The 288358-nt window shown below is 36.6% G+C and overlaps 3 protein-coding genes across 16 annotated transcripts in view; 2 read left to right on the top strand and 1 right to left on the bottom strand.

Annotated features, from left to right (window-relative positions):
* Positions 1-51726, top strand: part of LOC114054294 (carboxypeptidase A6-like) — a 328051-nt gene extending 276325 nt beyond the window's left edge. The window contains exons 7-11 of the mRNA XM_027877497.1: positions 5787-5897; positions 6281-6371; positions 42343-42545; positions 48544-48628; positions 51539-51726. Of these exons, the coding sequence (XP_027733298.1) occupies positions 5787-5897; positions 6281-6371; positions 42343-42545; positions 48544-48628; positions 51539-51726 (678 nt within the window). The remainder of the gene's footprint in view (positions 1-5786; positions 5898-6280; positions 6372-42342; positions 42546-48543; positions 48629-51538) is intronic.
* A 56484-nt stretch (positions 51727-108210) lies between these two features.
* Positions 108211-260311, top strand: LOC114053879 (brefeldin A-inhibited guanine nucleotide-exchange protein 1). Its single transcript, XM_027876986.1, has 39 exons — positions 108211-108403; positions 144238-144268; positions 144939-145095; positions 146719-146865; positions 155130-155309; positions 162390-162666; positions 165265-165375; positions 167523-167698; positions 168681-168814; positions 179244-179478; positions 186790-186889; positions 186980-187119; positions 187240-187348; positions 189186-189387; positions 192135-192246; positions 192621-192826; positions 192910-192994; positions 201357-201528; positions 204173-204324; positions 206255-206383; positions 207037-207195; positions 207448-207598; positions 213264-213354; positions 215719-215759; positions 215856-216025; positions 224310-224461; positions 224604-224776; positions 228596-228756; positions 229589-229719; positions 237055-237184; positions 238323-238458; positions 238540-238678; positions 243587-243659; positions 247421-247553; positions 249871-250010; positions 251944-252112; positions 256466-256604; positions 258764-258881; positions 259411-260311. Exons 1-39 carry the CDS (start codon positions 108280-108282, stop codon positions 259573-259575), a joined length of 5550 nt encoding a protein of 1849 aa, XP_027732787.1. The 5' UTR covers positions 108211-108279; the 3' UTR covers positions 259576-260311.
* Positions 260312-262427: 2116 nt separating this feature from the next.
* Positions 262428-288358, bottom strand: part of LOC114053777 (centrosome and spindle pole-associated protein 1-like) — a 133484-nt gene continuing 107553 nt past the window's right edge. For 12 of the 14 annotated variants that reach the window (XM_027876904.1, XM_027876903.1, XM_027876905.1 and 9 more), the window contains 9 exons: positions 287433-287499; positions 286982-287099; positions 285172-285308; positions 283681-283821; positions 282114-282160; positions 281190-281253; positions 270570-270679; positions 266594-266732; positions 262428-263409 (listed from right to left, as the gene is read on the bottom strand). In XM_027876904.1, the coding sequence (XP_027732705.1) occupies positions 263180-263409; positions 266594-266732; positions 270570-270679; positions 281190-281253; positions 282114-282160; positions 283681-283821; positions 285172-285308; positions 286982-287099; positions 287433-287499 (1053 nt within the window). In that variant the 3' untranslated portion in view covers positions 262428-263179. Of the gene's footprint in view, positions 263410-264932; positions 265056-266593; positions 266733-270569; positions 270680-281189; positions 281254-282113; positions 282161-283102; positions 283454-283680; positions 283822-285171; positions 285309-286981; positions 287100-287432; positions 287500-288358 lie in introns of those variants that run through there. The other 2 variants (XR_003570422.1, XM_027876912.1) reach the window with 2 other exon arrangements.

The following is a 288358-nucleotide window of genomic DNA, read 5'->3' as shown; positions in this document are numbered from 1 at the left end:
CCAGGTTTATTGGCATATAATTTGACAAATGGCTCCATATAATTGCTTTAATTTCCTCTTCATTTTTGAAGTTGGTAAGTTGGTTTTTCTTCTTACTGTTTTTTTAATCAAATTAACCAATGGTTTGTTTATTTTGTTCTTTTTTCCCATAAAACTGGCTTTTAGTTTTATTTATTAGCTCAATGGCTTTTTTACTTTCAATCTTATTAATCTATCCTCTGGTTTTCAGGATTTTTAATTTGATGTTTAACTGGGAATTTTTAATTTATTCTTTTTCTAGTTTTTTTAGTTGCATGCCCAATTCGTTGATCTATTCTTTTTCTATGTTATTGATGTAAGCATTTAAAGATATAAATTTTCCCCTAAATATTGCTTTGGCTGCATCCCAAAAATTTTGGCATGTTGACTCATTGTTGTTATTCTCTTTAATGAAATTATTGATTGTTTAAACAATTAATTGATTATTGATTGATTATACAATCAATAATTTCATTAAAGAGAATGACAATATGATTTGTTCTTTGACCCACTCCTTCTTTAGGATTAGATTATTTAATTCCCAATTAATTTTTAATTTATCTTTCCATAGTCCTTTGTTGAATTTAATTTTTATTGCATTATGATCTAAAATGGATACACAATTTTTCTGCACTTGTATGCTTCAATACATGGTCAATTTTTGTGTAGGTGCCATATACCTCTGAGAAAAAGGTATATTCCTTAATATTCCTCTTCAATTTTTCTCCATTGGTCTATCATACCTAACTTTTCTAAAATTCTATTCATCTTTTTAACTTCTTTCTTGTTTATTTTTTTGTTAGCTTTATCTAGTTCTGAGAGAAGAAAGTTGAGATCCCCAACTGGTATAGTTTTACTGTCTATTTCCTCCTAAAACTCGTTTTACTTTTCCTTTAAGATTTGATTTAGTATTGATATTACTTCATTGTCTATGGTACCTTTTAGTAAGATATAGATTCCTTGTTTATCTCTTTTAATTAGATCTATTTTTGCTTTTGTTTTGTCTGAAATCATGATTGCTACCCTTGCTTTTTTTTGCTTTAACTGAAGCATAATAGATTTTACTCTAGCCCCTTACCTTTATTCTACATGTCTCTTACAAGTGTGTTTCTCATAAACATATTGTAACATTTTGGTTTTTAATCCACTCTGCTCTCCATTTCCATTTTATGAGTGAGTTCATCCCATTCACATTCACAGTTATGATTACTGTGTATTTCCCTCCATCCTATTTTTCTCCTGTTTATCTCTCTCTCTCTCTCTCTCTCTCTCCTTTTACCCTGGCCCTCTTTAAAAGTGTTTTGCTTCTGATCACTGCTTCCCCCAATCCCCCCTCCTTTCTATCAGCCCAACATCTTCTCTTATCTCCCTCCCCTCCTACTTCTCTGTAGGGTAACATAGATTTCTATACCCAATTGAGTGTGTATGTTATTTCCTCTTTTAGCCAATTGTAATGAGAATGAGGTTCAAGCATTACCTGCCACCACTACCCCATCTTCTCCTCTATAAAAGCTCTTTTGTGCCTCTTTTATGTGAGATAATTTACCCCATTCTACTTCTTCTTTCTCCCTTCTCCCAATGAATTCCTCTTTCTCACCCCTTAATTTTTTATATCATCTGATCATAGCTAACTCACACCTGTGCCCTCTGTCTTTTCATATCTATGTATCTATCTATATCTATATCTATCCTATCAATATATATCTATATCTATATCTATATCTATATCTATATCTATTCCTTCTAACTGTTCCAATAATGATTAAGTTCTTAGGAGTTTCAAGTGTCATCTTCCTATCTAATAATATAAACAGTTTAACCTTGTTGAATCCTTTATGGTTTCTCTTTCCTGTTTACCTTTTTATGCTTCTCTTGAGTCTTGTACTTAAGAATTAAATTTTCCACTCAGCTTTGGTCTTTTCATCAGGAATGATTGAAAGTCCTCTATTTCACTAAATATCCATTTTTCCCTGAAGGATTATATTCAGTTTTACTGGGTAGGTGATTTTTTGTTGTAATCCTAGCTCTCTTGCCCTCCAGAATACCATATTCCAAGTACTCCCATCCTTTAATGTAGAAGCTGCTAAATCCTGTAGTATCCTGACTGTGCACCCCACTCTCACTCCAGTGAGACCTTTCCTATTGTCCCTCTAAGTTGTCTTTGGCTAGAAAATTGTTCTACCCTACTCTTTTGTTGGTTCTGTCAATCCAGAATTTGTTTTGAGTTGTTATTTTAAAGTTGTTTGGAGAGAAATTTGAGAGAGCTCAGGCCTTTACTCCACCATCTTGGTCTATCCCTGAAATAAAATTTTGAAACAAATTGATAAAATAAGGTGAGTGCAGTTCCTTGTGACTGCCATACTGAGGCATGTAATGAATGCATTGTTTTACAGTGACCCTCAAGCCACTAGAACTTAAGATTTCCATGCAAGAAATCACCCATGATTGAAACTTACAAACAGGTATACTTTAATTCCTCATCATCTCTTCTTACACATATACATGTACAGTATGTGTATTGAGTACTAAAAGGTGTCTTCTACTTCAGAAGGGAAATGCTTCTAAGGTTCTTTATTATATCCAAGAATAAAAGCAAACAAAAACCTATAGCACTTTATTTTCATCTAGCCAGAATCCACACATAAATATCATCTTTGAAAGATGAAGCATATTTTTAATTAAAGATATGCAAACAAGGCACTCACACCAGTGCCCTTTGCTATGCATTCCAGTATCACTATCACCCACCCTCATTAGAACTTGCTTCCTTTCTCTAACCTAAATCAGCTGGAAGAAACCTTAGAGATTATCCTTCATGCTATAGTTTTTAAGTTCATTTTTCCTATTTTGTTTTCATAGAAAGAAAGAAAAGCTAGAATACTTCCAAACTGATAAAAATAAGTTTAGTATATAATATAGTTATGTTTATACCATACATTGGACATAGGGTGGATTCATTCCAGTCCTGGTAAGAATGGAAGATCATATAGTGAACTGATGCATACCCCCACTAACTAATCCTCTAGAAACAAAGTTTATTTATGGCAAAGTTAATATTTTTGTCATAATGGGTGAAGGCCCAACAGCAGGCCAAATATAAATATTAAGAGGAAAGGAATAAGCGTTTATATAGGATCCACTATGCTAAGCCCTTTTTACATTTTATCCTCACAACAACCCTAGAAAGTAGATGCTATTATTATCCCCATTTTACAGAATGGATTTGAACTTAGGTCTTCCTGACTCCAAGCCCAATTCTATATACACTGAACCACTACTTGCTGTCCTGCTCTATCCCCATTAGAACATTTTCCCTTTTCAAGGCTCCATAGAGGATTGATGCTCAATCATTAACAAACAAACAAAAAAGCAAATACCAAGGTTTATACAATTGCCCAATGCTATATTATTTGAAGTTATATCCTATTATGAAAATCAGATAGGAGACCAGAGGAACCCAGACTGACCCAAAGGATTAAGTATGTAAAAACCTGTAAAATTTGGGGTTGTCAGCCAATAGCTGCAGAGCCACATAGGGTTCTTCAAGTATATAAATGAAGCTCTTAGTCCAAATTAATGACTGTACCTGTGTGTTGACTCATCTTATTAATGCCAAAATGAATTTAGCATTTCAAATAATGACTCACCAGCCTTACAGAGAAATAGTCGACCCCATACAAGAAAGATTGATTAGATATATTCCCATAAATGATGCAATATGTAATACACATTTACTTATATATTATTCTTATTACTTACCTTTAAAACACCATTATTTAGATCTTTATTGTATTAATTTGCACAAATTAAATCAAGCATAACAAATAAATAAATACAAATGAAGTTGTAATAAAATATATCTGTGGCATCAAATGACATATCACACATATATTAATGCAGTTCTTATGAGTTATATTCTAAGAATCTTCAAAGGATCTGTGACTCATCAGCGTGGGAGTTCCTTCCACCAGTGAAGATCACAATCCCTCTGTACCTTCTCAACCTGTTCATTTCTTACCCATTGTCATTAACAAAGCCTCTAAAGACTATTCAACATATGGTAGGCTTTCTCTTGGATCATTAATAATTCATAGATAGAAGTCCAACACTTGTGCAATTCACTTGTTATCTCTAGCCTTCACTAGATAACCTCCTCACCCATTTTTCTAGTCTTCCTTAATGATGTATTTTCATTCATTTCTTGGGCGCAAGCTATTATGCTGCAGCCTACTTCTATCCACTATGCATCTTTCAACTGCCCAATACATCAGTGGCAATTTCAATTCTTCTGAGATCTTTGTCACAGAATCACAGAATTGCAAGGGATCTCAGAGGTCATCTCATCCAACCTATACCCAAACAGAAATCTCCCTCGACAATATCTCTGACAAAGGATTCATTTGGAAGCACAAAAGGTCTAGAAACTCAAGAGAAATCCTGAAATAAAGTAGGAGAAAGGAGAAGTAATACTTCTAACTATCAAATTATATTATAAAGTATTAGTTATAAAAACTATTTAGTGCTGGCTATATAAATGGCTTCCTCTCCTCCTCTCCCACTTCATCATCCTATCTCTCTCTCTCTCTCCCTCTCTTTTTCCTTCTCCCTCCCTCCCTCAATAACTTTAAAGCCCAGAATTCTCCATTGAGTCAATAAATTAGAGGTATAAACTAAGTGTGAACAAAGCCTAACTATCTTTTTTGAATCCAAACAAATGCATTTTAAATAAGTGTATTAAAAATCTTTCCTCAATTAGGAGTCCTTTAACACTATTGCTTGAAGTGAAATGAGGCCATACAGGAATTCTATTCAGATTGGCAGAAAAAACTCACCCAGCCCTGTCAGTTTAGTATAAAATAGCACTCCAATTCAGAACCCAGGGATTCGAGCATCTGACTGGAGAGGACAGAGGGCCATTCCAGCCAAAGACTGAGAGGGAAACAGAGAAGAGAATTGAAGAGAGAGAAAAAGTATTGGCAAGCAAGGAAAGAGTCAGAACCTTATGAGCTAAACCGAAAAGAATTGTTAGCATAGGGACAACAGGCAAAAGAAAAGAGGGAGGAAGAAAAGAACTGAACTGCAGCTGAGAAGGGAGAGATGGAGAAGGGCTATCAAGGCAACTCATCGTAGAAAACTCAGGCCAAAGTCACCAGCTGTACCCACCCTCAACAACTGAAGAAAGTTCCAAGAAAAGTTCTGATCTTTCCTCAGCTTCCCCTCCCAGGGCTTGTTTTATTAATAGACACTATAATATACTCTGCTGCTTTTTCACCTCAATGTTTCCAATAACCTGAATTTTGCTTCAACCACAAATAGGCCAGTTATTAGATAGTTAGCAATAAATAGAAATGTAAATTAAAGCAAAGAGCCAAACCTCTGCCTAAATGTTAGGCATTTCCTAATTGGGAGCACAGAGCAATTGAGATTGTATTTCTAACTTTTCATTTAATATAAATCCCCTAAAGCAGCAGATGAAGAAAACATGTGGACCTAAAGGTACATTATGTTGCCGTTAGGAATCAAGGAAGCTAATTATTTTAACAGGGTGTGGTTGATTACATTTTCAGAGACAAAGGATTAGATATATTAACAAATATATCTGGTGTAGTCACCTCCACCCTCCTCAGTGCCACCTGTACCCACCAATCTTGTGGTTGTATTTCTTCGGAATGTATTAGACTTCTCCCCATTTAATTTCTTATAATATCTTTTTTTAGTTATCATCCAGACATGTCTTTTGTAAAAGAAATTCATTCTTTGTCTTTTAGGCTCTACAGACGTATCGGAGTGATCCTGCCATGAAGAAAATGTTAAATCACCTCTATTTCTACATCATGCCTGTTTTTAATGTTGATGGATACCATTTTAGCTGGACCAATGTAAGCCATTTTGTCTTTCCACTGGACATTGGATAAATCATAGGACATAGAATATTAGAGTTGGAAGGACCTTTAGAAATTTAGTCCAACTCCCTGAAAGAGAAGGCGAAGAAAGGCAAAGTGACTTGTCCAGAGTCGCACAGGTAGTGTGAGAGAGCCAAGACTAGAACCTCCATCTCTTGATTATTACTCCAATGTTCTCTCCATTAACTGCCCCACTGCCTCCTTTCTTAAATGCTCAAAAAGAAAATCATGCATAATTAATTGAAATTAATTATGAAATTAACTGAGCAGTTGATCTACTGTTGTACAACAATACCGTAGTACTGTTGACTAAACTGTAGATTTTCTTTTTCTTCATCTATTTTCTTAATTGAGGTTAGGATCGATTTTGGAGGAAAACAAGGTCAAGAAACTCAAGGTTCCGTTGCCGTGGAGTGGATGCTAATCGTAATTGGAAGGTGAACTGGTGTGGTAAGTTGGGAAATAATTGGAAATTGGATCACAAGGTGCCCATAGGTTTCGCACTTCAGAGTGACGAGCCCATTAGCAATCCAGCAGGAGCCTCTGCTGCTTTTCTAGTCTACGCAAGACTGACATAGAAAAGCACAGACATGGGGTCCCTGTCATGATTCTCAAAGGAAATAAAGATAGATATATATGTGTGTGTGTTATGTATTTTAGGACCAAGAATTTAAGTCTGTCAGCCAAATTCTGAAAATTGATCATTTAAACACAGACATAAAAGGTGGGAGGAATGATGTTATATGTGTCATAGAAATAACCAGAGCAGGAACTAATTTGTGATTTAAATCTGGTTGAGTAATTTTATCATCCTTACCCCAACCATGTTTACACTGCCATGCTGATGAAAGCTGCCAAACCTTTCTTTCTAGTTATAATCAACCAGTCAGTCAGGGCATATTTATTAACAATTTTATTCTTTGTCTCCATTTCTAATGCAACCCTTACTTCTATTAATAAGGAAATAGCTTTCTGGCTTCCCATTATGCTTTGATGGGCCCGTAGTCTCAATCACATGGAGACCCTTTCTACCAATGTAGATCACAACCAGTCTAACTTTTATAAAAAAAAAAAAAAGACTTAAAAAAATAACTTTTAAACTGAGATAGAAAATGTGTGGGAAAGAACAACCAGATATACATGTCTTAAAGTTAGGAAAATCAAATACATAAAAAAGTAAATAAAACCTTATGAGTAGTATGATATTTGAGGCCAGAAGGGAAGCAAGGAGATTTTTGCTTTTCAGAACTATTTATACTTTCAGAACTATTCCTGACCACATATAAGCCACTTATTCCAAAAGCCAACCCAATTTTAGGTGAGGAGAAAATACAAATTAGTTAATAGTTGAAAGAGACAATCTAGGATTTTTGTAAAGTATTAATAAGGAAACAGCCTTCTCGTTTCTTCCACCAGTGCAGATTACAACCTCTCCATACCTTCCCACTCTTTGGCAGTTTCATGACGTCTTTCTATAAAGTCATTAATGAAACTCTACTGCATGTGCCAAAGACTGTCCTTTGTTGGGGGGGGGGGGAGAAGGGAGTTATTATGTTTGTTTTTTAATATCATATGGATTCAAATGTAGTCCTTGAACTGTCCATATGTTATCCTTTACTCTGATTACATGACTGACCTACCACCTCCTCTGGTCTTAGATGTCTCTGATTTATATGGCACTATGAAGCACTACATAAATATGAGTTATTACTACTAATAATCCATGTCCTCAAGAACTTCAGAGAACTAAAGCAGAAACTGTGGCTATCTTAATGTCTTATTTTTTATGGTACATTCAGGAAGCATGTCTTCGATGTATTATTATTACTAATATAATAACTCCCATTTATATAACAGTTTGCATTTTACAAAGAACTTTTCTCACAATCCTTTGAGACAAGTAGTACAAGTTTTATCATCTCCAGTTTGCAATCATCAGTTCAATTCAACTTCCAGCATTTATTAGGTGCCTACACTGTGCAAGGAACTATAGTGGATGCTGGAAATATAAAGACAAAAATAAAATCCCAGCTCTCCAGAAGCTCACATTTTATGGAGGGAATTGCCCATAATCCCTTATCTGATAATTGTCAGAGCAAGGACTTGAGGCCAAGACCAGTGCTCTTTTCCTGACACCATTCTGCCATTCACAATATTATTCTCCTGTGCTATTGGCTATATTCAGGGTTTTTGTCAGACATTTTTTAACTTCTTGATTCTAATAAAACCTTGAGAATGGTAAAGAATCTTGCAAACATTGGATTTCCAAAATTATACATGGCCTGGTGACCTGAGAAGATTGTTATTCAGTCATTTTTCAGTTGTGAATGATTCTTCATGATCCTATTTGGAGTTTTCTTGGCAGATACCAAAGCAGTTAGTCATTTCCTTCTCCAGCTCATTTTACAGATGAGGAAACTGAGACAAACAGGGACAAGTGACTTGCCCAGGGTCACACAGCTAGTAAGTGTCTGAGGCCAGATTTGAATGCATGAAGATGAGTTTTCCTGACTCTGAGCATAGCAATTCTATCTACTGCACCACCTAGCGATGTCAAGAGGATGGTGTTACCCAACTGAAATAAATGAGAAAGACTAGCTTCAGTTTGAACCTAAATCCTCTTGTGGAAAACAGATTTGATTCCATAACATTCAGACCATAATATTCCACACACTAATTTGAAAATACCACCTTCCTTTGTCAGGTTTGAAGAAGTTTTTAGAAGGCTGTGTCCTCTGTTTTTCCATAAGATACATAAAGGATAGATATGTTCCAAAGTCAACCTCCTTTCACCCTCTGTGCTTTCATCTTCCCTTCTAAAATGGAAAGGGACCTCCATTTCTACCTTAAAGAATTATTATGAGGAGAATGACATTATAAGCACAGAATGGGAAATCACCCAAAGTTTTTCTAGTCAGAGCAAAACCTCCTTAGTTTTCATTAAATATAGGGTGACTCAGAAGCTCAGACTCAGACCCAACAAGTCTAGCCTGGAGAATAAAATGGACTAGACTCAGGCAGATAATCTAGTCCTGGGTTTTGCTCCCAAGTGACTATAACTGGTTTCTCAAGTCCTACTCCCTCAATTGTTTCTCTGTCCCTTTCATAGGGGCAAGTCAGGGCAGGATGTTTCCCTCATCAAGGCAGGGAATAGACTGCCTTGATATTGAAGTAAAAGGCCCTGGCAGTTGGAGAAGGCAACTGCCTGGCTTTGCTAACAAGGCATCATTCCCCCCATTATGTTCAGCTTAGTCCTTTTTTTTAAAGTCCCCGTACTTTTCTGCATTAACCATCATCATCCTTCCTCTCAAGTACAATGAATCTTAGAGTGCAAACCAGGCAATTTCATCTAAAACAGAATATCTTACAGGAGCACAAGCATCATTACCTCAGTTTTACTGATGAGGAAACTGAAGTTTATAGAGTGTAAATGACTTGGCCAAGGTAGCCTGGCTAATAAAGAGCAGAGCCAGAACTCTGCAGAGCAGAGCTTGACTCCAAGTCCAGTGTTCTTTCCATTACCCTGTCTGCCCCAAATCTGTCATATCAAAATTGTCTCTATCTCCAGCAGGTGGGAACCAAGAGCTTAAAGACTGAATTATCAATCCTTTGCATCCCCACCCATTCCCCATTGCATCAGTTAACAGCAAGTACTAGCTAAGTAACTCTAGCAGTCCAGCTAATGATGTGTGTGTAAAGTTAGACTCTTTTGTTTGTAAACTCTCCCTATCATGTTGCATTGAAGTCTCTAGCTTCCATTTGGTTTTCCTTCTCTACTGAGGTTATCTGTCTTGTTGATATATTTTTCCACTTTGGGTTCTTGCTTCAGCTATAGTCTCAGCTGATAATTCCCTCAATACCTTCTTTCAGTTTTTGATTCATTTAGATTTTCCCAGCAGAGTCAATATTCAAGACCTAGAGTGAACTACCTTAAATTTCAGATAATTAGCAAATTGTACACCTGTTCGTAGCAGTTGTTACAATGAAAGGTATAAGAACATGTTATTTGTTTTGCATACTAACTGATCCTGAGTATGCTGGCAAAAATGATTTCCAAACCATGCATATAGACAATGGACAACACTATTGTAGAGCCCAAATCAAACCAAGCAACAAAGAGGAATAATTTTTGCTCTTAATCCAGAAAAGTGAAGTAACATTTTCCAAAAGTAGTGTGAGGGATGGCTAGAATTAATAATCAATGGTTGAAATTGATTAGTTTAGGCTTTCTCTTTTCCTTTTTTCATTACACATCTCTTGCAAAATAGATTTCTCAAAGCCTGGTAAAGCTGGAGAAGAAAGGTAGGAGCAAGTGACTCAATACCTAAATTGAGGATTTCAATCCTTGAATATTTTGACAGCTAACTGCATTTTTATAACTCTTCTGTTAATCACTCTCTCCTCCTTGATATTCTCATCTCTCTAGGTTTTAATAAACTCTAAAGGTTTCCTGTAGTCTCTAGAAGCAAATACAAAATGCTCTGTTTGTCATTCCAAGTTCTTCATAACCTACCCACCTCTTACTTTTCCAGTCTTCTTGTACCTTACTCCTCAAAAGGTACTCTTTGATCTAGTGACAGTGGCCTCTTGACTGTTCCACAAACAAGACACTCCATTTCTAGGCATTTTCTCTGGCTGTCCCCCATGTCTAGACTGCTCTCCCTTCTCTCTGACTACTAACCTCCCTGGCTTCTTTTAATACCCAACTAAATGCCCACCTTCTATAGGAAGCCTTCCCCAACATCTCTTAATTCCATTGCTTTCCCTCTGTTAATTATTTCCTATTTGCATATATTTGTTTGCACGTTGTTTCCTCCATTAGATTGTAAGCTCCTTGAGGTCAGGACTGTCTTTTGTCCTTTTTTTCATTCCCAGCATTTAGCAGGCATCTAATAAACATTTATTAATTGATTGATACTCTAGACTGAGTTATGTACCATAAGAAACAAAAGCCCTTTCAGTGCACTCAGTTATTAAGTGATAAAAATAATAGTTTACATGTATTAGTTCACATTTTTAGAGTTTACACTTTCATCACAGCAACTTTTTGATATAGGTGGCAAAAGTATTATTGTTCCAAATTTACAGACAAAAAAACTGAAGTTCAGAGAAGTTAAGTAAATTGCTCAGTCACATAGCTATTAATAGCAGCACCATGATTAAAACCAAGGACAACCTCTTTGTATTATACTATGTTGCAAAGTATTTCAATGACCCATGATATCATCAATGTGAATACCCCGTTCCAGCAGCAAAGACTACAACTAATCCATATCTTTTTGTTCATGGCCTCCCATAAATCCATCATAAAGATTCTACCCAGTAACTAGAAATCGATGGGCCCTGCATCCATTATTCCTTACTCTATGTGACTGCCATCCCTTTTCCAACTCAACATCCATTCATCCACTAAAGCATTTTTTCATAAAGCACAGGTCCAATCATGTCATGTTCCTACTCAGTAAACTCCAGGGGCTTCCTATTGCCTCCAGGAGCAAATAGAAATGCTTCGTTTGGCATTGAAAGCCCTTCATAACCTAGCCCTCTCCTAACCTCCCAATGTTCTTACCCCTTACTCCTTCCTAAGTACTCTTCAATCCAATGACACTGGCATCCTAGCTGTTCCACAAACAAGACCTTCCATATCTTGACTCTGGGCTTTTTCTCTGGCTATCTTCCATCCTTGAAACACTCTCCCTCCTCTGCTCTGCCTACTGTTGCTTCCTTTAAGTCCCAACCAAAATCACACATTCTACAGGAAGCCCCCCACCCCAGCCTCTCAGTACCCTCCATCTACTGGTCATTTCCCATTTATTCTGTATGTAGCTTGCTTTGTATATATGTGTTTGCATGTTGTCTCTCCCACAAGATTGTAAGCTCCTTAAGGGCAGCGATTGTCTTTTGCCTCTTTTTGTATCCCTAGCTCTTAGCACAGTGCCTAGCACATACTTATTAGGTACTTAATAAATATTGACTAATTGATTGATTTCCTGGGTGATATATTTTACACCAGAGGTGTCCAACTCATAGCCCACAGGTGAGTGAAAATCTATCAAAATATAATTGGGACACATTTAACAAAACAAATAAAAATACAGTGTGACATACATACTGTTAATTTATGGTTTTCTAAGTCAATATGGGTCCACAGGGATCCCTTTCTACTTGAGTTTGACACCACCATTTTATACCACATCCTGTATAAGTCATCATTGACAGTATGCTGAAGCCTGCCTCCAAAACAAATTTCTTCTTTGAGAACTTTGTCTAGTTAATAGCTCTTCCTATCTGCACCTATATTTTTTTTCTGTTTACTTAGAAATTACACTGAGGCCTGAGGTGTTAGAGTTCTAATGTGGTGATTCCAAGGATGAAAAATAGCTTTTATATCTAGAACTATACACAGATCTGTTCCATTTTTTAGTCTATTTGTTGCCTTTTTCCAGTAGCATTTGTAAATGTTTTTGGAATTATCTCAGGTGGGTCTCATATTAAGTTCTCCACAGATTTATTTTCCCTTCCTTTGCTTTCCATTGTTTTACAAAGCCAAATTTGTCACAATTTTCCATAATCCACCTCTATAAAGTTTTCTAAACTGGTGTTTCCCTTGACTCTATAAAAATAGAAAATGAACGTTGTTATGCTGTTATTGTTGTTGTTGTTGTTCAGTCATTTTTCAGTCATGTCTGACTCTTTGTGGCCCCATTTGGGGTTTTCTTGGCAAAGATGCTGGAGTGGTTTGCCATTTCTCTGATCATTTTACAGATGAGGAAACTGAGGCAAACAGGGTTAAGTGGCTTGCTCAGGGTCACACAGCTAGTAATGGTCTGAGGTCAGATTTGAACTCAGGAAGATGAGAAAGGCCTGGCACTCTATCCACTGTACCACCTAGCTGCTCTGTGTAGTAGTGTAAAAATGTCCTAAAAGAATTAATTTACTCACCCTGAAAGCATCAAATGTTCTTTGCTGCCAGCAAATCTCTCCCTTCCGATCCAGAATAAAAGTATGTGTCAAGACCGAATCAAAATTATTTATTCACTTCAGATCTTCCTAAACAAGTTTTAGTTTCACCATGCCCTCTCTAATGGAAGAGCTGGAAGGGTACCATTTGTTCCCACTGACAACCACACATTCATAGGAACAGTCTAGAGGCAAGTGTTGTGGGTAGATTAGTCATTCAACAAGCACTTTTTAAAGCACCTCCCAAGTGCCAAGTACACTGTGCTAGGCACTGGCAGTAGAAAGCAAAACAGCAAAATTGAAACAGTCACTGTACTCAGAGACAGTGTGTATGTATATATGTATGTATGTGCATGTATCCATATAGACACATAGACATATACACACATGCAAAATATGTGCAAAATAAATACAAGGTAATTTCGGGGGGAGAATCTAGCAGCTAGAGAAATTAAGAAAGGCAGAAGAAACACTTGAGATGAAACTAGAGATTCTAAAAGACAGAGGTGAGAGATGAGTGCTTTCCAATGATAAAAGGCACAGAAGTAAGAGGTGGGATGTCATGTGTGAAGAAATGCAAGAAGTCCAGTTTGGCTATGGCTAGACCAGGAGTTCTTAATGTGGAGTCTGGAACTTGCTATTTTAATATTCTGATAACTGTATTTCAATATAGTTGCTTTGCTTTTTAATCCTATGTATTTTATTTTATGTATTTAAAACATTATTCTAGAAAAGATCCAGGTTTCGTCAGACTAACAAAGAAGTCCCTTTAAGTACATGAAGAAGATTTGTAATCATTTCTAACAAGGCTTTAAAGATAGATTGAAGCCAGGTATGATCATTATAATTGGAGTCAGGAAACGGGTACCAAATCCACTTCAGGCATATAACAACGTGATCATGTACAAGTCACGTAACCTCTTCAGAGCCTCAGTTTCCTCTTCTGTAAAATGGTGATAATATCCTACTTTACAGGATTGTAGGGAGAAAAACACTTCACAAACTTTAATGTGTAAATATGAACTATTGTATATAAGAACTGTTAATGTTATTATTCCCTCTGAGAGAGATGATTAGAATCACACCTGCCTTCTCTGTTTTCCCTGCCTCTACTACTGTGAGCATGACTGACACATCAGATTCAGGAAACCTCTTGTATCTTGGTAGACCAGGTATGGATTCATAGCACACATCAGGCAAGAAGGTGTCTCTGCTTACCGCAGGTATAGAAGAAGAATGATTAAAAGAATAAGTTGTCAGAGGAGATTCAAGGCCTTGGATCTTGAGTGTAAGTGGAGAAGTTTGCCTTGGCAAAGAGGAGGGCTTCTTCATCCTTCCTCCTTGTACTTACCATCAAGAACATGTCATCTAGTTTCATCTCAAGTGTTCCTTCTGCCTTTCTTAATTTCTCTAGCTGCTAGGTTCTCCCCCTGAAATTACTTTGTATTTATTTTGCACAAAGTTTGCATGTATATATGTATATATAAGAAAATAACTCAAAATTTGGGAGAAATATCTGCCAAATCAACCTATGCTTTATTGATACGAATATCCTGGGAACTTACCAACAATCTCAAATTTCACAATAACACATACAGAAAATAAAAGCAAGGGTAGATAAAAGAGTATGAAAAGTATGGCACAATCCTATAAGAAGACAGTTAGGAGGGCTAAAGCCCATGTAACAAGGATGGGGATAAAGGCTAAGGATAACAAAACAGTAGGGGGGGAGGGAGAGCGAGGGTTCATAACAATGCTAGAGGAAAGAGGATCAAAGAAAGAATAGGACTACTGATAACCACAAATGAAACGATGGTAATTGATGATATAGAGAAGGAATTGGTCTTCAATTTGTATTTTGCTACTGTGTTGGATTCTGAGGAAAATGCTCTTTAGATTAGAAAGATAAGAACAAATAAGCTTAATAGGGAGTTGATAGCATAAGAGAAATTAGGCAATAGTAAGATAGCCCAGAAGCGGCTGGGTAACTCAGTGGATAGAGTGCCAGGCGTGGAGTCAAGAAGACCTGAGTTCAAATCTGGTCTCAGACATGAACTGTGTGACCTGGGTAAGTCACTTAACCTCTGTTTACCTTAATCCACTGGAGAAGGAAATGGCAAACTACTCCAGTATCTTTGACAAGAAAACCCAATTGGGGTCATGAAGAGTCAAACATGACTGAATGATTGAACAACAATAAAGAAAGCACATACTTTATAGATATTTTGTTTGTACTTATTTATGTGTGCGTATGTGTGTGTATACACACACACACACACACACACACACACACATTTTGTTTCCTCCAATATAATGTAAACTCCTTGAAAGCAAGTTTGACTATTTTATGTATGTCTGTAGAATCCCAGGCCTAGTACAGGGACAGGCCCATAATAGATTTTTAACAATTTTTTGTTAATTTGGTTGATTGGCATTCCATTCTGTTTTTAGAAATGGAGTCAAGTCTATTGCTTTCACTGTGTTTTAGGGTTTGGTTTTGGAATTTGAGAATCTTTTGCAATTTAGCCAGCTATTTCCTCTCATTTTCATGCTTTCAATTTTTACAGCGATTTCTTGTTGTTGTTGTTGTTTCAGGCCGCTCTATTTTTTTCTCCCCAACACCAGAATGTGAACACCTGCTTCTTCATTTTGGATACTGCATTCCTTTCGTAATTAACGATCATTATTCTACTTTTTATGCATTAAAAAAATCCCAATGCATGTAGAGTAGATTTTAATGCTCACCAAAAGCTAATCTGTTTAAAAGTCTCTACCATTCAGTCATTTCAATTGTGTCCAACTCTTTGTGAGCCTATTTCGGATTTTCTTGGCAAAGATACTGGAGTGGTTTGCCATTTCCTTCTCCAGCTCAGTTTACCAAGGAGGAAACTAAGGGAAACAGGGTTAAGTGACTTGCTCAGGGTCACAAAACTACTCTCTGAGGGGCAGCTAGGTAGCTCAGTGAACAGAGCACTGGCCCTGGAGTCAGGAGGACCTAAGTTCCAATCCGGCCTCAGGCACATAATACTCACTAGCTGTGTGACTCTGGGCAAGTCACTTAACCCCAACTGCCTCACAAAAAAAAAAAAGGTTAGACAAAGCTACTGTCTGAGGCCAGATTGGAACTCAGGTCCTCCTGTACTGTGCTACCTCACTTCCCAAAAGTTCTACTACATATTTTTACCACAGAACTGGGACTATTAGTCTCATAATTTACAAGATTTTAAACTTCTACAAATACCTGAGTACACAGAGCAAAGCAATTCATTTTGAAAAGTACCTGCCCAAGAAGGGGCACCTAATTGGCTGAGTTTCTTGGTTTTCTTAGAAAAGGAAATAAAATGCCACCTGCCATGCCTTTCTCTCCCTGTGGCTCATCTCATCGGTGCTTTGCCTCTGTTCTTTCTGTTTCATTCCACTGTGTTCTGGCTGTGTTTGAAAAGGAAGCTTCTAGACTATGTTAAGTTTGGCTATTATAACTCAAGGCACCCATGACACACTCCTAGTTGCTTAAATTAGGCCAGTAATAAAGAACAAATAGATGAAGGTATTACAAAAAGTTATAGCTAAACCTCACATTTAACAAAGGAAGTGTTTATACTGAGACTGTCCTGATTGTCCTAGTTAGCACTGTACTGTCCTGCCTCAAAAGATCATGATATACTTTTAAAATGTTGTATCTTCCCTGTTTGTCCAGTAGAATAGAAACACCTTGCGGGCAAGGATTGATTTCAGTTTGTCTTTATATCCCAACCACCTAACACAGCGTCTTGTATTAAGCAAGGCCTTAACATGGACAAATTTGGATAATATCAGACTTTAAAAGAAAAAAGAAAACACTACAGAGTACTGAACATTATGGTTAAATCATAATGATATAGGGGCAGCTAGGTGGCACAGTGGATAGAGCACCAGCCCTGGAGTCAGGAGGACTTGAGTTCAAATTCAGCTTCAGGCACATAACATTTCCTAGCTGTGTGACTGTGGGCAAGTCACTTAACCCAAATTGCCTCACCCAAAAAAAAATCATAATGATATATATATATATATATATATATATATACATATATAGATATAGATATGCACACATATATATGACCCATGCCTGTCAACTGAAATTCAGTTTCAAATGGGAGAAGAACAATTTGGGTAGGGGAGAAAGTAAAGTGAGAAGAATTTGAGAAAGAGAATAAAAGAAATATGGAGGGTCACTATTAATTTACTTTAGTATAGCAATCAATGATAATGGGCAAAATGTAATATTTTATATTTTAAGACTACAATATAACTTTAAAAAACAATATTATTTCAAGCTAAAAGTGAATTTTTTATAAGGAGCAAATACAACTATTCATGACCTCTACATTTTCAACAGTCTTTTTTCTACAACTATATGTGAAAAGCATAAAACTTTGGGGTGGAAAATCATGCAATTTAACTAGCATGCTCAACAAACCTCTACTAAGTGTGTGTTAAAAGTTAGGTGCTTCTGATAATCCTGATGTACTCTAATGGATCTATGATCTCATCGCCGCAGATGTTAGCTCCAACAGTGCAGCTTTCAGCACATCCATACCTGCCCATCCTTTGTCACTCTGGTCCGTGCTCTCCCATAAATAGGCCACAGAGAGCCAACCCAATGAGGATGTGTGGTGAGTGTGGCAGAACCAGCTGGTGCTCACATTTTTATGCACATTTTTATAGACATCAGAAAGTACACAAGAGAGAAATCCTATGACTATCATGATTATGGCAAAGGCTTTACGGCAAAGAATGAACCTCCCAAGTTTATCAGAAAAGGCACACTAGAGGAACCACACATTGGAGACAAGTTACAGAATATCTTAACCCCAAGTTTGGGTATTTGTGGGGAGAAAATCAACACCTGGAAGAAAGAGGTGTTGAAAGAAACTGGTTAAATGTGTTATTTGTAGGAAACATTTTATCCCATGCCTTTTTTTTGAGGCACTCGAGGTTAAGTGACTTGCCCAGGGTCACATAGCTAGTAAGCATCTGTGACCGGATTCGAACTCAGGTCCTCCTGACTCCAGGCTCAGCACTCTATTCACTGTACTACCTAGCTGCCCCTAGAGGTCATGCTTTGAATATTCATGAGAAAGTGTATTTGAAGGTCTTCCTTCTCTTCTTTTGACCTTGCAAGTAAACTATCCACTCTATCTGACTGGCTTATCTTTCTTTCCACTCGTAATTTCTGATAACAATCTCAACACTGTTTTGTTGTTGTTCAGTGTTTCAGTCATGTCCAACCCTTTGTGACCCATTTTAGGATTTTCTTGGCAAAGATATTGAAAGGGTTTGCCATTTCCTTCTCCAGTTCATTTTACAGATGAGGAAACTGAGGCACACAGGCTTAAGGGATTTGCCCAGGGTCACAGAGCTAGTAAGTGTCTGAGGTTAGATTTGAACTCAGGAAGCTGAGTCTTCCTGATTCCAAGCCTAATGCTCTATCTACTGTGCCGCCTAGATGTCCCTTGACACTGTACATCCTATATAATTACTTGATTGTAACATGTTGCAACCCACTCGAATACTTTTGATTAACCTTCGGGTGATAACTGGTATTGGGAATACAAAGAAGATCGACAAAAATTACAACGTTTCATAACTGGAAGGGACCTTAGAGTTCACTTAGTCTACCCCCCTAAGTTAATAAGTTCTTTCCCCATAGCATAAATGGACCATCAACTTGAGATACTAAAAAACTTGGTTCAGGGCTCATGTTCCAAACCAGTTAACAGCTCTTTCCTTGAACAAGGTCTTTCACCTATGATGTATGCATTCAGTGCCTTGAAGCACTATAAAAATGGGAGTTAGTAGTACTGGCAACCACTTAGGAGAGGAAATTAATGTGCCTCTATCATACTTTCTGAAAAATGAAGATGATGATATTGTCATATAATAATAAAGACATTTACATAGTACTTCAAAGTTGGCAAAATGCTTTACATGCATGGCCTCTGAATGACCTTGAAAGGTACAAGTATTTCATATATTCTTACCCTCATTTTACAGACAAGGACTCAAGCTCAGAGAGATTAAAAGGCTTTGCCATGGTCACTTAGCTATTAAGAGTCACAGGGAGGAGTCCACCATCATTATCATGCCAATATGCCAGGATTCTGATCTATTTCCTAAAATCCTAATAGGAAATTTCCTATTAGCTATTTCTTTCTGTCCATGTGGTCTATAGTATATTCCAAGGACGAAACTATTTCTGTTTCTCCCTCCAAAGATCTCTCAAATCATCTCTACTGTGCTTCTTATCTCTGTTCTTGGATTCCCTAATCATGCTGCATACATGCTATATCCCCCCTGGCAAATGGAAGCTCCCAGAGAAGAGGGACTTTTGATTTTGGGGCTTTGCATCCTCAATGCATAGCACAACTTACCATAGTAAGCATTTACAAATGTAAATTGAATTTAACTGAATTTAAGTCTATAAAAAAAGTCTGATTGGAAGTGCCATAATAAACTGCAGTTCCATAATAAACTGCTTGAAGTAACATGAATGATGATAGTATACAATGTTTTAGTAAACAATGAATAGTTGATAACCGAAAAATAGTCAGTATGTGGTACCGTATAGTCTTTAACTGTAGCATCCCACAGTATAGTCGGTAATAGTATATCCACACCAGTTAAATCGTGCTTCATCAGAGTGCCACATTTGAACTTAATTTAAGGTATGCACAGAATGGCAGCTATTTCAAGTTGTACTTTTGGCCTCTTGCTTGATATTTAATTATAGATGGGTTTTATTGGATTCCATTTTCCATCAACCAAAACATATTTTAACACTAATTTATTTTGGAATGAAATTATTTGTAAGTAAAATCCAGATGCCTTTTAGCTAAATTGAAGGTATTTCATGCCTTTCTCTTAAAATATAGACTTCACATTCTGGTTTATTTTATTGTCTTTCCACATTTTGAAGGTCTGCTCTGTGTATTTTAGTTTGTTTTACTCAAGGAGAGGAGAGTTAGACTTGTGATTTCATCACTATAAAGAACTTACCAGTATAGAAACTCTGCCCACCCGTATGGAATGTCAATTTCTCCATAGGGTCTAAAAGAGATGTCTGAGGCACTAAAAGGTTAACTGATTTGCTCACTGTCACACATCTAGTCTGCATCGGATGCAGAATTTGAAATCTACTCTTCCTGATTGATGATTGTCCCGCTATCCACCACATCAGGCTGCCTCTGTATTTTTATGAGGTAATTAGCATCAAAATAAACAAAATTTTGTAAAATATAATTAAAGAAAAAATTTGTTTGAAATATTAAGTTCATTAGCTATTTACTAGTTATTCATAAAAGTATGCTATGTTGGAGAAGTATTGCTTGCAAGACTTGGTGACTCCCTCCTTTCATCACGGTTTTTTTGGTGGTATTATTGTTGTTGTTGTTGTTCAGTTGAGCCAACTATCCCTGGCTCTAGCCTGACATCATGGTCTCTCTCATTGCCTCTGACTTTCCAGAATTTTATATCTTTTAAATGATTTCAAAATTCACTTCTTTGTGAACCTGTTCAATTCTACAATATTGTTTACCTTCTAGTCCCTTGTCTCTTGTTTACTGATCACGCCAAGTCAAGTCCCAACCTTGGATTACCCCTACAAACCACTGTCTTCATTCTAATGCTTGTGCTGCTGAAGAGAGTTGAAAAAAGTCAGAACTACAAAGTCTGGGTACACCACAAATTTATGTTTCATGATCAAAACTGGATTGCCAGGGCAAGGCAATTATTCCTAATCAATTCACTATCCCACTACCACCAGCAGACATTCCATACTCAGACCTCTCACCTTCAGAAATCTCAAGGGTCTCCCACCCTACCTTCTCAGCTGAGAGCCTTCTTTCATACTTCACTGAAAATAATGGGGCTATTTGCCAAGAGCTCTCTCTTCTTCCTTCCTCTTCATCTCACATCATTCAGATGTCTTCCACCACTATTTCCTACTTCACTCATCTTACGTGAAGAGGTAGTCCTACTCTGAGCCAGGGCAAACCCCTCCATATGCACAAGTGATCTCATTCCATCCCATCTTCTCCAAAACATTGACCCCTCTATCATCCTCACCCTTGCTGATCTTCAGTCTTTTCTTAGCCACTGCCTACTTCCCTAATGCCTACAAACACACTCATGTCTCTCCCATCCTTAAAAAAAAAACTCGCTTTATCCAACCATCCCCACTAGCCTTCATCCTATATCTTTTCTCCCTTTTGTAGCTAAACTCCCTGAGAAGGCCATCTAAAACTGAACTCATTATCTTTTCCCTCAAACTTGTTCGCTTTCTAATTTCCCTGTTACTGTCAAGGTTACCACTATCTTTCCAGACACCAGGCATGCAAATTAGGTGTCATCCTTGGCTCCTCACTCTCCTTCACCCTTCAAATCCAATCGGTTGCCAAGTGCTGTCATTTCTACCTTTGAAACATCTTTCTAATATGCCACCTTCTCTCCTCTAACACTGCCAACATCCTGATGCGTCACCTCACAGCCTATGCTATTCCAATAACCTACTGGTTGGTCTCCCTACCTCAAATCTCTCTCAACTCCAGTACATCTTCCACTCAGTTGTCAAATTGATCTTCCTTAATTACAGTTCTGACCACGTCATGCCCCTTCTCAATTATCTCCAGTGACTCCCTATTATCTCCAGGATCAAATATAAAACCTGTCCAGATTTTAAAGTCCTTCATAACCCGGCCTCTCCCTTTCTAGTATTCTTACACTTGGTTCCCTTCCAGGTATTCTGCTATCCATTGACACTGACCTTGTTCCTCTTCCTCACACAGGATATTTTATATTCTAACTGAACATTCGCACTTTCTGTCTCCCATGCCTAGCACTCTCTACTGCCTCATCTTTACTTCTTGGCTTCCTTCAAGTCTCAGCTAAAGTCCTGCCTACTGCAAGAAACCTTTTCCATTCTTCCTTAATGTCAGTACCTTCCCTCTGTGATTATTTTCAATTTATCCTCTATGTATCTTCTTGGTACATAGTTGTTTACATGTTTTCTTCCCCATTAAACTGTGAGTTCCATGAAAGCAGGAAGTGATTTCAGCAGAGATATGCTTTGGTGGAAGTTTTTATTCCTCTCCCTCACCTTTTCAGGAATAGGGATTTCCCAGGGTCCTCTATCTAATGCAGGCCCACATTATTCCCCTAGATCTTGGTACTAACTTGGTACTAATACTATGTGTTAGTAAGTATTGCTCCTAGGAATTCCCCAGGAAAAAGAGGTAAGGATGGAGGTATATATGGTTCCCTCTTGCCCTTTGACACAAGATGCAGGCTTAAATCATCCCTTTTTTCTTTGGCCAAAAAACATTAGCTTCCTCTCCCAAGCAGATGTTACTGTTTGGTGTGACACCTTATGGCTCCAGAGTAACTCTAGTTCATTGTCTTTTCTACCCCTAAACTTCTACAAATGTGAACTGGGTGACCAGGAGGAGCCTGAACCACATCCACAAAGTTAAAGGATGAGGCTTGATTGAACATGTCTTCCTATAGAAAATATAAACATCTTTATTAATACCTCATTTGAAACTCTGTTCTGATTTTGATAAAGTTTTCTTGATGAAGTATAAATGAGTACCCTTGCCCTGATTGGCCAATATCAAGAATGATTAATTGAGTCCTGGCTAGTCCTTTACCTGAACCAGACTCTTAGGTACTACCAAAAAAAAATTAAAAAATAAAAAAAAAAAAGCAGACAGAGTTGAGAGGACCAGAGCTAATATATTTAAGGACAAGCTGATCAGATTCATAAAAATTCCAGTTCCCTGGAGGAAAGCCTGATCTGCCCTAAAATTCTCCCCATTCCAAGGATCTTTGTGGGCCCAAGAGAAAAGAAACCGTAGGCACTCCAGAGAAGTGGAAGTTTGTTGTACAGAGAATGCAACGGCATTGGAATAACAAAGAGGAAGGTAGATAAGCAAAGAAATTCTGACAACAAGCCTCCTAGAAAGGAAAGAAGTCTCTAGATAATACTGACTTTCTCGAAACATGTCTCTTAGAAACAAAATTGGGATTTCAGAATCAAAAGGAACTAGAACCAAGGAATAGCAACTAATAAAACCATCATATGGAAAAGCAACACCATTATTTTCACTATTACTGTTAGACATATGTCGTTTTTTTAAATTTTTTGTTGATATGTTTTGTTTTTACATTACAAACATTTAGAGATTGCTCTTACTCTGTGCTTTTAACAAAGTAAAATAATTAAGTAAAATTGATAATATAGTTAAGCTCATCTGAAAGTCCATGTAGCATTCCACATTTGTAGCACTTCCCCACACCTCTGTTTTTTTTAAATTAACAGCAATCTATTTCCTCTTCCTCCCACCCCTTTTGAAAAAGAAAAAGAAAGAAAAACAAATTTCTTGTAAAAAAAATGCATAGATATATAGTTTAAACAGGTTCTAAGAAAAAAGAGATTAGGGTGACAGCTCCCTAATGATGCTGAATGCTTTTCTTTGTTAGAGTACTTCAATAGCATACTTTCGGTAATATTGTATAGTATATTCTACCAGAATAGTGGGGCTTACCAGATGGTCAGAAGTCTATTATTGATACCAAATGTTTTCCTTTGTAGGGGAGCCTAATCTTACCTAGAGTTATGGCTTTACACATGTCAGGATTTCTGAAAGACTATTTTGAATTTAATTTAACTTTTTCTTGATAATTCACATTATAAATTATACTATACTGCAATGTAACATGCACACCACTTCTGGAGTTAGTGAGGTCCATAGAGTCTATCTGTCACTCTGATAATGGCCCCAGATTGCTATGCTTTTATAATTTCTGTGTCCATTTTTCTTAGCTTTTCTTTCTCCTCCCTTACTTCTTGATCTGCTACCTTTGGTAGTCCTTTCTTTCTTTGCTCCTAATGTTTCTCCTAATTGCCTGTGAATTAGAAAAATCAAATATTTTGTCTAAAATCAATCATTTACCAAGCATTTATCAAGCACCTACTTTGTGCCAGGCACTGAGTCAGGTGTTAGGATATAATACAAATTCAAAATGTCCTTCCCTCAAGGAGCTCACATTCTAGGAGGGCTCCTGAATGAAGCCTGAGGGGCTCTCCCATGCTCACAAACTAAAATCTTTCTCTAATGCCTCATAGGTGATGCTCCTATCTTCCATCTCTATGCCTTTGCACTGGTTGGTCCCCATTTCTGGAATGCATTCTTTCCTCACCTCTGCCTTTCAGAATCCCTAGTTTCCTTCAAAGCTCAATTCAAAAACTACCTACCTTCTCACCAAAATTATTGTGCATTCATTTTATTTTTTGTATATACTTATATATTATGTATTATTTTCTCCACATAGAACATACATTCCTTGAGGGCAAGAACTATTTCATTCTTGTCTTTATATATCCAGTACTTGGAATAGCGCCTGGCACTTAGTGGGTCTTTAATAGCTGCTTGTTTATTGATTATATGACAAAATCTGTTATAGAAGATTAAGAAACTCTATAGATTACTTAGAGGCAACTAGGTGGTGCAGTGGATAGAGGGGCTGGGCCTGGAGTCAGGAAGACTTATCCTCCTGAGTTCAAATCTAGCCTCAAACACTTAGTAGCTGCATGAACCTGGACAAGTCACTTAACCCTGTTTGCCTTAGTTTCCTCATTTGTAAAATGAGGTGGATCGAGGGGCAGCTAGGTGGCGCACTGGATAGAGCACCAGCCCTGAAGTCAGGAGAACCTGAGTTCAAATTGGGCCTCAGACCAAACACTTGACACTTAACTAGCTGTGTGACCCTGGGCAAGTCACTTAACCCCAATTGCCTAAAAAAAAAAATGAGCAAAAATGGAAAACTACTCCAGTATCTTTGCCAAGAAAACCCAAATGAGGTCACAAAGACTTGTACATAACTGAAAATGATTCAACAACAACAAATAAGTAATTTAAGAGTGTTCTCTAAAGTATATCAAGATTTGCTTTTGTAACCAATGACTTCAGAGCAAAACTCGATATGGTGAGGCTGACCATATTAGAAATGATTATAATGACTATAAAATATGTGTGTATGACTATACTAGAAAAATATGGTTTAGGATCAAGAAATAAAAGTGATCAAGGGCTTACCGACTATTCAGAAGCCCTGCCTTTGTATGTTGTGAATACTTTCTTCAAGAAAATAGCTGAAATATACTGATTATTGTGGTATCACTAAATAAAATTAAGTTCACTATATCTTAAGTAAATGTGAGACAATTGGTCATTCATATGGAAGTCATTTCAGAAGCTGTCTTTATGGAGCAAAGTTTAGAGCAGAACTATAATTTGCATCCAGAAGAAAGACAGTAAGTATGTGCACCAATCAGTTCATTGGAATATTAAACTGCTACCTATCTCTCAGGACCCAGTTCAAATACAGGGTAGAGTGGGAATGATAGAGGGGGCAGTCTGTTGGAGAAGACAGGATGGAATGGGATCACTTATTCAGATAAAGCAGTTTGCTTTGGTAAGGAGTAAGGTCACCAGTATAAGACCAGGGAAAAGGAGGAAATAGTGGCAGAAGACATCTGAGTGATATGAGATTGGGAAGAGGAGAGAAGAGGAAGTTCACCATGAAAGGCCCCAATTTTTTTTCTCTCAAAAATGAGGCTAAGTTCTCAGCTGGGGTCAGGGGAGGGGGAGTTAAGTGAATTTTGAAGAAGGATGAAAAAGTTTGGAAAAGCTGCTGTCAAGAGTGGGAGAGCGAGTTGATAAGGGAGGTATAGAAGGATTGCCTAGCAGCGGTGAGGGCCCAGTGAAGGTTATGTAATATAAATTTGTTGGGAGATCCTGTCGTATTATTTTCTCCACCTTCATTTGCAGCATGTGTGTAGGAGCATATATGGATACATGCATGGATAGTGGGAGTGATCAAAGGGCACAATCAACAATACGATAAAAGGACCAGGGAGTCAAGAGAAGAAGACAGTGTGTAGTTGGACTGGATTACTAAGGTGTCAAGATGGGGAAAAGAAGAGAGAATGGCTAGTGCAGGGGTGATAGCCTAGGAGAGAACCGAGGACTCAAGGGTTTAGAAGTCATGGTATGGACAAAGAAGAGGGTTTATTAAGGGAAGGCACAGCAAGAGTTGAAAAGCCAGGAGATTATGGTCACTTAAGGAGATTTGGGAGTTCTTGAACATGGGGGTGGTGTATTTGTGAGTGATGGCACAAGCAAGGGGATGATCATCTTTCTGTGTAGGGTACGAGAGTAGGTCATGGAAAATTAATAGATTGAGGAACTGAGTGATTAGGGTGTTTGTAGGAGGGTCAGAGTTGGGAAGTACAGAAAAATTCAACTCCCTCAGCCTCTTCCTCTCTATGATTGAAGGGCTAAAAGGTAGAGGAGTGCTAAACTCCTCCCAAAGTTTTCTCTTACAGAGGGCTGGGATTTGAACTTTTCGGCTAACTTTCCACTTTCCATCAGCAGCTCAGCTTGGTTTAGACTCCATGGAAGAGCATGCACTTGTGCCAGGTGCCCCCAAGTGGCCCCCTCTTTTCAGCTTCCTTTTCTGTGTTGTCTTCCCTCATTGGATGGTAAGTTCCTTGAAGGCAAGGACTGTCTTGTTACTCGTCACTCAATACCAACAGATTCTCATTTAAGCCACTGAGACCGGTGAAGGGTAAAGAACCTGGCAAGCGAGGATCCAGACTGAAGAAACTGCAAGGGGTACAAAGGCAGGCAAAACTGAAAGAAGGGGAAGCTAGAGCAGGCTTCAGCTGAAGAAAACTGGAAGTTATTGGACGGGAGCTTCAGAGTCAGCTACTGTCCACCATTGTCACTAGAATTTGAAAGAGGGGAAACCTCTCAGCACTACATTTTGCTCTGTACTGAGGTCTCTGGTTTAATAGGGAAAACCATAGAGTTCTGCTATTGGCTGATTAGTTGACACAGTTTCTGAGAGTGAATAGCTGTCTGGGCTTGTCTACATTACCCAGAGGGAGTGACTCTGATGGGTTTTGCAATATTCTTGGTTAACAGGAGCTGCTGTCTGAATTAAGAATGCAACACTTTTCAATGCCTTTTTAAGGGTTGTTGCTAGAAACTGCTTTCTGTGGTAGAGATGTTCCTAAATGGACCTATAGCATCAAGACCTTCAGTCCTGCTTCATGAGGTACCCTGAGAACATGGGTTTTCCTCATTTGTGTATTTTTCTGCCAGGTTTCTATTGTACAGACTTGTTTCTATCCTCCCTGACAGATACCGAGTACATTGTTCAAGTCAGTAAGTCAAGTCAAAAAGTCCACAAAAATTTATTAAGTGCTTACTTTATGTCAGGCACAGTGTTAAGTGATGATACAAATACAAGTGAAAAGAAAGACAACCTCTCCCCTCAAGGAGCTTACATTCTAACGGAAGAAAACAATACATAAAAGGAGCTGAAAAGCAGTAGAGGACGGAGAGGAAAGAGAGAAGTACTCATGTAAGGATATGGCAGCAAACTGCAAAGAATCAGAAGCAGAGTCAGGAAAGGAATAAAAGATGACTAGCCTGGGCCCTTCCTCAAAACAGGAGTTCTAGGAGGGATTTACCAATGGGAGGAGGGAATTACAGGGGCAGAGACATCTTCCTGAGTTAGAAAGTGGCAGGGACAGAAAAGACCCAGGTTTATTTGTGAATTGTGACATATTTATTATTCCTTCACTTGCTTTAATATTTAAGTACTGAAGACATTATTGGGCAGGTAAGTATATCTCCAGTGCTTAGCACGGTAACTGGCATATAGGAATAAATGTTTGTTAAATGAATTACTAAGTTTTTTTAATTCCCTTGGCATTATAATAATTTTTCCATGAACATCCCTCATTCCAGTACAGGGAATCCCAAGGCTAACTGTAGAATCCTCCAATCTATTAATGTTCTTTCAAAGAGACAGAAACATAATGGTTTCTTCTTCATTCCAGCTATTTTACCTATTGCCAATTCAAAGGGAGAATTGTCTTCCATATCCCAAGAGATAGCCCTGAACTCATAGTCACTTCTTTTCTTCTGATCCTGAATTACATGAGAAAAAAAAGGAATTTTTCCATTCCTATTCTATTTTGCTTTCCATACCCATGACATATCAATGTTTTTAAGAAGAAGAACAAACCACACAGATAAAACAGCCTCTGCCTAGGGAACTAAAAAACTTAGCCTGGGGGAAAATTTGTGGACTCTTGATGTGACTTTGAAGGTGCTTTTTATAATGTCTGGATGTAGAGATCAAAGCAATGGATAGTAGTTTCTACAAATTGTGTTTCTACAAAAATGGAAATGTTGTTCCTCGTCAACCACTGATGCAGGTAGCCATTCTCAACCTGCTCAGAGCCCTTTCTGCCTCAAGCAACCTCAAGCAAACCTCTTTACCTGATCTGACAGTGTTCCTATCACTAGACTAGATCCTCTTCAGCAACATTGAATTCCTGATTTCTCCAAACACCAACAATGTGTTGTTCTAATTGTTTTCCTCCAGCTGCATTCATTTGCATTTTTGAAGCTGAATTGTGTTTTCATTAATTTCATGCATCTCTAGCTTCTGTATATCTTTTTTGGAATTTTCATCCTTGCATCATGTTGCCTGTGACATAAAAACCATTACGAAATTAGGTTGCCTCTTCTGGACCAATAACTTTGTAAAATGTTTTCATTCGTTTTAGTCTTTCGATCTATTTTTCAGTCTAAGGGACTACTTTTATCCCAGTCCTTTTCAATGAATTTTTCAGCTATATAAAGGCTCTCTTAAATGTCTTGTTATTTAGTTACCTACAACCAATGCCATTCTTTTTGTCAACCAGTTTTGCAAATGTCTGGGAGGAAAACTCTCGATATTCTGAGTAATAACAAAATATATTTAAGCAGCCAGCAGATGATTGCACTGTGTTCTAGAAATGAATGAATTTTTGTCCTATTTATATGATTCTAGAAATTAATCTTAAATACACTCTGATTCCCATGAGTTACCACTTTTTCCTCAATAAGATTAGCTATATACTTTTTAAAAATTACTCTACATTTCAACTAAGTAGTTGCTCTTAATTTTACCATATGGTAATTTCACTTTCTTAAGGATCCTGGATTTCACATTATCCTGCATCAATAACATGAATGACAGGATCACAGAAACTCAGAATTGGAAGGGTCCTTCTGGAGTCAATGTGACTTCTTTCTATACTGGACAGGAATCTAATCTACAACATTCCCAACAAGTAGACATTGAGCCTCAGCAGAAAAACTTCCCCTATTATAGAACTGATTACCTTGTGGGACAGCCTAATCCACTTCTGGATAATTCTAATTATTAAGTTTTTCCTTACATCAAGCAATGTTATGGCAAAGTCATAAGTTATGGGCCACTATCAACCCCAATTGGGTGATTGGGCTGGCCCACTTACCCAGTCTGGATGCATGCTATCAGATTGAGTTCCCAAATATCAATGACTATGTGACCCTGGGCAAGCCACTTAACTCCATTTGCCTTAGTTCCTCTTCTATAAAATGGGCTGGAGAAGGAAATGGCAAACCACTTCAGTAACTTTGCCAAGAAAAACCCAAAAATGAGGTCATGGAGTCATTCACAACTGAAACAACTGAACAACAATGACAGAGCCATTACAATTCACTCTCTCAGTCCCAGGGGCTAACCATGGTGTGAGGGAACAATATATCTACTACTCAAGACTGTAGCTACTGTGCCCTGACCACTATGCTTTCCATTTAAACAAATCAGCCAAGATGACACCATTAAATCTTAATCATGAAACATTTACTGCAAATAATGCAATAATACAATCTAATGCTCCACCAATAAACCTGGATCACATTTTCCCACCAATGTATATGACATCAGTGGAGAAAAGTGAGGCCAAACTTATAGAAACCTAATAAAATGATGCATGAGTAAGGAAACCAATGTGCCTGGGACAACTCGTAATTCTAGACTGCAGGCCTTGATGCTCTTCCTAGAGAACAGTCTTTCTGACTAATCAGTAGTAAGATGAAGGCACTTCTCTGCTGGACATTCTATTCAAACTGCTCATTGGCCATGTTCTAAGGCAATATTATACTCTTTAAGAGAGAGCAGTTCTCTAAGCCTGAGATCTTCAAAACCATTGAAGTCTTCCTTCTTGGCTGGGGTCTAAGGGGTTTTCCTCTCTCAAGCCATAGGTAGCAGTAAAGGGCAAAGTAGATAGGCCTTTCTTGTTACATATCAGAGTATTCTTTTTCCTCCAGTCGGCTCCCAACAGCAACACTTTTTCTCTAGTCAGCTTCCAGGAGGCAACACTTTCCTCCAATCATTTCAGCTCCTAGCAACAGACGCAAAATCAGCTTGTCCTAGTCAACTCAGCAGGGGAGCAATTGCATAGTCTAAGCTCCTTTCTCAGCAATCAGTTTTCTTGATTTCCTGTGAGCTAGTGCTTGGCAGGTCTCAGCATTTTGCAAGCAGCGAAGGCCACTCCCCCTTCTGAGCCTTTCCCTCAGCTGGACTTAGCTGAGATCATCTCTGTCAATGTCTCCCTTCCTTATTCCAGCTCAGTTCCTACCTCCTAAGAGGTATGCTAGAACACTATACTTACATGAATCTCTCTTCTTCCAGACCCTCAGAGTTTCTCTAGTCCGAAGGCAGCTCCTTCCTTTTTATATTAATTCTTTATAGCTGACCAAGTCTCAAAAACATATTCTTATCTAACAAAGATAATTACTCTAAGAGAATAGGATAATCAATGCAGCCCCAATCTTACAGCTATATGAAATAGGATCTCTGAAGTGGAGCTAGGACTAGATACATAGGTATGGGGGTCGTCTGCATAGAGATCAAAATTTAAATAATAAAATCTGATAAATCCTAGTAGCTGTTGCCAAAAGACCTTCAGGACATTCCCCTTCCTTCATCACAATTTTTCTCTCTTCCCCAACCCCTGCCCTCATACTAAGAGATATGCTGATAGTCCCACAAACACCTGAAACTCCCAGTTTCTCAGTGTATTCTTTTCCCATGATGTACTTCTCCACCCCACCTCAGCCACACAGAGATGGTCAGTTCAATTCAATAAATATTTATTAAGTCCCTACTATGTGCCTGACCTTGATCTTGCTATTACCCACAAATGCACCACCTCCATGTTCAAGAACTCTGAAGTTCCCTTATCTGATCACAGTCTCTTGACTTTCACTTTTTCTTCTACCTTCCTTATTCTTTGTTCACACAATGACTTCCAATCTTTTGACCCCTTAGTTCTCTCAGCCTATCACCCCTGTACTGATCACCCTCTCCTCCTTTCCCCATCTTGACCCCTTAGTGATCCAATTCAACTCTACGCTGTCTTCTTCTCTTGAGTCCCTTGTTCCCTTATTATACTGCTGATTGTGAGGCTTTGAAGGCAAAGTCTCAGCTTTAGATCCCTCCCACCATCCACATACAGCTGGACAAAGATGGAAAAAATCATGGAACTTGCTGACTGCGTCCACTAAAAATTTACATTACACATCCGCAACTAGATCCTCACTACTACATCTCCTTTATGAACTCACTATCCCACTTTTCACAGTGGCTCTTCCAAACCTTTTTCTCACTCCTCAAATTTCCCATGGCTCCCCACCTCCATTCTCTCTCAGATGAGAACCTTGCTTTATGTTTTCCCTAAAAAATGGAGGCGTTTGTGGGTGAGCTCCCTCTTCTCCCCTTCTCATCTCGTATCACCCAGATGCTTTCTACCACTATTTCCTCTTTCACTCCTGTCTCATATGAAGAGGTGGCCCTACTCCTTGTCAAGGCAAACCCTAGTATCTGCATAAGCAAAGACATTCCATTCCATCTCATCCAGCAGATTTTCCTCTCTATCATCCCCACTCTCAATTTATCTTTGATCTCTCCCTGACTATTGGCTGCTGCCCTACTGCCTACAAACATGACTATGTCTCCACCAACCTCAGAAAACTCTCACTTGATCCTTCTACCCTTGCTAACTATAGTGCTATTTCTCTTCTACCTTTTGTGACTAAACTCCTTGAGAAAGCTACAATAAAGCCCACAATGGGTGCCTCCACTTCCTCACCCTTACTCTCTTCTTAATTCTCTACACTCTGGCTCTTGGCCTCATCATTGAACCAAAACTATTCTCTCCAAAGTTACCAATCATCTCTTAATTGCCAAATCTAATGGCCTTTTCTCAATTCTCATCCTTCTTGTCCTCACTGAAGCCTTTGACACTATTTTCTCTGACACTCTCCTCTCTCTAATTTTTCAAAACATCTCTCTAGTTCTACTTTATGACTGCTCCTTCTCAGAATCTTCATCTGAATCTTCTTCTAGAAAACACCCAGGGCTTGATCTTGGGCCCTCTTTTCTTTTCCTTCTATACCACTTCACTTGATGATCTCATCAACTCCCAGAGATTCAATTATCATTTCCATGTAGATGAGTTTCAAACCTACTTATACAGACTTAATCTATCTGCTGGCCTCCAATCTCACATCTCCAGCTGCCTATCAGACATCTCACATGTTAAGATGTTCTGTAGACTTCTTAAGCTCAACATGTCTAACACTGAACTCTTTGTTCTCCCTAAGCCCTCCCCACTTCCAAACTTCTCTGTTATTGTCCAGGGCACCATCATCCTCCCAGTTCCCAGGCTCACAACCGATGTCATCCTTATTCCTCACTGCCTCTCACCCCTCATAACCAACCTGTTACCAAAAACCTGTTGATTTTACCATTGCAGCATTTTTCAGATACACTCCCCTCTCTCCTCTGATATTGTTACCACCCTGAGGTAGACTCTCATCTGCTCACAACTGGACTATTGTAATAGCCTGCTGGTTGGTCTGCCTGCCATAAGTCTGTCTCCATTCTACTTTGTCCTCCATTCAGCTGCCAGTGATTTTCCTAAATTGTAGGTCCAACCATATCAATGCCTCTGATTTAATACACTCAAGTGGCTCCCTATCACCTCCAGAATCAAGCACAAAATCCTCCATTCATGTTCAAAACCCTTTATAACAGTTTCCAACACACACACACACACACACACACACACACCACACTTCCAGTCTCCTTGCATCCTACACTCCACCACAAACTCCTTGATTCAGTGATAATGTCCTCCTTGCTGTTCCTTGAAAGAAATCACTCCATCTCTCAACTCAAGCATCTTCTCTGGCTGTCCCCCATGCCTGAAATGTTCCTCATCTCAGCCTCCTAGATTCTGTGGCTTTTTTTCGAGTCCCAACTAAAATCCCACCTTTTACAGGGAGCCTTTCCCAATCTCTCTTAAATCTAGTGTCTCCTCTCTATTGATTATTTCCTTTCTATCTGATATATAGCTTGTCTATACATGTTTATTTACATGTTGTCTCCCCTCCCCCAATTAGATTATGAGCTCCTTGAGAGCAGGGACTGTCTTTCAACTTTCTTTGTATCCCCAGTGCTTAGCTCAGCATCTGGCACATAGTAGGAGTTTAATAAATTATTATTGACTGACTTATTGACCTTTGTTCATTGTCCATTGGCTTGCTCAAGAGATGTGTGATGATATACTAATCCTAGGGACTTCCTATCCAACTGTATAATGGTCTGAACAATAAGAATTCTTCAGCTATTCATTTTTTTACATTTAAAGTTTTAGGTCAATCTCTTTGGATTAGTCATGGTTCTCACTGAAGTAGTAGGATATAATAAAATAGATAATAAATTTGCAGTCAGAGGATGTGAGTTCAGATCCTTCCTCCATCACTTGTTACCCATGTGATCTGGGCAAGTTAATTTCCTGAAATCCACTTCTGTATCACCACCTGCCTATTAGAAATTTCAAACTATATGTCCCATACATATCTCAAACTCAACATGCCCAAAAAAGAACTCATTACCTCTTCCCCCAATCCACTCTTCTTCATAATTTACAAATAGACACACCCAATATCCTTCCAGTCACCCAATTTCAAAGCTTTGGCATTATTTTTAACTCCTCACTCTCCCTCACCCTACATACCTGATCAGCTAATAGTTATTGATTCCAACTCCACAATATCTTCTCACACATCTCCTTCTCTCTACTCACATGGCCACCACCCTAGTTCAAGACCTCATTGCTCCTCACCAGGACAATGGCAATAGTCTCCTAATTAGTCTCCCTGACTCAAGTCCATTCTATTGCTCCTGTGCATTCTCCACATAGCTGCCAAAATGATTTTTCTACAGGGCAAGTCTGATCATGTCCCCCTTGTCCAAAAATATATATATATATAATACTGTACTATGAGTTTTAGGCACAAGTCTTCCAGGAATAATTCAACAAAACAATAAATCAAGACTTGATCTGTAGGGCTTGCCATCCAAGGCATAATGTTCACACTGAAAATTTAAAATCAGCTCTTACAAGCTAGTCCTAGCTGTCTCCAGCTCACTTCTGGTTTTAAGTGGGAGAAATATTTATTTCTTGATATTTTCAATTCAACTAAAAATTAAGTTTGTAGTATGCCTCTATAGTTCCCTACTCAAGAACTCCAGTGGTTCCATATTATCTGTATTATCTATAAGGTCAAATATAAACTTTTCTAATTGGCATTTAAAGCCATTCACAACCTGGCCCCAATCTATCTTTTCAGTATTATTTACTCTATGGTCCAGCCAGACTGGCCTTCTCACTGTCCTCACACACACACTGAATGTCCCCCTGGAATGAAATCCCTCTTCACATCCACCTCCTAGAATCCCTTATTTCCTTAAAAATTCATTTCAAGCACCACCTTCTACACAAATTCTTTTCTGCTTTCCTCTCCAGATACTAGACCCCTGCAAGAACAAACTATAAGAATTTCTCCCAGTACTTCTGTGGCATACTCTCCCCTGTACATCTTCAGGCTCTGGTGAAGTGGGCTCAAAACTTAGTTCAATTCCTACAAAGTATTGGCTCCACTAAGGTCACATCCAAAGGCAGCTTCACTGCTGGATAAATCCTCATTTCAGCTTTTGTTACAATAGATCTAGAAGGTCACTCCAAAAATTACTCCCTGCTTCTCCAGTCATAGACGCTATGTTGACTACAATATTTGGCCTAGATTCTTTGACTCCTAGATTCCTGTGGATAGGTCTCCCTATCTTTGAAATTCCTTTCACCTAGAATGGAAAAGAATGAATGCAAAGACAAAGGAGGCACTATATCTCAAGGACCGTATAGCCTCAGAGTGGGGAAAAGGCCATAAGGCCCTTCCCCAAACATGTGGTCTGTCACTAGATACCATGAGAAAAAGAGTCACCAAGTTCCCTCAGATGTAAATGAAGCAAAGAAACAGTCAAAACTGACTCAGACCTTTTTGTGAAGATGCCAGCAGTTCTGGCTATACAACATAGCCAATCAGAACCAGGTACAGAATGTCCATGCATTCTCCATGATCTCTCTAAGGCACTCCCCTTACACATCACAATTTTCCCAGAAGCCATCCCCTCGGTATCCTCAATGGGAAAAGGATGCATCAGCCAAGCAAAATGATGGGATCTGCTACATTCCATTGCATTTGTATTATTATATGCATACATATAATTACATATGTACACATTGTCTCCCTTGATTGAATTTAAGCTTCTTGAGCAAAGGAACTATTTCTTTTTTGTGTTTGTATCCCTGTGTCTAATACAATACCTAGATGAGCACTTCGATGCTTGTAGATTGATACTTTGAAGTAACTTAGCCTCTGTGGGTTTCAGTTTTCTCATCTGTAAAATGAATGGATTGGATTAGATGGTCTCTAAGTTCCCTTCCAGCTTTAAATCTATAGTTCTGGAACTTGATACAATTGGAACAATACTGTCCCCGAAGAGGAGTATCTGGAGGACTTCATCATATTTAGACTATCCCTCTTATATTTGGGTTCTGTAATAGGATATCATTTTTTAATTAATTTATTTATTTTAGTTTTCACCATTCACTTCCATAAGCTTTTGAGTTTTAAATTTTCTCCCCCTCCCTTCCCACCTCCTCCCTCAAGATGGCATGCAATCTGACATAAGCTCTACATATACATTCCTACTAAACATACTTTCACATTAGTCATGTTGTAAAGAAGAATTAGAACCAATAGGAGGAACCACAAGAAAGAATAAACAAAACAAAACAGAAGAAAAAAAAGAGCAAATAGTATGCTTTGATCTGCATTCAGACTCCACAGTTCTTTCTCTGAATGTGGATAGCATTTTCCATCATGAGACTTTTGGAGATGTCTTAGATCCTTGCATTGCTAAGAAGAGCTAAGTCTATCAAAGTTAGTCATCACACAATGTGACTGTTACTGTGTACAACATTCTCCTGGTTCCACTCACTTCACTCAGCATCGGTCCATACAAGTCTTTCCAGGTTTTTCTGAAGGCTGCTTGCTCATCATTTCTTATAGCACAATAGTATTCCATTATATTCATATACCACAATTTTTTCAGCCATTCCCCAATTGATGGGCAGCCCCTCAATTTCCGATTCTTTGCCACCACAAAAAGAGCTGCTATAAATATTTTTGTACATGTGAGTCCTTTTCCCATTTGTATGATCTCTTTGGGATACAGCCTGAGAAGTGTTATTGCTGGATCAAAGGGTATGCACATTTTATAGGCCTTTGGGCATAGTTCCAAATTGCTCTCCAAAATGGTTGGATCAGTTCACAACTCCATCAACAATGCATTAGTGTTCCAATTTTCCCACATCTTCTTCAACATTTGTCATTTTCTTGTTTTGTCACATTGGCCAATCTGATAGGTGTGATGTAGTACCTTAAAGTCGTTTTGATTTGCATTTCTCTAATCAATAATGATTTAGAGCATTTTTTCATGTGACTATTGATAGCTTTAATTTCTTCATCTGAAAATTGTCTGTTCATGTCCTTTGACCGTTTATCAACTGGAGAATGGCTTGTATTCTTATAAATTTGACTTAGTTCTCTATATATTTTATAAATGAGGCCCTTATCAGAGACATTGGTTGTAAAAATTAGGATATCATTTTTGACAGCAGTAAACATCTTTGTGCATCATTACTCCATATTTTATGACCTACTTTATATTAAAAAAAAATCAAATCTATTTCTCAGGTTGTATCTAGCAAGGAACCTTGTATGACCATAACAGGCGTGGTAGACACCTTGTCAGAGAGGATCCTGCTTCATTCTATTCTCCTAATTCACCTGCTTTTTTATAATCAACAAACAACAAATGTTGTAGGATCTTGAATTATCTATGCCTTCCAGTTAATTGTGTGACTGAAGATATAGCCTGATGCAGAAAAGCATCTATGAAAACCTGCTTGATTCTGTCTCACATTTTTTATGAGGATAACCTCAATATGTATGCAGATCATTCTACAAAAGCCTTTACAAAGATGAGAAAATAGGCATTTGATAATCAATGTCTGTGGGGTGGGCAATAATACTACCTATGAATTTTTCCATTTGTTTTGTATCTTCCTCTCTTTGAAATATCTTGAAAATTAATCCCTCAATACTTGCTTCCAGGATAAATTTCTTCTGAGACCCACAAGCTACATTGGAGTAGCTTGAGGAGATCACATTCATACAATATTTCAGGTGCTTTATGATTTAAATGGGCTTTTGTGACCTGCTCTGGAAATGCTAATCATCTTTCCATGGGAAATATTTGCTTCAAATTTCAATCAACTGACAATGAGTACTTTGGGGAGCTGCCTATCTGAAAATAAAATAGAATAAAAACCTTAATGCCACAGTTACTCTGATAGACATCGTTTTTGTTGGTTTTTTTTTTTTTAATTTGTAAGTTTCCTAGAAGAGTATCCAGAGGAAGTTAGGAAGGAAAATAAAAACACTTAAAAGACTAAGGAATTGTTTTTACCAGGACAACACAAATTAGAGAGCTGCAGTCTTCAAAACAGAGCTATGAGCCTTTTGATTTCACAAGACCAAAATTAACAGGCAAATTCTCCTTTCTGATCTGCACTGCAGATCTTGATTACATATTCTGTACTTGTTCTGCATGTGGGGACAGAGAAGAGAATTTGGCCCTCAGCCTCAGCTATTGTGCATTTGTTTCTTTAAACTGAGGGAAACTAACAGCTTGGACTTTCATGTACTATAGCAGAGAGACAAAGTAGATGCATCCAGGTCTTTTTCCTAGACAATGAATGCTTTTTTATCTTATTTTGTTTCCAGATATTGAGTGTTTCATTTTTGCATATTTCAAGCATATGCCACTCTCTAAAATCCCAGAATTCTGATCACCTGCTCTTCTGAAATGCAACAAATATACTTGAGCTGAATATGCCTGAAGCCAGATTTAGACCAGCCTCCAAAGGTTTCTTATTTGGCACCTATAAAGCAGAAGCAGTGTATTTTCTGTAGAACATAAAAGTCTTTTTTTGTATTTCAGAAATACTCATCAGTCAAGAATATAACTTAAACATAAGGATTGTAATGCTACAGTTGGGCAGTGCAGTGAATAGGGTGCTGGTCTTGAGATCAGGTAGATCTGAATTCTAATCCTCTCTCAGATATTACTAGCTATGTAACCATGCACAGTGGCCATACCCCAGTAAAACCATCTTGGCACATTGTCTAAACCAGGTTGAGGGTCAAAACCTCAACTTAGGGGATGAGTTAAGGGATGTCTATCCTCAGCATGTGAAGACTTCCTCCTGCAGATTGAGTGAATGAGAGCAATTTGTTCCAATGGCCATGAAGGCAGCTAAAACCCTTAGAGCTTGGTCAGACATCAAAGATGCCAAGGTCATCCACTGCAACCCAGGCCATTGCCAGTCATCTTGACTTTTGTCCTGCCACTAGACTTCAATGACTCAAAAAAAAAAGAGAGGCTGATGATTTTGCTCAACTCCGCCTCACTTAATTCCAATTCGTGAGCAAGTCAAGACATCATCCTATGATGTCATTGGTCCTCTTTGAAAATAAAGGACAACAGCTATGTAACCCTGGACAAGTCATTTAACCTCTCTCTACCTCAGTTTCCTCATTTGTAAAATGGGGATAATAATAGCATCTGCCTTGTACAGTAGTTATGAGGATCAAATGAAATGAGAAAATGCTTTAGAAATGCTAGCTATCATAATTATAATTATTATTACTTAAATTAACACTGATGCCCTTTCTATGTTCTGCATAGCTAACCCTTCAGAGTTGGACTATTATGGGTGACAAACAGCACTGACAGATTGAAACCAGGACATAATATCCTGTAGCAGTGTCTCAGTGCCTAACGCGCTTATCAGACAACATCATTAAATGAGCCCAAGGCTGACTTTTTTCCCCCATTGGAACACAGTTTATATAACTTGTGGTGAAGAAATAAAATGCCTGCTTACTTAGAGTCTATTTTCAAAGGTTTAAGGGCCTCCTGAAGTTATTGTTCCTCTCTGTGTGCCTTTCTTCCCAGTCTGACTCTCTCAACAGCCAGATCTCGCTCAATATACCAGCTCATACCAAGTGTCTCTCTCCTTGCTGGATCTCTGCTGTATCACTTTGCAGAAATCCCTTCTTAAAGCACTTTCTTCTCCTTGTAACAAATAGCAGCCCTATCTTTTCAGGGCAAAAGCAAAAGGATAAGATGAGAATGGGTCTTTGCGAGTATCTACCCCAGAAACACTTCAGTTTTACATAACAACCAGAAAATAATCACACTGGGCATCCCCTTTTGATGTCTTTTTAAAGACTTGTCAGAGATTTTGTTCCCCATGCTCCCAATCAAATGTGCAGTTTTCCTTCAGGTAAGCAGTTGCTCTTAATTACCTGAATACCCATATGTTTAAACTATTGTATATCCTCTCAACATCTTCATTTCTGTTGAGAGTCTCACCACCATCACCCCAGTGATTCAGCCTTGAAACCTCAAAATTATCTTTGACCCTCTCCTCTCTCAATCCAATCAATTGCTGAGTCCAATGAATTCTATCTCTAAAATATATTTTGAGCTATTTCTTCTTTAATACTCATATTGCCATCACCCCAGTTCAAGTCCAAATTTAAATACTGTGTATCCTTTTAAGAGTTTTCCCATTTGGTAAGGTATTTTCAAGTTACTACTCTAAGTTTGGGCAAAATATCAGAATTATAATATGTAAAGAATACTGGACTGCAAACTTACTCTCATAGATAATAGGTGTTACTTGAAAACAAAGTGGACATTTTAAAAGTGGTTTGTTATAGTCACTTATTTTTAGGACTCATTTATGTCCTTGGAGTTGCTTAGAGAAGCAGAGTCATGTTCTGGTATAAACAAAGGCTCCAAAGTCAATGGGGAACACCTTCCCTGAAGGTCATTGCCATGTTTTTCTGATAACAGATTATTTAGATAACCTATTTCTTGTTCTGTTCATCTGGTTGTTTTCTATTTTTTGTAATGATTTATCTATTTCCTCTAAGTTGCCTATGCCATCATAAGATTTTTTTCCATCATCATAAGATAGCAAACCCTTACATTGCTATTTGTTCCTCACCTGCTGTACCTTCTATGACTCTTATTCTTTCCACTCAACCTGTGGCCCCCACACCACTGTCCCCACCTTAGAAGACACCCAGTCCCAGAAAGGGCTGAGGCTATCAAGATCAGAGAAGCAGGGAGAAGCCACTGGGAATGGATGTGGAGCTCTACACTGATGAGAATTGTGCCCCCAACCCATTACCACCGCTTCTCAAAAACCATGCCATCTTGAAAAATATGCTTATATTACTCCTTTTTTGTGCCCTCCCCCCAAATGTTAGCTTCCACTAGATTGACTTTAACCTCCACTAGACTCTCCATCCAATCCCTGTATGCTTCCTTCTGCAGCATTTACTGTTAAAAGGCTGTGTGCAGGCTGCCATATGCCAGTAGTTGGTCATTTCTATGGTTTAGTGAAAGATGTCCCTCTCCAACCCCTCATGAGATATTCAGGGAGAAGAAGTTATATACCAGATACATTACAAAGACAAAAAAGAAGAGAACAGAATTGGAAGTTGTCTTCCTTGTTCAATTCTACAGAGTGGGGAGCTCTTCTGTCTCCGTGGGCAATCTTCTTGATACAAATATCACTTGATGCCATCACAAGACAAATGGACAAAATCAGGGGTGATTTTGCTATTCCAAAGCACCCAAACCCTTCATCATGGAATCACATGTGCCCCCCAGAAGTTCCTTGGGGAGCTTAGCCCATCTTCCATAGGATGGACCCTAAAGGTCTATCCCCATTCATTCTCCAGTTAAACCCCAACTGTACTCATAATTTATCTTTTGTCATGCAAAATGAGGATCTGGTTTTATGGAAGAAGTAGAAATGCGAGTGTTACTGACTGTAGAAAAATTGAAATACTGCCAAAACAAAGATATTACCTTTAAATCAGAGAATTTCAAAGTCTCTCAAAGCATTTTATTTATATAGCACTAAAGGAAGTGGCTTCATCACAATCAAACTTGAAATTGCTCTAACTAGACCACTCTGAAGAAACAGCTCTATTACAGTATTGATCCCTACATACATACAGTCACATCTGATAATCAACAATTAGTAAATCTGAGCTGCCTCTTCAGTCTGCTTGGCTTTCATCTCCACTTTCAGTCCAGAAAGTAGGACATACTGGGCCCCACCATAACTCTAAATATATTATACTCTTGGCACAATCTGGTCCTCTTGTACCTTTTGAACTCTGATTTCCCTAAGCTTCTCTCCATTACAGTTTATCAGTTCAACAATGTGCTGTCCTCCACTCTTGCATTCCTTGCCCTCTGATTTCCCTGTTAATCTCTAATCTTGAGTTGCCCTTAACCATCCACTTTCTATGTTCCTATTCCCAAAATGTTAATCCTTTGCATCCATAGTGGGTCAGAACTAGGACCAATTAGTAGAAGTTATAGGGATTCACATTTTGACTCAATATAAAGATCTTTCAAATAATGACCAGTACAAAAGTGGAGCAAACTTCTTTGTGAGGTAGTGATTTCTCTATCACTAGAGATTCTCTGAGTTTCCTTCAGCTCTGAATCTATTATCCTATGATGCCTAGGCTCTGAAATTCTGTAACAGGAAGTGACCTATCACCATGAGAATTAGTTTGATTGCTTTGTAGAATTGGTTCATCCCGAATATTCCAGGTTTGTTTTGGAACTTACAAGATACCCCATCAGATGAATTTATTTTCTCCTTTGTCACCCCCAAAAGAATCTATTCTCTAATAAAAGACCAACCAGCTAATAGAATGGCTACTTCCTACTATATCAACAAGGAAAGCAGTAGCTAGTCACCATTAGGACTGCCACTGCATTACGCATGAGGAATTAAATTTTGTCCTCTGTTAATTTTCTTGGAGGTGAAAACTTGGATGAATTGCTTTGTGTTAACTGTTTCTGAAAATAAAAGAGAAAATAGTGCCATAGCAATGATAAGTTTTGTTTCTCTGTGCCCTACCCCCTTTGTTGTGTGTGTTTTTTCCCAAACTTGTAGATGAAGGGGCTTCCTTTCACCCTTGTGACGATACATACTGTGGGCCTTTTCCTGAATCTGAGCCAGAGGTGAAGGCCGTAGCTCACTTTCTCCGAAAACGCAGGAAGCACATCAGAGCCTACCTCTCCTTCCATGCTTATGCACAGATGTTGCTCTACCCCTACTCTTATAAATATGCAAAAATTCCCAATTTCAGCTGTGTTGTAAGTATCTGACTTTGTGTGTATATGTATGTGTATCTGGTTTTGTGTAAGTGCATTCAGCAGGGAGTAAAGTGGGCTTTGTAGCTCTTTTTCTGATTTTAATACAGATTTTAACTATAATCATGTGCTTTGCCAACCTATTTGCATTCTTATCACAAGTTTGAGAAAAAGGTCAGCCTGGATTTGATTAGTTTTATAACCTCTGTCACATATCCAGGACTGTAATTAATTTTATTGAGTAAATAATTGTAACTGTATTATAATGCAATTGTAATTAATTAAAAGTAAATTATAATTAATAAGATTTAATTACTCAGTAAATGCTACCAAATCCCTGGATACATCTATCTATAAACCTAGACATATAAAAATGAAACTCCTATGCATAGAAGTACTTTGAGTTTTTAAAAATGGATCTTTAAGAAATGTATATTTATGACATAGGAGCCTCTACTGTTGCTAACAATGGAGGCAAATTCAGTGTGAAATAGGTCCATTTTGATAGGCACATTTTTAATATTAAGGAGGTAGGCTCCCTTGCAACCTCCCCCATGATCTTCTTTCTGAAAGTCCTAGTTGTGTCTATTTTGTGTCCATTGAAAGGGACTTAGCCACTCAAGTATCAAAAGGAATTCCCTATCAAGCAAGCTTACCTCTAAGCTGTGGATCCCAAAGATACTGTTCTAGTAAGACTCCACTATACTGTCTTAATTAGAAAAGCCCAAATAAAAATAGCCTTTGTACTTTAACTATTAGCATTTGCCTATTAACTATTAGCAAATACCCAAGTGGGCTTTATCTTTATAAAATATTAATCCTAAAGACATTTTGTTTTATCATATTTAACCTTGGCCAAGATCCAGAGCTCCTCATTACAATGGCTCTACAATGGTTAATACAGGGGTTTTTTTGGTTTTCATCATTTGACCCCATGGAAAATAAACTCTCTATACAAGTCCTTCAAATCTCCTTCTACAGAGTCCAGCTTCTTATCTCCAAGAGTCTACACTATTATGTTTATTTTCACCTGGCTGTGGTGAAAAGAACCCTGGCTCTGGAGTTCATAGACCTTGGTTCAAATCACATCTCTTAAAAGAATACTTGTATGACTTTGGGCAAGTCCTTAATCTCTTTTGCTTAATCTCAAATTTCCCTTGAGCTATATATGTAAAATGAGTCGGTTAGACTAGATTAAGAATTCTTAAGGTGGAGTCTGAAGACTACCTCCTCCCTTGGATATTCGTGGATGGAATTCTAGGAGGGGAAATTACAACTTGATTTTCAAAAATCTTTAGTCTCCCTTTCTAATCCTGTATATTTTATTTTCTTCATTAAAAAACATTATTCTGAAAAGGGATCCATTGGATTCACCAGACTGCCTAAGGGATCCAGGGCACAAAAAAAAGCTAAAAATCCCTAGACTAGATGAAACTGAGGTCCCTTTTACTTCTAGCTAGAGTTATAATCCTAAAATCTCATTTTTTCCTGCTTTAATATTGTTCACACATCTCTGCCATCCCTTTGTTTCCTTCATTCATCCTTCAGTGTCTTATTAAACATTTTTCCACTACTCATTCACCATAGAGATAGTAGTCTCTGGTGTTCAATCAAGACAAGGTATGTTCAGGTTAATGATTTTTAATTGTTATGGGACTTAATTTGTTCATAGCTATCTTGAGATATATAGTTATTTCGATCCTTAATTCCAAACTATAAAGGCAGCATGACTGGGATCAAACCTCATATCTTTTTTTTTTTTTCCAAAACTCATATCTTACACAATACCTGTGTGGCCCTGCAGAAATCACTTAACCTCTATGTGTTTTAGGACTTAGCCACCAAAGTCATAGATGGGTCTCCATTTCTTTTGTTGGTGATGGTGGTTTAGGGGGTGTGGGGAAATCCTGAAGACAAATACAATGATCTACAATGTTTGTAACTATTATAACACACTGGCTAACTGCTGAAAAATAGCCCAGGGATTTATATAGCTATATTCATTAATCACACCTTTCTGTCACTTCAAACTCAACTCAAAACTGAATTCATCATCTCTCCCCCAAAAAAATCTTTCTCTCTTCCTATTTCCTTCTCTCTCTCTCAAGGTCACCATCATTCTCCCAATGATTAAAGTTCAAGTCCCTGGAGTCATCCTTGAGCCTTCCCTCTCAATTTAATTTGACACATATTCATTATATGCCAGGCACTGTGTTTGGCAACAAGGATACAAAGACAGAATTAAAGAGCCCTACCTTCAAAGAACTTGAGTTCTCCTAGGAGGATACAGCATGTGCATAGATAGGTAAATTCAAAGTAAGTAAAAAAAAATATAAGGCTAAATAGTTTCAAGAGGGAAACAGCATAGACAAGTGAGGAGGTTGGGAAAAGGCCTCAGGTAGGAAGTAGCAGCCAAGATGTCCTCTGAAATAAGTGAGAGGTTGTATAAGGCAGAGGTAAGAAGGAGAAACAGGCTAGGCATGGAGTATAGCCTATATAAAACCTTAAAGGAAAGAGCTGGAATATCATATATTGAGAACAGAATGTACATGAGGGGTATAATACAAAATGATTGAATAGGTAGATGAAAGCTTGGGGGCAAGGAGGGAGGAAGTTAATGAAAAGCAGTAGAGATGGAAAAAGAAAAAAGAAAAGACTATCAATAAAACATGTTGTAAATATACAGAAGAAAACAAAAAAGATCAGAAAGGGACATAGAAATTTTTTGCTACGTTGTTAAATTTAATATACACTTTTAAAACAAGTTATACCCAACAGAGGCTCCTGGTTTCATATGCAATTATGTTATTTGTTCTCCTTCGTCTATTGAAATTTCTGTAGTTGTTGATGATTGTTAAATTCATTTTAAAAAAGGAGAACAAAGGAAAGGAAGATGGAAGTCATACTGTGGAGAGATTTAAATGCTAAATAGAGAACTTTGCATTTTTTCCTAGAGGAAATAGTAATTCTGTGGAGATTGTTGTATAAGAAAGTGACACTATCAGATCTGTGTTTTAGGAATATCAATTTGGCAGGTTAATAGAGTATGGATTGGAGCTGAGAGAGAGAGAGAAAGCAGGAAAACCTCACCCCCCCACACATCCAATTAGTTAGCCAGATACATCAACCTTAACTCACAATTTCTCTTTTTACCATTCCCTTCTTTCTATTTCCCACCTTCACAACCAAAATTCAGGCCTTCATTAACTATTCTTGGGCTAATGAATATCCTTTTAACTATTCTCCCTGCCTCTAGTCATAGGCTCATAAGGGTTAGAACTTTAAGGGACCTTAGAGATCAGATGGTCCAAACCCATCATTTAACAAATATGGAAACTGAGACCCAGAGAGATAAATGAGCTGAAATATAAGTCTGAAATGGTAAAAAGCAGGGCCAGAATTTGAACCCAGGTTCAATCCATTAAATCCAATGCTCATTCCATTGTCTCCATCCTTTATACTGTAGCCAGAGTAATTGTCTTAATGTGCATAGGTCTGACCACACAATCTTTCTACTCAGAAATCTCTGTTGCCTCCTCATACTTACCTAATATAATACAAATTTCTCATTCCAAACAACCCCACACCAATTTAATGTATTCTAACCTACCTTTCTATCCTGATCAAATGAGAAAATGTTTGTAAAACACTAAGCACAGTGCCTGGCACATAGTAGGCACTTAAAAAATGCTTGTTCCCTTCCCCTTCCTTTATGACATACTACCCCCTCTCTGGCAAACCTGACTGTTCTTTTCATGCTTCTAAAATCCACCCCCAGTGACCTACTTGCCATTCCTTAAACACAATACTTCATCTCCCACCTCCATGTATTTCCACTGGATTTCCTCCATGCTTGGAATGTTCTCTCTCCTCACCTCCAACTCTTAGTTACCTTGCCTTCTATCCAGGCAGCTCAAATCCCATCTTCAGCAGGAACCCTTTCCCAATCTCTCCAGGTGCAAATTGCCCTCCCCTCTGAAATTATCTTCCATGTATTCTGTATATATCTTGTATATAGCTAATTATTTACATTATATTTCCAGCATTAAGTAAGCTCCTTGAGGACAAATACTCTGCCTTTCTTTGTATCCCTAGCACTTAACGCAATGCTGGCACATAGTAACTGCTTAATAAATGCTTGTTGGCTGACTCCCTAGTCATTTCATTCTTTTTTCCTCCTCTTTGCCTGTGTGCACATTGTTTTCCAGTGTTATCTCCCCACTTCTCCACATGTTAAAATCCTTCCCTTCCTTCAAAACACAGCTCATATATCCCATCTTCCACAAAACCTTGCTTGATTCCTCTGGTATGAATGATCTCTCTTATCTTAGATCTCTCATAATGCTCTGTTTGAATGCTTTGCATTTGTCATATTTAGAGGCACGTTATAGTTATTTATGTATTTCTTTTATTTCCCTTCCTACATTGTAAGTTCTTTAATGACAAGTATACTATGTCTTGTTTCATCTTCCAATACCCATAACAATGTATTGCTCCTAGTAGGCAATTATTAAACCTGTCTATTTGAATTGAAGACAGAAACACTTTTGTCCAGTTCAACAAATGATACCATGTTGCCAGTGGCTGTTCAATTTAAGTATTAAATTATTCAGCGGTGATTTGAAACCAGAGGACTATTCACTGGTATCAACATGACTCTTTTCCTCTAACTTGACACATAATACCTCCACTAAACTCTGTGTTGAAACCATTTGTTTTACAATATTTTAAATGATGAATTACACACAATTAGGATCTTTTAGTAACTTTGCTAGTTTTTCCCCAGATTTTAGCATTTCTGTGATTTATTTTTGGTACTACCACTAGCACTGATAGTGAATTTGCAGAGAAACACAGTTTGTACTTCTCATCAAGGCCATTGGCTGGAAAGTAGAAGATTACCCCCGGGGGGGGGCAATTCTGAAATGAGCACACACACACACACACACACACACACACACACACATTTTGATTTCATAACCTGTAGCACAATTATTACCTATCTGCTCAGTAAGAAATAGTCTTCTCGGGGCAGCTAGGTGGCACATTGGATAGAGCACCGGCCCTGAAGTCAGGAGGACCTGAGTTCAAATCCAGCCTCAGACCAAACACTTGACACTTACTAGTTGTGTGACCCTGGGCAAGTCACTTAACCCCAATTGCCTAAAAATAATAAACAAACAAAAAAAAAAGAAACAGTCTTCTCTATGATTCAAATGTTTCATCCTTGCTTAGATATGCTTGAAAGCATAGTTCTGCTACATGTTTCAGAGCCCAGATGGACTGTGGACTCCCTGGGAGGTGGTGAGACATAGTTAGGAAGACTTAGAGTTTCAGAGTTCAAGTCCTACTTCTGACACATGCTGGCTCTGTGACCACAGAGAAATCACTTAACTTCTCTGGTCCTCGGTCAGCTCTTTCTAAGACTATAAATTACAGAAGAGTTGTTTGTGTTTGAAGGAAGCTCTAACACCAAGAGTTCCCCACAGCAATGATTTCATTTTCATAGGTCTAGGCCAAAAACAAAAAACAAAGAAAAGATCTGTCCCTTACTCCTGGAGGGTCCTGTCAATCCATTTGTAATTTATAGAGATAGTTTTCCTAGCCTGATTCTCTTGCTGGTTTACCATGGATCTTTAGAGGAAGTCTTCCTTTTTCTCCCTTAGTAAAGAAAAGTCAGTTCTATATTCATGTACCAGTATGACCCAGATTTACCAGGTCACTCAAAAAATACTTTTCTAACTGTGCTCTAGGAATTTAATTCCTGTGCAGCAAGGACTTTGTGCATGCTTAGCTATGATAATTCAAATAAGAAAGAACTTCATAACATTTTTTGGTGGCAAAGCTTGCTGTTTTTCTAGGATTTCAGGCTTTGATATCATCATAATATATCTTGTAGTGGTAACTGCTGAAGCATGAATCCTAAGTGTGTCAGTACATCTAAAGGTTCCAGCCTTAATGAGGTTAGTAATGTGAAATTCTAATGTTCTTCCACCCACAGGAATCTGCAGCTTATAACGCCGTTATTGCTCTGCATTCCGCATATGGGGTCCGCTACCGACATGGGCCTGCATCAAGCACCATGTGTAAGTATCATGTGGGAATATCCTGGGATTGGTTTTTTAACTGACTGGTCCTTAGAAAAGGAGAATTATATGCCTCTTCAAGTGACTTTTGAAGATGCTGAATTAGTTAAGGAGGGAGAAAAAGGTTTATATCTGATGAGTTTTGTATTATTCTGACAAAAATTCCCCCTATCAATTTAAACAACTTCAAAGCAGAGCATAATCTATGCAGTAATGAATGGAAAGTGAACAAAGATCCTATAACTGCAGAGAGCATTCAGTTGAGCTTGTGGAGCTCTTCTGAACTGCCCTAAAACCTGCTATGAGAAGATCACTGAGTAAATATCCCAGCATTTAGGAAAATATTCCTTCTGTTTTCATGCTTTTCCCTTCATTCTTATGAAATTCTACATCCCTACAGCAGCTGCAGCAATAGAAATTTTGTTTGATGTGGTAAAGAGACTATTTCTTAAATAAGAAAATGTTGAATGAGGTATAATGTGATGGTAATAAAGCTAGATTTGTAGTCTTGCTCTAATGATCTGTGTGACATTAAGCAAGTCACTTAACCCCTTTAAGCCTCAGCTAATTCTTCTTGGACTAGGTGATCCCTAAAATCCTTTCCAGCTCCAAAATACTTATCTTTTATGACTCTAAAATGCATCAAAAATTCAGTTCAGAAATCCTCTTGGAAAAATGCCGTATATGTATAAATACATACATATATACAAGTGTCTGTGCATATGTGTGTGAGAGAGAGAGAGAGAAAGAGTCAGAGAGAGAGAGAGAGAGAGAGAGAGAGAGGTCTATAATGATTTATTTATAAAATCTCTGAGTAATATGATTGAGGGCAGCTAGGTGGTACAGTGAATAGAGTGTTGGACCTAGAGTCAGGAAGGCCTAAGGTAAAACCTAGTCTTGGACACTTCCTAGCTGTGTGACCCTGGGCAAGTCACTTAACCTTGGTTGCTTCAGTCTCCTCATCTGTAAAATGAACTGGAGAAGGAAATGGCAAACCACTCCAGTATCTATGCCAAGAAAATTCCAAATGGGGTCATGAAGAGTTGGACAGGACTGAAAACAACCAAACAACAAAAAATAGAATTGACTTCTCTTGAGTTCAGTCCAATCAGATAAACACTTATTAAGCAAATGAAACATTCAAGAGTATAGGAATGCAAAGATAAAAACAAAACAAAATAAAAAAAAAGCAGAATGGTCTTCAACTTCAAGAAGCTTACTTGTAAGGAGATAAAGCACTTATGCACATGAATCTATGTGTGGTCATCTGGGGGAAAGGGAATGAGTATTAAGAACTCGTGATTAGATGTCCTCATCGTACCCTTTTTGCTCTGAGTCTCACTACTCATTTTCTTCTCCCTGAAGAGCACATGACCCTAAAGGTTTGTCAGTTTACATTAATGTCAAATGTACTTGGCCTCACATTGACAGCCAATTATTTAGAGAGCAGTTTTTCTCACTCCGAGACAAATGTTTTGAATGGTGGTCATCCTAAAGCTATGTTCCCCACTCCCACCCTAGCCTACCATCACTGCAACCCTTTAAAACCCTTTTTTAAAAACCCTTAAAAAGGAAAATGTTATGTAAAAATTACCTTCCCAAGGCAGGTAGTTGGCTCTGTGGACGGAACACTGGCCCTGGAGTCAGGAGGACCTGAATTCAGATCCAACCTCAGATACTTACGAGCTGTGTGACCCTGGGCAAATCACTTAAAAAAAAAACAGAGAGAGAAAGAAAAGAAAAGAAAAAAAGATTATCTTCCCAATCAAAGTATAGCTATGCTATGCATAGCTAGCATGCATATGGCATTTATAGGGCTCATAGTATCACAGATTTAGAGCTGACAGCGACCTCTGAGGTTATCAAGTCCAAATCCCTCGTATTATATGTAAGGAACCCAAGGCCAGAGAGGCAAAGTGCCTTGTATGAGGTCACACAGGCAGTAAAGGGATTCAGCCCTTGGTCCTCTAACCCCATGCCCTTCCCACTGTACCTCATTGCCTCTTGGGTTGAAAACGGAAAAGCTGTTGCTCCAGACATAGATGTCTCACAGCAGCACAGTGATGTATCTTCAGGTGTCTGACTTGTGGCCCCTGTAGCCACAATGAGTCTCTGACCTACAGAGACCCTAAGCATGGCAACCTAGCCTTATCCTTAGCTAAAGTAGATGCTGAAAAGCAGCAATCATTGAATCATCACCCTCACAAAATGCTACCACCTCTATCTCGAAACTGGCCAACACCTAAAAAGTAGGATGATTCTGTGAGTAACTTTGGTGTAGAAAAACATGGGTAGTGCCATTTAGCAGACAGATGGCAATCTATACATCCAAAATGAGTCATACAATATCAGACCTGGACAATGTTCGGGTTTTTGTTTTGGTTTGGTTTTTGTTTCACTGTTGTTTCAGGGAAAGATTGGGGGTCAGGGGTTGGCACTGGGATTATACATTGTAGATTTAAAGTTGGAAAGGATGTTAGAGGCCATCAGCCCAACCTCCTCATTTTACTAAGCCAAGAGAAGTTAAGTGACTTGCCCAGGGTCACACAGCAAGTATGCATCTGAAGTGGGCTTTGAACCCCAGTTTTCTTGACTCTAAACCAGCATTGCATTCACTATGCCATGCAAGGAAGTAACAGTGCTTTTTTAAAAGCATCAATAAAATGTGTGGGGTTTTTTTTTAATATGAGTAGAAATGTTACTTAAAGTAAGAGCACAAAGATTTCAGTCAAAAAATTAGCTGACTGCTCCCTCTTGAGAACAAGGAAGTATTGCTTGACTTTTCTCAAGAAAATTAGATTGTCAGGATTCATTACTAGCTTAGTAAACAGGGACATGTATCATTTTGAAAATCTTTCAGGCTCTTCCATAAGAAAAGCATAAACCATGCTAATCATTTTTTTCTTTCAGATGTGAGCTCTGGCAGTTCAATGGATTGGGCTTATAAAAATGGAATACCCTATGCATTTGCATTTGAACTGCGTGACACTGGGCATTTTGGATTTTTGCTTCCAGAGTCTCTGATCAAGCCAACATGCACAGAAACAATGCTGGCAGTGAAGAATATCACAATGCATCTGCTAAAGAAGTGTCACTGAGAGATGTCACTGAGGGCCAAATCTCAGCAAGAGCAAACACATCACCCTTGTTGGGAAGGATTCTGAGCAAGGGCCTTGCCTTGGTTTTTCAGAACCGTTTGGGATTGGCTGATTGTTTTGTTTTTTGTTTGTTTGCTTGCTTGCTTGTTTTTAAAGAGACACAAACCCTGCTTATGGCGAATTTCTGTAAAAGTAAACTAGTCAATTGACTTTAAAAGGAGTTTCTCATGCATTTCAGCTCCACTGAAATGGAAAGTCAGGTGAGGATTTGGCCCTAACATCAGAGACTCAGGTTATTAGAAGCCAAATTGTCACCCAGTTTCCTTTGAAAGAAAACATCATCTCTGAGGCCAAATTTTACAAGGGAGAAAAAAAAAGAAAGAAAGAAAGCTCATTTCCTCTACTTTACAGCTGCCTCTTCCTCTGCAGCTTGTAACATATTTAGCAAAGATTAATCTTTAATAAATCTTGCTCCCATTTGAAGCCAATGTTACCTGTTGCCTGTGTTTTTAATCATTTACTACTGGGTCTTTTTAAGTATAACTCAGCTTCCCCAGGCTTGGGTGACTGCCAGGTTACAGAAGAATGCAAGCAATCGACCTGGAAAAGACCAGCTACATTTCTTTTTTTTTATTTTTAAGTTAAAATTTTTACTAAACACTTAACACTGAATGTCCATGCAACTAAACTTGCTTAGTATTTGTTTATACTTATATTAATTCACTTCAACGCAAAAAGATACTCTCTCTAAGTCCCCATGAGCATTCCTTTTCTATTCATTCTCATTCTTATTTTTTTTTGTCTCATACAGCCCTGGAGCATACACCATTCTTTTGGCTCTGGTCTTTTCACTTTATGTTACTTCATAAAGCTCTTTCCAGATTTCTTTGTATTTCTCATCATTATTGGTCTTAATTAGAGTATTTCTTTACATTACTATACCACAATTTATTTAGCCATTCCTCTATTGTCAACTGATTGCCCTATTCCTTGCTCCTCTCACCATCACTGTGACTTTCAAAACACCCTTTCCTGGTCAAAACTCCACAACACAGTGTTGTCTCCCCTTATTAGAATGTAGGCTTCTTGAGGGCAGAGTCGGTCTTGCTTTTGCATTTGTATCCGTAGTGCTTAGCATAGTATCTAGAACATAGCAAGTGCTTAATAAATACTGTTTATTCCTTCATTCATTGTCAGATATTTATGTTGCTCCAGTTTCTTGCATGTGACTTCAGTTCCTGTGCATCTGTTTTGTCTGATAATACTAAATACAGAGAAGACATAAATGGTGAGTAAGATGGTGAGGACCACAACTATGACGAGAGAATCGACTTACCTAGCCATAGTCCACAGTAGACACCATCTACATATTGGCACAGTGGATAGAATACAGGGCCTGGAGTCAGTAAACTCTGTTTTCCTAAGTTCAAATCTGGCTTCAGACTACTAGCAGTGTGACCCTAGGCAAGTCACTTAACCCTGTTTGCCTCAGTTTCCTCATCTGTAAAATGAGCTAGAGAAGGAAATGGCAAACCACTCCAGTTTGCCAAGAAAACCCCAAATAAGGTCACAAAGAGTCAGACACAACTGAAAAATGACTAAACAACAACAACAAAATACGTTGCGTAGAATTTCTATTCATTGGATATTGCAGTGGTGTTCCATTACATCAAGTCTGTGCAATGCTTCATTACTGGAACTCTTTCCTTCTGAGCAAAATAGAACTTATATTTCAGTGAAAAAAACTTACCTTTGACTTTTAACTCTGTAGGAATTTTGCAACAACTTTCTAAAGAACTGTATTAGAAAAAAGACCTGTGGTTTCATCAGTGCAGGAAATCCTTCCATGGACACAGATCACAACCTGTCCCTAACTTGTAGCCTTAGCGAGCTACCCAAGATTGAGACGTTTTAGAGATTTGTCCATTGTCACAAAGTTTGTGCCAAAGGGAGGATGTGAAACTAAGTGTTTCTCACTCCAAGTCCAGCACTCTATCCACTACTCTATTTTCCATCAGCAGCTGTGCTTCACCCCAAGGAACACCATGCCCCACCTTGGGATAAGCTGATCCTCTGAAATCATGAGTACCATGCTTGTTCACTCAGTATCAAAAGATACTCAGCATCTTCTCAACTCACCCTGAGTTGCCTGTCTTACCCCTCTGAATAGAGGTCTGGAGGGCAGAACATTAAGCTACTTTATTTATAAAGCTTTCCTTTAAAGGAGTCACACCCTTCCAAGTAATTCTACTTTGCACATTTTCCATCAGAAGCTCTATTTGGCTTGACTCATATATATACATACATACATGTGTACAATATACATACATGATCCAATAGAGCTGCTTTTCCTGTCTTTGTTCTCATTGATGCTATTTCTCCCTCATCTCTATAACCACATCCAAGACTATGATGTTAGGCTATAAATGTGGTGATTCCACTGTTCTTAATGGAGAAAATATTCATAATGATTTCTATAATATTTTTCATTTTTATTCTGTTTGTGATCATTCTTCCATTTTCATCCTTAAATGCCCTTGAGATGACTTTGCTTAGTTGGATATTTTCCCAATATTTGTTAAAAACTGTTTTTTCTTTCTTCTAAGCTCCTCTATGCTTATGAGAAAACACTTCTCACAATCACCTATCATTCTTCTTCAAGAAATCATACAAGCAAGTTTGGCAACTATCACTCTCCTTTTGGCAACTAAGACAGACGTTTCCTAATTAAAGCATTCTGTGTTCTTTTGTTCTTCTTGTGGCAATTAATGACATTGGTTAATCTTCTGGGTGAAAATATTTGTCACAGTATCGATGTGGTTTCTGCTGTCCATTTCCCACTTTTGATTTTTAATTATTTGCTTAAATAGTTCAAGATTAAGTTACTTCAATTGTATGCCATTTTTTTTTATCATTATTGTTTCTTCTTTTTCTTATTCTTCTTAGTTTTTCTTTTAAATGATTTTAGCTGTGATGGTCTGACTGTACACAGGCAAGCAGACAACAAATATTTAAGTACTTACTAGTGCCAGGCGATGGAGATATAAATACAAAGAAAGACAGTCCTTGCCCTCAAGGAGCTTACACTCTAATGGGAGAAAACACACAAAAGGGAAATTAAAAGGGGAAGAGGCTATCTATGAGGAGTCATGGTGCCAAAGTCTTAAAAGTCAGAAGCAAAGACAGGAGAGGAATAAAAGTTGGCTGGCTTGGACTCCTCTATAAAATGGAGACACTAGTCAGTACTCGCCAATAAGAGAAAGGGGGCTGACATGGCAGTGGGATGTTCCAGGGTGAGAAGGTCACAGGAACAAGTAAGTTTTCCTTAGGAGAAGGTGGCACTGACTACTGGATGTTCCAAGGTAAGGAAGCCTCAGATGTTGAGGGAGGAAGTTCTGGAATGAAATGGAGGATGAAGAATGTTTGCAAAGACTAGGAAATCAGAAGCAGAGCCAGGACAGAAACAGGCAGTTGGTTCAGAGATGACTCCCACGTTAATAACAAGTCTTTTTCTATCCATTAAAATATAATCTCATTATTGATGGTGTTGTTTGGTGTTCACCATATCCAGTGCCTACCAGTTCTTTTCTAAAATAAAGTATTCATAATATACAGGTGTGAGACTTCTGTGTAATCTGTAATCTTCTATCTAAACCATGCTTTCCCGTATGTTTCTACTCTAACCTTTTCCCACGTTTACATTGAAGGCACTAAAAATCAAAGTGTATGCTGATTTAGAGTATCTTAAAAATGTCTTTGCACAAATTTCCATACTGCTTCATTCTTTATAAGTGATACTGGTACACAGATTGCAATTGTTTTTTTAGCTGTCCTTTTGCAATTATTTATCATTAGTTTGACAATAAACAGCGATCAAAATCCTTTGAAATAATGTTTCTGGTTGCTTTTAGATTTATGATAAAACTCCACCAACTCTTTTCTTTGCCTCTTCAAAAAGTAACCATGAGCCCTCCTTCCTTGTAACTACTGGGACTTGCTTCTTTTTTCTGATTTCCTTTATAACAAGAGTGTCAAGATTAAAATGATTTAGCTCCCTTAGCAATATGTCCAATTGGTCATTAGTCAATGATCTCACATGTAGATTATCAAATTAAACATTATTGACCATTTAAAAACATGGAATTTTTAGCACCTTCTGCCCCCTTTCCTACTACTGTACCACTATCCCCTCAGGAATCCCAGACCTCAGGTCCATCTTTATTTTCCTTTGTTTCATGTACTGCCACAGCCAAAAAAATTCATCACCAGGTGCCTAGCCTCTTGTAAAGTATATCAAGAAATATGCTCAGTTTGCCTTTGCAGGGTGATAGAACCTGTCAAAGCTTATGCTGCACTGTCAAAACTTTCCCTGGTCACTGTAGAAGATAAAGGGAAGTTTTCCATTTCCTATAGTGGAAAAATGTATGTTACATACTATGCACAGTACATTGTATAGAGTTCTGATTCTGTCTAGTGTTGGCCTCACTTTGGTGTATTATATGTACTATAAAAGAGTCAATATGGTCCAGTGAAGAGATGCATTGAAGAGAGTTCATATGCCATTTCTGACATTGACTATGTGACCATGGGCAAGTAAGTCAACCTCTCTGAGCCTGAGGAAAATCTCTAAGCCAAAAATTATAGATGGATTGTGATCTGAGTTAGTCATAGAGGGAAATTTCCATTAAGATAAAATCACAAATTGGCATATGTATACTACATACACTCTAGAAAAGTAATTTTTGTCTGACAATAAACAGTATACTAGTAGATTCTGGCTGTATAGATTTTCTGTTCCCAACCTAACACTTTATTGAACAAATACATATTGGGGTCAGCTGCTCTGAAATGAGCTAACACATCCAAAAAGTGATGAGTTGCTCCTGCATTGATGTTAGTGAGAATAACTATTGGGGTGTTAATTTTTTTCAACATCATTTTGATGTGCAAATATCCTTTTATGAGAATTAACAGTCTCTATTGCATACAAGTAATCATTTGGTTGGAAATAAAATTGTCTATTCTTGTCTTCATAGTATACCTTCTAAAATGAAACATTATAATTCAAATCACACTAAAAAGTATACATTTTTGCTATAGCTACATTTGTCTTGGGCATACTTTATTTTTTGTATGTTACATCTTGGGATTTATGGTTGAACTATAATAAATCAAGCCTAATTGATTAAATCAGGGTTCTGTGTTATGTTAATTAAAGTATGCCATAGATTAGGCTCAATAATTACACCAGTGATTGCATCTGACAGAATATTTTCATAAGGACAATCAGAACCCTATATGATAAACCTTGCCAGATGCACTGCACAAAACCCATTGCAGTAAGAGCCATGCATACAGCTGAATAATACGTGTAAGAATAAAAGTGAAGAATAAAATCATATTGTCTCCTAGACTTTTTATCTGTGGCTCCATACTCATAGGCACCTAACTAAGCCACCTGCTGCCATCCACCATTGTTGAAGCACTTGCTTCAGCTACAGGAGCTATGCTGGAGCCTCAACCCATGTAGGCCCCCACCATGTCTCCAGCTATCTGTGCCCACAACACTGCAGCCAGGGCTCACTTCAATAGCCACTGTAGTTTCCCTTTTGTTCCTACTCCCCATAACAGGAACGCCTATGAAAGACATGCTCTTGACCACCCCTCCAAATATTCTCTCCTCACTTGGTTTTTATGACATTGCTCCCAAGTTCTCCACCCAAGAATATGATGCTTATTTCTCAATCTCCTTTGCCACATCGCCATCTCTCTCTCCTGCCTAAGTCATAGCTTCACCTCTCAGCCTTAATACATTCTGTGCTTTTGTGGGCCAGCATGGGAATCTTGCTGCCTAACATGAAACCAATACAGTCTCTAATAGGAAAATATTTCTTGTCCTCAACAACTGAGGTAAATTCTCCCCCTGTGAGGCAGAACTAGTAACTGAAAGGGATGCCAAACCACTCTAAAGCTGGATAAGTACCCTATCCCCATTTATCCATTCATCCTAAATGATAAAGAGTCATCTATGTTTAGAAGCAGCCACTGAATTTCAACTTACGTTGATATTTTGACACAAAAATGTTAGACTCCTCTAACCTAGAAAGATTTTTATTCAGAGATCTAAAGATGTGCTGAAGATTCTCTGAAAGAATATCCGATATTTATGGTAGGCTCAGAGTTGAGAACTATGGAAATTATGTTCCAGGCAGTTTCTGATGTATGGATCAAGGGATAGTTCTCTGAAATATTGCATAGTATCTTCATTTGATAGAGAATCAAGCATAAAAGGGCAGTTTTATGTGTTTTATCAGGGTCAAGAAGAATTTCATGAAAGAGTGGATATTTGGAGTGAACATTGCTGTGCTTGTCTCACAAACACACACACTTATATTCAGAGAGAGACAGAGAAACATGTTGAAGAGAGGATGGTAACCTACAGAAGTAGCATTAATCTTAGACCTTCTAAAAAGCTTCCTGATTTTTGATAATAATTGAAGCTTTGAGTAGAATATAAGAAAATTTATGTTAAAAAAAATTAATTTTCTGCTAAGGAGCTGAAATCAGGTTAATGTTCTCTTTATACTAACAAATACAAACTTTCTAAACATTTATCTTACTTCAGTAATTACTTGGAACTTTCCCCTTTTTTATTTATTACCTTTACTAAGATGTCTTCATGTAGAAGACAGATTGAATCATAATCAACATTATCCAAACATTGATCTCATAGACTTCCACATATTTCGCTCAGAACAATTAATCATACCAGATCATTAAAGACACTAAAAATAAAGATGGTGAAAGTATTTAACCATTGGTCAAAGCCTTATTGTGAATAAGGGTGATATGAGATTCATTCACTATTTGTCCATATTCGTTTAAATCCTCAGAATATAAAGCTTTCCCCAGACATCATGTGAGTAGGTGATAATCATTTCTTAATACTTAATATATGCCAGGCAGTGTTCTAATTTCTGGACATATAGACACAAAAAAAGAAAGCTAGCCTCTGCCTTCAATGAGCCTACATCCTAATGGGGAAAAACAACACATAAAAGGAGCTAAAGGAGAAGGAGGAGAGCAAGGCAAATTAAATCCAGAGAATCAAAAGCACAGCTGAAGGAGAATGAAGAATGGCTGGACTGTACCCCTTCCCCAAATGTAGACCCAGGAAAGAACTCACCAGTGAGAGAAAGGGGCCAAAGTGGAAGGAATTTTCCAGGGTGAGAAGGGTTTGGGGTCTCAGAGAACTTATCCAATACTTGTTTCACAGTCTTCATCTCTGTCTCAACACCAGTTTTTATACTGAAGAGTATAATATACATATTTATTTCCCTTACCTTGAATATCCCAGGCTTTCATTTCATCAACCTCCATCACTTACCTGTGTATGTGTTCTTTTCCCTTAGTAGAATGTAAGCTTCTTGAGGGCAGTGACTGCTTTCATTTTTGCTTTTGTATCCCTAGCACCTACCACTCAATACATAATGAGTAATCACTCAATAAATGTTTGTTGAGTTGAAATGAAAGCTCTTTCTCCAAGTTTCTCCCCAGTCTTCCCTGTTTCCCAGTCCATTTGGCCTCACTTTGCTCCCTTCAGAATCAGAACCTTATAGTTCAGCACTTTTTACATTTTCTCTACCCTTGAATAACCTGAGCTCTTATCCTACTGCCTTTCATACCCTGGCAAACCTCAAACTTTGATCACTTTCTCCATTTGCCTTCTCTCCTCATACTCAGGTGCTACATAGGAAGTCAAGCAACCATGAGGGACTACAAATCAGTCAATAGGCAAATAGGCTCAGTTATTTAGAATAGGTTTCATGAATAGAATCCCAAGAGTTTGGATAATGGAATAGAAAAGGCTAGGTGAGTGAAAGGAGGAGGGCACAAGACACAGCACGAAAGGCTCTTTGGAGACTGAAGGAGTTTGATTCAAAAAAAAAATTAGAAAGGCAAGTCAGTCTGTCAGACAAATGGAAAAGACTAAAGGTAAAAAGACAAAGAAGAAAAGACATTCCACATTAATAACAGTTTACATCTATCTAGTGCTTTTAGGTTAACAAATCAAAAAGTTTCTAGCCCAGTAGAAGCCCCTGCATTCTGCTATCTTGGAATCTTAAAATTCATTTTGGCAAGACTCATGATGGAAAATGCCATCCACATCCAGAGAAAGAAGTATGGAGAGGTAGCTAGGTGGCACAGTAGATAGAGTTCTGGCCTTGAGTCAGAAGGACCTGTGTTCAAATTCGGTCTCAGACACGTAACACTTATTAGCTATGTGACCCTGGGCAAGTCACTTAACCCAATTGCCTCATCAAAAAGAAAAAACTATGGAGTTTGAATGCAGATTGAAGCATACTATTTGCTCTTTTTTGTTTGTTTGTTTCTTCTTTCTGATGGTTCCTCTTATTGGTTCTAATTCTTCTTTACAACATGACTAATGTGAAAATATGTTTAATAGGAACGTATATGTAGAGCTTATATCAGATTGCACTCCATCTTGGGGAGGGAGGAAGGAAAGGAGTGGGTGAAAATTTAAGACTTAAAAACTTATGGTAGTGATTGTTAAAAACTAAAAATAAATTGATTAAAATTAAAAAAACAATTTAAAAAAGAGAAAGAACTATGGAGTCTGAATGCAGATCAAAGCATACTATTTTCTCTTTTTATTTTTTTTTTGTTTTTTCTTTCTCATGGTTTTTCCCTTTTATTCTGGTTCTTCTTTCACAACATGACTAATGTGGAAATATGTTTAGTATGATTGTACATGTATACCCTATATCAGATTGTGTGCCATCTTGGGGAGGGGGGAGGAGAAAAAAAATTGGAACTCAAAATCTTATAAAAGTGAATGTTGAAAACTATCTTTACATGTAACTGAAAAAATAAAATACTATTGGGGGGGCAATAAGTAACTGTTGACCTAAAATAAACTCATGATATGTTCATGAAAAAAAATCATTTTGGCTATGATTTAGTCTACAAGGTCTTAATCTTTTTTGTGTGCCATGGACCACTCTGGCAATCTGGTAAAGCCAATATTTCATAATTGAAGATAATGCTAAATGTAGTAGAAGTAAAGATGCAATTTTCCCATTCAAATTCATAGACACTGTCCCCACTCCACCCACCCCCCAAAAGAATCTGTCCATGGCCCCGATCCATGAGCCTAGGTAAATATCTTGGATCTAATCCAATCTTCTACTTCAAGAGCCATAGGATCATAGGGTTGGAATTAGAAGAGAACTTAAAGGTTATCTAATCCAATTTCTTCATTTTACAGATAAAGAAACTGAGTCCTAAAGAAGATATCACAGTTAAGATCATAGGTCTAGAGATGCTCAAGATCCCACAGCTATGATCATGGGTCTAGAGATGGAAGTGATTTCAAAAGCCATCTAATCAATTCAAGTCAACAAGCATTATAGTGTTTGCTATGTGCCAGGTCCCTTCCCCGTACACATGAGGAGACTCAGGCCCATTGAGGTTAAATGACTTGTCCAAAGTCACACATCTAGTAAGTGGCAGAGCTAGGATTTAAACAGGTGCATTGACTCCAGACTCAGCACTTTTTCCATGGTACCATGTTGTATTTGTGCTAAGGTGGAAGGTTTCCAATGTTGGGATCCTCCAAAGCATCACAATCCATTGTTAAATGACTCTGATTATTTAGCAAATTCCTCCTTACATTGGGCAGTGGTCTATGATCAGAGATATCAGACTTGCCACCATGGGTAGTGTAACCACAAAACTCCCCAGTGCAGCGGGAATCAGATTAAAATGTAATTGGTAAACACTTAACAAAATGAATAAATATACAGTAAAACACAAATAATGTTAATTTGTAGTTTTCTAAGTTGGTATGCCCATGGCAAGTTTTAGAGGTCTCCATTTCTATTTGAGTTTGACACCTCTGGTTTATTTCTCTGTAGCTTCCATCCATCATGCTATCCTTAGGGAGGCAATACAAAATAATAATCCCATTTCCACATGACAAGCCTTCAGATATTTGAAAAGAATTATAATATTGCTTCTAAGTGTTATCTTCTTCAGGCTTGACACCCCCATTTCTTTCAACCAATTCTCATATAACTTATTTACATCCATACTGTATTCCACCCATTGCCCAGTTCATCTTCCTCCCATGGGGGAACTATAAAGTGCTTAAAGTGAGAAATCGTGTCATTTTTCAATTTTTGTTTCCCAGTGCCAAGTAAACCACCTTATACTTAATAGGTATTTACTAAATGTTTATTTAATTTGATTTTGAGTTTTCAGACCCTTCACCTTTCCATTCCCCTCTTTAGTTCCAGTAGCAAAGGTACAGATGAATGAGAATTATATTATATATTATATAATAATATATTATTATTCATTCATATGATATATATGTTATATGAATGAGAAAGAATTATAATTAATAAAACAGAATTATGCTACCTAGGCTTGAGGCTTGGGTCAAAACAAACCATCATCGATTGGCTGCTCCCTCCAAAGTATTAGCTTACCTGTTTTGTGCTAAAATTCCTACCAAATTTGAAATACTTGTCTGACCTCCATTTCATTACCTCTGCCTAGACCTTTGGATTTGTTTATGCTGGTGAAGTTTTGAGTTGATCTTAAAAGGCATTCTGACTATCCTTTTGAATTATGGTTTGATCCCCTTGCCAGCCCCTTTCCCTTACTCTCTAACCAGCTTTGCTCTCTCCTTTGAGGCCTATTAATCGCCCTTAGTCACTGACACAAGCCAAGTACTCTCCTCATTAGGAGCAGAGACCCAATGACATTCTCTTCTGGTCACAACCTAACTGGTTAATGTCCATCCTTAAATGTGACACCCAGAAATGAAAATAATACTCCAAATATATTTTGATCAAGTGTAGGCTACAATAGAATTATTGCTTCCCCAATTTTAGATATCATATTTTTATGTAGAGAAGTTGGTCTTTGATGAAGACTCCAGTTCAGAAAGCTCATTATGTAATAATAAGGTGTTAACATGGTGTTAAATTAACTGAAAAGTACAGCCACACCTGGTAATCCCTTTACAAGAATATTCATCTTGCCTTAAATTAAGGGAATTAAGGGAGCAACCTCATTAGATGAGCAAAAATTAGACATGCCTTTGCACAGCTTTAAATAACTAAATCCTGGACAAATTTGGTTGCTTGAGTGCATCCAAGCTGAGAGACAGAAGTAATACAACCCTTTAGAAGGATTCTCTTTTGGCAGGGAAGAAAGGATTTTTTTTATGCAAAACTTCAACCATCCAGATCAGGTGACTTTGAAATGGAGCTACTTAACCATACTAGGAGAGTCGATAAAAGAGTCAGTTATGTATTCAAAAGAAAGTTAAAGGGGTAGCCAGGTGGCGCAATGGATAGAGCTCCAGCCTCAGAGTCAGGAGGACCTGAGTTCAAATTCGGTTTCAGGCACTTGACACTTACTAGCTGTGTGACCCTGGGCAAGTCACTTAACGCCAATTGCCTCACCAAAAAAAAGAAAGAAAGAAAGAAAGCTAGACTTGGCAATCAAGAATTTGGCTATGGAGAAGATCGTATGAGAGGAGACAAAGGATGTTCAGGCCCTGCAGTTTGGGAGTTGAGTTTGCCTTGACACGTGTGTTGCCCACGTGTGTGCCTCACTCCCACTGAACTCTGTGCCTACTATTATTCCCTTAACGCTATGTATATTTGTGGGAAGATGTGTCCCAAGGGTCACATGAGACCAGGTTAGCGTAGGGGAGGCAGATATTTTGAAGCTACTCTTTTTATTACGCCATCTTAGTAAATGCCTTTGCTAGGAGCTAAGTGTGACCATTGGGTGACTGTTAATGGAGAGTACACTGATGGAGGCTTGTGAGCCTCCTAGTGTTAGAAGTGAAGGCAATAGGATTATCCCTAGAGCCTGAGGTAGCAGCTATCCTCTGAGGACCCAGCTGGAGAGTACTCCACTGAGCCTATCACAAAGGAGATGATACATCAGTTTATAGGTATTTGACTGGGAGGAGTTCCCTGATCAACTTGAAGAACTTTGTTCTCTGAATTGTCTATGGCAAAGGTATCAAACATATAGCCTTTCCAGAGCAGGCCCAAAACAGATTAAAATGTAATGGGGGGGGGGGGGGGCAGTTAGGTGGTGCAGTGAGTAGAGCACTGGCCCTGAAGTCAGGAGAACCTGAGTTCAAATCTGGCCTCGGACACATAATACTTAACTAGCTATGTGACCCTGTGCAAGTCACTTAACCCCATTGCCTAAAAAATAATAAAATAAAATGTAATTGGTAAATATTTAATAAAATAAATAAAAACACAGTAGAATATAGATAATGTTAATATGTGTTTTTCTATACCAATATTTGGTTAGCAGGGATCCTCACGTATGACTTCATGGCCTCTATTTCTATTTGAGTTTGACACCACTGATCTATGGGGTATGAGGCAGCTAGGTGGCACAGTGGATAGAGCACTGGACTTGAAATCAGGAAAATCTGAATTCAAAGCTGGTCTCAGAATCTTACGAACTGTGTGACCTTGGGCAAGTCACTTAACCACTGTTTATCTCAGTATCCTCGTCTCCAAAATGGGAGTGATAATAGTACCTCCTTCCCAGAGTTGCTGTAAGAATCAAATGAGATAATATTTGTAAAGTATTTAGCACAATGCCTGGCACACAGTAGGTATTTAATAAATGCTTGCCCCTACCCTCAATTTCCCCTATAAGTTTTCCTATATTCAATCTACATTGTTACCTTGAATGCCTGTACAGAAGCTGAGAACTCACACCCACATCTGTGGAGACCTAGACATGAGATACATTTGAATTGTATGCTCAGTTTTATAGGAGCCAAGTCTGGGTGGGGGCAAAATGAGGGAATGAAAAAATTACTTGGGACTACTTCCTCCATCTCTCCATCTGGACCTGTAGCAGAAAAAAAGCAGTAGCAGAGATATGTTGCAATTGGAAACATTCTCAATTACAAAACACAGAAAAAAGGAGGTGGGATTTCCTGGGCAGTGCCAGCTTTTGGGAAAGAAGACTATCCTGCAATTCAATATTCTACAGAGAAAAGGAGTTCCTAGGCAGTACCATCCTCCTGTAGTTTCTATAGTATCCCCAAGTTGAAGAGTTTGGGAACCCAGCCTTCTGGGCAGAAAAGGGGAACGCCTGAACAACATCCACATCAACTCCATCGGCTTCAACAAGCATTTAATAATGATAATGATGATGATAATGATGATAGCAACAACAATAGCTAACATTTATATAGCACTATATATTTGCTCCATGCTAAACACCTCATAATTATTACCTCATTTGATCCTCACAAGAACCCTGGGAAGTAAGTGCTATTAATATCTCCATTTTACAGATGAGGGAACTGAAGCAAAGAAAGGGTAAGTAACTTGCCCAAGATCGCATAGTGAGTAAATGTTTGAGGCTAGATTTGAACTTAGATCTTTTTTACTCCAGGCCTGGCATTCTATCCACTGTGCCACCTTGCTGCCCTTTATTAAATGTCTACTATGTGTCATGCAGTAATCTGGATGCTTGGGATACAAATACCAAAATGAAACAGACCCTGTCCTCCACAAGCTTCTTTGAATAGAAGTGATCTCTCTATCCTCTGAACCTACCTTGTGACATTTAGGATATGCTTTGGGAAAAGAGTTAAGTCCATCTGGTTACACTCAAGAAAAAAACTAACCGATTAAATTAGAGAAGATAATATGATGATGATGATGAAAAAAAAAGGGAACATACATACAGTTGCATAAACATTGAAAGTCAAGCAGTACAGTAGATAAGAGTACCAGGCCTGGAGTTAGGAAGTTCTGAGTTCAAATCTAGCCTTGGACACTTACTAGCTATGTGACCTAGCAAGTCATTTAAACACTGTTTATCTCTGTTTTCTCATCTATAAAATAGGTATAATAATAGCATCTCCTTCCAAAGGTTCTTGTAAGGATCAAATTATATGATAATTATAAAGCACTTCGAACAGTGCTAGGTACATAGTAAGTGATATATAAATCTTTCACTATTTATTATTTTTATAAACATTAAGTATAAATAAATTAACTAAATTGGCATATTTGTAGCACTTGCAAACAAGTAAACAAGTTCATCTAAGGTGACAGAGAATGAGGAATAACAGGAATTACACTATTACACTCAATAGAATCAATAGGGAATCACCAGCTCAATTAATCAGAAATATTTTTATCCTACACCCCCTCCCACATTGTAAATATATCAATGTTAAAAACCTCTTTGTCTCATCTTCTTTCACCTGGACTACTGTAATAACCTCCTATTCAACGTCCTTGTCTCAAATCTCTTCCCATTCTAATCTATCTTCTACACAGCTGCTAAAGAGATTTTCCTAAAGGTCTGGACTGCCCATGTCACCATACTCACTAAATCCAGCAACTTCCTATTACGTCTAAGATCAAATATAAACCCTCTTTTTGGTATTTAGACAACATCTTCACAACATGGCTCCTTCCTACCTCTCTGGTCTTCTTACACATTACTCTCTTCCATTTGCTCTGTAGCGTCTTTGCTATCCCTTACACAACACTCCACCTTCCATCTCTGTGTTTTTGTGCTTGTTTTCATCCCATTTCTCTGCCTTAACAAGAATGCTCTTCCCATTTCTATTTCCTGTAATCCCTGGTTTCCTTCAAGAATCATTTTATGCCATCTTCTACAACAAGTCTTTCCTGGGCCTAGCTGCTTAGCTGCTACTGGCTTTCAAGTTTAGTTTGCATCTGTTTTTTATGTGTCTTGTACATTCCTGAGTGTATGTATGTATGTATGTATGTATATATTTACATATATATATATGTTGCCTCCCTTATTAGAATGTGTATATTGTAAGCAATCATAAAAGTGAGAGATCACTAACTAGAGATATTCACGGAAGAGGCTGAACATAAGCTCAGCACAGAAAGGAGGTAAGGATTCTGTTCTTATTCTTTGAGTTCTGAGACATCACAAGCTACTCGTTCCCCTGATTCAATGATCTTTCTGGGTGAAAGAAATTATCAGTGGTGTAAAGTCAACAGGGAAGGAGGTCTCCAATGGATTGCTCCAGAGATCAGTGATTGTAACTGTACTGTTTAACATTTTTCTGTCACTTGGATAAATGCATAGATGTCCATCCCACTTATTGAATCTGCAAAAGACTCAAATTTGGAAGTGATAGCTAATACATTGGTGATTGTCAAGTTCCAAAAAGATCTTAACAGACTAGAATATTAATAATAACAATAATAGGGGCAGCTAGGTGGCACAGTGGATAGAGCACCAACCCTGGACTCAGGAAGACCTGAGTTCCAATCCAGCCTCAGACACATAACACTTACTAGTTGTGTGACCCTGGGCAAGTCACTTAACCCCCATTGCCTAAAAAAATAAATAATAATAATAGCTAGCATTTATATAGTACCTACTATGTGCCAGGCACTGTGCTAAGTGCTTTACAAATATCGTCTCAATTTGATCTTCACAACAACCCTGAGAGTTAGGTGCTATTGTTATCCCCACTTTGCAATTGAGGAAACTAAGGCAAACAGACTGTTAAGTATTTTGCTCAAGGTTATACAGCTAGTAAATGTCTGAGGTCAAATTTATACTCAGGTCTCACTGGCTCCAGATCCAGTGCTCTGGAAACTGTGCTATCTAGCTGCCTAACACTGGGCCAAACCAAGTAAGATGAACTTTACTGGGGATAAATGTAAGGTCTTATATTTGGATCCAAAAAATTAATTTCACAAGGACAAAATGGGGAGGTGTGAATAGATAGCAATCAGAATGAAAAGATCTGGCGGTTTTGGTAGAATGAAAATTCAGTAAAGTCAACAAAATGACATGGCAGTCAAAAAAATTAATGCAATTTTATGCTACCTCAATAAAGGCATAGATACAAGTATGCCCTTCACATAGCTGCCAAAACAACCTCCATAAAGTGTAGCTTTGATCATGTCATTGTTTCACTCACGATTTCCTAGTGCCCCTTGGATAAAGTGCAAACTCCTCAGCTTGGCTCTTTTTCTTCCTTGTAAAATAATGTTTTATTGATAACTTTTGATTTTACATCATAGTCATTTATGAATATACTCTACCCACAGTCTACATCCACATCCCCATTAAGCCTTCCCATATAACAAAGCAAAATGGTTAAAACAAAACCAACAGACACGGCATTCCCGTCTCACAGTGAATTAAACATTGCACAACCTTTATTCCCCCATCTCTCTACCAAGAGGAGGCAGAAAAGATTATGTCAGAGTTAGCATTTCCCATAATACACTAAGCCTTTCTGTGTTTGCACAACAACCTACAATATTAAATGGAGTCCATTGGGGAAATAGAAGGAGTTAATTTGTGTAGCAGGTTCTCCATTGTAACCTTTATGCAGGATTTCAGCAGGCCTCTGGCTGGGGTTCCCCTAGTAAATCATTAAGCACTATATAAATACCACATATTATTATTACCTACCTCACAGAGCTCTTGGGAGGAAAGTGCTTTGTAAATAAAGAAACACAGAATCACAAAGTTGGGAAGGATCTAAGAGAACTAGTCTAACCCATATCTGAAAAAAAAATCCCCTCGAAAACAAATCTGACAAATGATCATGTATCTTTTGCTTAAAAACGTCTAGGGAGGAGGAACCTCATCCTTCTTGAGATAACATTTACTGACAGCTCTAATTTTTAGGAAGTTTTGGTTTGGTTTGGTTGTTACATTGAGCTTCAATTTGCTGCCTTACAGCTTTTACCTATTGCTCTTGATTCTGCCCTTCACAGTCAAACAGAAGCAGTCTAATCTTCCCCAGGACCACCCTTCAAATACTTGAAGAAAGCCATCATGAACCCTTGTCAAGATAAATATCCCCAGTTCCTTCAACCTAACCTCAAATGCATGAAGTCTAGGCCTGTGACCACCATGCTTGCCGTCTTCTGGATGTTCTCTCCAGCTACCTGCTCTTTACATTTATCTCCAGTAATCAATCATAGACTGTGGTTTAGCTGAGATTATACTAGTTTCCATCTGCCTACTTGAGATAACATGGCTGCAATACTGTGGTCTTTAAAAGAAAGCTGCCAAAAGTATTGCAAATGCATTGAGGGGTCGCTTAATCAAGAATCATTTCTATCAGCCCACAAGTCACTGGTATGTCTAAGTAAGAAGAGAGGAGGGGGAGAGAAAGAAATATGCATTTATTAAGCACCTACTCTGTGCCAAGCACTGTTTGAGATACTTTGTAAATATTTTCTCATTTGATCAGTAAGAAACAATAAAGTGGGGGCAGCTAAGTGGCACAGTAGATAGAGCACTGGCCCTGGAGTCAAGAAGACCTGAGTTCAAATCTAATCTCAGACACATGATACTCATTAGCTGTGTTAGCCTGGGCAATTCACTTAACCCCGATTGCCTTGCAAATAAATAGTAATAATAGATACATTTTTAAAAAAAAGCAATGAGGTTCTTCCCAGGACCATTTAGGGCATCAGTATTAACCTGGATGAAGTATATAAGTCTAACAGATCCATATTTCTAGGAAGTAGCTTAAGTTTAGATAAAATGTTAGCTGTGTATTTTAGCTATTTAACCAGTTATGAAGCCAGGATTGAAACTCAAGTTCCCTGACTCCAGAGAAAGTATGATTCCTGTTTGCTTTATTTGGTCTCAAGGTTTCAGGTTAGTGCAAAGACCTGAGTTCAAAGATCTTTAGAAAATTAGTACTTGGAAAGTTAGTGCAAGCATTAGCTTTACTACTATGTGACACAGTAAGCAGGGAAAAACAGCACACACACAGACTTTATGGCAACACAGACAGAGATCCTGCCACACAGAGCCAGGTAACTCACTTGAGGGAGACTATAGTGGCAAGATGGCAGGAGGAGAAGGCGGAGCCAAGGTGGCAGAGAAAAGATAGCAACTCACCTGAGCTCTCCCCAAAACCCCTCCAAACACCTTTAAATAATGCCATAAAACAATTCCTAGAGCATCAGAACCCACAAAAGGATGGGGCAAAATAATTACCCAGGCAAAGACAACTTAGGTTAGCAGGAAAGGTCTGTCACACAAGGGTGAGAGTGGAGCACAATCTAGTGCAGGTCACACCAGCACAGACCAGTCCCAGAAAACCAGGAGCAGGCCTTGGGAGCCACCAAATCAACAGCAGCAGCTGCTGCTTCCAGAGCTGTCAGCCCACAGACAATAAGGGAGTCAAAAAGCCATTCAAAGGAGATTACAGGGGTCTCTTTGCTAGCATTGAGGCAAGACTCTGTTGCTTTGCCCACACTTATATTCAGGTCACAGTGTTGGGTAAGTCCCAGGGCAAGGAAGAACACTAGCACACCAGAGCTTGTGGCTACAGTGGAGCAGGGACCCTCAACATAGTTCCAGGGCAGAAAAGAGTGCTTGTGGTCACCAGAGCACAGGTCAGGAGAGTAGTAAACACCCCTCTCCTTAGATCATACCACCTTGGAAGAACTGAAAACTTACATGTCCCTAGAAGTATCTCTGAAAACAACTGCACAAAATCCCTCAAGCTTGAGACAATGCACCCTGCACCCTGGAAGCAGAGCCCTACTTTAACAAAGAGTTTAAAAGTCAAGAAATAGGCTGGGAAAATGAGCAAACACCAGAAAAAATTCTGACCATAGAAAGTTACTATGGTGACAAGGAAGATCAAAACACATATTCAGAAGAAGATAACAAAGTCAAAACTGCTAATTCCAAAGGGTCCAAGAAAAATATGAATTGGCCTCAGGTCATGAAAGAACTCAAAAAGGATTTTGAAAATCATGTAAGAGAGGTAGAGGAAAAGATTTGGGAAGAGAAATGAGAGTGATGCAAGAAGATCATGAAAAAAGAGTCAACAGCTTGGTAAAAGAGACACAAAAAAATACTGAAGAAAATAACACTTTAAAAAACAGAATTGGCCAAATGGAAAAAGAGGCACAAAAATTCACTGAAGGAAAAAAAAAACTCCTTAAAAAGTAGAATTGGCCAAATAGAAAAGGAGGTACAAAAGCTCACTGAAGAAAAGAATTTCTTAAAAATTAGAATGGAGCAAATGGAAGCTAATGACTTTGTGATAAATCAAGAAACAATAAAACAAAACCAAAAGAAAGAAAAAATTGAAGGCAATGTGAAATATCTCATTGGAAAAACAACTGACCTGGAAAATAGATCCAGGAGAAATAATTTTTAAATTATTGGACTACCTGAAAGCTATGATTTTTTAAAAAAAAAGAGCCTAGACATCATCTTTCAATAAATTACCAAAGAAAAATGCCCTGATATTCTAGGACCAAAGGGTAAAATAGAAATTGAAAGAATCCACCAATCATCTCCTGAAAGAGATCCCAAAATGTAAAATCCCAGGAATATTATAGCCAAATTCCAGACCTCCCAGACCAAGGAGAAAATACTGCACACAGCCAAAAAGAAGCATTTCAGTTATCATGGATCCACACTCAGGACAACACAAGACTTAGCAGATTTTACATTAAAGGATCAGAGGGCTTGGAATATGATATTCCAGAGGGCAAAACATCTAGGATTACAACCAAGAAGCACCTACCCGGCAAAACTGAGTATAATCTTTCAGAGGGAAAGTGGAAATTAAATGAAATAGAGGACTTTCAAGCATTCTTAATAATAACACCAGAGCTGAATAGAAAACTTGACTTTCAAATACAAGACTCAAGAGAAGCATAAAAAGGTAAACAGGAAAGGGAAATCATAAGGGACTGAGTAAGGTTAAACTGTTTGCATTCCTACATGGGACAACGATACTTGTAACTCATAAGAACTTTCTCATTATTAGGACAGTTACAAGGAGTATATATAGACAGAGGGCACAGGTATGAATTGAATATAAAGAGATGATATCTTTAAAAAAATTAAATTAAAGGGTGAGAAAGAGGAATGCACTGGGAGAAAGGGAAGGGGAAAGGTCAAATGGGATATATTATCTCACATAAAAGAAGCAAGAAAAAGCTTTTACAGCAAAGGGGAAGCTGGGGGAGGTGGTGGGGAATGCTTGAACTTTACTTTCATTGGAATTGGCTCAAAGAGGGAATAATATACACTCAATTGGGTATAGAAATCTATCTTACCCTACAGGAAAGTAGGAGGGGAAGGGGATAAGAAAAGGAGGGGGTGATAGAAGGGAGGGCAGATTAGAGGAGGGGCTAGTCAGAAGCAAAACACTTTTGAAGAGGGACAGGGTAAAAGGAGAGAAAGAATAGAATAAATGGGGTAGGGGGAAATATGATGGAGGGAAATACATTTAGCAATCATAACTGTGAAAAAATTTTGAAGCAAATTTCTCTGAAAAAGGCCTCATTTCTCAAATATACAGAGAACTGAGTCAAAATTATAATAGTAAGAGCCATTCCCCAATTGATAAATGATCAAAAGATATGAACAGTTTTCAAATGAAGTAATTAAAGCTATCTACAGCCATATGAAAAAAATGCTTTAACTCACTATTGATTAGAGAAATGCACATTAAAACAACTCTGGGGTACTACCTCATATCTGTTAGATTGGCTAATAGGACAAAAAAAGAAAATGACAAATGTTGGAGGGGATGTGGGGAAAATGAGACATTACTGGGTTGAGTTGTAAATGGATTCAACCATTCTGTAGAAAAGTATAGACTATCAGCCATAGCTTATGTTTATGGTCATTAGGATCACTTAGCCTAAGGGACACCATATTGGAGTTCTATCACTTATAACTGCAACATCAAACAATATATTTCAAGAAACATAATTATCACTCTGCTCCCCACACTGCCCCCAGGTATCCATCATATCTATGTCAAATATTCTCCCTCTTAACTATCAGGAACTCTAAGGTGACTTTTTACCAAGATTCCCAAGACATTCTTTTTACCAATCAATTCCTCCTTGACAGACAAAATGAAGCTTACAATAATAATCCCTCCACCTCATTTTGCCCTCAACCTTCTGAGCGATGAAATGATCAGCAGGAAAGGGATATGCTGCTTTTAAAAGAATAAGATTTCCAGTAGATGGCAGATGAGTAAAATCCCTTATTACTCTATCTTCTCAAATAGAACAATTATGGTATAGGCATTTTACTTCTCCCACCATTAAAAAGGAAGAAAAGAGCACAACTCTGCAGACTACTAAACTGACTCATTGCCCACCTAGAGATTCCATCAATCTGGTATCAATTTTCCTGATTAGTGAATCTCTAGTTAGAATGACCATTTCATTAGGGGCCCTAGACATGCTTACTTCACTCCCAGCTCAGCTCACTCTCTGGACTACTCCCTCTTCTTAACATCAGCCTTGCCCCTGTGGGGGTATTATCCACCTCACCCCACTGATTCCCTTTTGTGTTTTGTCTTCCTTATTGGAATAAAAGCTCTTTCAGAGGAGGGACCACCTGGTTTTCTTGTATTTGTATACCCAGCACCTAGCACCATGACCGGCACTTAATAACTGCTCTTTCTATCTACCTACCTACTTATCTCTAATAGTGGTGCTTTGAAAACCTTTGAGAAGCCATGTAATGATGGTTTCTTCCTGACTATTAAATTAGGACAGGGTGATCCAGTTAACAATTCTTAAACTTTAAGGACTCCATTTTTATAGCATTCTTCCCATTAGTCCAAAAGAACCCACATTTCCAGGCCCTCAGGGTGCTAGTGTCAAATCCTATTTTTGAGTCAGCCTTTTTCTGAGTGTTCTATGCTGGCAATAAAAGGAACTCATTAATTATTGAGCTGATTTTCCCCCACTGGTTTCCTTTTCATATTCTTGCAGCCAGGGGCATGGCAATTTATTAATAAACTGAAAAATAAATGAATAAATATAATCTTACTCATTTGTAAAAATGTGAAGGAATATGTTAAGTAGCTTACAGAAGTAACCATTGGAAAGCATCCAAGGTAAGGAATTAACAGGAACACAGACATCTTTCTAGCTAATGATGAAAGGTCAGCATCTCAAGGTGCAACCCAGAGTTGATCTTGAATGATTAGAGGTTAGTCCTATTAATGAGCTAAGCATGGAAAAAAGCAATTCCCACATGCGCACAGGAGTGGCTAAGAGAATAATTTATTTTGTTGCATTTAAAACCCAGCCAAGCATAGGCTTATAAGGGCCTTTTGAATAGCAGTGCCTCCCAGACTCCTGGCCCAGCTTCTAACCTGGAAACCAAAGATATTATTGAAAGGAGCAACCCCTGTGAAGAATGGACCTGATATCAGAAATCAGTCATATTATGGCATTGTTGGTGGAGCTGTGAATTGGTCCAGCTCATTCTAAAAATCACTTTGGAACTATGCTCCCCATACCACTAACCTGTGCATACAGATACCCTGAGACTAACTGTGGGCTCCTTAGATGTGGCAAATTTTTCCCTCCATTCATTAACCTTGTTCTTTGAACCAACTTTGAGCAGGTCTATGCTCATAGTACTACTAGTAAGCCTATGCCCTAAAGAGATAAAAGAGAAGAAGGAACTAAATGTATAAAAAACATTTATAGCAGCTCTCTTATTATAACAAAGAATTAGAAACTAAAAGGGGGTACCCATCAATTGGGAAATGGTTAAACAAATTATGTAATGTGAATTTAATGGAATGTTATTGTACCATAAGAAATAATAAAAGGGATGGCTTCAGAGAAACTTGAGAAGACATATATTACCTGGTGTAGTATAAAGTGAGAAGGACCAAGAGAACAATTTACATAATAACAACAAATTATAAGGATAAGCAACTTCAGAAGACTTAAACATCCAAAGTGAATATGTTTTGCTTTGCTGTACATATTCATCACAAGAGAGAAGCTAGGGATAGGGTTGCCCCCCCCCCCAAAAGAAAAGGAAATAGAAGAAGGCTATTGCAGCCTTTTTTTTAAATGTACAGAATGAGAACAAAAATTTAGAAAGAATCACAGACAAGTAGGAGAGCTTGAAAGTTACTTGTTGAATTTGTTATTTGTTTAAAGAGAAGAGCAAACCATACATGATGGAAAATTTCAGTTTCATGTACAATATTCTTTTTCTGCTCTGCTATACATATATTGAAATGCTTGTTTTATTTGTTTTCCAAATTTAGAATTCAAATATATGTACATAGTTATATGCATATGTAACTGTTTATATAAATATATATATAAAGAAAATCTATGTACTATAATCAAAGTTAGACTTGGAAAAGTCTAGCTTCATTCCCTTCTTCATTTCCCATCATCTGTACTTCTTGGATTCCACTCCACCAATTATTATAAACCCCTCCTGCCCTGGAAAAGTTCACCACGAAGAAACTCATCCTGAAACTCAACATCACAGAGACTGAATCAGCTTTGGTACTGACACCTCATTTGGACCCTCAATAATCTCTGCCTATCTACTTGGAGACTGAAGGGTAAGGCACAAAATTCCTCTCAATGCCTCTATTTAAAGAGGGCTCAGAAGCCCAGACAACTCTTCATTTCCCACCAACTGTATTCTTCAGATTCAACTCCACCATCATCGTTCCCTGCCTACTGCCCAAATCCCACCCCACCCCAACACACACACACACACACACACACACACTGGTACTTCCATACAAAACTGATATGGTTTTATCTTTGGAAATGGCATTAAGGAAGATGCATTACCATCTACTTTGCTGATGCACCCCAAGGTCCATGGAGCTAACTGCATCATAGGCTGAAATTTCCTATACTTATTGCTTTTCCCAAAGAGAATTGGAGCTCCTTGAGAGCAGGAATGGCATTTCTTTCCTATTTGTATCCTCAGTGCCTAGCGCATAGTACAGACTTAATAAATACTTTTTCATTCATACAGAAACAGAGCTCATATAACATCTAATCCAACTTCCTCATTTTATAATGGGAAGAGGCTGATGCTCAGAAAAGCTGTGACTTATGTGACTGAGGCCAGACCTCTAGTTCAATTAAACAGCCATTTCAACCAATTTTTGTTTAAGTACATATCACATTTGAAACACTGTGCTCCATACTAGGGATACAAACATGAAGAACAGTCCAGGTACATGCTACTGACCATCAAAGGCTCTGATGTTTTAATTCTGTTTACAGTTGATTAAGTATAGAGTTTTTATATCAAGTAGCTTTTTAGTGAGACTGGAATCACTTATTCTAGGAAAATATGCCCTTGGTAAGAATATGCTATAACCCAGGAAGGGAACTGGAACTGAGAAAATTAAGAATGACCCTCAGGTTTCACTTGTGACAGTAGAGGGCAGCAGATTCTTTCCTCTACTCCTACCCCCATGCCACCAGATATTGGCTGATGAAGAATCTTAACTCAATGTTGATAATAGATGTCAGCAGAAAGACAGTAGACAAATCAGAGTCTTGAATATGAGACCTGAGAAGGTGTACTGAACTAAAGAAGATTAAGGGAGCAGGTAGAAGAGATCATTAGAAGCACAGGTAAGGGGAAAGCAGGTGGCTACTGGTTGGACCAAACAAGAGGCCTCAGAGAGGTAAGAGTCCACATCACAGGCAAGAGGTTGGAACAAAGGCAGCTGCATATGATGAAGGGCCTCAAAGATAAGAGGAAAATCTAGTAGTAACCATCTGCTTTGCTTGCGGCAACTACCATGTCATTGGCCTTTGAACCACTCCATGACAAGCTCTGGACATGCAATCAGGAGACTTGGTTTCAAATCCTGCCTTCAATACTTACTAGTTGTATGACCACAGGAAAGTCACTTAACATCTCTCATTTCCTCACGAGTAAAATGTGAATAGTAATATTTGCTCCAGCTAACTCACAGGAATCATGGACTTAGAACCAGGAAGAACCTCTGAGGTCGTCTAGTCTAGTCCCTCATTTTATGGTTGAGGAAACTGAGTCCCAGGGAAAGTTAAGTGACTTGCCCAAGGTCAAACAGGTAGTAAGGGTCAGAGGTAGGATTTGAACTCACATCTTCTGATGGTAGAGCCAATGTTCTTTTCACCATACCACACTGCCTCCAGGCTATTGAAAGGGAAAAGTCAAGTCTGAGGAGGCTGGGCAAGTATATGATTGAAGTCTATTAAAAAAAAGAGTTAGCTTTGTTCAAAAAAGTCTTAGCTAAATTAATGTGGAAAGCATAGCCGTGCCTGTCTTACTTGAGCACTGAGAGAAGAAAGCCAGTTATAACTACTCAGGATACAATCACATCATTAGACACAGGTGGCAGGTGGAGCTCAAGCTGCTCCAGCTCCCAGGTCCTTTTCAGTACCTCTCACACAAAGATGGGCACTGTTTATAACTACGAACTGACTAGCCTGGATTCTCCTCAGTTCTTATGTCCCAAGTGCCTTAGAAATCATCTCAGGTGCTATTTTTTCTCGTTTGATCAATGGTAGAAAATTTGAAGATTATCAATGACAATGTTTATAAAAATAGCTCAACCCCCTATAGCCTCTAAGATTCCCATTTCCTACCCAATTTTGAATGACCTGAAGGACTTATACATGCACATAATAGATTAGACTATGTTTATTGAATAAAATAGAAAATAAAATATATGACATTAAAATTCTTTTTTATTTATTTTTGGCAAGGCAATTGGGGTTAAGTGACTTGCCCAGGGTCACACAACTAGTAAGTGTCAAGTGTCTGGTCTGAGACTGGATTTAGAACTCAGGTCCTCCTGACTCCAGGGCTAGTGCTCTATCCACTGCGCCACCTAGCTGCCCCGACGTTAAAATTCTTAAGCAGCTATCAGCCTGCTGGTTCAAAGAAGGTCTGAAAACTCGACTCCGCAGTGGTTAAAGCCACCCCCATTGGGATCTAAGTTCTCAGTTTCATCTTCTCCAAAGGAATGGCTGCGCCTAGAGGCAATTTGCAAAGGTTGACTATCAAGCATCCCTTCAATATCAGAATCAAAAAGAGGTTAAAGGGAGCAGTCTCACCACATGGCAGATGGAGATACCGTAGCCTGTTTACAATTCTCCAGGTGTAATCTAATGGGGCATAGTACAATTTCTTGAAGATACAGCAGACATTTCTTGGTCAATCACAAGGGGAAAAGTGCAATTTTTTTCAAGTCATTGAAAAGTTTCTCTGACGTCTCCAGAATTACCCTGCACTTTCAATGAGGCCCAGGGTCCCCATAAACTCACACTGCAATCTCATTGTCCATTCAGTATCTCAGGTATATTTTCTAGATGTATGCCTTGAGTTTTTCTCATCTGATTGTCCTATTTCCAGGCAGTCATGACTTCCCAATTGTTTGGACACTGCCAGATCTGACCTGAGGTTACTCAGGAAAGAAAGAAACACAGACAAAACATGGCAGCATCCCTTTTTTAAATTCCCACCTGAACTTCGTGACATCTAGACATTTGGTCCTGGACCCTTTCGGTAGACAAGTCTTTTCATCCAAGTGTTCTGTTCCTTTGGGCCTAATGAAAATGAAGGGGAAAATACATGCAATGTGAAGTAAGTGGGTGTTACATTTGGATGATATACCCCCAAAGGTCTAGGTGTAGAAGAAGAATTGGGTACATCTCTTTGAGGATAGACTTTGAGGGAGAAGGAGCAATTAATTCCTTAGGAAAGAAGTTAGAATCCTTGTCTGGAGCAAGTTGTTCAACATTATTGGGGAGAAGGACATTTAAATCTTTTCCTCTACTCATATGGACCTACTCATCAACAATTCTGGTGTGTATTATTTCTAGCTTCAATCTCAGTTGATGCAGTTCTGAAATCTGTCCTTTCATCTCTTGCTCTTTTCTTATCATTCTGGTTTTAGAATAAGAATCATCACTGTGAATGACTTTAGCTTATGAGTAATAATAAAATTCTCATCTTTTTGTCCATAATAAGATAAATTATATTTGCCTCACAACCATACCATTGTTCTGGGATCCATGTCTTTCTAATAAGTCACAGCTTTTCACATTCAAAGCTTAGCAACCTCATCTCAAAATTTATCCTCAACCCTCAGCAACTATCTCTCAGAATAACAATTTCTCTTATAACTGAGCAAACTCAACTCAGCAACAAATATTAAAGGGAAAGTACATTATATTAGTATCATTATCATTAATGAAGCAGCTAGGTGGCACAGTTAATAGAGCATTGGACCTTAAGTCAGTAATACCCTATTGGGTTCAAATCCCAGCCTTGGGCATTGACTAGCTGTGTGACCCTTGCAAGCTATTTAACCTCTGTCTGCCTCAGTCTCCTCGGAAATAGCACCTACCTCTCCAAGTTGTTGTGAGGATCAAATGAGGTAATATTTGTGAAGCATTTAGCATAGTGCCTGGCACATAATAGACATTGTTAAATTTGTTATTTATTATTATTATCATTATTGTTATTATTATAGCCCGTCCTGCATGAGAAGAATGACCAGAATTTGTAATCATCTAACACAACCTTTGAACATACAGATTCACTTTACTTATTGATAATGCTTTCCATCAGTATCTGGGTGGAGCTGACTGGCAAGCTAATGAGAATAAAAAGTTTGATCTTAAACTAATGTGAGTGAGTGTCTGTGTGCATGTATAGGTGACCTAAATCAGTTATGAAGGCAATTCTAAAATATATTTCAAACAATGGCATCATTTTTGGAATAAGTATACAGCCTTCCAGGGTTACAACTTTTATGGGTAACACTTATTTGAATAAAAGAGTTTTGCTATGTTTGTTTAAAAACTCAATCCCATTACATTAGCATCTCTTGTTCCTCATAAAGTCTCTACAGCCCCTTTTACTGGGGGAAACAAAAGGAGATAGTGTTTATAATGTCATGTCCTCAGAACAGCCTGTGGCCCAGAAGAGTTGTGATTGGATCAATTACTGTAATAATTTAAATATGAGCAACCATTCACCACCAAAGTTTTGGCTAACCCAAGGTAGTTCCTATCCATTCTAAGTGAATAGAGGTCTCATTTCCTTGATAAGAGGCAAAATAGTACAGGAAAGCCAGTTTTAGAATCAGATAGACCCAGGTTAAAGTCTTGCCTCTGATACAAACTGACTATATGACCATAGCAAAACATTTAATTTCTCAGGTGTTTCGTTGTTCAATTGTTTCTCACTCTTTGTGACTCCATTTAGGGTTTTCTTGGCAAAGATACTAGAGTGGTTTGCCATTTTATAGATGAGGAAACTGAGGCAAACAGGGTGAAGTGACTTACCCAGGGTCACACAGCTAGTAAGTATCTGAGGCCAGATTTGAACTCAGGTCTTCCTGACTCTAGGCCTGGCACTCTATCCACTGTACTAGCTATCCCCTTCTCAGTAGGCCCAGGTAATTCTCTAGATTACAGAAGAGTAAGTGGAGTTTCTCCACCAGAAGCCTCTGACATCAATGAAATCACAGGCCCCAATCAAAATATTTCCATATATAATCATTTGTAGACGGGAAGGGGAAGATGTATCTATAAAATTTCCCAATAAAGTACAATATAATAAAACTTCATTAAGTCATCCTCTTCTAAATTCAGAATTGACAGGATGAGTCAGGCTGAAGTTTTCCTTTAAGCTTGCTCCTCAGATACTTAACAGCTGTGTAACCCCGAGCAAGTCAGTTATCCCCAATTGTCTCCCCCACAAAAAAAGAGTTTGCTAAGCAAATAAAGAATAAAATTAGATAAAAGTATTTAAAAACTAAGAACATCCATGTATATATAAATTGTGAATGTACTTATTACAATAGTCATTTGGTTCACTAAAGCAAGTACCAAGAATCTTTTTTTTGCCAGTACCTTTTTAACTTGCTAGGAGTTAAGATATATAAATAAACACATACACATACACATACACATATACACACACACACATATATATGTATAATATGTGTGTATATATGTATATATTTCAATGAGATAGAACTGCATATTTATATTCTAATTCAAAGTAGATTTTGCCTTTAGGCTAATCCTAATTAATTTTTCCTTGGAGACAGAATGGTATAATGGAAAGAATAATGAACTTAGAATTAAAAGTTCCAGGCTAAACGTTCGGATTCCAAAATTCATTAAGTGAATAACCCCAGACAAGTCAGTTTTCTGATATGTCAAATATCAATAATAATATGTACACTACCTATATTACAGGGAGGACAGCTAGGTGATACAGTGGATAAAGTGCTGGGCCTGGAGTAAAAAAGACTGCTCTTTCTGAGGTCAAATCTGGACTCAGACACTTAATTAGCTATGTGACCCTGGGCAAGTCACTTAACCCATTTTGCCTCAGTTTCCTCATTTGTAAAATGAGCTGGAGAAGGAAATAGCAAACCTCTCTAGTATCTTACTAAGAAAACTCCAAATGAGGTCACAAAAAGTTGAACATGACATAAAAATGACTGAACAACAAATATTACAGGACCATTGGGATGTAAGTAACCTTAAGCACCATGTAAATGAGAATTAGTATAATTATGTTAGGTTTTATGCATAGTATCTGAAATTAATATGGGCAAAATTAAAAGAGAATCAAGAAAAGCCAAGTTATTTCCTACAACAGGGACAGATGGTAATTTCAATTTAATCAGAATAAACAAAGAAAAAAACCTCAAATCTAACTGGAAGGCTATTTGTGGCAACATATTATAAAATGTGATGAAAGTTAAGATAAAAAGAAATGCTTCTAAGTCAATAAATGGAACTAAAAAAAGACTGAGATTGTAAATCACCTAAGCTAACACTATTTCTCTCAGAAATAAGTCCACATGCATGGTCCCAAGAAGACTTCTCATAAAATGCAGTTTGGCAAAGATTGAAGAGTGATTTAAAATTTCATTCCATTGTGTAAAGCTTAAAAGAGATTAATATGCAATCCTAGAAGTATGCAATGCATTCGGAATGAAAATGGAAAAAAACTCCATAAGGAAAACAAATAGCAAGAGTTCAGATAAATGGCTCTGGGCCTCCTTCTTTGCCCACTCCAAACTGGTTTTAATAGAGTGCCTCAGGGGCAGCTAGGTGGCACAGTGGATAGAGCACTGGCCCTGAAGTCAGGAAGACCTGAGTTCAAATCCGGCCTCAGACCAAACACTTGACATGCACTAGCTGTGTGACGTTGGCCAAGTCACTTAACCCCAATTGCCTCACCAAAAAAAAAAATAGAGTACCTCAGAAAGATAACATCTATAAAAAGATCATAACAATCTTTTAAAGAACTGACATAATTTTATACAATTAGAACCACTCCCTAAGGTGTATTTATGAGAATTTTGTATTTTCTTTGAGAAAATACATGATGCAAAGACACAGATACATAGTAGAACCAAAGGAGGAAATGGTGGACTTTAATGTAAATGAAAGATCTGTAATGTTATTACATTTTCAATTTTTTAATATACATCTTATTAAATATTGTTTGAAATGTGCCTTAAAATTATGTTATAGAATAGGTCATAATTATCACTTTTAGTTGTATTATTATTATTAGTTGTATTCTGTTGTATTATAGCCCTTTAAATCATACCTGAAGTATTATGTTTAATTCTAATAATCACAACAGTTTACAATTACGTAGTGTTTTAAGGTTTACAAAGTTCTTTACGTATGTTTTCTCATTTAATCATTACAACAATCCTTTGTGATAGATGCTATGATTATATCCATTTTACAGATAAGAAAACATAGACTGAGAGAAGTTAAGTGAGTTGTCCACAGTCACACAGCTTAGTCAGCATCTGAGGGAGGATTTGAACTCAGGTATTCTTGATTCCAAGTCCAATGCTCTATCCACTACACCACCTAAATGCTTTAGGTAAAAGCATGCCAAGGATCTATCCTGGGCCCTCTCCTTATTTTCCTCTATATTATTTCACTTAGTGATCTAATCAATACCTATGAATTCAATTGTCTACTATATGTAGATGATTCTAAGATCAATTTATCCAGCCCTAACCTCTTTCTTGATCTTCAGTCTTACATCTCCAATTGCCTATTGTCTTGTAGATATCTTTAGCTTGTCAGGATCCCCACGTCAAGACCACCCCTCTCTTTTTATTATTAGGAGACATCCTGCTTTTCAGAGGCCCAGCAAGTAATCTGTGCCCTGAGCTTGGCATACCAGCAATGCTTTGCCCTCACCCTGTGGATCACAGAATTGGCTCAAGCCAGACCAGGTGGTCCCTGAGCTTGGGCAAGCACGTGCATGACCATGTTCCAGTCATGAAGCTTTGCAATGAATGGTTTTGTTGCTCTTACCCCCTCATTGCCATGGCTATACCTCACTGCCTGGCTCTTTGTCTGGCATCTGTGTGTGTCAAGACTTAGCCTCGCTGCTTTGGGGCCTGCTCAGAGCTAGAGCAAATGCCGGCATGTGTGTCTAGTTTGCCTCCTCCAATGGAATAAAGAAAGCTTTTTGCTTATAACCGCTGTTAGCTTTTTGATTTTGTTTTATTTTACTTTTCAGAGTTTAACAGTTGTTGTATAACTTCTGGGACCTCTTTGGTATTCTCGTTGCACAACCTCTGTGGCTCTCTGGTCATTTTTTTTCTGTGAACCATGTACCAATTTCATTGTTGTTTGATCATTTCAGTCGTGTCTGACTCTTTATGACCTCATTTGGGGTTTTCTTGGCAGAGATCAGAAGGTTTGCCATTTCCTTCTCCAGCTCATTTTACAAATGAGGAGATTGAAGCAAACAGGGTTATGTATGTGATTTACCCAGGGTCACACAGCTAGTGTCTGAGGCCAGATTTGAACTCAGGAAGATGAGTCTTCCTGACTCCAGGCCCAGCACTCTATCCATTGCACCACCTAGGTGCCTATGCCAAACAAAACTCTTTATCTTTCCCTCCAACCTCTTCATCTCCCTAACTTTCCTATTACTATTCAGGGTACCACCATCCTCCCAATCACCCTGGCCCACAATCAAGATGTCACTCTCCATTCCTCAATCTCTCAGTCTCCATATACAGATTGTTACAAGTCCTGGCATTTCTACCTTCACAACATTTTTAATATACACACCCTTCTCTCCTCTGACACTACCACCATTCTAATACAGGCCCTCATTACCTCATACTAGAGAAATGCAATAGCCTACTGGTTGGTTGGTCTCCCTGATTCAAGTCTCTCACCACTCCAGTCCATCCTCCAAACAGCTGTCACATTGATTTTCCTAAAGCACAAGTCTGACCATGTCAGCTGCACCAATTCAATAAACTCCAGGGGTTCCCTATTAGCTCCAGGATCAAATATAAAATCCTCTGTTGGTTTTTAAATTCCTTAATAACCTGGCCCCTTCCTGTCACATACATTGTGATGCAGTCCTCCTGACTATTTTTCAAACAAGAAACCCCAATTCCAGATTCCAAGGCTTTTCACTGACTTCCCCGCATTACTGGAAGTTTCTCCTTCCGCATCTCTATCTCCAGCCCTCCCTGGCTTCCTTCAAATCTCAACTAAAATCTCATCTTCTACAAGAAACCTCTCCCGATTACCACTTAATGCTACTACCTTCTGTCTATTGATTATCTCCAATTTATCCTGTATTCAGCTTGTTTACGTTGTTTTGAGGTCAAGTAGTTAGGTAGGACAGTGAATAAAGTGCTGGGCCTAGAGTCAGGAAGATTCATCCTGAGTTCAAATCTGGCCTCAGATACTTACTGGCTGTGTGACGTTGGGCAAGTCACTTCAACCTGTTTGCCTCAGTTTCCTCACCTGTAAGATGAGCTGGAGAACAAAATGGCAAACCACTCTAGTATCTTTGCCAAGAAAACCCCAAAAGGGATCACAAAGAGCAGGACATGACTGAAACACTGAACAACAACTTCCATTAGACTGTAAGCTTCTAGCGATCAGCAACTATTTCTTTTCTTTGTATCTCCAGGGCTTAGCACATAATATGTTCTTGTTGGCTTTGCTTGAACAGAACCCAGCAGGAAGAGATAAAAGATGAAATTCTATTCCAAATAACTATAGAATGTTTAAAATATTTGAGATGTTATCTACCAAGGCATAAACAGGTGCTATATCAAAATAACTACAAAACATGTTTTATAAGAATATATACCAAAATAATCAAAGTTATTAAAATGTTCATGGTTTGATATATAATGTAGTATGTTATACAACACAAGAAAATTGCCTACGTTACCTAAATTAATTTACTTTTTTTCCCTTACATACCAATTACACTATCAAAAGATTACTTTAGAGAAATAGAAAAAAATAATAACAAAATTCAATTAGAGGGAAAAAAAAGATCAAGAATCTCAAGGGAAATAATGAAAAAAAAAAGTGGGAAGAAAGGGGGCCTAGAACTGCCAGATCTCAAGCTACGCTGAAAAGAAAAAATCATTAAAACTATTTGGTAGTGGTTAAAAAGTGGAAAAATTGGAATGGATCAGGTACTCTATTAAAATAGAGAAAGATAACACTGTAGCCTAGTATTCATTGAAACCAAAGATGAACCCAAACTACTACTATTTGACAAAAGCTACTAGGAAAACTGGAAAGCGGTCTGGCAGAAATTAAATTTATATGTTTCATTCTGTATACCAAAACAAGTTCTAAATAGATATATGATTTCATCACATCATAATAACATAGAGGATCAAGGAAGAAAAAGCCTTTTACTACCAACCATAGATAGGGAAAGAATTTATGATCAAACAAATGATAGGATCACAAGGGCTTTTTGATTAAATAAAATTTAAAACGTTTTGCACAAACAAAACTAATGCAATTAAGATTAGAAGAGAAACAGTTGACTGAAGGAAAAAAACTTTTGCCACAAGTTTTTCTAATAAAGGTCACATTTCCAAGGCACATAAAGAACTGGTTCAAATCTATGAGAATAAAAACCATTCTCCAAATAAGAAATGGTGATAGGATATGAGTAAACAATTCTCAAAATATAAAATCCAAGCTAGCAACAAATATATGAAAAAGTACTCCAAATCACCAATAATTAGAGAAATGTAAACTAAAACAACTCTGAAGTTCTTCCTCACACCTATCCATTTGGCAAACGTGATTTAAAAAAAAAGGAAAAAAGACGATTGCTGTAGAGGCTTTGGGAAAACAGGAACAGAAATTCAGTCTTTGAAACTATGTCCCCAAAATCACTACAATGTGCATAACCTGTTACCCAGATATATGTCTATATCCCCAAATCCCAAAGGGATGAAAGAAAAATCAGAAGAATATATATAAAAAAATATTCATAGGATTTCTTTTTGTAGCATAGCAAAGAATTAGAAACAAGGGGAAATACCTATCAATTGGGGAATGGCTAAAAAAATTATGGCATAGGAATGTAATGGAATAGAGTAATATTAATTAAGTAATAATAACACCATGAAAATGATGAAAAGGATAGTTTCAGAGAAATTTGAGAAGATTTGAATAAACTGATAGAAAGTAAAGTGAGCAGAATCAGAAGAGCATTATGTTCAACCACAAAAACATTGTAGACATAAACACTTTTGAAGACTTAAGAATTCTGATTTTAACAACATTGATCAACCATAATTCCGGAGAACCAATGAAAAAGCATGCTACTCATTTTCTAAACAAACAAAACAAAAAGTAATGGACTCAAGATGCAGAACAAAATAAAGACTTTCAGACAAAGCCAACATTAGTTTTGCTTGACTATGCATATTTGTTATAGTAGTTGTGTTTTTCTCTTTTTCTCTTCCTTTTTTTTTTCAGTTTGGGGTCAGAAGAGAGGTGATGCTGTGAGAGGAGTGAGAGAGGAGCTAAGACAGGGTTGCCAAAAAAAGAAGAAAAAAAATTAAAAATGCTTTAACAATGCTTTGTTGAAGCATTATTTTTAAATTCACTGAAGTTAACATAAAGATCAGAAGGAATCACAGACAAAAAGGAAAACCTTTAAAGTTACCTTTGGAATTCATCATATACTTAAAAAGGAAAGCAAGCTGTATGTGATAAAAATTAGAGTTTCATATACAATCCTAGTTCTTAATATTACTTTGTTTATAGAAACAGAAAAAGAAAAAAAGAAAGGTTGTTATCAAAGAAGTGAATGCACAAAAATTAGGATGGCATGTTCACCTAATCAGAGCAACAAATAAAAATAGATAGCCTTTGTGCTCCATTGGTATTCTTGGGAAGATGAGAAAGTGAGAAAAGCCCCCAGCATGTTGGTTAGACTCTCCCTGCTGGAAACTTATGGGAAGATGAAGAAAAATGTCACGTGGGATGTACAGACATAGATGTGTTGAAATCTGTATCACTGTAGAGAATATCCATGCAGCTGAGATCACATATTGATTTGAATATTTGGATTCACTTTACGCTACCTTATACATGTAGAAATATGTTGCAGCCCACTTATAAGCCAATGATACATTTTCCCAAATGACACTGTGTTCACCTGCATCTCACTTTATTGATTCCTATTCAGGCTTATGCTACCAAAAGTAACAAACAGATTCACTTTTGAGTATTGAAAGCATTTATTAGAGACTTGAAAATATACTTATAACAAAACTATTATCAGAGCCACTCACCTAGTAGGAGACACTGTATCTAACTTACAGTAATCTGAGGCAGTCAAGGTACAATGCCAGAAAAGCTTTTTGGGTTAAGGGAAAGTTAACTCTAGCTACCAGGAATTAAGCTATAGAAGAGAATAGGTTCTGGGAGCCCATCTGAATACCTATCCAATAGAATCACTATTCCCAGGGGTGGTAAAATGAGGATAACACAAAAAAAAAAAGAACATGGAGGCCTTGTGGCACCCAAGATGTGAATTGCCTTGGCCACATGTGTTCCCTAAGGGTTGGCTTCTATTCGTGTTCTCTATGTGTATGCTCACTCAGTCTTCCTCATTTATACTAGAGAGATAGACAGATATAGATTAGATATTGGTAGATACAGATATAGACAAATTTAGCACAGTGCCTGACATGTAGTAGACACATAATGAATATTGATTGATTAATTGATATGGATATAGACATACACACAAATATACACATATATATACATAAACACATATGTATTTAGAAGCTACACATATGCACATAAGCATATGTATATGTATGCATACATATATATATATATACATAATATACTATATATGTATTTGTCCTAGTTTTATTGGGGGGATATTTTGTAGGTACTGTTCTTACAATGCCATCTCAATAAATAAACTTATTTTGATCTAATTGTGTCATTTGATTGACTGTTAAAAGTAAACATACCACTGGGACTCGTGAATTATTCTTTTCGGTGTGCAGATCCAGAGCATACCCCCAACCTGTGAAAGTAATGTGAGGTAGTCCAGAAGGGGATCTGCAGATATTTCTTGGAAATATCTCTTACTTATGGCCATTTAATACTCAATTCTGAAGAATTCACTTTAGCTAATTATTATACTTTAATTCATACCAGAATCTCTATATGGATATGAATGTCACCCTTTCTATTGTTATTGTCTCTCCTTTCTAGTTTTATTGTTGTTTTGTCATCTTTGACTCCTCATTCTTTCCCATCCTATACATCCAGTCAGGGATCATCTCCACAATATTTCTCACTTCTCTCCACTGACATGACCATAATCCTATTTCAGACTTTCATCTTTGGACTGGATTATTGAAAGGGCCTACTGATTGATCTCCCTGCCTCAACCCTCTCCCTTCTCTAATTCTTCCTCACATCACTGTCAAAGTAATCTCAAAGCATGCTTCCCCTACTAAGTAAATTCCAATGGTTCCCTAATACCTCTACCTACTGTTAAATACAAGACCTTCTCTTTGATATTCACAACTCTTCACATCCTGATTCCAGGCTGCCTTTTAAGACTTATTACAAATTACTTTCCATCCATTTACTCGTCATCATTTTGCCAAACTGAACTTCTTGCTCTTTCTCACATAAAATTTCCCTCTCCCATATCTATGTCTTTGCACAGGCTGTCCCACATGCCTAAAATGCACTTCCCCCTCACATCTGCCTCTTAAAATCCCTATTTCCTTCAAAGGTCAGCTCAGACATCACCTTTTTCTGAGGTCTTTCTTTATCTCCACTCATCCCAGTGTTTCTCCCCCCTAAAAAAAAAATCACCTTATATTTATTTTGCATGTTTTTATAAATGTTATATTCACATATATATATATATACATATATGTCTTCACCTATAGAATGTAAGTTCCTTGAGAGCAAGGGATGTTTCATAAATTTGACTTTGTACCTTAGCACAGTGCCTGGCACTTAGTGGATGCTTAATTAGATTACAGCAGTTAATTAGATTGCATGTCAATGAATTCATTATACTAGAATCATTTCTTCTTTAATGCCTACTGTGGTCTAGACAATAGCACACAGCCTTGCTCCACAAAGATTAAGATCTGAAGCTGCTTCAAGATATTAAGATTCCAATAGTTAATGTGGCTTCTTGGTCACCTGAAAAATTTAAAAGAAAAAAAAAAGTCATGAGAAGCTCCAGCAGCTTGTTTTACCAACACAAAGGCTTCTGCATCAAGTCATACAAATTTTCTCAAGTTTCTCTCAATTGTTCTTTTATCATTTTCATTCATATGCCAAAATCTCTTTAACCATTCCCCAGACCAGGGACAGTTCTTAGCTACTACAAAAGTACAACTATAAATATGTTTGTATATGTGAGTCTGTCTTTATTTTAATGATATCTAGATATCTTATATTTCTATAAGAATACTAGCCAAGGAGTCTAGAAGAAAGGTCTCAGGCTATGGAAGCCACTTAGCACATATTTGATATAATATATAAAAATATTGTTTCTAATATATCTGATTACTGAATACAAGGCTGGGTAACAATTTAGTTGAGTTTGAACAATTTAAAACACAGAGAAATTTGGAGATTTTGTAGAATCACAGATTTAGAGCTAGAAGGTACATAAAAGGTACATTTTATAGATGAAGAAGCTGAGGGCCAGAGAATCAGGAAGACTCATCTTTGTGAGTTCAAATCTGGCCTCAGACACTTATTAGACCATGGGAAAGTCACTTAACCCTATTTGCTTCAGTTTCCTCATGTGTTGTTGTTGTTGTTGTTGTTTATCCTTCATTTTAAAGAGGACCAGTAACATCACAAGGTGATATCTTGACTTGCACATGAGGCACATCATACAAAGTCATCAGCTTCACTCTCTCTTCCAGAGTCATCAAAGTCTAGTGGCAAGAAGGACCATTGGTGATGGCTTGGGATGCAGTCTCTAAGCACTCCCCGGCACCTGCTTTAGCTGTTGGAATAAATTGTTCTCATTCACCCATTCCTCTGGGGGAAGTCTTTACGTGCTTAGAAGTAGACACCCCCTTAACTCACAAATAAGTTTGAGGTCTATTGGTTATTCCCAATCTGGGTTAGCCCATCTGGTAAGATGGTTTTACTGGGGTGTGGCCAGTGTGCATGCTATAGCTTCTTGGAGCCACAGGTGGGAGTTAGGTAATAAATGAGCACCAAACGGGAATGAGTAGCCCTGAAAAGGACTGGGCAAACCCTCACACCAGAGAAACTAGCCCTCCCTGAACACCCCCTATACCTCCTCTGCAAAATGAGCTGGAGAAGGAAATGGCCAACCACTCCAGTGTCTTTGCCAAGAAAACCCCAGATGGGGTCAAGAAGAGTCAAATATGACTGAACAATGACTGAACAATAACAAAATCATTCAAGGAGCAAACAATATAGCTGGAATTCAAACCCAGTCCCTCTGTTTCTAAATCCAATTCCCTTTCCAAGGGGATGTGTTAAGGAGTCATCAAGAAATGTCAAGACTAGAGGTACAGATTTGAACCACTAAAATAAAAGTGAGAATATTGTTCCCTTGTGTTTCCACCAAACTCCCTGTGTCTGGGGGATGCTCTGCACAAAGGACTTGAGCTTCTTTGCAAAGGAGAGGGTCTGAGAATGGAGAAGTGCTAGAGAAATAGAAAGTATTACTATATCACTGCTCTAACTATAATTAGCAAGCTGCTAAGAAGTCAAATATAAATTATTTTCTTGATTTTACTTCATTACTGTAATAGATTTGTCATTTTGAAAATCCCTTGGATGCAGAGATGGGTACACTGCTACTAACTCCCTACCAAGAAAATATTATGTGGGGACAATGCTATAAAAATCTCTGATGATGAATCACGGGTGACCTGCCAAGAAGAAGAAAAAAAAACTGACATTAAGTAGACTGTACTTTACATCTGTGTATCCTAAGAAAGAATCCTGCTGGGAGGAATGAGAGGGTTGTACAGGCAAATATAAATTTTTACAAGACATACAACTCTTCCATTTTCGCAGAATGCTCAGTAGGAGAAGGGTGGTTATTAGAAGGTTGCAGGTGCAAGTGTAGGCATATCCTAGCTTACTCTTTGCATCAGTCACTATTTTATTGGAACATCCCGTATCTTTCCCATAAGGAGAGTTTTCTCTCCTTTGGACCAAGTTCAGGCAAATGATCAGTCAATACAACCCAATTTGTTCTTTTCACTTGCACCTAAATCTGAAAAAAAAAAATCAATGGACACATCTTTGCTAATGATATGTTTTATTATCTCCAAATTAGTATTATTGATTATTGACTGACATAGCATGAGCAATAATATTTACAAATATAATTTCATATACATTCTCTTATATTTTTGCTCTAAAATCAAACATTTATTAAGCTGCCTACTACATGCCAGGCATGGGCTACATGCTGGGGATACCAAGACAAAAATTAAATAGTCCCTGCCTTCAAGGAGCTTACATTTTATCAGAAGAGACAACATATACATGAATAAATATATACAAAATAAATACAAAGTAAATGTATCAGGAAAAGGACACTAGGAGCTGGGGGCAATTAGGAAAGGCTTCATGTAGACAGAAGTGGGTGCTAGAGCAAAGCATTGACAGAAATGAAAGAATTTGGATGGGCAGGGCAAGGAAGGAAGGAGGAGGAAAGAGGAAAAGGAGGAAGGAGAAGGGAGAGGGGAGGAAGGGAGAGAAAAAGGAGAAGAGATGGGAAGGGGAGGGAAGGAAAGGGAAGGGGAAGGGAAAAAGAAAAGGAAGGGAAAAGAATAAGCATTCATTAAGTAGCAGGCACTGTGCTAAAGTGCTTTACAAATATTATCTCACTTGATCCTTTTTGATGGGAAAAGTATTTCAACCTTAATTATTATCCACCAGGATAGTTTCACTGGCAATTATTTGGTAAGAGCACTGAGTTTGGTGTCAAAGGATGGAGGTCCAAACCTGGACTGCTAACTTAATTAGCTGGGTGACCTTGGGTAAGTCATTTAACTTCTTTGAAGGTCATTTTATAAAATGAGGAGGCAGGATCAGATGATCTCTAAGGTCCTTCCTAGCTCTAAATTTATTATCTTTGAGGTTCTTGCCCTAACTAGAGAGAGCTAAAGAACAGTGAATTAAGAATTACAGACTTACCCTGAATAAAGTCCCCCTTGCCAGATATTTCACAATCAAGCTGTTGATGTATTACAACCAAATCCCCAGTAAGGTAATGAAGCCTTGCTGTCAGATCAGTTATCTTCCCAACATTTATGTACTGCCCTTTTGGAACTAATTGCTCCCTCTAATACTATTTCATTTAACAACCTGGTTTCCCGAAACTAAATAAAATTAGGTAGGCTATACCTACATAGCAATAAGTGGCAATGCTTAACTGGAATCTAAAACTCCAAACCTTTATCCCTTTTTTTTTAAGGTTTACAAAACACTTTACAAACATTTCATTTGACCCTCATAACAATCCTGTGAGGTAGGTGCTATTATTTTCCCCATTTTACAAATGAGGAAACTGAGTCTAACAGAAGAGCCCAGACCAGGATTATATAGCTAGTTAAAACCTAAGGCAGGACTCAAACTCAGTTCTTCCTGACTTCAGGTCATCAATCTCTAGCCACCACACCAACTAGCTGCCTTTTTGCCCTTTCTTTTTGATCATTCTTCAGTTCTTAGTGCTAAAAATTGTGTTGGTAAAAGCCTGGTAATTTGCAAGTGATTGAAAGATAAGATTTATATTTAGAATTTTCTTTCCCTCTGAGTTTTAAGTTTGGTATTTAAACTTTCTTGATGCAAAGGAAAGTAGGATCAGGAAGATATATATGTATATGACCAGGAAATTCCAGGTCAGTGCTATTATCTTTCCACATTATTCCCTCCACCCCCCCACCCTAATCATCTACCCACCCCCCAAGAAAATACTTAAGAAGATTAACAAACACCCTGTCCCCAGACAGATAAAGTGAGGCTAAGATAAAGAGGGAGGAAAGTAAAAGGTGATTAAAAGTACATAAAAGGGAAAATATTAACTGTCCTCTCTGGACTCCCAGTCAGTGGCATGTAAGAGATTGCGCCTTTAATTTAAGCCTTTAATGTCTGCCTGGCAAGAACAAACTAAGTTCAGTTTACATAAGCCTTTGTTGGCAGCCATGATTGCTGTTTCAAAAGAATAAAAAAATAGATAGGAACTATGTAGGTAAGTTTATTCGTGATTTTTTTAAAGGATGGGGGGGAGGGAATAAAATAAAAATATAGTACTTTCAGTAATTTTTCTGTGCTACTAATTAAACTTTCCCATACCTACCTCTTCAACACTATCTCTCTCACAGAACTCCTTGATTTTCTTAAACAAGTGGCTACATTCCCTGTTGTGATACTATGTGACCTTTTTTTTCTGAGGCTCTTCTTTGTTGATCTCTCACTTTTGGTGGTGATGACAGGGAAAGGGGGCAAATTGTTTCTCAACAAACTCTTAAGACACTTCAGGTACATCGAAAAGACACGTTTCTTTTATTGTAACAAAATGACCTCCTTTTGTACTCTGTCCTCACATACATCTTGTTGTACTCTATTCTGAATTATCATAATTTATAGTTATTGCATATATGTTCATGCACCATTCCCCCACATATTTCTCATAATTGTGAGTGTTGCGATGGCCATGTTTTAATTCTTTTACTTTCCCCTTAGTGTCTAGATGGTACAGTGGAGAGAGTACTGGGCCTGAAGTCAGAAAGACTCATTTTCCTGAATTCAAATCTGGTCTCAGACATTTACTAGCTGTGTGACCCTGGGCAAGTCATTTAACTCTGTTGGCCTCAGTTTCCTTATCCGTAAAATGAGAAGGAAATGGCAAACCACTCCAGTATCTTTGCCAAGAAAACCCCAATTAGGTCACAGAGAGTTGGATATAACTGAAAAATGGCTGAACAACAACAAAAAGTGCCTAGACTAACACCTTGTACATAGTTCATATTTAATAAATGGTTTTTGAATGAATGAACAATATAGATTTGCTCACTCTACTTTGCCAAGTTTTGGTTAGGTGGATGGACCAAGACAGTGAGTTCCACGGTACTTCAGAGAGGAAGGGTGGTGATGGACACATATGCATATTTGTATGTGTGTTTCATTGCAACAAAATGACCTTGTTTTATATCTCTCATGTTTTATCTTGTACTATTTCACTTTGTTTTTTTGGCCTGTTCCTGTGATTTTATCAGCTTGAAAACATCCTCCACCAATGCAGATTGGTAACTCATCTGTAATTTATGGTGTTAGAAAGTTGTGGTTAAACAAGTTCCCTGTGGCCACACAGCTAGTACAGGGCTTGAACATAGTCTCCACTAACTCCCAAAGGAGGCTTTCAATCCAGTTGGCTACAATGCCTTTCACCATGAACTATAGTTACTGATTATTCGTCAGTGTAACTTCTCCTTAACTCTGTCCTACCTACCACTATATTGTGAGCTTCACGAGAACAGTGGCCATTTTTAATTATCCTTCTATCTCTTCTCCTTCCCTCTCTGTCTCTGTTTCTCTGCGTGTCTCTGTCTTTCTCTCTCTCTGTCTCTATCTCTCTATTTCTGTCTCTCTTTGTCTCTGTCTCTGTCTCTCTCTGTGTCTGTGTCTGTGCCTATCTGTCTCTGTGTCTGTCTGTCTCTATCTCTGTCTCTCTCTTTGTGTCTGTCCCTCTCTGTGTCTCTGTGTCTGACTGTCTCTGTCTCTCTGTGTCTCTCTCTGTCTCTCTCCTCTCTCTTGATACCTAGAGTGGTAAATTATTATAGACAAAAGAGGGGTGGTGACTTCTCCCTCCAACCTCCACAACTGCAATCTACTCTGGAAAACTCACAGGGACATTGCAGATTGAAAAAAAATTAGGAAACATTTCTCTAGCAATTGTTGCTGCTGCTCTTGCAGCTGCCCACTATTCCATCACAGTCACTAGCAATGTAAGTTACAAAATAAAGTGGAGAAATGGAACTTGTAGAAACAACTCTATATCTTTGGGGTGAGGTGGATAGTGGTAGGAGGCATAAATAAGAGTTAGTTCAATGTTACTATTTGAAAGACAACACTGAGAAATAAATACTCACTTAGCTTCTTTAAAAAATAAAGCAAAGACCACTGCCTGTCTCCCTAGGCAAACTCACCTCCACTCTGGAAATCACTTGAGAAATAGAATCTACTGAACTGGTTTAACCTGTCTGTTTTTACATTTGGATAGTTACTAATGAAACAACTAAGGTTCCTTGACCCAGGAAGTACCAAGGGTCCTGAAATTTACCAAGTTACTGAAATGTTTCAGAGCTTATTTGGGGGCTGGGAATTATGTGAATGAAATGAAAGCAAACTTCCTCAATTAACTAGAAAGTCAATTGGACTATTTGTTCTACAAAGCAAGATGTTTGAGAAAGTCATCTTCACAGATAGATCCAAAGGTCACATGCCCTTTAACCTGACAGAGTATTTCTTTTGATGTTATTCTTTGCTTTTAACTGTCAATTTAAGAGTGCTTACCAAATAAAACTCTAAGCCCCCAACTTTCTACTCAGGTGGAATACCTCCAGATCTGTAGTTTAGCATTACTTGCCTTGCTTTCAAATTCCCCTAGCATGTTATCTAGCTCTGTTATCTGTGAGCACTGATGTATTACCTCCTGTGTATAATCATGTATTATCCAGCCAAACACACAACATTTGAGAAGGAAATCAAGAACAACACTTTCCCTGAATAATTCCTCCCTCTTCTCCCTCTACCCTTCACTAATTTTTATTATTGGAATTGAGCAACCCTTCTGTGAACAGAGATTTTTTTTTAAATAAAGATTTTTTTTTCTTTTCTAGGAAAGAAAGGGTTAAAGGTGAAACTATCTTTTTTGGCCACTTTCTGGAGTAGTACGGGGAGAGCAGTGTATTGTACACTCACTCTTCTCTCTCCACCTAGATTCCTCTTTCCATCCTACTTTCCCTAGATTAAGTGAATGAATGTCTAGTGCTTAGAGAACTTAAATGTTTCCCCCTACATACCTGCAGTGGGTACCTGTCCACAAAAGACAGGAAGAGGGAAGTTAGCTCCAAGTTCTTGAACTCAAAAGAACATCAGCACATTTACTGTGCTCAGTCAAATCTGGAAATATCCCTTTTGTATAGGCTCAAACCCATTTGAACATCCAATTCTGTGTAGTCTTTGTGAATACTGTACTTTTGCTTCTGTTTATTTCTCTCTGCATCAGTTCATACAAATCTTCCTGTGATTCTCTATGTATCCAGCTAAACTCATTCTACTGACCCATAATTCCAAACTTTTGTTTCCTCTGTTGCCTTCTGGTCTCCATTGACTTACTACTTTGTGAAAATCACACCTTTGACACTGCTGATTTCCAGTACTTCATACCCAGACCCATTACCATTGCAACTGGTTTGGCTTAGAACTGTGCCTGGCACATTTTAAGCACTTAATAATTGCTCTCTCTTCCTCTCTCTCTGTCTCTGTCTCTCTCTCTTCTTCTTTCTCTCTCTGTGTCTCTGTCTCTCTCTTTCTTCCTCTCCGTCTGTCTGTTTCTCTCTCTGTGTCTGTCTCTCTGTCTCTCTCTCTCCCCTACCCTCAAAGTCCACTTAAGAACTCTTGGATGGAGTCCCTTGTTCCTACCCTCATGGCCATTATTATCAGGCTATTGATATCCACAATGCCCCTTCAGAATCCTAGAGAAATGCCAGTTGTAAGACTGGGCACAAAAGTACTTTATCCTTCTTCCTTTGAAAACTAGAGTGCTTAAATCTAAAACCTGAAACTTGAAAGGAAAGGAAATCCTAAATCACTTTTCAAACACTTACGTATAGCCAGCCATAAAGTCTTTTGCTTTTGAGTGGCTCTTTTCAGTAACAATTAATTTCTAAAAAAGGAATACATTTTAAAATGCCTATATTGTAATTAGCTTTGCCATTTTTATTTACTAAACAAAGGTTAAAATCTCAAAGATTAATGAATATTGCCAGGAGTATTGGTGGGACAAGAGTCCCTTGCCTCCTCTTTAAGAATAAATACATTGCTGGAAAATGTGAGGAAAATCTCAAGTCCAATATTTCTGCTCATTTTTCCCTACGTGATTCTACATTCAAGTCAAGCATAAAAAAAATAATATCCTCAGAGATTATGTATCTATTTAATCTCTATTTTGAGGGGATTTATATCACCAAAACAATAATAAAGTTTGTTTTAGTTTTGCTGTTTTACACATATTATTACCAATACTTCCCCTATTCAGTAGATAGTTGGAAAACAGGAAATATTTCTGTACAAGTCTGTGGTTTCAACATGCAGAATTTCCTAACAGTTGAAATTACTTTATATTGTATCAAGTAATATTTCACACAAATTATAATATAAACAAGATATAGAACTGAGCATTAATTATAGCCCCTGAATTCAGAAATGGACTCAATCATTTGACTGCTTTTATGGTCCAAAGCATTTTGTTTATCAAGAATCTACCAAAGTTTGAGGCCCAAAGCAAATCACATTGTGCTCCCCTTCCCAAATCTACTCCCTTGATCAACATTTTAATAGAGCTGAAATTAGGTTAAAACAAACATCTGAAAAAGGAAAAGGCCTCATAAAATATACAATCTACTCTAAGAGGTATGAGCAAGGACAGGAGTCCTACCCTTTTTACTTTGGTGAATGGATGGTGGTATGGTTGGATACATTGTATGTATCTATATATGTACATATGTAAGGGATTTTTGTACAACCACCTCTTTGTCCTCTCCTGTCTACTTTCCTGAGTGATGTATTACCTAACTGGTGGCATGGAGAGAGGATGTAGCAGGGCTGGCCATAGAGATTCCCAATGGCTTAGACCTAGAGGAACCATTATGATTTGTAGTGTCCTATGGCCAGCCCTATTATTAAACTGATTGTAGGGCGAATATTAATTCAATTCAGCATGCATTCATTAAGTATCTCTTATGTGTGAGATAGTGCCAAATGCTGGAGAAACAAAGACAAAAAAACAAATAAGATAATATTGACTGAGAATCTAGCATGGTGCAATAGAAAGATATTTGGAGTCAGGAGATCTGGCTTCAAATTCTGACTCTTCCATTTACTGTTATCCAAATCACTTCATCTCTCTGGGACTGAGTTTCTTCGTCTATAAAATCAGGAGATTGGGCTACATTTGATCTAAGGTGCCTTATAGCTTTAAAATCCTAAATTCCCTCTGATCTTTATTTACAGAGAATCTTTGCAATTCATCCCCTTGAGGTCTTATATAAATTCCAGTTATTTCCCATGCTTCTCCCTTACTCTTCCCAAAATAAAATACCAGCAACCAACCTAATATCCTGCGACTGACTATATGGCAGTTTTTATTCACCACTGCCTAGTTTCTGACTATATATAACATCCAAAATGACACAGTGAATGTTTCAAGAATGTTTGCATTTGACTAAAAAAAATGGCCTCCAAGAGCACAAATGAGAGAGAATTTTGTGAAAGAGTTAATGCAAAGTTAAAGGCCAATAAGCTTGACTTCAATGTCAGAGAAAATTCTAGAATGTACCATTAAAATGATTAATAAACAACTCCTAGAAAAGGAATCGGTGATTACAAAAAGCCAGCATGGCTTCTTCAAGGATAGCTCATGCCAGACTGACCATATTTCCTTTTTTGACAGGATTACCAAACTGGTAAGTCAAGACTATACCATAATAATAGCTGATCTACATTAAATTTTATTATTAAACACTGATTTATTTTTCCCTCTTAAGGAGTTACTCTGATTTAATGATGTCTTTTATCTATATAGCACCATAATTTCTGGTGTCTGAGGCCAGAGTTGAATTCAGGAAGATGAGTCTTACTGACTTCAGGTCTGGCACTCTATCCACTGCACCACCTAGCTGCCCCTTCATATATATTAGTGTGCCCCTATTTCCACAGCCCTTCAACTGTTCATGTTTTTTGTCATCTTTGCCAGTTTGGGGATATGAAGCTTCAGAGATATTTCAATCTGTGTTTCTCTTAGTATTAGTGATTTGGAGCATATTTTCTAATAGCAAATCATAATTTGTGATTCTTTTGATAACTGTTCATACATTTTGCCCATTCATCTTTGGGGAAATGGGTCTCATAGTTATATAATTCATTACTACTACAGAGTTTTGCTCTGGATATTTTGGTATTTATTGAATTTTCATTAAATACAACCAATGTTGGCTAAACACTCACCACAAGCACTGTGCTGAAGACACAAATAGAAAAAAAAAACAATATTGCTTTCAAGGAGCTCACATTCTAATTGGGTGAGACAACATATAAAAGAAAGGTAAATTATAGGACAGATATAAAGGCTCAGCAATCCTAAGGGTGCAGTGGAGGACCAAATGGCATGATATTGTCCAAAACATTAGCTTTGGGATACAAATTACCCACTTTGTGATTTGAAATCTATATTTTATTTCTATTTCTTCAACATTCCATTTCTACTTCTATATTTTATTTCTACTTATTACAATTATTAACTATAAGCTTGTAGGATTCCTCTGCCTTCCACTATAATATTCCTCACATTTTCCAGTAGAGAAGAAATAAACTGGAAGCATTATCAATAGGGATTTGTTGAATCATAATAGTGATTAATGATATGTAACTAGTGTACCATAAACTTTCAATAAATATTATACAAAAATTATATAAAGCAATGAAAATACAATTATATTCTCTTCAGCAGAAATGAGGATAATATAGAAGTTTTTATTTCATGGGTTACTCTGCATTTGTAAGTTAATTATACAGAATATTTTATCAGTTGTCAAACTACTCCTGAAGACTTGCAAAATATTTGCAAAAAAATCAAAAGAAAACAGTATTGCCTAAAAGTACTGAAATTTCAAAACTTGAGAATAGAGAATCAGAATGGCATTTATCAAGTGCTTTCATATTCATGAGATGGTATTGTAGCACAGTTAAACAGCACTGAACTTAAGGTCATAGGATCCAAGTTTGAATCCTGACTGTCACTTACAAGCTGTATGACTTCTGACAAGTCACTTAACTTTTCTAAGTCTCAGTTTCCTCATCTGTAAAATGAGGGGATGAGGTACATGACCACTGAGGTGGCATCTAGCTCTAAATCCTGTGATTCTATATCCTATTATTCTATGGTTTGCGGCTACTTCTCTTCATTCTTGAAGAGGACCATGACATCAGGAAGTTGATGCCATGACTTGCAAGTGAATTGGATTAAGTGAGGGGAGGGCTATGCAGAGTCACCAGCCTCACATTCTCCTCCTGAGCCATCTGGGTTCAGTGGCAAGATATAGATCAGGACAACTGGAGATGGCCCCCACTTTATGACCAAGACGTTCCAAATTTGTCTAAATGAAAGGTAGGATATAGTGCAATGAATAAAAGACTTGGGAGTCAGAAGACCTGGATTTATATCTCACCTTTGCCATTCTGTGGCCTTGGACAAGGGAGTTTACTATCTATAAGGCTCAGTTTCCTCAACTATAAAATGGGATTAATAGTGAAAACCCATCACCTAGATTACAGAATTTCTATGAAAATCAAATGAAGTTATACATATAAAACATTTTAAAATTCTAACTTACAATATGAAAGTTAGCTATTATTAGTAATAGTAGGGTTCCCCCCACCACCTTTGGAGCTATTTTGTACATCTCTGGCTAAGAAAAGAAGGTACCATCTTTTTTGCCCCATGTAGGGGAACTTCTCAAAGATGAAGGACTGACATGGCATTCATAGATGTCAACATTTTAAATTAGCAGGCAATTTGACCTACCAAGGAAGGAGGGAGGACTTTTGAAGACAACTTGTAAGAACTAGGGTAAATCATAAAGGCAAAAATCTGTTATGAACTAAGGTTTGTAAAAAAAAAAAGTTGAGTACAACAAAAAAGGCTTTTTAAAAGCAATGTGTAGGGCGAGAAGATTAATGAAAAGGATAAGACCCTTGTTTAAAGCAGATGAGACAAAGATATAGACAATCCAAGGAAAAGAAAGACTCAGCAACTCACATTTTGTTTCTGTTATCTTTAACAAGAAGGATCTTTAGACTGGGAATTCAAATTCAAATTTAATAAACATATATTAAGTGTCCATTATATGCAAGGTATTGTGCACATACAGGGATACAAAGATATATATGACACAGATCCTACTCTTAAGAAACTTAAAATCTTTTGAGTAGTATACAAATAAATACGATACAAGAAAGGGTGAGATAAGTACAAAGGAAAGGTCCAAGCCAAAATCTATGAGAAATCTGAAGAGGTTATAGGTTTCATGGAGGGGCAGCTCTTGGTCCTTTAAGGAAGGGAACTCTCTTCAGCAGAGAGTTTGGGAGGAGTTGATGCCAGGTATGAAAGATGATAAGAGAAAATGTATAGAGAATGGAATGTGGTCTAAATAGTAGTATACTTAGGCTGAGATATAGAGTATGTGAAGGGAAGTAGTATGAGATAAGCTTGTAAAAAGACAGTAGAAATAGATTTCAGAGGGCTTTGATGCTAAGTTCAAGAATTTATGATTAATTTGGTAGATAACAGAGAGTCACTGAAAATTTGAATCCAGGATTATTATGATGAGAGGAAGGATAGAACAAATATGATTAATAATGAATTGAATCCCAAATAAGTGATGAAATAGAAAATCAGCACTTAACTTTCCTAAGTGAATTCAGGTCACTTGGCCAATGCAAAATACATCCATGGGTACTATCATGGAGAAAAGGAGAGTTGTTATATAACTGGAGAGAGACCAATGTTCACTGACTTTTCAGGAAGGGAAAGAAGGTGGATATTTTAAACTACATACTGGTAAATATATACATTTTTGGTAAAATTCTGGAGTAGAGCAGACTAATTAAAAAATGGTTTTAGGGGACTTAAAAAAGGAAGAAGCACTCCTATCAAACTAGCATCGGCTCATTAATAACAGGTTGTGTCAACCAAGTTAATTTCTTTTTTGACAAAGCTAATAGAGTGGTAGATCAGGAAATTGCTGAAGACATCATATATCAAGATTTCAGCAAAGCATTTAACAAAAAGTCTCATGATAGCCTTGGGTAAAAGATAAAAAGATAACAGATTTCTTGGTAGTATAGTTGGTAGGAAACTGACCAGCTGGAATCAAATGGGGTTGATTGTGTTGAACAAAGTCAGCTGGGGGATGGGGGTAGAGAGAGAGACCGTTTTTCAGACCAATTCACTGAATTGGCGTGCTCAATATTTCCATTAATGACTTTTATGGAGGTGCAGCTGGCATATTCCAGTGGTCCAATGGAACTACATCTCAGTGATATAGATTTACCTTTGATATATCAGGATAAAAAAAGATGGGCTTTCATTTCAGGGAAGAACTTGGGAATATAAAAAAAAATGTTGGAATTTTCCAAAGGCAATCCAGTTTGTTCTTCTCCTGCTAAATTCTAGGCCCAGGTTATTGTTTATTTGCAGTGTTCATTCAATATGTGTGTGTGTGTGCATGTGTATATTCAAGATATACACACACATGTGTGTATACATATATACATGTATATATACACACGATTAAACATGTATACATATACACATATGGGCATTCATATCTGTGCATGTGTGTATATACGTATGTATATGTGCACATATACACACATACATAAATATTGATAGATGAGCTTGACAAGGTGTCTACCAGATGCACATCAAAATCTGGGCAATAAGGCATTCTTTTTCCAGGTAGCTCCTGTGGCTAAAATAATTATCATTTGGTTGCCAGACTTTTAAATGGTATCTCTGCAGTTAGCTAGGCTGGTACTAAGATAAAAGACACATAGTCCATTGCTGAGTCTGTACTTGAAGTCTTTGCTGTTGGTGAGGACCTGCCAAACTTTGTGTTCTTTTGGCATAGCCTTTGAGAACTAAGTGCCACAATGACACATTTCTTATGCACTTAGAATAGTCATAGGTTCTTAGAGCTAAAAGGGACCTTAGAAGATGTCTAGTTCAATTTTACTTTGTAGATGAAGAAACTGAGGCCCAGAAATGTGAACCTGGGGGTATTAGGAAGGGCTTACAGAGCTTTCAAATGGTACTTGAACTGAGCCTTGAAGGAAGCTAGGGATTCTAAGTGGTGCAGGTGAGAAAGGAGTGCATTCCAGGCATTAGAGACAGAATGTGGAGGAGATGGAAGGTCACACATGTGTGATGTCAAATAGGCTGGTTTGTTTGGAACATGGAGTATGTAAGGGGAAGTAATGTGAAATCCATTTGGAAAGATAGGTTAGGCTATGGTGCAACTGTGAAGTGCTTTAAATATCAAGTAGTGGTGTTCGTATTTCATCCTAGACAAAACAGGGAGCCATTAGAGATTCCTGATAGGGGACCTGTGTTTTAGCCATATCATTAACCTATTAGGAGGCTGTTACAATATTCCAGGGGAGAGGTGATGAAGCGGGTAGCATATCAGTGTAAAGAAGGGAAGGAATGAGAGGACCATATCTGTTTGAATATTTATCTCATTAGCAGGAGGAAGCAAGAAGTTATCAGGTTATTATGTGCCAAGAACTTGCTAAGTGATTTTAAAATATTGTCTCATTTGATCCTTACAACAACCCTGGAAGGTAGGTACTATTATTATAGTAATTTTACAATTGAAAAAACTGAGGAAGAAAGAAATTAAGTGATTTGCCCAAGGTCATGCAGCTGGTATCAGAGGCTAAATTTGAATTCAGGCCATCAATTGAGAAATGGCTGAAAAAGTTGTGGTATATGAATGTGATGGAATACTATTGTGCTATAAGAAATGACGAGCAGGATGCTCTCAAAAAAAACCTGGAAAGACTTACATGAACTGATGCAAAGTGAAGTGAGAAGAACCAAAAGAACATTGTACACAGTGATAGCACCATTGTATGATGATCAATTATGACAGACTTAGCTCGGTACTTTGTCCACTGTGCTGCCTAGCTGCTTCACTCAACAATCCAGAAATACTTAAATTTAGAATGTTAAATTTAAAAATTGTTTCTGGTAGACATGTGTTTGAAGTAGAATGAAGGGAGGGAGGAAGGAAAGGAGGAAGGGAAGAAATGAGAGGGAAAGAAAAAGAAAAAATTTTAAATAGTATTTCATTTTGTTCCAATTACATGTAAAGACAATTTTTAACATTCATGTTTTATTAAATCTTAAGCTCTAAATTTTCTTTCCTCCCCAAGATGGTAAGCAATTTGATATAGGTTAAATATGTGCAATCATATAAAACACATTTCCATATTAGTCATGTTGTAAAAGAAGAAACAGAACAAAAGGAAAAAAAAAACACACAAAAAATAAAGTGAAAATAGGATGCTTTGATCTACATTCAGATTCCATCAGTTCTTTCTCTGGATATGGATATAATTTCTTTTGGAATTGTCTTGGATCATTGTATTGCTGAGAAGAACTTAATCAATCATAATTGATCATCACAGTGTTGTTGTTACTATGTACAATGTTCTATTGGTTCTGCTCACTTCACTTTGTATCAGTTCATGTATGTCTTTCCAAGTTTTTCTGAGAGCATCCTGTTCATCATTTCTTATAGCACAATAGTATTGCACCACATTCATATACCACAATTTGTTCAGCCATTCCACAACTGATGGCCATCTCCTCAATTTCCAATTCTTTACCACTACAAAAAAGAACTGCTATAAATATTTTTGTACATGTAAGTCTTTTCCCTTTCTTACAATCTCTTTGAGATACAGAAGTAGTTGTGGTATTCCTGGGTCAAAGTGTATGCACAGTTTTATAGACCTTTGGGTATAGTTCCAAATTGTTCTCTAGAATGGTTGGATCAGTTCACAACTCTACCAACAGTGCACTAAGGTCCCAATTTTCCCACATCCCCTCCAACATTCTTCATTTTCCTTTCTATCATATTAACCACTCTGATAGGTATACAGTGGCACATCAGGGTTGCTTTAATTTGTGTTTCTCTAATCAAAAGGGATTAAGCATTTTTAAGTGAAAATAGACAGCTTTGATTTATCTGAAAACTGCCTGTTCATATCCTTTGACCATTTATCAATTAGAGAAAGAAAAGGAAGAAAAATTGAGGAAGAAATAAACTGAAGAAAGAAGGGAGGAAGAAAGAAAAGAAGGAAGGAAGGGAGGGAGGAAGGAAAGAAGAAAGAAATGAAGACGGAAGGGAGAGGGGAATAAAGGAAAGAGGCAGGGAGAAAGAGATGAAGAAAAAGAAAGAAAAAGTGAGGAAAAAACTGAGAAAGAAAAAGAAGGAAAAAAGGAACAAAGGGAAGGAAGAAGGAAGAAAAGAAAGAGGAAGGAAGGAAAGAAGGAAGGAAGGAAATGTAAGGGATGTTGTGAAGAAAATCCATATTTGATTGGATATGGAAGGTAAGATAGAGTACAATGAAGAATAACTTAAAGGTTTTGAATTCAGGTAACCAGAGGAACCTGAATTGTGTTCTCAATAGAAATAGAAAAGTTAGGAGGAGGAGTGAGTTTTGGGGGAAATAATTCATATATTTAGTTTAAGGTGCCTGTGGGACATACTCAGAGACTGGCAGTTGATCCAGCCTTTGCTTGAAGATCTACAGTGAGGCAGAACTTACTATCTGTAACAGCAACCCATTCCACTGTGGATTACCTGTAATTGTTGCATTTTTCCCCTTATATCAAGCCTAAATCTTCCTCTTTGCAACACTGCATATTCTTTGAGCAGTAGGAACCAAAAAAAAGGGAAACATATCAGAAAAGAAAATCTGTAACTGCATGTGTACATCACAACTGAAAATGAAAGGAAGAATAAAGATATATTTAATGACAGAAGGTTGAGAATGTTGAAAGCCAAAATAGAATCACTAACTAAAAGGCTAATCAAAATAACAAAAGCAAGGAAAAAATAATTTAAAAAACAGAAGGTGATTTCACATCTGAAGATTTTGTGTATTTTAAAAACAGTGAAGATTCAGATATAAGTAGATACAAGGATCATACTTCTTATTTAGATAGATGGGATAGGATAAAAAAAGAACAAGCTGAAAGAATATATTAATTATCATATCTCAAAATAAACAGTAAATTCTATTTGATATCATATTAGAGATCAATATTTTTACAACCAACCATGGAGGCAGTTGTTTTGGGAGCCTTAAGGAACCTAGAGAGACAGACACTTATTTATAAACTCACTTGTGGGACTTAACAACAACAGAATAATCTAAATATTCATCTTGGAAGGCTTTCTCATTTACTTTGGTTGAATGAGCACATCATGTCATCTTTGAGAACCATTTTCACCAAATATATGCACAAAATTACTCCCCAAAATTATCTAAACATTGTTTCACTCAGATGTATCCACTTTATGTTGTAAAAAAAAAAAATCACCATTTAGCCAGTCATTCTCAGTTGTTGCTTACGTATTTTCTATGTCATATCAACATTCTCACTATTCCCTTTTCCATTTGGTTTTATGCCTACAATCTTTTTCCCCTTAGTATTACATTTAGAGAATGTTTTCTAGAACATTACTCGTCTCTAATTCAAGGTCACCTTCAACTTTTTTTTCCCATCTCTCTCCCGCCCACTCCTTCACCCCCCATATCCCGATGGCACCATATCCTGTCACTTCATAGGCTTTAAAGATCTAATTCCTTGTGGGCTATACCCGGGTCATCTTGAGTTTGTATGATGGCATGAGACTTAAGACAGAAATCAATCCACACAATTGAGAAATTAAGGCACTGGAATGAAATAAAAAAGGAATGGAATGGAGTGACTTCCTAATGTTAGGGAGCCTTAGATAGGCTTAGATAGACCAGCAGCAGCATGGGACTTCAAGGAAGAATCCTGCCAGTAAACTATCATGTAAGTTGCTTATATACATTTCCCCTATGGTATTTTTTAGAATTCATTTTCCAGAAAGTAACATTGTAATAGTTCGGATTCTGATTTTAGTTTGCAGTTTGACTTATTTACTTGTAACTGTTTCCACCAACTCCAGACAGTGAAGGGTATTCTGATTTCCTTCCACCAGGTGCTGTTTCTATTGAGATCCTCTACGCTTGCAAAACACCGTGATTCGGACATTGCCTTAAACTCTCTGGAAAGACTTTCTTCTCTATTAAAGGGCCCAGAATCACGAAACTGTAAGGGGGCTCATGGACCGGCGGAGCCCCAAAGCTTCCGCCGAACTTCAGCCTAGAGTCGGAGGGGACCCTGTGGTCTCGGGGAGCAGATTTCCAGAGCCGCGTTTGACCCCACAGATTAAAAAGCCGAGAGAAGGGGAGGGCTAGAGTCTCCCTGGATCCGTGTTAATTTGACTTATTTTGCCCTTCCCAAGGACGCCCCCCCCCCCGCTGAGGCGGTCGGCCCTTGGGTGGGGTGGGATGCAGGGAGGCGCGGCTGGTGGGACCACCCTGGGGGTGGCAGTGGGGGTGGGGGTGCCCCCTCCACGTGCTGAGTGGCCCAGACTGCAGCGGGGCTGAACGAGCGGCCGTGGGGCGCACACGCGGCGCTTTTCCCCGGGAAGGGCGTTCGTGCCTGGGAATCACAGCGACACGCGGAGAGGACGCAGCACCCGCCGCCCCGCGGGCCGGCCGGCAGGTTCCCGACCCGCTCCGGCACGCTCTGGGAGGGGCGGGCAGTCCCTGCTGAGCCACCGTAGCTCTGCGGCTCGGCCTGCCCCGCACCCCCCAGCTCCCGGCTCCTGCCGCCGCCGCCGCTGCCACCGCGGCTGCTCTGGGGCTGGGCAGCAGCGCCGCCGCCGCCGCCGCCGCTTCCTCCTCTGTAGCCGTTCCGTTCAGCCGCTGCGTGACGCGTCGTTTCCTCCCAACATGGCGGCCGGGACGGGTCGGTGGTGATGGAGGCGGGTCCGCGGCAGCGGCAGCAGCGGGCGCGGATCCCCACAGTAGCCAGGGAGACCCCACCAAGGCCGGGCCTCTGAGTGGCAGGCGTCCCACAGCCCAGGCCCGGGCCCCCCAGCGCCCCGCGCCGGCTTTGGCCGTCAGCCTCCTCCTCCCCACGAGGAAGCGGCGGCGGCGGCGCCCGAGGCCCAGGTGCAGGAGCGGGGCGGCCGGCAGCCGGCTCTCCCCGCAGCGCACCCCACCTCGGCCCGACCTCCCGGCTCTGCCTCTTCTCCCTCCGCCCCTTCCTGCTCCTGCCCTTGTCGCCTTCCCCGCCCCCACCCTGCTCCTCCTGCTGCTCTTTCTCCCTTCTCTTCCTCCTCCTCCGGCCGCCGGTCCGGAGCCGCCGCTGCCGCCGCCGCCGCTTCCTTTTTCCGCGTCCATGTATGAAGGGAAGAAGACGAAGAACATGTTCCTGACCCGGGCCCTGGAGAAGATTTTGGCCGATAAAGAAGTGAAGAAGGCGCATCACTCTCAGCTGCGCAAAGCCTGTGAGGTGGCCTTAGGTGAGCGGGGGCGAGAGGCTGGGGGAGGGGAGCACACCTGGGGGGGGGGTGTCTGTGGGTAGCCGCCCGGACCGCCCGCTGAGCCCCCTTTCCCTTTCTTTCTGCTTCCTCATTGGAGTTGACAACTCGGCCGGATGGGGGGCGGGGGGGAGGGGGAGCCAAAGTGATCGAGGAATTGCAGCCCGGACCCCCGGGGTTGGGAGGGAGGGAGGCATGGACCAGGCTGCCTGAAGGAGAGGGGGTTTGGTCTGGTTTTGTTTTGTTTTTGTTTTTGTTTTTGGTTGGACGGAGCCGAGAGCCGTGAGGGCAGAATACAACCCTTTGTGATGAAGCAGAAGATGAGCGCTGTTTTATTAGCCTTGTAATGGAGGTGGAAATGATAGGTCAAGCTCGGGAGGGGAAAGGACCGTCTATTGTCCGGGCACTTAAGTTTATTGCTTTGGGGAGGTTCGGCTGGGAAGGCGATTAGAAGTTGTTCCCCTCCGTGATGCAGTCCTGACATTTCTCTGCCTGCAATACTACTGGGAAGATGTAGTAGCGTTGTCACCAGTGGTGCTGACCTGGAAGTAGACTGAAGGTGGTGGTTGTTGTTGTTTCTTTAAAAGAGTGAGTGTGTGTGTGGTGTGTGTGTGTGTGTGTGTGTGTGTGGTGGGGAGGGAAGAAAGAGAAAGAACCAGAGGAAGGCACCAGAGGTGGGAATGAAAAGGGAAAATGAAAAAGACAATGACACCCACCAGCCACATGTGCCTTCAGTGGCCACTGCTCTCGAGCTTGAGTTATGATTTGTAGTTGAGGAAAGGAAGCCAGGATAATGAAGCCCAATAGCTGGAGCAAATCTAAACAATACCTACATCAAGAATACTATGATTAAAAACAAACAAGGGAAGCCAGGAGGTAGAGGGGGAGATTCTTATTTTGTATTTGTTAAAGATGAGAGATGTTTGTAACAGAGATGAATGCCGAATACTGAGGCTTTTTGCTATTAGAAATAGATTTAAGTAAAATTGATGAGAAGAAAAAAGGAGCTTGTTATGAAATATATACATTGGATCACAGACCTTTGAAAACCAGCATTGTTGTAAAAAGTAAGCCCCCAAAGAATTTACATTGGTTAAAATAAGCCAATGAAAGGTAAGGTTTCACTCTCAATTGCCAGGATGTTTTAAAATTAACTTTGCAAATTATTAAAATAAACAACACTAATTTGTTTTTTTTTTCTTTTTGATACTTAAGTAGATGGCATTTGAAAAGCTTAAAATATTTTGAATCTGAGGATACAAGCTTAACTTTTTTTTCTTTCCACTTGATGGAAGTTAGCCGTTTGTTGGCACACCTCTTTTTTTTTTTTTTGGATGTTTGGTATGTGTATATGAGTAGCCTTAGTAGTATAAAAATTGAGTTAGTATCTGGGCTTTGGTAGGAATAAACATGAAATCAGAAAGTAGGGGAAATTAAATTATAAGCATTTTGATATTTGTATGAGGCTTTTTTTATGAAGTTTTCAGAGGTTTTGTAAGTTTGGCAGAATTACACATTTTTAACTGATAGTCATTTGGGTTTTAAATTTTCTGTATTAGAAAATATTTTGGTAAATTAAATGGTATATGACAATAATTTGAAGAATTAGAATATATAGAGAAACTGTGTCATTAAGTTTTTGTTTAGCTTGAAGTAAGGCTTAGGTGAAAAGTTACAGTATTAAAAATTCATTCCGAAAGCTATTTACAGAATATACAACATAAATAAGATTTCGATAATCATTTTACTAAGATAAAATATACTTACTCTATTCTTAGCAAAGCTATATATTTCCTAAAATATAAAACTTTTAGGAAAATCACAGAGATCTAAATTTGAAAATGAATTTACCTGTAAAAAAAAATCTACCCTGTCTTTGGTGTGTCAAGGTTTAGAAACCTTTAATCCTATGTTAAAAAAAAAAAAAAAGAAAAATGCTTAAAAAAAATAAGTTCCTATAGTGTTATTAAAAGCCATGTTATTGGTTTGATTCTTTGGTATCAGGAAACTTTTAAACTCTGAGATACTAGAAATCTACTTGTAACATTTAGTGTAAACTTGTATTGAAACCCGAAACTGCTTTGAGTGCATACATGTTGCCCTCTGGTGGTGCCCTACTCCGCTACAGCTTTCCTCTGTTCATCCTAGAGCCAGTGGATGAACCTTGGCCATTGAACTCAGCTTAATCCATTCCTGCTCCCTAAAAGCCTGAATTAAAAATAGTCTGGCCATCTGCTGGCAGATGAGGTAGCAGCAGAGCTATTTTTAGTTTCAGAGAATTTAGGAGTACTGCTACTTTGGGCTTGAAGGTGGCTTGTTTCTCTTCATGGGAAGGTGGGAGAGAATTGGGGGTGGGTGGTGAGTCTCCTTTAGACCTTTAAGTATCATGAGGTTTGTTGTTGGTTTTTTTTTTTTTTTCATAAAAAAATTATTAAATTCTTATGTGCAAGAAACTATGTTAAGTGCTGGGGCTACAAACAGAAAAAGAACAATCTGTTCTCAAGCTCACATTTATTATAATAGGGAGATATAATGCTTATAGGAGGCCTTATGGTCCTTAGGGTGTAGAGCCAAAGCAAATAATAATGCATCATCATTTAATATCATTTCCAATGAAAAAGTCATATCAATTTCTAATGTTGAACCATTTGACAGAACTTCCCTCTTACTGTTGAAAACACCAGCAATCCTCCCCAGTCCCCCAAGCTTGCAACCTCAGGTGCATGACTCCTCATGATATATGTATATATATATATATTTTTAAAGTCTGTAGGTTTGTCATTAACTCAACAACTTTAATTTATATTCAATAGTAAGTTTTATGTGACGATGAGCTGAAGATAATAAGTTTTGGAGAGTGGGGACATTGGAGAAGAGGGTAGGCAGAAAAAAAGTTTTTAGAGAGAAGTATGATACATAAGAACAGTGATTGAAGGGGAGAAGGTTTTATTCAAAACAAGATAGAAAGGAGGCAAAAGTGAGAGATTGAGAGGAAAAGAAAATCTATATAAGCTGGCTGGTGTAGTTGAAGGAGCAGTAGATTTAGAATCAGGAAAGACCTAGATTCAAATCTTTACTCTTAACATTTATTAGCTGTGTGACCATAGGCAAGCCATTTTGCCTCTGGTTTCCTTAACTGTAGAAAGAAAATCGTTATAATGGTTATATTTCTCTCACAGAGCTGTTGTAAAGTACAAATTTGAATTATTTATTACATTACTTTCTAAAATGCTTTTTCCAAAATGATTCTGTTGACTTTCCTTATATATAGAATGTGATAGTCTAGTTACCTGAATCTGTAGTGTGCCCAAAAATGGAAATACTATATTTATTTACATGATTCCCTGTCTTCCTTTAGTTTTTCTTCTGTAAATAAAGACATGAGATGGGGGAAACAGGGTAAGAAAGAAGTTACATGAGCATCTGAACCATGATCTCTTACTACCTTTGGCAATCTCCATTAATCAAAAGAACTGTGACTCAACCAGAAGTACACAGATATCAGAAGCAAAGTTAATTGTAATCCAAATCTACTCTGGAACACTTTTCATTTTAGCAGTTCCTTAGAGTAAAAGACCATTTTAATCAAGGCTTCAGTGTTGTCCATAACAAGGTTAGAGAAGGAAAAACATCTTCATAAAATTTAGAGCTATAGTAACAGGAACCTTAGAGATCATCTAGTTATTGGATCAATAAACATTTGTTAAGTGCCTGTTATGTGCCAAGCACTGTGTAAAGCACTTGGGATCCAAAAACAAATATGTCTTTGTCCCTACCTTCAAGGAATATGCATTCTGTAGGGGGAGATAACTTTTATACCTGTAAGTATATAAAAGTAAATATAAGGTAATTTTGATGGGATAGCCACTAGCAACTGGGGAAGGCCTCATGTAGGTGGTAGTGTTTGAGCTTTGAAAGAAATTGAGGATTGTAAGGAGGTATAAGGGAGGTCTAGGCACAGGCAACTAACTGCCTGTTCAAATGCATGAAGACAGGAGATAATATGTCATGTGTGAAGAACCTGCAGCTTGGCTGTACCATAGAATATATGAAGGGGAGTAATGTATAAGGATGGAAAGATAGATAAGGTATGTATTAAGCTTACTATGTGACAAGCACTGTGCCAGCCAGGTCATGAAGTACTTTAAATGCCAGGGAAGTTTGTTTTTGATTCTATAGGTAATAAGCAGGCATTGGAGATTATTGAACATCCCTTATGTCATAAATGAGGAAACAGAAGTCCAGAGTAGTGAAGTCAAAGGAATAACCATTTATTAAGCATTTACTTTGTGTCAGGAACAGGGAATACAGTATGAGCAAAAAGATAGTATCTGCCCTCAAGGAGCTTTCATTTTAATGGGGGGGGGCAGCTAGGTGGCATAATGGATAGAGCTCTGGCCCTGGAGTCAGGGGGATCTGAGTTCAAATGTGACCTCAGACACTTGACACTTAATAGCTGTGTGATCCTGGGCAAGTCACTTGACCCTATTGCCTAGCAAAAAAACAAAACAAAACATTTTAATTGGGGAAAACAATATATAAAAGAAAGCTGAGAAGGGAAAGTAGAAAAAAAAGATACTGGCATGGGAGCGTAATGGAGAAAGAAGTCTGGAGAGTCAGGAGCTGAGCCTTAGAGGAATGAAGAATTGAACATGGCTTGCTTGGGCACTTTACTTTAAATGAGGTGCCAGGAGGAACTGACCAATCAGAGAAAAGGGATGCAAGGGCTGAAAGAGAAAGAAGTCCAGAGAACCAAGTGGAACCCACAGTAGCTAGCAGAGACTGAGATTCAAACTCAGATCCTCTGTTTTCAGATACCGGGCTCTTGCCACTTTAATCACTAACGGAGTGCTGGATTTGGAGTCAGGAAGACCTAAATTCAAACGTGACCCCAGATACTTAACAGCTATGCAGCCTGGGCAAGTCACTCAGTTTCTTCATCTGTAAAATAATAGCAAACTCCCAGGATTGTTTTAAGGATAATATGAAGTACTTTTAAGGTGCTCTGCAAACCTTGAAACATTATGTAAATGATGGCTATTATCATCAACCAACCAATCAATAAGCATTTATTAAGTACCTGCTATGTGCCAGGAAGTGTGCTAGGTCCTAGGAATACAAATGTAATAAATGAAAAAACTCCTACTTGCAAAGAACTTACCTTCCAATGGAAGAGACATAAGGGCATATAAAAGTATGTATGTAATACAAAACTATTAGCTAAAAGGTACTTCAGAGGGAGGACACTAGCAAGTGTGAAGGGATTAGGAAAGGCTTAATGTAGAGTAAAGTGGTGCTTGAGCCCTGAAGTTTTGAAGGAAGAGAGGGATTCTACAAGGTGTATTCTCTAATGATTTAGTCAGTAAAATATAGTATTTGTGTTAAGGTTTCCTTTTCCTTTCAACTTTTTGGATTTGGGTTTATTTACCTATAATTTTGCAGTGTCTCCTTACAAGATTGATTGTGCAGTACTAGAAAACCAGAGTCTTGCAACACCAGTTTATGAAAGAGAACAGATAGAAATAAGGAGGTGGAGAAGTGGGACAAGTTGATGATTGGCAGTTTCTTTCATTTAACCCTTTGTTTTTCCTGATAGGACCAAGTATGTTCTATTTAGAGAAGTGTCTTAGGGAAGAGAAACTGTCTTTTCAAATTGAACAGGAAAAAACTATTGGGTCATTATTTTTTGAGGGGAAGGGGGGACATTTCCCTTGTAAAGTGGAAATAATCTATGGCAGAGGAAAAATATGTTACTATGAATGTCAAATGTAAACTATTATATATTTGCATTTTTTTAGTTCAGCTTTTTGTATGTGCTTTAAAATTTTCCTAGGCTAGGATATTCTCAACAACATAATTTTTGTTGTTGTTAGGGAACCAATTCTTACTGTTGCTTTGATTACTATTAACAATATAATGGCTAAAACATTTTTGAGAACATTGAACTTCAGAATATTAAGGTATCTTAATTTAATGATTTTATTTTCTTTTTATAATGAGCATCTACAAGGGAAAAATATGAGTCTTATACAGTTATTGTAACATTCAGAATTTAATTGCAGCAAAAGATAGACAATGTACATCAAGTAGCAGCTTGACTTTATTTCCTAATGATGCTTTGCGCTCTGTGCTAAATTCTACATCTAAATCTTAACTTAGTTACAAAGTATACCTTTCTTCCCCTTTCCCATTTTATGGTTGAGGACACTGAAGCTTAGAGATTAAGTGACATGACCAGGACCATGTTTCAAATAAGTGTCTGAGGCAGGATTTCACTCAGGTCTTTCTGACTCCTAACCAATGTTCTAATGACTATGACACCTAGCTACTGGGATCCATAATCATTTAAGAATTCAGTCTTAACTGTCAACAAAAGTAAAAATCAAGAGGAGGAAGAACACCTATTGTCCAAACTATTATATGAAGTTAGATGTGCAATCTATAAAGCAGATACATTAGTAAATTTATCCTGGACAATGTGCTGGACTATAATTGAGCAGGAGGAGGAGAATGATCTCAGTTGCCTTTGGAAAATTGTGAGGTGCTTTTAATGATCCTCAAGCTTCTCCCTAAGAAAAAGGACTTCATCTATTTATTTTTTGGGGGGGGGTTTGGCAGTGGGGCTAAGTGACTTGCCCAGGGTCACACAGCTAATAAGTGTTATGTGTCTGAGGCCGGATTTGAACTCAGATCCTCCTGACTCCAAGGCTGGAGCTCTATCCACTGCACCACCTAGCTGGCCTGAGTTTTTTTTTTTTGTTTGTTTGTTTTTTTAAACAAAAATATTCTCCTGGTGATGTTGTATGGCTGGCTATAAGCCACGCCATACTATTTTCTTTAAAAAATTAAAATAGAGAGGTACGTAGTGACCATGAGGAGACTGTAACACATTCCCAACTAAGAATTGCTTAACTGAAGCAATGTAAAAGATGTCAACCGAGATATATGTATAATAAGATGAGGGAAGCCAGCCATGTGGTGAAATAACGAAGGAGAGCCTGTGTACCACATTGGTATCCTCACAATTTCAAGAGACCTAGTGGAAGGCCTCCAGCATGACCCTCTAGAAAGGATTTACAGGGAAACAAGGATAAGTTGATTAAGATGAAAGGGTATGTGAGTTGTGATCTACATCACTGGAAAGAAAACTTAAGTTGATAAGATAACAAATCCAATCAAGTAATGATATGCATGAATCAAAATCAGTTTATGCTAGCAGCATCATTTTCTTTGCTCTACTCATAGATTATTAGTATAACAGCTATAGAACAGGTGCAGAGATGGTATTTACTATAAAGCTTTTCCTCAATTCAAGCACACAAATCTCACAAACATTTTGAACATGGAAACAGCAAAGGCTACTGTGTTCAATAAAACCGAACTCTAATGTACAGTCTGCTTGGTTCAACAATAGTATTCTTAAATTATTAGCATATTTTTTATCACTATCTCTAAGAAATAATAGTACGTCAAGAATTTAAATACATCTCTCTTTGGGTTGCATTAAGCACTAAGTCTAAATTGCTAGGTTAAGAATGATTGAGTAGCTTTTATTAAGCCTTTATTATATTCAACTCACTCAAACTTGTTAGAAAATTTGAAGTTATTAAAATGTTAAGATTAAAAAGTCATTCAAGCTATGATTATGTTGTTTACTTATTAGTACAGCAAAAACTAGGATATAATCAGTCTTTGGGAATAAATTGATCTATCTAGCTAGCAGAGTTTTGTGGACAGTTAAGGGTCATCTCAAACTTTTTATTTTAACCATCTTTGATGGAAATTACTCCAGAATATATTGCCTACTTCTGTGTCTTTTTTTCTTTTTTTAAAGTGATTGAGGGGCAGCTAGGTTGTACAGTGGATAGAGCTCTGGCCTTGGGAGTCAGGAGGACCTGAGTTCAAATCCAACCTCAGACACTTGAACCTAGCTGTGTAACCCTGGGCAACTCACTTAACCCTGATTGCCTCGCTGCCCCCCCCCAAAAAAAGTGATTGAACATATACATCTGCTGAAGTTCTACTTTGATGCTTCATTGTAGTATGGAGATAACTTTAAATTCTCCAAACTATGCCAACAGAGTACAGGCCCTGTTAGGTCCTACGAGACTGGTAAGCAACCATGTTTCCAAATACCATTCTGGCAAGTTCAGGAGAGTTCATCACCAGGTTAGCTGCAGGGCAATAGCAAGTTTCAAAGACCATCTACAAAGTTGAGAATCCAGGTTGGTGGGGAAAGAACCCACACCAGAGAAATTACAGCTCCTCAGAGTATTAAAATAACTGAACATAACTTACCCTTTTCTTGATGACTATTAGCATACAATATCATATTATGCTATAATCCAGTGAAACCCTCTAGGCCTGTAGAGACATATTATAGAACTATTTGGTCTACGTGAAATAAATATAGGCTACTGTACTTTTAGGGTTCTCATGTCTGTTTTTCAGCATTTTTCTTCCTCCAGCTTTGACTTCTTGCTAATGTCACTGTGTTTGCAGCCTCTTTCTTCCCGTCTGATTTGTTGGGGGGTTTGGAAATCAGTGTGGCTTGATGTATAGAGAACTTATTTCCAAACCAAAACAATTAGGTTCAAGTCCTGCCACTGACACTTAATCACTGTGTGAACCTGGGAAAGTCACTTCACTTTCCATTGCCTTAGGCAAAACTCTAAGCCTCTTAGTGACTGAGAAAGTGCCAGCCTGCATTGATAGAGGGATTTTCATCACCTAGGAGTTCCCTATACCTGTGAAATCACAGATCTAATCTCTATCCCCAGGAAACAAGAAAACAACAACAACAAAAAAATTATTTTGAACTGTACATAAAATAAGTTCTGAGTGAGTATTATGGAACTCTTATGAGTAAAGAGACAAGGTTTACTGCATATGGGACCTCTATTTTTGCTGCTGAGAGGCTTTTTTTGTGTGCTTATTGGTTATTGGCTGTTTTCCAGATAAAAAGAGATTGCTGTATATATTTTCTAAGAGTCTGGAGAAAAAAATAATTTCTTCATATCTATAGTATTTTGAAATTTGTTTTTACTAACCATAATTAATGATATAAAGAGATATTTAAATAACCCTTCTGACAATAATACCTTGAGAATTAATGAACAAAAGAATGGGAAAAAACCCATCTGTTAAGCTATCAATATGTGTCAGGCACTGTGCTAAGTATAGGGGAATACAAATACAAAAAGATAGCCCCTGTCCTCAGGGACCTTGCATTGTAAAGGGGGAAGAAAACACATATAGAGAAGTAGTGGCTAAGGAGGGGTGATTTGGTCTGGGAAGGTAGAAAGATGGTGAATGGAGTTAGGAGAATTGTTTGACAATTTCTAGGCATAGTAGTGCTGGGGAAAAGAAATGTGGTACCCACTCAGTGGCATAGTAGAAAAGTATCAACAATGCCCAGGGCAGGAAAGAAAAAATAAGGTATGTAGAATGTACATAAAAATGTACTAAAAAACAAAGTTATAAAAAAAATAGGACTGGGCAGGGGAGAAATCGACTCTGAAAGAATTTATTGAGCATCTTTTTTTATCTAATCTTTGGGGAGAGACAAGTCAATCAATCAATCAGTAAACATTTATTAAATGTGTAGTCGCTGTGCTTACACACACACACACACACACACAAAAGAAAATTATTTTTAGGGATAACAACTGGAGGAATCAGATAAGCTCTCGTGAAAGAGATGGCACTTCCATCAATTGGGGAATGGCTGAACAAGTTGTGCCATATGAATGTAATGGAATACTATTGCTATAAGAAATGATGAACAGGCAGACTTCAGAAAAACCTGGAAAGACTTGTATGGTCTGGTGCTAAGTGAAGTGAGCAGAACCAGGAGAACGTTGTACACAGTAACAACCACATTGTGCAATGACTAATGTTGATGGACTTAACCTTTCTCAGCAATACAAGGATCTAAGACATCTCCAAAGGCCTCATGATGGAAAATGCTATCCACAAAGAAGAAAGAACTATAGAGTTTGAATGCAGATCGAAGCATACTATTTGCTATTTTATTTTTTCTGTTGTGTTTTGTTCCCTCTTTCTGGTGTTTCCTCCTATTGGTTCTAATTCTTACTTACAACATCATTAGTGTGAAAAATGTTTAATAAGAATGTATATGTATAGCCTATATCAGATTGTGCACCATCTTGGGGAGGGAGATCAGGAGGGAGGGGGAGAAAAATTTAAAACTCAAAAGCTTATGGAAATGATTGTTGATAAAACAAAATAAATTAATTTAAAAAATAAATAAAAAAGAAAGAGGTGGCACTTGAGCTGAACCTTGAAGGGGGACAAATGTTCCAAGAAGTATATGAGGAAGGCTAGCATTCTACTGGTGGGTAGCTTACATACAAAGGCACAGATGCAGGAAATGGAGGTAATGCAAGAGGAAGAGCAAGTAGACCGATTTAATTGAAACATTGAGAATATAAAGGGAAATAATGTATAATAAGCTTGGAAAGATTGACTTGAGTCAGATTGCAAAAGGCTTTAAATGCCAAAGAAAGGCATTTGTAATTTATCCTAGAGACAATGAAAAGACATTGAAGTTTCTTGAGCAAAGGAATGATGTAGTTTAACTGCTTTAGGAAAATCAATATGGCAGCTTGTGGAAGACAAATTGAAGAAGAGAGAGACCAAACTGAGGCTATTTCATGAGAACTACCTCTTTTCCCTTAGCCTTGTAACTCACAATATCTCTTTCACTCTAGTCTCTGATGAAGATGTGGTCCTCTTTGCCAAGGACAGGCATTTCACATCACACCTTTAATCCTATTGTTTCTAATAAACTTCTCCAGCAGATTGTCCACATTTTGATCCCCACTCTCTCTCTAATCATCAAAATCTTTCTGTTGGATTTTTTTTCGTACTTCTTACAAACACACCCTTGTTTCCTTCATCTTTAGAAAACTTTCACTTGATCTTAACTATCTCTGCTAGCTATCATATATTTCCCTCCTCCTCAGCTAAAATTGAAAAGGCCATATGTGTCCCCATTTCCTCTGCTCTGACTTAATTCTAAGCCCTCTGCAGTCTGGTTTCTGGTCTCATCATTCACTTGAAAAGGCTCTCTCCAGAGTTACAAATGATTTCTTAATTGCCAAATCTAATGACCTTTTATCAGTCCTCATCTTTTTTTTTTTTTTTTACCTCTACAGCATCTGACACTGCTGAACAACTTCTTTTCCTGGATGCTCTCTCCTTTTTGGATTTTTGTGACAATTTTATCTTGGTTTTCCTCCTGCCGTCTAACTGCTCTTTCTCAATAGCCTTTCCTGTATCTTTGTCTCTGCCAGGTCTCCATATAGTGGGTATACCATCACATCCTATCCAAGATCCTCTTCTCTCTCTTCTCCCTGTCTTATTGTATTGGCAGACTTAATCTACAAAGCCTCAGCCTTGGATTACTCCCACCATTCACATCTTCTCTCTTATACATGTGTTGATGAATGAAGATGAAAAAAAATCACACAGCTGTCCTATCTGGATCCACTACAAATTTAAATTACATAACCACAACTGGGCCCTCACTGCTGCTAGGCAATCCTTTTACACCTCCCAAATTAACACACTATCTCCCCTTACCACAGTGGCTTTTCCAAACCTTTTCATCCCCTCTGGAAGCTCTCATCGCTCCCCTTTCCTCTTACCTTTTAAGTGCCTCATATTTTGTTGAAAAAATTCACATTTGCTGTGAACTCCGTTTTCTTCCCTTCTTCAGTGCCTTATGCCACTTTCTCCAGCTTCACTACTGTCTCACATGAAGAAGTGGTCTTCTCCCTGCCAAGGCCAAAGCTACTTTATGCACAGATGATCTCATTATGTGCCATACTCTCCGGCAAGTTTACCCCTCTATCATTCCCATCCTCTTACTTATTTTCAATATCTCTGTCTATTGGCTGCTTTCCTTCTGCACACAAACATGCCAATGTCTCCATGTCTCCCCCAACCTCAAAAAACCTTCATGTGATCTATCCATCCCTCTACCTATTGTCCCATCTTTCTCCTGCCTTTTGTGGCTAAGCTTCTTAAGAAGGCCATCGATAATAGGTACCACCTTCTTCTTCTCACCCTTTTCTTAACTATCTACAGTCTGCTTTTTTACCATACTACAAACAAAACTACTCTCTCAAAAGTTACTAATGATGTCTTCATTGATAAATCTAATGGCATTTTTTCAGTCCTCATCCTTCTTGACTTCTCTGCAACCTTTGACATTGTGGATTACCCTCTTCTTGGTATTCTCTTCTCTCTGGGTTTTCAGGACACTACTATCTTCCTTCTTATCTGACTTCTCAATTTCTTTTGCTGGATCTTCACATAAGTTATGCCTGCTAACCTTGGGTATCCCACAGGGCTCTGTCCTGGGTCCCTTCTCTTCTATACTATTTCACTTAGTGATCACAATGGATTTAATTATCAACCCTATGTGGATGCTTCTCAAATCTACTTACCTAATCCTAACCTCTTTTGGGAAGTCTTTTCAGTCATCCCCAGTTGCCTTTCTGATATCTTGAACTGGATGTCCTGTAGACATTTTAAACTCAACATTATCAAATAATTATCTTTTCTTCCCCAATCTTCCTCTTTTTCTAACTTTCCTATTCTTGTAGAGGGTACCACCATCCTCCTAGTCACTCAAGCTCACAACCTGTGTATCATGTACAACTCCGTACAACTCCACAGTCTCATTCCCCATATCTAATCTATTGCCAAGGCCTGTTAATTTTACCTTTGTACCATCTCTTCTCATATGTTGCCCTCTCTCCTACACTACTGCCTTCACCTTGGTACAAGCCCTCATTATCTCACACTCATACTATTGCAATAGCCTGCTGGGAGCTGTCCCTACTTTAATTCTCCATTTTCCAGTCATTTTCTACTCAGCTGTCAAAATGATCTTCCTAAATTGAAGATCTAACCATGTTACCTATCTGTCCCCCTCAATAAACTCCAGTGGGCCTCTGTCATCTCCAGCATCAAATATAATATCAGAGTTCTGTTTGACATTCAAAGCCCTTCTTAGCACTTTCTCCCCTTCCAAACCTTTTTAGTTTTCTTACTAGTCCCTTACCTCCAATTCTCTGGGATTCCATGACATTGGCTTCTTTGCTGTTCTTTGAAAAAGACACTCCATCTCAAATGTGGGCATTTCCACTGGCTGTCCTCCATTCTTGTAATGCTCTCCTTCCTCATCTCTGCCTTTTGACTTCCCTGTCTTTCTTCAAGTTCTATCTCAAATCCCCCTTTGTATGTAAAGCCTTTCCTGATCCTCCTTAATTCTAATGCCTTCCCTTTATTGATTATTTCCAATTTATCCTGTATATATAACTTGATTGTACATAACTTTTTGCATATTGTCTCCCCATTAGACTGTGAGCTGCTTGAGAGCAGAGATGGGCTTTTGCCATTCTTTATGTGCTTAGTCCAATGACTGGAACATAGTAGATGCTTAATAAATGTTTATTGACTGACTGACTTTATTCAGAGGGTCCAGTTATTTCTGTGCTTTAGCCTTTCTATGAATCTTATTGTTTTGACTTTGGCACAAGAGCAACTTGCTGAAGATGAGAAAGTAGCCATATAGATCATTAACTGTTAATAGCTGGTTACATTTTTTTTTTAATCACCAATAAAAGTCCAAGCTTTTTTTCCAAACCTTTCCAAACCTTTGGCATCCTGGCCTCTTTCAGATACCTCGAGTATCCGTTCCTCAGAGCTCTCAAAATTGTGTTGCCTATAACATGGACCACTCCTTCATTAATACTTTTTCTCTTTTTTCTTTAGTACCATTTCTGCTTGGCTACATACGCAGTGATTTTGATTTTCATACATTGATCACATCAGACTCCGACCACTTCTGACAGAACATAGCATGTTCGTGCAGTTTCTCAGTATGTCATCAGGTTGTTTCCAAACTGCCATAAGAGTTTTACATTTGAGGGCAAACTAATTTCCCGTTGTCAGACACATGTACATCCCCTTGTTTGTGTTCTGTATACTGCACCAAGTAGCTCCTTCATTCCCCTCTGTTACCTTGCAATGATACCTTATTAACTGTGCAATCACATGATCAAGGTGTTACAAATGTTTGCATTCTTACAGCACAAATATTGGGCTGTTTGAAAACCATGATTGCTGGGCATCTGCATTATAAGTTATCCTGAAACCATCACAAACATTTTGTGGAAACAAACCTTATTTTCTTCTCCTATTAAAGCTATTTTCTGTTGTGAACTTAATCATCTGCTTATAATACTGTTTTTCTCTTTGTTAATTTTCAAATGAAGTGGTGGCAACACTGGTTTGTCATTCAGTAGAGTTTCTGTCAAAGTAGAGTGGTGTGCCTGTGATAGAAGAAAAGAATATCTGAAAAGATTCAGTCCTTATGAAGGCGAGTTTGCATAATAAAATTGTTTGAAAACAAAGCAGTTACATGCAATTGAACTTTAAGTACATTTGTCATTTAAAATATTTGTCATTAGCCAGTAGAAAAGTATTTTATATCATAACTAGCTATTCATTTTCACTGATGGATTAGGTAGCTAAAAATAGAAAAAAACAAATTTCCATTTTTCAACAAAACAGCTTTTAAAAGTCTCCTCCTGTTTTCTACCATGTACTTTTGAGAGTGAGCATTTTCATTTTATTCATCTTTTAAATCAAAAGACAGAATTAAATTCAATGTGGACCATATTGAGCCAAATATCATGTGTTTAAATTAAAAAGTCCAATACTGAAATTAAGTTTACATGTGATTGTTATGTTAGACATCTTCCAAGTTGTAAGTAATTTCCTTAAAATGTTATCTTTTTTCTCTCTTTTTACATGTATATACACATATATTCAATAAAATATGGAAATTAATATGAATTCTTGCAGATAAGCATATGAGGTCTTGCTGGATTGTTTTTAATTATTACAGACTGTCTCACATAAAATATTTGTAATTTTATAATTGGAGTTTTTATTTTATATTTTGAGTGTTAATAATTATAGGTAGAATAACTTTTCTATTATAATTAGGATTATGTGATATAAATTTTAATTTGTAGCTTTGGGGGACAAAAATTATTATAGTTATTATAAGCATTTAGTGAATAAATTTAAAAGATTATTGTGAATAGTTTGTTTAAAGAGGTTTACAGAACAAAAAATATTAATTACACAACTAATAAAATCTGAAGCTGAATTCAAACCTAGATCTCCTGGATCTGTAGTGTTCTTTCTACTATACTATGTTGCCTTTCTTGGTGGTAAGTTACTTGACACAAGGTCTCAGTTGGATTTGCCTATACCTTTGCATGTAATGGGTACTTAATAAACGTTTGAATGAACAGAATGAATGCCTGTGTTCCATATGCTGTAAGAGGTATTTAAATGGGATTCGTGTCACAGGCTAAATGACACTGGTGTCCTCCATTGATATCCGTATTTCATCATCTACAGGCCCTCCACCATCCAGTTTGTACTTACCGGGTTGTTTTCCAGCTAGTTCTAAATACTTCTTAATTGGAGCACTTGACAGAACACAATTCTTTACTTATGGAGGTCACGAACCCTTGTTAAGGCCCATGAATATCAGCAGATGGAAATAGCTTGCACCTTCTCTCTGTTCTTTTTAGTGCTTTCTGAAGGTTTCTCAGACATTAAATGGACATTAAAGAAATGGAAAACTTTGTAAGTGTTTCATAGAGACTTATTGGGAATGACTGATCCTGTTGGAAAAGGGAGTGACAACCTTCCTGTAACCCAAGTTGGAAGAGGGATGAAGGCAAATAAAGCACTAACTTATGGAGAATTAAGAGGAGTTTAGTCAGTGCCTGAGTAGTCATTTCGTGCATCAACATGATTGATACAGTGACACTTTTTTTTTAATGAAAGAGCTGAAGATGTTTTGACTAACCAAGAGGATATTGCATGGAAGGCCTTCCTCTAGAATGACCAGTAAGCCTTCCTTAAGGCAGCTGGTGCAGGAGCAGGAACAGCAGCAGAATTGCTGCAGGACCTCAGTAGATAGCTCTCAGTAAACCCAAGGAGCTAGTGTCTAATGCTGCTTTTTGCACAACACACTGTCCCTAAAGGACATGTTATTCTGAAGATTAGGTTGGCTTTTTATATTCCCCTAAGAGAAAACAAATAGCATAAGAAGTCATAAATTGATATACAACAGTCAATTATATGGTAATATTTTCAAAATTGGAGGCAGCTAGTTGAGTGCTGGGCCTAGTCAGGAAGACCTGAGTTAAAATCCAGCTTCAGACGCTTACTAGCTATGTGACCTTGGACAAGTCACTTAACCTCTGTTTGACTTAATTCACTGGAGAAAGAAAAGGCAAACCCCTCCAGTGTCTTTGCCAAGAAAACCCCATGTTCTGTTCAGTCTTTTTTCAGTTGTGTCTGACTCTGTGATTTCCATTTGGGGTTACCTTGGCAAAGATGCTGGAGTGGTCTGCCTTTTCCAGCTCATCTTAGAGATAAGAAAACTGAGGCAAACAGGGTTAAGTGAATTGCCCAGGGTCACAGAACTGGTAAGTGTCTAGCGCTGAATTTGAACTCAGGTCTTCTCTGACTTTAGACCCCATACTCTATCCACTGTGCCACCTTGCTGCCCCTATTTTTTTTTTTTTGATTAGGCAGTGGGGTTAAGTGACTTGCCCAGGGTCACACAGAGTCACAAATGTCGCTAAGACATGGTTCCTGCCATCATGGAGCTTGTAGTCTTGCAGGGTACTATGACACCCAGCCACATAAAACTATCATACAAAAATAGTAAGTGTCATGTGTCTGAGGTCCAATTTGAACTCAGGTCCTCCTGATTCCAAGGCCAGAGCTCTCACCACTGTGCCACCTAGCTGCCCCTTTGCTGCCCCTATTAAGCACCTACTACCTTGCTGTACTTAGCTCAGGAAATACAAAGAAAGGCCAAAAAACCAAAATAAAACCCAGTTCCTGTTCTTAAAGTCACTGTCTAAATAGGGAGACAACATGCAAGCAACTATGTACAAGCAAGATATATATGGCATAGCTTGGAAGTAATCACAGAGAAAAGGCACTAAAATTAAGGAGGACCAGGAAAAGTTTCTTGCAGAAGGTGGGACCTTGGTTTCCATGACCCTGTACTTTTGTGATGCTCTTACCTTGAACCTTTGCTCTCTTCTTTACTGGCTTCTTATTTTCCTTTCACCTCTTAAGGTAGATATTTTCCAAGACTGTGTATCATATTTTTTCCTCCTCTCTGTCTTTTCTCCCTTGGCAATTTTATGGGAATTTTTTTTCCTATTCTTTAGTCATTTTTATGCAGATAATTTCCAGGGCCTTTGGGAGGCAGCATAGTATATTGGAAAGAGTATTAGATTTGGAGTTGGAAGAATATTTCATTTATAAAGGGACCAAGGGGAGAGTTGTACCAATCTAAAGACTCTTCCTGATGATCCTTTTTTGGGTAGGGGATAAAATGAGGTTACAGTGACTAAAGTGTAAATTGTTTTTTGGCCTTAATTTTGTTGCTGCTCTTTTCAAATCCTAAATTATTGACAAATTGTTAAGATTGTTTAAACTCTTAAAAATTGACTGTAGGTTGCAAATTGATGAACTTAACAAATTTTTAACCTTTCCACCTCCACTAGCTCCTTTTTATCCACTCTTTAAAAAAAAAATAGTCCACATTTTCTTCTAAGCTCTTCAGAACCCAGGGTGTGGGGTCAGGAGACCTAGATTTAAACCTAAGTTCTGTTACTTCTTAATTTTATGACCATGGACAAGTCACTAGATCTCTCTGAGCATCATTTTTCTTCCTTGTAAAATTGAGCACTTTTCCTGCCTAACTTTCAGGGATTGCTGTGAGCAAAATCCTTTATAAATGTGAGTTATCAATGACAAGCCATGATTCCAGAGGACTATGATGAAGAATGCTAGCCACCGCCTGGCACAAAGGTGATGGACTAGGGTACAAGTGACTGGACACGACCAATTAGGAAACTTGTTTTGCTTGATTTGGATAGTTTTTACAAGGGTTTTCTTTTCTTCTTTTTTTTTTTTCCTATTTTTCCTATTTTGGGGGGGGCAGGGTGAGAGAAGAGGCAGAAGGAAAAAATGTGTTAATTGAAAAGAATTATATTTAAATAATTTGAGTTGCTGTTTTTATAGTTCTAGGTCCACAGTAGGCACTTAACAAATACTCATTGTTTATTGACAAATTGCCACAAATTATTGCTTGATAGCAAGTTAAAATAAAATCACCATCATAAAATATTTTATTTTCCTCTGTTGATATATCTCTTAAAGAACATGATGTATAAAATTTAAACTTATAAAACAGACAGTGATTTTAATTACAATATGATTCATTGATATATCCTTTTAAGTAGGGATCTTTTAAAAGGCTTTAAAAACCTTTGTGAAAAAGTATATGTGTAAGCACATATACCTTTAAGAAGCACATCTGTTACATTTGAAATATTTCTAGTATCTGCAAACACTTAGAACAGCTTAATATTTTCTCAATTTTTTTTCAGGTTTATACATGTGTTTTTCTTTTAAATCTTTCTGTCATACATCAGTCATTAAATTACATCAGTTTCTGCTTGTTACTTACTCTGGGTAGGTGGGTAGTTGATTTTTTGCAAAGCTGGCTATTTACTGTTTCTACTATGAATTTACAATTTGTTTCTATACTGCATAAAAGTATTTATTTCTAGTTTGTAGGATATATGTGGATTATCTTCATTGTGTACAGTTCTTATTTTTCACTTTTATTTTTCCTTAGGTCATTTGGAATATTACAGTAAGAGTCATTTTCTCCCAAAGGTAACCAGTTATATCAGCTGGTAACCTCAAAAGATCTCAGGATTACTTGGATGTTAAGTTATTTCTGAACAAGGTGACCTAGTGTTGTTACCAGGAAAAATTTTTCATGACTCTGTATTCTTGAAATCTCCAATCTCAATTTTTCCAGCTATAATAGCAAAAAAATAACAAATATATGTAAATTTAAAAATAAATGAAAATAGCTAACATTTGCATGGGTCCTTTAAAGTTTGCAAAGTGCATGTTTGATCTCATTTGATTCTTATAAGTAACTCTATGAGGTAGGTACTGTTATTTTCCCAGATTTATAGATAAAGAAACAGGATGAGAGGTTAAGTGCTTGAAGCTCACACAACTCATAAGTGTCTGAGACAGGGTTTTGCTCAGGTCTGTAATTTCAAGTACAGTACTCTAACTATTGTTTCACCCATTTGCTTCTAAATAGTGGCACCTTTGAGGTACCTAGTACAAAGTAGTAGTATCCTCATTTTGTTGATGAGAAAACTGGTTCTCAGATAATACTTTAAAGTTTTTTGCAAAGTATGTTTATCTCATTTAATTCTTAGGATCCTTTGAGATAAGTATTGTTATCCTCATTTTACAAATGAAGAAAATGAGGCAGAGAATGTTTAAGTGATTTGTCTATGGTCACACAGCTAGCATGTATTTGACACAGGATTTGAGATCAGTTTTTTTTTCACTTCCCAGTCCAGCTGTCTTTCAACTAAGCCAAAGTGTAAGTGTTTTTAGAAAGTGAAGACCAATATAATGCATAATGAACCTAAAAAAAACTGAGTGGGTGAACCCAATTCATAGTACATAGACTATATCTCTTCCACAGGAAAATTACATTAACCATAACTCAGAATTTTGTCAGATGCATGTAGTTTCTTACTATTGGATTACCTAAACATAGTACAGAGTTTCTAGATGAAATTAAATATGTATTTTAAAAGCACTTCATTCTACTTTAAATAGTTAAACTGATTTAAAATAAATTGCTGTAGCCAGCATACAATTTGTAAAAACAAATTTTTATGAGAAGAGCACCTAAAAATCCCTGGTAAGTTCTCCTTTGTTACATTTCTATCTGAACGCTTATTTTGAATGGGGAAAAGATGACTTGTTCTGACCGCCATTTTGCATTCATCCATTAAGCAATCGTGGAATCTAAGTACTACTACAAAGCTTTACACCAATTAACAATTCTAAATATGATGTTATGTAAAACTCTTAGTGTTGCCAGTAATTTACTAAAAATGTGAAAATGAAAGGAATTTATGTTAAACTGAATTTAATAAATAATATACAGTAAAGGTTTTGATGTCAAAAAGTTGGGCTGAATTGAGCTAGTTGGTTAGAGGAAGAATTGTGAGAATATTTAGGATTGTTATACATATTTGCCTCAGTTTCCTCATCTGTAAAATGAGCTGGAGAAGGAAATAGCAATTTGAGTCCAAGTTTTACAGAACAAATTCTTTTATTAAGGGGATTTGTTCCATGAAGTTTGGATTCAGTCAAAGAGTCGCACTTCAGGACCTAGAGGGCCACACTGTGGCCTCTAGGACACAGGTTCCCCACCCCTGCCTATAATAATTGCCAAGAAAACCCCAAATGGGGTCACGAAGAGTCAGACATGACTGAAGACAACTAAACAACAAAAGAAGACAAAAACTAATACTTATAAAGTTGAAGAAATACTTTAAATCTCTAGTATATGCAATTCTTTTCTTTTTGTTTTTTTTTAGTTTAATATTTTTCCCCATTTATGTGTAAAAATAATTTTTTAACATTTGTTTTAAAAAAATTTTTGAGTTCCAAATTCACTCACTCTCATCCTTCCCTCCTTCTCCCCCCCCCATTGAAAAGGCAAGGAATTTGATATAGGTTATACATATGCAGTCATGCAAAACCTATTTCCATGTTTGTCATGTTGTGAAAGAAAACACAGACAAAGCAAGAAAAATAAAGAAAAAGTATGCTTTGATCTGCATTCAGACTCCATCAGTTCTTTTTTTTCATTGTAAGTGTTTCAGAATTGTCTTGGATCATTGTATTGTGGAGAATAGCTAAGTCATTCCCAGTTGATTATCACACAATATTGCTGTTACTGTATACTCCTGGTTCTGCTCATTTCATTTTGCATCAATTCGTGTAAGTCTTTCCAGGTTTTTTTTGAGAGCAACCGGCTCATCATTTCTTGAAGCACGATAGTATTCCATTACACTCATATACAACAACTTGTTCAGCCATTCCCCAATTGATGGGCATCCCCTCAATTTCCAATTCTTTGCCACCACTAAAATAGCTGCTATAAATATTTTTGTACACATAGGTCCACCACTAAAAGAGCTGCTACTAATGTTTTTGTACATATAGGTCCTTTTCCTTTTTGTTTTTTATCTCTTTGGGATATAGACCTAGTAGTGGTATTATTTGATCAAAGGGTATGCCTTATGAACTTAGTTCCAAATCACTTTCCAGAATGTTGGATCAAGTTACAACTCCACCAACAGTGCATTAATGTCCCAGTTTTCTCACATCTCCAAAATTTATCATTTTCACTTTTTGTCATATTAGCCAATCTTACAGGTGTGACGTAATTCTTAAGAGTTGTTTGAATTGGACAATTCTTTTCTTAACCTTTGTGAAATGCTTCTCTTAACTCTTGCCCTCACTTTGTAGGTTTGGTTTGCCAGACTTGATAATTCAAATGCTACTTTATTTATTTTAGGCATGCCTATGATTCATATGAATTGAACAGCAATTCCCGAGTTGTAACCTAAGAGAATAATCAGGCTTCCAATAGATTTGATTAGCCAACTAACATCTCTTTGTAGGATCATAGATTTAGAGCTAGATGGGACCTTAGAGGTTATGCAATATATTTCCTTCATTTTAAAGGTGAAGAAACTTCAGCCAGAAGAGGTTAAGGAAACTTTCCCAAGGTTATACAGTTAGTTAAGTGGTAGGGTCAGATTTATAGCCCTGGTTCTTTGACTCCAAATTCAGGACTGGTTCAAAAGTCACATCTTCCATTGGTAGCTTTCCATGACAACTGCTTCTTCAGCTAAAAATGATCCCACCCTCCTTTGACTTCCATAGCAGGATCAAAAACAAATATCCCTCTAATTTTTTAGTTTCTTTGAAACTTCACACAACCTTGCCCCAACTTATGTTTTTAGCCTTATTGTATATTACTCCTGCTCCTAAACTTTTCAATCTGGCAAATTGCCTTTTCTCTGTTTCTTATATATGACACTGTATCTGATCTTCCTGTTTTTGCACTGGCTGTTCCCCATTGCTTGGAATATACTCCCTCCTCAACTTTACCTCAGTGAATTCTTCTCTTCTTCAAGATGTGGTTCAAACATCCGCTTCCACATGAAGCCATTTCTGATACCCCCAAAGTGCTAGTGTCCTTTCTAAACTCCCTTGAAATTAGTACTTTATATTTATTTTCTTTATATTCTATATATACATATATACACACATACATACGTACATTTGTATGTGTGTGTGTGTCTTTTAGAACATAAGCTTCTTGTGGGTAGGGATTGTTTCATTCATCATATTTATTTTCCCGGCAGCTAGCATAATGCCTAGTACATTGTTGGCCCTTAATAAATATTTGATTAATTGATAGTAGTTTGTGTTCCTTGTGTACTTTTCACGTATTATTTTATATTTTATTTGTGTACATATTTTATTCTTTGCCCTTTACAAGCTCCCTAAGCAGGGGCTATTTTATTCTATAATGCATCCTCCGTTTACATTTACCTACACTACCTTACACATAGTATTTGGATAGTTCTGTGACCTCATTAATGTGGGTACTTCTTACAAAAGTATACATAGCAACTTAGCCGTTCCTTTTCAGCCTGTGCAGCTTTTATAGTATCTTATATAAATATTCCATAGTAGGGTCCACCCAGTATGCTGGGTATTCCTGTTGACATTTTGTTGATACTACTGGAGTAGATGGGCTGTCTGCAAGTTAAACCTTGCTTTCACAACATGACCAGCCCTTATTTTCCAGGCATACCTCTTTCTCATCATCTCCTTTATCCTTTTTTTCCTTTTTTTTTTTGCATATTATTCTTCATTATTTGCTGTAGAGTGTAGACTATTCATAACCATCATGCTTCTCTGTATTGATCTTTGGGTAGCTTACAACTTTTCCAGTTACAACTCTCCAGAGTCTGTTGTATTTCTTGATTCTCAGCCATATAGCATTAGCAGAACATGTTAAAAAGATAGACTTTTGTTTTAAGGAAGAAGGGTCATTAAAAGCACCATATAACTTTCCCAAAGTAATCAGTTTGATCTCTTTTTTAATTTTGGAGGCAGTGGAGGTTAAGTGACTTGCCCAGGGTCACACAGCTAGCTAGTAAGTGTCTGAGGCCAGATTTGAACTCAGGTCCTCCTGACTCCAGGACAGGTGCTCTACCCTCTGCGCCACCTTGCTGTCCCCTTGATCTCTTTTTTAAAATTAAATTTTGTTTTTTAAATCAAAAATCTGCTCTTTCTCCTTCCTTTCCCCCCTACCCCCATTAAGAAAGCAAGGTAGGGGTGGGGGGAACCTGTTACAAATTTGTAGTGAAACAAAACAAATTCACATATTGGCCGTGTCTAAAATAGTATCTCTGTACTCTGAGTCTTTCACCTTTCTGACTGGAGGTGGTTAACATGTTTCATGATGAGTCTTCCGGAATTATGGTTGGTAATTTATGTACCTATAATTTTAAAATCTAGAACCACTTAAATTTTCGTGATAGAGTATTTCAGATAACCCAAAAGTATTTATCGTTATGAGATATATACAGTCAGTCAATTTACTACATTTCTAAAGCAGTTGTTAACACCCTACACCAGGAAAGGAGAGGAAGGAAATAAGCATTTATTGAGTGCCTGCTATGTGCTAGGCACTGTGCTAAGCACTTTACAGATGTTTTCTCATTTCATTGCAAGATCATCATCATCATCATCATCATCATCATCATCATCATCATAGTCTCTCTCCTGCCTGGTCTCTGTTGTCTCTACAGCCTATATTCAACATAGTTGTCAGTATAACTGTTCTTCCAGAGCAGGGGTCAGCATACTCTGATCCACAGCCTGCTACCTGTTGTACAGTTCACAAGCTGAAAAATGGTTTTTATATTTTTAAAAGGTTGAAAACATCTAAAGGAGACTAATATTTTATGTGTGAAAATTATATGAAATTCAAACTTCAATGTCCATACATAAAGTTTTATTGGAATACAGCTGTGATCATTTGTTTACATATTGTCTGTAACTGCTTGAGCATTACAACTACAGAGTGAAGTTGTAACAGAGACCATAGGTAGTTCTTTCATTTCTCTGCATTGCCGTTCAGCTCACTACAAAGTACAGTGATGCAGTTATAACTTTTGAGTGTCACAGGTATCACTACATGGAGACATTTTATTTTATTTTATTTTTATTTCATTATCAGTGCATACCTATTATGTCAAAAGAAAAAAAGAAAAAGAGGAAAAAAATGTTTTTTTAAGCTCAGGGCCAAGATTGAAATTTTTCTGAATGAGAACTCCCTTCATCTACTATTATTGAATAGTGAATGGCTTTGGAAATTAGCTTTTGCTGACTTGATAGTGTTTCTTAATGAATCCAACCTAAAATTACAAAGCAAAACATTGTTTATACGCTAAATTTATACTGCAGGTAAGTCAAACCGACAACTAACATTTCAATCACATGTAATGTCCAGCTGCTTTATATACTTCCCATGGCAAAAGTTAAAACAAGAAGTCAGATCTCCATTTTCACAAATATTCACAGCAGATTCATTTTGTATGCTAAAACTACAGTTCCTGTAATGCTTTTCCGATCTTGATGCAAGTGCACAGGTCCATATTTCAAAATCCATTTATTTAACTGTGCAATTGAGGAGCTTCTACCTAACCTTCATTTGGAAATGATTAATCTGCAATGTGCTAAAAGGCAGCTATTAAGAAGAATCTAATGGAATTCTATGAATGCCTTCCAAGTGATGAATATGCTCAAGTAAATTTCTGTACTCCTCAATTGACATGAGTATTTGGCAGTACTTATCTGTGTGAAAAGACATTTTCAGAGATGAAACATGTAAAATCTCATAACAGATTAGTATTAACAGGTGAACATTTGCAATTGATTTTGATGATACGAACATTAAAAAGAAATGCTATTCTTTTCATTAGTGGACTTGCATTATTAAAAAAAAGATTGTGCTCAGTTATTATTTTAAGTTTTGTCAATACCCTGTTTTCTCTTTTTTTATATAAGTTTTTGCATAATATCCTCAGTTTTGCCTTTTAGTCCACAAAGCACAACATATTTATTGTCTGGCCCTTCACAAAAAAAGTTTGCCGACCCCTGACCTAAGAGTAATTCCCAATCTCATCATCGAAGGTCCTTCTATAACTACTTTCCTTTTGTGTTCTCCTGTGGATCTGTGTGTGTGTGTATACACACATGTACATAGGTACACACACACATATATACATGCATGCATATATACATATATATTTGTAAAATAAGAGTAACACCTTTAGATTATACTTTTTTGCTTTTTTAGGGTAGTTTGAATACAAAAGGAGATAATGTACTTATATTTTTAAAAAATTTTATTAATTTATTTTGATTTATCAACATTAACTTCCATAAGCTTTGAGTTTTAAATTTTCTCCCTTTCCCTCCTCTCCTTCCTCCCCAAAACAGCACGCGATCTGATATAGGCTTTACATGTGCATTCCTATTAAACATATTTTTCACATTAGTCATGTTGTGAGGAAGAATTAGTATCAATAGAAGGAACCACAAGAAAGAGGAAACAAAACAGAAGAAAAAAATGGCAAACAGTATGCTTCTATCTGCATTCAAACTCCATAGTTCTTTCTCTGAATGTGTATAGCATTTTCCATTATGAAACCTTTGGAGATGTCTTAGATCCTTGCATTGCTGAGAAGGGATAAGTCTATCAAAGTTAGTCATTGCACAACATGGCTGTTCCAGTGTACAGTGTTCTTCTGGTTCTGCTCACTTCACTCAGCATCAGTCCATACAAGTCTTTCCAGGTTTTTCTGAAGTCTGCCTGCTCATTTCTTATAGCACAATAATACTCCATTACACTCATGTACCATAACTTGTTCAGCCATTCCCCAATTGATGAGCATCCACCTCAATTTCCAATTCTTGGCCTCCACAAAAAGAACTGCTATAAATATTTTTGTACATATGGATCCTTTTCCCATTTTTATGATCTAAAAGGAAATAATATAGTCAAAGTGCTTGACACAGACTTTAAAGTGGTTATTGTTAGTGTACACTAAAATGGCCTTTTCATACAAGCCAGTTTCCTTACTCTTCCTGTAACTATTATATTCATTCTTGCTACCTTGCAATTGCTCATTCCATTCTTCTTGCCTGGCCTACCTTTTCACTTCTTCACCAATCCAGAGCAGTAATTTTCTTATTTCTCCAAGATTTTCTTAATTGACCCTCTTCATTGATATCATGCCCATAGTCTGTAGCCTTTCTCTTTGAACGTAAAATAAACTCTTCGCTTCCTGTGTATCCCCTCTCTACACTCTTTCCCCCCCCCATTGCAATGTGTTTCACATTTTAGATTCTCAGTAAATATTTATTAAATGAATAGATGTCTCCTTGCTGCTTAACTAATAGTTGGTATCATACTGTTGAGTACATAATCCTATTTTGTGGCTTTACTTTAGTTGTGTTCTATAATTGCTTCTTCAAGTTTTATATCTTTAGTCAGATTACAAACTTCTTGAGTCCAGAGTTGTGGCTTCTACTTTTACATCCTTGTGTAGTCCCTTTTTTGGAGAATACAGGTTCTCAAAAAATCTGCTGTGTGAACTATTCAAAAATTGTTTTGCCAGTATCTACAAAGTCGATGCATATTCTTGAATTGTATTGTAAATTGTTGTCTCAGTAATGAATTATGAGATCTAAAATTTCTCCTTTAGTTATTTAAGAACCAATGAAAGGCATTTTGAGTGATTAGGCTGTTCCTAGTTTTTTGATCTGCAGATAAATTTGAATTAAAACTAAGGATTCACATGTCTTTTCTCCAGAATTGTGGTACTGGATAACAGTAATATTTCTTTGTAACTTTTGGTTTACTTACCAACGATATAACTCACACATGGAATGAGGAAATAGCTACATTAACCCCTACACAAGTTTCAAACTGAAATGATTACTAGAGCTCTGTAAATGGGTTATATTAGATATTTAGATAAAGAGGACTAGACCACCTCTTGGGTAAGAAATATCTGATGAATTTATAAATATCAAGTGAAGTCTACTTTCACTTCATTAGGATTCTGTGTGGTTTTGTATAGCCAGTAATAGTGTCTGTTGCCATTCTATTTGTATTAAATAGAATTTATAATGACTGTGTTGTGAATATTAAGTATACATATAAAATGACATCTTGTTCCCAGGCACTAAATTTACTCAGCTGATGGCAGAGTTGGTGAAATACATGCATACACACACTCTTATATACTTTATACATACTATATATAGAATATAATTGTATATATATGGAGTATAGGGTATATAGGAGAACAAGCACTTGTGGTGTGATGGCTTGTCGAGCCCTTTTCAGAGCTGCTCATCTACCTTTGGTCCACCTTCACCCAACTCTCACCTGTGGCTCCAAGAAGCTGTAGTACTTGCACTGACCATGCCCTAGTAAACCATCTTGGCAGATGGGCTGTACTAGTTTGAGGGTAACCAACAGGCCTCACACACGTCAGTGAGGTAGGGGGGATGTCTGCCCCAATTATGTGAAGATTTTCCCTCTGAAATGGGTGGATGAGAACAATTTGTTCTAACAGCCAGGAAGGCGGCTGAAGCAGGCACTGTGGAGTGCTTAGAGCTTGGTTAGACATCAAAGATGCCACTGCACCCTAGGCCGTTGCCAGTTATCTTTTGTCCTGCCATTGGACTCAGGAAGAGAGAGTGAGGCTGATGACTCTGTGCAACTCTGCCTCACTTAAATCCACTTTGTGCACAAATCATGATATCACCCCGTGATGTACTTGGTCCTCGTTGAAAATGAAGGACGAACAACAAATATAGTCGTGTGTGTGTGTGTGTGTGTGTGTGTATACACATACATATACATATATACACACACAGACACACATATACTATCACACATATTCTGGTAGGCTTTTTTTTTTTTAAGACCTGAGCTGCTGCTGCTGCTTTTGTTTTTTTTTTTTAAAAGGCAATTGGGGTTAAGTGACTTGCCCAGGGTCACACAGCTAGTAAGTGTCAAATGTTTGGTCTGAGGCTGGATTTGAACTCAGGTCCTCCTGACTTCAGGGCTGGTGCTCTGTCCACTGTACCATCTAGCTGCCTCTCTGGTAGGCTTTTAAAAAAATTATTGAATAAGTTTTGTTTTGACTTGGTGAACAAACTGAAACCTTCTAGTTATGTTACGTTTTTTTTGAAACAGTTTTAATATTGCTTTGTAAGCATATATTACCATGTGCATAGTAGGTACTTTTGAATGATTATTCTCTATTTGTTTTATTTTGTCCTGTGTAAAAATATCAATGCAGCTGTTCCAGTTAAAAATGCCAAATTGACAAATTACTCAAATTGATGCTGATCTGTTATTTTGTCACATATGGTAAGAATGCATTAATTTTTATTTTATTTTATTTTATTTTTTATTTTTTGGTTTAGGCAGTGGGGTTAAGTGACTTGCCCAGGGTCACACAGCTAGGAAGTATTATGTGTCTGAGGCCAGATTTGACTCAGGTCCTCTTGACTCCAGGGCCGGTGCTCTATCCACTGCACCACGTACCTGCCCCAAGAATACGTTAATTTGAAATTTATAATAACTTTGACCTAGATTGGGTGGGCTAATTTGAAATTTACCTTGAGCCACCTGTGGAAAGAATAACAATTTGGGGGGGCCTATAGCAGGTTGCTGAGCAAATTAGTAATGTGAATCTGGTCTTGAAATTGTTTACTTAACAAATCTGCTTTTAAAAAATTTTTGGAAGCATCCTTTCACATTCAAATTATTAGGAAAGTATAAAATAATTCTTAGGTCAACCTTTCTTTAAAATTGGCTGATAAGATTACTATTTACCAGTATTTTTTTAGCTCAGTTTCTGTTATTATCTCTAATTGGGGAAACTGTGAAAGAGCACCTGAATGGAAATTGGGAGACCTAGTTAAACTCCCCTCAAATTCTGTATTCATATTCCACTTTACCTTGTAGATGTCTCCCTCTACCTTCCTAATTACCTCATATACATTTTGCTTATTTGTGCACATATGTATGTGTATGGACACATATGGATTCATATATATGTGTGTATATTGTGTTAGTGTTGTCTCTTCCTGTAAATGTAAGCTCCTTGAGGGCAAGGACATTTTCACTTTTACCTTTGTATTGCTGGCACCTAGTAAGGTGCTTAGCATTTGGTAACTGCTTAATAAATGTTTGTTGATTGATTCTAGTTAGATTCTGCCACTAACTAAACCTTGGTTTTCTCATCTGTTAAATGAAGCATCCCTTATACAGTTCAGTGATTCTGTGAATACTTGAAAATAATAAAACTCCACTAATCTTTTTTATCAAGTCTTTTACTGGTACTTCCTTTGGTACTTGCCTTCCCCTTAGTATGGTTTTAGAGTAAGACAACTTGGAGTAGTGTATAGAGAGCTCTTTTCTTGGATTCAAAAAGACCTGAGTTTAAGTTCTGATTTTTACACAGTGACTTTGTGACAATGAGCAAATCACTTAATCTCTCAGCACCTCAACTTTCTAAGCCTATAAGTTATAGAATAGTTGTAGAGGGAGTTTCATACCATGAGTTTCCTTATATTAATAATATTAAAGTTTCGGACACCTTCACCCCTCCAAAAAAATTGGTTTACTTGATGGTTTCTTGTCTTTAGGCAGCTGGCTTGCAGCTTTCTGCTTTACCAAATTAAAGTAAAATGGCATGCAATATGTTGATTTGTTTTGCTTGACTATGTTTATTTATAAAGGTTTTGTCTTTCTTTTTTCTGGTGGGGCTGGGGAGTTGAGAAAAAAATAAATGCTTGATAATTGGGGACATTTTAAATTGAAAAATTAAAATGGCATGCTGCAATAAGAAAAAGCACTGACTTTGGAGTCAAAAGACCTGGGTTCAAATCTTGGCTCTACCCCATACTGTCTGTGTGACCTTGGGCAAAAATCATTTAATCTCCCCGGGTCTCAATTTTCTAATTTGTAAAATGAGGGTGTTGGATTAGAAATATGTGATCTTCCAGCTCTAAATATCTAAATCTAAACATATGATCTAAATATATGATATCCAGTGGACAAGTGTCATCTTTGGTATTTTTTCCTTTGTTTCTCAAAAACAAAATCCAAAGATTATAGAACGCTCACTCTCCAGTTTGGTCAGGGACTGGTTTCTTTAAGGCACTTTTTTCCCCCCTTTAAGATGCTAAAAACAAAAATCATGAAAGGTATTAGAAAAATATGCATAAAGTATAAGCAAAATTGAGATGTAAGAAGAAAGAAATTAACAGAGGAGGCAGCTTTATTTTCTTTCATCTTTACTTGTATTTTGAAATTTAAATTTTCTTTTACATTAAAGCAAAGAAGAAAAAGATGAAAGAAAAATCATCAAAACCTATCAGTTTATTGAAAAGTATGTTATCTGAATTTTCTACACCTGTAAACTCTGTCTCCCCACCTCTATAAAGAAGTAGTAGATGTCCTGTAATATCTCTTCTTTGGGGATACACTTGTTCTGTAATTTTTCAGTACTAATTTTTATTATTTTATGGTGGTTCTTTCAATGTGTATCATTTTAATTATTGTGGATATTGTTTTCTTGGCTCTGCTTGTCACTTTGCATCAGTTGATATAAATTTTTTCATGCTTCTCTTCAGTAATTTTTTTTTTTTGTATCTTATAGCACAGTAATATTCCATTACAATATATACCACAGTTTATACCCTGGTCAATGGACATGTACTTTCTTTCTAATTTTTGGCAACCAGAAAAAGAGCTACTATAAATATTTTGGTTTATATAGTCCCTTTCTTTTTGTCATTGACCACCTTGAAGTATGTACTTTTAACAGAATCTTTGAGTCAAAGTATATGTATATTTTTAGTCACTGTATATGAATAATTCTAGAGTGCTTTATCCTATAGGTGTGCCAATTTACAGCTCCATCAACAGTGAATGCATTAGTATACCTGTCTTTCCACAACTTCTCGAACATTGACTATTCCCAAAGGTGTCTTTTAGCTTTTGTTTTCTTAGAATCTTAAGTACCTTATGACAATTGGGCAAGCAGTGGTTTAGAGGAAAGAAAAGGAAGAAAGAGAGTGGAAGTAGAGGTACTCACAAGTCACTGTAATATGGGGCATGATAGAAGAACTAACCTGAGGCCTGGGCTGAGAAATTTAGAGGTCTCTGTCAACATTGTTATTGTTGTGGTTGTGGTTGTGGTTATTGTTTTGTCCTTCATTCTGGAAAAAGACCAGTGACATCAGGAAGGTGATATCTTTACTTGCAAGTAAATTAGATTTAAATGAGGCAAGACTGTGCAAAGTCACCAGCTTCACTCTTTTCTCTGGAGCCATGTGCGTCCAGTGCCAAGACATAGATCAGGATGGCTGGAGATGGCCTGGATGCAGTGGAAGATTGGCCTTTTTAAGCTAAGATCTTTCCCGAGTCCCAGTTTGTCTCAGGCAACACCCTTTCAGTGATTAAGGCTAGGTAAGAAATGAGGCAAAAAAAAATTGGCCTCTTTTACCTACTCAAAAAAAAAGAAAAAACCAGTCTGGAGGGGAAGACCCTCAGGGTTTCTGGCCAGAACCAAAACAGTGACTATTTATACTCACTCTGGGACATCAAAACCCAAACAATGACCAACTGGGACAGCAGGCAGGGGATGATAGAAGAACTAGCTTGAGACCCAGGGCAAGAAATTTAGAGTCAGTCAACATATGTACTCCTTTAAGGAAGAAAGTGGGAGGAGGGCAGTACTTAGACCCAGAAAGAGATGACTGAATAGCGAAATGGTGAATTTAGAGACACTCCATTGTGGAAAAAAGTTATTACTTAACTTGTCTAGGAAATGTAGCTTTAAATCAGTTCCTCCATATATGTTTATTAAAATCCTAGTATGTTCCAGGCACTGGGTTAGGTGTTATGAAAGCAAATACAAAAAAATGAAACAATTCTCATTTAGTGGGTTTCCATTGTAATAGAAGATATAAGTACATACAAATACAGATAGAGCATAAATATAAAGTTAATAAGTACAAATATATACAAGGTAGTTAAATAGTTTAGAAGGGAATGTAGTCCCTGTCCTCAAGGAGCCCACAATCTAATGGGGGAAGAGAACATGCAAAAACTTTGTACAAAGAAAAATAAAGGATAAATTGGAAATCATCTCAAAGGGAAGGAATTTCAGTCTTTTTGGAGAAGGTTGGATTTTTCTTGGGACTTGAAGGAAGCCAGGAAGCAGAATTGAGGAAGGAAAGAATTCAGGAATGGAGGGGGGAAATTGCATCTTTATTTTCACTAACCTCTAACTAAAATTTAGCATTTCCTTCTATTATTTGAAACATTTTTGTGAGAAGAGGTCCAATGGTTCACCAGACTGCCAAAGGGATCCATGACACACAAAAAAGGTTAAGGACCCATGCTGTAATAGATGAGGCCAACTATGGAGTAAAATTATCAGTTTATCAACAGTTATCAGGAGTAGATTCCTTAATCCTTTTCATTTTGATGGAATCATTTGTTTAAAATACCATATTGTATTTAACCTGAGATGTTTGGTTTTTAAATATTGTTATGAGACATAAAAGATTTTCTTGTAGAAGAAAATATTTTCTTTTTATGTAACTTCAGCTGTCCATTTATAACCGTTTTAAGAGCATTTTGAGTACATGAAAATTCTGGGATCAAGCATATCATCTTATTCTATTAAAATGTCCACAGTTCAGATTCATTTTATATAAATGGAGAGCAAAGGTCTTGAAATATCCATTCTTTTTTTTTTTCTTGAAGATTAGGAATCTGATGCTAGTTTTCACAATTTCCCAAAATTCTTCACCTAGCAATGGGAGTCTAAGCAGTCTGGCTACAAAGACAGACAAAAAAGTCTTTCCTTTCAAGGAAGGAGCATACAGTCTAATATGGAGTGAAAGAATAACGTGATTACTAAATAAAAGCAAGATTTGCCTATAAAGTGGACAAGCTGAAGTTAAGTGAAAATTGTATTAAACTTTTATCTCATTTTGCAAATACCTCTGTAGCACTAGAGTGATAAGTTTAAATCAACTACCAACTACTTTACTAGGGTGTTCTGAGGTTCAGATGAGATAATTTATGTTAAATGGCATTTAAATGAAAAAGCTCTTCTCTCTATTAGACAAAATACTCTGTCCTGTTTAATGTTTTGGTTTTGTTTTTACAATAATTGTATGTAGCTAAAAGTAAATGAAGAATCAAATTAGCATACGCGCATGGGCACACACTCTCTGTCTCTCTCTGTCTCTGTCTCTCTCTCTCTCTCTCTTATTACAAATCTAGGGGGAAAAAAAGAGAATTTTTTAAAACCCTGAAACAAGGGATAGGTTTGGCCAACTTAAAATACGGAAGCATTGAAATTATAAAAATAAAAAAATAAAATTCTAAAGATCATAATATCATACTAATATTGGGGACATTTGGGGCATCTAGGATGGTGGTGAAGCGGATAAAGCTCCAGCCCTGGAATCAGGAAGAACAGGGTTCAAATGTGGCCTCAGACACTTCCTAGCTGTGTGACCCTTGGCAAGTCCCTTAACCCTGTTTGCCTTGGTTTCCTCATGTGTAAAATAAGCTGGAGAAGAAAATGGCAAACCACTCCAGTATATTTTCCAGGAAAACCCCAAAATGGGGTCACAAAGAGTCAGACACTACTGAAACAACTGCATACATCATTTACCATTCCAGTGAACTGAATAGTGATCAAAGCCACTGCTTTTCCCTCTGGATAAAAGGATTGCTATCTTTAGGTTGGTCTCAGTTTTGCATAATCAGTAGCCACTTGGACCATAGTGTCCTTATCTCTGCCTTCTGACTTTATAGAAATATTACACTCTGCTTTGTTTAATCTTTCATTCTGCTATTGCCACTTTTTTGTTGGCCTCTCCCTTTTTTCCCTGGAACGTAAGTAAAACCCAAATACTTGTAACCATATTTATTGACCATTACTGTTATTGGAATATATTTTGCACTGTTTGGCAGAAAGAATGTCCAAAAGTAGAACATGTTTTATCATCATAATTTACCATTTTGTATAAAATACCATAAAGCATCTTATTCTTTCTAACGAATTGAAAACTCTGGAATGCTGATTTCTGCGTTCTTCATTTGTTTCTTAGACTTTTCTAATATGCTGAATGTGAACCTTTAAAGAAAATATTCTTGAATGTTCAAGCAAGTATAGACTGGAAGCTAGATTTTGGTGCAAATTAAGGTGTCGTTACTCGTCTCCCTTTTCTGCATTGGATTCTTAATTTGTACTTGAAAACCCTAAACTTTCTCTTTGTTTAGAAAAGTTATATAATTTATACATAACAAACAAATGAGTGTGTGTAACTAAGAAAAAGGTGGGTGTTAGATTCAATTTCTATAAAAATTACCATCATTAATCCATTTGAATCATTTTTTTGTGATTAGGAAGCGATATAGTTCATGCTTCTCTCAAAGTCTTCGTACTTTGTACCAAAAAAAAAAACAAAAACCCCAACAACAAAAAGCACCATGCACAATGCCTTAGATATGGTAGTTACTTAATACATGTTTGCTGAATTTGAAAATGCCCACCACACATGTCCTTTTCCATCACCAAAAAACTAGTTAATTTTAAGAGAACTTTGATTATAAGAGACAGCAGCTTACTACAAATAATGTTTATCCTATGTATTGTTTTATTTTATTATATACAATGATAAAAGATTAATAGCTATTTTATTGATTTATTTTTGAACATTTTTTAAACATTTGATTTTATTCAAATAATCTATTTTTATAGTTGCAAGTGATGTCTTTTTAAAATGCCGTGTTTCTGAGCTTTACTTTATTGAAATAGAACAACTATTGTTTGTACCAGTTATCATCTCAATATAACATGATATAGCCTTTATCAATCAAATGAGCAAGTAATCAGACCACAAGTAAGCCTGTTTCTTAATCGTTAAAAAACAAAAAATACTTGGGCTGATCACTGAGGCCCTCCCAAGCTTTAAAGACGATGCTTTTCTCATGTGCTATGTACCCACTGTGCTCTGAGAAGGGAATACGAAAGAGTTATAGTACTTATTTAATATTTTTAAGGTACTAATAACTATTTATAGAGCCAGGAAACTCAAATTTTACTCAGTTGTCTGAAGTATATCGTTTGGGGTTTTTTGGTAAAAATTTTTTTTTATTTTAAACTTAAATACAAAATGAGAAAGAAAATAAAAACATTGCCGTGACACAGCAGACCATAAGAGGATTCAATATAAAACAATAAATTTGTGTTTCAAGAAAACCTATATAGTAAATATTACACGTTGTTTCCAAAGCTGCCTAGCTTTGCTTCCTTGTTGGTTTTCTTTTGTTCTCTGCTGTGTAATGTTTATTTTTTAAAATAATTTTTAACAATATTTAAAAATTTATAGTATTCACAATTGCTTGTATGTAATGTCCTAAGCAGCCTATATTTTAGCTTATTTATTTACTTGTCAGCTTAAATTGAATCATAGCGGTTGATGTTCGTGTGACTGAGCTACAATTTCCATCTTTTGTAAGAATTTAAATTATAAGTTTCTCTGATCTGTTCACATTAGCCATGTACTTATAAATCTAACTTGTGTTATTTTTTGTGTTTTTTTAATATGTATATTTGCAGAGGAAATAAAAGCTGAAACTGAAAAACAAAGGTTAGTGATTTTTTTTAACTTTAGTAAACATAATTTGGTACTTTTTATAAATCTTAGCTAAATTACTATTTTATAAAAATTTAGCATGATTTACTTAAGCTAGAATGGTTTCTATATATGATCTCTATAGCAATTATATGATTGTCTTTTTAAAAAAAAGTAATTGCAAGCACCATAGTAAAATAAAAAAAACTTTTATATTAGTATTTCCAGTAATAGATTTACATAACTCTGTATAAGTTTATTTTCACACTTCTGTAGTCACATCTTGAGATTTTTTTCCTCAAACTGTTTGAGGTATACTTAGAAAATATGTTAGATTTCTTTGCTACTAGTGACCTATATCTGTCAATGTTACCATTTCTCAAAGGCTTGCTAATTTATCTGAGGACAAATAAAGTAATTTATATTTCTTAAAGCAGTCTGACATAGAGCTGGTTAAATGTAGGAGAATCATTTTATACTAGGGAAAACTAGAATTTTGGAAAGAAGATGAAACAGGGAGCCATAAATGTGTTCTAGTCATGGTTATACCGTTTAACTCGTTATATGATGTTGTCATTTAACTTCTCTGAACCTGTATTTTCTCACTGTAAAATGGTAGATGATCACTAACTCAGATTTATGAGTTTTTAAATACCTATATCTAATCAGAATATTCTTTTTTTAGTCCCCCTCATGGAGAAGCAAAAGCTGGTTCAAGTACTCTTCCTCCGGTGAAATCGAAGACTAGTTTTATTGAAGCAGATAAATACTTCCTACCATTTGAGCTGGCATGCCAGTCCAAATGTCCCCGGATAGTTAGTACATCCCTAGATTGTTTACAGGTTTGTATAATATAGTGTTACCTAGAATCTATCAATTTTAATTGTGTATCCAAAACACTGACCACAACTGATGATTCATACTGCTTTCATTTGCTGTAGAGGACAATTAGCACATTTTCAGTAGCAACAGCAAAATTCCGTTTATAACTATAAATAGCCCATTGGTTAGCTGAAATAAGACAAAATCTTGATTAGTGCTATCTCTAATAAAAAGTATTGATTCAATCTACAATACATCTTTGAAGCACAGTATGAAATTGAACAGTTGTGAAATTCAGAACATATCATTTACTCAAAGATAGTTATGGTGTAAGTAAAGGTACAGTATCTGAAACTTTTATTTTTAAGAGTAGTGTTAGCCTGGCATAACCTCTCAGTGCTCCAGGTAACTCCATAAGACTGTAAGATGTGGATCTACATTGGTAGAGGGAGTTTACCCACTGAGAGTTCCCCCATAGTGGAAGAGTCCAGACCCCCAAAAATGATTGATTTATATGTGATATGTGATGGCCCTTGTGTAGGAATCAGTCTTTCAGGAAATACTCGGTCTAAATTTAGGCCAATTAAATCCTTTAAAATATGATGGTTTTCAATTTAAATAGGAAAAACAAAATTTGCTTAAATGAAAATTCATTCTACTCCCTTTGCCCTTCTGGTTCAGATCCAAGTTTTCAGAGTACCTTCTGCTAGGGTTTTTTTTTTTCCACTTCTTTTGGGGGGGGGGGGGGGTACTAGGCAATGAGGGTAAGGGACTTGCCCAGGGTCACCCAGCTAGTAAATGTCAAGTGTCTGAAGCTAGATTTGAACTCAGGTCTTCCTGACTCTAGGGCCAGTCCTCTATCCACCTAGCTGCCCCTCTGCTAGGTTTTTTTTTGTTTTGTTTTGTTTTGTTTTTAGGCAATTGGGGTTAAGTGACTTGCCCAGGGTCATACAGCTAGTAAGTGTCAAGTGTTTGGTCTGAGGCCGGATTTGACCTCAGGTACTCCTGACTTCAGGGCCGATGCTCTATCTACTGCACCACCTAGCTGCCCCTCCTTCTGCTAGGTTTTAAGCATTGTTTATTGTAATTCTCTCAAATGGAGATACTTTTACATGTGTACTATCAGTAGAAATAACTTATTTCAACGTATATTGACATTTCAGTAGATAGAAATACCATGATGAAGATAAAACAGTTTTATAAATAATGCTATCTTTTGGGGCAGCTAGGTAGCAAAGTGGTTAGAGCACTGGCCCTGGAATCAAGAGGACCTGAGTTCAAATCCAGCCTCACTAACTGTATGACTCTGAGCAAATCACTTAATCCCAATTACCTTACCAAAAAAAAAAAATAATACTATCTTTTGCCAAAGTATCTCAAAACATCCTAACTCTTATCTTTACTGTTTCTGTGAAGTTGAGAAAGTCATTTAACTTCTGGATGCATCAGGTAATTCCCTATCAACTAAGTCATAAGATGGATCTTTACTTGTGGCTAAAATACCTCATAATGAGAAATCACAGATTCTTTCAGAACACAGCACCTTGAAGTTGAATGATTGGTATGAAGATATATATGTATGTAATTGATAAGTATTTTAACTCCTTATTCAGGACTGATAATTGTCTTTTTTCCTTCTCTAGAAACTTATTGCTTATGGACACTTAACTGGCAATGCTCCAGATAATACTACTCCTGGCAAAAAATTAATTGATAGAATTATTGAGACAATATGTGCCTGTTTCCAAGGTCCTCAAACAGATGAAGGGGTCCAGTTGCAAATAATAAAGGTAATTGACTACATACAGTTAATAGAAAAGTTAATACTTGCATGATTCTGGTATTTTGACTTCTTTTGTGGTAACTACTTGGCCTCAGTTAAGCTTCTCTTGACTTCTGTCCCTTTCTTATTTTTAAAGTCAACAACTGTTTAAATAGATGAGTTAAAGCTGCTGTAATCATATGTAGTACTTTTTCACTTTTATTGTTTCTTCTAATTTTTAAATTTACTTTGACCTTTGTTCTAAGAAGAAAGTTGGTCAGTCAATCAATAGACATTTATTAAGCACCTGTTATGGTCCCTGCCCTGTGCTGAGTGCTGGTAATACAAAGAAAAGCAAGACAGTCTCTGCCTTCGAGGAGCTTACAATCTAATGGAGGGGAAAATATGCAAATAACCACATATAAGCAAGCTATATATAGGACAAATAGGAAATAATCAACATAGGGAAGGCAATAAAATTAATAGAGATTAAGAAAGATTTCCTGTAGAAAGTAGAATATTAGCTGTGACTTGAAGGAAGTCAAGGAAACGAGCGTGCAGAGATGAGGAAGTAGAGCATTCCAGGCATAGGAGACAGCCAGTGAAAATGCCTGGGGTTGGGAGATGGAATATCTCGTTTGAGGAATGGCCAGTGGTTACCTCAAAGAATAAGAGGTCAGGGAGAGGAAGAGGAATAAGATTTAAGAAGATTAGGGTGGGGGGAGGAGTTACTTATCACTGGCTCTGAACAGAGAATTTTTATTTGGTCCTAGATTTGATAGGGAGGCACTGGTGTTTATTAATGGGAGATATGACATAGTTGGACCTTCCTTTTAGGAAAATCACTTTGGCAACTGAGTAGAGTATGGATTGGAGTGGGGAGAGACTTGTTGTGGGCAGAGTAACCGCTAGGTTATGCAGTAGTCTAGTTATGAGGGGATGAAGGCCTATACTAGGATGTTAGCAGTATCTGAGGAGAGAAGGCGGCATATTTGAGAGATGTTACAAAGGTGAAATTGATAGGTCTTGGCAACAGATCATATATGGCAAGGAAGTGGTGAGAGAGAATGAAGAATCAAAGATAACATCTAGGTTGAGAGTCCTAGTGACCGGAAGGATGGTGGTACCCTTAACAATAATAGGAATTTTTGGAAGGAGGGAGGATTGAAGGGGAAACATAATTAGTTCAGTTTTGGACATGTAGAGTTTAAGATGTCTGTGGGGCATCCAGTGTGAGATGTCTGATACGAAGTTGGAAATGTGATACTGGAGGTCAGCAAAGAGGTTTAGAGCTGGATAGGTAGATTTGGGAATCATCAGCGTAGAGATAATAAGGGAATCCATAGGAGCTGATGACATTACCAAGGGTAATAATACAGAGAAAGAAGAAAAGCAGGCCCGGGGCAGTGCCCTGTGGGACACTGATGGAGTTAGTCGATGTGACCTGTGTGAAGATGTAGCAAAGGATACTGAGAAGGACCAGCAAATAGGAGGAGAACCAGGAGAAAGTGTTGTCTTGAAAACCTAGAGTGAAGAAAGTATAAAGGAAGAAAAAGTGATCAACAGTGTCACTGGCTTCAAAGAGGTCAAGAATGATGAGGACTAAAAAAGGCCAATAGATTTTGGACTTAATTATTGATAACTTTGGAGAGAACGGTTTTGGTTCAGTGATAAGCATGAAGAAAAGAGTAAAAGGAGAGAAAGTAGAGGTGCCACAAAAGGTAGGAGATATATGGGATGATAATGGGAATGAATAGATCAGTTAAAGGTCTTTTGAGTGTGTGGGAGACCTGGGCATGTTTGTAGGAGTAGAGAAGCAGACTGTGGATAGAGAGATGAGTGAGAAAGTGGGAATGATAGAGGAGGCAGTCTGCTGGAGGAATCGGGATGGAATGGGAGCATATATGCATGTACAAGATTTGACTTTGGCAAAGAGAAGGGCTAGCTCATCATGTGAGAGAAGGGTGGAGATAGAAATAGCAAAAGAAAATATCTGGGTGATGTTAGATGATTGAAGAAGGAACTTACAGTAGATGAGTCAATTTTTTTCTGTAAAATATGAGGCATGGTTCTCATCTGAGAGAGTGGGGGGAGGGGGGAACCATGAGAAGTTCCGGGAGGGATGAAAAGGTTTGGAAAAGCCAATGTGGTGAGGGGGATAGTGAGTTAATTGGGAGGTAAATAAAAGGATTGCCTAGCCACAGTGAGAACCAAGCTGAGGCTGTGTAACATACATTTCTTGTCCCAGGCAAGACAGCTTTGTGATTTTTCTCCATCTTCATTCATCAGCATGTGTTTAGGAGCAAAGATAGCAGATAGTGGGAGTGATCCAAGGCTGACACTTGGCACAGTTGATTATATGATAATGGGGCAGGATACTGAAGAGAAGAGACAACTGGTTCACCAAGGGGTCAAGGTAGGGAAAGAAAGAAAGGGTGGCTAGTGCATTCAGTGATGACTCAGGATTACTGGACTAAGTTCACTGGTCTATCCTTTAAGACTTCCATACTACATTGAGATAGCATGACATTGTGATGATGCTAGAGTTCCATAAAAGATATATCCAATGTGCTATTCATGTTCCTTTTGTTCTTTAAATGTTTCACAGATACCAGTTTGGTTCTTCTAAAATTACTGTTTCATGATTCGCAACCATATATCTTTACCAGGATAATATTGGTATTAAAACAGTGTAGCTTGACACCATTGAAAGTGCCCTGTAATCTCTCATATCCATCCAGCCTGCTCAGTTCTGGGCCCAGCTCATTGTCTACAATTCAGAACTTAAATATATGTGTAATGAACCAACTTTATGAGTTGCTCATCCAAATTGTTGTCATAATCTCAGAAGGAAAAAAAAACCCATGTATCTATTTTCTTTTTTTCCTGTCTGGATAGTTCATTCTTTTGAGTGGCTTTGGATTTCATTGAAGAAGACCTATAGTATTTTGGGATTTGATAGTGTCATTCTGGAACTTGGTATAATCAGTTGTAAACATCTACAAATCAGAGGGTCTGGAACACCTTGTTATCTGTAGGGAACCTCTCTTCCACTTGCACTTTATTCAAGACATCTTTCATTTGTTAGTATTTTCAAAAAGTGTGATATTGGTGAACACATTTGGTAATCTCCTTGCTTTATATCTTAGTTGATACTCAGAGGATCTTCAATTGACATCATCTCTGTGGCTGTGTCTATCCCAGGAGTTTGTGTGACCTTAGAGATTCATGGAAAACAGAGCATTATGATAAGTAGTATCTATTTAAAACCATCAGCAAACATCTGTAATGAGTTATTTATAAGCTTCCCACTAAGATCAAGGGTGAAGCATGGATGCCCATTATCATCATTATTATTCAGTATTGTACTAGAAATATTAGTTATATCAATAAGAGAAGAAAAAGAATTGAAGGACTTAAAATAGGCAATGAGGAAACAAAACTATCACTCTTTGCAGATGATATGATGGTACAGAGAATCAACTAAAAAACTAGTTGAAAAAATTAACAGCTTTAGCAAAGTTGCGGGGATATAAAATAAACCCACATAAATCATCAACGTTTCTATATATTACCAACAAAGTTCAGCAGCAAGAGGTAGGAAAAGAAATTTTGTTTAAAATTACTGTAGATAATATAAAACACTTGGGAGTCTACCTGCCAAGACAAACCCAGGAACTATACAAACACAATTACAAAATACTTTTCACACAAATAAAAGTCAAATCTAAACAATTGGAAAAATACTGATTGCTTATGAATAGGCTAAGCCAAATAAGAAAAATGACAATTCTACCTAAATTAATTTACTTATTCAGTGCCATGCCAATCAAAACTACCAAAAATTATTTTATAGAGCTAGAAAAAATAATAACAAACTTCATCTGGAAGAACTAAAGATCAAGAATATCAAAGGAATTAATAGAAAAAAAAATATGAAGGTGGCCTATCTGTACCAGATCTCAAACTATATTATAAAGCGGTAATCATCAAAACTATCTGGTACTGGCTAAGAAATAGAGTGGTAGGTCAGTGGATTGGATTAGGTACACAAGACAGTAGCAAATGACCATTGTAATCTAGGGTTTGATAAAACCCAAAGACCCCAGCTTTTGGGACAAGAGCCCACAATTTGACAAAAACTACTTGGAAAACTAGAAAATAGTATGGCAGAAAGTAGGTATAGACCAGCACCTTATACTGTATTCCAAAATAAGGTCAAAATGGGTACCTGATTTAGATATAAAGGGTGATGCCATAAGCAAATTAGGAGAGCAAGAAATAGTTTACCTGTCAGATCAATGGAGAAGGGAAGAATTTATGCCAAACAAGAGATAGAGAGCATTACGAGATGTAAAATGGATAATTTTTATTATATTAAATTTTAAGGTTTTTGCACAAACAAAACCAATGCAAACAAGATTAGAAGGAAAGCAGAAAGCTGGCAAACAATTTTTATAGCAGGTGTCTCTGATAAAGGCCTCATTTCTCAAATATATAGAGAACTGAGTCAAATTTATAAGAATATAAGTCATTCTCCAATTGATAGTTAAAGGATGTGAACAGGCAGTTTTCAGATGAAGAAATTAAAGCTATCTATAGGCATTTAAAAATGCTCTAAATTACTACTGATTAGAAAAGTGAAAATTAAGGTACTATCTCATACCTATCAGATTGGCTAGTATGACAGAAAAGTAAAATGACGAATGGAGGGGATGTGGGAAAATTGGGAAGTATCCAGTGCCTTTTTGTTGGAGTTATGAACAGATCTAGCTCCTCAGGAGAGCAGTATGGAACTATGCCCCAAGAGCGATCAAGCTGTGTGTACCCTTTGACACAGCAATACCACTCCTAGGTCTGTATTCCACAAGATATTAAAAAAAATGCAAAGGACCTATGTGTACAAAAATATTTATAACAGCTCTTTTAGTGATGGCAAAGAATTGGAAATTGAGGGGATGCCCATCAATTGGGAAATGGCTGAAGTTGTGGTATATGAATGTAATGGAATACTACTGTGCTATATGAAATGATGAACAGGCTAATTTCAGAAGAACCTGGAAAGATTTACACAAACTGATGGAAAGTGAAGTGAGCAGAACCAGGAGAACATTGTACATAGTAATAGCAATATTGTGCGATGATAAACTGTGAATGACTTAACTATTCTCAGCAATACAGTAATCCAAGATAGTTCTGAAAGATGCATGATGTGAGTGCTGTCTACACCCAGAGAAAGAACTGATGGAGTCTGAATGCAGATTGAAGCATACTATTTTTCACTTTTTTTGTGTGGTTTTTTTTTTCTTTTGGTCTATTTCTTCTTTCATAACATTACTTATATGGAAATATGCTTTACGTGATTACACATGTATAACCTATAACGAATTGCTTACATCTTACGGAAGGAGGAGGTGAGGAAAACAGAAAATTTAGAACTCTAAATAATGAATGTTAAAAATTGTTTTTACATGTAATTGGGAAAAATAAAATACTATTTTTTTAAGAAGACAAAGCTTTGAAAGAAATCTCCTGAAATTCTTTACAAAATCAAATGCTTTCTTGTAATCAACAAGAGGCATAGTAGACAGAGCTAATCTTGGGTTAAAGCCCTGCCTCTGACGCATAAACACTTTCCCTGTGACCCTGGGGAAATTACTGCCATACTAGGCCTTCCCTAAACCAATGTAATTCCCAGATGCAGGCTGAAAAAAAAATTAAAATGAAGAAAACTTTTTTTTAACCTCTCTCAGTCATTTGGGATAATGTACATGTTATAGGTATATTATCCCCATTTTGACGATCAAATTGAGACAAAAAGAGGTTAAGTGACTTGCCCAAAAATGCAAAGCTAGTGAGTAATGGAGTCAGGAACCAAACTCAGGTCTTCTGACTCTTAAGTGCAGTGTTCTTCCTGCTTTTCCATGCTTCCTTTTTGTATTCTGGCTTAAATGATCTCTTATAGACTAGCCTAGAAATGTTAGCAGTGACAAATAACATAGTGTCTTTGGAAAAATAAATTCTAGCTCCCAAATAACTGATTTACAGACAAACTTTTGGAATATAATCCTTTAGTTATGTTGGAGACTAGCTGCAATTATATTAAAAAGAGGTTTCTACATTTAGGAATCTGGAATAATGAACTGCTTTAGTTTAGTTTACTTACACATTGTAGGTGTTAGATAAATGCTTAATGAATGAATGTGTAGACTTCTAAAACTTTCCTGTGATAGGTTGCTAACAATGGAGAGGTGACCGTGGAGTTAAAAAAAAAAAATACCACAGAAGCACTCCCAGTTTTGTATTAGCCAGCACGCAAAAAGTATAGCTACTGTGTTATCAATGGATCTTCAAAGGGAACTTAACTTGCTTTTAGATAATTTAGCACACTCTTCCTCTAAAATCTGTTTCTTGTCAAAAGTGTTCCACCAAACTATTGGGAAATGTTGGATTACTTTACAGAAATAGCATAGCTTTTTGGGAATGTTTCTGTAAATGATCCTAAGCCTCTGTTATGTAAACAAGTATATCTGGGACACTTATGTCACTCAGTTTAAACCCTGACTATTTCTCATTAAGAGAGTTTCCAGTCTTTTGAGAATCATTGTAATTATTCATCTAACTTGTGGGTTTTTAACCTTTTTTGTGTCATGGACCTCTTTGGAAGTCTGGTGAAACTCATGACCTCCTCAAAATATTGTTTTTAAATGCATAAAATATAATACATAGTATTACAAAGGAAATCCTTTATATTGAATCATAATTATAAAAAAAAATTTAAGTTCACAGACTCCAGGTTAAGACATACTCATCTAACTACTGTTAAGAAAACTAATTTTTGCCAGTATTCCTTCCTTATGTGCATCAAGGCTAATTTCATACCCCCAAAATACATATTATGTTGTTGTGTACTTAACTATGTTATATATTGTGTACCAATAGGTGATAGAGACCTAAGCCCATTTCTCTATCAGCTTAAAATCTGAAGCAAACAATTACAGGCAAAAATATAAAAGATACATAGTAAACAAAGATGAAATTTAAGCTAAATATAATAGTTTATATTGGAATAGTGTTTCACAGTTTTTACATATATCATATTCTTTGGCATCTCATTAGATCCTCTTAATAATCCTGATAACCAGACATATCCCCGTTTACTAGTTTACAAACTGTGATTCACAGACATTAATACTTGTCTTAGGTCTCATAGTTAATGACAAGTCAAGGTATTCTGATTCCTATTCAAGTATTTTTTTCCAGTGTACCACATTGCTGCAAAAAGAATTAGTACCTGTGGAAAAGACTTACATTAGGTCTTTATTGTATGTCATAATTAATTTTTTCCTGATATGATTTTTATCTAAGATATATCTTAATCTATGTAATAAATCAATACAATTCAATTTATCAGATATTTGTTGAACACTTATGAACATGACACCAGTGTGAGCATTCTGAGGGATTAAAAACAAAGAAGACTGTCAAGATTTGTTAAGTGCCTACTGTGTACTAGGCACTGTTCTAAGTATGTTCAAGATGCTTATGGGCTAGTAGGGAAAAAGACAGCTTCACGGTTACAGCACAAGCCTGAACATAAGTGCCTCAACAGGTCTCGTCACTGTGTTATAGGGTAATATAGCATTGTTCTGTGTCATACACACACACACACACACACGTCTGAGATTCTTTTCATGGGGTAATGAGGTAAGGAAAATGAAGCCTTGTGGATCTTGTCACCCTTTCCTTTAAGCTTCTCTTGCCATAAGCAGTTAAATCAGTATCTCACATCACATTGTCTAACACTGACTATGGTGGTTAAGGTGTGTGTTGGAAAAGTCTTAATTCGTAGCTACTACTGTCTTCCAAATAAGTATGTGAAAAGTTTCCTATTGTTTAAAAACATAGTAATGTTTTATGGACCCTTCAGTTTTTGCAGCCCTGGCTTTTTGCCTCATAGGTTGTGTCTTTACTTCAGAGTACATAGTCTTGTACTTTTGGAAGAGAAAGATTTATGAGATATCCTTTCACTTGAAAACATAGCATATATACCTTGATTTTAAAAAACCTAATATATCCAATTCACAGTAGGTAAAATAGGCTAATGATTATCTTATTGAAGAATTTTCCAAATTCATTATACTATAATTGATTTCCTGCTACTTTTCAAAAATAGATCCATTACAGTATTTTAAAGTTTCAATTTTCATACAAAAGTATTATACGTAAATGTGTGTTGTACAACTTCGGAGGAAGAAAAACATTGTTTTAATGATATACTTTATTTTTTAGGCTTTGCTTACTGCAGTAACATCACAGCACATAGAAATTCATGAAGGAACTGTGTTGCAAGCTGTAAGAACATGTTACAATATATATCTAGCAAGCAAAAATCTAATCAATCAGACAACAGCCAAAGCTACTCTTACTCAAATGTTAAATGTTATATTTGCACGTATGGAAAACCAAGCAGTAAGTATTGAAATTTTATTATTAAGATAGTTTTATAGATGTGCAGTATGACCTACATTCCAAATATAAGATTGAAGATGCAATAAATAAAAATACCTGTCTGTTGTTCTTTATTAGCTTCATATATATCCATAGAGATAATCTCTCATTTATAATTTAATGGTTGACTAACTCATGACTTTGGATAAATCTTGTTTTCTGTTGAGCTGCTAATAAAATAGAAATTTTATTTTAGGTTCCTCATAGTAGGGGCTAACTTTGAGGTCCACAAACAAGTGAAGATGGGTGTAACAAGGTTGTTGTGAGGATAAAATGAAATAATACATAGAAAATGTTTCGTAAACCTTAATGCACTCTATAAGTGCTAGCCATTATTCTTAATAATGATGACACTTTTATTTTTACTATTTTTATTACAAATGAGCTATTCTTTGATCCTTGAAAATCATAATAATAAAATGCGAGCCAGTAATAATTCATATTGAGATACCTTGTGAGGTAGATACTCCCCATTTTAAAGCTAAGAAAAAATTTCCTTCCTCAGAGAGGTAAAATGACTTGTCTGTAGTTACACAGCTAATTTAATGTTGGAGCCAAGACCTGAATCTAGGTCTCCTGACAGCAAGTTCAGTGTTTTTACTACTACATTATTCTGCCTTTTCAAAAAAGATACATTTCTATAGTGATATTTCATCTAAAATTAATGGACATTTTATTTTCAATATACTCTAAACCATTTAAAGACATTTTTCAAGTTTTATAGTATATGTAGTATGGAAATATAAAGACTTTTTTTTAATCTCGGGGATCCTTACGGGGGGAAAAATGAAGAATCAGTGAAGCATTCTAACTTAGTATTATGGGAAGAAAAAAATAGAAGACATTCCATTCATTCACAGGAATGTAAATTTTAAGAACAAGATACATAAACCTCTAAGCAAAATAAATGATGAAAATCTATACTTTAATTACAGTCAATTAACAAATGGAAATAAGAGGGAGGGACGAAAGAAGTTGGGGACAGAGTTAACTTACCTATTGGTCAAAACTTTATAAGGCACAGATGTAATTAATTTTCTAATATTCTTACCAATAAATGAAGTCTTTTAGATAGAAAATTAACAAATAGCTCAATGTCATCAAAACTTCTCAATTAACAGTGTTTACATTTCTACCTAAAATTTGGAAGCACAGGCCTTGTTGAAGTCAGCTTTATATTTAATTTTTAGTGGACCATTGGTCTAGAAAATTTCTGCTATACCATTTTGTTTTCTATTGAAAAAAGTCATTTTAATGAGTTCCAGTTGCCCCAAATTTATTAGAATATGATGCCTACCTACATATGCCATTTAAAAACAATAATAGTTTACTTTAAAGCAATTTTTTATGCTTTAAAAGCATTTTTTTCATTGTAAACATGTAATACTGGCAGCATATTTATTTTTGTAGATTGATTTTTATGTAAAAATCAAATGAGATCAAATATTTTAAAACAGTGGAAAGTGTAAAATGCTACAGAAATATAGAATATAATGAGGTTTATCATTGTTAATATTTTTAGTGATTATAAGTATGCTGGATTTTTAATTTACAGATGGAATTTACATAAAATTGTTAAAATTAGTCTACCTAGTTCTCTAACATAAATTTCTAACTTTTCTGAATGTGGTTTCTTATTCCAAACACTTTATGTCCTAATGAATCTTTATCTCAGGATTATGTTTATTAAATATCTAACTCTCTAACTCTGTTTTATATAAAGGAATTTCCATGATTTTCTAATTGCGAAAAACTACAAATTTCTAATATTAGACACACTGCCAAGTTGCATATGTCACACACATCCTGAACTAGGGATTTTTAAGTTAATGTGAACATACAGAATAAACAGAAATAAATAATAATTCACAGAATTTAAAATGCTAAATAGCAGTCAATAAAAGTCAACATGGATTCATAGAAGACAAGGTCAACTCTTATTTAATTTTTGTGTTTGGGTAACTAACTAGATTGGCAAACCAAGAAAATGGTGTAGATATGATATACTTGGATTCCATGAAAGCCTTTGACAAAATCTCCCATGCTATCCTTGTGGACAGGGATATTGAGCTAAATAATAGTACAGTCAGGCAGTGATCAATCATGGACTCCAGAAGAGTGATGATGAAGCATGCTGTCTTTTGGCAGAGAGGTGATAACTAGCGGTGCAGAATAAGCATTTTTAAACACAGCAATTGTATGGATTTGTTTTACTTTACTAGAATTGTAAAAAGGAGAACCTCTATTTGGGTGGTGGAATTGTGAAGGTAGAAAGTTGTGGAGAGGTGAGTAGAAGAATAGTGGTAGTGATGCTCTTCTCCCAAAAAAAGAAAGAGAGTATTTTCAATGAAAGGCTTAAAAAAATAAGGAGAAGAGAACAAAAGGAAGATTAGAAGAGAAAATAGAGAAGCAATATCGATACTATCATGTTAATGTAATACGTATTTTTAAAAACCCAAGCTGTACATAGTTTCATAATTTCACATACAAGCCTCTTTTTCTTTTCTTATTTTTATATGGAAATGTTAATGTTTATAGATCTCAATTAAATTCTTAATGAAAAAGAAATTCTAAAAAGTACAGTCAAGGAGATTCAGAATTGGTTAAACGACTATGGCTTCAAAGCATAGCCAGCTATGAGTTGATGTCACCTTAGAGGAAAGTATCCTGTAAAGTGCCTTAGGAATATGTGCATTTCAATATTTTTATCAATGACTTGGATGAAGCCATAGAAGACTTGCGTATTTGCAGATGACAAAACTGGGTTGGAGAGGTGAAAAAGAAACACACTTGAGTTGAACCTTCATTTAACTTAGAAAATGTATAAAACAAAAGACCAGAAAAATAGAAATAACTAAAATAAGAGCTAAATATATTCTGATAAGAAAACAAGGAAGTGATAAAGACTAATAAAACTAATTGAGAGGGGGAGATGGCATAGTGGTGCTGGTAAGTTAGCCAGAAGGACCTATTGGCTATGTGACACTGGTCAAGTCACTTAACTTCCCAGACACCTCTATAAGACTGTTAAGTTGTAGAGCAGGTACCAACATGCATTGGTAGATAGAGTTTACTCATTACAAGTTCATAGACAAGCTGTCTGTGTGTTTGGGTTTCTCTCCCTTGCTTCCCTCGTTACTGTCTTGGCTCTCTACAATAAAATCACAGGTCCAACCAAAAGCAAAAGAAAAAATGAACAACATAGCTAACTTAATAAGATAAAAACAGAAGAAAACTAAGTAACCAGAATTAGAAATGAGAAAAGGGATATCACAATGGAAAAACAAGAAAATCATCAGAGGCTGATTCATATAGCCACATGCTAATAGACTTGAAAATCTTTTTTAAGATGGATAATTGCTTACAAAATTATAAAATTCCCAAATCAACAAAATAGTAAGCAAGGAAAAGGGAAAAAAAATACATTTATGGACAGCTTCTGGAGATGACCATTTAATCCCAATCATCCTAAGGGTGTTAAAGAGTGAAATTGGAGGTCAAAAGGAAAAAAGAGGAAGACATGATATCCCTCTCAAACAAAATTATTTTGTATTTTACTTTTGTGTATATATTTCATTTACATATATGAACGTATTGTTCTACCCTAGTAGAACATTAACCCTTTGAGGGGAAGGACTGTCTCACTTTGGGATTACATCCCAATCTGTAAATCAGCAAGTGTTTATTAAGCACCAATTAATTTGCCAAGCATTGTGCTATACTCTCAGGATTCAAGTAACAAAGAAAGAAACAATACCTACTTAACAAGGAACTTAGTCTATTGGGGGAGATAACAGATATGTATCTAAATATATACAGTATAAATGTAAAGTTATCAAATGCAAATATATACAAGGTACTATGGGAGGGAGTACACTAGCATTGTGGAGGGATCAGGAAAAGCTTAATGCAGGTGGTGCTTGAGCTATTTCTTCAAAGTAGAGGGACTGTCTGAGGCAGAGATAAGTAGGGAGGGCATTGCAGACATTTGGGACAGCTAGTGTAAAAGTCTAAGGAGGCAAATGGAAGATTATTGATGAAGGATTTAGAGAGAAGTCCAATAACTTGACTGGGTCGCGTAGTGTGGGAGGAGAGGTAAGGTAATAGCTTTTTAGACTGGAAAAATAAAAATAACAGGCCAGGTTGTGGAGGACTTTGGAAGTTAAATAGAGAAGTTTATGTTTTATCCTAGAGCAACTCGGAATCCACTGGTGTTGGTTGAGTAAGGGAGTCATGTGGTCAGGTCTATACTTAAGGAAAATTGCTTTTGGCAGTAGAGAATAGGAAGGAGTAGAGTGGAGTGAGAGCATTTAGGAACTTATTGTAATAATATAAGTGAGAAGTGATGAGGCTCTGAATTAAAGTGATGGCTATGTGAATGGAAAGGGTCAGATTCAAGAGATATTATGAAGGTAGAAAGCAAGACTTAACAACTGATTTTATATTTATAGGGTGAGAACGGGTAAGGAATTGAGGATATCACCAAGATTATGAACCTGGGAGACTGGAATGATAGTAGAAATAGAAAAGTTTTGAAGAGGAGAGGATTTGGAAGGAATTAGTTCAGTTTTGGCCATGTTAAGTTTATGATGTCTGTGGGATGTCCATTTTGAAACATTTAATAGTTATTGACATGACTGAAGCTCAGGAGAAAGATTAGGGCTTATGTGTATCTGTGTGCATGTGTGGATAGATTTATACACACGTGTGTATAGACCAGCATTATCTGCAAAGAGATAATAGTGAAACCTATAGGAATTGATGAAGTTATTAAGAATGTAGAGGAAGAAGAGGAGAGAAACAGGGATGGAACCTTTAGGAGCACCTAGATTTGGGTGGGGATGAGCCAGTAAAAGAGACTAAGTAATGATTAGAAAGGTATGAGGAGAACCAGGCAAGAGTAATGTCCCCAAAACCCAGGAAGGTGGGGGAGAGTATCTAGAAAGAGAGGGTGGTCAACAATGTCAAGTGCACCAAATACGTCAGTGGGGATTGAGAAAAGACCAGATTTAGCTGTTAGGAGAGGGGCTTAATAAATGCTTATTGATTGATTAATTAGGTAACAGGATCCAAAAAGGCTAGAATGATGGGTCAACTAAAATTAAATGTAAGGATAAAGGTAGAGTTCTGTACTTAGATTTATTATTGTTGTTGTTTCCTTTGTCATGCTACATATTTTATTTTATTAATTTAAAAAAATTACTCTGAAGAGTCCATAGGCTTTGCCAGACTGCCAAAGAGGCCCACGACACAAAAAAGGTTAAGCCCCCCCCCCCCCCCCGCCCCAGGTAATTTCCTTCTCTAAGAAGGATCAAATCAAGTCACTTTCTTTTTTTCCCCTAATTTTGTTTTATTTGCATCTCCAAATTCTCTTCATCCCCTTCCCCCCACACACACACATTGAGAAAGAAAAACCCACTGCAAATATGAAGTCATACAAAATGAATTCCTACATTGTGTCCAAAAAAAAAATTTTTTTTTAAGTAACAAAGAAGGAAAAGAATATATGCTTTCTGCACTCTGAGTCCTTCACTTCTATCTCTGGAGGTAGACAGCATGTTTGATCATGAGTCTTTTAGAATTTTGGTTGGTAATTATATTTATCAAATTTCCTAAATCTTTCAGTTAGTTATTATTCTAATACAGTTTTATTGTATAAATTATTCACCTGGTTCTGCTCACTTCATTCTGCATCAGTTAATACAAATCTTCCCAGGTTTTTCTGAAACCATCCCCTTCATCATTTCTCACAGCACAATAGTATTCCATGAAATTCATGTATTTATGCATTCCCCATTTCACAGACATCCTCTTGGTTTCCAATTCTTTGCAACCACAAAAAGAGTTTACATAAATATTTTTGTACATATGAGTCCTTTTCTTCTTTCTTTGATCTCTTTAGGGTATAGAGCTAATAGTGGTATCACTAGGTCAAAGGGTATGCACAGTTTAATAGCTATTTAGTTATAGTTCCAAATTGCTTTCCAGAATGGCAAGACCACTTTACATCTCCATCAACAGTTATGCTTAAGTTTACAAACAAAACAGACAAACAAAATGCTTTACTAGTATAGGATAGAGAGGCATGGTAAGACAATCAGTCCTGTGAAAAAAAACTTGGGAATTTTAGTGGATTATAAATTCATTATGTTAGCTGTGATATGGCAGCCAAAGGAATTAGTGCTATCCTAGGCTGCATTAAAAGAGGCCTACTGTCTACTTTCAGAGAAGGTAGTAGTTGTGCTGTACTTTCTCTTTCCTGGTCAAACTACATCTGTTCTGGGTGTCACATTTTGGGAAATACATAGACAATCTGGATTTGATTAAGAAGAGAGCAGAACTAGTAGTAGTCAATGGAAATTGCAGAGAGGTAGATTTAGACTTGATGTAGAGAAAAACTACTTATTTAAAATTATCTAAATGTGTACTGGGCTGCTGAGAGAGGTAGGGGATTCCCTTTCAATATTTGTATTGAAATAGAAGCTAAATGACCCATTGTTAGGAATGGTTGCAGAGGGAATTCTGATCTGGGTACTAGTTTTAAGTAGATGGGCCAATCAAGGTCCGTCCCAAATTCTTATATTTTATGTATATTATAGCAGGAGCTAGATCTTAGAAATTATCTAGTCCATTTTTCCTTTAGAAACAAGCTCAAAGAGGTGATGATTTGCCCGGTGATGCATAGCCAGTAAGTTTTAGTCTTGGGACTCAAATCCAAGTCTTCTAATTTTAAGTCTAGGGCTCTTTCCACTTCACTGTTAAGTGTTTCATATTTGCTTGATGTTTAAGGGGGGGAAAAAAAACCAAAAAACCTAGTTGGAGCACCAATTCATTTGTTCCTTTGGCATGTTTTAAATATTTTCTTGTTATGCTGGTAGTCACATAAGTTTAGTTTACAATTTATGAGCCAAGGTAGAAATTTATTATCTCTCTGCTAAATTTTACTGTTGGTCAAACTTTGTTTTCTCCAAATTCTAAATAATTTGATTTTAACAATACTTTAGACAGTGTGTGGCAGTTTTTCATACTTCATGTTTTCAGCTACAGGAAGCCAAACAAATGGAAAAAGAAAGACATCGTCAACATCATCATCTATTACAATCCCCTGTAAGCCATCATGAGCCTGAATCACCTCAGCTGAGACATCTGCCACCTGGGACTGTTGATACTTTGCCCCAAGAACATGAAGGGGAACTTGAACCCCACACAAATGATGTGGATAAGAGCCTTCATGATGATACAGAGCCAGAAAATGGATCTGACATTTCCAGTGCAGAGAATGAACAAACTGAAGCTGATCAGGCTACTGCTGCAGAAAGTAATCTTGTTGTGAAAGGGAATTTGAGGGAAGCATGTGGGGAGGGATTAGAGCTGTCTGCTTCATAAGTAGAAAACACTTCTCACATTTGGAAATGGTGAAGAAATTTTAGGAAAAAATAAGACTGTAACATGATGTTAAGTACAAATAAGGCAAATTTTATCTCAGGCAAAGAAATTATGTGCTATGTAATAATTCCTAGGGGGTTTATGCACCTCTCTAAAGAAGGCTGCAAGTATTTATTTGGTTGTGTGGAACTTTTACTCTGCTGGAATAGATTCGCTACAAATAGCCAAACAAGAGTAACTTTTGCCGAGCATTTCCGAGAAATGAGTATAGTTGTCATAAATCACTATGTTCATGGGAAATGTAAAGAGCATGTTGAGGGAAAAAAAAGTAAAAATCAGGAAATTGCTAATTGCAGATATATGATGGGATTCATAGTTAATTTAAATTTTTTTCTTTATATAGTTAATGCAGCTGTTCTACTTAAGGAAAATTTCTATTTTTCTTCTTGAAACTGATCTTTATTCTAGAATCAGATCAAGTATCTTATTGCATTAATAGCTCTACCTAGTATATATATTGATTCTAATTTTTCTCTGTAGACATTGACATTTTGACTTAAAAACTTAGTTAGAAGATCAGCTTTTATCCTGTTGCTACTTTCTACAGCTTCAGCCTGACTGCTTAAACAGTTGCTCTTAGTGGATATTACCTAGTCCTATAGTTAAAACGTTAACTTTTATGCCATATCATATGATATAGAGACAGGGTTGATAGTGGCTAGAGAGCTGTCCATGGAGTCAGGAGAACCTGATTGCAAGTCCTATGGATGATGTATACTGACTGTAACCTTGGGCAAGTTACTTAATCTCTTGGTGCCCTCCTCCATCCCCTCCCCCAACTATGAATTGAAGCACAGTTGTAAGAATCAGCTAAGGAGGGAGGGAGCAGAGTTCTCACTGAGAATTCATTATTCCCAACAAAATCACTGGTCCTAACCCCACAAAATTATGCACTCAACCATGGATTATATGCTTAATCTTTTCTATGAATCAGTGGGAAAGAGCAGTAACATAAGTTATTTTAGACTGACATATCAAAATAATTTTTATTACTTATTGAAAATAGTTATATTTAAATATAATTGTTCTGGGAGTTCACACTACTTATAGCTAAATAGCAAATAGCATTGTACACAATGTTTGACTTCCTTGGTTTGTCCCTAATCAACCCTTTCCATATTCTAATCACATTTTGAAGATGGACTATAACATCCCACCCATTGATTTGAAGGGCCAGCCTTTATTTGAGCTGGGTTCTCCATACAAATTTTAATTAATTTAGGAAATATTTATTGTACTTCTCTTATGTGCAAGGGGCTATATGGGATACAGAGTTATGGAAGACATGACTACCTGGGGGATAAAGGTAATTATTATGACTGAAGATTTTTACTTCCAGGACCTAACATAAAATAAAAATTCAGTTTATCCCTATAACACGTAAGAGTAGATGATGTCAGTCAGAATTTGAAAGTAATATTTGCTATGTTAGTCTGCACGGTGAATATTCCACCCTTATATTATCAATAGTTGACTATAATTCTTTTAGCCATACTGTAACCAATGACCTTTTCTGTAAAATTACATTAATTTTTCACTTATTAGACCTTTGGCAGCTTCAGCCACCTCGAATGTGGCAGGAGAAAAAGACTTCAAAGTGGTGAGGAAAATAACTATTGAGAAACCTATTCTCCTAAGGCTTATTAGTTTGGAATTGGGTATAGAATAAGGTTACTTTAACTTAGTTATCTGCTTTCCTGTGGCTCGCATTCATTCTTGGTTACTGCAGGCAGTAGTTAGATGAATTAAATAATAAAGTATGGCAGATGGAGGTGGGAAAAGGATTGTTGGAATTTACAGCTGATATATGAAGAAAGTTGATAGATGAGGCAGAATAACTAAATAGTAAAGTCATTTGATGTTAAGAGCTTACAATACACCTCAAAGCCCCTGAGGGCATATTATGGTCCAGTATAATATTGTTGTTATAAATGACCAGTTTGTATCATCTAGGAAAGGTTAAAAGTTGTCCCCTATATTCTGTTTATAAGGATGTAAAGTAAAATTCATTTTGTCAAGTAACACTCCAATTATTTTTTAAAATGTTTTGATTCTTACAGGGATAAAATTAAATTGTGGTTTGGTTTGGGAAAAATCTCCCTACAATAATGGATATAAATTAATTCACTTAACTTATTCAGCAAGCATTTACCAAGAAAATTCAGTGTTCTGAGTCTGTCTTAGGTATTGGGCCTTCCTGTAGCAGAATTGAATGGGAATAAAGTTTTTAAGACCTTAAAGTCTATAATTTTAATTAATTTAAATTATCATTTGGGGTTAGTGTTCTTTCCATTGTTAAGTATTAGCTGCTTATTTTTGTGTGCCTGTTTATTGTTTTGCCTACTTTAGATTGTATGTCTTAAAAAGTATAGCTACCATTTAAAACTGTTCTTTCTGACATTTTCTAATCAATCATTCAATCATTTTCTAATATTTCAAATAATATCTTTTGAATTTCTTTATTTTAAAGCATTATCTAAAAGTGATGGATTATATGATGGAGAAAACAATGACTATGAAGATAAGGCGCAAGATATTGTGCACAGTATTGTACAAGAAATGGTGAACATAGTTGTTGGAGGTATTGTACTTTAAACTAGCTTATGTGTAAGTTATCTATGTGGAACTTCATTTGATTAGAAAAAATATTTTTGTAATTGTGATAACTGTAAAAATTAAAATATTCCAGTTTTGTATTCCAGTGATAATTGTTGATCCATCAAGGGAAAACAAATTACACATCTTTGAATATCCCATCTTTTTCTCTTTTTTTCTCCTCCTGTTGTTTTGTCCTTCATTCTTTTTTTTTTTTTTTTTTTTTTGGTTTGTCCTTCATTCTTGAAGAGGACCAATGACATCAAGAGGGTGATGTCTTGACTTGCAAGTGAATTGGATTTAAGTGAAGCAGAACTGTGTAAAGTTGTCAGTCTCGCTGTTTCTTACAGAATCATCTGAGTCCAGCGGCAAGACGTAGGTCAGGATGACTGCAGATGGCCCCAGATGTAGTGGGAGACCTTGGCCTTTTTAAGCTAAAGTCTTTCCCAGGTCTCAGTTTGTCTGAGGCAGCACCCATTCACTGATTCTTATATGTTAATAATTTCTATAAATACATGATTCTCAACCATTTGCAATTTGTGATTTTTTAAGTTTGAAACTTTCTCCTCTTAGATGTCCTAAAAAACATTAAATAACAATAACTTTTGAAATTAAGAGTGAATTTTTTTTTTTTTTTTTTGGTTTTGAGAATTTTACTATACCTGTTAAGATTACTAGAAACATTCCTGGCAGTTGCAAAACTGATAAGCATTCACTCATATAAGATACTCTTTTTAGTAGATGTGAACTTGATTTATTCTGCTTTTGTTAACGATCGAGGACCAAGGTATAATAGTAATAATAACTGATGTTTCTATAGCACTTTAAGATTTTCAAGGACCTTTAATACATTATTTCATTTGAACTTCCCAGTACCCTATGAGGTAGGTGCTATTGTTATCCCTGTTTTACAGACATGGAAATTGAGGCTCAGAGAGGTTAAGTGACTTGCCCATGGTCAAACAGCTATTAAATATCAGAGGCAGGATTTTTAGTTCATATAGTTGATGCATAGGTATAGTTGTACTTTTAAGGTAGGTGTTTGAGACTCTTCATTTTTCTTTTTTTTTTCCCCTTTTTTTGGAGACTGGATCTTTCTATCTCACCCAGGCTGAAAATGTTGTAGCTACTCATAGGCCCAGTCTCACTGCTGATCACAGCACATCTTTTTAGGGTTCTGACCAAGGCTGGTTTGCCTGGAGATTCACTGTATTGGTGCCCGACAGTGCAAAAACTCAAACGGCTTTAGCCCTACCGTAACTTAAAATTCCTGAGCTTGAGTAATCCATTAGCTCCAGCTTCCCCAGAATCAGAGATTATGGTTATGCGCCACCATGTCTCACCCTGAATGCATTTTTCAATGGAAATAATATTGTGATTCACAGACCAGTACATGGGGCTGTATTTCACTTAGGATACCTATCAGATTACCTTACTCATAGTTTTCCATCTTTAACCACAGTTTATAAAACTGTTTCTTTGAAACTGTACCTTCAGGGTTCCTACTCCAGACTGTAAGAACACTTCTGAATCCTGCCTTAAGAGCCAGTATTGCACTTACTGGCCCTCTCAATTTTCAGGGTTGGGAAATGTGTAGTCCTGATGCTGCTCTGATTTACATTTGCTTCTGCTTTTGGTGTGGGGAATAATGCTTGTTTGGGGTCAGGGTTCAAGAATTCACTGCTAATCCTTCTATATAAGTCATTTTTAAGTAAAGGACTATTTGAATATGCTACTGAGAATTATCTTTGCTCTTCTTAAAATGACTTACTTGATATTTAGTTTCTCAAAATGAATCTATTTGTAACTTAGTTATAATAAGTAATACTGCAAATTAACAGCTCACATTTCCTTATAGAAGCTGGTTAGCTTTCTAAGACCATTTGTCCGTAAAGTAATATTAATTTCTAGAGCAAGTTAAAAGTAGTGATGAAAGGTAATTCCAATTTTTTTTTCCTAATAATCATATCATAATCTATTATAGAACCTTTTGGATTGTACAGCAACTATCATTTATTTAATACTGCTTTCCTGCTGCTTCTTTAAGAATGTGCCACTTAAAAAAATTGTAGTTTTCCAACAGTTTTCAGATTCAATGTATTTTATACATTTTTGTTCATTTTAACTTTTTAGATATGGGAGAAGGGACTGCTGAAAATACAAGTGCAGATGGCACCATTGGAACTTTGGAGGACGGTAGCGATAGTGAAAACATCCAAGCAAATGGGATTCCAGGGACTCCAATTTCTGTTGCATATACACCATCCTTACCTGATGACAGATTGTCTGTCTCTTCCAATGATACTCAGGTATAAATTGACAAATCACATTAAGCCATTGGTCTCGCAGTTCTAATGCTGAACAATACCTATGAGAAATATCTTTAATGGACTCTTAAGTTTCTCACTGGCAAGGAGCTGCTTCTTTTTTTTCCCCTAGTTCCTAGCATAGTCTCTTGCACATAGTAGAGACTTAACAAATGTTTGTTGAATTGAAGTAAATGATGCCTGACATGTTATTTGGGGGATTTTTGCCATTTAATAGAAATAAAAGTTTTTATTTATTTTATTTTTTCATTAATTTTATTAATGCGTATTAATATAAAGTTTTTGCCATTTAATATAAATTTGACCCATTAGCTTCTGGGATGTGTTATCAACTAAGTTGTCAAATATTCTAAATTATAAAATATAAAGTGTTTGGGAAAAGTGCCCTCATCATAGATTCTTAGACAAACCCATAGAGCTAGAAGGGACCTAGTGACTTAGTCTAGTCTAAAACTCCCTACCTCCAGGCAGACTTAAATTATTTTCATTCTATACTGGTGAAAGGTCCCCTTAGTCCTTTGTTTACTATTTTCTTAAAGAGTTCTACCCAGAAATCAGCTAATAAATGCATCACGGAAGAAATTATAATACCCAGCCACCAGTCTCACACTTGCCCGAGAGTAGGTAAAAATTGGAATAATGCAAACAGCTTAAAATTCAATATAAGTTCCGGGAATGGATGTGATAACCTGCCTGGTGTTTGTTAAATGACGAGGTCAAGTGAGGGGACTTGAAGATTTTCTTTAGTGATCGAGAAGAGAATCTCAAAGGGGAAGTCAGTGGCTGTAGTTATTAATTTAGCGTGGAGAGAGAAAAAAAAAACCAAACTTAAAATATTAAAAAAGGATATTCTGGTAACACAGTATTTTCTTTATATTGGGAATGAAGTCACATCTCTCTCACCTTCAAAAGATGATTTTGCATTGTACTTGTCTGTATTTTAATGATATGTTACCTTATATAGGAATCTGGAAATTCTTCAGGACCTTCACCTGGTGCTAAGTTTTCCCACATTTTACAAAAGGATGCCTTTCTAGTATTCAGGTCATTATGTAAATTGTCAATGAAGCCACTGTCAGATGGACCGCCAGACCCAAAGTAAGTCATTACCTGTTTTCCTGAGTTAATAATGTTGTTTCCTTAAATTAAAATTTATTTAGATTAACTAAGCTGCTAGATTTTATTTTGTTTTCACTGGGGCCCAGTTAATTTAAGAGGGAAAGTTCTCCCCTGGAAGAATTGGGTAGGGAAAGTAAGCTTCAGAAAATAAGAATAGGTTCTGAAAACTCAAGTATAAATACTACTGATGTATTTACCCAGTCATTGCCCTCTGCCTCCTGTGATATTTGAGAAGAGACCTGAATTTGAAGAGGACTTTATTTTGAAGCTCTGCCTTACTGCTTGCTTTCTGTGTGACCTTGAACAAGTCGCTTAAACACTCTGAGCCTCAGTTTCTTCTTCACCTGTAAAAAATGAGGGGGCTGGACCACACCATATGATTGTAAGATCATACATTTAAAGCTGAAAGGGATTTCCAGGTCAATTAGTTCATCCTCCTCATTTTACAGACAAGGACGCTGAAGTTAAGTGATTGACCCAAGGTTACATAGGCAGTAAATAGAAGAGCACCATTATGAACCCAAGTCCTCTGACTTCATGGAGCAATTTTTTTCTACTGAAAATGACTTCTGAGGTGTCTTCTAGGTCTAAAATGATGATTCCATGACCCACTAATCCCTTGGTCCCTTGTCCTATTTATTACTGCTTAACCTTTTCTAAACCCAAACCCATCCACCTATCGTCCTCTTCTGCTCCAGAGTAATGCTAGAGAAAGTCACATAACCATGCTAATTGGGTCCACTACAGATTTATTTAAATTAGGTAATCTTACCTGGATCCTCACAGCTGCATGCATTCAGTTTGATCTTCCTTAATAGAATCCCTACTTGGTTTGTCTCACACCATCTGTTCTAAACATTATCTCCTCAAGCCCCACCTATGGCATCCCCTCTACTGCCTGCCCAGTGGTAGACTTCACCTCATAAATTACTGAGAAAGCTGAGGTCAGCTTTCATCACCTCCCACTTCAGATCTTCTCAATGTCATTCCCATTTTTTCTTCCTTTGCTCCCAACTCTAACGAGGAGGTAGTCCTCCTTTCCAAGGGCAGTCTTGAGTAGAGATGTGTGCCCTTGATCTCATTCCTTTCCAGTGCCTAAGAAGTAGATACTATGCCTTTGACCATTTTGTCTCTTTCTTTAAATTTTGATTATTCTCTATCCACTGACTCCCTCCCTACTGTCTACAAACATGCCATCTCTCACTCATTCTTAAAGTCACTTGACTCTGGCCTCAAGCCATTTGCCCTTCATCTCTCATCCATTCCACTACCAAATTCCTCAAAAATACTGACCACACCCTGTCGTCAAATCCCATTCACTTCTCAACCCTGTCCAATTGGGTTTTTATCCGTGAAACTGGACTGAAACTGCTATCTCCAAAGTCACCAACAGTCTCTTCCTTGCCAAATACAATTTACCTTTTTCAGTACTCATCCTTCTTTGACCCCTACCCACTTTTTGACAGCATTGCCTAGTAAATCAGCTAGAATCTATAACGTGCCTATTATGTATCAAGCACTGTGTTAAATGCCAGGGAAACAAAGAAATGCGAAACACAGTCCCTGCTCCTGAGAAACTCACTGTCTTATGAGGGAGACAACATGCAAAAAACTATGTGCAAACAAGATATGTACAGGATAATTTGGGGTAATCTCAGAAGAAAAAAATACTAAGATTAGGAGTACTAGGAAAGCCTTCTTGTAGATAGCAGGACTTTAGCTGAGACTTGAGGGAAGCCAGGGCATCTCGGAGGCTGAGATAAAGATGAAGGGCCTCTATTCCAGTCGTGGAATATAGCCAGTGAAAATGCTCAGAGTTAGGAGGTAGATTGTGAAGAACAGCCAGGACGCCATCCAATCCATACTGCATTGCAAAGTATGTGGAAGGGAGTAAGGTTTTAAAAAAACTTGAAAGGTAGGAAAGAGTCAGGTTGTGAAGGGCTTTGAAATCCAAACAGAGGATTTTCCATTTGGTCCTGGAGGCAATAGGAAGCCACTAGAGTTGGTTGAATAGGTGAGTGGTATGGTCAGACTTGCATTTTAGGAAGATCAGTTTGACAGCTGAGTGGACAATGGATTAGAGTAGAGCAGGGGTGGGGAACCTGAGGCCTCAAGGCCACATGTGGCCCTCTAGGTCCTTAAGTGCAACCATTTGAATCCCAAACTTCACAGAACAAATCCCCTTAATAAAAGAATTTGTTCTATAACACTTGGACTCAGTCAAAAGGCTGCACCCAAGAACCTAGAAGGCCACAGGTTCTCCACCTCTGGAGTAGGGAAATGCTTGACTTAGGGAGACCAGCTAACAATGCCTGCACTAGGATGGTTGCAGTGGAGTCAAGGATGACAACTTGGGTGTGAGCCTAGGTGGCTGAGAGGATGGTACCCTTGACAGTAACAGTAAAGTTAGAAAGAGGGCAAGGTTTGGGGAAAAGTATAGAGTTCAGTTTTGGAAATATTTAGTTTAAGATTTCTATGAGACATCCGGTTTGAACTGCCTAAAAGGCAGTTGGAGATGCAGGACTGGAATTCAGGAGAGAGGTTAGGGCTGGACAAGTAGATCGGAGAGTCATCTGCATAAAAATGATCAATATGGGCATTGATGATGTCACCAAGTGAAGTAGTATAGAGGGAGAACAGAAGAGGGTCCAGGATAGAGCTTTGGGGATTACCTAGTACTTTTAGCAACAACAACATGGATAAAAATCCAGCAAAGGGGACTGAGAAGGAATAGTAAGACAGGTAGGAAGAGAACCAGGAGAGAGCAGTATCATGAAAACCTGAAAAGTATCAAGAAGAGGGTGATTGACAGGGCTAAAAGGTGAAAAGAGGTTAGAGGAGGATAAAGATTGAGAAAAGGCTGTTAGATTTGGCAATTAAGAAATCATTACAAACTCTGGAAGAGGAATTTTGGTTGCATGATGAGGGTCAGAAGCCAGACTTCAAAGAGTTAACAAGAGAGTGAGAATAAAGGAAGTAAAAGCACTTGTCATAGATGGCTTTCTCAAGGAGGTTAACCACAAAAGGGAGGGAGGAGAGATATGGGCATGGATGGATCAGTTGAAGATTTTTGAGTGTGTAGGGAACACGCAGTAGGGAAGCAGCCAGTAAACAAGGAGTGATTGTAGGGAGAGAGTGGGTATAATAGAGGTAACAGTTTGCTGGAGAAGTTAGACGGAATGGGATTGCTTGTGCAAGGGATTTGCCTTGGCGAGGAGAAAGGCTATCTCTTCATGTCATGTGGGGGTGAAGAAAAAGGTAGTAGCAGAAGGCATCTGCATGATGCAAGAAAGAACAGAGAAGAGGGAGCCCTTCTTCCTTCCTTCTGGCTATCCCTTCTTCCTGTTTTGTTTTGTTTTTTAATGACGTTCTGTCATATGTCTTTTCCTACTTGTCTGATGGATTCTGTGCAATCTCTTCTGCTGTATCATTATGTGTTGCCAGAGTCTTCCCCAGGACTCTGTCCTTGGCCCTCTTTTTCACTCACTCTCTCATGGTGATCTCATTAGCTCCTGTAGGTTCAATGGTCAGCTCTATGCAGATGATTCCCAGAGTTACATATCCCCATTTCATCTCTGTCCTTACCTTTAGTGCTTATCACCAATTCCTCAGAATGCGTCTCTATCTGTATGCTTTGTAGGCATCTTGAATTCATCATTATCCAGTTGAAGCAGCTAAGTGGCACAGTGGATAGAGTGTTGAACCTGAAGTCAGGAAACAGAACAGAGGTTTATACACAATATTCATCTGTCTGACCAAGGTCTTTGATACTGTCAGTCATGAGGGCTTATGGAAAATCATGGCAAAATTGGGTTGCCCAGAGAAGTCCATCAGTATTTTATGCCAGTTTCATGACAGCATGTTTGCACAGGTTCTGGATAATGGACAATGCTCTCGAACTTTTCCAGTCACCATGGGAATGAAGCAGGGTTGTGTGCTTGTTCCCATGATTTTTAGCATGATGCTTTTAGCAGTGTTGTCAGACACCTTCAATGAGAATGAAAATGGCATTAAGGTCAGCTATTGCACTGACAAAAAGTTATTTAACTTGAAAAGGCTAGAAGCCAAGACTAAAGTGGAGGGAGAGCTAGTGAATGACTTTGTTTGCAGATGATTATGCACTCAATGCAGCTTCTGAGGCTGAGATGCAACAAAATATGAATCAGTTCTCTGCTGCTTGTGCTAATTTTGGCCTAACAACACCAAGGAAACAGAAGGTTTCCACTAATCAGCACCATACCATGGAACTATTGGTTACAGCAGATGAAGAAATTTTAAATGTTGTGGATAAGTTCACTTACCTTGGCAATATACTTTCCAGGGATAGATGATAAGGTTGATACATGTATTGCTAGAGCTAGTTTGGTGTTTGGGAGGCTCAGAAGGAAAGTTTGGGAGAAAAGAGGTATTAGACTGCCCACCAAACTGAAGATCTACAGAGCTATTGTGCTGACTTCATTGTTGTATGTCTGTGAAACCAGGACAGTATACCAGCACCATGCCAGGAAACTGAAATCACTTCTATTTGAATTGTCTTAGGCAGATTCTGAAGATCACCTGGCAGGGTAAGGTATTGGACACTGAGGTGGTTTCTTGATCTGAACTGCCAAGTATTAAAACCCCACTTCAGAGAGCACAACTTTGTTGGGCTGCCCACATTGTTTGAATGCCAAACATAGTTTGTCTGAAAGACTATTTTATGGAGAATTCACATAAAGCAAGCACTCACATGGAGGCCAAAAGAAGAGATAAAAGGATACCCTCAAGGTCTCTCTGAAGAACTCTGGTATTAACTGTGAGACATGGGAGATGCTGGCACAGGACTGTCTAGCATGGTGTGCTTACATCAAAGAAGGCACTGCTCTATGAGCAGAGCACAATTGCAGTAACTCAAAAGAAATGTTAGATGCACAAATTTAGAGACATCTCCACTTCACATATTCATATGGACTATTGGTGCTCGACCTGTGTGGTAGAGGCTTCCAAGCTTGTATTGTTTTGATCAGCCACAGTCAGACACACTGTACCTTGACCCTCAACATAGTGATGTCATTTTGGTCCTCTTCAAGAAAGGATAACAGCCAGTTATTAGATTAAGCTTTGTTTTTAAAAATTACATAAAAGAATATACACCACTAAGCTTTGTTATAGAAAGTGATTTAAAATTCTACTTTTAGTCTCTGAAAAAAAAAAGTAATTTTTTGAAGCAATTGGTTGAGCAGGGAAACATTGCTGAGAAGGATAGCAATGCACTTTCACAACAATAGGGATAAGTGCGATTAGCACAGTGCCTGACACAGAGTAGGTGCAATATAAATTTAGTTATTATTAGGAGGTCTGAGAAAAGAGGGAAAGATTTGAAATAACTCCAGATGTATTAATTTTTAAATTAACATTATCCTGTCTAAACCATTGCAGCATATTGGAACTCTTTTGTAATGGTACTTGGGTTCCAAATTAAAATTCATCTTTGGGACCAACTAATATATATAGCACACTTTTATATGAGACTTTCTTTGACTCGTAACATATCCAGAAGTTAACAACTCTTTGTTGAGTACTTGCTATAAACGCAGTATGCTAGATACTTTGGGTGATACCGCTACTGTTTTTCGTTGGATTTCATGTTTTGATGAGAAGGCGCACAGGAGTTGGCTTGAGGCTTTGCTGTGCTATTGAGGAATTTTTAATACATGTTCTTGTGTACAAGGAGCATGTAGCATTTTACCTTTTACTGCTTTTGCCAGTCCCATCAAACTACTGTGTTGCAGAGGACATATACTTTATGTTTATTTTCTTGGTCTTATATAGTACTCCATGTGAAAGATTGATTAAATGCTTACTTTATCCAGGGTTGTTCTGGGTACTAGGGAGAGAGAGTTTATGTGAGACACTGTCCCCTTCCTTGAAGGAATTTATGGTTTGTTGTGGGGATAAAATGATATCACATGTATAAAGCACTGTGCAAAGTGCTCAGAGTGTCATTCCAATGTTAGCTGTTTTTATTGTTATTGTTGTAAGACACAAACACAGATACTAGTGATACTTGTATTGTTCAGTCGAGTCCGGTTCTTTGTGACCTCATTTGGGGTTTTCTTGGCAAAGATACTGAAATGTTTGCCGTTTCTTTCTCCAGCTCATTTTACAGATGAGGAACTGAGGCAAACAGGGTTAAGTGACTAGCCCAGAGTCATACAGCTAGTATGTATTTGAGGCTAGATTTAAATTCATGAAGAAGAGTCTTTCTGACTGTAGGCCCAGCACTCTATCTGTTGTACTACCCAGCAGTCCCTAAGAAAGAATCAGTGATGTATCGCATGCCAATTGCATTAGACAGCTGCACACAGTACCATGAGAGGTCCAAGGGAGAATGTAGTTTCCAACAGGGTTGGGGTGGGGTTGGAGAGAATCAAGGAAGGCATTCTTATAGACAATATCTATCTTATAATCATTACTCCATGTAATAATGATCCCTGCTTGTATTGGTAAGCAATGTTCTATGTTATATCCAGTTTTGAGGAATGAAACATTATGTTGATAACTGAGGTCTCTGAATTATTTTGAACTTTATTTGTGAAGCTGATACTGTGGAAATTAGGAACATTAAGTTCCCCTATACTATATGAACTCGATTAAATGCAACATTTAGGATAAAAAGAACCAGCTACTAGAATACTTAAATTGATTCTACAGTTGGAATGATGCCTAGACTTGATTGCTATAGTTTTGTTGTGTTTTTTGAAAATTGCTAACAACTTTAATATATATTTTGTCAGAAGGAAAATGCATTTTGAATATCTGAGTACCAGATCAGGAGTACCAGAAATTATCATAAGACTGAAAACAAGTCAGAAATCCAGAATAATCTTGAATAATCATTTATAAAACAATCTGAAAGAATCAGAAAGGACTATTGAGATTATCTAGTTTAACTCCCTCATTTTACAAATAATGATTAATGTGTACAGCATTTTTAAAGTTTACAGAGCTCTTTATTATCCTGTGAAGTAAATATTATAAGTATTATGATTCTCATTTTACAGATGAGATGGAGCCCCATAGATAATGATTGGTTTATTCAAAGTCACACAGCAAGATAGTGCTAAAATTGAGACTAGAACCCAGGTCTCCCCAGTCCCAGCCTAATGGTTTTACCTCTATGCCATACTGACTTGGGGGGGAGGAAATTGCGGGAGAAGTTGGGGTCTAAATGTGTGATTTCATCAGCATAGGGAATTCCTGATAAGTAAACTCCTAAAAATGTTCTTAGTGAGTTCTTTGCAGACATTGAAAGGTTATCAAGGTCAAACAGCTGATATGTGTCAGAAGTAGCACTTGAACTCGGGTTTTCTGGCTAACTATTATTATACTATCTCACCTTGAAAAATTAAATCCAGGGAAAACATTCTTTATCAGGTCATACACATGTAAGTGTGGGCACACAGGAGTATGCATGCATGTGCATGTGTGTATGTAGAATAGTACAACGCATTTGGAGACAAAAGTAATAATGTTTATATACTCTAAAAGTATCTGTGGCTGGCTTTATTTAAAATTAAAGAAAAAAACATCCAATAAATTAAAAATCGTTGTCAATGAAAGGTATTGTGACTGGGATTTGACAAAACTAGTGCATTGCTAGAATAACCAAAAGTTTTTGATTAGTTGTAGCAAACAATTATTAATGTCGTCTGGTGTTTTGAGTATTGTGCTCTAAGATAGTAGTGTCAAACTCAACAGAAACAGGGACCAACTCCCATTAAACCATACTTATATAATGTTTTCTGCTAGCCATATATTGACTTAGAAAACCATATCTTAACATTATCTATGTTCTATTGTATTTTTATTTATTTTGGTAAATATTTCCCAGTTACATTTTATTCTGTTTCAGCCCACACATGGATCACAACTTTGATACTTCTACTCTCAGGTTTAGAGGTGGTACAGAGTTTATATAACATCAGGCATCTTCTTCAAAATTATAATCTATTGAAAGGACCCTACTTACTGGAGGAAGCATTCACTGAAATAAACAATGGGAAAACTGGGACAGAAGTCTAGAAGAAATTAGATTTAGACAAATATCTCACACTATACACAATGATAAGGTCCAAATGGATACTCTGTGTGTGTGTGTGTGTGTGTATAAAATTGCATTGTAAATAAATTAGAGAAGCAAGGAGGAAGCTATCTTTCAAATCTATGGATTGGGGAAGAGTGATAACTATGTGATAGAGAGGTTCACAAAAGGTAAAGTGGACAATTTTTATTATATTGAATTAAAATATGCACAAATTTAATGTAGTAAAAATCAGAAGGGGGTAGCTATGTGGTGCAGTGGATAGAGCTCTGGCCTTGGAAGTCAGGAGAACCTGAGTTCCAATGCGGCCTCAGACACTTGACACTTAATAGATGTGTGACCTTGCGCAAGTCACTTAACCCTGACTGCCTCACCAAAAAGCCAAAAAAAAAAAAAATCAGAAGGGAAGCAGATAACTAGGGAAAAATATCTTTGCAACAGATTTCCCTAATAAAAATTTTCCATCTTGGATATCTAAGGAACTGATTGATTCAGATTTATAATGCTAAGAATCATTCCTCAAATGGTCAAAAGCTATGAGGAGATAGTTTTCAAATGGAGGTATCCAAATTATCAACAGGCATTTGAAAAAAATGTTCTGAATCACTAATAATTAGAGAAATGTAAATTAAAATGACTTCAAGGTTCCAACTTACAAGCCTGGCAAAAATGGCAAAAGAGAAAAATGACAGATATTGGAGGGGTATTGGTCCAGCTAGGTCAACAAGTCCAAACAGTTTGGAGATGAGAGTCAATAATAGAATATATGGTATGACCAAGGTATTGTGCAAGGTCTTTGGACAAACTGCTCATTTAGACCTAGAAGACCAAAGAAAATTTCCTTTTTGAAAGAGATGTCATTTAAGTTATATTTTAAAGAATGCAAATAAGGAATTAATCAGAGAAGTAAAAGGAATTAATATAAGGCACAGAAAAAAGTTCCAAAAAAGACACAGTAGCAAGACATGCATGGCAAATGGCAAACAGTCTTTTTTGGTTGGATCATAAATTATATGGAAGGAAGTTTCATATAACGGTGAAAAGGTAGGCTGATACTAGATTGTGATGGACCTTCATTATTAAGTTAGAGCATTTGAACTTTTCTTAAGAGTTACACAAGTTGCAAGTAGATCTATGTATACATAAGGATGATGAGTCTTCCATTAGTGTAATGATTAGATTGAATGTTGGAAAGAGTAGAAGCTAGAAAAACCTAGTTGTGTACCTACTGCAGTAGTGTAGGTGGATGGCAATAAGCACCTATAATTAGGCAGTGACAGTAGGAATAGAGAAGTTGGGGTTATAGAAACATAAATTAAAAGCAAAAAAGGACTTTATAAGTCATCTAGTCCAAGTCTTTTATTTTAGAAATGAGGAAAGTGAGGCCTAGATGAATGGGGTGACTCCCAGTATGTAAGAAAGAATTATTGTGAACCTAGAACCTACAGGCCTTGGAAATTATATATGAGGGAATGGAGCAGATAGCTCAGGGACAACACCAAGGTTTCTTCCGAACATGGAAGATGGGATTGATTAATAGTTATGCAGCAGAGATATAGTGTTTAGTTTGAAAGATAGGCAAAATATGGACCTTTTGTGTCTGCCTGACTGGTTAGACTTCTAGGAAGGGACACTTTGTAGGCATTTGGAGATAAAGGTGTGGAGTGCAGAAGAGAGATCAAGACAGAGGGTACAGATTTGTGAGTCATCTGCCTTTAGGTAATTTTCTGAGTCACTTGACCTTTCTGGGCCTTAGTTTCTCCATCTTAAAAAGAAGGTATATACTAGGTGTCCCTCCAAGGTCCTTGCAGCTTGAAATCAATGATATTGAGAAGAAATTCATGGAAAAGAAGAAGCACAAGGACATATCCCTCACCTATCTTAAAGGGTCTAGAAGAGGAGCCAAAGATGGATAAATTTAAAAACAAAGGAATTAGAGTATCAAGAAGTGTAAAATTCTGCAAAGATTAATGAGTATGAATATAGTGGTTTGTTAATTAATATCTTCTATAGAGAAAATAATGTTAAAACTATTTTATGTAATAGGTCACATTCAACTTGAGAAACTCAAAATCACTTTCATATAGTAATTTGTTTTTATTGTGTGCTTTCAAAACTAACTTGGAAGGATATATCTTTAAATCCTTGTCTTTTTAGATAGAATGACACTTAACATTTGTGTTTGTTTTTCTCCATTTTGAAAGTTTGTATAATACCTATAGAATCAGGAAATATCTGTAGAAAAAACCATTCCAGTTCAACAATCATTGCAAGACAGTTGTGATCAATTTTGTCACCTGTTGTGCATTTTGCTTTACATTTCAGGTCTCATGAATTGCGATCCAAGATCCTTTCATTGCAGTTGCTTCTGTCCATTCTACAGAATGCAGGACCTGTTTTCAGGACCAATGAGATGTTCATTAATGCTATTAAGCAGTATCTTTGTGTTGCACTCTCTAAAAATGGAGTTTCATCTGTTCCAGAGGTTTTTGAGCTTTCTCTTTCTATATTTCTTACCTTGTTGTCAAACTTCAAGACACATCTGAAGATGCAGATTGAGGTATGCTTTGCAAATAAGTCTTGGTTAAACTTGCTGTTTACTAAGATATACATGCTACATCTTAAGAATGCATTATGTGGCTGCTCACTTTTAGCAATATTGATTTTTTAAAAATAGAATTATTGACAAATTTTTGTATGTTTGAGTTGTTACTTTTCTTATTTTATTTATTATTTGTGTGTATATGTGTATATATATAAACACATATATTTGTATGTATATATATTTTATATATGACCGTGATTAGTAAAATCATTTTGCAACTTTGAACTACTGTATAGTAAATTTGTTTGTCCTAAAAGAAAAATCTTAATTGTGCTGTAATCCCTAGTAATTTTTAAAATTGTTTATAAAAGTAGCTTTAGTTTCACTCTGTTATTATTCTCTTCCTATTCCCCACCTTTAACACACATAGTTTTTATACATGGAAAAATAATATCAATGATGCATTTAAATTTTATTCATAGATCAAAATGTAAACTGTCAGGAAATCTTTCAATTTTGTTTTTATTTTTTTAATTTTCAGATTTGTTGTTATAATTATCTAGTGTACTAGTCCTTAATTTATTTTCACGACCAAATGGAGTCAGTTGTGCTATAATATGACATGTGCATTCCTAAAAATCATTGAGCTGTGCAAAATTGCTCTGTAAAAACCACAAGGCTTATAGGTAAAATGAGATTGGGACAGAACACAGAAACTTTGTCAATGACACATTAAAAAAAAAAGATAGGAACTGGTAGCACAGTTTTATACACATTAAAATATTTGAGAGATACATAAATATAATAAATAATGGTGGCATCCTGCAGCATTGGGCTGCAACTTGGCCTGCAGCCAGGTTCCTCTGGCAAAGGACAAGGGGTGGAAGTACATGTGTAAAATAGCCCTTCTTTTCCCACAACTCCTACTGCACCAGAATATATACAATAAATACAGCACTTTACCTTAAAAAAAGACCTGAGGACTTGGGAGGTGGGCATCAGAAGAGTTGCATCTTGGGAGTTATTGTGAGTGGTAGAAGGGGGCTTATCTGAAGCAAACCACATCAAATGTGGATGGGCTACTCTGATTGTTCCCGAATACATAAATCACATTGTAACAAATTTGCATTTTCAAAACAAGCATTAAAACTATCTCATTTTTCTAAAAGAGAACTTTGCTTGCTTTAGTACAAATTTCTTCTAGCTTATTTGTCTTTTTAATCAACTGACAAGCATTTATTAAGTGCTTACTTTGTGCCAGGGCCTATGATAGATTGTGTAGATTCAAACACAGAAATGAGAGTGTGCCTTCACAGAGCTTACATTCTAGTATGCAAGAAAGCATGCACATAGATGTGGCGGGAAGAAAATCAGGAAAGGCTTCTGGTAAAAAGCAGCCGTCGAGCCAAGCTTTGCAAGAACTTAGGTATTCTTAAGCAAAGATGAGGATATGGTGCATTGAAGACATGGGAGAGAATCTGAAACAAGGGTGACTGGTTTGGCTGAACTTTGAAGTGCATCAAAAAGAATAAAATGTGTAAGCTTGATAAAGTAGGTTGGAACCAAATTGTGATGGTCTTGCAGTGCCAAAAAGAAGAGTTTTTATTTGACCCTAGAGAAAATAGGGAACTGCTTGAGTTTATCAAATAGGAAAATGACTTGGTCACACCTGTGCTTTAGGAATATTACTTAGACTGCTGTCTGGTATCAAGGTGTGGTACTTGTATGTTGTCTCAAAGTCAAGCTCCCTTTTCTCTATTAATAAATAACACTTAATATTAGGGTACATGCGTGAGTCTTTTTTTTTGTTCTGTAATTGTTGTCTGTTTAGTTCATTATTAATGAATAGATCAAGTTACAATTTAATAGTTGACCACTTAATTAAGCATTAAGGTCATATTTTTCAAGAATTTTTTAGTGGTGGGGAAAAAATTAAAGTTTAATTCTAAATATTCTGCAATGAATTTGGATTTAGTACATTATCGTGGATGTGAGTAGAATAAGTGCTTTCTATTAAAGAATATTTTAGGCTTTTTTTGACAGGAAACTTTCAGAGAAATTGTTTCTAGCATCCTCTATAGTTTGCAGACTTCCTATATGTCTGTTAAAAGGAGATGGTGAGCAAAACTGGCAATAGTTACTGTTTTTAAGGCTCATTACTTTATTATCTTATAATGGGTAGTTGAAAATAAGAACATTATTTCTGGATGTTTAGAACTGTGTTTTGTTGCAAACTGTGCTTATTTTAATTTGACCTTTAAGGTGTACATTTCATCATTTTTCTACAGAATTTACAGAATAAAATCTTTGATTTTAATCCTTAACAGATAGCATAACATCGTTTCCCTTCTCTCTACTCAAATGGCCAGCTACCCTAGCTCAGATACTCATCACTTTTCACCTTGAATTTAGCAATAGATTCTTTATTGTTCTCCCTGCTTCCAGTCTATCCCCTTTACAATCCATCCTTAACACAGCTGCCAGATTAATATTTCTATAACTCAGGTCTGCCCATATCTCTTCCCTCTTCAGAAACTTTCAGTGCCTTTCTGTTGCTCGTGGGATAAAGATAAAACTCTCTTAAGTCTTGCATTTAAAGCTTTCCACTATCTGGTTCCCACCTACCTTTCCAGACTTAATTCATAGTACTCATGCTTACACGGTCTGTATCCCAGTCAAACATGTCGACTAGTCCTCCTAACTTGGAACTGCATCTCCAGTGTCCATGCCTTTGCACAGGCTACCTATACCCCATCTTGGGGTATATGCCCTCCTCCCCTGGAATATACTCCCTGCCTTTAAAAATCTTGGGCTTCCTTTTAGAATCAAGTTCAACCTCCCCTGAGAATCTTTTCATGACCCTCACCCCACTTGTTAGTCCTCTCCTTCCTCAGTTTATCTTTTATTTTATTTGCCTGTATTTATTGTATTACAGCATCGGAGTGTGGGCTACTTAGGTTAGTGTTGTTTGTTTATTTATGTATTTATTTTATCTTTTAGCCCTAGGGTCTCACACATAGCAAGTATTTTATTTTTATTGAATTAAAGGCTGTGTTGGGCACACATTCATTTGACCTTTCTGTCTGGCTGTGTAGGAGCGCCTTTTACTCCTTAGTGACCACTGAAGCTGTGGCATACCTTAACCAATAGAATTGTCAGGGCAGTAAAGACTAGTATATAATTTTGTACACAATGCAGTCTGTAAACTGGAGTCAGAAAGACCTAGTTTCACATCCAGTACTGATGGCAAATCACTTAACTTTTCTGTGCCTTAAGCAACTTTACAGAACTTCAAATTCTAAATGGGTTGTGATTTGCTTTGGTAGAGGCAGTTCTCTATTTAGACCAAATCAGAGATCCTTTACATATTTGAATAATCCTAGAGGGGCTGACAAAGGCTTTTACTCACATTTTCTTGGGATATAGTACGTTTTACCCTCTAGTAAAGACAGATTTTATAGACGGAAAGATGGTATTCTTGTTAACATAAAGCTTAGATCTATGGTCTGTTCCAACACAGGTATTCTGTAATTCTTAAAAAATAATTTACATGGGGGCAGCTAGGTAGCACAGTAGATAGCACACTGGCTCTGGAATCAGGAGGGCCTGAGTTCAAATTAGACCTCAGATACTTACTAGCTGTGTGACTCTGGACAAGTCATTTAACCTCTATTCCCTCAAAAAAAAATTACGTGAAGATTTTTATACACTTTGGACAATTAACTTCAGGGAGAAATTGGGTTCAGATCTAGCTTTAAGATTTTTTTTTCTTCTTCTTTTGAAATATAAGTTATAACAAATGGTCGTTGCCTGACTTTAAAATGTTTACATTGGTATCCTGATAAATATATGTTAAAATGTATGGGGAAGTACACAGATATAAACATAGACTTGGAAGGAAAAGTGCTAAGCAGTCCACTGATATGTGCATCACTGTTAAATTACAACATGGCATTATTTGTTAACCTCTAAACAGCTTAGGGGTACCTGTGGATAGAATGCCAAGCCTGGATTCAGGATGACTCGTCTTCTTGAGTTCTAATCTGGCCTCAGGCACTACTAACTATGTAGTCACGCAAGTCTTGGGCAAGTTACTTAACCCTATTTGCCTCAGTCTCCTCATCTGTAAAATAAGCTAGAGAAGGAAATGGCAAACCACTTCAGTATTTTTTGCCAAGAAAGCCCTAAATGGGGTCACAAAGAGTTGGACACAACTAGCAACAATGAAACTGCTCAGATTTGTGGCCTCCAGAGGTTGATAAATGGATTAAATGAGATAATAGATGTGATATACTTCCCAAAAAAGGATCAGCTTAATGAAACTTATGTTGTATTTTGTTTCAAGAATGACAGTAGATCTGAGTTTGCATGGTGTGGTGGAAAGAGTACTGGATTTGAAGTCAGAGGAACTAGATATGAATCTTGACTTTGCTGCTTTTAATCTTGGCTTTACTTTTGTTTCCATGACAAGTAGTTAACCTCTCTGGGCCTCAGTTTCCTTATCTATAAATTGAAGAGGTTAGAAATTTCCTTCAGCTTTAAAATCTATGATCCTATGAAAGGAAGGTAAAGCAGAACTCATGAAACAGAAATAGGAAGGTGACTCTTCACAAAATCTCAGAGTTGGAGGGAATCTGAGAAGCCACGTCCATGTAGTTCAACCTGTATTTGAACCAAGAGTCTTCTCTATGACATCACCATCAAATCATCATTGGGCCTGAACTTCCTGTGAGGGAGAATGTACCACTTCCAGAGGAAACCTGTTTCACTTTTGGATAGCTTGAATAGTTAAGAAATATTTCTTTATGTCAGGCCTCATTATTATTCTTTGCAACTTTATATACTACACAAAGATTACAATTTTTTGAAATAAATCATTTTAATGTTTCTTTAAATACTAATGTGTTCTAACGTGTTGGAAATATTAAAATAGGCAACTTTTCCAGAACTCATTACATGAGACAGAGTAATTAATGGTAGTACTCATGTGTTAACCAAAGTGTCTTGCACATTGTACACACAAATCTTTTTAAATTTGATTTTGATATATAGATGAAATAGCCCAACATTATTGTAGAAAAGTTTTTTTTACTAGTTAGCACAATTTGTTATTCATTAAACAACAGTAATGTTAAATTGAACAAACATTTGTTAATTGCCTACTATTTGAAAGGCACTCTGCTAGGAACTGGGTATATAAAGAAAGTAATGATATAGTGCTTACCCTCAGGAAGATTGGTATTTATTTACTCAAATTTGTGTTGTGTGATGATTTTCCATAATTAAAAAAAGTTGCTTAGAAATGATTGATCCTTTGAATTATAGTTTATTTTCTTTAAATATATTCCAGGATTATTATGCATCTCCCAGCTAACCCTATTTAAGTCTCAGTCAAGTTGTCTACGATTAGTTTTGAACTTTAGGAGCATTTACCTATAAAATTGAAAATTGGTTCATTAGGCAGCCAACACCTTTTTTATTTGAAGCATATTTATATCAATTGAAGTGAGAGTTTGATATAGATTGTGAGACATTCTGTAATAGCACTGTTCGTGGTGATTTTCGGTTTTTCTTTTTTCTAAATAGTAATAGTAGGAAATTAGTGTTCCATTTGAGAATTATGTCATCTACTGCTATATAGAGATATAAATGTTTCTATTACTTATATATTGTGTTACTTTTGGCATGAGTATTTCCTTCACCAGTGCAGATAATAACTCATCCATACCTTCTCATTGTGTGCAATTTTTTTCCAAGTATTCCTTCTTTCTAAATCTGCTATAAAATTTCTACCTGATGTACTAGAGACTTTTGTCAGTGTGTGTATTTGTGCATGTATATGTTTATCAGTGTATGTGTGATATTCTGTTACCCTTTATTCTTTCTACATAACCAGCTCACCTTTTTTTCTGGTCATATGCGTTCTTGATGTATTTTATGTCATGTGACTTATTAAAATATTTTTGGTAATATACTTATGCGTGCTCTGTACCTTTTCATTGCCCTTTGCTATCCTTTTTTTTTTTTTTTTAAGGCAGTTGGGGTTAAGTGACTTGCCCAGGGTCACACAGCTAGTAAGTGTCAAGTGTTTGGTCTGAGGCTGGATTTGACCTCGGGTCCTCCTGACTTCAGGGCCGGTGCTCTATCCACTGCGCCACCTAGCTGCCCCATTTGGTATCTATTTTGTTTCTTCTGCGACTGCAGAGACATCCTTGACAGCTCAATCTCCCTCCTCCTACCTATCCATTTAGTTGCCAACATTTCTTTTTCTGCTGTCTCTGTGTTTTTCACACATGTGGCTACCACCCTAGTTCAGACCCTCATCATTGCTCATCTGGCATATTATTTTTTCTTGCTGCCTCGAGTCTTTTTTTATTCCATTCTCTATACAGGTGCCACAGTGACATTCCTAAAACCCAGGTCTGATCATTTCACTCTCTTACTCAAGTTGCAGTGGCCTCTAGTTGTCTATAGGATAGGATCAAATATAGACTTCTGTCTTCAGAACCTAGCTCCTAACCACCTTTCGAGGTTTATCACATGGTACTCAGCATCATGTATTCTGCAGTCCAGTCAAATCGGACTTCTTCGTGTTCCTCATACATGATGTTCCATCTTCTGTTTCTATGCCTCGATATCCCCCCATTCCTGGTTCCTCCTCACCTCCATTTCTTAGGCTTCCTAGCTTTCTTCAGAGCTCAGGTCAGGTACTACCTCCTAATATGAAGCCTTTCTTGATCCCCTCAGCTGCTAGTGCTGTATGGAGTTACCTTGTGATCACTTTATAGATATTTTATATATATATACTTATGTATGTACATGTTGTTTCTTCCAATAGATTGTAAGCTACTTGAGGACAGAGACTGTTTCATTTTTATCTTTATATCCCCAGCACCTAGCGTAGTGCCTGGCCTAGGTAGGTGCTTAATAAATGCTTTTTGATTGATTATTCCGAGTATCTCTGTTTTAAAGCTACTTTATGTTGTTCATTCCTAGTGCCCCCATCTTCCTTTATCATTCCACCTATGTTCATCTCCTGGACCTTACTTTATTAGCCCTATTTTAGAGGAGTATGCCAATTTAAGGATCCTTTCTTTGTCAATTTTTTTGATGTGTCGTAGAGGCTATGTAGAAACCTAATGATCACAGGTAGAAATCTTGTTTTTCTTTTGCATGTTTGTAATTACCTTATACGTTAACTATATTTATCCAGTACTGCTTATTCAGAAGTAAAATGTAAATATTCAAAAACATTGTTTTTAAGAAATGACTCATTTTGAAGAAACTAGCTATGATGCATTCCTAAATGTTTGTCTTTCTTGTTAGGTATTTTTTAAAGAAATTTTCTTATATATATTGGAAACCTCTACCAGCTCATTTGACCACAAATGGATGGTTATCCAGACACTAACAAGGATTTGTGCAGGTATTAAAAAGAATTCTTAAATGTTACCAATAATTGCAAAGAATATGTTTTGGGATTTTCTTGTTAAAATTAACACTTATGTTTTTACAGATGCTCAGAGTGTAGTGGACATTTATGTAAACTATGACTGTGACTTAAATGCAGCAAATATATTTGAAAGATTAGTTAATGATCTATCAAAAATAGCCCAAGGACGGGGCAGTCAAGAACTTGGTATGAGTAATGTTCAGGTAAGAACTTTGAAAAATATTTACAAATTTTAATTATATCAGAGGAATGATGTCTATATTTTTATTTTTAAATAGCTTTTTTAAGGGAATTTTTTTTTGTTTTTTATTTTTTTTTAATAGGAGTTAAGCCTGAGGAAAAAAGGTTTAGAATGTTTAGTGTCAATTTTGAAGTGTATGGTTGAATGGAGTAAAGATCAGTACGTGAATCCGAATTCTCAGACAACCCTTGGTAAGGTGACATTTTAAGTTACTATTTTTTTTTTTTTGTATTTTGAGTAATATTTTCTGGATAGTTGAAATTACCATTAATCTACTCCAGTGAAATTGCATCTGTCTTTTACCTTGTTAAGAGAAACACTTCAACTAATTACTTCTTTGTGTGATCATTAACTTCTAACACATCTTCTAACTAATTATCAAAACTAATTTGTCCTAAATTGCCTTTAGATTCATACTTTGATTACCTTGTTAATTTGGAGACATTTTTATAGCTTAGGAAAAACGTTGCAGTGCTTGGGACATTTTAGGTCATTTTAATGACCTAAAATATCGCTAATGGTTTCTTTGGGTGGACCAATTGACTTTGTTTAGATTAGCCATTGACTTGTGTTATATACCAGTGTGAATGTTATGGCATTAGCAAAAGTTGATACTGCATTTATAAAATGATTTTTATAGTAAATTGATTTCAAGAAGTTAAAAGATTTATGGAAATTTCTGCTTCTGGGAAAAGGTATATCCCCTCTTTAAGAAATCACAATAGAGACAGTTAAGTGGCATAGTGGATAGACCTCCAACCTTGGAATTCAGGAGGACCTGAGTTCAAATCTGGCCTCAGACACATGACACTTACTAGCTGTGTGACCCTGCGCAAGTCACTTAACCCCGATTGCCTCACCAAAAAGGCAAAAAACAAACGAACAAACAAAAGAAATCACAATATATAAAAATATGAATTTTATATGCTTACAATGCCATGTGGCAGTCAGAAAGGTAATTTAATCTTAGACTGCATCAATAGAAATAAATTGTTTAGATTTAGAACTGGACAGGTGATACTTATTGTACTTTACCTCGGTCAGACCACTTCTGGAATACCATGTTTTGTTTTGGATACCACATTTAAGGAGGGATATTGACAGTCTGGAATTTATGTAGAAGAGAGTGAGCAGGATTTTGAAGTACTTAAAACCATTTGATTAAATCTGTCAGTTGAAGGAACTAAGGCTATCTAGCCTGGAAAACAGAATATTTGCAGAGACGTTAGTGGACAGATATCTGAATGTTTGTCATGTGGAAGAGAAATTAGATTGATTTTGATCAGCTATCTGAGGACTCATGGTTAGGATTCAATGGGAGGAAATTAGAAGGAGGCAGATTTCAGCTCACTATGTGGTAGAACTTCCAAGTAATTAGAGCTGTTTAAAAAATGTAATGGGGTCATGGTATTATATAAGGAGATTGAAGCTTCAGGTAGGAGTTGGGCTATATGATCTCTGAAGCCCTTTCCAAAAATTCTCCCTGTCTATGACTCCTTTTTTTCCCTTTATCTCCTCTCTCCCCATGTCTCCTTGCTCAAAGGGCATCTCCTTCCCATGGTGGGGTCACTAAACTTATCAGCATAAAGCAAAAGGCAGAAGCATTTTCTGTGTTGATCCATTGAGCATTAACTATAATACAATAATTTGTCTATTTTGAAATTTCTTTATTTTTGTATTATATTTCATATATTGTATATTCTCAAATGGGGCACACTTGTAATTTCTTCCTTGAAACAACTTTTTATAAAACTTTAATTCCTTGAAGTGTAGTAGTAATTATGACAGTGATACTTTTAACTCATGCTAATGCTGTAACAAGCAAATACCATCTGGTTAACAAGCTGTGTGACCTCGGGCTAGTCACTTCACTTCCCTGTGAGTGTTAGCTTACCTGTAAATGGTCCCTTTTAGCTTTAACATCCTGTGACTCATGTAATTAAGATGTTGGAAAAATTGTAACAAAGTTCAAAGGTTTTCATTGCATATTTTTGTCAGTTTTTTCTGTTTTGCTCTTCTATTTTGTAGGTCAGGAAAAACCTGTAGAGCAAGAGACAAATGAAACCAAACACTCTGAGACAATTAACAGATATGGAAGCTTAAATTCTCTGGATTCTACAGCATCCTCAGGAATTGGCAGCTATAGTACACAGATGTCTGGCACTGACAATCCAGAACAATTTGAAGTCCTAAAGCAACAGAAAGAAATCATAGAACAGGGAATAGATTTGTAAGTGTCAAATTTGATGTGAAAACTTGTTGATTATCTTTGGGAAGGATAGACCACAGTACCTCAGTTGGAGGAGTTATGAATTCTGCATGTGTTGAATGATCCCACCTTCCCTCTTCTTAAACACCCCAGGAGTGATAAAAGGGAAACTAGTCTGGATCTCAGCTATTTCTCTGACTACTACAGCAGTACCTTGTTTCCTATACCTTCTCTACTGTATTTGAACACAGACAGATGATTTCAGTGCATGAATGAATTCTGGGATACAAACTGTATATACCTTGCAGTCATTTATTAGTCCATTTTCACATTTTTCAGTTAACTTAAGTCATGTAATAAAGTATTCAAACACATTACTGTGAACGAAGGTGAAGGCTCGCTTTTTAAAGCATGTAGGAGTGCCTTCTAGATGTTAGCTGTTGCTACCTTTCCAAAAATAGTCCCTAAGATTCTTCCCTATTTGCGTCATAAGCCCACCCTTTTGATTTCTAGTTTAAAATTGTTTTAATGCATTGATCTTATCCACTTCAGCGAAGCTAGTATGTGTACCTGACTTTGGCCCAAGGAAGTCTGGTCTTTCCCATTATCTCTTCTATCTTGCCTGTGTTGTTCCAGTCTCTCTATTCTGCCATCTTGAGCTCACCATGTTGCTTTTATTATTTTTACACATACCTGTTTTCTTCAGATTCTCCACCCCTTTTTTCTGCTTCATTTCATTTTTCAAGAGCCCTCCATCATACACCTCTGTCTCTCCCAGCCATATACTTTGTCAGTTTACTGTGCCTTTCTTTGCTTCACAATATACTTTTGCGTTTCAAAACCAATTCTTACTGATTTTGACTATAAGTCTAAAAATAACTCTCATTTTTATTTAATGAAGCTGCTTTCAACTCTTTCCTGGGTATGATTTTAAAATCTTTTGGGGATGGCACATTTTATATTCATTGCCTTCTGTTTTTTATAAAGGTAGGGTAAGCCCAAAGGTTTCCAGGGTTTTATTTTTACTCATTATTGAATATATCTTCTTCTTAAGTCTCATATAAGTATATTTTTATGTTTATACTGTAAAACTACATGTTTATTTTGCCAGAATTTTAAAGTTCCATCCTTTGTGGGTTAATAGAATAACATGAGATAATTCTAGGATCGTTTCTTCATCCAAGACCTTTAGTTAGTGTGTGAAATACCATAGCAAAAGTATACCAAGGGCCTAATCCTATTCTTGTAGGAAAGTCATAGAAATCAAATTTGGAGATTTCAAAAATGATTATTTCCCTTATTTTCTCTGGAGTTCTAAACTCTAGAGATAAGGCTGCAGAAGTAGGAATGTAGTCTCTAATTAATTTTAATCTTTCTAGTTTAGAAGACCCTGCTAAAATACAAATACTCAAAGTAAGGTATAGTTTACTAAAAAACTTTTTATCAGCTAATACTATAGCCAGGTATGTTCATGGCTTAGGGGATGAAGAAAGAAGGGAGGAGGGCTATATTGGGAGAGGAAGGTATTCTGAAAGCTAACCTGGGCTGTCTTTAAAGTCCCTGACATACAGAATGACTAAGATGGAAATGTTTTACGTGATTGCATATGTATAACATATATCAGAGTGCTTACTTTAGCAGGAAGGGGGGAAGAGCTAGAATTTAGAACTGAAGACTTGAAAAAACAATGAATGTTGAAAATTGTTTTTACTTGTAATTGGGGGGAAAATGGAATATTGTTTAAAAAATAATCATAAATGCTTGGCATTATACTTCTAAAATTACATGTGCCATCTTTTATTCTAATCCCTGCAATTTCCTTTTAATGGTTCAGCTGTTAATTTTTTATTTTTTGGTAGCTACTATTAAGAAAATATTTTTGTAAAGAAAAGTCTATAAATTTGATTTAGTAAAATAAAGATGCAAAATCCTCCACAGGTTTTTCAGGAAATAGATTTAGTAACCTAAAATAGGGCAGCTCGGTGGCACAGTGAATAGCGTGTTGGGTCTGGAATCAGGAAAACCTGAGTTCAAATTTAGCTTCAGATATTCACTAGCTGTGTGACCTTGGGCCAGTCACTTAAACCTGTTTATCTCAGTTTCTTCATCTGTCAAATGAGCTGGAAAAGGAAATGGCAAAGTGTTCCAGTGTCTTTGCCAAGAAAACCCCAAATGGAGTCAGGAAGAATCAGACATGACTGAAATGACTGAACAACAACAACCTGCAATAACATGTTGATAAAATAGTTCCTATAAATTCAATGTCTTTCCTTTGTAAGCCAAAAACTGTTAATTAATAAAGGACAATAGCGATGTGAAATTAATGGAATTTAGATTAATTAAATGGCAAGGGAAGCTTTATTCTAAAAATGCTAGATAAATTGTAAATCTTTATTACAGTTCATATACTGAAAATTTAAGGTTATTGGCAAACAGCATTGTTTCTCTCTTGATATAGACCAGAAAATGGTCTGCAGCATATGGAGAAAAACTATTCAGCCCATTTTCCATATTAGTTGTAATGATTATCAGCCTCTAGATGCTGCTTGAGGTTTTGGTATAACATTTTGAGTCTATTTACCATAAAAGGAATAAAAGTGACATGGTATAATGAAATATCCTTTACATGATAACTATTGGATATTGTAACCTCATTCTTGTTTTGCTGAGTTCATTTAGAAAAGTAATTTACTGTAGATTAAGATTTTTTCAAAGCATACATAAGGTTTTCTATTTTTAATTTTCATATTGCCGTTAACATCATCCAGATTTAATAAGAAACCAAAGAGAGGAATACAATATCTGCAGGAGCAAGGGATGCTTGGTACTTCACCTGAAGATATTGCTCAATTTTTACATCAAGAGGAACGATTAGATTCTGTAAGAACAACATTTTACTTCATTCTGACTTGTTTTAGGAAGCTTTGTTTTAAATTAATTTTACTTAGTATGTTATAATTGCTTTAAAATGCCAACCTTTGCAGTTAATTATATGTAATTAAAAATAACCCAAATATAATTAATCATTTTGATTTTTAGCCTCAAAATATTTCCCTTGATATTTTATTTTGGAATCGTAGTTACCTTTTTTTTTTTTTTGCAAATATGATTAGCAGTCGTTTTCATGCTCGATTGTAATAGTTTGTGAGATTTGTGTTTCTTTTATTGTAGATATGCACGTAAACGTTAGAAATGACTGTGACAAATGTCATATGGTTTTAGTATGCCAACTTCTGTTTTTGTTTGTACTTTAGACTCAGGTGGGTGAATTCCTGGGAGATAATGATAAATTTAACAAAGAAGTTATGTATGCATATGTGGACCAACATGACTTTTCAGGAAAGGACTTTGTTTCAGCCCTCCGCATGTTTTTGGAGGGATTTCGTCTTCCAGGAGAGGCTCAGAAAATTGATCGGCTAATGGAAAAGTTTGCTGCAAGATACTTAGAATGTAACCAAGGGTAAGTAAGATAGTATGATTTATAATTACTTAAAATTATAAAATCAACTAAAATTTGTAATGTGGTTCTTCATTATTTTTCAGACAAACCCTTTTTGCTAGTGCAGATACTGCCTATGTTTTGGCTTACTCAATTATCATGTTGACAACAGATCTTCATAGCCCACAGGTATATTGTTTTTCTAAGTTAGTTTTCCAGTAATTATTTTAGAATAAAAGGAGTTTTGAATGTGATCCTATGAAATTTTGACTTATTTAAATCAGCTGCTTAAATAAATCACTATTCTGTTTAATTCTTGTTCTGATTTGTTCTATTCCAGTTTGTCTTTGGTTCAGAGGATAAGAACTGGAATTTTCCCATAAGTACATAGCAAAATTCATATCTCTCTTTCTTACTGTTCACATTTTTGTCCAGACCAATTTGTTTTTAAAATGAATTTCCTCATTGCATTCCTGATTGTTCTCTTTAGCCTTTGTTTCTCATCCAGAAAAATCTGTAGTGAATTTAAGCACTCATGATTGACTCAAAAATAGTTTGTAAAAATTACAAATTAAATTTTAATCCAAATTGAATATTGCAAATGAAGGCATTTGAGATTGTTTTCGTATGTCTGCCACTCACTTGCCATAACATATAAAAGTACTTTTACATTAAAAAATAGTAAATGCTATAAAAATTTAAGGTAGTTTTGCCGCTTTGATTCTATGATTTATTTTCTCTGATACTAATGATAATAGTACAGTGATGATGGTTTAGCTATTCTATATTCCATTTTCAAAAGTAGACATATTTGTGAAAAGAAAAAAAATTATTGGTTTTAGTTTTTAATTTTTTTCCTTTTTTTTTTTACATTTCGCTTTAAATATTCATCTTATAGTCTTAGGGGTTTGGTTCTATTACACAATGAAATCTTTGAATGACAGTCTCTCTATTCTCTCTTTTTAAGATTTCTTTAGAACTTTTTTTCTTAAAAATAGTCTAATTTTTATCCTTAAGGTAAGCTAGTGTATTAAACACTGCGAAGTAAATTTTTTTGCTTCTACATTGATTTCTCTGATGAACCTGAAGTACTGAGACTTATTTAAAGACTTCTTTATATTCTTCACTTTTTATATAGTTTCTCCTTTGAGTGAAGAAGTTATAGATCTGATGCAAGATTTTCCTGCACCCATTACATTGGTTCCATTGTAGACCCTATGTTGAGCAGAACAGGGCATAACTGAAGGATTTCTCATACTTTTTACATTTCTAAGATTTCTCCCCTAGAAAGACTACTTGATTAGGAGACAACATTGGGCTTTGAATGAATCCTTTCCCAAACTCATCACATTTCCCATGCTTTTTCCCAAGTAGACTTTCTGTTCCCTATAAACATTGAAGTTCTTGGGAAATATTTTCATTTTTGAGGATGTGATCTGAACTCTTTGACATGATGTGAGCCTTCTGGTAAAATGACTGTTTTATGACAAACATTTCTTTTGAACTCTGAAAAGTTTTCATTATGTTGAAGGTGATTTGTAATTTTCAAAGATTATACCGGTCAAACAAACACAGACTCCTAAAGATTCTTTGAAGCACTAAAGGTTTTCCGGTGTTTCCTATGACAGACATGGCCTGTTGTCTAAGAACCAGTCCCACTCTGGGTATGGAGCACTTCATCACAAGATGGCTGGCCACTAAGCCAATGAAATTTTTGTTGATGACAATAGGGAAAAAAATTTACAAAATGGCTTTCAGTCTTCTATAGCTTTCTTCTTTTTCTGCAGTAATGGTGTAGAGTGATGGAAAAGACTGTGGCGGATGTCAAATACCTTTAGTTTACCAAAGGTCCTCTTACCATAAAAAAGGTGTGAAGAATTATACAATTCTTAAGTCCTAGATAAACATTACTTTGATACTTTTTGATATGTAGTCTTTGTCCTATTTCTAGTGAGTTGATATGTTCTCAGAGATACTGAATCCTGTCCATATGGACATTCTCATTATAAATGAAGCCAGAGAACATACATAAGTTGTAACTAAATGGAAGAATGCCTCCCAGATTCTTCTTTGAGAGGCAAGTGAAGGAGTTAGCAGAATTTGTTTTAATGTGCAACCAAAGGCAATAAAAAGCATCATTTGATAGGATATTTTTTGGTTATCTCATCTTGCAGTGCTTATGTTAACTGTAAGCAAATAAACCTATATAAAGATAATGTCTGCTTATGTGTCAACAACTGTAGGTAATGGATAAGAGAAATTCTATTAAGAATTTGACAATGTTCCCCTAAACTAAATCAACTTATAATTTAATACTCAGTTACTTCAGTACAAAGATCTGTGAAAAATGGAGGATGACAAAAAAATACATTGAAAAATAAAATTTGTGATTAATAAATGAAAGAAGCAAAGATTTATAGATTAACCAGAAGCTTTGTGTTAATATATTATAAATATTTTCCATCAAAAAGAGTCACAAAATATTAGATGTTGGGAGCAACGTGACAAAAAGCGAAGTGGATTTTATCTAAACAGCTATGAAAACCCTAATTACCAGTGTGCTAGTCACTTCAAAATAAAAAATTGTGTTCCTAGGACACATACAGATGTAGATTGACACACCTGGGCATAGTTGATTTGGTCATGGTTCCAAAGATAAAGGGAGGCAGGATTTACATACAGCAGTAGGGCAGCTTGTGAGAGGTTAGCTAGGAGATGAGAAGTGAAGGGGAGCTGGATGGGGCTCACCCATCACCCCCTTCTCTGGGACCTCAGTGATAGACAAAAGAGTTAAGACACACCCTCCCATTCCCCCCCCCCACACCCCAGGGCTCTTGTTGACATGTGGCTAGTGAAAAGAGAGCCAGAGAGAGCAAAAGGAACATGATCTGCCAGCATTTCTATACCTGTGCTCATCATTGAGAATAGAACTGCTGCATTTAAACACTTCAGCCTCAGATACAAACACAGTGAATAATCCCAATGTATTTGAAGAAGTGGCACTTAGTCAAGTAGAGCAGCTGGACCTGACCAAATGCATACAAAAGTAATTTCTCCTGTATATGATGTAATTATTTAAAGATACCTGGGAATCGATTTTGAAGATATTTTAGAGGAGAAATTTCAAAAAGGAAAAGAACAAATGTCTAAAAGTTTTTTTGGTTTAAAAAAAAAAAGATCTCAGCAGCTAATGACCAGTATTTTGCTTTTTTTATCTCTATAAAATCTTTGAAAAAGTTGGTGCAGTCAAGTGTATTCATAATATAAACATGAAAATGTAACAGGTAAGCTTTTACAGGTGATTTTCTACAGTTGAACTCTTCATAATCATATAATTGGCAAAGTAATTTAGAAACCACAGAATCTTATCTTTCCACTCATTGTTAATTTTAAATAAGAACAAAATGCAGCCTTATATCTTGTCAAATAAGGTGTCTCCCACACATATGTTAAGAATCACACAGGATTCTATAACAGATGCAACCACAAAAATAAATGTATACATTAATTTGCATATACTTGCTATCTACATGTCAACATCAAACTCGTCATGAAAAGGAAGATACAAGCTTATTGAAGGTGTTTTCCAGTGTAATGGAAGATGCTCTGCATGGAGTCAAATTAGAAATCTTTTAATTGAGAGAGTCAGTCTTAGATCACATTGTACTAATCTTGCTATAGCCCTAAAAAATACTTTAAAGCTTTCTTATCTAAATCCATTGAAAAGAGATCCAGCTAATAATAATCATCCTCACTGGAAAAAATGGATAAAAAATGTACATTTCCCAGATTAAATAACCAGTACATCCATGTCTGTTACATGTGTGCATGTATACACAGTCACACACTCTCACACATTCACACACACAATCAGTGAAATGTTCAGAACCTTATGTATACTAAAAGGAAAACTCATTTGTTATGATCTTTGTAGTTCTTTTCCCAAAATAAAAAATAGAATATTAGACCTTCAAGTAGTTTTAGATATTAGCTAGGCCAACTAGTCATTTTATAAAATCAGAGGGAATTGAATAAATGGCAAATATAGCTACTAATAATAGTTAGCATTCATATAACCCTTTAAGCTTTGCAAAATTTTTTACAAATATGGTCTGATTTTATCCTAATAATCACCCTGAGAGGTAGGTGCTATTATATCCCCCATTTTACAGATGAGAAAACTGAGGCAGACAGAGGTTTAATGACTTGCCGTGTGTCACACAGCTAGTAAGTATCTGAGGAGGGATTTGAACTTAGGTTTTCAGCACTTCAGACCCAGTGCTCTCTCCATTATATCATCTAGCTGTCATAATCTTCCATTAAATCCGTTGGATTTACATATCAGTGATTTTCAAGCTAAAGTCCCTTAGTACTTTTTGTTCATTGATTTTTCCCTCCAAGATGATGCCTCATACCTGTAATGTCTTCACATTCCGTGACTATTTTCTTTCGTTTTCTCAAAGCTTCTTCAAAATCACTTATCCAAAGTGGTGTTCTCCATTTCTTTGTCTAATCAAGTTTTCCTTATACACCTCAGAAATGAGGGAAGAGTTGCATACATATTTATGGTCTTTTATTTCTATACGTGAATGCCTAGATTTGAGATTTATGCTTTTGAACATATGTGGGCTTTGGTACCCCCCCATACTGGGCCACAGAATACAAACTTGGACCATTTGCCAGGAAGTTTGAGGAAAGCAGATTTTAGATCAGTGTGAAGGAAAAACTTCCAGTAAGTAGAGTGGTTGAAAAGTATAATAAGCTTTTTTTTTTCCTAAGGAATGTAGTCACCTGTCATTGGATGTTTTCAGATTGAAGCTGGACTTTTCAGAGGTGGACGAGAGATGACCTCTGAGGACTTTATACACTCTTAAGCTTTCATCATTCTGCCAAATGAGGATTTATATAGTTGTTTTTGCCTTTTTGATTGCAGATCTTTTAGATTCCTGAAGTAATGTTGCTGAACTATTAAAAATGTATCTCCTACTTACTTCTATTCTTTTGTAGTGAAATCCATAGATTTAAATTTATTTCCTGATACCCTTACAGCAGAGAATACATAGTAGTAGTTGTTTTTATCTTGGCTTTTGATTTTATAGATATGTTTACCTTTGGATTGTTTTATTTGTTTACTTTTTATTTTTATTAAAAAACAAAAACAGTGTGCTCAATTATAAAACCTAAATAATGATAGTATCCAGGCTTAAGTTCACACTTTGGGCACAGACTATAGGTGCTTAATGGAAGTTTTTTGACTGTGACATTTCTAGTAGCCTCTTTTTCTTTGGTGATATTCTTGTTTATTTTATATAGCCTTCTAGCTTGTTTTAGATTGCCTTATGTGCTTGTATATAAATATGTATGTTTGTTCTATTAAAAAGTTCTGTGGAAATGTTTAAAATCCTTACAATTCTTTTAGCATAATAATTTCCACATACTTTATACCTATTATGGAAACCAATTTTGAGATTAACAGAAAATGTATATAAAGCATTTTGAAACCTATGAACTTATTAATTGACACGGAAGGTAAAGTCATTATAGTAGGAACTATTTTTTTCCTATATATTTGAAGATGGCACTGTCCTCTTAAGTAAGATAGTTTTTGTCTGTGAAGTACAGGAAAACTCAGTGACACTAAGTGGCCTTTTCTGGCGGCTGTCTTGTCTCCATTTGTACCACTTGAACTAGCATAATCTTTGGGAATTAGAAAGAATAATTATGTTTTCTGGCTTCATTCTTTTTTAAATGTGTGAAAATTATTTATAAGAAATTAAACCCCATTATTTTCTCCATTTTTATTTAAAGTTAAAAACTATGAGACCAGACTTTATAAAATTATTCTCTTCTCATATATAGTAGAAATCCAACAACTTGTTCTTGAAGTTGTTAAAAGTGGTTCTCAAGTGAACTTCCTCTGTGGCTTTCTTATACAGTTGTATTTCTATATTTTCTTCAAAAACAGTCAAATAGTTTAATTTTTAATAAGTTGTGATTTTTTAAAATTGGGTTTAGATGTTCTAAAGGGCTTGCTTTCAGCTCCTATAGATATATAGCATTCCATTTTGTCTTCCGCACTATAGTAATAGTTTTCATTTTGCACATAAGTATTTATTTCACCCATAGTAGTAAACCACTTTTCTTAGTTTTCTCAGATTTGAAATTAGATGAATTCTAACAAATTATTCATTTTCAAATGTTCCTTTTCTCTGAATATGTTCGTGGTTAGAGTGCTGTTATATTGTGTGATATAGTTAAGACTTATTTATTGGAGCACTATTTAAGTCAAGCTTTATTTTTGGTCTTTGTTTATTCTCAGTAGTAACCAATCTGGTTTGGTTGGAGCATTGGGTATAAACTTATTTTGAGATCTGGGGACCTAGAAATAAGGCTCCAGGTTTTCCTTCCTTTTTGTTCTCCTACTCCTCTACAATCCTCTCCCTCTCCACTCCCCGGTTACACTCACCCATACTACTTCTTTATATTCTCTAAAGTAATTTAGATTTCCAAAAAGGAAATGCCCTTTTTGTACGATAGGGACCATTTTACACCAGGCTTGTGGATTTCTAGCAATAACTGTAATCCTTTCTAATCCTGTTACCTCCTTAAATAGTTTCTCTTTTATTTTTGTTTTCCAGATAGCATTTTTTTTTTAGTTTTCATCAAAACATTAAGAATATCTTGTTTTCCTGACTTTCCCCACTTCCCTACTCCACCAGTTTTTCTTTACATTACAATGTAAAGAGCATCTTTCAAAATCAAGTGTACTAGGGGCAGCTAGGTGGCACAGTGGATAGAGCACCGGCCTTGGATTCAGGAGAACCTGAGTTCAGATCTGGCCTCAGACACATAACACCTTCTAGCTGTGTGACCCTGGACTGAACCCCGTTGCCTAGCCCAAAAAAAAAAAATTAAGTGTACTAGGGGCAGCTAGGTGGCACAGTGGAGAGAACACTGGCCGTGGAGTCCTGTGTTGAATAATAGTAATTTTTAAAAACTATCCATACTTATGTTATAATTAGTTTCTTCTTAGTTACTGCTAAAAGCACTCCTATCTCCTTTTTCCCTGATTTGTTAGAACCATTGCTTTGCAAAGGGTAAAACAGAACTTGAACTGAAAATGTTCTGTGAAGATTATTATCTTCCTAACTTTTTAAGTTTAGGAAGATGTTTTTCAATGCTTGATTTTCTTATATGAATTCTCATGTGAATTTATCTTTAACCTTGTCTTTGAAGAGACTATTTGCCATCCTTATCAAAGAAATTACAATCCATCTTCAAATTCTTTTCTTTTATTGTGTATCCCTTCACTATTGTTTGCATTTTGTTCAAACATTTACTAAGCTTTTCTTGGACTTTCTGTATTTTGTTTGGTAAGTGCACACAAACTTCTTTTCTTTCATCCCTCTGTATTTTGTTCCCAACATGTAATCTGCCTAAAGATTAGGTTTCCATTTTAGATTTTTAGAAGTTATTCTGAGAGAAAGTTCATTTATGAGAAAGTATAGCAGATGATTATACCTTGCTACTACTTTCCTAATCTCTCCCACCATTGTTGTAAATTAGGACAACTTCTAGCATCCGGCCTTTTAATTTCTTCTTTGTTTCAGAAAATTACACATTTTGCTTTTTTTCCCCTGCAATTTATGTAGTTTATTAGGACTTCTGATTCATTGTCCATCAGAGTCACCTGGTTTTATGGCTGTGCTGGTTCCCAAGTATGGTTAATGGGGCTACCATCTTACAGACTCCTAACTTTGGTTCCAAAACTTCATCCAGGTATGCATAAGGTCCTTTTCACCTAGGGTACCTTTAAGTAGGAGAAAAATTTCACTAGAAACCTTGCACAAGTTACCTAGTGACACTTAATTGTCCCTTTGATATTTCTCTTGTCCTTAAATTTCAGTATATTTTCACCTTTGCTTCCACTACATATGTGCTTTTAAACTCTGTGTGCTTTTGGAGCTAGGATTAGGCTTTTTTGGTATCCTTTATCTTTCTCATAAGCGACCTTGATTTAATGTTTATAAGACTTTTGAATAGAGTTCTCAGACTTCCCTGAGAAGCATTTCCATTCTCTCTTTATCTCATTGCTTGTTGCACATTGCTTAGTATCAGACTAGTGTAGGGCAACACATGTCTTTCCACACCCATCATATTTGTCAGGAGATCTGAGCACTGGTTCTGACACTTATAAGCTGTGTGACTGAGGGGAGGTTACTTTACCTACCTAAACCTCAGTTCCTTTATCTGTAAAATGGGTGGAAAACTTTTAGTACCTGCCTTGCTGTTGTGAGGAAAACACATCATAAACTATGAAGTGATAAATAGATAAATAGGTAGCTAGTTCTATCTCTGTCTAATCTTCCTATCTATACACACAAATTATTCTTGTTTTCTTTTTCCATCCTGATGCACATATGATTGGACATTTTCTTTTTCATGTCTACAAAAGTATTCAGTCTGTTGATTGATTATATTTAAACTCTACAAAATATAGGAAATTTTCCTATCTTAATTTTACTTATTTTTGCCTGTTTTTCATATTTAGGTCAAGAATAAAATGACAAAGGAACAGTATATTAAAATGAATAGAGGTATCAATGACAGTAAAGACCTTCCTGAAGAATATCTGTCAGCTATCTATAATGAAATAGCTGGAAAAAAGATATCAATGAAAGAAACAAAAGAACTAGCAATACCTACAAAGTCAAGTAAGCAGAGTAAGTACCTGAATTAGTCAAATGTTGATTGTCAGTGGGGAAAAAAAGGTTCTTTATATATAATGTATAATTTCTCCCTTGGTCCATAAATTATCTCAATATACCTCATTGCATGGTAGATACTTATTTAACAATGTTTATAAACCCCTCAGGTCAGTCTGTATAACAGCACAAGGTTGGGACCAAATCAGATAGAGAGTTGCTAGGTGTGGGAGAAATTGATATGTAGAAGTAGTCAAGATAAGCTTGGTTGGCTTACGTGACTAGACTTCATAAACATGTTACGGTTGGAATTGTAGCTTCTGCTTTAGACTGGGGGTCAACAAACTCTAGCAAGGGGGCCAAAACAGACAGTGAGCTAAAATTGAACTTTATTTAAAAATGTAAAAAACATTCTCAGCTCAAAATCAGGCAGTAGGAAATAGTTTGCTGACCCTTGCTCTAGGCACAGGTCAAGTCAGCCAATCAGCTAGCATTATTAAGCACCTACTAGGTTCCAGGCACTGTGCTAAGTACTGGGGGCTACAAAGAAAGACCCCAAACAGTTCTCAGAGACTTTACAGTCCAATGGGGGAGAGACAACATGCAAACAACTTTATGCAGCCAAAATAAATGCAGGATAAGTTGGTGTAGTATCAGAGGGAAGGCACTAAGATTAAAGGGGTTTAGGAACGGCTTCTTGTACAAGGTGGGACTTTAGATGATAAGGAAAGCTTGGAGGCTGAGATGAGAAAAGTAGAGTGTTCCGGGCATGAGTGACAGCCAGTAAAAGTGCTCAGTCAGGAGATGGAGTGTCACATATGAATAACAGCAAGGAGGCCATTGTTACTTGATGTCAGAGTATGTAAGTAAAGGAGTAAGGAATAAGAAATTTGGAAAGTTAAGAAGGGGCCAGGTAATTGGGTGGAACAGACCTGTGCAGAAAAGGATGATGTGAAAATCAAGTACTGAGACTGGATGATGTGTCAGACATGGGCAAAGGGAATGAGGTGTAGGAGAACCAGGCAGTTCAGGAAGATGAGGTCTCTCTTTGAAGCAACATCTGAATATGGGTGTTGAGCCAGAAGATTGAGAGCAAGGTGCCAGAGCATGTCCTGCAGAGTGAGGATAAAGTGATTTCCAGATTTCCAAGTGCTGTAGCAGAAGCATCTCAGCTACTTGGAAGCAAAAGAGGTTATTAGATTCTCTTTACTCCCTGTGAAATTTTCTTATCAGAAAAATTTTGTTTAACTGTGATCTACTCTTAAAGAATCATAATTACTGAGTATAAGCACAAGTTATTTGTGCTCTATCCATTGTGCCACCTAGCTGCCCCTAGTACACTTAATTTTGAAAGATACTCTTTACTTTGTAATATAAAGAAAAACTGGTGGAGTAGGGAAGTGGGGAAAGTCAGGAAAACAAGTTGTTGGTAATGTTTTGATGAAAACTAAAAAAAAAAAATCCTATCTGGAAAACTAATCTCTTTGTGCACTCATGAGACTAAAAGCTGACCAAACAGTTGAAACTTCACATCTTACATCTAGGTCAGTCCCCATCTTCCTTTTTTTGTTTATTTTTGGTTTTCTTTTTTGTTATAAACTTGCCACAGATTCCAAAAATAGAATTTTTCATGCACTGTCATGAACACATTGATTCTGTACAGTTGTAAATTGAAGAAGCTTCACACTTACTTGCTTATTACTTTTACACTTGTTCAAGGCTCAGAGTAGGGCTAGAAAATGATTTTTCATGTCTTTTTCCATCTTTCCCCAACCATAGGTGAAATGGCAGAAAGTAAAGATATCTGGAAAATTCCAAGTTCTGTTTTATGATGAAATAATGCTTATTTGATCTAAGTACTTAAATTCTGTTCAGAGACAAAAAACAGAATAGAAAAAGACAAATGTTCAGATAAAAATGTCAGGAGGATACTCTCCAACCGCTTTTTTTGTGTTCCAAAAGATATGGGGATAATATTACAATGATATCCAGGGAACATAATTAGAGAAGGGTAATGAAGGTAATGGAAATAGGGAAGTAATTTAAGACTTTGGAGTCAAGAACTAGAAATTTGCATTCAGTTGGAGATAGTGAGCAAAAGAAAAATGTTGAACTTGATTGGCCATTAACTTTTTACTTGGACTTGATGATGATTGTCAGGTGCTATATTTATAACATGCTGAGTATTTCTACTTAACTTTTCTTATTTCAGCCTGTATTTTCCATTTTTTCATATTCTTCCTTCTGGCTCTTCTGCAGTATTCTAAAAGGGCTCTCTCCTTGCCCTTTAGCTTTTTCTGGAAGCATGGAATCAAATTCATAGAAACTGGAGGCAAGAAGGCTATAGTGATACATTGAGACACCTAAACACCCTGAAATGCCATTGTTACTATATACTTCTTGACTCCCAGAAAAACAGCAAGCATGTTTGAAGTGGGAAGGCAATTTTCCTTAGCCTTTCAACTAAATCCTCTTTGCTCCCATGCTTCACCTGAGAAGCTTATTATTCCTGATTCCCATCCTCAGACTTTTTCCTCTAAACTGTAACTTTATTTACTAGTAACCATTCATTTTTACATTGTAAATAAAATGGTAACTGGTAAAAAGCCTTACTTTTGATTTAGCAACATTAACTATGCATATATAAATACAATTATTGCAGATGTAGCCAGTGAAAAGCAGAGGAGACTTCTGTATAATTTAGAAATGGAACAAATGGCTAAGACAGCTAAAGCTCTCATGGAAGCAGTCAGCCACGTTCAAGCACCTTTTACCAGTGCAACTCATCTGGAACATGTGAGACCTATGTTCAAGGTGAGAATTGTTAGTGATTTTTGGTAATAAGATATATTTTTATATTTTAATTTAAATGCTTTGAATAATAATCAGGAATAATGAATAGATCTGAAGTGCTTGTTATATGTAGCACAGTGCCTGGCACTTAGTAGACAATTAATAAATGCTAGTTGATTGACTCTGGTGATTCAGAATTTATTTTCTTTGACTTATACTTTTGTCTTCCATTCTACAGCCTGGATAGACTCTTGACAGTCTGTTTTCTCAAAGACTTTTTTTGTTTTTATGCCTTCTTTCTTGGATTATTTTTTGCATCCATGTTTAGTAATTCCTAGAAATCTAAGGAAAGGAATATGTTTTTCAGATATTCATTCAGTAGGAAAAAGCAGTTAGCTTTAACATATGAATGGTTGACAAGTGCCTACAATTGCAGAAACCTTTGAACATTATTCTTAAGTGAAAGTATATTCTTATTCTATATAAAAACTTCTGCTACTAACTGCCCCGGAGCAGGAATCTTTGCTTTAAACTTTCCTATGGGCTCCTAGGAAGTGGTTTAGGTTATCTCCTTCCATTCCTGCCATTTTTTTCTCCAGCATCATTTGAAGAGCTTTCTCTTGGGACAGGGAGACAACTATGGCCAAATGGATAGTGCTAGACAGCTTCTGCTTCCAGCACTTACTAGCTGGAGCAAGGCCCTTAATGTCTCTAAGCTTGTACTATGGGGATATTACTATCTACCACATGGGGCTGTTGTGAGGATCAGATGGATCATATATATAATCAAAATACCTCGTAAATGTCAGTCCTTATTTTTATCCTCTCCGAATTTGTACACCTTCATTCAGCAGACTGTGCTTAACAGTAATTAGTTTCATTGCAATAAAACATATAAAACAGTATTACAGGGGGCAATGAGCACTATAGGGATTATCCTGTAAATTGGATGAGAAATAGACTGAGGATCAAATACTATTTTGGATCATTGCCATCCATCCACGTTTTTGTCTGACACTTTCCTGTGATGGAAACAGCATTGATTTTAGAATCAGAATCCTTAGGTTTGATTCTTACCTGCCGAGACTCATCTATATTACCCTGGGCAAATCACAGCTCCTCCGAGCCTTCATATCCTCACCTTTAAAATAAGGGCAATAATATCTACTTGCTATATAGGGCTATTGTGATTTAAAAACAGCACAACAAAAACATTTACCTTAGTATTATATAAATGTGAGCTGTTACTGTTAATAACATAAAAATGAATGGGGATATACCTAAATTCCGGGCACTTGTTTTTTCCACTTCTAGGCCAACATTTTCTGTTGACTTTCACTGATCTAGTTATGGTAGATTTGATCTTTTAAAAGCAATTGTCTAAGTGGAACAGGTAACTTTTTCAATATATGAAAGATCAAAGCTGAAATTTTGTTCAGGGAGCAAGTTTAAGAGGAAGAAGATAATTCAGGTACTGAAAGTACAAAATGATTTAAAGCCTTGAAATTAATATTTGGGCATTTGGAAAAATCAATGGGGTACTTTGGGGACATGGGAAGCCATTTGTTAGGAAAGATTTTATTTCTTTGTACAACAGCCATTAATGTTTTACTTGAAATTAATTGTTTTCAGCTGTTATATTTAATACATGTTTAAGTATTTCACTTGCTGGTCTTAAAAATAGGTTTCTCAGCCCTTCTACTTCTATGGCCAGATTAGCTTCAAGACGCTATTCTCCCATTTTCTGAAACAGCCTGCCAGAACTCATTTTGCCAGGAATTGTATTTTCTTATTATAGTCCCTAAATTGTAAAGTTTCATTTTCTTTATTCAGAATATATTTTAGAGTTTCTCAGACATTTTTATGAAAATCAGTGTTTTATCATCATACACTAACGGATATATATACAGATTGAATTCCTAGAACGTATTATATTTTTTAACTTTTCTAGTTGGCCTGGACACCTTTTCTGGCTGCATTCAGTGTGGGCCTACAAGATTGTGATGATACCGAAGTAGCTTCTCTTTGTCTGGAGGGCATACGATGTGCAATCAGAATTGCTTGCATTTTCAGCATTCAGGTAACAGACTATTTTGATATGTTCGGCTTTTGTAGTCAGCCTGAAAATGTTATATATGTCATTAATATGGCATATAACTACAAAACTTTTTCTTTGTCTACATTATTTGAAAATGAATTAAGATTTTATGAAGTTCCTTCAGTTGAGTGAAATTTAAATTAAAATTTCTACTAAGCTTTATTCTGTTGTTCTGTGTGATTTCTATTGCTTAGATTCTTGGTGTGTCTAAAAATCATGATAAGGCTTGATGGAAATTTCTTTTTCCAGAGAATATTAATATTTTAAAGAATGTTTTCTCAGTTTTTACTACCTACATGATATGATTGAATATTTTGTTTAAATATATAAAAAATTTTAACATTTACATAGTGTTTTCAAATTTATACATCACTTGATAATCTAATGTGTATGTGAATATAACTCTCTTGTGATCAAAACAGGCACTGTATGTTTTTTTTTTATTTTTGAGGCTATACTTTTATTCCTGTATCAAATATATACATATGATCTGAAACATATCTGTGTATAGGCACATACATATTTGTACACACATACATACTTGCATCCACTTAGTCCAGAAGTTTGTTTTGTTTTGTTTTGTTTCATTTAACTAACTAGTGGTCATTCTCTGTTTCTCTTTCTCTCACCCAAAGCTTGAAAGAGATGCTTATGTCCAGGCACTGGCAAGATTCACTTTGCTCACAGTGAGTTCAGGTATTACTGAAATGAAGCAGAAGAACATTGACACAATAAAGACACTCATCACAGTGGCTCATACAGATGGAAACTATTTGGGGAATTCATGGCATGAGGTATAATTAGTTTATTGTTATATTTATAATGCATTTTTGTTTTATGAGATATATTGATACTGAATAGTTAAACAGCGAATATAGCTGAAATACTTTGAGGAGAATTTATTTTATTTGCAGCAAATGTGAGGTGCTATAAAAAGTTACAGCTTTTTATATTTTGGACTTAGATTTTTCAAAGAAAAATCATTGCCACTCCCATTTTACTTCTTCTCAGGATATTGGTTTGTTGTTTGTTTGCTTACTATTAAGATTCTGAAATGCATCAGTCAGCTGGAGCTGGCACAGCTTATAGGGACTGGAGTGAAGCCACGCTACATCTCTGGCACCGTCCGAGGCAGAGAAGGCTCTTTCAGTGGAACAAAGGATCAGGCTCCAGATGAGTTTGTGGGCCTCGGACTAGGTGAGAATTTTCTAACTGGTTTTTTTTTTTTAATTGAAATGTGTTTTTTCATCTTCTAATTAGGAGTTACTTTCCTATATCTTTAAAATATTGCCTGAAGAGTTTGTAAAATGCATCTTGATCTTTCTTGTGTAATGAATTAAGATGAATAAAGAGAGGAAAAAGCTATCTGGTCAGCTCTCAATCATACTAATAACCCTTGTCAATGTTGCTATCAGGCCTATGCCTAGGCCTTTCCAGTTTTCATCTGGAAGAATAGTAGAGGTTAGGAGCAAAAGACTCAACTGAAGAGCAGTTTGAGTTAGACAAGAGTATAGAGTCTTGTCAGGAAAAGAAGGAAGCCTAAGAAATTATGTAGCCAAGATGGAAAAGAGCACATCTGAAACTGAAGGAAAATTGGTTCTAAAGTACTGGCAACTTACTTAATACACAGGGCTTTTTATCTTACACCATTTTGAATTGTAACTTTGTTTCTTGGAAATTTTCCCTAATTGCTTGTAACCAAAAAATCCTGGAAAACCCAAGTGGATTTTGTATTTATTTCAGCAAAGGTATAGAGACCAAAACTGAATTCTTGATCCAAGGTTGGACTTGAAATGGATAATTCTTGGGAAGTTATATCCATTTATGGCAATAAGGAAACAAGTGGTCTGGGCTGTCCTGGGTAATTAAGCCCAGATTCTTAAGAGCCACAGTAACTGGCATGTAAGACCTAAGAATTCCACCAACAGAGAAGCCATGTGCCACCAGTTTGGTGAACAAAAGTGGGAATCCAAAGCCATTTGGACAAATGCTTGGTGACCTTTGTGGAGAACTGAAAATCCATTCTAGAGTAAGAACAAAGTTCTAGGTGGTAGCTGGCGCTCTAGGTAGTAAGAGAATGATTATGGTAGCAAAATATAGGTGAACAAACCATTGCAGCAACCATAAGAGGTCCAGAAAGAGTACAGATGTTCAAATTAATTCAGAATACAAGCACATGGAGTTTTCACAGCACAGCAGTTCAGTTCAAGGATCTGTGATTTCATCAATTAGAGTCTCCTTCCACCAGTACATATTGTAGTCCACCTTAGTAGATGGTTTTTGTAAATTGCTTTGCCTGAAAAAGTTCATCACCTCACGGCCAACCTTCTAGTAATAAATCTCTTCATATTTAGTTAGGTTTTTGGATAACAGACATAGTTTCTCCCTAGGCCTATACTTGGTCTTTTCATCTTGCTATTTACTTAGCCTTTAAGAACACTTTGGTGAGACGCATCAAAAGATGCATCATTTTTGAGCAGACACATCAAAGCATATGTGGGAAGAGGACTTCTAAACAATAAGACATTTTGGAGGGACATTTTCAAGAATACAATATACTCTATATCTATAATATAATGTGATAGTATATTTTACATGATATAATAATGGTAATAACTCACATTTATATAGAACTTTAAGTTTTGCAAATCACTTTCTTTACAACAATCCTGTGAGGTATGTAGTACCCATGATCACACAGCTAACGTGTTGGAGTGGCAAATTTTGGATCTAAAGTCTCCTGATTCTAGGTCCATAATTCTATTCACTATACCATACTACCTCCAAAGAGATCTGGAACCCTATCCAACCACAGCTAAGTACAGAATGGGTAGCAAAGCCAACTCCAGAGCAAAGATCATTACCTGCCCCCAAAAGTAACCCAGAATAACACTGCAAGAATCAGGTGATTGATTAAATGCAGAACTGCCAGCAGTAGACTTTTTGTCAATAAGGGCTGGGTAATGGGGTCAGTACAGTCAAAGACTCTAGAATCTCCTTCTAGGATAGTTTTGACTATGGTAAAGAAGAACTTGTAGAACTCACTTTGCCATGTTATGGGAAAGAGATTAAAAGATTGTAGAGCCAGAGCTTGAAAGCACCTTAGAAGTCATTTTACAGATGAGGAAACTGAGGCCCAGGGAGATTAGATTACTTTTTCAAAGTCATGTAAGTAATGAGTAGCTGAGTCAGGATTTGAACCCAGATCCTCTGATCCTAGATCGCAAACTATACCATATGGAAGTTATGATTGCAGAACAAGGCCTTATCACAGGAAGACAAGAAAGAAAATTAGGGACTCTGTCATTAGAAGGGCTATGTCCAGATGAAGGAAAGTTATGCCTCCATTTCCTTCAGGGGTAGTTCGTATCTCTCTGGGACCACCTCATAATTCTAGGCTACTTTCTGGTGAAACCATTGTGGTATATCAGGTTGCTGGGACAGTTTCCAATGGAATTAGAAGCTCTCTAGCTGGTAAGAGTGTTGTTCCTGGAACAGAAGATGATTGAAAGGATCAGCATTGAGCTGTCAACATGGTGGTAAAGGAATGGAGATGCTATTTAATAAGAGAGGAGAAAAACAAAGCTACATGATTTTTTGACAGATGCTTATGTGACCCCCGGGGACATTTCTGCCTGGAGTTAATGCCTAGGAAAAGGGATTATTTTCTCAGAAGGTCTGTTTTCTCTGGAGTCACGAAGCAATCTCGTTTTAGTCCTCGTTTTTGTCTTTTCTTAGAAATAAGAATGGGCATTTCACAAATCTTCAGTTCTTTACAACTAATTACACATTCATTATGATGTTTGTCTTATAGTCACAGTACATTAGCTCTAGAAAAGAACTTTAGAGATTGTCTAATCCAACTGCTTCATTTTGCTGGTGAAAACACTGAGGCCTAAAGTCACACACCTATTTAGTGTCAGAAGCTGCAATTTTTAATGGAGAATAGTTTGTGGTAAAAATGCAAGTCTTGTTTTGTTTTATAATATAAAAAATAAAGAACTTTTGAAAATGTTTAGTATTATATCTAAAAATGAAGTAAAATTAATTTGATCCTAAAACATTTAACAAACTTCTCTAGCACTGCTTCTCCTCCAGACATTATATTTAACCAAGGGAAAAGATAACTGACCTATTACACATACATGTTAATATATCTACTGACTGTTCTGATAAAATTTAGATTTCAAGATCTGTACCTCCAGCCTGGTAAAATGAACTGAAAAAAAAATGCTTAGAATACATTACCTATAAATTTTCATCTTGAATTATAAGAAATATGCATGTTACATATGTGTAGTTAAAAGAAAAAGACCTAATGGCTTAGTCATTTTTAGAGATTGCTTTGGATCGCCATTGCAAATATATTCCTGTTTAGTTTGATGATATAAATAATCACACCTTTCATCGATTACTTGAAAAATCAGAAACTGGTGATGACAATATTTTGTCATCATGCAGATTCTTGGGACATTTTTCCAGTGTTTCATGAAACATATTCTTTCAACTCCTGGATAAATGTTTCAAGACTCTTTAGTGTGTATTTGTGAATAGTAATTCATTTGAATCTGTCTTTGCTCAACAATAATGAGAGTTCAGATCTACCAAACAGTAGAATTTACCCTCATATCCTTGCTATGAACATCTTTCCAGACAACTAAACCACTGACATTTCCCATGGAGTATTTGATCTCCTGCTTAATTTAGAGTTCTGAGGGATCCTGTTATAAGTTAGAGATCATATCGATCATCAGTTGTCTTTGCAGTATCCTGCCTAATGTCTATTTGCATGATAAACTGCCATAAGTCTGCAACCACTAACCTTCTGCCGAGCTCTTTATTTGTTGTGTGACCCTACAGGAATATCTTGCTCATCATTTATTCTATTGAGTGCTGCATAAACTGAAATTTCACTTCCCTCTTTATCTTGTACCAACAACCCATTGCTCATTGTGGTTTAATTTCATAGTGAATTTCACTGTTCTTTGGGGCTAAATGTTTGTGCTCTGAGCTTCTGCTGGTTATTAGTCAACTTTGAGCAGATGTAAATAATGTCAGTTGGTCAACTTTGGGCAGATGAAACTAATCCAGACAATTCTATACCCTTTAGAAACTCCTCTATCTTTATGTTATCCTGTTAAAGTTGTGACTGATGCAAATGTAACCTCTCTAGCCCTTTGTTTCATAAGCTACCAATGTACAGTGCCTTATGAATATAGTCATAAATTATTACATTTGAAGATGAAGTATATTTAGGGGCATAGAGAGCACGGTAGTCATAAAGATTAATGATGTGTTCTTTCCTATAGATTATGCTCTTCATTTTCTTGTTATAATAAATTATCTTTAAAATATCAATTGGCATATTATATTCATTTATCAGTTACTTATCAAACACCTACTATATGTAGAGAGGAGCAGTCAGGAAAAAAGAAGTCTTAAGTCTATTCTAAGGTGCATCAGTTGAAGAACCTGGACATGTTCTCTGATGTAAAAGAGAAACTGAGAAGACATGTTATCTGTCTTCAAGTATTTTAAGGGCTGTCATTTAAAAGAGGGGATGGACTTATTCTGTTTTGTCTCAGTGGGCAGAGCCCTGAGCAGTGAGTAGAAATTGCAAACAAGAAAATTTATACTTGATATAAGGGAAGGCTTCCTTATAATTAGCTGTCCAAGGATGAAATGGGTTGCCTTGGGAGTAAGTGGGTCACCCTACCCCCACTAGAGATGTTCAAGTAAAGGGTGGATGACCTCTTGTCAGGGATATTATAAGGCAGTAGAATTCTCACGTAGAAATGAGTTGAATTAGACGTCCTTTAAGGTACTTCCTGTGCAACTCTGAAATTCTGTAGCTATATCCTCAGCATTTTGCTAGTACTGTTAAGGTTAACTGAAAGTATAAGAAAAAGGTACAAAGAAAGCCATGTAGGAGAATGTTAAGAGGGAAATATGAAAAGACAGAATGGTGCAAAATTTTGGAGCACCTTGAGAGTAAGAATAAGGAATTTGAATATCATAAAGAATTAGAATCCCATCTTACAGGCACAAGGGAACCAATAATTATGGAGGAAAGAGAGTGAGCAATATATGATGAAAACGTCTTATTAAGATTTGTCTGATAAGAATACAGAGTGAATTAGAGAGGGATGAAACAAGAGGCAAAGAGATTGAGACGTAAAATGATGGGTCGAAAGACTAAGATGGCAAGAGTAGAAGTGGAAAGACATTTCTGCAGACGTTTCAAAGGACAAATTAATTAATGGCTTCTTAATTTATCAGTTGGCTAGAATTAGTGAAAGAGAAGAGAAATCAGGGATGAGTCTTAAGATTATGAGTTTGGGCAGCTGGGAGATCTGAAGTTTAAAAAAAAATTCAATTTTGAACATGTTGGATTTGAAGTGAAAATAGGACATCCAAATGGGAATAGCAGACTGTAACTAAACTGAGAGATACAGACTTGTAAATCATGTTTATAAAGGTGATAGTTGAAACTATGAGTCTGCGTAAGTGCTGAGTTTTCTAGGTAAGTTGACAGACATTTTATACTAAGTAATTCGGAACTGATTTTATTAGATTACTGGGTTTATGTTTCAATATGCTTTGATTTTAGGATCCTTAATAATCACATTTTATATCTCTGTAAGCCATTTTTGTATTTGTAGCAACACTGTATATATTTGGCAACCCTAAGATACTGTTACCAGTGATGTTGTTGAAAAGAATACCACATAAAACCTTTGTATTTAACCAGGAAAATTGATTCTAGGTATCTATCAATCATATTAATGTGCCTCTACCGAATTGTCTTTGCTCTTTTCCTCCCAAAAAGCTGAACTGACTTCGTAATTTATTTTTATGGTAGTTGGAGGAAATGTAGACTGGAAGCAGATAGCAAGTATTCAGGAATCCATTGGAGAAACCAGCTCACAAAGTGTTGTTGTTGCCGTAGATAGGTAAGGTACTCATTCCATTTCCTTTTTGGTTCACTACTATTTGAGCTACTTAAAATAACAAATAGTGTCATTAGAAGGTTTAGGTATTTACAGGAACTTCTAAAATTACTTTTAACTTAGTATTCCAGATTAGTATCTGTGTGTGTGTGTGTGTGTGTGTACATATGGTTAGCAACCTAATATACTAATGTAAGAAGAATAGAAACAAGTAAATTTATGGATTTTAAATTGAAATTTTAGTGTAAAAAAAAAAGCAATGGCCTAGAGTAAAAAGAAAATACATTTCTTATGTAAAGTATTTTTTACTTTATTATCCCTTAAGAAGCATTTTATTGACTTTACCAATGGCTATAGCCTTTATAGCCGTACAAAGCTGTGGTTATCTTTCTTGTCCTGTCCCCTTAGTGCTGGTGTCCTTTGGAGCTTGTTCTTAGTCCCCGTCACTTTTCTCCTTAACTTCTTTCTTTTTGCACTTTTATCCCCTTCTAAGGCTTCCATTCCCATCTCTGGGTAAAACTCTACTTAAGGCATTGATCCCCCTCCTCTGAACATCAGTCCTGCATTTTTAACTTCCTGTTGGATAGCTCTACATGAACATGTTATGGACACATCCAAAACTCATTCATCATTTTGTGCTCAAATTATGTCCTTCTTTCCAGCCTCTTTTTTTGAATGATATCACCATCTTCCTACTTAACCCACACTCAAAATCTTGGCATTGTAGTTACTCTTCCTCTTTTACCCACAACCAGTAATTTGCCAAGCCCTTTCTAATCTACTTCTGAAGTCTGTTTTCTATCTGTCTCTTGCTCTGTACCTGTGCTGCCACTGCCTACCCGTACATAAGACCTTATTGCCCCTTTCCTCAAAAATTAAGTCTCTCTGCTCTCCCTCTCCAATGCATCTTTCACTAAATTAACCTTCCTAATTCATAGGTATATCCTATGCATTGTCACTCCCCTGCTTCCAGAACTTTCAATGATTCCCCATTGCATATAGGTTGAAATACAGATTAAAATTTTGACATTTAAGTTCATTTACAATATGGCTCCAGCCTATCATTCTAGTTATATTTCATCCTGTTCGCTTTTATACACTCCATTTGAGCCAATATGGATCACTACCTATTCTTTGAATATTTTCTGTCTTCTGCTCTTATACAGTAGCTCTGACTTTTAAAACATAGTGCCTGAACACATTTATTTCACATCACCACCTTACTGAAATCTCTCTCTTTAAAATCCAACTTAAGTGACACTTCTTACAGTAACCTTTGACTGGAAATGTTTATCCCTCTTCAAGTTCTTGATAACGCCTTGTTTATTCCTGTGCCCTTATAGCATTCTCACTTGTTTCATGGTTCTTTGTGTACATTTCTTATCCTGACAACCTGCCTATTTGATTATAAGCTCCTTAAGGGCAGGAATTTTTCATCTATGTACCCATAGTATTTGAAACAATGACAGTGCACTTAACCAAAATGTTTTTAATTCAATTATGCTATTAATGTAAATGGAGTTGGAATTCATAGCTTGGCTTTAAATGCTCAGTGGACCGTTTCAAGAGTGTTTATAGCCTTAAAGATGACTGGTTACTCCACCCATGCCTCTGTACTAACCTTAAACTATTCATAATTTGCATTTTATATGTTTTTAAGATTTACAAGGTCTTTTTCTTGAAACAGCTCTGTAAGACAGGCAGTACAATAATTTTCTTCAGTTTAATAATGAGGAAAATGAGATTCAAGAGACTTGCCTATGGTCACATTTTCTATAAATTTGTATTAAGACCTTTACATGTTGTCTGTGAAAAATTACTTCAAATTCTAATCCTTTTCTAGACTTTTAAAACAGTACAGGAAAACAAACTATTTCTCAAAGGGGAGAATTTGACAATTAGGGCTATCAAATCAAGAATAAAAGCTAATAATCATTTCTGAACAAATGAAAAATGACTAACTCATCTGTTTTGTTTCATACAAAAGAATTCTATTAGTTTCATCTAATTAATATTTTGTGAATGCTTACAGCTTCATGTAAGATACCTGTCGTGTAATGTTATTATAATATAATATAATGTTGTATATTATTGTATTATTATATTATTATAATATTACTATTATTCAGCAATATAATGTAATTATGTGATCCACTGTGTCAAAGAGTATAAAACACAATGAAAATTGATAAATGTTTGAGGTTTAGTTCATTCTGCAAACAATGTAAGTAATGAAAATATTACTTTACCAAATGCCCAGTGTGCTTCTTAATTAAAAAAAAAAATTTTAAAGAGTCATAACTCCAAGTTTTTATAAATAATCATGGATTTTTCTCCCTCTTCTCCACTCTTTTGCCCTCTGGCCAGAATATTTACGGGATCTACAAGGCTTGATGGAAATGCTATTGGTAAGTTGGTAAACTTACTGTTACACTTACAGATTGACTTTTTGATTAAAAAGTTAAAGACTGAGTTAACAATTTCATTCTATATTTGCTTTACAGTGGATTTTGTCCGTTGGCTTTGTGCTGTGTCTATGGATGAATTGCTTTCTACTACACATCCTCGCATGTTTAGTTTGCAGAAGATAGTAGAAATATCTTATTATAACATGGGAAGAATAAGATTACAGTGGTCTAGAATTTGGGAAGTCATTGGAGACCATTTTAATAAGGTATTTAATTAATTATTATACCACGTCATTCATAAACTCCTGTGTTGCCTTATGGTAGCACAGAGGAAATTGATTTCTTGGAGGTTATAGCAGCAGAGCACTAGCTCTTAAGAGATTCTGCTAAGCTCAAAAGACTTTGAGTATGGGGAATGCTCACTTCTAGAAGTTTGGGAACATTCACTTCTAGAAGTTTAGCCACTAAATTATTTGGGGTTTGTTTGTTTGTTTTTTTGGTTACAATATTGCATGAAAGAAGTAAAATGACCTTGGTTCTGTGGCTTCTGCCGCTAGTCCTGTAATCTTCCTGGGCTCCAGGTAATAGATGCATCAGAGGTTCCTTCCAACTTTAAATCCATAATCCTGTTACATGGTAACAGTGGCAGAAAATGGGTCAAAGGATGCTAAGAATAAAACCGACACAGACATTTAACTGTTGCCACTCTCAACATATGATATTTATTCAGAGACCAGCAAGAAAATGAACCATGTCTATATTCAATTAGCCATTCAATCAGCAAACATTAATTAAGCACCTACTATATGCCAGGCATTGTGCTAGATACTGGAGTTGTAAATACAAAGAATGAATCAATTCCTGCTCTGAATAAGCAGAATTTCTTAATAGGGGAGAAAACAAGCATATATATGTGTGTTGATATGTGTATAAATGTGTTTAAATGTTGATATGTGTATAAACATGTATATATAAATACACGCACATAAATACAAATAAGGGTAGAGTGGTTAAATATAAAGCAGTAAGAGAGAGGAAAATGGCAGTTAGGTGACACAGTAGATAGAGAGCCAGCCCTGGAGTCAGGAAGACTCATCTCCCTTTGTTCAGACCTGGCCTCAGACGCTCACTGGCGTGTGACCCTGGTCAAGTCACTTACCTCTGTTTGCTTCAGTTTCTTCATCTGTAAAATGAGCTGGAGAAGGACATTTCAAACCACTCTAGTACCTTTGCCAAGAAAACCCCAAGAGGGGGTCACAGAGTTGGGCACAGCTGAAAATGACTGAACAACAAGAGAAGGAAAATGTTAATATTTAGAGGAATCAGGAAAGGCTTTATGTAAAAGGTGTGCTTGAACTGTTTCTTAAAGGAAGATTCTTATGAAGTGGAGGTATGGAAAGAATTCATTTCTGGAATATATGCATTTGTATTGTATATTGTTTATACATACTTGTTCTTTCCTCCATTAGAATACTAATACAGGCTAGTGCAAATGTGTGGAGATGGGAGGTGAGATGCCATGTGTGAAAAACAGATGATAGTTTAGCAGAACTAAAGAGGGGGAGGGGAGTGATGTTAAGTGAGGCATGAAGACAGATAGGTATAAAATTGTGAAGAACTTTAAAAGCCAACAGTCAATCAGTAAGTATTTATTAATTCCCTGCCATCAGACAGGCGTTGTATAAGGTGTCAAGAAGACGAGTACAAAGAATGAAATGCAGTTAGCTTACATTCCAGTGGTGGAGACAGCAAGTATATTTTAAAATGTCACTCAGTCAATAAACATTTATTAAGTGCCTACTGTATCCCAGGCACTATGTGCTAAATGCTAGGGATACAAAGAAAGGCAGAAGACAGTGTCTACTCTCGAGGAGTTCACAATCTAATGAGGGAAACAACATATGAACAGCTATGTGTATATTCAGGATAAATACGAAATTATCTATAGAGGAAAGACATCAGAATTAAACGTGATTGGGAATGGCGTCTTGTAGGAAATGAGATTTTAGCAAGGACGTGAAGGATACTGAGGAAGCCAGGGTACAAAGATGAAGAAAAGCGTTCCAGGCATGGAGGATAGCCACTGAAAATTCCCAGAGCCAGGAGATGGAGTATCTTATTCAAGGAGCAGCAAGGAAGACAGTGTCACTGTATGTGTAAGTATGTGGTGAGGTATACGGTATAAGAAGACTGGAAAGGTAAGGGAGGGCATTAGGTAATAAAATGCTTTGAATGCCAGAGTATTTTATATTTGCTCTTGGAGGTGATGGGAAAGCAGCGGAATTTATTGAATAGAGGGATGAAGTGGTAGGACCTGCGCTTTAGAAAAGTCACTTGAGTGGCTGAAGGAAGAATGGATGGACTGGAGCAGGGAGAGATTTGTGGCGGACCGACCCACCAGCGAGCTTTTGCAGTAGCCCAGGTCTGAAGAGAAGAGGGTTTGCACAAAGGTGATGGTAGTAGCAGAGGAGAGAACAGATGTATTTAAGAGATACTACAAAGGTGAAATCAACATGTGGGGAGCTGAGACAGAGTGAGTAATCAAGAATTATGGAAAGGAAAAGGGAATAAGCATTTATAAAGCATGTACAATCTGTCAGACATTGTGCTAAGTGCTTTACAGCAGCCCTGAGAGGTAGGTGTTGTTATTATCTCCATTTTACAGTTGAAGAAACTGAGGGAAAGAGAAGTTAAATGATTTGCCCAGGGTCATGCAACTAGTGAGTGTCTGAGGCTGGATTTGAGCTTAGGTATTCCTGACTCGAGGCCCAGCACACTGTTCGCTGCATCATGTAGCTGACCCAGAATGATACCTAGATTATAGGAGCCTGGGAGACTAGAAGGATGGTTTTGCCCTTGATAGTAATAGGGAAGCTTGGAAGTGGGGGAAGGTTTTTTGGGGAAAATAATTCACTTTTGGATATGTCAAATTTAAAACATCTATAGGACATCCAGTTTGAGGTGTCTAATAGTCAATTGGAGATATAAGACTGGAGTTCAGCAGAGAAGTTATGCCTGGGTAAGTTGATTTGAGAATCATTAGTGCAGAGATAATAATTGAATCCATGGGAGCATATACGATCACCAAGTGAAATAGTATATTGCATAAATATAAAGTTAATAAACATGTAAATGAATACATAGACAAAGTAGATAAAAATAAGGTAGTTTGGGAGGAAGGGGATCTTGGAGTGAACAGGAAAGGCTTCTTGTAGGAAGATGGTGTTATGAGCTGAATCTTAAAGTGAAAGGGACCCCATTAACAGAGATAAGAAGGCAATGGATTCCAGGCATGTGAGACAGCCAGTGAATAGGTACAGAGGCAAGAGAGGGAAAATTGTGAGAGAGGAACAGAGAGACCAGCTTGACTGGATCAGAGATTATGGGATAAGGGAGTACCATCTAATCCAATAAGGCTGTAAAGGTAGGTTGGGGCCAAGTTGTATAGGGCTTTAAAAGCTTAACAGGAGAGTTTAACTTTTATTCTAGAGGAAATAAGGAGCCACTGAAGTGTATTGAGTAGGAGAGTAAGTTGGTCAGATCTACATTTAAGGAAAATCAATTTGGTAGCTGTGTAGGATGGAATGGAGTTAGAAGAGACAAGCTAGGGAAACCAGTTAGGAAATAATAATAATCTAGGTGAGAGATGATGAGGGCCTAAGCTAAGGTTAAGTGGCTGTGTGAGTGGAGAGAAATTGTCAAATGTGCATATTGTGGAAGTAGATTTGGCAGATTTTGGCAGCTGCTTAGATATGTGAGGTGAGGGAGAATGTAAATTATGAGTTAACTGCCAATATTATGAACGTGAAAGACTGGAAGGAAGGTGGTACATTGGACAGATATTGGAACAAGGGGAGGATTAGGGAGAAAAGAATTCTGTCTTGGACATGTTGAGTTTGACATGTACCCAAAACATTCTTACTTTACTTGAAATCAAAGGTTGTAAAGCAGTTGCAGTTAAGTGAAAAAGACAGATCATAGGATCATCTTAGAAAAGCAAATGAGATAATTAGCTTTGTTATTTTGGGACGAATAACAAGTATCAGTTATCCTATGAAATGATCATCACATTCTGTAGTTCCCATGGGGATCGTAAAGCAAACAGATTATAGCAGGATTGTTGTAGAGGATGAAAATATCAAAAAACTTTATTCAGAGCTTGAAAAGATTGTCCAAAATAAGTCAACCTCTACCTTGAAATGTGGCAACTTCAGTGCAAAAGTGGTCACAGAAAAATATGGCAAAAAATATGATGGAAAATAAGATTAAGGTATAACAGGTCAAAGACTTCTATAGTACATCCATATATTACACCTTTATTTATGGAATTGGAAGGCGCTGGACTTGGAACACTACAAACAAAATGAGATTGACTGTATCTTAACTAGGAAACGCCTTGTTACTGAATGCATATACTTTCTGAACCTGCTATGTGCAGTCAGGTCATTGACAGCTAAAACAAAGGTAAAAATCAATACAAAAATAGAAAGGATGAAGAAATCTTATCCTTTCATCTCAAACAACGTGTTTTGTCTAAGTAAGCTGTTAACTACAGGAAAAAAATAGAAGTGAACAAAAGTGAAATCATTGTTCCTGATTATCACCATTTTAAAGTGTTTTACAATGTGATAGCATTTGAGAGTTGAGAAGGACCTCGGTGTCATCCGGTGCGCCCCTATATAAAGGGTATCTCCCTCATTAATGTTCTTTACAAGCAATCTTCAGTCCTCTACTTGGAGACTTCCAGGAGGTGAAACCTTCTCCTAACAGCCCATTCCACTTTTGGATAGCTCTAATTTTTGTGAGTTTTCATCAAGCCTAAATTGTTCTTTTTGCAGCTTCCAACTATGTAATAGGTACAGTCACTGTAGTGAGAAGAGGGTAGGAAACCACTAACTGCCTCATCCATCAGGCTTACCTTCAACTTGCCTTACCTCACGAAAACATATAATAGCTCAAGAGATTGTAGAATACAAACTCACTGGTGAGAGATTACCGTGGAAGAGGATGAGTGATTACAAGTAACATCACATTTTTTTTAAAATGATAATCAGTTAAGAGGAAAAATGGTTCTGCAGAGAGTTTGACTGTGACTTAGTTGACATCATCTGAAGAGCACATACAGAAAAACCTGTTGGAAAGACAACAAATACTTGTTAAAATGAGGTAGACATGCTGGCATTTCTGTGACCCATCTCAGTGATAATACTGTAGCTATATTTGGACTTTACCATCTCAAAGTTACCTTAAAAAGTGGCAGTGGTACCTAAGAATGTGAAGTAAGGAAGTGTGACCAAACCCCAATAAATGCAGAAGAAGAAGAAACCTGTGGTGGAGGCAGGTTAATGTTAAAGGCAGTTGGATTCATTGAATTTTAAAGATGTCTCAAAGAGAGGAAGATTCTAAAAGAATAGAAAAAAAATCACAAAAGAAACTTTACCTTTCTCTTTCATCAAAAGAAACGCAACTGGAAAGACCTAACTTTTTGCTCTATAAGGTCATACATCAAAGATATTCTTGATAAAATCAGCAGGAGACTGGTCAGATCAGCTCCCAGGTAGCACAGACTAGTTCTTAGTCAGGTTATTTCCAATCCACTGCACGATGAGCCAGGGAAGCAACTGAAGTTTCATTGTGTCAGCACCATCTGGTTGGGATCTCAAGTTTCCTCCAAGGGGCAGAGCAGATTCTGGGTTCATATAATAAAAAGGAGAATAAGGAGCTATGGCTAAACTAAATCAAACCATTAGGAGACTGAGCTAAAACCCTGTAATTACTGAAAGAGGTAGGGCTTAGTGTTAGCTCCTCCATCCGGAACTAAGCAGGGCCTGCCTACATCATGCAGAAATGGGAAGGAATAAAGCCTGACCAAAGTGCAAATCCAGAAACTTCTGGAGATTGTAGTAAACAGAAGAAAATGCTGAGCACAGTGAAGAAATCATATGGAGTGAGGAAAAATCCAAGTGGTAAACCCAGAAAAAGAGAGAAAATCCATTTCAAGTCCAGGTAGAGGCTCAGAGAAAAAATACCCTGGACCTAAGAACAAGAATACTTGGGGGAAAATGAAGCAAGAGATAATAAATTGTAATGATAAAGAAAATGTCACCTAAAGAGGAAATGTTGAACAGCAAGGAGAATCAATAGTTAAGCAAAAAATTGAAATCCCTCAAAATTAGAATGGGCCAAACAAAAGATAATGACTGTATGAGACAACAGGCATCACATAAATCTCGCTTTTGTCCGAACTAGACTAAGGATGGATGAACACATAAAACAAAGAAAAGGGAGAAAGTGGATTTCAGAGGGAGGGTAGGATACAAAAGAGAGTAGTCATAAGCAAAACAAACTTAAGCATCAAAAAGTACAATGTGAAAGGGGATTAAAAGGAAAGAAAGAATTAAAACCCGTAGTCAGGCACAGGACAAGGGAGAGAAAAGAAGAAAAATGAAGTGAAAACAGGTCATTTAAGTATAGATCACTGGTGTGTTAAGTAGATTCTTTTAAAACTAGGAAAGTAACAGTACATCAAAGTAGAATTTTGAAAATCTAAGAAGTAGTTAACAAAATTGAAAGTAATAACACATATACATGTTTGTGCATATGTACATACATGTTTATATACCTGTGTATGTGTCTCTATATAATTTATGAAAGTAAGAACTGGATTTTTAAAAACTAGTAAAAGAGATAAATAGCTAGTCTTATTTTTAAAAAGAAGAGTAAACCAAATTGTCAATATCAAAAAGTTTTAAAGGACATTTTACAATAGTTATAGACAAAGTAAAAGAAACTTTCAGAAGCTTATTTTGCCTAATTTTATATCAACAAAACTGATTACTTAGGTGAAATGGGAGGATATCATTTTAAAAAATATAAATACCTGGATTAGCAGAAAAACTACATTGTATGTATAATCCAATATCAGATAAAGAAATTAAAGAAGCCACAGATCAACTCCAAAAAAGGGGAGAAAAACTTAGGACCATATGTGTTTATAAGTTAATTCTATCAAATATTGAAAGAATTAGTAAATACAATATCATATCAACAATGTACAAAAATAGGAAAAGAAGGTCTCATTCTAGATTCTTTCTTTGATAGAAATATGGTCTTAATGCCTAAACCAGGGAGAGATAAAGGAGAGAAAGAAAGCTATAATATCCCTAACAAATATTGATGCAGAAGTATTAGAACAACATACTAAAAAAAAAAATTACACACTTTGACCAAGTTGGATTTATACTGAAAAATGCAGTATTTGTTCAGTATGATGAAAACCATAAAATAAAGAACCATACTAATGACATGAAGAAAATCATATTTTATCGATAGAAGCAGAAAAGATAAAATTTAATACCCATTGCAATTTTTTTGTTTTGTTTTTAAAACCACACTAGAAAGTATAGGAATAAATGGACCTTTTCATAATGTGGTAAGTAGCATCTAAAACAAAGAGTCAGCATTTTGTGAAGCAAAGATAAAACCCTTCATTTTAAGATCAGGGGCAAAGTAATGTTCATTATCATCACTGCTGTTTGACATAGTGCTGAAAATGCATGCAATAGCAAGAAAACAAGAAAAAAAAATTGGCATGGGCTAAGTAAGCATAGGCAAAAAGGAAATGCTTATCTCTTTTTGCAGATAATGTGATTGTGTACTTAGAAAATGTTACAGAATAAACTAAAATACTTAAAATAATAAATAGTTCTATCTTCTCCCTTAAATGATCTCCAGTATTTTGTTTGTATGTAGTTGTTTACATGTTCTTTCACCTGTTAGATTGTAGGCTCTTTTAGAGGAAGGACTGTTTTACCTTTCTGTATAACTCTAGCACTTGGCACAGAGCTCAGCATGTAGTAGGCACTTAATAAATGCTTTTTGACTAGTTGACTTGACATGATTAAAAAAGAAGCATCAGTCATGTAGCAAGCCATCATGATGTACTGGTACCCACAATAAAGGGGTGTTGGGTGGACCCTCTATGGAAGATTTGTGTAAAGATTGGTATTTATTTAAAGACATGAGTGTTTTGCAATCTATACTAGTTGTAAAAATACACTAAGATCCATTGAAGCATCTTAGTAGTTCTTGTTTATATTTGTTTGGCCTTTGTATAAAACTCTTCTTTGTTAATTGTTGAAATATTGATGTGCAGTATCATAATAAATATAGGTTTTTGTTACCTATTATTAAATAAAGTTTCAAATAATTATCTTCAGAATCATACCTCTTTTTCCTATTGAACAGCAATAGTTAGACTTATAGAAGAAATATAAGTTCTAGTATTTCTGTCTGGTATTTTTAAAAATTTTTATTTCCAGAGGCAGCTAGGTGGCGCAGTGGCTAGAGCTCTGGCCTTGGAATCAAGAGGACCTGAGTTCAAATTTGGCCTCAGACATTTGACACTTACTAGCTGTGGGACCCTGGGCAAGTCATTTAACCCCGACTGCCTTAGGAAAAAAAATAATTTCCAAATTATTTGGCCAAAATATACATAAAATTAATTTTCAATGTTAACATTAATGCTTTATATCTGTTTTGTTGTAACAGGTTGGCTGCAACCCCAATGAAGATGTAGCTATTTTTGCAGTAGACTCCTTGAGGCAGTTATCAATGAAGTTCTTAGAGAAAGGGGAGCTTGCAAATTTCCGATTCCAGAAGGATTTCTTAAGACCATTTGAACATATAATGAAGAGAAACAGGTAACTGTAATCAGTTATTCCAGAGAAGTAAAAAAAACTTTTTTATCATTTGTTAATTTTTTTCATAGCATTTTTTAAAAACAGATTTCTTTTTCACAATATTGTATCTTTATACATCTTAGCAATTATGTTTATCTTTTAGGTCTCCCACCATTCGCGATATGGTTGTACGATGTATAGCACAAATGGTTAACTCTCAAGCTGCTAACATCCGCTCAGGCTGGAAGAACATCTTCTCAGTATTTCACCTAGCTGCCTCAGATCAGGATGAAAGTATTGTGGAGCTTGCATTTCAAACAACAGGACATATTGTCAGTAAGTACTGTTTTAACTTTATAGGAAAATCTTTAATGCATGGAAATACATGTGTCCCAAATGTCTTAGTGCAGTTTTAGCCTTTAATAGTTTAAATAGCTTAGACAAGACTTATGCTCCCTGTATATAGATGTTGTAATATCACTCTCCAAAGTGTATCTTCGTATAATTTGACCAGATTATTTACTTTGAAAATAGCAAATTTTTAAGAATCATTCATCAAACAGAAGAATTGCTACATTATACTAACCAGTTGGGCCATCTAGCTTAGTATTCTGTTTGATAAATATTCCTGTTTCAGAGGACACTGTGGAAGTTGCTTTCTGTAATGTTACTTCTACAATTTAGAAATATGTCTTAATATTTTTATAAGAACCTATTTGTTTTTCATCTTTTACATTTAGCAGTACCATTGTAAACGTATATGTTGCAGTACCTAATTGTGTTTTGAACATAAGTCTTTATTATATTTATAAGAAAGTCCCATGGAATCTTGTTCACTTTACTTAGTAATGTGATTAACATATTAATGTTAAGGGTTTTGGAAAACTCAGTGACCAGATCAGTCATTTCTGAGTCATGTGAGCAACAAGATGGGAGTACTAGACATTTTCTGTGATTCCAATGACCTCTTAAACCTCTCCAAAACAGAAATTATGCACTAAAGATAAAGCAGCTTCAGCTGTCTCATGGATCTAGGAATGCCCAGAATTCAAAGGTTTAAAAAAAAAAACCCATGAACTGTCACTCACTGACCCTGAGCTACCTCAACACCTTTACTGCACCTCCCATACTACTGGGGAGGAGAGAGATCAGTAGTGGGCTACATAATCAGAGATGTAGCAGTGTCCTCTCTGACACTTGTAATAATTGGTATTGTCCTGGGAATGAGGCACATTGGAAAATAGAAATCCATAGGGCAAATCCTGCACGGCAGTGGCAGAAAGTATCTAGAGGAGAGAGCCTGAAATGCGTACTGTGTAAGTTTGGAGTAGAAAGAAAGAAAAGATGGATAATGACAAGAGTGAGAGAAATCCTTTTTGGAAAGGGATGCAAAAAATGATATTTTGAAAACTAACGAACAGGACTAATTGAAGGGGAGAAGAGGGAGGGAGAATCAAGTTGATTGGAAGAAAAAAAGGGTGGAACAAATAGATAATCAGATAAAAATAGGAGAGAAAAAGGAACTAATAAACAAAACCCTAAGAGGAAAGGACTAACAGATGAGAGAACGGGATCAAGAGTAAGGGGAGAAAAGCCAATGGGAACATGACCACCTTTTAAAAAGATTAAAATAACTGAAGGAATATAGTACTATGTTTACAGCAGAAGGGATGGATCATAACTTGGAAAAAACCCATAACATTAGGGACGAATGAAGAAAATACAAACCTGACTCTTATGACTTTAAATGTGAATGAATTAAACAATCCAATAAAAAGAAAAAGAGTGACAGATGGACTAAGAAAACAAAACCCTGTAATCCTTGACTTACAAGAAGCATAATCAAACCACAGTCAACAAAGACGTAAAATAAAATTATGGGAATGGAAAAAAATTTACTGTGCATCAAGTGAATCCAAATAAATCAGAATCTAAGAGTTAGAATCATGCTATTAAAGCAAAAACAAACATTCAAAAAATAAAGACAATCAATTGTCTATATTGTGTTGAAAGGAACCATAGCCAACAAGCCAGTTTCATTATTAAATGTATAAGATTCAATTGCCTTACCAATTAAAATAGTAAAATCCAAAACATCCCAGATCATATGCTTATTCAATACATGCAGAAAAAATCTTTGACAAAAGGCAACACTCTTTTTAGGCTATAAAACCTACAAAGTATAGGCATAAAGTTACCTTTTTTAATATCATAAAAAAGAATCCAATACCAAAAACAAGCATCATATGCAGTGGGGAAAACACTAAAATTTCTAACAGTAAATATTGGAGTAGAGGAAAAATTCCCATTCCCCCCCCCCCATTTTTAATATACTTCTGAAAATAACCAGCAAAAGCATTAAGACAAAAGAAAGATAGGAGTAAAGATAGTTTAAGAGGAAATAAAAGTAACCCTGTTTGCTGATGATATAATGATTTACTTGGAAAATCCTAGGAAATTTGCAAAGATATTAATTGAGATAGTAGCTTCAACAAAGTTGCAAAAATCTTCAGAAATAAATAGCATTTCTATATAATAATAACAAGACACAAGGAGGAATAATAGAAAGGGAAATCCCATTCCAAATAAGTACAAGATGGATAAAATACCTGCACATTGACCTCCCAAAGCACACAAAAGACTTATATAGATTCAATTACAAAGTGTTCCTTAAAAAAATTAGGAAAAACTTAAATAGCTGGAGGAATTTATGTGTTCGTAGGATAAGCCTTGCTAAAATATCAAAAATAACTATTACCAAAAATTAACTTACATTTTAATGCTATACTAATCAAATTACTAAGTGAATACTTTATAAAATTTTATGATAAAATTAATTAGGGAAAACAAAAGATCTAGAATATTAAAGGAAATAATTTAAAAAAGTAGAGTTAAAGAGGTAGTAGCAATTCCAGATCTCAGACTGTATTATAAAGCAGTAGTCATCAAAACAATCTGCTGCTGGTTAAAGAATAGAGAGTTAGCTCAGTGGAACAGACCAGACAGGGGAGATTCAGAAAGAATAGAACACAGTAATCCAATGTCTGATAAAGTAAAAAATATAAATTATCTGGGGAAAGACTCCTTAATTGATAAAAACTCTCAGAATAACTGTAAAGCAGTCTGGCAGAAATTAGGTTTAGATTAACACCTTATACCACGTACCACACTATGTTCTCATGTTATTCATTTTTCCCAAAAGGTCAGGAAAATGTAAATGTAGCAGGAATTTTTATAATGATATTCATATAGAAACTCATAAGTATGCTGTCATCAAGATACTTTTTAAAACATGAAAAATCATTGCTAAAATATATTTTGCTCGTTAAGATATACTTTTCTCAGGTTTGGCTTGATTTATCTCAGACCACTGAGGATTTAATGAGACTTTATTAATGAATTCCTATAAAAATGCCCCAGCACTTAGCACAATGCTTGCCATGTGATGGTGCTTAATAAATGTTTATTTATTGATTATTTGTAGCAGTATTGCATTTAACATGTTTGTATGTGTTTCATATCTTTGGAGTAAATAGTTTCTTTTGTCATATTTATAGACTAGGTTTTTACCTGGATCATTTAAAACGTACTAGGAAAAGCTTTTTCTTCAATTTAGCTTAACTTAGTTCATTCAGCCCTCCATTAGAGCACATTCTAATTTTTTTTTTTAATTTTTAATTTTTTTGGTTTGGCAAGGCAATTGGGGTTAAGTGACTTGCCCAAGGTTACACAGCTAGTAAGTGTCAAGTGTTTGGTCTGAGACCGGATTGGAACTCAGGTCCTTTTGACTCCAAGGCCAGTGCTCTATCTGCTGCACCACCTAGCTGCCCCTACTTTCTAAGTCTTTTAAGTGATGACTTTATTAAACAGCAAATTTTCAAAACTAGTTTCTGCATTTCAAGGGCCATAGAGACTGATCCCTGGTTTTTTTTCATGGTATAAGAACTGGTCACCCTGTACTAAGACCAACAAAGTCTGCATGTGAGAATTTCGACTATTGCTCACCTCCCCTTGCAATAAGGAGCAAGCTACATGCTAGGAAAGTAAAGAACAAGGTGTGTGGAATATTCCTGTTTTTGAGGGGTTAGATAATTTTCTTTGTAGTTTGAAAATGGTATCCATAAACATTTTACTATTACTTTTTTTCCTTTATAGCCATTGTATTTGAAAAGCATTTTCCTGCTACCATTGATTCTTTCCAAGATGCTGTGAAATGTTTGTCTGAATTTGCATGCAATGCAGCCTTCCCAGATACGAGTATGGAAGCAATTCGTCTTATTCGCCATTGTGCAAAATATGTATTTGACAGGCCGCAGGTATAGTATCATTTAACGACACAATTTTTAAGTTGGGAACACTTTCACAGATTATCAGACTAAAGTGAACTTCAGTTATGTTTGGAAGTTAACAGGCAATATAATGCTTTTAGTTTGCTTTGAATCAAAAGCACCATAAATAATGACACTGATAATCATTTCTGATACATAGAGTAGATTACGATTTCCAAAATACTTTACAAACATAATCACTTTTGTTCTATAAGACAAATGATCCTTTAATCCTTTTTTTTTTTTTGGAAGAATTGAGGTGAAGGTTTTACCACAATCCAACAGCCTGTTTATTTGTTTTCAGATTTGTTTGAATTGAATACATTTTGGGTTTAAGAATTAGTCTTTTGTTTTATTTTGAAGTATTTTAGGTAGTTCAAGGGGTATTCATCTAGACGTATAGAAATAACACATTTTCATGATACGATTGTGCAGCTTAATAAAATAAAATATACCTTAAATCTAGATACTTTGTAGTTTTCAAAGAAATTTCATGTTTATTATACAATTCAAATATCATAATCATCCTGCTAAGTTAAATAAGGTGGTAGAGTGATCCTCATTTTTTAAATGTGTAAAATGACATACAGATTTGTTTAGAGTCACCCCTCTCTGTTGACAGACCTGAAACTCTCCTGTTTCTTCATGCAGAGCTCTTTTTCCTCCACCAGATGTCTTCATTCTCCAACTTTTTTTTTTAAACAAATTTTACTTTTGCAGAGCTTATTGATTTGTAAAGTATTTTGCAAATGCTTTTTCAAAGCCAGGAAATATTAACTTAGGATCATAGAAATACTTTCCTTTGTTTCTTTTCTTAAAGGCTTTCAAGGAATACACAAGTGATGACATGAATGTGGCTCCTGAAGACAGGGTGTGGGTGAGAGGATGGTTCCCAATTCTCTTTGAGTTATCATGTATCATCAATAGATGCAAATTAGATGTAAGAACCAGGTAACAATCAGTATTTGTAATTAAAATTTGGAAGGATTTATTTTGAATTACTATAATCAAGTTAATGTTTACTATGTGTTCTCTAGTATAATAGGTAAAAGCATACCCCAAATTTGTTGGGTAGGCTAGAAATACAAATTTATTTTAAATTGAATGAAAGAAAAAAATGAGAGTAAATCACCAGCTGACAAAATTAATTATAACCCACTTCAAGTTACTTATTTTTAGTTTGTTTTTTTCATAGTTAATTTTCTACATAGGTTTCTATGTAAGCATCAAAACCAATGATTAAATTAATTCTGCTTTTAGTTTTAAAAATAAAATTAGGTGTCTCTGTTGTTTTTAGCTAAAAATCTTCAGTTTCTCCTTAGAGGGAGACTGAAAGATGTGAGAGCCATAAGACACAGTGTCTGCCCGCAGGAGCATATAGTTTAACTATGAACATAAGATTAATACTTATGAAACAATAAACCATACAGATTTCTTTTACCAGCCTCCTTAATTGTTTCCCTGATTGCCTATTTGTATGCCAGTAAGCTCCATCAGTGGACTGGCAAATAAAGTGAAATTCAAAATGATCAGTGTGGCTTTCTGAAAATGACACTGATACATTACATTTGTCCAAGAACAAGGGTAATAATATTTGTGTAAATATAAAATATGAGGTTTGGTTTATCCTTATCTCCATTCATGTTATTTTTGTCTTTGTGATTTCAGAAGTCTTGTTCTATTTAACCTTTCGACTGAATGTAATTTATGAAATTACTAAATTAAATATATTTTTCTGAAAAATCTGTAAGTAATTAGTTGTTAACTCTACATCTTAGTGCCCTCCTCTGTAAAATAATGAGTTTGGTTTAAATTATTTCTAAGGTTCCTTTTCGACTCTGGAATTTTGATAATTTATGAATATATGCCCACATTAGTCATATTAATGAATGAATTATATAGACATGAATATGTATGTATATATGCATAATCTGCTATGCTCAAGGCAATGTGCTAAGCATTAGGTGGGAAAGAGGCTACAAAAATATAAGGAACTTATAGTTGGGAAAATAAGGCATAGAGGTATAAAAAGGTAGCTAACAAAATAATGTAGTTATCCTGAAAAATAATAAATACTACAAGTAATAGAAATAATAAGTATTATAGCAGATCAAAGGAAGAAAATGATTGTTTCTGATGATTAGTGTGTTCTTATAGATATTAATAGAAAGCAGAAACCTCCAGGAAGAGGAGCAGAAGGAAATTGTATGTGGCCATGAAAGGGGGTGACAAGATGAGAAAATACTGGCTAGATGAGAGAGGTATCAAAGAGAATTAGCCAAAGGAGCTTCCAGTAAGAACAACAAAAGACTAAGGATTTTGTTTCAAAAAATATGGAGAGTAGGAAGATTTCTAGAGTGAGCTATGTTTCATTTTTGGCCTGGCCAAGTAGTTTAGTTATATCTCTGTACAAGGTGTAGGCTGGTCTCCTTCGAAGAGACAGGTAAAGGAGTTTAAGGAGTGCCTCCCCACTTTCCAGGTCATTAGGAAAAAGGAAGGAAGGGGTTCAGTTTGAAAAAAAGGATGAAAAAGGATTTCAGGAAGCAGAGGGGTATCTTGCTTTGTCAGTAGATTGGAAAAGTAGAAGAATTGACACAAGAGAAAGGGAAGGAGACCACCAAATACTTGGAACTAAGTGATAGATGTGAGACTCTTCCTAAAGAGGAAAGAGCTGGGCTCTCTTAGGAGGAAGAAACTACTTGTCCTCCAAGAAATGATGTTGTGGATCCGCAGTAAGAGGTCATCCAGTAAGGATGAGAGGAAAAGGTGAGTCAGGCGGGTAGTGACTCCCGCTGAGTAGGCAGCAGTGGGGAAGCCTGCCCTCTTCCTAAGGAAAGTATTCAGGAAATGACGGAGAAACTTCTAAGACTTGACGAGCATGATGACTTGTACCCATTTCTAGAGATTTATGAGAGCACAAATTATACTTTCAGAGGAATTCTAGAAAGTTTTGATTATGAAACACTAGGCGAGGAATTGAACTCTTTAGGATCAAAGTAGTGTTTTCATTACTGCTGCCAATAGAAAGTAAGGGCTTCAGAAAAGAAAAGCATATTTTGGCAAGTAATCAGATATTTAAGAAGATGGTGCCTGAGATTGCAATTTATGTTTCTGGACCACAGCTTAAAGAAGTTATGGGCCAGAAGAGGGGTGCCTCTAATATGAGTTCGTAAGACCATATTTTCCTGGAGCGTTGCAAATCTATTCAAAAAGGCTGGGAAACCTGGCAAAGAACAGAAGAGATAGGAATGTGGAAGGGGTGAGGAAAATGAAGAGTGTTTTATATTAAAAAGGTACACTTTTGAGGAAATCCAGGAACAAGAGAAGGAAAGCATAGAGGGGAAATCATTTGGTTGAATATCAGCTGAAGCAGTGACAGAAGCTATTTTTTTTTTATTATTGTAGACCCATGGCATCTGAAAAGGGAACTTAGAGTTCTAACCCCATCATTTTACAGAAAAGAAAATCGAGGTCCAACAAGATTAGCTTGGCCAAGGTTGTGTGCAGACAGTGGCAGAACACGAATTTAATGTTCAACAAACATTTACTAAGTACCTCCTTTGTGCCAGGCACTATGCTGGGCACTGAGAATACGAAGACAAAAAAGAAAACAGTCCCTGCCCTCAAGTAGCTTATATTTTTCTGGTGAAAGTGGTAACAGTAACAGATAGATAGGTACAAAAAAGAAATACAAATTCAAGTTAGTTACAGGGCTATAGTTGAGGGGGACACTAACAACAGGAAGAATTAGAAAAAGCCTTTCCTTTTTCTTTTTTTTTTTTCTTTAAGGCAATTTGGGTTAAGTGACTTGCCCCGGGTCACACAGCTAGTAAGTGTCAAGTGTTTGGTCTGAGGCCAGATTTGAACTCAGGTCCTCCTGACTTCAGGGCCGGTGCTGTATCCACTGTGCCACCTAGCTGCCCCAGAAAAAGCCTTTTATAGGAGGGGGTACTAGAGATGAACCTTAAAAACCACCGGAGGTTCTCAGAGAAAAAAGGTGAGAAGAAGAGCATTCCAAGCATGGGGAGAGGGCTGCCTGGGCAAAGGCATGGACATCCAGAAATGGAATGCCACTTACCTGGAAGAGAAGGTTGGCTCGTTTGAGTGGAATGTTGAGTGCATGACGGAATAATGTGTAATCAGTTTGGGAGAAAAAAAAGGCTGAAGCCAATTGTGAAGGGCTTTAAATGGCAAAGTAGAGGAGTTTTTATTGATCCTAGAGTTATTAGGAAGTTTTTGGAGCAGAGGAATGACATGTAGTTTTGGAAATCAACTGCATAGAGATAATTGAGTCTGTGAGAACTGATAAGAAAGCAAAAAGAGAGTGTAGAGAAAGGAGGGGACCCAGGACAGAGCCCTGAGCTCTCCCTGCACAGAAGCAACTGGGTTTGGGTGATCACCAGGAAGGTGATCTGAGATAGAGCATTGAAAATGCTATGCTATATCTGAGAACATGACATAGAACACAAAGGCTGTAAGAGAAGAGAGTATCAAAAATAAGGAAACAGTTAACAGACGATACAGACAGATCAAGAAGGAGAAGGACTCTGAAAAGTACATTGGATTTGGTAGTGTCGAGTAGAGAATGGGAAATAAGAAAGTAGAGGCAGTGTGGGCAATTTTCTTCTAGGAATCTGGCATCGAAAGGGGTTAGAGATAGGGTGATAGCTTGAGAGGATGAGGAGAGAATGATGTAAGTGGCTGGAGGAGAGAGGGGGAGTTTGGACAGACTCTATGTAGGGCTATAGTTGAATAAGGATGAGAAAAAAGAACTGGCAAGTGACGATGAGTATCCGTTTAAAATTAGATGACAGATTTGTAATGGATCCAGTCCAGCATGATTCTCGAGGTACTCAGGAGCAAAGAAATGAAACATAGGAAGCAAATGGTGGGAGTAATCTATGTTTGGGACTTTGAAGGAGATATGCAAATGATGGGACAAGGAATTAAGGGTTTCCATGGTATCGGGGGCAGGGTAAAGTTGAACTGGTTAACCACATTGTCAAGATTTTGAAAGTAGGAAACCGAGGCCTAAGCTGGAGTGATGTCATGAAAAGGGGAGAAGTAAAGAGAGACAACTAGGGAGTGAAGAGGACAGAACGCTTGGCCTAGAGTTAGGAAGACTCATCTTTGTGAGTTCAGATCCAGCCTCAGATACACTTAGTAGCTGTGTGACTCTAGGCAAGTCACTTACCCCTGTTTGCCTCAGTTTCCTCATCTGTAAAATGAGCTCGAGAAGGAAATGACAAACCACTCCAGTATCTCTGCCAAGAAAACCCCAAATAGGGTCACAAGTCAGACACAACTAAAACTAAAAATGACTTGACATCAACAAGAATAAAGAGAGGTGGTGGTGAGAACAGAAAATGCAGTTAGGAAGAGTAAGACACTGAAGAGGAGAGAAAATTTAGGTTCTGGTCAGATAGAGAAAGTTCAGCTGAGGATCATGGGGGTGGAGCACTTGTGAATCATGATGAGATCCAGGGTAATATATCCCTATGGGTGACTAAAATAAAGGGAAAATGTAGATCCTGAGAATCTGGATCTACAGGGGGTTGATAATCTGAAAAGTAAGGATGTTTGAAAGGAAATGAACAAGTAAATTGAATTCTTAATATTATATTGACTGGGGTTGGAATAGAAAGAATGTGAGCCAGGTATTGAACTCTTTAAGAAAGGAATGAGAATGGTCTAGGGGTCATTAATTAATTGTTAATTTACTTTTCTCCTCCCAGCTCTGTGGATTCCTCCAGAATCCATGCAAGGGCCATAGTTGACAGGGGAGATGACAAGAGAATCATCTTCTATAGAAGGCCATGGTTTTGGCCATTGGACCAAGTTGCTTGGTCGAGGAGACAGGGATCAATGGCAAGATTAGAAATGGTCAGCATCTATGATCTCATGGACATTGCCTCCAAATATGCAGATTACAGTCCATTTCTACCCTCTCATTCATTTTAACTGTTGTTCCTATCTCCCCATAAATCAGCCACCTAAAATGCTTAATTCCTTCCTCTAGGTTCCTTAATGTTATATGAATATCTTTTTACTGATTTTTTACAACTTGTCATTGGTGGCCACCATGACCGATAAGATTATTGCATGTCTCCCTTAATGAAACCTGGTTTTCATTAGCTTTTTTTTTTTATTACTGTATCACACTATTTTACTCCTGTTGAGCTTCCAGTCTACCAAAACTCCCAAATCTTTTTCAAATGAACTGTTTTGTAGCCATTTCTATTTGTGAAGTTGATTTTTGAACTCATGTATGTGATTTTTATAGAATTTCTTTAAGGTATTAAGGTTTGGTTTTTTTTTTAAATCAACTTCAGGGGCAACTAGGTGGCACAGTGGATAGAGCACTGGCCCTGGATTCAGGAGGTCCTGAGTTCAAATGCGGCCTCAGACACATTACATTTACTATTTGTGTGACCCTTTGCATTAACCCCACTTAACCCCATTTGTGTGACCCTTTGCCTTAACCTTCACTTAACCCCATTGCCTAGCCAATATGTGTGTGTGTGTGTGTACATATATATATATAAAATCAACTTCAGGGGTGGCTAGGTGGCGCAGTGGATAGAGCAACAACCCAGGAGTCAGGAGGACCTGAGTTCAAATCCATCCTCAGACACATAACACTTACTAGCTATGTGACTCTGGGCAAGTCACTTAACCCCAATTGCCTCATGAAAAAAAGGAGGAGGAGGAAAGGAAAAAAAGAAAAAGAAATTTTTCTAATTCTCTCAAAAAAATAATTAAAAGAAATCAACTTCACAAGTACAAGATGAGGGTTGTGTAATTAAATAGTACAGTTATTTATCTAAAGATAAACTGGTAAACTATAGATTTGGTTGGAGCTATATTTTGTGATATGAAAAAGTTAATGCAGTCTTAGGCCACAGTAAGAAAGTCGTGATGTATAGGAGCACTTGTGAATCCTGATGACTTCTGTGGTGATCAGATCCCATTAGGAGTGTGTTGTGTTTAGTTCTGAGTGCTACATTTTAGGACAACCAGAGGGCATCCAGAGAAGGGCAACCAGAAGTTGAAAGGCCCTTGAGATCATGCCATATGAGTAAGATTTGAAGAAGTTGAGGGCGTAGAGAATGTGATAGCTCTTTGTAAACACTGGAGAGCTGCTAGATGGAAAAGGGGGAATAGACTCATACTGCTTGGGCCAAGAGGTTAGAACTAAGCACAGTGTGTGGAAGTTGCAGAAGTAAATTTAGGCCCTATATAAGGAAAATCTTAGCTAGCAGTTAGGGTGATCACGAAATAGAGTGGGCTGTGCTGGAAGTTAGTGGATTCTCTCTCACTGGAGGTCTTCAAGCAAAGCCTTGTAAATAGATTTTAATTCTAGTTTGGTTGGACCAGATGGTTTCTGTGTTTTTTTCCAACTCTTGAGATTTTGTGGCTGCTTTTTGAAGGAAGAGAAGGATTCTATGAGCCCGAGATAAAGAAGTAGACTCCATGTTTGGAAGATGGCTGGTACAATGGCCAGAAGACAAAGATAGAGTATCTTGTGTGAGGAACCAGACAAAGCCACTTTGCCAGAGTGCAGATGTGATGCTAGTAGTGCTCAGTGAAGCTACAAAGATAGGTTGGTGCCAGATTGCATATGATTTTAAAAACTAAACAAAGGAGTTTATATCTTATCCTAGTGCTTTAGGGAATAGCGTGATGAAATCTGCATTTAAGGAAGATCACTCTGCTAACCTTGTGTAGGTTGGACTGGAGTGGGGAGGGGCCAGAGGCAGGGAGACTTATTCGAAAGTCTTTGCAGGTAATGGGGGAGAGAGGTGATTAGCCTAGTGCATGTATTTTATAGGTGAAGAAATCAAAACTCTGAGAAGTTAAGTGATTTACCTAATCCATCATCATGTATGTGGTAGGTAAAAGAGGGAGAATTTCAGCCTAGATCTTCTGACTCAAAAACTAGCATTTTCTTTCATATTTTTTCATACTCCATTTGTGTCAGTTTCCCACATGCTATATTTTAAACTTTTGAGGGCAGGAAAGGTCTCTTTTAAAATTTTCTTCACTTATGAAAACAAAAGTACCTTCAAAGCTTTTGCTTTTCTTCTAGATGACTCTTCTTGAAGAGATAATTTACTTTGCATTTTTAATTTATTGAATAAAACATGTCAATATGTGCCTAGTTAAAACTAATTTCATACCTTATATTTTCAATTGTTTTGGGAGGGATCATAAACATTTTAGTAGTGGAGAGGCCTCTGATACATATCATTTTGCTAAATAGCTCCCATTTTTTTTACTTTTTAGAGGCTTGACAGTAATGTTTGAAATAATGAAAACATATGGCCACACTTATGAAAAACATTGGTGGCAGGATTTATTTAGAATTGTGTTCAGGATCTTTGACAACATGAAACTACCGGAACAACAAACTGAGGTAAGAGAACAAGAGAAAAGTTTTCATTGACATCATAGTTAAGAAGTGACTCTTCATTTTTATCCAAGCACATTCCCATGTGTTGCATTAAACAGTTTTACATAAAAATAAGCCTCAGGAAATATTCCTACAGGCAAGATAGTGTGATAGTATGTCTTCATAAGCTAGAATGTTATTTGTGAGGTAGAACTGTATGAATTAATTGCTTGGCTTTCATTTCATTACACAGCTATTGTTGACTTGCCTTTCTTTTTTTCATTCAAGCTTGTCACTGTATCTGTAAAAGCAGGAAAATATATTTCTCTTTAGCTTCAGGTGATTCCTTAATCTTAAGTGAACAAAGAACACCAACAAATTCTCATAGCTGTTTTCTTTTAAATACATTATTTTGTAAGTTGTATGGTTCTATTCATGCTTGTTGGGAACTTTGGAGAGATGGTTATATCTTTTTCTCCTTTCACTTATGTGATTGTACTTAAATACAAACATAAAGGTCATATTTTTGTAAAATGTAAAAATACTATTTTTCTATTTTTCTAGCATTTTATCAAAATACAGAAATTGCTTCCCATTGGTTAGTAGCATATTCTCCTTTTCTTTTCTCAGTGATCCAAAATAACCCTAACAAGAAAAGGATGGTTATATCTCATTCAGAAGCAGTTTACAGTTACCTTTTCTTCTCGCCATGAGTTAGATAAATTTCTATTTTATCCCTTCTCTTTTCCTTCCCTTTAACTTATCCTCCTATGGGACCATAATCACTGTTTAAAATTATTTGAATGGTCATTGTCTGTATGCTGAATAATAATGTTTTGTTCTTATAATCAGTGAAAAAAGATAGGAGATGGATTAATCTATTTTATCCACAGAATGAAAGTGATGTTCTTATAATCTGTGAAAAAGACAATAGATGACTTAATCTGTTTTAGCCACAGAATATTTAACATTTTTATTTATAAAGTAGATAAATAGTGCTAGTAAGAAAAGGTGAATTAGAATAGTCAGGAGCCCAGGGGTGGGGACCCTTTGATAAGGTTATTCTTGAAAAACAAAATGTGTTTAAATTTTTTTTTTTAATTTTAGCAATTCATACTATTGGTATGAAATTCATTTGTCTTTTTATTCTTTTTACTGCCAGAAAGCTGAATGGATGACAACTACTTGCAATCATGCACTTTATGCAATCTGTGACGTATTCACCCAATATTTAGAAGTACTAAGTGATGTCCTTTTGGATGACATATTTGCACAGCTGTACTGGTGTGTGCAGCAAGGTAGATTTGCACCAGACTTTATTAATGCAGAAATGTTACTATGGTGACTTCAAATAAGTAAATGACTGTTTTCTTTTCTAGACAATGAACAGTTAGCACGGTCTGGTACAAACTGTTTAGAAAATGTTGTCATTCTGAACGGCGAGAAATTTACCCTAGAAATTTGGGATAAAACTTGCAGCTGCACACTGGATATCTTCAAAACCACAATCCCACATGCGTAAGAGGACTTTGTATAGTTTCAAATTTTTTTATGCATATTTGATGCTGAGCATTGATTTTTATTATGTTTGATAATTTCTTTTTAAGGAAGGTCTATACCTATGCATTAGAACCCCATAACAAAATGCTGCTTCTTCTGAGTGGCATCAAATTTATGCATCAAAATACAACATAAATTCATGTCCTACAAAATATGGTATTTATTTTTACTGTCCTATAGTATTCTATAGATAATCATTCCAAAATTCCTGTAAGGAATCTTACCTTAGAAATTTCTGAATAAACTCAGTTTAGTACTTATATGTGGAAAGATTGAGATACAGAGACCAAATGAAAAAGTCATTTTCAATATTTCTAGTTACAGAATTAGAATTTAGATTTCCTCACTCAGTAGTTCTGGGAGCTGCTCTCTTCTTCCCAGAGAACTTTATTCCACATCTTTATTTTAATAAATTAATGTATAAGTTGTAACCTGGAGCATTTTTTATGTTTGTTTTGTTTTTAAAAGAACACACAGATTTTTGTGTTGTGTAATATTTCCCTGGATCTCCATCACTGAATTTATCCCTTAGTTACATTTTTAAAAGTCACTGGCATTTTACAACATACTTATGCAATTTAATAATAGTTTAGTAGTGTTTTTTGATGGCCTTCATAATTTTTTTTAATAAACAAGTAACAATTCTGATAAATTTAGAATGGCTTTGTAGAGCCATTCTCAATAGAGCCAATGGCTCAATGAAAGCTTTCTGTTTGATAGTGTTCTAGGCAGATAGAATCTTAGCATCATTTAGTTCACACACACCCATATAGGGATAAGTACTAGACACAGAGCCATTACGAAAACCTTCACTTTGCAGTAGTGCTTACTTTGTAAAAGGAGAATTGAATTCTCATACAAAATCTCATGAGGAAAATATTTTTTCTTATAAAGTTGGTTTTGATGTAGTGGAAATGATGCTGAATTTGGTTCACAGGACCTGAGTTTGAATCCTGACTGTCCCACTTAGTACTTGTGTGATATTGGGTGAACTACCTAATTTTTATTGACCTCAGATTCCTCATCTATAAAATGAGGTTAGACTAGATGACTGACATGTAAGGTCACTTGCAGCTCTAAATCTGTGATCCTACTCCAGGTAACTTAATTAGCTCCATCTTCTGAAGTAGCAATTTGTAACTTTTGTCACCCTCTTCAAATAACAAAACAAAACAGCTTCCACTTATTGTTGTTATTGGTTACTGATGATTATTTCAGATTGATTTTGTAAACTTGTGGGTTAAGAAGGAGAGCGAAAGGGGGCAATCAAGTATTGGACAAAAGTCAACAGTCTTTAAAAGCACGCATTTCTTCAGTGATTCTCCGTATGGTGATTTGAGGAATACTTTTAAGTTATTTCCTTTCAGTGATTATATAAAAAACAAAGTTTTTCACTCAACAAGTTTCTCCCACATCTTCATTCTGAGGCAATTTTTAGAAGACTAAAATAACATTTACCGATTATTTTTAGTTTTATTACATTAGATTACAGTACAGTACTAGTAAAGTGATAGTAGTTTCTTAAATTGCTTATATGATTATAATTTTTATATAAACACATTCCTTTGCAAAAAAGAAACAATTGAAAACAAGTATTAAGCAGAATGCACGAATATTAAAAATTGATCCCTCTTTATGGCACTTAGGTATAATAGAAAGAACAATAAAATGAGTTCTAGTTACAGCTTTTCCTACTTTTGTGACTTTGGGCAAGTCACTTAATTTTTCTGGGCTCTAGTTTCCTCATCTGTGAAACTGTATTAGGTATTGCTTAAAGTCCTTTCTACTTATACAGTGTAATTTTGTGATTTCTGTCCCATTATTTTCAGTGTAATAGTAAGATCAATGTCAAAAATTACTCCAGAAATATTCTACACACAGCATGTGTTCTTTATGATGAATCTAGCACCAAATTCGTCTTTTGCTGGTAATTCTTTGGAAGTCATATGACAGAAACTGGCCATGATATTAAGTACTAGAATTAGAATAACACTGAAGATTACCTTTCATATATATTTGAAAATAACTTATCTGAAAAAATCGACCCTGATAAAAGGTTGCACTGTGTATGACTAACTTTTTTTACTAAAGAAATTTAGTTATTTTAAATTTATTTTGCCCATTTTAAGTTGTTCAGCTTTACCAAAAGTGACAGATCTGCATTATTGTTTATGAATTATTTCTTTTATTCTTGGTAGAACTGAGACATTAAGCTTAATTAAAGCTGCTTTTTTATACTTTAGAAAACATAAGAGGTATCAGGTTGGGGGCTTTGCCTACTTCAGTTTTCTAGTGAAGTGTATGTGCAATAACATCTCCAGTAAGTGCAACTGGATATCTTTCCAGAAACAAGATTTTCAAAAATAATTATACTTTATTTTGACATTCATTTTTTAAAATTTTGAGTTCCCAGTTCTCTCTCTGTAACCCCTCCTCCACCCATTGAGAAGGCAAGCCTTATACCAATTATACATGTGAAGTCATGTAATAAAACATTTCTTTATTAACTTTTTTTTTTTTAGCAAGAAAAATAAAGTAAGTGGAAAAGCTATGTTTCAGTCTGCACTCAGAGTTCCATCAGTTCTCTCTCTCTAGATATACGTAGCATTTTTCTTTGTGAGTCCTTTGGAAATTGCCTTGGATCATTGAATTGATTAAATTAGCTAAGTCTTTCACAGTTAATTTTCCTTATATTTACTATATAGATTGTTCTCCTGGTTCTGCTCACTTCACTTTGTATCAGCTCATATATATATATATATATATATATAAGTCTTCCCACATTTTTTCTGAAACCATCCCTTTTGTCATTTCTTACAGCACAGTAGTACTTCATCACAATCATATAATACAACTTGTTCAGCCATTCCCTAATTGATGGGCATCCCCTCAATTTCCAATTCTTTGCTGCCACTAGAAGAGCTGCTGTAAATATTTTTGTACATATAGGTCCTTTTCCTTTTTCATCGATCTCTTTGGGATACAGACCTATTAGTGGTATTGCTGGGTCAAAGGATATGTACAGTTTTATAGCCCATTGGACATAGCTCCAAACTGTTCTTCAGAATGGTACAACCAGCTTACAGCTCCACCAGCAGTGCATTAATGTACCTGTTTTTCTACATTCCCTCCAGCATGTCATTTTCTTTTTTTGTCATCTTAGTCAATCTGATAGGTGTAAGGTGGTATCTCCGGGTTGTTTTAATTTGCTTTTCTCTAATCAATAGTGATTTAGAGCATTTTTTCATTGATAGCTTTGATTTCTTCTTCTGCAAACTGCCTGTTCATGTACTTTGACCATTTGTCAATTGGGGGATGACTCTTATATTTAATAAATTTGGCTCCATTCCCTTTGTGTTTCAGAAGTGAGGCCTTTATCAGAGAAACGTGTTGTAAAAAAAAAATTTTTTTTCCTAATTTCCTACTATCCTTCTAATTTTGGCTTCATTGGTTTTTTTTGTGCAAAAACTTTTTAATTTCATATAATCAAAATCATCCATTTTGCCTCCTGTGATCCTTTCTATCTCTTGTTTGGTCATAAAGTCTCCCCTTACATGTAGATCTGACAGGTAAATTTTTCCACGATATCCCCTTTTTTGTCTAAATCATATACTCATTTTGACCTTATCTTTGAAATACAGTGTGAGATGTGGGTCTTTGCAGAAACAAGATTTGATTAGCTTTCTTTTGGTAGGCCCTCTAACAGGAGACCCCTGACAAGGAAAGTGAAATCATCTATTTGTTTCTGGAGCTGTAGAGGTAGACTAGCCTTAAGATGATTGTTTCATTAATGTGCCCTCTGCTTTCTGTGGCAATGTAATCTAAGGCTATGTTAGAAGCCCTGGGAGAGGCAGAAGAGAGAAGTTTTCTTATCCCTTTGAGAAAGAGTTATATGTTACAGAATTTCTTATGATCTCTGTTACAGATTCCTAAAAGATGTGTTCTGGGTCAGGTGCCCTCACATATTGTAGTTTCTAGCCTTTAAAGATGACTAAGTATGTTCCCAAGTGGTAATCTGGTTTTGAGTATTTAGAGTATTTCTAAGAGACTGACACTCAGACCAGGCCTTACTATCAATTAATTCTGACTTGGTACTCTAAAATTGTTCCAGTTTGGTCTGGGACCTTTGCTACTACTCTACCAAATGCTGGGACCTCCCTGGCATGACTTGGCATTAGGCTTGCCTACACAGTCATGTTTTGAACTTTATAAGCCTTACTTTGGAAAAATTTCTTTTTACATTATTATTCCGATTCCTTTACTAAAACCCTACTGTTATGCCTCTTCGTGGCAAGGGGATGGCTCTGGGTTTTCGAAGGTTATGTCTGGGATAGACAAAGCAGTATAGCAAATCCTATACCAAGCTGGAAAGTCTTCAATCAGTGAAAGACTATGTCTGATATCTAAGGATAAGCCTAACTAAATTCAGAGGGGTTCATTATCGTGTTGGTTGCAGGGCACTGCATTTTCTTTTGGGCCTAGTGCTGGAAGACCAAATTCTGAGTTGAAGAGAAATAATAGTTTGTGTTAGTGGAAGCAGTGTTCATACAGAATAAATTACAAATCTTTGAAGTGTTAAAGTAATACTTGGATTAGTTTAAGAATTTGCCTTCTATTTGGGGGAAATTTTTTTTAATTGTATAAAGTTGATGTCAAAGTTATATTTTAAATAAAATAATGCTGAATTGGTTTTTAGAAACCCATGTTTTGAGTAATTACCAGTTATTTGCTTAAAAATGCCTAGCAATAGCATGACTAGTATAGACTATCATTTTTAAAAGAAAAACCTTAGGACTTGTTTTGCCTATATCAAAACCTATGTGATGTGTCACACCCGGCGATGTATATATTTCTGGTATTTTGAAGGCTCCTGACTTGGCGGCCCAGTAGTGGAGAAACTGCTCCAGCATCTCCCTCTGCTGTGAGTGAAAAACAGTTGGTAAGTTTTATGACATAAAGTACAGCTATCAGTTATGATTTTTTGTTTCATTATGTGCCAAATCATAGCTTTATTTTATATTCTTACGTGTAGGATGTTTGCTCCCTCAAAGTGCAGAGCCACTGTGTGCTCTTATTCTCTTCTGTTGCTGAAGTGTCTGATCATAGCTGTGTCTGCTTCTCGGCCCATCTCTGTTTCTCTTCATTGTTCGTTCTCTCCTTTCACCAGAAGTACTAGCCTTTTGTAGATGATGTTCACTCTTCTCTTTCCCCACTCTGTCCATTCTGGTTGGGCACTCAAGAGGCCTCTTCTTCATTCACTGTGTGACACTTCTGGGGTGTGAGCACGGCCAGGGCAGGGCAGGGTCACTGCCTTCAGAACTGTTGTCAGCATTGGACAGCAGAAGAAACATTAGAGCGGGTAGCCTGTGTTTGAATCCTGATTCTTTTAACTTTTGGAACGTTGAACAAATCATTCCCCTCTCTGAACCTTAGTTTCCTCATTTATAAAATCAACGTAAGGACCTTTCCATCTCTAAGTCCTGTAATTCAGTTAGCCAAAGGGCATAAGGATATGCAAGGGTGTGTATGTGTGTGATTTCAAATAGTTATTCTAAAGCAAACAGAAAAAATAAATCTCTCCCTCTCGTTAAAAAAAAAAAACTATACAGAAGTTACACTCTAACAACGGTATATTATGAGAATATAAATCTTTGTTTATCCTAATTGATTTTAATTTCTCCTATGAAAATACTTTTAAAATCAAGAAATCAATTATCACTTACCTGCTATGCACTTATTAATATTAGGCTGCAGAGTTACACTCTAGATAGTGTTGGACTTGGAGTTCAAGTCAGGCCACAAACACAAGCTGTGTGACACTGTGTAAGTCCCTTAACTGCTCTGGGCCTCACGGTGATGATAATAATAGCATATACTTCCCAGGAAAAAAAGAGTTAATAATTACAAAGCCCATTGCAAACTTTAAAGTGCTACATAGAAGTGCTACCTATCATTGTTGTCTTTGTTGTTAATTATTATCATTACTGTTACAGTGCCAGCTACTATATTAGGCACTGGAAATAGGAATACAAAAAATAAAACAATACCAGTTTGGATTGGATTAATTAACCTAGTTGTTTCTTATATGGTTCTAAAAGAATAGAAATTTATGGGTGTGTAGGGAGAGCTTAAATACTCATTTCATTTTGTAATGATTGTTTCTACATGGGTTTTCAAGATTTTAAATTTTAATTGGAAAGGTAGATTTTTAGCCATTACTGTAAATTATATACCTAAGCCTTTAATCAACAAGCTTCATTAAGTTGCTGTTGTGGGTCAGGCACTGTGCCAGCTTCTGGGGATCCGAATACAAAGAATGAAATAATCCCTATTTGGATTAGATAAATTAACCTAAACAAGCCTGAATACATAGTTCTAAAATAATAGAAGTGTATTGGTATAAAGATAACTGCATACTTTTTCGTTTTATAATGGTTGTTTCTGTAAGAGTTCTAGGATTTAAACTTTCATCCAAAAGGTAAAATTTTAGACCATTACAGTAAACTACCAACCTAATTATTCAGCTATTCATCAATCAACAAGCATTTTATTAAGCTTCTGCTATGTGCCAAGCACTGTGCTAGCTAGCGATATGAGAATGAAAAAGTCTTTGCCTTCAAGGACTTTACATTCTATTGGGGATAAACAACACACCACATGTAAGTTTAAGAATGGTGTTCAGTTGAATCAATTTTGAATGAATCATTTTGCCTCTTTTAAAATAACTAACAAAATGCTCTAGTCCTAATATCTTTGTTGAATGAGAACATCCCTGTTGAATCAAACAGTCAATTAAGAGCATTGTACTAAGAGCAAACAATGAGCAAATTAATCCAGTTTGGAAAGAATACAAAACTTCCAACCGTTGAATGAAAGGGAATGAAATGGTGGCTATACAGAAAGTATATTGGGATTGGCTGAAGAGACTCAGTCATGTCTTATGGGTTTTGGATGAAAGGACAAGCCAGCTCTCAATGTGGCCCCCATGTGCCTGACCATGGAATAAAATCTATTTCAGCCACGCCTCTGAAAGGGAAACAGTTAGGGGTGAGGGAAGAGAGAGGAGACTCCATTTCTTCATCCCTCTTAAGGCTGCAATTGAATTTTCTCTCCCAGGGCCTCATCCATTCCACCAAGTGCCTTCCTCGCCCTCCTGTGCCCATTCTCTTCAGTTTCCTTTTATTTGTTGTCTTTTCCCATTAGAATTAAGTCCTTTGAGGGCAAGGGCTGTCTTTTTTTCTGCTTGTATTTGTGTCCCCAGGGCTTAGCACAGGGCCTGACATAATAGTAATCACTTAACAGTGGATGGAAATTAGCTTGAGAAATGAGAAGTGGTGCTCTTTTCCAAATGCCAAGATCTTCAGATTTAGTATCGGACTTTTTTTTCTGGCCAGGACTCTTTGACTTGGCCTCAAGAATCTTCCATCTCTCTGATCATAACGGACCCAGCCCAGCTGGTGAGCCATGGTGTGAGGACTTACAAAACTGCCCCTTTCCTGCCACTCCTACTAACAGAGGAGAGGTTTGTCATTATTATTTATTTTAGGAAAGAAAGGCCCATCACAGTCTTATGCATTCGTTTTATAAGTAATTCTTTACCAATTAATTTGTTTGATTTTTTTTCTCATTTGACACTTGTACATCCAAAACTAAGCTGTTTCATATTAAATGATTGTTTAATCATTATCATCATTTATAAAGTGCTTTAAGGTTTGCAAAGTGCTTTAACATATGTTATCTCATTTACTCTCATAACAACCCTCAGAGGTAGGTGCCATAATTAGTATCCTCATTTTATTGATGGGTAAATTGAAACAGACAGGCTAAATAACTGACTTGCCCAGTCTAGACCCAACTGATAAGGGTCTGAGGCTAGATTTGAACTCAGGTCTTTCTGACTCAAGACCCAGCACTGTATTCACTTCACCACCTGGCTCCCTCATATAGGCTCTTTCCTTTCTTTCCTGGCACGTTGATTATGTTCCTGCTTCTTGAAACCATTAGAGGAGTATCCTACGGCAGTAAAATGAGTCATTTTGCTAAATGTTAGTGTTTCTGATGGAAACCAAAGTAAAAATAAGAGCAAAAATAAAGAAGCTTTTGTACCAAAAGAGAAATTGAACAGGAAGTTTTTTGGAAGGACTTGAAGAATTTTCCCAAGAAATAATTAAATTTGGTTGAATTTAGTTCTGGATTCATATTAATACATTTCATTCAAATAGAAGATAATCTAAAAATTGTGCTAACTTGGGTTTAGAATGTTTTGTTTTGTTTTGTTTTGTTTTTTGAGCATCCTTTGTGGTGACATTGTTTTACTGCTTTATTGATGTTACAAGTGTCACCTATTCCCTGAGCACCGAGCAAATGATGGCTCAAGACAACCAAATAAACTGGGAATTGGGTAATGAGAAAAGATACCACAGATAGGAATGTTTTTCTATAAGTAGTCTGTATCAAGTTGGCTGTTTTTTAAAAGTTGCTTTCTTAACAGACATAGAACTGACACTTGTGTTATCCTAAACCAGAATCAGAGTGGGGCCTGGATACTCAACAGAGGGATTAACAAATGTCTGTATGCTAAAAAGCCATAAGAACAGTGAAATAACTCCCATGCCACAGATTTTATATGCCACTCACAAAAAATAATCTTGTCTGTGAACATTTTTCAGTGCCCTTGAATGAACTTTTTATTTTATTTAGGATACAATATCACAGAAATCAGTAGATATACATGATTCTCTCCAACCAAGATCTGTAGACAACAGATACCAGACACAGTCCCCTGTGGGGTCTGTTGTGAATGAGGAAGCCAACAAAACAAAGCTGTCAGCAAGTAAGTTATTTCTTAATTTTTTTTTTTTTGTGAGGCAGTTCGAGTTAGGTGACTTGCCCAGAGTCCCACAGCTAGTGTTATGTGTCTGAGGCTGGATTTGACCTCAGGTCCTCCTGATTCCAGGGCCAGTGCTCTATCCACTGTGCCACATAGCTGCCCCTATTTCTTAAATTTAAAAGTGTCATCCTGTCACATGTAAAAATTAATAAACAGTATGGGTTAAGAAAGTAAAATTTTTCTTAAATAGAATAAAATTTTATTTGTTAGTGGTTCTAATCTAATATGCTGTTTGACATGAAATTTTAGTACTTGTCTTACTGTTCATTCAAATGAGCAAATATCTGTTGAATCATTAGAGGCAACACGACAGAATAGATAGAGCTCTGGACCTGGAATTAGGAAGTCCTGAGTTCAAATCCCATCTCAAATACGTATTAGCTTTGTGACTCTGGACAAGTCAGTCAGCTGCTCTGTGCCTCAGTTTCCTCATCTATAAAATGAAGGGGTTGGACTGAGTGGCCCCTAAGTTCCTTCCATCTCCACGATTATGATCTCATGAATTGCTCCAACATGCAACATGTTGTGCAACATGAGAAGTAGGGATTTCGTAAAATGTTTCGTTTATGGTTTAGCACCCAGAGCTAAACACAGTACTCCACATATTGTCTGACCGGGGCTAACTATAACAGGACTACTATCCCTGAGTCTTAGACCTTGCATTTTTCTTCATAAAGGTCAAAATCTCATTGGCTTTTTTGGCTGCCGTGGCCCATTGTTAATTTGTATTGAATTTGTAGTCCACTAACACCTCATATTCTCTCCCACCTCTCAAATCTTTTTCACGTGAACTACCACTGCTAGGTGAGTCTTCTCCCTTCTACTAGTAAAGGTGATTTTTTTTAAATACAAGTATAAAACTTTGTGTTTATCCCTATTACATTCAGCTCAGTTTTCCCAGCCTTTCATGATCTTTTTGGTTCCTGTTTTCTGATGTGTTCATGATCCCTTATGTCTTTATGGCACATCATAAAATCTGAGTGCTGATCCGTAGTTCAACTTATCCATGCCAAGAGAAGTCCTGTTCCCTATTCTGCTCCCCTCCTTGACTGAGTCAAATTTTGTTTCCCTAAGTGTTCTTCAACCTGACCTCCACTCTCACACAACCCTTTCCTTATTCCAAAGTTCCTTTTGATTTTTCAGTTATCTCTGACACCTCTTCAGTCCTTGGTTTGGTAGCAGAGTATACTCTCACTTGGTAAAACCCATACCCTGACCCTTAGAGGAAATATTGTGCTGAGATATTTGCTAATTAGCATTGAAATACTAATTTCCTTAGTTTTATTGTAGGCCCTTCAAACTTACCTTTGACCCTCACTGTTTTAATAGCCTGTAACAATTAAATTACCCAAGTTCCTTCTTAAACTTGAGGAACTGGAATGCCTTTTTCTTTTTCTTTTTCTTTAATCACCATGTCCTCTTTTCTCTACCTTTTCTACTTACCCTGCAGAATCTCTCCTTTCTTGGTGTTTCTTTAGGAAAAGAAAGGCTTAGGAAATTATTGACACAGAAAAGGATCCAATAGGCCCATATGTGTGACCTGATGTGAATGTAGTTAAAAGCCTATGTCTGAGAGACAGTATGGCACAATGGACAGAGGAGTGTATTTGAAGTCAGAGAGCCTAAATCTTAACTTTTCTGTTTAATCCCTGTGTGATCGTGGGCAGTTCACTTAAGCTCTTGGTCATTGGGGAAGAAGGACAGTCTGATATTTTGTCCCTGTCCGCCTGTTTTTCCCCTCCAAGCCCCATCCTTTTAAGTTGCTTAATGCAAAAAAATTCATCGCTTGGAAACTCTTTTTCATGATGAATGTTCTTGAATTTAATTCAGCTGATCCTCAAGCAAGAGTTTGCATTCCACTAATGTAGCTTTTGAAAGTCCAAGAACACCTCATACCTATGATGAGACACAGCTGAGTGAGGTTTTAGAAGAGAGGTTTTTTTTTTTAAACTGATAATGGACTTCATATAATATTCTGTTAAGACTTAGTTATTTGATCATGTCATACATTCTTAGTTGGACTGTCTCCTATTATTAACTTTGTAAAATGATAATATATTTGTTCTTGGTCTGTCTAATTGTTCAGTCTCTTAAGTCCCACTTTAATAAATAATATGCAGTTTTTCTGTACTAGTCAGTACCACAGTGCTTCATTATTCCATGACCACATTCTTATGTCATAGCAAAGTTTTTCTTGTGTTTTTGTACTATGGAGGACTTTTTAAAGTATCTCAAAATAATTGTTTGTTTTCCTTTACAGAATTTCCAGAACAGAAATTGTTTGCTGCCCTATTGATTAAATGTGTTGTACAGTTAGAACTCATCCAGACTATAGACAACATTGTGTTTTTCCCAGCAACTAGTAAAAAAGAAGATGCAGAAAATCTTGCAGCAGCACAGGTAACTAGATTTATGAAAGCTTTCATCTTTACTTCCTTGCTGATATTTGAAAGAGGTGTTATCTAGATTCATGATGTTAATATGTAAATTTTGTTGGTCAACAAGCGTTTATTAAGCACTTACTAGTAGTGGCACTTGTTACTGCTACACTTATTACTGTGGCAAGCACTGTTCTAAGTGCTAAGGATACAAAGAAAAGCCAGAAAAGTCACAGCCATCAAGGAGCTCACATTCTGATGGGGGAGAGAGCATTGAAATAACTGTTTCATACAAAATATATACAGAGTAGATGAAACATAATCTCAGAAAGAAGGAAGGGGAGCTTGAAAAGGCCTCCTGCAAAAAAGTGGGATTTGAACTCAGTCTTGAAGATATTTTAAGAAATTATGATTAACTGTACAAACTGCTATTGCTGTACAGATATTTCCAAATCTTTTGAGCTCCCCCATCACAAACCACCTTTTGGACATCTTGAACTGGATGTACTGTAAAACTTGCAAAACTTTCACCCAGTCCCTTCTCCCCCCTTCTTCCCTACTTCCCTGGTACTGTTGAGGGGACCACTGGAATCACCCCAGTCACTTGGGCTTTCAATCAGTGTCATTCTCAAGTCCTCACTTGTACTTACTTCCCATATCCATTCTGTTGTCAATTTTCATCATTTCTACTTGGACACATCTCTCTTATAGGTCCCGTTCTCTTCACTCCCACAGCAAGTAGCCTACAGGTCCTCATCACCTCTCAGCCTGTGCTACTGCAGTAGCCTTCTGGTTGGTCTCCCTGCCTCAAGTTTCTCCACATTCAAATCTGTCCTTCACTCAGCTGCCAAAGTGATTTTCCTTAGGCACAGACCTGAGCATGTCACCCTACTTCCCCAATTCAGTAGACTCCCGTGGCTACCGAAATACCTCCAAGATAAATATAAAATGTTCTGTTATGCATTTAAAGCCATTCGTAGCCTTGGATCTTCCTGCCTTTCCAGTCATCTTAACACCTTACTCCCCTTCATGTAGTCTGTGATGCACCTACACTGACCTACTTGCTGTTCCTTGCACAGGACGTTCCTTATTCAGACTTGGTGCCTTTTCACTGATTGTCCTTCCATGCCTGGAACGGTCTCATTTCTTGCTGTGATTCTTTGCTTCTGTTTCTGATAGACCTGGACCTATACTTAAATGTAGACAGACACACACACACACACACACACACACACACACACACACACACACGACCTAGACTTAAATGTAGAGACACACACACATACACACTGATGCCTTTGCTCTGAGATTATCTCCCATCTAAGCTATTTACATCTTGTGTGTGCATATGTCATCTGTACTTTTGCTTTTCTTTGTATCTCCACTATTTAATAGTACCTAATACATAAATAAGTGCTTAATAGATGCTTATTGACTGATTGAGTAGTATATATACATTAAAAATTGAAGTCATATATATTTATATATGTGACTTCAATTTTCAAAAGGCTAAAATTTCTGCTGTAATGTTTAATTTTTTGTAAGTTAATTATTGGTTTTCAAAGTAGTAATCAAAGGACCTATTAAATTAATTTAAATTCTTTCCAGATATCTTTGACAGGTTCTAGGGATATTAAAACATATCATGTAGCTGTGAAAAGTAATTGTTTCTTCTCTATCAGTGTAAACCTTTTCTACCCAGGTCCCAGGATGCAGTGTGTGTGTTTGGGGAAAGGGGGCCAGAAAGTTTATGACAGGGCATTCTTCAGAGAATTTGTTTCTTGAAAGCAAAATTTACAAAGCAATAAAAGTGGTGTACGTTTTTAATCACTGAAATTATTGGCAAAAATTTTCTATATTTTGGAAAGTATTAAAAACAGTATGTGGTGAAGAATGAGTTTGAAATTTACTAATGAATTTTTTTATGTTTTTGTTATTATTTTGGTCTTTGAAAGAGAGATGCAGTGGACTTTGATGTTAGAGTTGATACTCAAGACCAAGGAATGTACCGCTTTTTAACTTCACAACAGCTTTTTAAGTTACTGGACTGTTTGTTAGAATCCCATAGATTTGCCAAGGCATTTAATTCAAACAATGAACAGAGAACTGCTCTCTGGAAAGCAGGTAGGTTCTTGAAGTTTTTTACAGTGATTTTGAAAGACTATGTCATTGTTTCTTATACTTGCTTCCATATTGATTTTAATGCTTTTACTGTATGTTTCTCTAGCATTAGCTAGAGCCCAGAAAAGTAATGAATTCATTTTCATGAATTCGTGAATTCACTCTACATTTTTTTCTTTTGATCCCTTAAACATGTATTTAAACACGTTTGTGAGTGTGCTGTTGTGCTGTATTGCTGTCAGTTCTTTGTTTCATTTGATAAAAAAAAAAAAAACCTTTAAAAAGCAACTTTTATGCTAATGAATTCAACTGACAGTTAATTGCTTTTCATTTTCTTCTTCATGTTTTGAGCACTGGATTTTGAGACAGAGTCAAGAGAAAAACTAGAAAGAGAAATACATTTGAGCATTTGGAGAGGGATATATCATGATAAAGTACTTACATTCTAAGGTCAAAATGGGTACACGATTTAGACACAAAGGGCAAAACTATAAGCAGATTAGGAGAGCAAGGAATAGCTTACTTGTCAGATCTGTGGAGAAGGGAAGAATTTATGACCAAACAAGAGATAGAGAACATTATGAAATGTAAAATGGATAATTTTGATTATATTAAATTAAAAAGTTTTTGCACAAACAAAGCCAATGCAACAAAGATTAGAAGGGAAACAGAAAGCTGGGAAACAATTTTTAGAGCCAATGTCTCTAATAAAGGCCTCATTTCTAAAATATATAGAGAACTGAGTCAAGTCTGTAAGAATACAAGTCATTCCCCAATTGATAAATGGTCAAAGGATATGAACAGACAGTTTTCAGAAGAAGAAATTAAAGCTGTCTATATATAGTCATATGAAAGAATGCTCTACATCACTATTGAGAGAAATGCAAACTAAAACAACTCTGAGGTACCACATTATACCTATCAGATTGGCTAACTTGACAAAATAGGAAAATGATAAATATTGGAGAAGATGTGGGAAAATTGGGACACTAATGCACTGTTGGTGGAGTTGTGAACTGATTCAACCATTCTGGAGGGCAATTTGGAACTACGCCCAAAGGGCTATAAAACTATGCATACCCTTTGACCCACCAATACCACTCCAAGGTTTGTATCCCAAAAAGATCATAAAAAAAGGGAAAAGGATCCACATGTACAAAAATATTCATAGCAGCTCTTTTTGTGGTAGCAAAGAATTGGAAATTGAGGGGATGCCCATCAATTGGGAAATGGCTGAACAAGTTGTGGTATATGGATGTAATGGAATACTGTTGTTCCATAAGAAATGGTGAGCAGGCAGACTTCAGAAATTCCTGGAAAGACTTGCATGCTGAGTGAAGTGAGGAGAACCAAGAGAACACTGTACACAGAAGCAGCCACATTGTGTGATGACTGACTTTTGTTCGCCTTAGCTCTTCTGAGCCATGCCAAGATCTGAGACATCTCCAAAAGAATGCTATCCACATCCAGAGAAAGAACTATGGAGTCTGAATGCAGATCGAAGCAGACTATTTTCACTTTCTTTTGTTGTTGTTATTTTTCTTTCTCATGGTTTTTCCCTTTTGCTCTGATTCTTCTTTCACAGCATGACTAATGTGGAAATATGTTCAATATGATCTTACATGTATAGGCTTATCAGATTGCATGCTGTCTTGGGGAGGGGGGAAATTTAGAACTCAAAATCTTATAAAAATGAGTGTTGAAAATGAAAAATAAGTAAATTTTGAAAAGAATGTAAAAAAAAGTACTTATATTCTAATTAGAGAACAGAATACAGTTATGACAGAGGGTGGTTTTTGTTCTGTTTTGATGGTCTTAAGTGAAAAGAAGAAGGGAATAGGGAATGTATTAGGAAAGAAAGGGAGAGAATTTGCTATATAATATAATCAAGATATGAGAAATGAGTATATAAAGATAGAGGAACAGGGGAAATGGGATTGTTCATCTGAACTTGTCTCAACTTATACACATGCACATAGATACACATATACCCACAAGAGTTTAGTATAGAAATACCTTCAACTCACCAGTGAAATAGATAAGGATATGTTGGGGGTCGGGAGGATTGAGGCAGGATAGGATCCGAGTCATTACAAAAAAATTAAAACTCCTAGGGATCAGATGGTGGATCTTGAAGGAAAGAGTAAAATTATGTGATGCTGGTGAACCAAGGGGAAGAAAAAAGAGCAGAGGAATGGAAACAGACTGGGGGTGTGTGTGTGTGAGACTAGTGTTAAGCATACTTCTGTCATCACCTTATTTGGAGAGAGGTAGGCATCAAAGGGGAAAAAACATATGAGGCCAGTATGGAGGGAAATACACAATTCAGTGATCATAATTGTGGATGAAGTAAACACCCATAAAATGGGAAAGGATATCAGAATAGATTAGAAAGCCAATTCTAACCATATTGTGTACAAGAAGCTCTTTAAAAATATGCCTATTTTCTCAATTGCCTTTTTTTGGTAGTAATAACTTCAGTAGTATGGTCTAACATTTTAGTGTCTTCGCCAGTTTAGTTGCTACTATATATGAAACACATCCACAACCACACATTGTTATGTGCACACACAGGAAATGCAAACAACTCTCAGTATGAAAAACATAATTAGGAAGGGAAATCTTCTGGCCTTACAAAATACAAATAATTTTTGTACTTTTTGCTATTTCTGTGAACCTAGTCTCTTTATAATGTGAATTCATTATAACAAGTTAACTATTTTTTGAAAATAATTTTTGTTCCTTCTGTATCACAGAAATCCTTTACTACTTAAGATCTATAAGTAAACCAAGCCAAGAAAGAATGAGTCTGTCTTCTTTTTAAAAGATGGTTTCCTTTTGAATAACATTTGCCCAGTGGAGGGGAGTTGGCACTAATTAGAATCATGTTATTTCTCTTATAGTTGTGTTAGTTGTATCCAATTCTTTGTAACTCCATTTGAGAGTGATTTGCCATTTCCTTCTGCAACTCATTTTACAGATGAGGAAACTGGGGCAAACAGGGTTAAGTGACTTGCCCAGGGTCACACAGCTACTGAGTGTCTGGAGCTGGATTTGACCTCAGGAAGATGAGTCTTCCTGACTCCAGGCCCAGCACTCTATCCACTGTGCCACCTAGCTGTTTTTCTTTTGTCTCCATTAAAAGTCCTTTGATGTGCTTTGGTAACACAAAGATGACGTAGAAACGTGAGCTGTGGGTGGTGCTTCTATTTGCAAAAGGCAATCAGGTAGGTCCTGGTGACAGATTGTGTCTCTTTCTCCAAAGGACCAGCTGAACTAAATTCAGAGAAGCTAATCCCAGGTTGGATTTTTCAGCCAGAGCTGAAACTCTCAAAAGACTTGTCTGTCAAGTCACATACAGTCCTCAGCCACTGCCCTCTATCTCCATAAATGTGCTTTTGTACTGACTGTTCCCCAGTAGCTGATGTGTTTCCCCCTGTTGACCTCTTCTCTACATTTTGGAATCCCTCATTCCTTTCCAGATTCAGCATAAATACCACCATCTGCATAGGGCCTCCTTTGTCCTCCCAAACTGCTCACAGCTTCTCTCCTCCAGTGGTGCCTCGTGTCTACTTTGTTACCTTCTGTATATGCCTACACGTGTGTCTTGCGTCTTCTCTTCCCCCTTTTTTAGAATGTCAGTCATTGAGAGCAAGGATTATTTCTCATTTTTCTTGGCATCCCCAGTGGCTAGCACAGTGCCTACTAAGTCAGTTCTGAATAATGCTTGTCCTAAGACTGGATCGATAAAAGGAATATCTATACTATTCAAACTATGCAACTTTTAAATAAATAACTTTGATGCCTTATTTTTCTGCCTCTCTCCTCCCATCCCCAGTTCTGCTTCCTAGCTGATGTTTATCTTAATCCAACAAATATTTGTTAATGGTCTATTTTGAGAGATGCTTTTTACCTTCTTGGAATGGTAAAGGATGTTCCTGGAAGCAGTCATAGTAAATTAATTCATACAGAAGTGGGAATGACCTGTGACCATCCTTGAGCCATTTGTTTTTTAAAAGTGGTTTGAAATTCTGTGGTAGAATTTCAGAAGGTAGCACAGAATAAAATGAAGGATGCCAGCAGGCCTGAAACCAAAGGGCCTTTTCATAAGAGCCTGTCTGCAAGAGATAACTCCTGCACATAGCTTTCTACTGCTCTCACTGCATTGGGGGGGCCGGTCAGTTGGTCGTTTTTTAGGACAGCTGAAAGCCACTTGTGCCTGTCTGTTCTCCTTCAGTCACAAAACTTGTTGGGCCTAAAGTCGCTCTGGACTTTGAAATGGACCTATAGAAACTAGTGAATGAAAATCTTTCTGTTAAAGTCAGTTGACACTTTACAATCTTTCCTTTCCTGCAGGTTTCAAAGGGAAATCTAAGCCCAATCTTCTCAAACAAGAGACCAGTAGTCTAGCATGTGGCTTACGAATTCTTTTCCGAATGTACATGGATGAGAGCCGAACCAGCGCTTGGGAAGAAGTTCAGCAGAGGCTGTTAAAGTAAGACACTGGTAGTAATTATGTGTCTTAATTCCTTAGAAATATAGCAAACATAAAAATCACTGAAAAATATCCAGTGATTACATTTTGTAATAATTTTCTCTCCATCTCCATAGGTTTAGTGTTGAAAATCTGCCTCTAACATGCATTTATGAAAAATCTTCAATTATTTTACTGCTTATCTTCAATAAGTTAAAAGTCTTTACTCAAAAATTTTAAATTCAGGCCAGATGTGAAAATTTTATCTTAAAACTGTTCTTGTTGCATTGGTTTTAATGTTTACTTGTAGAGAGAATTACCTCTTATTTAAATAAACCAAAGGGAATAGCAGATTTTAAAGTAAGAAACCCCCATGGAGTTCACTCAGAAGTTGCTTAATGAATTGCAATAACTCTGTATAACAGACTTTTTACTGTTTTTCATCCTGAACTGAAAAATTTTTAAGTTTAGCACTGACCCAGTATGGTAAGCACTTCAAGGTAAATTAGTGCTATTTCTCTAGGTTCCTATAGATTTTTTCCTTAAATTAAAAATAATTGATCAGGTTCTCTTACCTATTTGAACTCCTACATGTAGCAGCAAAGAATGATCTTATGGAAAATCAGCATCCAGGATAGGAAAGAGGAGAGACAGCCTTGCTCAAAATTTAGCTATCCAAGTAGGATTTATCGAAGGATATTCTTTACAGCTAACTGAGGACTTAGAAGGTGGAAAGCATAGAAAAGGGAGGTAGGATGCTCCAAGTTCTTATCAAGCATAAATCTGATCGGCAAGAGAAGAAGCAAGTCCAGAGATAGCCACTTAGTTTTCTTCTTGTGGACAGGAAAGGTCCCGTCTCTGATGTGGTAGGGACTTGCCCTCACTTTTCCTTGGTTAAATGGGGTGAGGAATAGGATTATAATGCTCATTTCTCTTATTCCTGCTCACGGTTCATTAAAAGGGGTACTGGAAGTCCACTATCTGTAATCCTGGGTAATATGGGCCTATTTCGGCCTATCTGGACTCAGGATTTTGGAGACAGAGGAGATCTTGACTAGATAGAGGGGTATAATGCAAAACAAAAAATAATTCAACATAATTAAAACCATATACGCATGCAAATAAAAATAAATGGTATGGACACAAGTATCTAGTCAGAAAACAAGCATGTTACTCCCTTGCTGAGTAAACTCCACTGACTCCATGTTTTATTACCTCTAGAATTAAATACAGATTCTCTTGTGCAGCATTAAAGCTCTTCCAAACCTGGTGCCAACCTACCTTTCCAGACTCCTGACATAGGATTCCTGTGTCCAGCCAAAGTGGTCACCTTGCTGTTTCTCCCGTGTCACACTGGTCCCCTCCCTTTGCATTGGGGGTCCCTCATTGCTCACAGTTGGAATGCCCATCTCCTCACTGCTACCTGGTAGATCTTTCAAAGGTCAACTCCAAAGGCCACTTCTCCATGAAACCTGAGATGAGCAATCTCCTCACCTTCGGGGGCCCTCCCTTGCCCAAAAAATGACTGCATTGATTTTATCAATACTTCTACCTAGTGCCTAGCACAATACTTGGCATATGGTAGATGTTTAATAAATGCTTGTTGATTGTCAGATCTTTAGGATTCCATGGAAATTGACTATAAATTGTTCAGCTAAACTGCTCTCCTTGTTTAAAATTAATTCATTGATTGATTTAAAAAACAAAAAACAAACTGCTCTCCTTACCTTCAGTTTCAATATCCTGTTTTTTTTTAAACTGCAATTTCACTGCTGTCAGGAGCTCCCTTTCAGGAACTTAAGTCTGCCAGAGCAGATCAGCATCTTCTAATTTATAATCTTGGAGAGTTGACCTGGGCTTTGAAAGTATAAATGACTTGTCCAGGCTCATGAAGCCAGTTATGTGTCAGAGGCAAAGTTTGAACTCGTCGGTTACTCAATAAGCATTTATTGAGTACATTCTGTATGGTAGACACTGCTTTCCTGGCTATGAGGCCCACATTGATTTTTCTTTACTCCTTCTCTCTTCTGTCTCTCCCTCTCTCCCCCATCTCTTCTCCTTTCCCTGGTTTCATATTCAATTCTACAACAAGCATTTATGACGCTTACAATCTATTGCGGGTGTGTGTGTGTGTGTGTGTGGTGTATTCTTTACGTAAATTATGCCTTCTCTTTTTGTAGTGTCTGCAGTGAAGCACTAAGTTATTTCCTAACCCTTACATCAGAAAGTCATCGAGAAGCCTGGACTAATTTACTGCTTTTGTTCCTTACTAAGGTTCTAAAGATAAGTGACAATAGGGTAAGTATTAGATGTAGTATGTTTCTTTTGTGCTGTTCTTACCAGTATTTGGTTCTGGTTTTGATTATGGAAATTGATAATATTGTGAATTTGAGGAAGAAATTCTGTGGGCTTGTTGCTATTCAATATATAATATATAATCAGATTTCATGGAGTTTTATCATGAGTTTATACCAAAACAGAAAATCATTTGTAAGCTATATCAGGGAAGGAAATAGGTTTGTTTGAAAGTAGCAGGCAGTCAATGATTTTCCATTTAAATCAAGGGTTAACTTTGATGTCGTTTATACCCAGTGCTCTGGGCACCTCTCTCAGGACTATAATTTGTGAGTTGCCTAAAAGGCAGAGGAATTTTGTTGGACAAAAAACCCCAAAAAAGAAAAACAACCTATGTTGTCATTGTACATTCAGTAAATTCTTCAACTCTCACCTAGATTCATCAGTCCTTAAAATCTTTAGTTTTGCAAATACATTTATAAGTCTATTTGAATCCTAGCAATGCTAAATATTAAAATCCTTTTTCCCCCAGTTTAAAGCTCATGCATCATTCTACTACCCTCTCTTGTGTGAAATTATGCAATTTGACCTGATTCCTGAACTTCGAGCTGTTCTCCGGAGGTTTTTTCTTCGTATTGGAGTAGTTTTTCAGATATCACAACCACCTGAACAAGAGCTTGGAACAAGCAAGCAATGATGGTAACAATATTACTCTGTTAGAGTTTATATCCTTCAGCTCTTTAAAAGGACCATGGAGCTAAGGTTTCCAGTTTGGAAAATGCCTTCTTTGTATGGCAGCATGTTTCTATGGTTTGATGGTACAGGCGTGTAGAACTGTAACTCAGACTTGCAACAAACACTCCATCTAATCCTTTTCAGTTATCTGATGGATTATCTGATTGTCTTGTTGGGCTCATGTTGAGCTTAGAGCCTGTTTTCAGCACAGTGTGTCAGTATGTGCTATGATACCCTCCTTTGTTCTAGACAGCAGGATAGCCACAAGTGTTTATGGCAAGTATGAAGAGTAAAATTTACCCAAAGAACTAACTGTATATGTAAAGGCTTGAACTTCTGCAAGAAGTACAACTCAGGAGAGCTGTATTTTGAAGGATAAAATGTTTATAATTGGGGGGAAAAGAGAAAATTATTGTTCACGGTAAAAGATATTTAGCAACTATGGTATTCTTATTCTGAAGATTTTTGCACACTCAGACTACCTGAGATACTGGTAATCATCCTTCTGTGAAAAAAAAATGTACAGAGATGCAGGTCTGTAATATAAAACCTTAAACATTATATAGTTATTCCTGCATTAGTTTATTTTATTTCTTTATTTTCTTATTCATTTGCTAAAGACCCATAATATTTTGTTTATCAGATGCACTAGAAGTTTGGGTTGATATTTGTTTTGTTTTTGTTTTGTGGGATCTTTTTTTTTTTCCCAGTGCAGTGAAAATTTGGGGGGGGGGGGGAGGGGAATTATAGCCCAGAAGCTACCATTGCTGACTCTTATTGAAAACAGAGGTAGAATAATATCACTACTGACATAACTACCTGTAACATACTTGTGTTAGGGCTTTTAAACATGAGCCATTAAAATATGATCCTTCAAGGACTGGAACTTGAATCACTGAAAAAACAAGTCTAGGGTTGTGTCTGCTGTCACAATTTTTTTTCTTTTGTTTTTTTTGGGGGGGGTATTGATGTAGATTTCACTCTATGTACAGAATTTAATGTTGAATATATTAAAGTAACAAATCTGGCATGGTTTGAGTGAGGATGGTTAGATTTATTGGAAATGTATTCATACTGTGAATTGTGCTCTGATGGCTTAAAAAAGACAAGATTGTCAAGCATTCCGTATTAACAGTGGATGTAGAAAATTTTTTCAGATGGATAAAATGTATATGGTACAGATATGTAAAGTTTTTTATGTAAAAATTCTGTACAACTTTCTGTACAATATTGGTTCTCATCTGGCATATTCTAATCAGGTTATAGGTCAATAAAGTTTTTGAATTCTTTCATCAGTGCAATCAAAACCAGTGTAATCTACAGAAACTTGTTTCATTGACTCTGATTTTTAACTGAATATCAAGAACTATAAAATAGTTATTTTAAGTGCCAGTTCAAAACACATTTTATTTGCTCTATTGATACTTTGGGTATCCTCCCGCATACTCCTGCCTTCACCACATTGTGCCTCCTGAAGGCTTAAACTCAGCAAACTAAAGATAGTCATAACTGTTTTTACCTCTTTTGTGTATGAGCAACTGAGAACCCAGAGTAAGGCTGACAGACAGCCTACCAGAGACTTGGTAATATATCAGTAATGCAATCACCTCCTCACATGGTGCTTTTCCTTCAGGGTTCAAGTGTTAGAGACATTCTCAATTATATTTCTTTGTAGGAGCTCAATAAATATTTGTTGAACAAATAAATAAATGTGTAAAATGGGTTTGTTCAAGTTGTTCAAAACAAAGTTGGACAAAGAACTGCAGGACTTCCACCTTCTTATCTCTGATGCCATGTCTTTATAAAATGCAATAGAGGATGGTCTTTCTAGTGCTGTCCCTCCTCCTCCAAGGAAAACTTAAATATCCTTTTTTTTTTTGAAGTGCTCCAGTGTTACCATGAATCCGAGGTGAGGTATTTAGTCACTTGGTTATTTGAAATGGATTCCAAAGGCCACATATCCCAAATAAAAGGTCCTTTGCAAGCTTCAGAATTCTAATTTAGAAGACTTTCATGAAACCAGGATTTAGATGTAGAGGAGATGAATTTATGCTTACACGAAACCGTTAGATGACAGAATTCCTTTTCCTCTTCTGTCACGATAGGATATTGCTTTGAGGATACTTTGTTTAAACTGACAATGTCTGTTAGAGAGACCTTCTGGACCTAGTACTACTTACTACCACCTTATCTTCTAGATGGTGCATGTGTCTTGTGGTGGATACAAAAGGATTAGGATATAGTCTTTTCTTCCAATCAATCGTGGCCCTTGCTCAGAAAGCACAGAATGGTTATGAGGATGGCTTATACTGGCATTCTCAATAATATATTTAACAAAGTCAGAGAAGCATTATGTCACCTCCTATTTTAAATTATAGTTTGCTGTTGTCAGTCGATCAATTCATTGCCAACGTTCAAAAATTTAACCAGAAAAATAGTTGTGGATACAATAAGAACTGGTTGTCAAATGGTTTTTCTGGGGCGTGACCCAAAGAGGATGGAATACAATGGGACGCCAAATCCAAGTTCGATTTGTCTCATATTGATGAAACAGAAATAGACAATCAACTTAAAGCAACAGTTTGAACACCTAATTTCATAGCACCCTAGATAGTTTCTAGTTGTTTCAATTTTGAAAACTAACTACACACCACTTTCTTTTCAACTCAAAATCCTAGGATCTCATTAGAATAATTGGCTAGTTTACTGCAAGGATTATAATTTTTAATTATAAAATTACATTTTCTACAGAACACCACTGATAATAAAATAAAACTTTATTTCCATTAACAAGTAGTTAAATCATACCATAAATTAGACATTAACTGAAAACAATGCCTTCATTGGCACCAAAAATACAACAGAGGCAGAAGAAAGATGTAATTCTCATTTTAGTACACAACTGATTGATTGGAATAAAATCAAAATCAATTATGGCCCCCATCATTTACTTACAAAATGAGTCAGCAGCTATAAAATGATGTAGAACTAAACAGCATCTTTGCTTCCATATTTAAATAATAGTAGCTGTTAAGGGAAATGTTCAAAGCTACCACAGCATGCTGGAATATTTGCTAAAAGATGATTCTGAATATTGATGACACTGGCAAAGTTGTGCATTTATAGACACACGACCAAAGGGTCTTCAAGTTTTACATATATTAAGACACTTTAAAATTTTATTCACTTCATCCTAGTAACAGGCAGAATAAAGATAATGCACATACGGTAGTCAGTTTCAAGAACTTTTCATTACTACTGTAATTTATGGCAAAATGTGTGAAAAATAATTCCATACTTTATGCATTATGTAACTAACAGTAATGGTGGCTTTAAAAAAAACAACATACATCCTGTACAATTTCATGGAACACATGAAAGCAACAAAATATGGAAAAAAAATATATATGTACACATTTAGTATGGTATTTTACAGGTTAAAAATTGTCCATCCACATGGGGGGGGGGGAATTTAGGGGTGGGGAATAAGGCCTAGATTACAAAAAGTTCAGTAGATTAATCCTTTTACCTTGAAAGGCACAACTGGTTCCAGTCTACATTTATTTTTAACCATGTGCTGTAGAAAGGCCCTGCCAGTTAAAAGGTAATGGATTTTCAGAGGAACGCTGCTCTCGGTTCAACTGCTCAACCACGAATCTTTTCAGAGTCTCTGATGTTCCCGGTCGGAGCCAAGGCTCTGTGGCTACAGTTTCTACAGAACTGGGTCTTCTTTCACCACCACGGGGTGTAAAGTGCTTAAGAATGTCATCTGGATCAACCAGAGAAATTTCATCATCTGGAGGAGAAGAGAAACAGGAGGCTCACATTTTCCTGCTTTGCATAATATAGAGACATAAACTAATTTAGTATATGCAGAACATAAGAATTTAACAGATGTTAAATTACAAAATCAACTGATTAAAAACCAAGGACCTGCCCTTGTGAGAAAAATTCACTGTTTATTGATATAGTAGAATAAGGACAGAGCCATCAAAAGCAAACTGGTATGTCCCAAATTACCCTTTTTTTTTCTCAAAGAACAGTGGTCATGTGGCATGCTGATAACTGACAATTCAGTAATTCAGATATTTATCATGTATTCAGGTAACCGGGATGATCCCTAATGCTTCACTCTACTTCTCACATGCTCCCTTTCAAGATCTCTATCATAGGCCCAAAACTCATAGTAGGGTTAAAAGAATTTTTAGAAATAGCAAAGGCATCTTGAAGCTCATTTTACTTAAGAGGATCAATTCTGCCTATGAGAAAACACGTCAAGATATTTTTAAACCATACTAACATAAATCATTTCTAAAAGGGGAACTGAATTGAGCAAGTCAAGTATTTTGTTGAAAAAACAGCCTTAGAACTGTGTGACAATGGAAGAGGAAAAGTACTTTCAAAGATCAAGAAATTAATTATTGTTTACTTAATCAGCATATGCTGACTTTCAGAAGTTCCTTCCTCAAGCAAGCTCAGAGTCTTTATGCTTAATTAGACCAATATTAATACAGCCGTCAACATTCTGAAAAAAAGCTCCTGATACGGAAAACCTGGGGTATCATAAAGGCTATTATAGACAGAGATCCCTATTTCTAGGTTAGTGCTAATGTATACATGTGTTCTTGGCACATTTAACTTAAAAATATTTGGGGTAAAAATAATTTCAATTCCCTTTATCAATACCTCATATAAGGGTAATCTCTGCGAAACCAATTATTTACATGTTCAGATTTCTTCCCTTTTTCAATTTCTAAAAAAAGTGGTAAAGATAATGGAAAACAACTTTCCCCATTAACATAACATGGGTAAATACAATCAGAAATAAAATTTCAATTATTTTTATTTTCCATATGGAATGAAAATTTAGTGAGTAGTACAGTGCTGGACTTGGAGTAAGGAGAAGTCTGAATTCAAGCACACTCCTGACACTAGTTATGAGACTATGGGCAAGTAATTAACCTCACTGTGCCTCAGTTTTTGCATTTGTAAAATAAGGGTCAATTACTTGCAGTACTCACCTGGCAAGGTTTCTGGGAGCCTTGAATAAATTAGTATATCAAGTGTAAATTTTAAGGCCTATGAAAACATCAATTATTTTCAGGGAGGGAATTGAAGGGCAGTTTACACAGAAGGTGGTGAATTACTGAAATGTTGTTTGGAAGGAACTACCTTTGACCAAAAATAAGAAATCAAACAGTGTCTATTCTAATTCTCTCTCCTACAGGATTTTAGTTTATTTGAACAATACATCTACATCTATATTTTTAATGGCTTATTTATTATTAGATATAATTGTATGAAAATCTGTCTTCCTACCCTGTGATGGAAATTTCATTTCTTTTTTAAATTACATCTCCTGGTCTGTGAAGGACTGGCACAGCAAAGGGACACGTGAAAACAATTTAATGAGCAATCAATCCACATCATACCCAAAAGCTCCTGTTTGAAAGGACAATATTAAATTTAAAAAAGAAAAAAAACTCAGTAACTGGTTATCACTAAATTATCTTAGCATCTAAAGAAGAGCATACTTTAAAATTCATCCTATTAATGGGGAAGTTAACCAATAAAAATCAGTGAACATTCTACTGCTTAGAGTAGGGGTTTTTAACCTTTTTTGTGTCAAGGACTCCCTCTGATCAGTTATCAAAATAATTTTAAAAGTTCACATACCTCCTCCCCATGAAGAACCCCTAGCTTAGAGATTATTGGGAATTAATACATTCATTCTCAAGCAAGATAACAAAGAAATGTATTTGAAAGTCCTTGTTACATTCAGATAAAATTTAAATTCGAATCCAGAACAATAAATTAATAACAGGTATTAAGGTATGGGTACAAGTATAAATCAAAGGACATGCTGAGATAAATAATAAGAATATATAGTAACAGACCCAAAAAAGTTTGTCCATTATGTGAGTTTACTATCTGGAAGCATTAATAATGTGGTACAACTTAGTGACAACACTGTCTCACTTAATAGAGAAGGAAAAAAGAAACACATGGCTGGCAAAGCAGCTAAAACAAACAGATACTTTCTTTCTTGGTGCTGAAGATGACTTCAAGAATATTCTAATTGTACATTAGATGAAACTGGGTATATGTCATGCTTTGTGAAAGTGGCAGTACTTTTAAAACACTTTGCACATCACCAGATTTCACCAAGAAATTACTGCCATGTGTTTGGCCAATAGGGCTTGTAATACTATAATGATTTAGAATCATTTATTTAGCCTACAAAAGGAAACAATTCTAATAGGATCATCTTAACCTATTTTCATATTTTTCTTTTTTCTAAAATACAAAAAGCAAACATTAACAGGTTAAAATGATTTCTATAAAATCCTAACTTAGCCAATAATAGCAAGCAAACGTTTTAATGATTAAAAACAATTTTTGGCCATCTCCTTATTCAATTTTTGAAAATTCACATTTAACTAAACTTAGCTTCCTCTCTACTATAACTCCACAAAGTTGCTAAGAGCATGGATGAGCTTCCCAAAGCAACCTGTGATTAATGGTTTCCAGGAGTTACCATGGCTTAAAAAAAAAAAAAGATCCACTACCTGGCAGCCAACCCAATGGTGACTGAGCTTTTCTGAACTTTATTAGGTTGGTTTTCAATTAAAAAAAAAAATTACCACTGGGCCTGAATTTCAGACCTCGTCAAAGTTTATGCTTTACTGTCTTAGCCTCTGAAAATCTAGTATCATCTCTTTGCCATGATAAGGCACTGGAGAATCAGTGGAGGGTCACTCTCCCCCATTATTAGGAAGATTTCTAACAGGTCCTATTCACTGGAAAAGCTGATATGCTCCTGACAACTTCAGTTCCGTTAGACCACAGCTGCTTCTTATGGGTCCCAAGGCACAGTACTGGAAATTCCATAGCCTCTTTCTATCATCGAGGAATGTGTTCAAAGTAGCCACGACACTTCTCCAAGAACGCACAGTAGTCCTTCAAATATGGTTCTTTACCTGTATCGATAGGTTTTTTTTGAGGCTCATTTAGTCTTCGCATCCGTTCTTCATTTCTAATTCTAAGCTGGTCAACATTTACACTGGATACTGACTTTAAGGAGAAACCATCAGGTTGCACAGTAGGATGAAAATTATCCTGCAGTTAGAAGACAGAACTTAAATATTTGTTGAACTAGATTTTTGAAATGCCAGAGCTATGTACAGAGCACTCCACGACCTTAAAATTAGGTTTGTTACAATTATGGGTCATACAATTTATCCTTCCTATCTTCTACATGTGGGTTCCCCCAAACTCTACAGCCATTTTCTCTTCTCTATAAACTCTCCCTTGGTGATATCCCATTGCTATGTAGATTTTTTCTATGTATATAATTATATATCTCCAGTCTCAATCTTTCCCGGGAACTTGTTCTGGTACCATATCTCCCATTGCCTGCTGCTCATAACCACTGGATGTCTCCCTGGCATCTGAAACTTGGCATGTACAAAACTGAACTCATCTTCCCACTGAAAGCATGCCCCTTCTTCCCAGCTTCCTAATTTCTTAGTCTCCCCTGACCTTCAGTTCTACATCACCAATTGCACCATGGACATTTTTAAATGGATGTTTCAGAGTCAGCTCAAGTTCAACACATTCAAAATTTAAATCATCATATATTCCCCCCAAACTCACTCTTATTCCAAACTTGCCTATTTCTGTTGGAGACACTACCATTTTCCCACTTTCAGGTTTGTAATCTTTATGGCTTATTCCCTGTTTCCTGCCACAATATACCCAATGGCCATATCTTGCCATTTCTACTGTACCTCATGTCTCTCATTTAACCTCTTCTCTCTGCTTGTACAATTAACACTCATGGTCAGGATGTCAGCACCTCTTTTCTCTCCAAGATTATTACACCAGCCTAACTGGCCTCCCTATCTCAGTCCCTTCCCCCTGCAATCTGTCTTCTAAATGTAGATCTGATAATGTCACTACCGCAGCTTAAAACTCCATTGGGTCCTGTAGGTTAAAATATAAACTTCTGTTTGGTTTTTAAAGCCCTTCAAAACCTGGTCCCAAACCATCTTTCCAGTCTCATTAGATAACTAATTTCTCTGCCCATACCTACGATACATCTGGCCAAACCAGCCTTCTCTCTCTTCCTTGCCATGTGACACTTCATTTCCTGTGTTTATACCTCGCTGAATGCACTCGCTTCTCACCTTCACCCCATGGTATCCCTCTCAAGTGAGACAGAGCTCAAGGACTATTTTCTGCATGAAGCCTTTCCTGATCCCCACAACTAGAGCATTCTGTACCAAATTACCTTGATTTTAATTACTATATATTTGCATATATTCTGTATTAACTTAGATGTGTACATACTGTCTTCCTCAATAGAATGTAAACTCTCTAAGAATAAACATTATTTCATTCTTTCTATCTGCATCCCTAAAGCCTAGTACATAGTAGGTGTTTAATAATTGCTTGTTGTTGATGGTCTCATCCTGTTCCACTTAATCCTTCAAAGAGTTAACACAATATCTTCCTAATCCAGAGTTATGACCACGTCACTGCCAAGATATGGTATCCAGCAGCAAAGAAGTTGGGCAACTAGTTGGCATAGTGAATAAAGTGCAGAGTCTGAAGTCAGGAAGACTTGAGTTCAAATCCAGCCTCAAACACTTACTAGCTGTGTGACCCTGGGCAAGTCACTTAACTGTGTTTGCCTCAGTTTCCTTGTCTGTAAAATAAGCTGGAGAAGGAAATGGCAAACCACTCCAGTATCTTTGCCAAGAAAACCCCAAACAGGGTCATGACAATACTGAAAATGACACAATGACAATAGAGAAGTTAAAGAAGAAAAGAAAGATTAACTCCAAAGCAGAGAGAGATAGTTGACCCACAGAAAATGATAACACACGCAAATGCCCAGAAAAAGGCAATCTGGTTCACTCTTGTGTGTCAAATAGAATGTTCCTGTGGTGCTTCCATGTTGGTTTGTCTGTGCTTAGGGAGTAAATATAACTGAGAAACTGCCCCCAAAGAATGTAGCCAAGAAAGTGAAAAAGTCTTCAAACAGAGGCCAGGTGACCTCTTGTTGATTGTGATAGTGAGGATTCCTTTCCAATGTTGGTTGGAAAAAATGGCCACTGAGGTCTCCCAAATTCTGTGACTTTGTAAGAGAAAGAGAAAATGGAATCCCAGAATCATGATCAGAATGGGGCAGAAATTCTCAAATTAGACATGTGAGACTCAACACATATAAAACAGAACTCATTATCATCTTTTCCCCTAAACCCTCCCCATTTCCTACCTTCCCTATTACTGAAAAGAGCAACACCACCCTCCCAGTCTCTCAGGCTGACAAACAAGGTGCCCTCCAGGATGCCTCACTACCTCTCACCCCCCAAATCCAAGGTGTTGCCAAGGCCTGTCAATTTCACCTTTGCAGCATCTCTTGAATAAGCCCCTTCTCTCTTCTGACCCTGGTGCAGGCCTTCATCTCTTCACTCTGAAAACCACTGTAATAGCCTGCTGGTTGGTCTGCCTACCCCACGTCTCTCTCCACTCAGTTATCAAGGTGATTTTCCTAAAGCACAGGTTTCACCACATCACCCCTCCTCACTGAATAAACTCAGAGGCTCCCTGTCCCCTTCAGGATCACATACAAAATACTCTGTTTGCTGTTCAAAGCCCTATCATAACCTGCCTTCCCCCTACCCCCTCCTCCCAGTTTTCTCACACCTCACACCCTCCCAAACACACATACTCTTTGATCTAATGGCCCTGCCCTCTGGCAGTTCTATGAATAGGACACTAAGTCTCTCAGCTCCAGGCATTTTCTCTGGCTGTCCCTCATGTTGGGAATGTTCCTCCTCCTCATCTCCACCTACTGGCTTCCTTCAAGTCTCATGATAAAACCCCATCTTCAGCTGGAAACCCTTCCCAATCCCCCTTGATTCTAATGCTTTCCCTCTTTTAATTATTTCCTATTTATCCTGTATAAATATAAAGCTTACTTTGTGTGTCTGTTGGCATGCTCCCTCCAAATTAGACTGTGAGCTACTCAAGGGCAAGGACTTACACCGTTCTTTGAAACCCCAGGGCTTAGCACAGTGCCTGGCACATAGCAGTGCTTAATACATATTTGACTGAGACTGAAAGAAAACTCAGTCAGAAGTAGTCCTTTCCCTCCTGTATACAACCTCACTAATTGTCTCAAATACTGTTTCCCCCACACCTATGCCAGTAAAAACTGATGAGGTTCACAGGATCAAAAATTTAGAGCTGGAAGAGATTTGAGGGGTCATCTAACCCAGCCTTATTTTACAGATGAGGAAACTAAAAGCCAGAGAGGTTCAGTGATTGACCAAAGTCATAAAATTAGTAACAGGGCCAGGATTTGAACCTAGGTCCTCTGAATCCAAATCCAGGTGAAGGGCTACAGAATAAGAATCAGGTGTAGGTCTCTAGTAAATATGTGCAGTAATTACAAGAATGCAATGTGAAATGAAATAAAAATCAGAAATAAGAATACTCTTTAGCAAAGCAACTAATTTCAACTCTGCTCAGCCTGTTCTTATCAATCTACCAGCCTTCAACCCACTTTCAAATGTTTCCCACCGGCACATGCGAGAAGTCAGCTGTTTGTGTGTTTGGTTTTGTTTGGGGAGAGTTTTTGGACAATTGGTTGGGGCCCAGGAACATCGCTGTTATGGTGTGTTATCAATGCCAAGGAGCCCAAATCGGCTAGCTGGAAGTATGGAGTGCTGCTTGGCATGGCCGTCACAGTTCTTGGGCATTTCCCAAGCCCACTGCAGCAAGGCTACTACACACCAAGCTACGTCAAAGAGCTGTCCAGCAAGTCTACACTGGAGGGCAAGGCTACACAGACCCTCACTCGGTTACATTTGTAGTTACAGAAAAGGACTTGGGCCTCTTCAACAAAAGAAAATCTTTTTTTTTTTAAACTTATACCATACATACAACAGATTCCAGGCCTTTAATCTGGTTCCTTCTCCGCTCCCTTGCAGACAGTAATCTCTGTGAAGGTAACGCATCATTTTCTAAGGGAGAATACCTCTCTCCATTCGTCCCTGAAAAATGTAAAATAATGGAAGGAAATGTTAAACCCTCAACGACATGCAACAATTTTACCTGTAAAGCTATATGCCATTTGATAGCATTTTTAAAGTGAAATTTCAATTGTATAAAGGCCCTCATGAGTTTAGTGACAAAGAACAGAGATAGTGCTAACTTGAAAGTGATCAGACTGTCCCAAGTTACTACTACACAGTAGAAAGCATCCAGTTTTTAACAAGGCAGGCAAAAGTATTCAAAAAACTTAATTCAAAGTTTTTTTTTTAATTGCCAAATCACTAACATACTCCCTTAAGTGTAAAACATTCCTATGCTTAGCCTGAAATAAGACAGAGAGCAGGACAAGGCTGTCTCAGTTTTTAACCCTATTCACACAATGTCTTGAAAAAAGTCATCCACTGTCGTTCTTCAACATTCATTAATCACACAAATACTTACTTAATCCCTACTAGAGATGATGCCAAGAATGGTGCTAGTTATTGTGAGGACTATGAATTGTTTTTGCTCTCAGAAAAACCAAGAAGTAAATGGTCTCTGAGAGAGGCAAACTGGCAATATAATGTCAACTGAGTCTTTACCCTTCTACGGAAATATCAAGAATGATGCTGCTAGAAAGGGAAATGAATTTGTTCTTCCATTTTGCAGGGAACCAGTAGCTATGATAATGGTTTATACAGGGGCCAAGCTGGGGGCCTAGTATCAGTTGTGCAAACCATGTGCCCCAAGGTGGTACAGTAGAAAGAAAGCCAACTCCAGGGTCAGAAGACCTAGGTTCAGATCCGACCTCTGCCACTACCTGTACTTCCCTACATTTCAATTTCCTCAACTGTAAAACAACAAGATCAGACTGAATGACTTCTGATGTTGGCTCAAGCTGCAGGTCTATGATGCTGTAACATTCTCCGAGGGGAGGGAAGGTGGACTATGTATACAGAGATAAAAATAAGCTGGAGAGGGACAGAGCACAAACAAAAGTGGTCCTTGGACTACAAGGGAAGCTCAGGCATCAAAGGCTCAGATAAGGCTGATGGTGATGCTCACTTCTTCTCAGAGACAACGCACACACACAAACACATACACACACACATGCACTACAAAGACTGTGACAATCATGATGCCCAGGCAGCCTGAACCTTAAGTAATTTGCTAATTGATGATTTCTAAAAAATTCTAAAACTAAGCCTGCGCCCCAGTCATTTCCTATAAACCCTGGGACAACGTTCCGCATAGTCCTGTGGTATGACTCTAGAGCTCTTATTTGTAATTACCATCAACCTAAAGAACCACATGACTACTACCATGTGAAGTTAAATGTAACATGACATCTTAATATAGAAATGAGGTATATTAAAGGCACAAGAGGTGCATATACTGGAGGTCTCTGTTGGCTGAAGACTATGATCTTAATAATCTGTTTTAGAGCACATGTCAGAAACGCTCCTGCGAGTCAGAAGCCACCATGCTAGGCTTGGTGTACTGTATATGTGACGACTCTAAGGTCAGCACTGCCTTATTACATTCAAAATCGCCACCTTTAGGCCTCTCTGCTTTTTATATTGCCTTTACTAAGGAAAACATCCAATAAATTACTGATCCAGTACCACTCTAAAGTTTCATACAAGATAATTCTCCCAGCCTTCAAGAAAAATCAGAGGTGAGAGGTGTGGACAAACAAAACTACCCCCTTTCCCCTGCCCCAGGAATCCAGAGACTGACTTCAGCAGGTTTTCATGCCCTTGGCTTAATACCCCTTAACAGAAACCCCTGCTATCTCACCATGAATTTCCTTGACATGTCTGTATAACACAGACACCCCACCCCACCTCCATTGTTTCTAGTCCTCTTTCAAAATGCGCTGACTTTATTTGGTCACTTATTTTACTGTAAGTGAGCTGAAGGACAACGGCTGCTGTAGATGTGTCCTTCAGTGTCTCATTCTCGCTTATCAGTACCAAAAGCCTCAGCTGCTACAAGTGGAGGATTCCAGAGTCCTGGGAACATTCTTCTCCCTGCCTGGCCTGATTGGCAGATTTCTTTGATTTAGCTGTACTCAGAGAATACACTCCTTTATTTCCCATAACTAAGAATATACGTTTTTCTCCAACAAGTATATTTTTCTTTTTATATAGCCACCTGTGTTTTAAGAATAGTTATTTTTGTGCTCTTTGTTTCATACAAAAGTTACAGTAAGGAATTTCTGTGCCAGGCCCAGGGGAGATGTCATCCAACTTTGCTATCTGCCTTGGCCAGCCAGAATAAATGGCTGAAAATTTCACTCTACTCCTTACTGCAGTATTATCTGACTCAGACCTCAAGAACCCAGAGTGGTGAGGGATGACCCTCGAGTTCCAAAAAGAAAATTCCACTACAGTTTTTGGTGTCAGAAGTGGGATTTGTGAGGTCAACACACCCAACTCTGCCCCAGGAGATGAAGATGAACTTAAAGGAAAATTTCCTAAGGCCAAATGAGGCTGGTTTTTGTCTACAAATTTACTTTCAGTTCCACCTCTGACCCAACAAGGGTTTAATGGCTGAAGTGTTGGAAGGAATTTTTGAGTGAACGAACCAGCCTCAGATATAATACAGGTTGCTTGAGGAAGAGAGAGAAGATTACAGAAACTCAGGAAGGAAGGAGAGAGTTCAGCATCGGGGAACCAGTTTATGGGTGTGCATGCGTGTGTGCGTGCGTGTGTGTGTTTGTTGTTGTTGTTGTTTTTGTTGTTGTTGTTCTTGTGTTAACCTGATGATCCTTGATGAAGATGTAAAGTCCCAGTCTGAGTTGCAGAGAGGTCTGAGTTAAAGAGCTCAGAAGTTGCTCTGTGTCAATTCTATACCTCCCACCTAGGATCTCCTTAGACTACAAGGACAACTTAGTATTCAAACCTCGGTACATAAGCTCCAGACCAGGGCTGTACGCTCCTCCCTGAGTTCACGTGCCCCTGTACAAAAGAACTCCTTTATACCTCGGACTTGAACTGTTCTCCACTGTCCTATGTTAGGGATGTGTCATTCTGTTGCCATCTCCATTGTCCGGCAGTACACCCTCTGCCATAAAAGGGATCTCTAGGGAACAGACCCGAGCCAAGTACCTGGCTCAGAGAGGGCAGGAGCAGAAGGTCTTGTAAAAGTCTCTTCAAAGTCTGACACTCTCATAAGAATGGGAAAGGCATAAAATATCCCCTTCTCAGCCACCCCATTAGCAAGCATAATTAGCACTTATTTCCAACCCAAGAAACTATCAAAAGGTCTAAACATTAAGGACTTTATTTTTTATGTCATGCATGAAACAGATACACATATGAATATTCTAGTCAGCAATAGCCATGTGATGATGGGAGTTTCAGTCCTGACAAGTTATTCTAGTTTATGGAAGTTCCCTATTTTATTAAGCAGGACAAAAAAATAGCAAAGGAGCAATGAGAGCTTAAAGTGAGAAGTGTTTTATTTGTAAAATGTCCCGTATGTTGTTAGCATTGTCTATAGTTTGTGCGTTGGTAAATCCTAATGACTTTTTCCTACAGCCTGATCAGCCAAAGAAAAAAAAGTAAAAAGAGTAAAAACTTCTCTGCTGAATTTTCAAAGCTTTCAAAAAGATATGATCTCTCTCTCTCTCTGCATTTCTAACACCAACTAAATTGGGAAGGCAGACAAAAAACACACAATAGCAAAGAAAGTTTTTTCCCTAGTGTGCAGAAATCTATGGTATCGTAAACTAATTAGACTAAATTTGTGACTAAATGTAATTTCTTTACCTTTACGTTCAACTTTACAAATGTGAATTTCAATATACATTCATAATTAAGTTACTACATAAGAGAGGTTATGTTTGCAATTCACATGTTTTACAAGATCCTCATGGACCCTAGAAGTAAGAGATGAGAATACAAGACGTCACATTAAATCTTTGGCAACACCTAGTTGAAAGCAGTAGGCCCTAAAATGTGAACCGCTGGCAGTAAATGGCCATTGGGAAAACTGAGATTCTGTACGATAACAGCTGTAAATATAAATCCAGATGTGACTGAATTTGTCCTAGTCTCATTTAAAGTGAAATGTGTTTTCATATAGGACAACTGTGATGTTTGACCCTCTACAAGAAGATCAGGCCTTAAGGGAAAATATGCTTCATTTTCATCACTAAGACACTATGTTTAGAAAATGCAAAAATAAGTTTTGTTAAAAGTATAATTGGATCAAAATTGCTCTACACTGATCTTTAATGCATTTACTATAGAATGCCAAAACTGATAAGATGAATAAACAAATTTTCTATGTAAGATAATTCAGGGATGCATTCAGTTGAATTGATGTCATTTGACTGGCAATAAGTTTTATTTGCTGTTTTAATCCATAATATTATTTATGTTATTATCAAGTTTCTAGATTTTCTTGTACTGTGAATTTTGGGAAACCATTGTATAAGAAATGCTGTTAAGAGGATGATGCAATTTTATCATTAGAAAATGAATTCCTCTTTTGATCTGAATGTGGTGAAATTATAAAGTTATTGGAGGCTGTTGTCATTAGGTTTGGTCTCTTTTTTTTTTTTTTTGCGAGGCAATCAGGGTTAAGTGACTTGCCCAGGGTCACACAGCTAGTGAGTATCGTGTATGAGGCCAGATTTGAACTCAGGTCTTCCTGACTCCAGGGCTAATGTTCTATCCACTACGCCACCTAGCTGCCCCTTGCCATTAGGTTTAAAACCTGTCAAATGTTTAACTGAGTATATTTTCTTTTAAAAAGAATAACAATAACAATAATAACAAATAGTATTATTTATTATGATTACAGTACAAAAGATCTTGTAAATTCTCCTTATCTCTAAAATGGCCAGGTTATTTGAGACCTTCTATTTGGGCAAGGTCATAAAATCTTAACAGTCTTCCTGAAAATATGTTGTGAAATTCTAAAATAATAAAATACTGACGTTATACCTTTTGAGCCAACTTAAGTCTCAAAAGACCCAAGTTTTAAATATTTTATTTTTGCCTTGGGGGTTAATATGCAATACCTTAAGAGATAGGATAGGATCACATTCCACTCTAGCCTGCTTGTCAATACGAGTGTCACAAATGTTCAGATTCCTTAAGAGTCTGACCAATATGGTGAATCTTTAATAAACCGTGTCTTTGGCTGAAAGAAGTCTTGGGTTGAATTCATTCGGGGAGGACCTGCCTGTCACTATTTTAGGGTCCCAGAACCCCTAAGCCTCTAAAACCTCAACAGTAATCATAGTCATTTTTTTTTATAGTGCAGTAATAAACCTTTGTGTTTCTAAATACATTCTTGACCTGGGATCCAAATCTAGAGAAGAGGGAATTTTTGAACTTGATGGACTCTGGGACTTCATCAATAATGCAGGAGTTATCTGTCCAGATGTTTGCACTGGGTTGATGGCCAAGGAAAACCTCATGAAGACACTAAATGAAAACCTGACTGGATTAACTGAGGTGACGATAAAGCATGCTACCAATGGTGAAACAAGCCAGGGGGAGGACTGTCAATGTCTGTAGTATCATGGGGAGACTTGCTTTCTTTTCAGTGCCCTACTGTTGTTCCAAGTATGTAGTGGAAGCTTTTTCAGATTGTCTGAGGCTTGAAATTCAACATTTTGGGGTGAAAGTCTGCATGACTGAGCCTGGCTATTTTAAAACAAACATGACAGATGGCTAGAAGCTCCAGGAGAAATTTGAAAATTCTTGGAATAAAGGTCCAGCAGAGATTAAAGAAAGCTATAGACAAGAATTCTTTGAGAAATCTATCAGCTCTAACAAAAAGTCACTGGAAAATATTGCACGAACTTGCACCTCGTAATTGACTACATGGAACATGTTCTGACATCCTCTTACCCTCGATATCGCTATTCAGCTGGCTGGGATGCTTAGTACTGTTAGATTATATTTTGTCTAGAAATTTACATAAACCTGCACATGCTATCTAAATAGGGATTGGAAAGCTGACTCGTGAAGAAGGAACTGAACACTATGAAATTTGATGATGATGTTTCTGTAGCTTTTTAAAAGAAATTTACTCTTTGGAAGATTTAGTTCCCATCCTAATCCTCTGTGAAGGAGCTGGTAAATGCCTCATTTACCTGGAATCACTAGGGAATGAGGCATTCTACCAAGTCAATTTTCCAGAAAAAGGAAACTTTCCCTTTTATGCACCAAAACAACAAAATGATTTAAAAATAAAAGCCTTCCCAAAATGTAGGGCACATTTAAAAACACAGTATGCCGAGTCAGGCAGATCCAACTTCAAATCCAGCCTCATACACTTACTAGCTGTGCGAACCCAGGCAAGTCACAACCTCTGTCTGCCTCAGTTTTCTCATTTCTAAAAAGGGAGTAATAATAGCACCTACTTCCCAGGGCTTTTGTGAAGATCAAAAGAGAGGCTATTTGTAGAGCACTCTGCAAAAAGTGCTTTATAAATGCTGTTATGAAAATAATCATTATTATAATCTTTTGCTGAACATGATCCTTTGACTCTGTGTCATTCTTACATATATTATTATGTACACCTGCCTTCTGGGTTTGCTGAAGTACAGAAGGATGTTTGCCCCTACACTAAATGGTCCCAGACGTCTATGCTTTCATAACTGGTGTTTCAGTTGTCTCTTCCCACAAGGCACTTCTCGGTGTGTCTACTTCTAGTTAAGTATCCCTTTTCCCATTTCTAATATTTGCTGATTATAACCTCAGACAAATGGAAAATTTTAGTTAACAGTTAACAAAAGTTGTTTACAGATAATTCTTAGTCTTAGTCAATTCTTAGCCACTGTTGTTAGGGCCAAAGCATATATTTGCCTCTTCTGCAGAATAAAATGCATGGGCTTTTGAGAGGCCTTTTCAATTTACTTACAGTTTTGAGTCTGTTCTAATGGTTGAGGTTGCTAGAAATCTTACTAAATGTATAAATGGGGTGTTTGGTTAGAAAACCTACTTAACACTGAAATGATAGTTCATTGTTGAATATAATGACCAATACTGTGAGCAAATAAATACTGGGAGCAAATAAACTTTCTTGTCTAAAAAAAGAGAGAGTGATAGGATATCTGTTAGTCTGGAGGCTTTCACTAAGTAGAAAGTGTTTTTCTGGATTTTGAGTAAACCATCATATATTCACTATCAATGTGGATTTCTAGAATGTGATTATTTTCTTAATTTCTAATGATTAATTTTTATACCAGGACGAGTTTAATCTAGAAATAAGAAGATGTTTTGGAAAGCCCTGGTAAATTTTCTTATTATTAACCGTTAATGCAACAATATGGAAAAATAAAGTAAGTACACAGACCTAGGCTATTTGAGGTAAAATCTCGAGACCATAATTTGATATTTTTCTGAGTTTTGAATTCAGATAGAACTGTCCAAAATAGCCTTAAGTTGGTAATGCATCATTTAAGGGAAATGCCAAAAGCTACTCAAACAGACTGGATCTGAAAACTGCTACAAGTGGGTGTCTATGCCTGGGAAGGTTGGGAAGACAGCCTTAGGAAGGAAATGACAGGATCTTCTTGACCCAATTTCCCCATTGTGCTATTTCCTTTTTGAACAGGAATGTTTGCCACCTGGTAATACTGAATTTGGCTATGATACTCTGTGAATAACATAGAATTCTGAAGGAATAGCCTTGATGTTCTCACAACTACATCCCTCCTTCCTTTCATAGAAAATCTCTCTAACCATGGCAGGTCAACTATCAAGGCTCCTTTTTGTATAATGAATCTTGTTGCTGCGATACTCAAGCATATCTGAACTGCTATAATGGGACGCAAGTATAAAGTACCTTAATGTTTTTATTCTTTACTATTCTGATTTTATGACCACGATTTGTTTCAACTTCCTAACCTAATCAAATAAGCAAATGAGTTCTTGGGCTTCCCATTCCTTGTTAAATGCATAACATTAGGTATGACATTTTCTAGATGATTTGATAATGACAGATAGATATCCTCAAAGGGAGAATAGGACAAAGATGTGATATGATAAAGATGCAAAAGGTTAAAAATTTTAATGGAGTAGTAAATTGTACTTTGAGAAAAGCAACAAAATTAAACTATTTCCATGAGAACTAGAATATATATGATTGGCTTCCAAATGTTTCTATTAAAAATAATGAAAAAGGGGCAGCGAGGTGGCACAGTGGATAGAGCACTGGCCCTGGATTCAGAAGGACCTGAGTTCAAATCCGGCCTCAGACACATAACACTTAATAGCAAGTCACTTTTGGGCCTAGCCAAAAAATAAAATGAAAAAAAGGTCAAGTAAACATGATGGTCTTAGATGATTTAATTTTTTTTTTTTTATCCTGGAGGTAATAAAGAATAAGACTGAAAAAGGTAGAGTAAAATACTAAACTTCTTTTAGGCCTAATTGATGGTTTTTCTGTTTTGGTAAGTAAATTGCCTAAGACATACAGGCTTTTGACTTTACTTTAGTAATTACGAATTCTCAAACAGGATTAAGGATTTTCCATATAAAATTGCTTCAATTGTTATACAAGGGAAAACAATTCTTCATGCATCCTTTTTAAGATTCTCTCCTTAGCCTATAGATAACATTATCTATACCATAACACACAGTGTTTGGGTAAAGACAGAAAGAGCTAAGTGGTATGTGAAAATTAAATTCTCTGAAACATTCAGAGAACATTCGGAACTATGGATAGCCTACTTTGCTGTTCTTCCTACAGCTCTGTTGTTTTTCAGATCATCTTCATAAGGTCTGAATAGGTTTTCCCCACATCAACTAATTACTGGAAAGCCAATGTGATTAAATTTCGCCAGGTTTTATTGAATGATACTAAATCTAATCTGTAACAGATTTTAGCAGCTTTACCTAGAAAATCCCAAAAAGTAATGAGTAAGGAAATACTCTCCATGAACCTGCCCTAGTAACAAGGATGAAAAGGCCCATTCCACATCCCATCAACAACTAACAGTCCAGTTAAAGACAAGAGGATATTGACTGAGGAATTCATATCTCTGAGTTTAAGGAGATCAAATTGAACATTTTGTTAACAGTAGTCAAGGACAGATGTCTGTGACTCAAAATTTCCAGATGAAGATGCCTCCCAGAAGCAGACAATTTCATAAAATAGACAGCTAAACCGAAGATAGGAAAAAAAATTCTGTTCTCTACATGGACATTAAGTTGCATTCTCTGTTTCTTTCTGTCCTTCTGATTATATGTTTATCGTCCATTGTCTCTTACGGTATCCTAGCCTTTTTGGAACATTTTAGAACTAGGTTGTTTCAATTGTTTTTATTCACAACATCTATTGCAGTACATCTTTTTTGTCTTTAAAAAATACTATTTGTTATACACACTGGCTCCCTGGGAGCAGGAAAGAGAAGGGTCCTGGGAAAAACTATAATGATGTAAAAAGTACATCAATAAAAACTTATTTTTAAGTTTTAATACAACAAATACTGAATTATTCTATTAGCTTGGTTATTTATTAAAAATTTGCCAAAAAGGAAATTTTTATTAATCCCATAGTATGATATAAAATATCTTGGTTAATAAAGTAGATGATATACTTAATTATATACTTATATATACTTGCAATAAGTATTTATAATATACTTCATCATTAAATCGTATTGAAAATCATTTAGCTTTCATTATTCAGAAGACACAACAGAATCCTGAAATGCTTTAAGGTCATTATTATGGCTATGCTTTCCCAAGAAAACAGAAAACATAGCTTCAAAATGAGATCCTATACTTTCAATATTTCATAACAAAAGTTAGATACTTTTTCCCCCCTTAGCAATAATTAAAGGATTTTAGAATTTTTATATTTATATTAATTTATATTTTATATATTTATTTGACCTAGCCAAGGCTTTTATGGCTAGATGCTGGAGATCTGTGCTTATCCTAGTGAGTAGCACAGTGCCTGGTACATAGTAGGTGCTAAAACTGACTGACACTCTCAATGAGCTCCATTCACGTCTTTCTCCTGGCCAGGCAACACCTTGTATGACAGACAATCTCTTTGCCAGCACAATGAACATGCACCATGATCAAATAGCTAAGATTCTACACTGTAATCAATCTGTAAAGCAAGGCTCTTTAAGGAAGCTGCCTTCCAACAGGATTTTGAAGCAAATGCTACAGCAATGAAAGAACACCGCTTTGTCATCAAAGTGTAACCTGATGACTTATCTTAATAAGGGTGACCCTGAAGCTCTTCCAGATCCTGAAGTATATTGTTAATTATCAAGATTAAATTATGTTCAATTTGACTTTGTTGTGAAGTGAATGTTAATGGTGTATAATTGTTTAAAAACTGGGAATACACGAAGATATCTGATCATTCTTAATCAAAATTTGCTAAGACCGAAAACAATGTGGCATTCTCTGATCATGGAGGATAATACAGCAATTACTATATTAGGTGTGTTAACATGAAGAAACACAAGTAGCATAAAGAGCATTACCATATATTTTTAAGTGAATATAGCTTAGGTAAAGGTTAAATAAATTTACTCACCAATAAAAGCACTCTCAGATTCCAAAAGAGAATTTTTCAGGAAATCCCTAGTTTCATTTCTAGGCTATAAAAGAAGTCATAAAGATTGACAATAAACATACCAGCGTGCCTGTTTTTATTAAATCCAGTGTTGGGCAAGACATCAAAATCACTAACCGAAAGCACAAGTTTGCCACAACATAAATGGCTTCAAGAAGAACCTACAAAAAGTGGCAGAAGAGTTGGCAAGGCATAGAAAAAGTGGTTCCAATTCATTCCCCCAACTCCTCTGCTACCACCACAAGAAGCAATATACAAAATTCAGCTACAAATAGTGGAGATCACAGTCAGCCATAATGTGCAAACACCACAACTGGCTTAGGCTGGACCTTTCTTATCATCACCAAAGCTACTTTGATCTTTTTGTCTTCAGCTTTACTGAAACAAAACCTTAAGTAAAAGTCACTTCAACTTCCTGAGCCTCAGCTGGCCAAATATGGAGGCTGTACTGAATGATCTCTTAGATCTCTTTCAGTTCTAACATTATGTAATTCAATGGGAAAAAAAAAAGATAGCCATAAGTAAAAAAAAAAAATCTTTAGTTCAAAGAACGTAATTTACCACATAAAATTGTAAATACTAAATGACAGTTAAACGACCTTTTATCATGCAAATATCTACAAAATATTTATCAAGACACCATATATACATTTTCTATATGACGATTACGATCAGTGAAAGTGCTGAATAAAGTATTTTAAAATGTTTTTCCAGCATTAGAGAGTATTTACAGGAGGAAAGGTTACATTTATTTTTAATCTTCCAAGAGAATATTCATGCACAGCCCCAAACTAGAATTCAAAGCTATAAAATTTTGCACAGAATTGCTCCCCAAAATATTATATTAAAGTGAAAAAGAAAGGGAAAAAGCTATCGGTTTCTTACCATTCTAGTATCTCGTAAGTTAATGCCAGCACTTGCATCAAGGTCAACTGCACTCAACCCAAATCAAAAACAAAATACAAAATTAAAACTACTGAAGCACAAATACAAATATATTTTGAAATAAGTTAGCATCCTTCTGGCACATGAAAATAAAAGGATGTCTTTTTTACTGAAAATCTCCTGTTAGTTATATTATGATAGATTAGAAAAGTATTTTAATGTAAGTACTTCCTCATTATTTTATCACCCACAACTCTGCTGCTGTTGCCATTAATTCCAGCAGTCAAGAAAAATGAGAGCATCGTAGCCTAAAAAGAAAGCTTTTTCCAAGAGGAAAGAAATTAATTCAAGATCCATAGGTTCCCTAAACTTTTACAGAAATTTTTACTACAATCTGACAGAGTTGTATGTAAAATAGCACAAAGAGCCTCAATTTTTCAAAAACGGATAGAAGGCACAACGATAGTGATAAATTTGTCCAACATGCAAGATTCATTCATCCAATTGTCTATGCGGTAAGTAATTATATGAAGTAGGAACTTAATTCTGGAGAGAGAAAATTGCTTAAAAGCTAAAAACGTCACATTTTCATAACACATTTCAATGGCCCTGAGGAAAAAAAAAACATCTTTTTTAAAGTGGCTCAGTGAGAAACTATCCAGAGCAAATGATTGCTAGCCACTAGCACCATGGAATTCTTCTTTTAAGTTAAATCGAGTACTATCATAATAAGGAATCTATACACACACATACACATACCACAAATTTAGGAAATAATTTAAAAGATGTATTTTGCTTTTCTATTACCTAGTGTAATTATTTTGAATTAGAAGGGTGAAATTTCCCATTTCTTTAAAATGAGATGTTTTACTCTTTTTTTTCATCAATCTATCATGCTAAGGAGGCTATCAATAATGCTACATTCTAGAAACTTGAAAAGGCTAAAAATTTAACAATAACTGAAGGACAAGAACTTTCACATACTATAGGCTAAACCTTCTCCCCCTCCAAAAAAATTAAAATGGCAATGAAACCAATACTGAAACTTAATTGATCCAGAAATTAAGGTTCAAACAGTTGACTTGGCTTCCCAGTCTTCTAAGTATAAAAGCACTGGGCACAAGGAGCTTTAGGCTTGACCTGTGATGCAATCATGTTAAATGCAGGGGCAGGGGAGTTGTGCCCACATGAATCAATGCCATATACTCACTTCCAGGCTACTGTTAAGTAAATGTCCTTTTGGTAAACGTATTAGATAGTCTACCAGCGTCTCGCTTTGTTCCAATGTCAAACTTGAACACCAAAACTGACCTGAGTCAAGGCTGGCCCAAGTCATGTTCCTGTAGATTTCAGAGGAATATAAACGATCCACTTCAGAAAAATACTATTTGTTAATGGTACCAAATACACTTGCAGATGGCTTCTTTTACTTTTTTTAAAATATAGAAGATGTATTACAGAATAATTGAGCATAAATTTCCTTCAAAAGTAGGAAAACATCACGGTAAAGATTAAAATTTTTTAAAATGTCTGAAATGACAAACTGCTTGAAGCATTTATTTCTTACCTTCTGCATCTTCTCTCATTCGAAGTCTATTCAGCCTCTTCTGCTGCTCTCTCAGCAATGCCTGCTGCTGGATCTCCAAGGTTTGATCATCTTTTGGAGACTCAGGGTACATATATCTCAAATCAACTCGTGTTTCTGAATCTGGTACAAGAAATCAAATATTTTACATGTAACTATGCTATTTCCTTGAGAATGGATTTAAAATTTCATTTTAAAATAAGCTAACATGATTTTATCTTTGGACTAGGACAGTGAGAATGACAGGGAATATCCCTATCATCTCTGACAACTTCTACTACTTTGGATAAATTCACTATGTATTCAATTTTTTCCACTCTTCTGTTTAAGTTTTTAAATTCTGCACTGATAATTTTGATTTCCAATCTAAAACCATTTCTAATTCCTTAAATAAATGTCTTCTGTGAACCATTCTGGAAGTTTCCTGCTATTGTGTCACAGGTTCAGGGTAATTTACAGACATCTCTCTTTCTTCAGATAATATAATATAGATTAATCTTCCTTCATGTGATAACACTGGTTCAGAGAACTTTTTTTCTCTTTGAGATTTTATTCATTCTTCCTTCTGTTTTTATTCTCCTCTCTGTTGGTTTATCTGCTTTTGAGTCAAGTTGTTATTTGGGTTTTCTCTCTTGATCTTTCGGTCTTTCAGTTTTTCTCCTGTCTTCCCAATCATTCACTTTTGGGCCTCGTCACTGTTTGGCCCTTCCCATCCTCAGACCCCTGAGGCTGAGTTAGTAGGTAACCTCAGTCTCTTTGTATTAAGAGATATGACGGTTGGTCAGGCCTGGGTCCCTGCTCCTTTGTAACCTCCAACAGGAAGAGGATTGACTCTAGATGAGTTTCTGGTTCCCTTTCCCTGAGACCCATGATTCTTCTCCTCTAGCCTATGGCTCTGAATGGAGGGTTGGGAGGGGGAGGGACAGGAATACCTTCTATCCCACCCTAGTTTTGCAGTGCCTCCCCACATCCCCACACTAACTCTTGTCACTATTTTACTTTATATGACTGAATAGAATTGGTATCTGTGAATCAAGAGAACACTCTGGACAAGTCACTGCAACAAGGGATCCTTGCAGCCCAAACCCAAGTCACAAGCCTGAGAGTCTTCTTTGGGTTCAGGGAGCTGGTTATAGGACCATGATTTCATAAGGAGCTTCATGTAACTTGCAAAAAAGCAGAGGCTTTTATTTTCTATTTTTAGAGGACATTAGATAAGAATTTTTTCAAGTTGTTGGTATTAAATATATGGAATTTTAACCTTGTGTGGAGATTCTAATTTATCATGTGGATTCAGCTTTAGTTACATTTTATCTCAATCATAATTCCTTTCTTCTGAGGTTTTCGGATTGGAGAACTTGGCAGAAAACAACTAGTCTGTCATCCTGTTGATCAGCCAGCTCTTTTTCAAAGTTCTTGAACATGAGTAGACAATGTCCATGTATCTATTTAAAGAAAAGGATGTCTACTTACCTGTGTCTTTAAGAAAATTAAAGTCACGAATATTCTGAGCAGTAGGATCTAGACCTTTGGAAGAAGGTCTTCTGACTGGAGCTTGCACCCGAAACCTGGCCATATCAAATATATCCATGGGATACTTCTCCCTCTTCCTATGGATAGGTAAGATATAATAGTAAACATAATCCAACAAAAGCAAATATCATTCAATGTTTAAATTCCTATACTACAAGCCTCAATTTTCACACTGACTGGCAGTATGATCTTGAAAAATATGTTTAAAGTCATTCATACCATTTCTTTGTATTAAAAATTATATTAAGTAATGCTATGATATGTGATACATCTACTTGTAGGATATTTTGAACCTCAGTGAGGAGATGGTTGTAATTTTTTTAAGATGCTTTAAGAAAAGGTGTCTTACATAGAATTCATATTATAAAATGGATTATTATATAGATGAAGTCATATCATAGTCAATCATGCCTCCCTCAAACATAAGATATATGTAGATATATGTGTATAGATGTAGATATATAAATATATATAGTAGTTTAATATTAAATGGTTAGCCCATAACATAAGTATTATTCCTATCCTTTAATATTCATGTTGTACATTTTATATATATAGTTCCACTATATAATGCAAACACAGAAATTAATAGCCACGTACCCAAGACATTTATGCAATTACATGTATAGAGAAGGGCCAATGACTGGGTGACTTGTATTTCCTAAAAGGGTGGGACAGTCATCCTTCATTCCTTGAAAATAGAGGAATATTCATGTCATATTTCCCTTATCTCTTAATCTTTAACTTTAACTTTTACCAGGTACTCTGCAGCAGCCTGTCCTGGCCTGAATCACCACATTGTGTAAGAAAGCAATACCTATAACTAGTTACAATTTAAAAGAGACACAGAAAACATTATGTTGATTATTATTAATCTCATTTGGCTTTCCGTACTGGAGCACAGGTCAGTGATTTAATGGATTGAGTCACACATTCTGGACTTTTTCCAGAAGCATTTGAAAGGCTGGAAATCAAATGCTACCATTACAGGATTACATAAAGACAGAATGGTATATGATGCAACTGAATCAAAATTTCATTTATTTGGCCAGCTCCTTGTAAAATAAAATAACTAAATATTTCAGTGATTCATTTTGATATTTTTCTCTTAGATTCATTTTCCAAAATAAGAAAATCCTAGATTTATAAAAATGACACTTCTGTTACAGAAAAACTGCCAAATGCTTAATGAAAAAAAACTAAAGATGCGTATTTGGGAAACAAAAAGCCTATACATATATAAATGTATATATAAATCTTCAAAAGGCATTCAGTTCTTCATTATTCATGTCATTTATGCACTTTGTGGATTTTAAATGGAAAATATTTAAATCCCTTTCACCTAGAACATCCATAGATAATCTGTCCTGTTAAGCTTGCCCATTCCTTAGCCAGTGATTCGAGAATGAAAACTGATACAAATCTAAGCAAGATATATTCAGAAAGATAAATCTGTAACACATTCCAAAGGGAAACAAATTATTTTAAATTATAGGGTTATAATCTTTGTTACTAATGATTCCCATTAGTGGAGTGTCAACTCAATTTAATTTCACCATCTACCTGTACAAACATGCACACAAACTACCTACATTTCAACAAAAGTGACTATCAAAATATATCAATCTCAAGTAAATCACACAGTACCTTTGCATCCTCTCTTAGCTGACTAATGGGAATCCACAGAAGAGTCCGAGACATGATCAAAGGATACAGAGAACAACTTGGAAAGCCTGTCCCAAAGTCTTACCTGGTGCTTCTTTCATCATCACCATCCACCTGTAGCAATTTTCCTTGAAGACGCCGCTCTTCACTTCGAAGCTGTTTCCTCATTTCTGATAATTCATTAATTACATTTTTTTTCTCCTCTGCAATTTTCCATGGATAAGTGAAAAGTAAAGTAAGTTAATTAGGACAAAATGCTTAATCTACTTCAGAAAATAAAAATCTAGTTTGACCAACTAAAATTTTAGTCAATGATAGACTATTTCTAATGCTAGATCTCTATATATATATATCAAACATAAGAGCAACACGTGATATCACCAATATGCTTTTCAGGACATATATATGACAACTTCATACATCAAGAAACTAAAATCTTAAAGGAAAGGTGAGTTAATTTGTGAAGTTTAGGAACAAATTTAACTAGTAGAAGAATAAACACTACTCCTAAAAGGAAATAGGCAATTAACACCTACCATCTGCACGAAGCTGGTTTTTCCTAGCAGGTACTGGAGGAGACTGCACTCTGGACCGTGGGCGATCCTATATAACACAGACAAATCAATAATATATGTAATACCTGCCTTGCATTTTTTTGTCCTTCATTAATATTTCCCCAGTATTTGTCCACCTAACCAAACATAATTAAGTATAACTACATGTCAGCCTGTTTTTTTTCTGTATAAAAATGGAGATTGCCTTCTGTATTTGCCACCTAAGTCCATTCTTATCCTGTCGCTACAGTTACTCTCAAATAGCCATGAGGCAGTGGAGTATTTTCCCCAAGCCTATAGTTTATGCAGTTGTTAATGAGAAAAAAAAAAAAAACATCATGGGGATATTACTGCTCAGGGCAGGAACCCAAACAGTCTGCTATCAGCTGCATTTCTGAACAGGGCAGGAAGAAGACTGGATACTGAACTGTATGATCAATGAGTACAAGGATTGTGTGTCTTATTTATTTTGCAGTCTCCCCCAGTACCAAGCACAGTTCACTGCATGCAAAAGCCTGTTAAAGTCTGTTGCATGAAAGAATGAAATGAGAGAACATCTGCATGTCAGCAACCTTACAAGCCTACAGAGGCTGAGTAGTGCACGTCAACCCCAACTTGGTCTTAAAAAGTTGACTTATGTGAAACAACGTATGTAGTAATTAGGGGTGGAAACATGTCAATTTCTAAGTTTGCTAAGCACTTGGCACAGGTTTTAATGTGTTTTTAAAAAAAAACTTTTAATAACTGATGATACATATAGAAAAACAAAATCATTTTTAGTTTTTGAGAAAAAGTATATGAGAGCTTTATCACTGACACAAAAGAAATAGTGACTACACAGATTACTTCCTCCACCTTAATCTCCTTTAAAGAATTCAACAGTTTGAAGAAGCTGGAGACCTGGATTG

Source organism: Vombatus ursinus, unplaced genomic scaffold (genome assembly GCF_900497805.2).
Source record: "Vombatus ursinus unplaced genomic scaffold, bare-nosed wombat genome assembly UNPS02014812.1, whole genome shotgun sequence".
Taxonomy (NCBI): Eukaryota; Metazoa; Chordata; class Mammalia; order Diprotodontia; family Vombatidae; genus Vombatus; species Vombatus ursinus.
This window is presented reverse-complemented; position numbering and strand designations above follow the sequence as displayed.

What these genes read in the sequence shown, in the direction of transcription:
- LOC114053879 (XM_027876986.1), top strand. Translation starts at nt 108,280, where the DNA reads ATGTATGAAGGGAAGAAGACGAAGAACATGTTCCTGACCCGGGCCCTG. An exon ending in TCAGGCTACTGCTGCAGAAA is followed by an intron (nt 162,667 to 165,264) that starts GTAATCTTGTTG and finishes TTTATTTTAAAG; the next exon opens with CATTATCTAAAAGTGATGGA. An exon ending in TTGGTATGAGTAATGTTCAG is followed by an intron (nt 187,120 to 187,239) that starts GTAAGAACTTTG and finishes TTTTTTTAATAG; the next exon opens with GAGTTAAGCCTGAGGAAAAA.